The sequence below is a fragment of the Coloeus monedula genome (genome assembly GCF_965178545.1).
Source record: "Coloeus monedula genome assembly, chromosome: 1".
In the NCBI taxonomy this organism is placed as follows: Eukaryota; Metazoa; Chordata; class Aves; order Passeriformes; family Corvidae; genus Coloeus; species Coloeus monedula.
Window position 1 is genome coordinate 81,554,434 of NC_138781.1, and position 288,358 is coordinate 81,842,791.

The 288,358-nt window shown below is 36.1% G+C and overlaps 1 protein-coding gene across 1 annotated transcript; it reads left to right on the forward strand.

Annotated features, from left to right (window-relative positions):
- Positions 1-14,248: 14,248 nt before the first annotated feature.
- On the forward strand, positions 14,249-181,123 carry CDH18 (cadherin 18; the record flags this gene model as incomplete). The annotated part of the gene is made up of 11 exons (XM_082295385.1): positions 14,249-14,476; positions 48,726-49,020; positions 55,505-55,624; positions 119,221-119,388; positions 130,771-130,958; positions 134,024-134,277; positions 149,088-149,224; positions 161,480-161,601; positions 167,520-167,637; positions 179,170-179,421; positions 180,633-181,123. The coding sequence occupies 11 exons, from the start codon at positions 14,249-14,251 to the stop codon at positions 181,121-181,123; spliced, it is 2,373 nt and encodes a 790-aa protein (XP_082151511.1).
- Between the last annotated feature and the right edge of the window lie 107,235 nt (positions 181,124-288,358).

The following is a 288,358-nucleotide window of genomic DNA, read 5'->3' on the forward strand; positions in this document are numbered from 1 at the left end:
TTAGCTTACATGGGAGTGAGTGTACATGTAGTGTCTGAGCACCGTGCAGGTAGCCATTGGCACTTTAGCCCAAATGCCTGGTCATTCTGCGCAGCCCGAGTTCAGTCCTTTGCTGTCGGAGCTGGAGAGATGCTGTTCACAAAAAGTAATTGCTCTGATATGTATTTCCCATTTGCAGACAGAATAACTGGAAATATAAGTATCAAGAAATCATGTTGGAAGCATTTTGTGTTCCTGATTACGTTTTTCCCCTTATTTCTTTTTTGTCCTTTTTCTTTTTTATTATATATATATTATGTAATTCAACTGCACTTTCTATGTTTCTAAAGAAAATATAAATTCATATTTTGAAATGTAAAATCTAAAAAATAACCACACAACACAGTTTTTATTAATTTGAAATGTGGAGTCCAAACTGATCAACATAATTGATTATGATTCAAAACATTTGTAGAAGGTAAGACTGCAGTTTGATGAATTTCAGTCCTTTCCCCATCATTTTCCAAGAGTAAAAGATCCATGATCTGATGCAGATTTTACAGCAGTAAGGAAGATTTAGGCCTCTTCTTCACAGAGAAATTGTTTGCACATGAGGCTAAGGCAACTCAGCAAATAGGAGACTAAGGGACTGCTCTGACAGGTTTGTCACAAAGGTGATCTTTAACCCCAAGTGATGGCTGATGGAATAAGAGCTTGTATAGCAACTGTGTTCCATCCCAAACCCCATCCTATTTCTCCTCACTGGAGAAACTACAGTAAAATATTTTCTTGTTGGTTTTTTGTTGGGTTTTTTTCTGAGGTGACATCTCTCTTCAAGGAGCAGAACAAAGCTGCATTTTTTCATAGTTATGAAACCACCTGCCACATACCATCATCATCATACAACTTGCTGTAACTTTAAAACTTGAATATTAGTTTTGTTTCTAAGAACTTTTTATTAGATTTTTAAACTTTACTAATCACTGTGGGTAGTTTTATCGCATTTTTTTTTTGATAATGATTTGTTTTATGCTGAAGATTGTTGGTTGTTGATGACTGCCTCCTTTTTATTCTCAAAGGCTGATGAGGTTTAGCTAGTAGTCTCACAAGCAGCACAATCTATATCTAGTAACAGTAGTTCTGTGCTAGACTATGTGGAAATTTATGCACTCTTAACAGTAAAATACTTATTTAATTTAATCAAAAGTAGGAGGTTACAGATGAAATTATAGGTACACAATTTTAGTTATTATTTGTCTTTATTGTTTTCATAGTATATATTCCAAGCCTCATTAAATAAAACAAAACAAAACCTGGAAGCTGTTGTACTTTAAAATTTCTTTTTCATTGTTCTATCACTCATTAAATTATTCTCTTTCTAGTAACTCAGTTGAATGACTACTTTCATAAGTAGAATAACTTATTACAACTTGTCCAAAGATAGTTTTCATATTCATTTAGGTATCAGTCTACCATTTTCATGACTTGCTTTAAAAAATATTCTGAAAATAGGATAAGCACTGTTAAATGAGGTTCAAAATGAGACTGAGATATGAGTTTTAGAAATTCGTCCTTGCTGTGAAATGCTTTCCCACTTAAAGTGAGAGTGCAATTTTGCTGGTCCTTCAGTTCTTTGGTGCTCTTTTAGTGATGATCAATGAGTGCTAAACCTCATCCTGATCGCTTGCAGAAAAAAAGCTAAACTCCAGAAAACACATAAGTTACAGTCCTAGGCTCTCTCTGGCTGCAAAGAGTCCTTTTTATTTCTATTAAGCACACTGTGAATGATTTCTTGAAGATCTTCAACCCACAGTAGAAAGTCTAGTATAACATGCCATGCCTTTTATTTATGAATATCAAAATGATCTTACAAGGTTTCACTTGTCATTAACTATTACTGTGATAATGGAAGACAAACATATTTTGAAACTTGAATTCTGCATTCTTAAGTTTACCTGGTGCATTTGTAGATATAATATCATCTGTCTATAGAAGCTGTTCTTCTAGCACCATTAAAACACCAATTACATGATCTTTAAAAAGTTCTGCTTTAAGCTTAGTTTTAGTCACACAATCCAATTAATGTGAATGAGCTTTTCATTAATAGGCCTAAAGTTAAGTAAGTCTTTTTTTGTTTGCTCTATCAGAACCTAAGAGATGATCCTACTGATTAACCTAGATTCTTCTTCCCCTTCTGTTTCTGAGGATTTTCTGGTGTTATGGCTTGAACATTAACTCTCAGTTTATCTACCTGTTTATCTGTTCCTGGGAAGTTGCTAGGATGAGAACAAAAGCTAAAATTTTCACAAGAATGCAAAAAATTTGCTTATAGAAAGTCTGTGGCAATTCAATGGGATTGGTGTACTTGACACATTTTGCTATTTAAGTCTTAAAACAAACTAGTATGTGAAGATTGTTCACTGTATGAAACTCAAATTAATCTTAAGACCATTAGTAAGGTTTGACTTTGGTTTAAATTAAAAATCACTATTCTAGAATAACAGAGTACTTTTCAAGGAAGAATTGAGGTGATTTATACCTAGACAAAAAAAATGGAGGAGTAACATAAAAGTCATAAAAATCTGCCTTGGCTGGAATGAAGAACAGGCTCTCTGCCTCAGAAAAGAAGCTTAGGAAAAACAGTAAAGAACAATCTGAAATAAAACCATGGAAATATGTATTTCTGCCCTGAAAAGATGAGTAAGAATGAACATGGCTTTTTGTGTTTTAGTATTAGCAAAAAACTAATTTCTTAAAAATTACTGTAATATACCAACATTCATTAATTAATACAATGAAATATTATGTGTTCAAAGGTACTCATACACGAATCAGAATTTAAAGAGTTTAATTTTTTTGTTGTTGTTTTGATGTCCTTTTGCATTCCTGAGAATAAAACTGGTGACAATATGCATAGATTTTGGAATAAAACAAGGTATCAAATAGTCTGAACAACACAAAAAAAGGTCACCATCTTCCTTATGTCAGTACTGACTTCCACTGGTAACTGGACTCTGTTATTTAACAAGTACACTGTTATTTTTATAGTTACTTTTACCTGTTTTGCAAATACCATGTTGTGTAATGCACAGTTTCTTGAGATAGAAAAATCATTCCACTCATCCTGTTCATGGATTCCCCTCCCCTTAAAGAGAGAAAAAAAAATATGCATATACATATGCAATGCAAATCAGCATGCATACAAGAGAATTTTCACTTTCTGATAGAAAAAATGCAAGATTACATAACCACAGACTGGGTCAGGTTGGAAGGAACCACAGTGGGTCATCTGGTCCAGCCTCCCAGCTCAAGCACATTGCATGGGATTGTGTCCAGATGGTTCTTAAATATCTCCATGGAGGGAGGGTCCACAGCCTCCACAGCAATCCATTCCAGTGCTCAGTCACCCACACAGTAAAGTTCTTCCTCATATTCAGATTATTAAGATTAAAGAAGTTTGAGTTCACTTGTTGAACTGAAATTTATTAATAGCACCTATAAAGAGTTTTTAATGATTGGGTTTTTTGGTCGTGGAGTTTCATTTTTTTATTTTTCTTTTTTTTTTATTTCCATAATTTTGAGCAATGAAAATGGAAAACTGAGTAAAAAGTAATCAATCAGGGAACATTTAGTTAGAAATTTAAACAGACCAGTGCAACTACTGAAAGATGGGAGCTTGTAGAAATTTAGTGCACACTACACACATACATATGCATATCTATGTGGAGACATCAGAGCAGCAAGGCTGTGTGGTTAACAGTGATTATAGTATGTTTGGCCAAAGTAATGTCACAAATCAAAGACTTAAGGTGATCTGAGTTAAAGTGTGATGTGAAAATCACTGCCCATAATTACCTTTTCCTTATTTGTCTTAGTTTTTCCACAAATACACCCAAGCTCAGTATATCTGGTAGCATTACCTAGGTAGTCTCAGCTTTGAAGAGTAGTACTCAGGTAGTCATCTTGGTGGTGTGGACCTTGCAAGACTCGACTCTATAAGAGAGCCCCCATATGTTTCTGGAATGATCTGCGGAATTCAGCTGCTTCTCTTGCAGGTCTCTGTGAAATGGAGCCATTCCTCATGGCTCTGTCTCTAACTTCTCTGTAGTCTGTTGTTTTGCCATATTTTGTGTTTTTTGAACACCTGTTCAGTTAGCCTAACCCAGGCAACAAATTTCTCTGCAGCTAAACGGTTGTGTGCAGCCTAGAAACACAAGAAATATTTATTATACATTGTTAAAATTTCTGTAACACATATAATTCATAGTGTACATGATTTTAAGGACTTTCAAGTACAGTGCTTCACTGCTAGCAAAGAACAAGAGGTTTGTCTTTAACTGTTTCTGAAGCCTCGGACATCTGCATTAGATCTCTGTTCCCTTTGTTTATTTTTTGCCAGTCACTGGGATGTTACTGCTCAGAGGAGCTCTGGCTATTCATTTTTGAGAAATAATTTTTTAGGACAAGCAGTATCTGTGGATTATACACAGGTGGGCTGTTGAAATTTCTTTCTGTTTAAACTAAGTAATTGCTCATCAGTCTCATGTATTCATTTTGTTTCCTGGTTGGATGACCTGACCTTAATATATGGGAGGAATGACTCAAGAAATCAGTGAGATCTTTATTCGGCTAGCAAGTTCCTTGGGAAGAGAAATAGCACAGAAGAAAAGCCTCTGCTACTTTGGGAATATAAAAGGACCTTTGTATGCCTTGCATATCTGTATTACCTTTGACTAGCTACATGGACCCCAGATATAAATGTAGATGTATTGCTCTCTGGTTGAAGAAAAGAGAAAGACATTTGTCAGATTAATGAATCATCTCTCTGTCTTTCATAGTTGTCCCTTTCACAGCAGGTAATGGCTAGCATGACTGTGTGTGCAATTATATTTACAGAAACGGTGGCTGGATTTTATCTGACTAATTGTGTTGTTACTGTGTTGTGCTTCTGACAGTCAGTCTCTATGCAAAGAATATGGGTATAGTTGCAAAAATATTTCTTCAGTCGTTGGCTATGTCTTTTCATTTCTCTTAACGGATAGTTTCCATATCCCTGCTTATCATAGACAAAATAGTTTTGTATGCCAGCTGAGGATGGCACTGAATCCCTTAATCTTGTTTTAATGCCTTGTTTACATTATCTGTCCATTGTAGCATTAATTGCCTGTGTACATGCAGTGCTGTTTGCAGATTAAGAACTTCTTCAGTCTTATTTGCAAACTTTTCAGATCCCCCCTTGTTCAAGAAATATCATGTTTCTTAATGCATTTACCTCTCATAAAATGTCTTTGGTCAACATGGTGTTAGTGTTTAATAATTAGTGTGTAGTGTTTAATAATTTCCTGTATATATTTATAAATATAAGAATGTCTTCTAATAACAATCTTCAACATTTTTTCAAAAATCAAGGAGTCTTAAGTCATCTCTACAATTAACTACTCGCATTTATTGTAAAAGGCACCATAGCAGAACACTGCTCATCTTGCATTTCATCTAAGCAAAGCATCAATTAGATACAGTTTTAAAAATCCTGCTATGATAATAAAACTTCTATTGCATAGTGTTTCCAATATATTTTCAGCATGACAGTGCAGGTGAGGATCCTGTGTATCCCATCTGTTTGTAGTCTGGCAGTGATAATCCCTCTTCTGATGGGAATTTCAAGGGCAGATAGGGTTTTGTTATGAAGCATTAATGGTTTGTACGTAAAAATTGAATGTTTTTGTATATAAAAAGGGCTAGAACCCTGCCCATTTTTTTTTAAGTTTTATTGTTGTTGTTGATTTTAACAAAACCATTCTTCTTTGAATACTCTTTTTTAAAAAAATAGTTAGAGGGGTTGTTTGGGGTTTTTTTTTAATTTTAGTGTCATATTGGGAGACAGTGTGCATAGAGTCCTTTATTTGGACTGTTCAGTATGAATCTCCCTGGCCATATAAGGTGCTGGATTAGTCACCTAGCTGTAATGTGGCTGGTTTTCACTCTTTGTGAGTGGTGCTTCAGTGGATGCTCTCCATTAAGAAATCCATTAAAGCTTGTGTTTAGTGATAAGCTTCGCACAGTACCAGAAGAAAGTACCCTGATCATGAGTGCACATTGATTTTTATAAATTCCTTGAACTATTAAATCTGCTATTTTAAGACCTTGGTACACAACAGTCTTGGCAGTCTATTTTATTTTTTAAAAAAAAGAATGATAAAGCAGATGCTAGCCCAGTAAATATTCAGGAGTTTCCCTTGCCATAAACAACACTAAAACCTTTTGAATGTTTTTTTTCTGGTGACTATTTATCTTCTAAGCCTCTTTCTGCTTTTTACACTTTGTTCATCCTCACGGTACGGTTAGGTAGGATTCCAGTGGGGTTTTTTTTCCCAGTGAAACACATCTAGAGAAAACACATGACTAATCTCCTTTAATCCAGGCAGGGAGGTGTTTGGCCAGGACTGTTTGCACTGGGTCAGCATTTCTGTGCTCTTTTAATTGCAGGTGCTACTAGGCTGTCCTTACAACTTTCTTCATAATAAAATCTGAACTGCAGTTCATGCCTCCTCTGTAATGTGGCACCTCTTCTGATAATAACCATAGAATCACAAAGTATCTTGAGCTGGAAGGGACCCACAAGGATCATCAAAGTCCAACTCCTGGCCATCCCCAAGTCCAACAGGACATCCCCAAGTGTCACACCATGTTCCTGAGAGCATTGTCCAAATATTTTTGGAATTCTGACTTGATACAGTGACCACTTCTCTGGGGAGCCTGTTCCAGTGCCCAGCCACCCCTTAGGTGAAGATCCTTTTCCTAACATCCAACCTAAACCTCCCCTGACACAAATACATGTCATTTTCTCGGGTGAGTGGGCAGCAGAGAGAAGAGATTAGTGTCTGCCCCTTTGCTTCCCCTTGTGAGGAAGTTGTAGACAGTGATGACAGCTCCAAAAGCTCTTATTCCTATGATGTCTATTTTCTTTTGTGACTGCAGCTTTAAATTATTCCACCTGTCCGAGCCAGCCAGGTAAGTTTTTAATGCTTATTAAGTTTACAGGCAGTCTAGACTCTGAATAGTGTAAGTATCTCTTATACTGGAGATAAAAGTAAAGAAAAAAGAAAATTAACTTTTATCTAGGACTTGAATCAATCCATTGCTGGTTAATTGCTAGGGCTGCAGCTAGGATTTTAAAGGAAAGTTTTGAAATTTTCTATTCCATCTTGACAAAATAGATCTGAAAAGAACAAAAAAAAAAAGCCCTAGAAAACTTGTGTGTTCATGCTGAATGGAAAGTCATCTCTGGTCTTATAATCTTCCATTTTTCAGACTCCAGATATTATTAACATAATATAATATTTTTATAAAGGAAAAGATCTGACAAAGCTTATGTGCTAGAAATAAAGAAGAGTCTATACTTGTGCTGTATTAAAGGTTTAGGTACAAACTGTCTAAAACCAAACATATAATGCAAATATGAACAAACCCACTAAGTTTCAATTAGGCTTCTGAAAGCTATTGAAATAATTAAAAACTAATTACTTATTCAGCAGTTGTTAATCCAAAAAGATGACTAAGCTTTATTTTCTGAGATCTTTACAGAGCAAGAATTCATTGGTTTCTGTGACTTCACAGCTACTGAAATTTTATGGAGTTGAGTAACTAAAACAAGAAATATTAGTTTAGAAAAATATATCAATAGACCTTATGAAATATATAACTAAATATAAAAGGAATATTTGGAAATAATATCTGCCTCAAATGGAAGAAGAATTGGAAAGAAAAAAAGAGACAGTTTTAGACTTTAAAAAATAGCCTGGATTGTGAACACTTTTGGAAGAAATCCTAGGTGCTACATCCTAGGTGCAACAACAATGGAGGCTTCTGACATTGTGTCTGTGGAGATCCAAGCCAGTAGGAGGAATGGAGTCTCATAAGTATGGATTATTTGATGTATTTATGTCAGTCAGGATAGTGTTGAATAATCCATCACACTTTACAATCTGAAATAATTTAAAATTACTTAATGCTAACTCTGCAGCTAAATGCTGCTGTTACCTTTGGAAGATCCAGTGGGAAGAGAAACTTATTTTTTCCTGTGCAGTCACTGTTTTTTTGCTATCTAACTACAACATTTGGGCATGTAGAACCCACATCTGTGATGCTAAATTGTTCTTCTGTTATGTAAGTTCCTTTTCAGAGGACCAGCTAGCTTGCTTACCCATGTGAAAGATTTGTCTGTTGTTTTGTTTTTGTTGTTTTAGAATGCCAAAAAAAGTGGGATTTCCCTTTCTTTAAAAGTATTCCAGGATATGGCTGCTGTTTTTTGATTCTTCTTGAGTTTTTTTTATAACTGTTACTTTCCTTGTAGGTAGATAGGAGATAAGGGGGGAAAAAAAACAAAAAAGGAGGGCATTTCTTTTCCTTTTCTTGATTTTCATTTAGGCAGTGTCAGCAAGAGTGATGAACTCATCTAAGTAATTAATTTTGTATAATGTGTTTTTCTGATTGTAAATTGAATTTGAGAATATCACAGCTTTTTGCACATACTGCATAACAACTTGTAATCATTAAGCCTCTACAGTTTTCCTTATACTGTTTTATATCTTTATATGGTGTCTATTTTTTAATTTTTTGATATCGAATGTGTTAGCAGTTGGCTTGATCTGTGAATTATATGTGAGAATGTGGAAGTTAGAAGAAGAGCTTTTTGGGTATGGATATACCAGATTTATACTTCGTTGCTAATTTCATCATACCGATTCCCAGAAATCTATATTTTTTGCAGAATTTTCTTCCATGATTTTTGTTTCCAATTCATATTTTATTTATTCAGCTGTCTTTCTCTTGAGCTGTATTAAATATATTTCTTACGTTTCATAGACATTGTACTGGTGGATTTTTTACATCTTCTCTAACTGCTTCCGCTGTTTCCACTTGAACTTTCCAATCTGCTTCTCTGTCTTGATTTGTTTCCCAATGGCTTCTCAGTATGTCTTTTGTATCTTTTTCTATTTTTTCTCATTCTATTTATTTTTTTAAAATGTCTGATTGCTTGTTGGTTTTTGGATTCTTGTGTCCACACTTTTCTTCCCCCAACAGAATTTCTGTTGCCTTATAAGAAAGAACAATCTTTATTTTTCATGGAGGTGCCTTTATTTTTTCACTTGTGGTTGTTTCTATTTATTTTATAGAAGGGGAGTTTATGTAGAACAATTTAGTAGGTAAAGTAACAGTTGGTACTAGATTACTATAGACACTTTTTAGGTTTTGGTGATTAGATGTGCTCTTTACCAAAAGGCTGTGTGTAAATGTACAAGAGTGGTGCAAGAAATAACACCCCTTGACACAGTACAGCCACAAGTAGAATTGCTGGCTTAAAGAGGTGAGGAGATGCTCTTTTCTCTCCATTTCTTTGGGAAACTGATCGAGTTCCAGAGTGATAAAGACTATGTTTCAGAATAGTAATATACCTACAAATAAATTTAGCAATAATTTAGGAGTTTGATAACTCATGCAATTATCTTACTAATTAAAGGAAATTTCCTTATGCTACTGAAGTAAAAAAAGAGTTCAGTTTCCTATTTCTAGAAAGTCTGTCAATATAGAACTCTAGTCAAAACATTTGTGGTTATTGGAATCACTATTAAATTATTTCAAGGGCATTTTCTTAATAATCTTTTTCTCAGTTTTCAGTCTCATACACATAGCTACAACTAAAAACAACAAAGAGGCAAGACAACAACATGTAATACAGTTTTAAATGCATTCCAAGACAGTTTTGTCACTACTACTGTCAGATTGACTAGCCTATGTAGAAGACAGATAATTATATATTGTGTCTCTCTTACATAGGCTGCGAAGAACTTGTGCTTCAGTTTGTCCTGTAACTTCCCATGGCTCAACTGTACCAGTCTTGGGAAAGGAGAATAGAGATCAACTATAGATGAGCAGCTTTCCTTCATCTACCTAGAAATGCCACTTTTTTTCTGCCAGTTACCTGAGGTCTTGAGGAATACTCTGTATTCTCTTGGCAATCTATCAAACTCTTATTCAAAGGATAGAACAAAAAATCACATCCCATTTTCCTTTCTGATACTAGTGCATTATTCTGCCTTTGGTGTCCAGGTAAATACACCACTGTTTCTGCAGTGCTGAAAGATATAACATTGGCAATAAACAATAAACGCAGGCAATGCAGAAAGTAAGATTTTTCTGGGTGATTATTTATATATAAACAATTATATTGATTTGAAACTGTTCAGATTTTGATAATCAAATAATTTTTTTTCTGATCAGAGGATATTTGCAGGGCAGAGGGCAGAGAGAAGTCATAAATATATGAGCAATGTAATTTATTGCAAGCTTCATAGCTAATTGTCACTCTGTCACTGTGGGACTGAAAACAGATGTGATAAAAGATAAGTTGAACTGTGCTGAATGTGCATTTGCAAAACTCGATCATTCAGAATAATTCAAATATGGGCCAATTTGATGGAAGATAGGGGACACTGAGATTCAGGACAAGTACCCACTACAAAGGATGCATCTCTTCATGGTGGTGAAGCATACATACACATTCTGTATCACTGTGCTCATGTTGGTTTCCTGGGAATTCATTATAGTGCCTTACACGAAGCTGTAACTACTCTGCTGTAATAATTTCCAGCAATGCTGGTGGAACATTCCCACCTCATCTTATTTAATTATTTATTTTAATTTTAACTCACTCTGACAGTCTCCTGAGCTACACAACTCATTTTCATGAGGGCTCCCGGGAGATGGCTATAACACAAGTCTACTCTGCAGTTGCATGCATCTTTATAACAAAAATCATAAATCAGGGCACTTACTCTGAGCCTGCAGACAAGAGCAATGAGCAGGCACATCTCAGTATGTTAGCTTCAATTCAAGGGATTTCAGAAAGTTATTTATTCCTCTGTTCAGAGTTCGCTTCTCTATTCTTTGTTTACTGTCTCTTCTGTGTTAACTATGTGAGATCCTTCCATCTGAACTTTCCCCTGTAGAAACATTCTTCTATCTTCAAGGTAGATTTGAAGTTTCTTTTGGAGTGGGTGGCAGATTTTTATTAAATGCTTATTCTAGACCTTTAGTAGGAGAATGCTGAATAAGGACCTTTGTTTGAGCATTAATTAGGCTTTGGCTTTAAAGATATTTACCAGAGGTGTAACATTTCCAAGAATCTTCACTTAAAACCCTTCCTCTTCTAATTGCTGAATTTGTCTTAGTGGAAATGATTCTCCAGGCTTCACGTACAATTCAGGAACAGTTCAAGGCAAGAACTTCTAAGCATGATTATAGCAGGAGGTAGATGTCATGGTAATGTTTTTTCCCTGCTGTTGTCATTGTTACTATTATTATTATTATTATTATTATTATTATTATTACTACTACTACTAAGTATATTTGTTCAGAAAAAAGGATTTTAAAATGTTAATTTTGGGTTCAGGTGCTTAAAAGTAAATCTCTTAATTGAATTTAAAAAAATAGCGGTTTTACTAAATAAAAATGTATTGCCTCCTAGTTAATGTTAATGCTAAGATGAACAGATCTTTTGTAAGATGAAGCCCTTCATATTTTGCTGTGCTTTTTGTCTTATTGGTTCCAATATATTTGAATTTTATTTTTAATATTAGAATATAAATGTATATTATTCATAATATATGCATACACACATCTATATCTATATCTATATCTACATCTATATCTATATCATCTATATCTATATCTATATCTCTATATCTCTATATCTCTATCATCTATATATCTATATCAATCTATATACACATAATATTAATATTTGTTCTCTCTCATATGTGAGCCAGATTGTGGCATAACACAGTTTGCAGGTTCCATCTTGGTGGGTTACTTTTTTTTTCTTATGGATGACTTCTGAAAGAGAAGCAAAGTTCTGGTTAGTAAATCTTGATTTGTTGGTATCTTCTGCTCTCATATATACTTTTTTATGAGGCAAGAATTTTCCATCACAACTATCCCCACAGTTTTTGGAAAAGAAAGTATAGAGGTAATAATTTCAAATACATTTTAAATGTGCCATTCTGAGAAATTTCATTGCACTTTATACACCATTTTTAAGTTATTACCTGCTGCTTGTGGTCTTATGAATGGCTCCCAGGCATTTCTCAGGATGGAAACAAAGGGAAGAAAAATAATACTTGAATGGATAAAACTAAAGCTTTAATATTTTTTGAAGTACCGCTTAATTTTAATGTACATCTAAAGTATAATGATGACTAATCTATTTAAATAGCTCATCTGTATATATAGAAATCTATGCAAGAAAACTGCATGCCTCAAGGTAAAAAAAATATTTCTAACAAGAATCAGCAAAGAATGCAGAAAGGCAGGGAAACTAAGAAAGAAGCATAATATACTCAGAAACCAATGTGAGACCCAGAAAGGCCGGATTGTGTCTCTGATCTAACTTAACTTCATACAACATTTAGCTGTAATAAAAAAATCCTATTAAATCACATTTGAACTTAAAGGAGATAATAATTCTTCATGTTGTATAAATCTGTTCTGAGGTGGAATGCCAGGATTTTTAGAGAATGTTGTATTGGACTTCATAGGGATTGAGGGGAGACTACAGTGCTGTGGAAACAAGAAGTAGGATAATGCTAAATGTCTACAATTTTCTTTCTTCTGTTGAAAATGCCATACAGAGTTTCTTTTTGAGCTCCTGCACAACTACAAGAGACTGAAGTTCTTCCTTTACTTCAGCAAAACCCAATGTCCTGAACTGAATACTTGTGCCGGTTTGAGTACTAGCAATGGAAAATATGTCCTTTCTGTCTATTTCTCAGGTGCAGTAGTCTTGAAGTATTCTTCCATTGTTCTGTGAGGAATTGTTCTCAGCTAAGAGGTTTGGGCTTCCATTATTATTATGGACTTGAGAGAAACATAAGTTAAAAAATATTGCAGCTAAAAGACAGATAATAAATTTTCTTCCACTGCAGGATTTTTTTCTCTGATTTCTAAATTCTTGTTCAGTTCTTCTTTATGGATTTCGAATTTCTTCTGCTGGGTTTCCATGAAACCTAGAAACAAAATTAGTTTAATCATGTTTCTGTTTATGTAGTTTGTGAAGGCTCTATGATACTCAAAGAAAATCAGTATTGGAAGATTCCAATTTTTGTAGATTCCGTTGCATGTTTTCAGACTCCTGATGGACTGACTGATATGGAGATGATCTTTAATATCATTAGATAACTAAAGAAATGGTTATCTTAATGTAACTGTTTCTCTAAGGTTAAAGAAATATTTTACTCTCAAGATAGTTTGCTTTAAGCACTACATCAACTTCGACACATTCACATTTTACTATTGTAGTATAAAAGGTTACATTTTCCATTTTGAGACTGAGAAAATATTTTCACTGGGAATAGTACTGATATCTAAACAACATGAACGTTCTGTCAGTATGACATAATTTTATGAGGTCTTAGCATGATATTGCTTGGAATTTATGTAAAGCACAAGGTGTGAAAATGCACATTTTGACTGAAGCTTCCTGTTGGTATGGTCTAGTATTGACTCAGAATTCTCAAAGCCCATTTTGGAGGCATTTTCTCAAAGCCAATTATAAACTAGGTATTTTTCATCAAGCTGGACATCTGTGTGCTATATAGAACATCAAAAGCTCATGTGAAATGATTTAGCAATCACTATCTAATGACACAGTAGTAGTGATTTTGTTCTACTGCCAGACCAGGCCAATGATTTGTAGGTAAAAGCCAAAGGAACTGTTCTGAATCGTCCGGGTTTTAACGACGTGTTTTCACAGCTTGTAGGAGCCATGCTAAGTCTTACGGTATTTTAACATAAACAATCAGGAAACACTTTTACAGGAAGGATTGAAAAGAAATTTTAGTTCCAATGACAGTTTTTGACTGACTGCTTAGTACAACTTTGAGTGTAATCTAAGGTCAGAAACCTGAGAATTGCTGGTTTTAGTGATGAGTAAGTGGCTTTCTTTTCTTTTCCTATTAGATAGAAAATGGTCGGCTGTGGAACTCTATTGTGAAGACCTCAGAAGAAATATCAGTTTTTCCAGTCATCTTTTCATAATGTAAATATAATTTGAGCTTTCCCAAATGGGCAGCTAAACCATGAACAAGCAGAAAAACCCAATTTGGACTGTATTTCTGAACCAGACTTCACCTTCTCTCCCAGGAATTTATTGAAGGATTACAGCTGAAAAAGACAAGAGGAAGAAGACCTTGAACAGGAAGCTTATCCTACAATGAGAATTACAAGTACATCTTGTATCTGCCCAGTCCTAGTTTGTCTCTGTTTCGTGCAGAGGTGTTATGGAGCTGCTCACCATGGCTCCATCAAGGTGACTAGAAATCAAACCAAACACATAGAAGGTGAAACAGAAGTGCATCATCGTCCAAAGCGTGGATGGGTGTGGAATCAGTTCTTTGTTTTAGAAGAACACATGGGACCAGATCCTCAATATGTAGGAAAGGTAAGGCCACTGTCTTCTTTTGGCTTTGGTTTGTTTTTCTTCATCCCCTGAAATGTGGCATTGATAAGAGGGAAACCATTTACCTCCTAGATGGCGTTTCGTCTTTTAAAGGACACCTCTTGGATTGCTACATGTATTTACAGTGAACTTGCTGCTTGCCTGTGTATACTGTGTTTATTATAAAAAAGATAAATAAAAGTATATAGAATAAAGATACTAAAATGTGGTAAAACAGTTTTTCTTCTGAGGTCAGCTAAACACCGAGTGAGTGCAGTTGATCCTGTTACATTAGTTTCCATAACTCTAAATGCACCAGGTGACTGCTAATGGCTTTTCCAGACTATTTCAGAATTATATTCAGTTCTGCTTCAGGGAATATTACAAATGCAGGCAAGGTCCTTAGGGTGTTCATTCCACTCTGAGTGTAGGGTGGAAAAGGTCTCCTTCCAAAGGAAGTCCTCTGTGGTTTTTTCATATAAGGAGGCACAAGGTGTGTTACTTGTTAGAGTTCTTCAGAAGTCTGGGAGAACAAGCCCTGCATTTATGTTTTGATATATGGAGTGATCTTCAGATATAAAGTTCAGACTAATATAATTGAACAGAAACCTGGCCAGCTGAAGCCTGTTTCATCATGTGTAATGTTGTCTGTAGAGCTTGGGTTTTAACTTTGCATTAAATAACACAAAACTCTCCATATAGCTTTAATCCATGATATATGACAGAGGAAGTTTTTCTCTCCCTGAAGACTGTCTTGCCGCATTATGATAGAATTTTTTTATTAGATAATCTACATGAGTCTTAATTTCCTTAATGAAAACAGAAATACACAGAATATGAGGGCTAAAGAAAGATGATTAATGGGGAAGAGGGCATGGAAAAGGAATTATTTCATTTTAGTTTCCTGTGAAATTGGGAATTCTGAAAATTATATTGTAGAAAGATATGCAAGGAAACCAGTAGCTTCTGAAATCACAGATGTCTGGTAGTGAGGGCTTCCAAATTTGAACAGTATCTTTCGAACTAAAAATAGGAAGTGGAACAACTGTATTTAAGATACTGTTAACACAAAGCCTGAAAAAAATATTATGTTACGCCTACCTTAGTAAAATACTAAGTATTTCAGAATGCTAAAAATTACTGAGATATGTGCAGGTAATGTAAACTGAGAAAGGACCTTTCTAAAGGGAGGTAGTGGTTTGCACTGAAAGAGAAGCTTTTAAAATGGGTTGGGGGAGGAGGAGATATACCTTCAGACCCACTTTACATCAATTAACATTTTCATAAATGAGTTTGGAATAGAAAAAACATTTTTGCAAAAATCTTGTTGATATAAACCTATTCAAGAGAATCAAAACATTGTTGGGAAAGAGCTAGATATTATGAATATTATTTGGATAGAAATAAAGAGTAAACCTCAGAAATACAGAAAAATGTAGTGAATTTCTATTATACACTAATGATTTGTTGTAAGTGACAGAGGAAGAGAAAGATCTGGTTACCAGATCTAATGTCATGCCTTAAAGAAGGTGAATATGATACTAAGCTGCAAAAGCTGAGATACAAAAAACAGGGATAAAGGCCACTGAAGCCATTGTGGAAAAAATTGTTAAACAGTTTGCTATTCTGCTTAGTTTTGGCCAAGTAAAGTGGATTTATATGTGAAGCTGTACAGAAAGAATTGAACATTATGGCTGGGATAGTAATGGAGAATAAAATATGTTTGTTTAATTATTCCCACAAATTATAGAGGGGGGCACATAATATTCTATAAATACACCTCAGAATAAACCACAATGAAAAAAGCTATTTAAGTTGATTGCAGTATTATTTGAAAAAATAAGGTTTTGGTGATTATGAGTTAATTTAGAATTAACATTTAGTTAATTTAGAATGAAAACAAGGATAAGTCAGATTATGAAAGAGGCTACTAACAAGAGAGAAAACAAAACTGAAGAGGTTTCAAGGTACAGCATACATGTCTTTATGAGAGCATTTATAGACATGATTGCATGCCAGAACAGAAGCCTGGATTCAGTGAGCTAAAGCATGGTCCCTTTCAATTTTATGTTCTTATGATACTATTATGTATTTCCTTTCATCCTCTGACCACTCTATTAATGCCACATATACAGAGATCAATGAATAGAATTTCTTTCAATCCTTTATGGTCAAAATGTGACTGCATGCCTTGTTTGAGGACATTTCTCCCTCTGCACTTACCAATTTTTCTCCCCTTTTCCTCAAAGAATTCCTTCTGGTGCTCATGATTTTCTGCTCTGAGTACTTCACAACATTACTAAGCTTATCTTTGCAAAAGCTTTGTTGAACTTAAAAGCAACTGTACTCTATTTTCCATTTGTTGTGATGATTCTGATGACCTGATTTGAAGAAAAGATCAATTATATTAGCTCAGGCATATACTTTTAATTAAAAAAAAGCAGGAAAGCCTGGGCGAGACTGTCATAATATTAGTAATTAGCAAAATATCAGTAGTGGCCATTAAACATGAAAAATAGACATTTTAGAAAAATAGATGTTTTACTAATGTTGCATTTAATCGTACACACCTCATCAAAGTCTCATTTTACATGTGTTTAATTTGACAAGTAATTTTCATTCAAAGCCCCTCAGTTATAAAGGAAGTCAGTGCCCTTTAATTCCAGGCTTCTGTTTGGTGTCAGCATGCTGTCAATTATGTCAATTATTAATTCTGTAGACTACTCTGCTTCACTGGTGAGAGTTTTGCCATTTGAGATCTGTCCTTTCACATTTTTCACACCCAATTTGGGAGTAACATCACAGAAAGCAGAGTCATTATGTACAATACTGCTACGATGATCACAGTCATTGTCATGGAAATGCACAGTGAGGACAAGAATAGGGTAGGCCTGCAATGAAAAAGGTAAGCTTTCTTATTCTTACTGTGAAATGACTCTCAAGAGGATGGATTAATTCACTGCCATCATCATACAGACAATGTTAGGACAACAAATTATCATTATATTTTAACATCAAGCATGCCCCCATTCCTCAATCATTATTTCTTTTCTCTAAGAAAATGTCATTTGGAGACTTGAAATCTTAACATTAATTAAGACTTAAAAATAATCCCTATTAGCTATACTCACAAGGTTTTTCTAGGAACGTGGCAAGACACAGGTCCTGGAAAAATGGGCTTATGGTAAAAATGAAAAATAATCCTTTTATAGATATTAAGTATTATCTGTGGTTCTCGGATTATTGAACTGGTTCCCTGCTGTTGCACTTGGGGTAAGTCTTCAGTGTTTCAGGGTGTGTTTCACTGATGAAAGAACTAAAAAAAATAGTTTTGTATTTAAAAAGGTATCTTTAAAGTATTTAAAACCACAGTGACTTCTTTTACAAAATTTATCAATTATTTGGGGAGGGTTTCTGGAAAACTTCTGAATAATCAGTGGTATCTGGCAATGATAGTTCAGAGAGACTATTCACCTGCAGGTGCAAGTATGTACGTGTGTATGTGTCTGTGTGGGTGTGTTTGCACTGCAGAATCTGCAACAATTTGAGTAAACAAGATTAAATATCTTTGTCTCAGATAAGTAACTTGAATGCACAGACCAAGCTTTCAGTTACATGAGACTTCCTGTATTTTGTGTGTTTCTGGTGTAAACTATTCTAATGAAATAACAGCCATGAGTGCAGAAAGGGGTAGGGTTAGTGAATGCACTATGATCTGGTGATGAATTGGTCACCTACTGCACCAGCTCAGAGGAATGAAGATTTCCTGAGGAAATCTAGAAAAATTGGGCTGTAGTACTGCAAGATTTTACATTTCTCAGTTGTTATGGCTGATATAATTTGCATTTCTCTTGCATTTTCTGCATGCTTTTAGGTTAGATAACTCATGTCTCATCTTTTGGAAAAAATAGCAAATAAAGCATTTTAGGAAAAAAGTGAAACAGACTACATGTTTCAGTCCATAACATTATTCATTTTGAACCTTCACACCTCTGTCTCCAGAGGGTCTGCTCCTTCTTAAAAGGATATTTCTAAAAATCAATTGCACTGGAAGCAAGTCATAACTACACATTTAGCGTGTTTTTTACTTTAGAGAGAGAAGTAAATAAGCAGTGATAAAGGAAGATCACTGTGGATTTGAGGCTCAGTGAGTCATGCTATTGACTGAATAACAGAGGAATATAATGCACAAGACTGACAGTTTCTCTGTGGACTCTTTGGATCTCTGAAATACCAAACCTATACCTCTTAATCCACTTCAGATGTCCTCTGAAGAGTAAATAGGAATGACTGTTCAAGTATTCAGATCTGTGTTGGTTTTCACCTGCATTTTTCTTCCCTAATTTGGGGAGTGTCCCTTTACTTAGTTCTTACATTTTTACCTGTAATGCAAAAACAGTTTCAGAATTATGTTGATGTAGAAGATAAGGAAGTATGGAGCAGCTGGAAATGAGTGTGAATACAGGAAAGGGAAGAAGAAAATAACAACCTTTCTTATGTCTTGAAATGATTGTACTTGAAATTAGAGTTAGTTTAGGAAGGTAATCCCAGGTGTTGTATTGGATTTACAAGATAGTAATTCTTTTAATTTATCATTTTATTCTTGAAAACATAAATATAGCATAACAGACTTGTTATTTGAAATTATTTTTTCAAAATAATATGTGACATATCATTGCAATAAGTTAGTTCTAATACAAGATAGTGAATCTAATCTTCCCTGATCATATCAAGAGAATTTTCCATCTCTGATTTAATGACAGCAAGGGGACATTATACATGTTTTAGAATAAGTGCCAAGGAAGAAACAAAAGTAGAGTTTAACAATTACAACACTTTTATTCCGTTATAGAGGTTTACATAAAATAAAGTATATCAGGTATTTCAGCATTTTTAATGCAAGCAAATAGTTAAAAAATTTATTTTGATAAAAAAGGGGTTGTATTTTATAATAGAGAAAATTAAAAGGAACGTGTAGATGACATAGTCTAAATATTTTGCACAGAATTTGTTAGCCATTTTCATGCCTCTGTAAGAAGGAAAACAAGTGGCATCAACAACAAAAGCAACTTCTCAAATAACATGCATCTCACTTTCTATCTTTTAGGTTGCTAGTTTAACAAATAGTGTATTTATATAAAATAATATTTCTTCTATACCTAGGGAAAATGTAGAAGCAATAACAACATGAAGAATAAACCTGACATCAGTAGAGTACAACATTATATGGTCTTCTATCATGTTAGCCATCTCATTTTCTATGGTAATTTTTCCAAAAAGATAACTCACTGTTGTTGCCAGCCCAGAAGCTTCCCAAAATAAAAAATGCCTACTTGTTTTATCCTGAGTTTTCTTTGCACAGAAAACTTTGCTGCCTCCTACATTCATTCAACTTGGTTTCACATTAAAATGTTGAGGGCACACTACTTGAATTCTACAACTCATAAAATGCTGTGGACCTTTACACTTTTGGTTTTGGGTTTTAAGTGGAATCTCTAAATATTCAAAGGTTATTTGGGGGAAAATCAGATTCAAGGGAAGAGAGACCTTTCATCAGCCTGATTAGTCTGACTTCTTTCCAGTGTGTCCAGCTATATCTGAGGTTTCCTGAAGTATAGCACTGACAGGGGCATTTTGACTTGACAGACCAACCAAAGAAACAGAAAAGCATGAACATATTGAAGTTCAGTCCTAGTCCAAAGACACAGGATAAAGTGTCTACCTTGTTTAACTTAAGTTAACGTGAAATTGCAGCAAGAAGAAACTGGCTCTTTTATGTCAAAGCAGCTACATTAAACCTAATATGTCAAAATAATAACTCTTTTTGTAAGGAAGCTTTATAGAGTCTGTCAGCTCTATATTGCAAAACATCAGTTCTCTATGTGGAGACTGTTATTTAAATTAATGGTTCAAAATAATTTTGTCAAGGTGATCTAATCTACCCTGAAGTTAATATGGACTGAAGAACTCTGAACAAGACTTGAGTTCTTTCTTTTTTTCTATTTTTTTAAATATATATTTTACCTCTTATCCTTTAATGAATTTGACACACCAGCAGCCAAGTTCCGTGACTTTTACATTTTTTTTAACACTGAAAAACGACATTGATGAAACCAACATCTTTAAAGTGGAACTGCCATTTCTCTCTTAAATGGTTCAGCAGTAATTTTTTGGGAGGAAATACATCTTGTTCCTACCTAGCCCTGGCCCCTCGTTTATTTATTTATTTATTTATTTATTTATTTTTCTCATTTTGGTCATGAGCGGTTTGGTTTGGGAGCAGGGACGGAGGCGGGAGAGACCCGGCAGGGATGGCCCTGGGCCAGGGAGAGAGGAGAGAGGAGCTGCCATGGGCTGACCGCAGACCCCCATTCCCCATCTGCCTGTGCCCCTTCGGGAGAAGAGAGAGACCAGTCAGGACTGAAGGTGAACTTGGGAATAAGTCAGATGGGGGGGAAATTGTTTTAATTTTTTGGACTTTTTTCCTCAACATCGAACTCTATTTTAATTGCCAAGAAATTGAATTCAATTTCTTCCTGTTAAATGTATCATAGTAATTAGTCAGTGATCTCTCTGTTTTATCCCAGCCTATGAACTTTTCTTCAGCTCGTTTTCTCCTGAATGATTTTAAGAAAGAAGACTGAGAGAGGCAGCTGGGTGGGTGTTCAGAAGCCAGCCGAGACTGACCCACCACAAAGCTGGTGTGGTACAACATGCCTGCTCTGTAATTGCATCTTTAGCTGATGCCATCCTCTCTGAATGCATAGCCTTTTAGCCTCTGACAGTCTTTATATCAAAACTATGTAAAATGGCCATATAATTGGTGTCTGTTAAAAAAAAAAAACAAACAGAAAAACAAAACCAAAAACAACCCATAAAAAATAGGTGTTAAACCAATTACGTGCATCAGGTGCAGCAACAAGGAAACAAAGATAATTCTGCATATTTTTATATTAAGGGTGAACTTAGTAACTTTGTTTTTTAAGGATATTTACCAGCTAATTGTAAATCAATAGGTAATGAAGCTGAAGAGATGCTGATAAACTCAAGTGTGAATTAGCACATCAGTTACTTTTCAAGTATCTTCTTGACCTTATTTTAAGAGAGGTGCTCATTCATGTTCATTGTTTGTGCAACTTTCAACACCCACGTGCCTTGTTGTCTTTTAAACGATTCTGCTACATCATTTTGCTATTAAATATAGTTTATCAACCCATTCAAGATGATTTGTAAAATGAAATGTTATCTGGACTTTGCTTGTTTAAACACTGACAGGAACACTTCTGTTCAATGATTGAAACTGTAGGCTAAATAATTTCATTTACTGTATAAAAAGCTACAGAAGTTTAAAAAGGTGAACTAAATTGAACATCATAATTAGGTCTTCTTTCATCTAGACAGATGTGACAAATGAAACCATGCAGAACATGCTTTTATGGCCTGCTTTTCTAAGGTGAAGATGCTATAACAGAATAGAAATTTCAGGTCTAGTAGTTTATTAATTCATCTCAAAATATCTGAGAAGAAGGTGAATATGAGACTGCAATATTCCTAGACTCAGTGGAGGTAACAAAGGGTTATTTGTAGGGTAAAGGTAATTGCTCGTATTTGTTGATTTTGAATGTGGTGCCTTCTCCACAATTGCCTCTTTGCCTTATAAGTTACACTGGCTACATGTTATATTTCAAATCTCAAAATTGATGTCTAATGCCTAATTGTATTTTTTTGTGTTCTAGAACACATGCACACTTTTTAAGGGCAATAAAATGTGTGAGGCAATAAGAAGTGAAGCAGAACTAAGGTTTGAATCTAAAAATTCTCTATCATTTCTAATCATATAACACACAGTCTATGAAACTAATTCATGGTGATGAATACTGAGATGAAATGCCTTTGTAAATATTTTATTTCTAAAATAAATTAGGGTTTTTACTTATTGTAGTGAAAAACTCCAGACTGTAAAACCATGAAAGCACTATTTCAGAATGCCTTTTTTTTTCTGCCTAGCTGTATTAGCTTTGGTTGGATCTTGGCAAGCAGTTAGTTCTCATTTAAATAGTTATTCCCACAAGTTTATAATCTGCAATTTAAGCATACTTTTAATAACAATGAAAAGAACACAAACATCTTTGTTTGGAAAGAAAGTGCAGAGATGATATTTGCATTTGGATCGTGCACAATGGTTTACAGTCAAGAACCTAAGCAGTGGTAAATCTTTGCAACTGAGATTAGAGCAGAATAACTTTAAAGTCATCTTTGCATTCCTGTGATCTTGGGTCCATTTGCTAAAAAGTCTGTTCCTTCCAGAATTTTGATGAGGTTTTCTAAAAACAGTTTGCCTGTATGGAGATATTCAAGACAGGAGATAGAACTGTTGCAAAAAATGTCTCTCTGCAAAAACTTATTATTAAAGGGCTTGGGAATAAACTCACCAGAAGAGCTTTTTCTAGCTCTCTTAATGAAGAACAGTGGTGTTGCTGTCCTATGTTTAAACATTTGTATCAAGTCTTCATTTTTTCTCTTACAATATTGTAAAATTATCCATCAGATTACAAACAAACAAAAATTCCAGTCATCAGATTTAATAGTTTGTATTGATAAATCTACACTTTGTATTTAAGTCAGGCTTTGTGTATAATTAATTAGTGTGGCATGAGATCATTGCATGTCCTTGTCTGTTTTGTTGTCAGAGATGTATAACCCTAGCTGTTGCCAAAATGTGTTCATTTTATTGTTTTCCTGTGAATTATAATACTTAATACTTAAGCTACCAGTATAAAAAAGACAGCTTTTTAAAGTCTCATATGAAAGACATACTAATAATTACAGTTCTACTGAAGAGATCTTTTCATAATATTCAAAGGGCTTACTTGAGACATTCTTGTGATACTGATAAAAGAGGTGCTATCCAACAAACAAACCCCCTGCTTTACATTAAGGAAGCCTGTTCAAGAAAGAGTCTCTGTATATGTTTGCAAAGCAAATAGAAATGTTTATAACTAATATAAATATAATCCATTTTGAAATGCATAGTCTGTTTTTACTTTGAAATAAGTGTTTATTGCTATATATATACACATATCTCACTACTTAGTATTAATTATAAATCTTAATTGTAAAAGTCAATAGTGGCCTAAAGAAGCATAATTTTTCATTTGGAAGTATTACAGAAGCAATGCTTTCACACTCTAGTTATATGAATACTTTCTATCTGAATACCTTGAGTGAAATCATGGCAACATAATTTTCAAAAAATCGAAGAGCATCTAACATCTGTATGGATGTTTCAGATGTAATATTAAAACTACAGAATGTCATCATTATCTTGGTGACTGAAATAACAAAGTTGATGATGATGTGTTGAGCATGTTCAGATAGATTCTTAGACATGAAAATTGCAGTAATGATGGGAGACTTCACTTACTCCCTGGAACGCAGGTTGAATTCTACATTGAGCTTGAACCCTAATATGAAAAGTCTCTAAGTATAAAAAAATGCTGCCTCATAAGTTATCTAGTCATCAAATCTCCAAAAGAGGAACTAAAGCTAAACTTAAGTAACGCCTGAAGCAAATGCAAAATACCTGACAGAAAGACGTGAAGGGCTAAAGGAAGTAGGAATGACCAAAAGATACAGCAGTAAGGGCAAATAAAGGTAGTCTTTAAAAAAAGTCTGTATCCAAAATTAGAGGAATAGAAAGGACTGAGAAATCTTACATATTAATTGTGAAGCAAAATAACCCATTAAAGCAAGTTTGAAGAAAAACTGGCAATAAAAAATACTTCTTCAGACACATGAGGATGTGGAAGCCTACCAGAGGCTGCTGTGAGAAAATGCACTTCTGGAGCATAAAATGTGTAAAGAGAACAAAACAAGACTGTTGCAGGAAAGCTACAAGGATGCTTTTTAATCTCTTTACTGTGGGAGACCTTAAACAGTCATTTTATGAAGAATGCATCAAAGATGAAGTCTCAAACTGAGGCACTGTGGGAGAGACTATGAAACAAATCGATAAATGAACAGTAATTATCACACATACCTGTTGCTGTAATCCAGGAAGAAATACCTAACCAAATAACTTTGGTATATAAATATCTAAAACTACTTTGGTGTCTGAGGACCAAAGTGTGCAGTTATAGCAATACAGTAAACAAGCAAAAAACAACCTCAAATGATCCCCAAAACTTGCATGTAGGAAAAAGCAATTTAAACTATTTGTGGGAAGCAGTGTGAATAACTAGGTGACAAGTTTCACTAATTATATGAAGATGATGGTAAGAAGAAAGAGGGAAAGACCAACTGTAATGAAGTCCAGCAGAAAGATATTCCAAGACTGACTGAAATTCAGTACAGATAGATAGAATGAGGCATAAGAGCAGCAACTGAGTAGTTCTAACTGTGTAGACAGTTACCAGTCATTAAAAGGACTGTGAGGTTCTACGAGCGCTAAGATAAAACTCCATCAGCTAAGTGCTTAGAAACAATCCAATGAACAAACTGAATGTTAGAAATCATTGGGAAGAGAGTATAAAACCACCAGTAACTCTGTAAAACCACAGTGCACCTGTATCTCAAATGCAAAGTATGGTTTTTATTTTCTTCTCTCTTTCCCCAGTGTTGCAAAATAAATATTTCAGAGAAGAACTACCAGGCTGATGCAACATATAGAACAGTCTCTATATGAGAAGTGACTAATTGGATTATTAGCCACATTATTTGATAAACTCCACATTTTCAATTAACAACTTCAGTTCTGGAATTTTAATATTCTTTTATAGCTGTTGTCTTTCTGCGTACAGGATTTTTTAATGGGAAAGGATGGCTTTGGAAGTAGTATGACAAACACCAGAGTAGATGAGGACTCTTCTGACTGAACAAAAAATAAAAAATGTGAGTTAGGTAATGGCCTAGACAGTTTTAAGTAATACGAACCAGGAGTGGTTTTTCACTTTCTTTCCCTTTCCTCCTATGAGCAGTAGAAGTCATAAAAAAAAGCCCCAAAACCATAAAAATCCCAAACCAAACAAAAATGACCAACCAAAAAAAGGAAGGTTGACAACCGAAAAATAAAGAAAACAATGCTGGTTTTCATCTGTGAAATTGGTGAAACTGCTTAGTATAGCACTCTTTGATATTTAATGCTACATCAATGTTCCTAATTAGTCTCTCAATAATGAAATGAGGTAATTCAGCAGGTAAAAACTATGTCACATGGACAGAAAGGCCATACATTCAAGAAGCCAGAGCTGTATGTCCACAAATATAGATAGCTCAGATAAATGTTAACAAAAATTACTTTTGCCTATCACACACCTATGTCACAAGGGTTTTTTGTGAGACTAAAAATTATTGCAAGATTGATTATGTCAGAGAATATCAGTGATGAATTCAGAATTTCCAGTCCATACTCCCTTATTAGAAAACCTTTCCTCTACATGTCTATAAGAGCATTAGCAGGTCTTGTTTTACATTTTATTTGGACGAAATAATTTCTCCATTTTCTATCTATATTGCATGAAAACATAGTGACATGATTCTTTCCAAGCAAAAGGAAGAGTTTTCATACCTAAAGAAAACTGATAATTTACTCATTCAAAGTTTTTTTTTTATTTAAATCATTAATCATAAGGATCATGTAAAATACAAAAGTATTTTCAAGGTAAAAGCTGAAATATACTCAGAATATGGTAGTATTTCTTGAGTGCTGGTTGTGGGGACAAAATATCCAACCCAAACCAAAAAAAACCTTTCTATCTCATAAGTGGTTAGTGATAGTGGCTCCAGTTTAGTGCACTGTTTAGGAATTAAATTATATCATTATCTTGCTAGATTTGTTTCTTTCCAGTTTTGACTTTAGGGTATAGATATCAGGTACTGTCAGAAAATCAGGTCCCACTGAGAAGCCTTTGTGTATGAACCCTTAACAAGTGACACACAGAGTTCACTCCCTTCCATACACTTGTTCAAAATAAAAGCACTCCTAGGTGAAAATTCTTTAATTGCTCTTAGTTGTGCCACTTTCTCTTATAGAGCTATTAACTTTTACCTTGGACTATACTGTCTTTCATCTATGATGTATTATTTTCTCTTGGTGAATCAACTGCAGAAAATGATAGTTTTTATTAAAGTGACACCTCTGTATCCCTCATGTATACTTCCCTAACTTCAATAGGGATATTGATAATTATTACAGTGGTTAATAAAATCACAGAATCGCAGAATATGCTGAGCTGGGAGGGATCCACAAGGATCATTGAGTCTAGCTCCTGGCTGTGCACAGGAACACCGCAAGAGCCACACCATGTGCCTGAGAGCATTGTCCAAACACTTCTTGAACTCTGTCAGGCTTGGGGCTGTGACCACTGCCCTGGGGAGCCTGTTCCAATGCCCAACCACCCTCTGGGTGAGGAACCCTTTCCTAATATCCAACCTAAACCTCCCCTGACACAATTTCAGGCCGTTCTCTCAGGTCCTGCCGCTGGTCACCACAGAGAAGAGATCAGTGCCTTCCCCTCCTCTTCCCCTCATGAGGAAGTTGCAGACTGCAATGAGGTCTCCCCTCAGTCTTCTCCAGGCTGAACAGACCCAGTGACCTCAGCTGCTCCTCATACGGCTTCCCCTCAAGCCCTTTCAATATCTTTGTAACCTCCTTTGGATTCTCCCCAAGAGTTTAATGCCTTTCTTACATTGCAGTACCCAAAGCTGCCCCCAGCACTCGAGGTGAGGCTGCCCCAGTGCAGAGCAGAGTGGGACAATCCCCTCCCTTGCCCGGCTGGCGATGCTGTGCCTGATGCCCCCCAGGACAGGGCTGGCCCTCCTGGCTGCCAGGGCACTGCTGACTCATGTTCAACTTGCCATTGATCAGGACCACCAGGTGCCTTTCTGTGGTGCTGCTTTCCAGCATCTCATTCTCCAGTCTGTTTGAACATCCAAGGTTGCCTCATTCCAGGTGCAGAAGGAATGCATATCACCTAATTAGGCAGCATATACAAATGTACTGGAGTGGAAATCAGATGGTTAGAGTAATGTTTCTTATTTTTTCACAAAAAAAGACATATCGTTAAGTAGAAAAGTTTTTCTCTGTCAGCTGTTTGTAGTAAAGCAAGATTAAACAAGCCCTAGGTAGAAATGTGATACAAGTATCAAACCACACAGGCATCCTAGAGAGAATGTAGAAGTTTCCCTTCTGGCCCAGTAAATACTGAGTAGTAAATTAACTTAAAGTTTCTTGAAAATCAATAGAACCATTTCTGTGTCTATAATCAGTATCCTTCCCATGGCTCCCCTCCCTCTCCACAAAAAGAAAAAATAAGCCTGAGAATTTAAAACTCACTGGTGTTCAGGAGCTGCCTTCATCAATGGAAATATATCTGTAGGTGCAATATTGGTTTATTAAATTGAATACATCTAAATGACAATACTCTTATTCCAAAAAAACTATCTGCAGTGTTTCAGTCTCTTGAATACCAAGTGCAGAAAAAGAATCTTCTCTGTGAGTGTTCCAGTTTGTCAGCCCTTCTGTTTTACCTTGAATAAACTTCATTTAAATGCTCCTAACTTCTCATGGTATTCCCCTCTGTTGAATTGTTGCCAGTTACTTTGCTTTCTAATACCTGTGTCCCTCCCCCTTCATCAGTAATATTAAGGAAGTGGAGGCAAACTTTTTATAATCTGTTCATAATCTGCAGAAATGCTTTCTCCTCAGTCTTCACTCTTCAGCTGGATTCCATTCACCTACTGAAATTTTTCGCATTGAAGTTTCCACTTTCCAGTGATCTGTGACTGCATTTCCTTCTTCTAATATTTGTTTGTGTTGTTCTACCTGTGACTCTAAAAGATCACCTTGTTCTAACTTCTTGTGGATCCTTTGGAGGCTAAAAGAGGATTCAATCTTCACACTACCTCAGCTCCATTGGCATTTTATGAAAGACCATGTAAACATGTGAGCATTATGTATGTGGGCACTAGAATCTGAATGAAAGCTATTCAATGCACCTTTCTTCAAACCTTTTCCATTCTGAAAAATACTAAATAGGAAGATAATGTATGTTTCATGACTGTATATTACATTAATATATTACAGCTACGTGAACTGCTAATGGGGAGCAAGCCAGGAAAAATGTGAATTTTGGTTTGTATTGCCTACAGTCTAGTGTCCAAAGATTCTCAAAGATCAATTAATTCACCTTCACAGCATGTTTCTGAATCTTAATTTTAAGATTAGTTCAGCATATATCAAGAAGCCCCTTTTCCCCATTCCAGAATATATTAATTTAAAAAAAACCATTAAAAATGTGTACACATGGAGTGGCAGTCAGTTTTCCTGGATTTTGTCACTACAACACACAAATGCATTTTACATCAGACAGATGCAGACTTGCTACCAGTATCTACTCAAATATGTTTGAAGGCATAAACCAAGAACATAAAACAAGGCACTTTAACAAGCAGACTTTTACCCTGAAGTGTTCATCACTCCACTGAAGCCTATAATTAACCAGCAGTCATGCAGTGTAAAAGGGAGCTCTGCACCTCCCATTTCCTTGTTTTCTTCTTCTATGTGCAGATTTTGTGCAGAGAGAAATCTGTATCTCTATTGTCTTGCTAACAGAACATAAGTATTGGAGATCTGCGCTTTCTAGCGAGTAGGTGTAGCATCTCCTATGATAATTAATAACATCTAATGTAACATTAGCATATTATAGAAGTTTATGAGGTTAGACTTAGATTCTGAAAAACTCTAGCAAACCACACTAATGTGACTATAATCTGAATTTCATGGACTGGTTCTCAGCAGATGTAAATGGAAAATCATTGGGGTTTTTTTCTCTCCATTTTATGATTTTGCCACATCTGTAGGGAATTGTAATTGTGGATCCACATCTGTAGGGAAATGTAATTGTTTGTTGAAATCTCCATCCTAGCTGCTATTTCATGCGCCCTCTGAAGACATTCTGGCAGAAATCCTTTACAAATTTAGTGTGTGAAGCTCTCCAAGAGGGGAAAACATGAATTAGCTTTGTATAGGAAGATGTTTTAAGGAAGCATATGTGCTTATAAGGTGACATGTAGAAATTGGTTTCTGTCCTGTTAGTTACTGAATAATATCATGTATGGAGCTGAAGTGCATGGGAAATACAGAACACAACTTACAGAAACAAGACAAAGTGCAAGTGTAGAAAGACCCAAGTGCCCACTATGCAGTGTCTGTAGAGATTAATCTCAAATCAACCAGATTTCAGGCATAAAATTACAGTGAAGTTGTTTGGTCAAGATATTTCATCACTTTTTTGAAAGCCTTCTGTTTCGGGTCAGTGTTTTAAGCTCTGTCCCTCTTGTAGAAACACAGATGTTTTTAGGCTTTATATTAGTTATATGAGATGTCTGAGTTTTCAAACAAATTAAAATGCTTATCCATGAGAATAAAATGGATGGCTCGTATTTAATGTCTGTGGAGAACAATTTTTGTAATTCCTGTGAAGTTGCCATATCTGCAGATCACTAAGATTTTTTTTTTCCTTGTTTCTTTTCAAGTTAAAACAAAAGAATTGTAAATCTGAGATATTAAAGTCCTGAAAAATGAAATTAAAATATTAAAGTTTTGGACTTCATCATAATCAGTATTTCTTTCTGAGAATTTTGCAGAACCCTGACTAACTTCAGAAAATTTCCTAAGCATTGAAGCAATGCTTTATGGTTTTTGTTAACATTCAGCTGACAGTCAGAAGCTAAATTTGGAATTGACTTTTGTTTGATAGGTCTTTGTTATGTGGCAGTTGCAGGATTCTGGATGAGGTAATAGATAAAAGAATCTGTATTATTCATACACTGAGTTTCAAAGAGTGTAGAGGAACAATTCTTACCCATCCTGCAGAGGTGGGATGCCCAGCAGAGCACACACTGAGAAGCTATGTGGCTGGATTAATTGTGCATGTGAGACATACAACAAATACCACTTGATTAATTAATTAACCAACATGTTTGATGATTAGGTGAGTTGCAAATGTCTTGATTTATGGCCTTTAATAGTGAACTTAGTTTCCTGACAAGGAGGGAAATTGAGAACTAAAGACATTTGTTCGTACATATTTATGAAACTCTACATAAGAGAGGAGAAATAAGCCACAGTTCAACTCTGAATTTAACTATATGACTGGAAAATTAGATGTGTATTTTAGGATGAGAGTTTTTCTTTTCCTGCTTAAACTAAATAGAAATGTGTAACACGAAGGCCAGATTTATATTCTGTATAAACGTCACTGTTCCTTTTTGTTTCCCATTCTATTAAAGGTGTCAGGAATATTTTTATGGGTCAGATTCTGACATGACACTTTTTATCTTGGATCTGAATATTATCTTTTGTAGAGATACTTTATTTTGTGCATTCATGTCTTTAAACTTTGGCTGCTTACTATTATTATTTCATCTTTTGTTTTCACCAGTGCTCATCATGTTGAAATAAGTTAAACTGCCTATTATTTTTTTTTATTTTCCTCTGCTTTGAGGATTTAGATAGTATTCTGGGTGCAGGGTGGCAGTGAAGGGAGGAGGTGGAAAACCTGAGAGCACTGCTAGAGGGTACTGCTAAGTCTCTCAGCAGACTCTTAAGTCTCAGGCTGCCATGAGAAGAGGTGCAGGAAGTGCATTCTCTCATAGCTCAGGGCAGCCAGAATAACACCACATTGATCAATAGTGAGTCATTACACAAGACAAGTAGAAAGAACAAGGAAAAATTATGTGCAAAAGAACTTGATGAGATGGAGCTAACAGCCTGAACTGGAAGCATGAGGACTGTGAAAGGAGAGTAAGGCTTCAAATCAGTTTTGGCTTCACCATTTATTTACCATTAAGTTATCTACTGCAACTATGAACCGTAATGAATGATCCTAATTTAAATTATGCTGTCACCTCTCTGAGATCTTCAGATTGCCAGAACAATGGAAAGGATTGTTAATTAAATAAGTCAGTACTGTTACGTTTTCAATAGTATCTATTAGTGAGTAGTCCTACTGACTGACATTATCTTTCACAGTGTTAACATTGCCTTTTTACAAAAAGTTAAAAGAATATAAAATACTGGGTTTAGAGTATCTATCAGTGTAAAAATGTCCAAGAGCTTTTGATTTTTTACTTTCTATCCTGCCTTGTAGCTGCAAAGCCAAAGAAGCTTTTGTCATGATTTGCTTAAAAATGAGAAAATATGGAACTCCTCTAAATGGGAGGATCACCAAGCACTTAGGGAAGTCTCACCTGTTTGTTGAAATGATGGGCAGGAGATAAAAGTACACATATAACAAATAAGTATGTAACTCTATGAGTTGAAAATACGCAATTTTATTTAAAAGTTCCTCCATAATTAAGCATCACCTCAGTAAAAGTCTTCTGGGGTTTTTTTTCCAGATGTGATGAATTTCTTTTAATGACCTTGTATTGTGCTTAAAGTGTGTGTGCAGAGTACAGCAGAGTATTGCCCTGTTAGGTGTATACATATATATGGTTAAGAAGGGCAAGTAATTAACACATGATAAATGCTCTAACGCTAATGTTAGTGGTATGATCACACATTATTTTTGTATGTAAGCCCCTTATCATATGGAACTAACCCTAAACATAAACATAAATAGCTATTTTAAGAAATATAAGAAAATGAATAAATCTGTTATTTGTCAAGCCTTACACCTCTTTAGAAATTTGAACTAGAAACAACCTGTCTTACAGTGCTTGGGTTTTTTTTCAGATTTTGTTTGGTTCAAGAAAATGTGTTCTGGTAGTAATTCAGCATTCCTGTCTGCAAGATAAATTAAGTGCTGCTGATGTGTAAAGAAATAATGATTTCCTGAAAAAATTAGACCCTTTTTCTACCCTTTATAAATGCTACCTTTAAAAGTTAGAGTCTAATTTATTCATAGAATTGAACCTTTACCTTTCCGTAATCAAGGAAGGATAACAGATTAAAAGGAGATGATTTATACATGAAATAGACAAAATGCTTTCTAAAAATTAGAAAGCCACAGAATTTTAGGTCAGCAAGAAACATCAAAAGATCATTCGTTCCATAATGATAGCCTGCTATGGCACCAGCTATGACTAAACCTTTTCTAACAGACTTTTTTCTACTCTGTCTCATTTAATCAGTACACTTTTGCATCATCTTGTTCATTTCTTTATTCATTTGTTCACTCATTTTCTCTCATGTTTTCATTTTTTAGTGTGTGTATGAGGGGAGCTTTTTTGGGGGGTGGGGTTTTGTTGGGTTTTTTCTGGTTTTTTGTTTTATTTTGGGGGTTTTGTTTGGTGTTTTTTTGCTTCTTTTGTTTTTTTTTTTTTTTTTTTTTTTTTTTTGTAATTTTGGTTTGGTCTGGTTTTTTATTTGTTTTGTCTGAGGCAATTGTCCATAAGCCAGAGTTACTTGTATATTAACTACTGAAACTACATGATCAAGTCGGGGATGTTTGAGGGGAATAAGTAGAATCATTGCAAACTAAAATGAAATCATATCCAGACGTAATCACATGGAAACGCTTATCTATTTTAGCATGATTTTAAAGTGTATAGTTATTATTAGGACATCAAAACACATCCCAAGATTCCCTGGTGTGGATTCATGCTGGACATTCCAGGGCCCATCTGATTTTTCCTGGAGCCCCTGAGACAAAGTGTCTTTTGCACAGACAGGTACCTCTCCCATGAAGAGACTCCTTGGAGAACTCCCATATACTAGTGTCCGAAAAAAGTTCTTTTGAATATTTGTTTAGTAGGTAGTATTTCTGATAATCTAGTCCAGATACCTCACCAGCTAAGGTTTTGAAATATCACTTCTCTCCTCCCTTTACGTGCACCAGGGGAGCACAGCTGTGAAAACATTTGTTCCTCTACCATAAAGAATAATATTTTTATTGTTCTTGTTGTTATTATTATTAGAAAGGATTGTCCAGAATCGGTACTTTTCATGACCAGATAGTCTGAAAAAAATCTTGCATTGCTTACTAAATAGATACTGGAACTGACATTGAAAGCCAGATGAAAAATCTTTTGTTTGAGTATTCATATACAGTATGCTGTGCTTACTACTGGTCAGGAGTAAGTGGGAAAAATTCATATCCACTAGAAAGAAATTTGCTGATTTAATATCAAATAGTATTTTGTTTCTATTTCACAGGCCTTCATTTTTTCCCTGGGACAAGTTTTAAGATCATATGAAACTTGAAAAATAATTATTTATATGAGAAGGAAAAAAAATTTAAAATTCACAAAACAAAGCACAAGGTGCATGTAGTGTAAGAAGTAAAACTACACAGACAGAGGTAAAGCAACAACCTTACTGCTGTAAGATATAAGTGGAATTAATCTGTAACTAGGTGTACTAATCCCAACTGTGGGCTATTAAACCACTTTCTGGATTTTTATCATTAATTAAATTATGCTTTCACAAGGCTTCCCTTGTCCTTGAGCATTTTCAGAATTTTGCAAGCAACTATTGCCTTCACATGCTAATTTGAATAACAGCATGATACTGAAAGCACCACTTCCAGAGAGGAAATAAATGGCAGGCAAACTCATGCTTTACTGAATGTGTCCTTGGTGTCTTTCTGCAAAGATGTTATCACAGCCATATCATGTGCTTTAAGATGACTGCTGGAAGCTTTCTTCTTTATACTGGAAATTTATGTAGAAATGTGAAAAATGTCTTAATTCCCCATTTAAAAGAAAACTCAAAATATGACTGAAGTATTCTAAAATATTTGTATTTCTAAGCTGTCTTTCTCAGCTTGACTAAGATTGTACATGCTCTGTGTATATAAATAGGTGTACACCTGTCCTCACAGAACTAAATGTGGATATTTTGGTGCAAAGGGGAAAGTAATTTTTAAACTGAAAACTCATTTTCTGCCTGCCCATGGAGCCTTTGGATGTGTTTAGGAAAGGCTGAAACACAGATGGCCCTATTTACTTTAATGAAAACTCCACATTGCCTACCTTAATTCTAAAACAAGCAGTTTTAGTTTTGGATTTCTTTGTGTTAGAAAATATAATATATGTTTAATATATGTTTATAAAACTCTCTATTCACTGCAGAGTTTTGCACCCAATCATCCTTCCAAAATTCTCCATATCATTCAGCAAAAAATTTAAATGCCAAAATCTTATGTTTAAATTTTCATGTGTCCGTGACATTATAGTATATCAGTGCGTTCAATGTGAATGCTGCTGGAGATGGGATTGTAGGAACTGCAGTGCATGTGGAGCATGCAAACAAGAGTGTTACAGGCTTGGATGCATAGGAGAACACTGGATGAAGAGGAAAAGTGAAGAGGCATGATGGCACTTTTTGAAAGATAGATGGATGTAAGATAGCCCAAGGAGAAGAATTTGATCAGATAAGGATGTGATATCCTGGGCTAAGGAGTGGGATTTCTCTCTTTGGAGTAAAGGTTCAATACAACAATCCACCCCCAGTTTATGAAATTAAAAAAAAAAAAGTAATTCCACTCTGAAAAATCTGTCTGAAGTCTTCAGAAAGCTTCTCCCTTTGATCTCCTGTGCTACTGAGTACTCTTCAGCTTGCCTGAGAGCTCACTGCTCCTGCCCTGACCTTATTATTTACACAGACAGCTGAGCCTGAGCAAGCAATTAATAAAATAATAACCATTTAATGTTTTGAGAACCATCTTACCCTGCCATTCATGACCTATTGTGAACGAAAACTGTGGAGACTTGTACTACTTACTCCTAAGTTGTATTTTAGTTATGTGATGTTTGCAGATGTTGCTGAAAGCTGAGGGAGCATCATTTGTTGGCTCAACAGGCCTCATCTTCAGAATAGGATACATTACCTCCTTTTGTTTATTTTCATGCAATCTGAATCTAAACCTGGGTCTAAAGAGGAAACAACTCTTCTCCTGTATGTAAGACAAACGGACCTTTATCATTTAAACCACAGGATATTTGTATGGGTAATTTCTTAGTATGATTTTTTTTTAAGTGCAACCATTAGATGATTAAATAAAAATAAACACATTTAAAATACAGTAATTTTCCACTTTTTTTTCTAATTTTATGTATTGTAGAAAAAGTCAGGCATTAAATAATGAAAGAAAATGTAGTTTTGAAAAATTTCCTGCACAGTATGACAAGTCATAGAAGACATACACAATATTTTTAGTATAGCTTCTTTTGGAATTAGTCGTGAGCCAGATAGATAAAAAGTTGCTCTAAAGTAAAACTACTTCAATGCTAGTGCTACTGGTCTCTAATGGAAATGATAAATTTCTGTTCTTCACAATGTAGATTTTTTTTTCCCTACAAGGTAGGTCAAGTCAGGAATTTATCCTTAGGAAAGACAAAATATACCTCATTGGCATTTACAGAAGAACAGTTTTGCTACAATCTTTCTTGTTCTACTGCTACCATCAGCATTGTTCTGATACTGAGTATTTATTCTGTAGTTTGCTCCCCCTGCACACACACGAAATTCTCCAAGATGTGAATTTGTGCCTGAACAAAAATTCTATTTATATTAATGAAGGAGGCGGGAAGCAGGAGGCTTCCCTGGTTTTACCCAGGGTTTTCTTTAGTTGCCTTTAGAGAATATGATATTTACTACATTTCCAACATTTGTTTGGGTTTTCTTTAGTTCTAAGAGAGTAACACTGTTTGGGTCAGAAGGAACATATTTCCAGTTGATTACATGATGTTAAAATTATCTTTTGAGGGGAAAAAAAAGTTGACCTCTTGTCAAAATAAGATTTGTGTTTCTGCTGCCTAACTAGTAGTCATGTTTGTTTCCCTGAATTCTTGTGTTGGAACCATACTGCACCACTGAACATAACAATCTGCTAGATTATTCCTTACATGGAATAAATAAGATTTTAGCAATATGAGTAATATTTACTCACTTTAGGATGACTAAGTGAGAACTTGTATTCAGTGGGTGTTTGAAGTACCAAGCAATATGTTTTTATTATTTTCATTTTTTCCTGAAAAAGAATAAATATTTTTGGACTTCACAATATTAGGTTAGGGAAAAAAAAAAAAAGACTTTGGGAGAACAGAATCCTACCCCTGGGTCTCCTGCTGGGCCATACAGGCACTTCCTCCTGGGCTTCTTAAATGTAAAGGAGACAGTCTATTATGGAAAATGTGTTAATGAATAAACTATACATCCAAAGAATACTATATGTGCTCTGTATTGACACTCTCTTTTACTGCTGGCAAGAATGTCTTGTAATTTGTCTATTAATCATCATTTTAATGGCTTCCCAGAATGAACTATTTTTATATTTCTTTCCTTGTCATTTTACACATATTATTTTAAAGAATCATTTGTTCCTAATTGTTTCTTAGCAGCCAATAGCTTTAGGGTTTGTAATCCTATTCTGCCTGAACATTTTTTGAGAAGGGAGAAGGTGTCAGAGCATCTCTGAATAGAAAAATCATTGAAATGTTCATGATAAATTACATCTATATTGATGTATCAGCATTCACATAAGAAACACTGAGGAGAGGAATATATTGCCTTGAAGTGAGAATAGTATGCTTATGGCTTTTAATATAGTTGGAATACTGGTTCTGGAGAAAGATCACATTTTAACAGACTTATCCCTTATTTTAGTAAGTGATAGCAGTGAAGGAAACACCTTGTCTGGGATTCTTTACGTGTACAGAAAGAGAGTATTGTTGTTACCTATTGGAATTGGATGATAGTGAACATAGCATAGTTCTTAATCAGAAACATAGATTTTGTGTTAAAAGTAACATGCAGATTATATTACTGTTCATTTTAGTAAATCAATAAGCCTCTGACTTGCTTTGTTGAAATGCTTTCTGTTAACCACTGTCAAAGTGTAACTGGAAGAAAGTAGTTCTCAGCTTGATTTTTCTTGTGTTAAATTCAAAATAATTCCATGGTTAGGATATATATTTATTCTACAGAAAAACGAAAACAAGTTCAAGCATGAAACTTGAAGTTACAAGGGACAGCAAAGAACATAAATATTTTTCAATGAGAAATTTAGAACTTTGAGAAGGCAAAAAATGGTGGTTGTCCATGTAAGGATGGAAATTATCTGTACTATGCTGAAAAGATGTCATACAGCACTTGCAATTACATTGTCAGGTGGAAAAATTAGCAGAACATTACACATTACATCAGTCCTCTATAGGAGTGCTGTTTCAAAACACCAGTCAGTCATTAATAGTGATGTAAAACTGTTTTATAAACATTTTCAGAACTTGTGTCTTACTTGTCCAGATGTGCTGATGTGAATGTGAAAAATGAGGGGTTCCTTGCATTGTAAAATCAAAAACTTGCAGTTGTGGCACTTCAGATTTTTATGGACTGAAGCGGGTCATGGTAAATCTAGAAAGACAAAATGAGCAGTAGCACAGTACCCCTTTGAATAAACTGTGCTAATTGGTGAGAATTACCCGGTTAAAAAGCCTTGACCTCAGAAATTGTATTTATTCTTGAGAATGCTTGTGTGAAGTAAGGAAATACACACAAAAGATTCTTAAATTTCCCCAGTTTACATCCATAAGGGATACAGAAAATTTTTGTAACAGCCCATAAAAAGCATGATAAAGATAAGGAAAGTTGTTTACATTCCCATTCGCTGGCATTGATAGGTTTCTATTTCTTTATTCCTACTTGTGAAACTATAGTCATCTTTGTAAGAGTCAGGATCACTTTGTCACTTTGCTATTGCAGTCATTACATGACATATCTGTGGAGAGAGCTGGTGATAAGCTTCTGCTGTGAACATGAACCTTCTGACTTACACAACAAAAATGTTCAAAGTAGCAAAGCTGGCATTTTTCATTATCAATGGATTTTGAGACAGGTAATCTTTCAAATTTGTGGAAACATGCCCTCAACATGATGATGCGGAGTTTTTTCCTGTGTCATGTAGTACGTTTTGTTTCTAGCAAACAGGAAGAGTTCTACATTAGAGGAAGAAGGAGAGTGTCTGTAACCAGAAAAAAAGATCATACTCTCTTCTCAGAGAGATGCAGAAGAAGGGTGATCAGTTGTGAGACTTGTAATGGAAACTCTGTACAGAAGCAGGTTTTTTACAAATACAAATTTCACCCCACAAGAAGAAAAGCTGTAGACCACATAAAAGAGATGAAATCACAATCCAGATGCAAAACCAGAACATGATTTTGAGTGTTTAATACTGCATAAGCAGTGAATAATCACTACCCCAATAAATCAATATTCTGATATTCAATGTTATGATAGCACTTCCTAATATTTCAAAAGTATATAACAAAGAAGTCTTACCAAAAAAATGTGACAAAAAGAAAAAAAAAGCTTCTCAATAATGAAAATGTGCAATTCTTTTACCTGGAAAGTGCATTAATATGAGTTGATAGGGAGCTCATAAAAATATAGAGATTAAATCCTTTTTAAACGATATATGCTACTCTTGATGACACGTGGTAGTGCATTCTTTTCAGTTTCTTCAGAATGAAACAACTTTTTCACCTGAAATAGAAGCCATTGGACAGTAGCTAACCTGTTTTATTTCCACAGTCTTAAAGATTTCCCAGCAAATTAGCTTCAAAGACATCAAAACCAAAAATGTGTGAAAGATTTTTGGAAGGATGGGATAAAAGGAAGCTGTTAAATTAATTATCTCTCCTTGATCTTTTCCACATAATATTTTTTTCCTAATCTAACTCTGTAATTGACTAAGTAATCAGGTCCCTGGCAAAAAATTTCCTCTAGCTGATTTTACATGGCTCAAAGATACTACATCAGAAAATCACACATTTATTTTTTACCTTCACAGTATTTCTTAGGAAGAGCAAAGTAAAAAGAAGTAATTTAGAATATCACATGAGTACACAGCAGAAGCAAAGTAAAAAGAAGTAATTTAGAATATCAGATGAGTACACAGCAGAGTTGTTTTCCCAGAGCTTAAAAATTAATGTGCTGTCTTCAGATCTATCATAGAGCAAACAGTATTATCTGTAGCACTGTCGAGCAAACAAGCAAACAAATAAATGGTACTTTAAAAAAGAGTTTGAGTACTATTACACTTAGAGCTATGTGGTGCAGCGAGCTATTTCTATCGCTCTCATTATCAGGAGAAGGTCTGTGCACAGAGATCACACATAATACAGAATTTGTTGATCAGAGCTTTAGAGAACTAGTAGTTTTTTCACATTTTGACAAATCTGAAATAATCCTTAGGTTGGTATTCCTGTTCAGTAAAAGATATGTATCTTTTATTTTTGGAAGATCCTGTTACAGGGAATGTGTTCCCTTCTTGCCTTTTGTACTAGAAATGGAAAGAAAAAGAAGAGTTTGATTTTCTCTTCATACACGTAAAAAAAAAAAAAAAAAAACCAACAGTGCAATGAGAGTAGCTTGACTGAACAAGCACCAGAAATGAAGACCAAAAGCACAAAAGCACCTGTAGAAAGTCTGGAGAAACAGTGTGTGGAAACAGACTGTTTTTACACACACTTTTTCTCCATCGATGTCACAAATGTGCAATGTTTTTCAGTGAAGAGCAGCTTTTCACTGCATCAGTGAGTTTCCAAGCCCTGAACTCTTGGATCTCTTGGGTCTTTTCAGAAAATATATGCACTTACTGTTTTTCTGACTTTGACCTTTTCAACATCCTAAGCAAACATCCTTTCATATGAAAGCAGGCTTACTTGAGCAGGTAATGCAAGTTATGATATTGGTACCTAGGACTGCTTTTGACATCTTTGAGGTGTAATTCATCTGTGACTGTGTAGCTGTATGGTGAGGCATTTACAGACAAAGCAGAATTTCAGTGGTCTAAGGAAATGAGAGGTTTGCAGGACCTGTGCCCAAGAGTAGTTCGTGAACTGAAAAGCTTTTATTTCCCATTTGTGCTTGTGCCCTTTTATAGGAATGGTGAGATTTTTAGAAGTGTTTTATGATGGCGTATCACCTTCTTATTATGATTTAGTTACACAGTCAGAAGCAAAACCCTTTTCTTACAATGTTGACGATGTGTGGTCAGGGCTTATTTGAGTAACAGTGTATCATCAAGGCATTTGGATTCAAACAGTCAAATTTATGGTCCTCCTGAACAGATCTAGGAATCTAAGTTATCACCATGATTACAGATTAATTGATTGTAAAGTGAGATTTGGTGACAGTAATTGTGAAGAGAAGCTAAAAACTGAAGCCCAAATACGAAAAAACCTTAAAAACCTCTAAAACCCATATACTACATAAATCCTACTTGCTGGAAAAAGGAAAAAAAAAAAAAAAAAAAAAAAAAAAAAAAAAAAAAAAAGAATAATTTCTATGCCCATCACAGCATTTGGCCAAATAAAAGATGTCTCAGTGACTGCTCTCTTCAGCCTGGCCAGCACCTGCGGTGTGTAGCAGGAGTGGGGAGCAGCCAAAGGCTCGAGGCTTTAAAGCTGCTCCTCTGGAGTTCAGCTCTGCCCAGGGGAGCTGAAGCTCCAGGTGCTGTGGCTTGGGCAGCAGTCCCAAGGAGGGAGAGGATAGAAAGTAGCGGGGAGGCTTGCCTTTGGATACAGTTTCAGGTTTTCTGCCCGAAGGGAGTCCAAGGAACACAAGCACAGATCAGACCTGTACAACAACTGATAAAGGGAGGTGTTACAACGGGGATGGCTTGACAGGGGACCAATAGGGGTCTTTGGGGGAGGGATATGGACAGGGATAGACATCCACGCGGACCAATAGCCTCGGGTGGAGGGAAAGGGATCACATGCCCCAATGGGGCGTGGAGGTTTAGGGGATTTCCAAGAGGGGAGGTATCCGAGGGGGCAGGGTCTCGGGGGATTATATGGATAAGGGTAATTAGGGAGGGCTTTGGTGACAGGCACAGAACAATCCAGAACTCCGGGAGGGGTTTGGGTGATTGATAGGGAAGGTGCCAGAACAAAGCGGGGGGATAACCATATTGGGAGCACCGGGGGAGCGGCTTGGATCTGGGATGGACCAACTGGGAATAGAAGAGGGGAAGGTACAGATGAACCATTCGGATACAAAGAACATACAAAATACAATAAAAACTTTGCATCACCACAAAAAGATGTCTGAAACGAAAGCTTACTGCTGTGAAGAGAGTTCAGATGAAAAGTTCTCCAGAGTGTAATTATTTTTTTTCCATACAGAAGACACATAGTATGGACACATAGCACACTGAAAGAACAAATTGGAATTCTATTTTTCTTAAAAATATATCATGTTCTTTGGAAACAAAATGACGGTTTTATAAATAAATGTTTACTGTGTTGTTTTAGAATTACTTTTTTCTTTTTTTTTTCTTTTTCATTCCCTGGAGTGCTTCTGTATAGAAAGAAAATAGAAGCTAATGTTGACCACTTGTGTCTGCTTTAGTGTACCTGATGTTGTTTCAGACGTGATTGCTCACTGCATACTTCTGCCATTATACTTCCTAATGGCTGCCGCAAAGGAGCAGGCTTCAGAGAAGCCGCCTGCAAACGGGAGCATCTTACAAGAACAGATGTTTGGGTGCTATAGTGTTACATTGTGAAGTTAATACTGTTTCATTTGTGTTTTTCCTGGATGATTGCAATCCAATTATTTTTCTTCTATCTCAGAAAACTCATTCAGCAGATGGGGAAATTGCAATTTTCTATTTTCTTCCTCTGGTTGACAAGGGTGTGGAATAACTTCTTGTCAATTTGTGGACACTGCAATGGATAGTACAGTTATCTCTTGGGCTAATGATTCCCTCTGAAAATTCCATCAAAATGTGTGACATTGCCCAGAGCAGTGTCTTTCATTAAAATATATATTATAGCTCAGACCAAGGGAAGCAAGTCTGCAGCAAATCTGATGATGTTTTTACTGCATAGACACAATGAACATTTCAGTAGTATCAGCTAGATTCTGCTTTTGCAGTGGGTACGATCCAGAAAAAATTTATATGCCATTTTTACTACTAATAATTTAATGTAACCTTTATTTTAAATGAAATGTTTTTGTCTACATAAACATCAAAGGAAGTCAGTATGATTGCAGTTAATATTAGAGGGAAGATTAAAATATTTTTTACTCAGTATTTTAGTGCTGTAACATTAATTTTTTATATATATCTCTACATTTTGTTGTTTTTAGTGAGGCAATAAACAGTTCTGTGTGACAAAAGCAAAGTAGCTTAATACATTCCTCTATGTTTTGCTAAAGCTTATAGCTCATGTTTTTTGGACATAATTTTGTCATTCCTCTGGGTTGGGCACTCATTGGTAGACTTTGCTGCAGTAGTGTTGTGCTGGGCCCCTCTTGTCAAGATAAACTCATTGACAATGACAACAGAATTCAGAAGGGGAGGTTCTGCTGCTTTCTTTGAAAGAATATGGTGCTCTCTGAACAGAACACAATATTTTCTTCAAGACATAATGGTAGTGTCATTAACATAACAGGTTTTCCTTTTGTATTCTGTGCATATTATTTTTATTGTTTACTATTTTTCAACAATATTTTTTAATTATCTGCAGTTATTTCAAAATACTTTAAGTGTTATGTACATAACCACTTCTACTCTGATTAAATTCATTAGGTTAGTGCAACAGTTCTTAATTTTTTCAGATCAGCCTTGGATTTGAATTTAGTACCTATAAGACAATCTCTTCACAATATTTTTTTTTTCTGGAACAAGATATATTCAGATTCAAGAGTTTATTGGTAGTCAGTTAAAAATATTGTAAAAATCATAAGTAGTCCACTTAAAAAGCCACCCACGCAGCACTCCAAGAATGCAGATTGTTCAACTAAAGCAAACAGGAGGAAGCAGTCACACAGTTAAATTACTGATAAACTCTTCTACTTTACAGTTGCCCCTCTTGTCCAGGCTTTCTTCTCTCCTGGTCATGCATGGTTTCATGGTTGCCTCTTGTTTTCCTGAGACAAGTGCAGGGGAGCGTAGTGATCACTGTGAGTTGTTAACATTCCACATTCCCAGTAGAAGCAGGATGTTGGCTTTCTCAATTTTTTGATTGATTTTGTAGTACTTATTGGTGTGTTTTTTCCCATTGGGCCCCTTTCCTATTGTCCAGTGGTTTCTCCCTATTTGTGGTCAGTTGCTTGACAAGTAGGTATGTTTAAATGTTTGGATATATGATTGGCTAAACGTCAGCTAAAGCAATGCAGATGTATGTGGTTGATTGGTAGTGAATAAGGCCAGTAACTAAGCAGCAGCCACCTGGTATTTGGGGTTGTGATTAGGCTTTAGCCACTTGATCATTTTTCAGTTACAAACAGTAACAACACTGTAGTAGCTGGGCAATTAGCCTTCAATAGGTGCATTCATTTTATAGCAGTTAATATGCTAATGCTAGTGCATCAAAAAAAGTATTTAAAGATTCATAGTATCAAAATTAATATAAGGATATAAAGAAAACTCATTAACTGAAATACTTGCAAGTATCTGCAAATCACTCCTTTGATTAATGTAGCCCTTCTGCAGTTTCTGCAGAAACTCTAAAAGAAAATGAGCTTTTAAATGGACTGATGGAAGAAAAATGTTGAAGTCTTAGCTAAACAAGGACACCTTGGTTACTGTTCTGCAAAATCAGATATGCACTGCTGATATGGGCTAGTTAAAGACTGAGGAACCATCATAAATCTTCCTGGATGTAACTTGTTATTAAATATGTCAAGAAGTGTAGCCCAGTGGGTTGACAAAGGGGATATTCCAGATATGCCCATTGGCTATTATTTTCAGCTTCTTCTTTCCCTAAAAAATTCAGCGAAATAAAGACAGGAATAATGACCAACAGGGGATGAAAACTGAATACTTTCTGGCAGCTTCAGGTTGTGGACAGATTCAGAATATTAAATAGATCTCTTCTTGTTGGAAGCATAACCAAACCAGCAGTAATGTTTGCAGAAGCCAGCAAGAATTGAATCTGCATTTCCACAGGGAATTCAGAAAGCTGCACTGACTGCAGTCTGGGGAATTGGAGACATTGCTGTCAGGGATCAGGAGAGGGAGGAAGCTCCCTGGGTCTGGCACACTGGAGACTCCCCCAAGTGGGTCATTACTAGGCCCAGCCTGGAGAGGAAACCCAGGGTTACTGGGGCATCCCCAGCCCAGGCATCGAGCACCTCCTTGGAGATGGAGCCAGACTGAGGCTGGGCAGGGAAGGGCTGTGGGGAGCTGGAGACCAACTCTGCTGCAGCATTGCTGGGGCAGGACTACTGCCCCTGGGGTGCTGTAATGAGGTCCTGAGACATGGGCAAGGGGGGAAAGCCCTGCAAGGCTAGAGAGGAATAAGTGGTAAAGTGTAAGATGCACTAGCCTCTAGTGGATAACTAGGCAAAGTATTTGTTGGTCTGCAAGGGCATTTTTAAAGTAACGTTCAGGGTCTAATGTAAAATTGCTTAGGAAAACAAGTTGGAACAATTAAGCAAGGGGGGAAAAAGTGTCTTTAAGTAACAGTTAAACAGCCAATATCACAAATCAATATATAATCATCAGGCTGTCATGGAAACTAAGATCTATTCAAAGACAATTTCAGTTATGTTTTCATAATCATAGTTAAAACCTCACACAGATATCAGAAAGCTGTGTTCTAATGCTTGGCATATTTCCCTTGCATCTCTTTTCAGTGCTCATTACTCATCTCAACATTATGAGTAATCATGTTTCAGTTTGCAGTGCATTTGTATTTCTCTTTAAATTCGAAGACGCAATGTTGTATCTTTCTGTCTCTGACTGACAGAGCAAAGGAAAAAGTAATACCAAAATTTTTGTTTATCTAAGATACTGACTCACAATGCTACAGTGTGTGACTGTCTCATCCTCTCACGTATATGTGTTCTTACAGTAGTCATTGGCAGAGGTGATGGAATCGAACTGAAATGAAATGGCCACACTCCTCTAGGGATCTGCTTTGAGATGACTTCCCCAGGTCACACGAGTCAGGTCTGAACTGGTGAACAAAACATGGGTTGGTTTGCATTTGCATTGCTAGTGACATCCTTCTCTCCATCAGATTAATCTGCAAGAGAAATAGTTACAGCAGTCCCAAGCAGAGAGAAAGCTGACTATTGTCCAGCTAGATTTTGCTCCCTTGATGTCTTTTAGAAACTATTATAGGGAGTGCTGCAGAAATACACTGTCCTAAACACGAATTTGTAACCTAAGAGGTGAATTGTGGAGATGATTTCACAGTACGGAGGGAAAAGAGAGAAGTGCGCCCTGCTCATGGACATAAATCTCTCATTAATCTAGTGAACACTGTCTTAAGTAGGATTTCCCAGGGGCTCTCTCAGCACAACACATATTGCAAATAAGTGTTTGATAGAAATCTTGATATTTTTCTGCTTGGACCAATTTGTACTGAGATGGAAGTATTAAAGAAGACAAACAATTCTTTAATCTTTACTTTGCAGAAAAACTGAAATATAAACAACTGACAAAGAAAATGCCATTTTGCTATGCAAAATCCTCCTATGTGAATTTAAAATTCAGCATTAGAAGTTAAAAGGCACAAATCAAAGTGTTATATTTCAAACAATATAAGAAATATCAGGAAGTAAGCAAGCAGGAACTTCTTTTAGCTTTTACTTGTTTTCAGTTGTTGCCTTACAACTGCAATTTAAAAGACCCAGTTGTTAATGGAAGGCTTTCAGTGATTATTAATATGGAGATAATTTTCTTCTGATGATATCCCTGCCTGTACTTTTCAGTTGAAGCTTATTAACATAACAGAATGTTTAGCAGGAATAACATATAATTTGTTGACCATGAAATCAGCTGAGCATCTTTTGTGTTTCGTAATTTTCTTACTTTTCGATGTAAAAACCCTCTGACTCAAAATAAATCTGTATTTTCTTCACTGATGACAAGTACAAATAGTTGTTTCTTCACCATAAAAAAATTAGCTAATGTTACTAATTTGCCAAATGGTCTATGCATTTCATGCCATCACAGTGAATTTGTGAGTGTGCCCTTCAGCAGAATGGTATTGGAATGGCATGTCTGTGTTGATATTTGGGGTTTTGGAGAACCTTACTTCTCATATGTTATGGTAGTTCCTTATTCTGTGTATTTCTTACCTAGCAACGTAGCCAATTTTTTAATTGATTCATATGTTTGTAATTCCAGTTATGGATGCAGTGATTTTTGTTGGGATTTCTATTTGGTATGCCTGAATATGCTTTTACATACCCACTTGTAGCAGTAAAATGAGAGAAGTAGGATGGAAAGCCCTCTGATCTTTTGCAGTTCAGATTAGTTTTGAGCTCCTTATAGCATCACAGACTCATCAAATCTGCCATTTCGCTGTTAGCATTTGCAAGCACCAGCACTGAGCGCTCATTTTATCCCAAAAGACTCCCACAATTCTAATTGGTTTTGAAAAATTAGAGTACTAGTAAACCTATGCTAGAATAACAGAATACCCACTACACTTGTTTTTAGGAATAAATTACTTCAAAGAACATTTTGACTTTATAGGAAATTTGGATTCCTGGAATTTTACATTGAGTGGATTATTCCTTTGTTAATAGAATACAGTGTAGTTCTAAGGATAAGAAGCAATTAATTTTGCCAATGACTACTGTAAATGAAATGTGTAAGAATGTTCTGCTGTCCTACAAAGGCATGCCAAACAAACAGACCCTTTTGATGCTTCTTTATTCCATTAAGAAAAAAAAAAAAAGGATCCACATTGGTGACCCAGTTAGTTTTGGTTACTCAGTCAGATTTCATGTGACTCAGATAAGTATATAGTACATTGACTGAATTTGTACTGAAATTTATATGAGTTGAAAAACTTCAGTTTATTAGATTTCCCCTTTCCAAGCCCCCGACAGTACAAGATATAAATTAGGTGCAACGCCATAATTTCATTAATTTAGTAGACAAGATTAAAAAAAAACAAACTGTCGTCAAGTGCCATATGCTTACTTCTTTTACAAATAATAAGGAAGATAGTTTTAAAGGCAAGACAAAGACCGGGAAAAACAAAGATGCATCTAGCTTGTGTTTTATGTAAAATAAAAGATGTTTTCTACCCTACAGGTCTTATTTTCTCTCTATCCAACCCTCTATGGTTTTTGAACTGAGAATGAAAACAGGAAAGTAACACCTTGCATTCTATTAATTAAAAATAGTATCTGTCATTCTCTTTTTGCTTTGCTCAGATTCTGTATCAAAACTTAGTAATGACACACTGCAGATATTGAGAAATATCCAGAGTAGTAGGATAAGGATAAAAACAAGTGCCTTCTGATTTCACAGTATAACTGCAAAATACCTGAGGCTGTTCATTTCTGCGTCACCATTTTGTTCTTATTGTGCTCCTCAATAAATGCATTCCATTCTCAAAATTGTTTCAAAGAAAAAAAACACCAAACCCACAAATCTTCTCAGTCTATACAAAAAACACCCTTTCTCATCAAGCAACACATGTTCATTTTTAATCTAAACAGGCAATTCTTTAAAGTCAGGTTAGAAACAGTGAGGCAGTGGGAAGCAATTTCATGTTATCTTTTAACACACCAATCTACTTACTGGCTTTTCTTTTTCCCCCATCCCCCAAGAAATTGAATCTTTGTTGTACTCAAGGAGGGGTAAAATATATTTAATGTATATTTCATAGCACAAAGTGTTATGGACAATGAAAATGCTGAAATATCTGTCAAACTTCATCATTTAACTATAAATAATTTAAATACAATCAAGTTAGATGGCCTTCTAGCTAAAAATAAACAAACAAAAACCAAAGAAAATGCCTGTGTTTTGTTGCTGGATAGAGTAATCCAGACAGGCATCTGCCACTGGCACACTGTGCAGTGTTCTTTCACAGTAAATTATGTTGTCTGTGGGGCCACAGAAGAAAATGTAGGTGGGACTGAATTGCCACCACTGCAGTGGACAATCCAGTGGACTACTTAGGACAGGGTTTCTAGCATGAGTGCTGTTAGATAACTACTAGAAAGACTAAAACCAGAACCAAATAATACAAAAACCATCCCAGTTACTAGAATATTCTTGACTTAGGGAAGTTTTCTACAATGGACATAGAACCCAAGAAGTCCCAGCTTAAGAAATTAACTATGCTGGGAGGAAATGACCCTGAATAAAATGACTGGGTTGCCAGAAAGAGCATAGGAGGATTTACGGCAAGAGCTGGGAAAGGTGAAAAAAAGTAGAAGAGTGCTAACATTAATATCATAGTTTTTATATCTTGTGTGCAATAACCTTTAATGAAATTTGATAATTAATTTTATATTATTATATGTGCTTTTATTCTACAGCTGCATTCCAATTCCGACAAAGGTGATGGATCAGTCAAATACATTCTTACTGGAGAAGGGGCAGGGACTATATTTATTATTGATGACACAACTGGAGACATCCATTCAACCAAAAGCTTAGATCGAGAGCAGAAGACGCACTATGTACTTCATGCCCAAGCTATTGATAGACGGACAAACAAGCCGCTCGAGCCCGAATCTGAATTCATTATCAAAGTGCAGGATATCAACGACAATGCACCAAAATTTACAGATGGACCATACATTGTTACTGTGCCAGAGATGTCTGAAATGGGTAAGGAAAACAAACTGTGCTGTTCAACAATCTTTTAGCAAGTGCAAATGCCACATACTGATTGTCAAAGTTATAACGCCATCACATCGAGTGTATGTTACATATATTGGAGTTAAGAAGAGAAGAAGACATGAAATATAACCTGTATGTTACTGGTGACATTCATAGTAAGAAAACAGTACAGACACACACGCTAGTTATAAGAGAAGAGTCACTCTTAATCTTGAATGTGTTAATGTACATTCTTCGGCAAATTGTACTTTCCATTCTAGAAACGAGACGTATTCATATATCCTCGTTCAACTGCACACTTTATGGCGTTCTCTTATGTCCACATGAGCATTCTGTACAATTTGCAGAATCACAAAGGAACAGTAGTTTCCTAGATTCTTTTAAAGAATTTTCTTTAAAGTGAACTTTACAAAAAAGTACCAATCTTTGTATTTCCCCATTACATAGTTCAGATACTCTTATTCTTTGAGGTACTGTATTGTGCAATCAGTTTTCTTTATTTAATACTTTTCTGGTGTTGAAATTAGTTTATAACTTTCCTCTAATAGACGAATTGCCAACAGAAACTTGTACAAGGAAAAAAGGGCAGTATTTCTGTGAGAAACACGATAACTCCAGGACTATGCAAGCAATACTTGTTTGTGTGAATTACTACAGTGAGTGCATAGAGCTTCCAGTAAGAATATTGTGGGTCTGTATGAAATGTCTTCAGCTGTCTCTGATCATTCACCATGGCACAAAGCTTTACTGTTAGAGTTGCAGATCATTTCAGTTTCATCTAAGCTTTTATCTCAGTTATCTCCCATTACACCACAGGCTGTCTTAATGAGTAATTCATTTCCTTTACCAACTGTTTCCAAAAATGCATAGCTCCATCTTTCTCTTTCATTGGTTTCTTTTATCTTTAATGGAAACCATTTTAATTGATTATTTCCTTCACCTTTAGAAGCATTTTATTTTCTGCATAGGAGGAAAGGTAGTGGAAAATAGATCAATATTATCTTCAAAATCAAAAGCAGCTAATATAATATAATATAATATAATATAATATATATATTATATTATATATATAATATAATATACAATATATATAATATATTACATATATTATATATATTATAATATATATTATATTATATTATATTACATTATTAATTAATATAATTTTAATTTTTATTTGTATTCTATATATGAAATTTTTTTTCACCTTCTCAATATTGAGCATTCTTACATAAATGTTAGTAATAATTCTGCAGTAATCAGAATCTGGTGTTACTGTACAAGTACATCATACATGTTACTGTTTTCGAAAGAATGATTTGAATAGTCTGGGATGGTATTTTGTGTTATAAAACAGAATGGATTATGGTAAACCAATGAAATTTTGCCAGTAAAATAGAGAATTGATGCATATGTTTTATAAGTTAAATACTTTACTGGTTGTACTTGAGGGAAATCATTAAAATATTTATTCCACAAAGCTTTTGTGTTGTGTGAATAAAACAGAATTTTCATATTTTGTCATACAGGCATTCTATTGTAGGTGTACATTATATTTTTGTTGCAAATTTATTATCTCTATTTTCTTTTTTCCTTGATTTGTTTGTATTTGTTGCATTCTGAAAGGACTTTTATAGTCTGCAATTTCAGGAGGACTAATTCTATTATTGCTTCCACAGGATACACTCTTTGTGTCAAATGATGGAGATACCTCTGCCACTTTCATTAGTTCTATAATTAGCACTTTTTTTTTGACATTTAGCTGTGGAGTCTATGCATAATTGAACTTCTTGATATTATTCTACAAATTTCTAAGAAGACCGCACTGTGAATATCTCTTCTGGTTTTTACTCGATCATTTAAAGATCTTTGAAATTTACTGTCTCTCTGGAACAGTTCTCATGCTAAGTGGTGTTATTTTTGATCTCCATTATGCTGTTTAGTTTCAGCAGCAGTTCTTGTTTGTCTCCTCAAGATGCTAGTTGGTATTTTCCCCACAATTTGAACTTAATCTAGCTGTAAAAGCTGTAGAACCTTTATGGCTTTTCTTTTTTCTCAGGTCACCGACAAGTAAGTACAGGAAAGTTTTTAAATTTTTTTGGCAAATACTACATCACAGTTTTCATTGTGACACAAAATAAACATACTATTTATGCTTTATGTACTATTCTGAAAGAGATGAAAGAAAATGTCTATTCCTTGCCTTCAATGAAACTTTTCCCTAAAATTTGGCTCAAGAACCAAGATTTATATCTGAAATTATTTCTTCTGAAGCATAAAAAACCCAGTTGCATTGAGACCTCTGTGGTCTGTTTTAAGGTTTATGAAAGTCGTCTTTATGTAAATTAAAAGAAAATAAGAATATTTTTCAATCAGTAAAAGACTTCCATATGTGTTAATTGTCAGCTGCAAAATGAGTGAAACACTCCATGTTAACATTTTAGTGCTAGGGTAATTTAGAGGTGAGATTAGATGACCTCTCGAGGTCCCTTCCAATGCTAATCATTCTGTGATTCTCTGATAAGAAGAGTTTTCCCAATAAATTCTACTTAAGAAATTGATAGGCACAGTAGATTTTTCTGACTTCTTTTGAGAGTATTCCAATGTGAGTTAGTCATAATTTCAGATAATCTGGAAGACAATATTAATGTTGTTCATAAATATGATTTTTATTAGAAGTGCCTATTTTACTTCCTGTGTTGTGAAACTGAATCACATTTTGTTGAGTAATTAGTGTTTTAAGACAGCACTAAGAATTACTTTAGTTAGGCAGAAAATCCCTGTGTTTATTGAACTTCACCTTTTTATCACTCATTTTAAGTTTTTTGTTCACTATTGATTCATTTGAGATTTGGTACTACAGCAAACTATGGAAAGTCATGCATACAAATTTGCATTCTCAACACACGTATTTCATTGAACTGCCTCATTAAACATTAAAAATTTGTCTTCAGAGAGACAAATTGAAATATTCCCTTTCAGCTTTCCTTTGATATATAACTTCACAAAATTTTTATTGCAAACTATTTAAAAAAAAAAAAGAGAAAAAACAAATGGAGATATTTTGAAATAAAAATAGAGTGTAGTGCCCCAATTGAATAATCCTTATTTTTTATACCAGAAAAAAAGACAAAACTCACAGAGTGGTGTTCAGAGCATACAGATATGTTTTACAGCTCTTTATAAAGCATTAACTAAAAAAATAGTATTGTCATATTGTAATCTCTGAAATGTAGTGGGAAAGCATATGGAAAGGTAGTTTTACTCTGAATAAACAGAGACTCCAACTGGGAAAAAAAAAGTCGTTTTTATTGCCTAACTGGAGTGACAAAATTCTTTTGTAGCAAAATCTTCAGGCTTTCTTGACAGGGGCTTTTGCAGTAGGATAGTAAAAAAGAATGGAAGGTATTGGTCTGATGTTCATATCTGTCCTGTGGTGTCCAGAGAAATTAGACCTCTGTCTTTTGTATTTGATTACTTTTTTTTTTTTTTTTGACTTGTTAACATTTAAAATAGCAAGAGAGCTGTACTGTATAACTCTCCATCAGAATCCTTCATTACACCTAGCTCAACAACAAGAATACCGCATTTAAATGATACAAATGTATCCAGAATTGTGTTGCCTGTTGTGCAGACGAGTCTGAATGATGCTAACTTTGAAAGGAGTAGTTGGAAGGTAAAAGTACCCGTTTTGCCTTTTTTCTTGCAAGGCATTCTAACCTGCAGCTTTCACAAGCTGCCTTTTCTTGGTGCTCAGCCAATCAGGCAAGAGTCGGACAAAAAGCTGCTGTGGGGATATCTTATAAAATGCGGAGTGTGCTTGTGTGAGATAGTGAAGAAGTAAAGCTTCTGAAGTGCTGCATTCCACTGAATGAGAGTTTGAGAGGTAGGGTGGGAGGTTGAGTTAAAATCTGTGATTCTAAGGGTTCTTTTAGGTAGAAAGAGAACACTTTGCCACTATTCAATACTAAATTGCTATTATCAGGTATTTCTTGGGAGAGAGATACAGTTGTATTAGAAAATCACTGGGGCAAATTTTAAGATACAATGGCATTCCATTCATGCTAAAATCAGCTGCTTATGTGAGATGCTGCCTTTCACTGGTTCTGTTTCTTTTCTCTCACATCAATGAGTTATACAAGTGCTTAGATTCTTTTAAAATAAGGAGAGAGAAGAGAGTGTTCAAAGAAGGAGAGAACTATGAAATCTCAGAATTTCTGTTTCTTTCTTCTGAAATATGCCAAAATATGTTCATTGATTTCAAGACACCTTGATTTCCTAGAATTCTGGAGAGAAGTGCTAGTGGAAACCCACACTATTGGTAACTGTTTTCCTGGAAAAAGGAAAATCTGTAGATGAAATGGTAGAGAAGTTGTCCAGCATTTGGATAGTAAACTCTGGTAGGTGACTGACTATACCAATTGAATGGCTGTGTTTTTGTTTTATGCAACTACAAAATAAAATAAAATCATTGTGCATCTATAACCTTTTAATCTTCAATGATCCCACAATGTTGAAACGGACAAGTTCCTCTCAAGCTAGAAATTATTTGCAAACTATGCTACAGAAATGTATAGTTACAGCATTTCAATGTCATAGAATAGCGGGGGGGAAGTGTCTGTTCCTGGAAGTAGCCTCTTATTCTATGTTTAGGTAGCAAATAAATAGGGCTGAATTGATTCCTAGAACATTTTAAGAAAAAACCACAAACTTTAATTCACATTTGTTTACCTTTCCACATGAACACAAATACGGTAGTTTAGTTACTTTTAACATTAATGTCTGAATAATTATGAACATACAACTAGCTCCAGCTTGATTTTATTACAATATTCAGCTTCAAAATTATCCAGGTATCCTCATACTTAATTTGTTAATATATTTATCTATGAGACTGTATGCACTTGGTCTTTTCAGAGAGCAGAAGACACTATATTTAAGTATGCAGACATATTTGCATACAATTTTACAAAGTCTCCAGTAGAGATACAAACAGCAGCTCTTGGTGTCCAAGTTAGTGTGGCACAAATGAATGAAGAGTTTCTCAAAAAGTGAAGAAACCAAATCTATGAAGGCTTGCATGCTTAGTTTGCTGGACCTGAAGTGAGACTCCATGACTTCAGATACTTCTAACTCAAGTGTACACTGAGGGTGTGCCCATTAACAAATATTTCTGTGCAATGGAAATTGATCTAAGAGGCTAAATAAGTATAACTGAGGAACTGATGTCCATGCCATATGTATTTGGGAAATCTTATTTCAGATTAGCTCTGGCCCGGTCTCTGAGACTACATGCCTATTAGCAGTCAGAATAAATCAGATGTGCTGCTAAAGCACATCTCCTGGTTTAGTTTCATCTGAAGAAATCTAGTTAGCATGCTCTGAAACTCTTCTATAAGGCAAATCAAAGTGTAACAAGTGAAGGAGATCAAGAGCTTCAATTCAAAAACATACTTCTCATCTCCACTAAATGTGAAATTGAACACCCCAGAGTGGAGGCGATACCTCAGTGGTTAATTTAGATGAGAATCTGCTTTCACATGCAGAGTTGTGTGAGAGCAGCCTGGTCTGTTTTGTTCTGTTCTGTTCTTATTATTCTGTTATTTTAATGATGGACTAAAGGAGCCTGTAGAAAGATGTGTCTGCATAAGGATAAACAAATGGAATGAAGTCTGAGACTTTACTATCTTACAATCTTACACTTACTGATTTCTTATGGGAAGTGTTTGGCAGTGATAGCAAAGATTTATCATTAAATGTCTTTAAAAATACAGTAAAATGAAAAAATCACTTGTCTCCATCCTATCTGTGCAGTACTTATGCATTTTGTTTTCTCAAAAAGGTTGCTCATAATTTATCCCACCTAGTGATGTGCTAGAAACTGTGATTTTATTCTTCTAATGGTGTTTATTATTAGAATAAAAATAATTGTCTTTTGAACTCATCTTTCTATTTTTCATCCCCAACAAGGTTCTAGTAGTTATTTCGAGATCTTTGATGCCTTCCAATAGCTAGATTTCTTTTTATTCTTCAAGCAACTTTTTTTGATATGGGGGCATTTATACAAGTTATTTTGAATACTTCAGCATTCATTTGTATTGTGGATGAAGATAATCCTGAAGTCCATAAATTTGTGTTATTCAGAAATCAATATCCAACTTGGGTTCTATGTGTGTGAACATATGTAAATATGCATGCTATGTAGTTACTATTTATGTTTACATCCTGTGTAGCTTCTATTTAGGTTTGTATGTATGTAATTACTTAGCACATAAATATATAACGAATTTTTTTTTCCAAATTAGTGTAACAATTTTTAATTAAAAAATGATATTATGATAATAGATGGAGAAAATGTTATTAATATCTCAATTTTAGAATGTGAGATTATAGGTTTTTAAAATGTATTTGAAAATATTTATCAGAAAATTGTATTTGTTGCAAGTTAATGTTTCTTTTCCTGTGTATACAGGTACATCGGTCCTACAGGTGACAGCCACAGATGCAGATGACCCCACATATGGAAACAGTGCCAGAGTAGTGTATAGTATTCTTCAGGGACAGCCATATTTCTCTGTTGACCCCAAAACAGGTGGGTATTTTATATTTCTGTTGATATGATTTAGCTAATACGTTGCAGTTAATTAAGTCTGGTAGGTTAAATGCGACGTACACAATGCAGGTATGTAGATTTCTTTTCTTGTTCATTTTGTTGACTCCTTTTTGCTTTAGCACTCTGAAATTTATAAGTTGCTATGTTTTGCTGAGTACTAAAATGAGCCTGCTGTGTACAGAATTAATTCTGCATCATGTCATGATGTGAGCCATTCAGCCAAACTGGAATAGCACTCTTTCATCTTTTCAAGCCTCTGTTTAGGAAGTGACTCAAGTATGCCTAACACATTATGATTTTCAGTGCTTTGTTTTGCCTGAAGGATAGACTTGGGAGGATTATTGAATGTGTGCCTCAACACATATACCACAATAAATTGTTATAATTCATGTTTTTATAAAACTGCAGGATAGCCATTCAACTGAAAATTTATTCTATGATTGGAAAACTAGAATGAACTGAAATATTTATGCATCACCCTTTTCTTTTTTTCCACAAAGTGTAAGTTATGTATAATGTATCCAAACTGTTTTATTTAAAGAGAGAAGAAATCTCTTTTGGGAATGAGAGGTGTTGCTAGTTTTGGATTTTTTGAAGAGAATTATTATGATAATGATATTAATATGATTATACATTTTTAGTGTGTATTTGAAGACCTCAATAATGAGTAAATATAATATAAGAAAGTGTATTTTTTTTATAATTTTTTTAACTGTTTCTCCCTTTCTATATCAAAGCTTTAATACTGAGGGGGAAAAATGAAACACACTGAACATTGTATCTTTCACTAGTTAATTGCAGGGAATAATAATGGCTTTTAAAATGTGCAGATGTGAATTCAGCATAGTGTAAATAGTTTTCATTTTAATATGTTTGCATTTAAGTTTCTTGGCTTGTGTCCACTGATCTCTGTGGCACTTGGAGGTGTACCCTTGCTTCATTACAAGAGAATTGTATCTGTGCCATCTCAGAGAGCTTTGAGGTCAGTGCTGCTTTGATTACGAGACTGAACTCCGTGGCCTCAGAGGAGGGTCTCTCAAACTAAAATATTCTATAAGTTTGTGAGCTCATGTTAGAAATGCACAGAATGGAAAATCACTGCTACAGTCCTCACGCTCCCCTTGCCCTTGTGATACTTAGAAATACAACCCTAGTTTGTATTTCTAAATCGGTTTAGCCACTCTGAAGCAATGGCCTGCATTTTTTATTTTTATAATGGTGTAGAACTTGCAGTCTGGAGCTGCTCTTCAGTCAGTGAAAAATCATAATGGATATTCTCTGTATCAAGTCTGCATCACACATGAAATAGTATTGCTATAATGAAACAACTGGTGGTAGTGTATTTTCACTCCTCAAGCCTTAGGCTTTGACAGCGATTTAATAACACTTTATGAACTTAAACTCTTTTTGATATTTCTCTAGAATATGAAAATTATTCTGATACCATAGTCTATGAAAATGGGAAAATGAGGTAAATAGGGCAGTAGCAAAAACACAGGAGAAAGCTTTTTGTTTTTATATGTTGCTTTTTCAGAATTGTAGAATAACAATTTAATTTGGCATGATAAAAGGGGAAGAAGCAGAATATTGGAAAAGATGGGAAAGTCTTGAAGAATAAAATTTTTCACTATGAAATTTCACTTTGAATTTTTGGGGTTTAGGACTCATTTTTTAAAACATCACTCTTCTGAATTTGCAAGCATTGCTGCGACCTACTTTTCCTAATACCTCAACTGTTCAATTCCAGCTTAACTATACTTTATCTGTAAGTCTTCTGAATTTACACTTACATGCACAAGCTTCCTTTACAACAAAGGAGGTCCAAAAGAGGGAAAAAGGGAAGGAGAAAGGTCCCAGCATTAATGACAGAATGCTGTTTATGAAGCCTAAGGATTTCATATCATGATCAGTAAAAGTTTTCTGAGCAATCAGAAGCAGATATCAATGAGTGTTAATACTCATCTTAAGAAGTCTGCTACTTCTAGCTTAGTACTGCCTATACTTGGTTTTAAATGACTTAATATCTGAAGACTTTAAAGTTATGGATTTTTAGAAGCTTAGGTTAGAATAGTTTAAATAAGATTGTAGTATAAGGCTATAGAATTTATACATTTAAAGAATAATAAGGGAACAGCCCCAAATTACAAACTCTGAAGAAGGAAAAAAGTGTATTCTTGGCAGAACAACTTTGTCAGCTTATCTGATAAAAAGCTCTTCTCCACTCACTCAAAGTGGGACAGTGTTGGAGTCCCTTCCCCCTGCCATGTGGTCCTGGGAGAGGGGCCCTGGGGGGGAGGCACGGGGTTTCCCTGCCCCTGATCAGCCTCATTCCCCATTGGTTGTTCTGTGTTCCCCTGCGCGAGCAAGGACCCTCGGGTCCCGTGATTGCCACAGTTTTCCTCGGCGTCCTCAGCCATGTGGCTGGGAAAATAAATATCTCTCTGAAAACATCTATCAAGAATTGGTCCATATATTTCTTTTCCACGGGCCTCGTTGTCTGATACACGTGTTGCAGTATCCCCACTGTAATAAATGGTGGATAATGCAGGCAGAACAATCCCCGATCCCTAAGGACAGCGACTGATTTGTGACTAAACTCTGGATTTCTATTCTTGTTTTCGTTTTGCTGTTCCATCTCTAAACTATGGAGGAACCGCGGAAAGACTCTTGGCTCTCAGAGCCGCATATGGACATTTATCTTAAACTTGAAAAGATTCTTGAACAACGATTTGTAAATTTTAGATTAATTCAAGCTCAAAAGGAACTGAAACATTTCCTTGCATGGTTGTTTAAGAAGTTTTTCTATGTTTCTTGGGATTTGATTCTTACCACAGACTTTTGGAAGACTGTTTGGACACAGTTAATTTCTGAGTCAAAATATATGCCAATGGAAGAATATTTTCATGAATATTATTTAATTACCGAGACTGTTGAACAATGTCAGCTGTGTCCTTGCCAAGTTAAAACTCCTTCAGGGACCATGCGACCCAGGCCACGTGGACCGAGCGCTCTGCGAGGAGCAGCGAGGCAGTTTCTGCGCGCAAGCGGAGCGACGCGAGCCGCAGTGTTGGCAGCGGAGCAAGGCACGGTGGCAGCAGCGCAACCCGGTGGTGCCCACCTGGCCCAGCGCAGTGCGTGGCGGAGCGAGCCCCGTGAGAGGGGTGATGTGCGGGCAGCAGCCAGTGGCAGTGGCGGTGGCGGTGGAGTGGAGCCGTGCCCAGCTGAAACACACGCTGGAGCAGGGCACGGGGGAGTCATTGCTCGGAGGCCCGGCCGAGACATGGGCGCGGCCCCAGGCAGCGGCAGCACAGCTGCGACCAGAGGAGGCAGCGGCACGCGGGGAGCTGAGCAGCGTGGCCCGGCCCAGCCCACACAGCCCCGAATGCAGCCCCGGGAAGAAGAAGTAGTAGAGTTCAAAATTGTGCAAGGTAGAAAAAGGTTACAAGCAGCAGAGGTCACTGGGCCTGATGGTGTTTTTGTGAAAGGCAATAGATATGCTAAAAATCGTAGTCATGTTAGACAATATCGCTGTTATAAACAGTCCTTACGGTCTCCCTTTCCTAATCCCACCTTTCCCTTTTACCCTATATATGATTACCCCCGGTGTATTCCCAATCCATTTCTTCACCCATGGTTTTCCTCACAAAACCATGCTTTTGCCAATTGTTTCCCCAAAAATCCCTTTCCAATGTCAAGTGGGGGATGAAGAGGGGGAGGGAAGAAATTAACTATTGTTGTTTAGAGTTCCAACAGGCAAAAATAGAAGAAACCCTTTCCTGCCTCAGTTTGCTCAGCACCATTTCCTGGCCATGCCCTGTCCTCTATCAACAGTCTGTTCTGTGTTTCCTTATGCTCCATTTCTAACTCCATTTCCCGAGTAAAAGGTCTCTCTCTTGTATGCATGTGTGCATGGAGATAAATTTAAGTACTAGCAGCTGGAGCAGGACCATGAGTCAAAAGGGTCTGTGTGTCTGTTGCCAGCAAACTGTGTGTGTATTACACGGGTGTCTATGCCAGTATGGGATCACTACAGGGTCTCAGGATGGAATAGCCAGAAAGCTGGATGAGTGGCTTGGGTGATGGATATCCATTTGGCCAAAAGTCCAGACCAGAAAGCTCAGGAGTCAGCTGCAGGAGCCAAGATTAGTCTAGAGCAACTGTATGGTATGTGGTTTGAGAGCCCTATTTGTAGCTGTGTGTCTCTGTGCATGAGGCAAGGGGAGACCAGGGCACCAGGAACCAGTAGGATGGCATTAGGAACTGAGGGCCCAAGGGGTCCAGGTACTGTTACTGGATGTATTCAGTGTGTAAGGCTGTGGGGGATCAGTAAGTGTGCTGGGTTGAGTGGGGGTGTGTGATTATGTCCAGGATTAAAAGGGGGTCTGTACCTGGAGCTGGAGGGGAGCTGAAGGCCCCAGAGTTTTATGTCCAGATGGCACCAAGTGAAAAGTCCAGGTGTTAGCTACTGGATAGACCAAGTGTGGCAAGTTACAGGAGCAATCCATGCTGAGTATGTGAGTACATTTCCAATTATAAATCATCCTTCCTCCTGGTCAGCTGGAAAAGAATGAGGTTGTTTGTGCTGTTTGTGTTTGAGTACTGAGTGGTTCTAGTTGTGTGTCACCCATTGCGTGTTGCATCTGTGTATGTGCCTTGTGGGAACACTGCTTGACCTCACACTGCTTCTAAATCGTGGATTAAAAATAAGGAGGTACAGCAACCTCATCTCCATCAGGCTGCCAACAATCTAGTTTATCAGTTTCTTGGCTCTAGGACTTGTGTTTTGCTTTGTTTTGTTTTCCGCTGGGTAAAAATTATTAAGTCTCTGCATAGAAATTTGCTGCAACTATGTAATTTTGGCTGTGAATGTCAAAACTATTTTCCATGCATAACCTAAAGTTTTAAGACTTTCAAAATCCTTTGATTTTGAATGGCTTTCTAGGAATTGCTCTGTATTTGTGGTTATTATTTACTTTGGTAATTAGCTGTGGAGTGTAATAATAACTAGTCATGTAATTAATAATTACTTGTAATAGCCACTACTGATTCCTATTTTTTTTTCCTACCCAACTGCAGCAAAGCACTCACTCAATTTATAAATATGTACTAATAATGTTGGAAAAAGAGAGGGAAGAAGTCAATGTCTAGATCTTAGGTATATTTGCAAAGATTATGCAGATAGGATTATATGTTTTCTTAAATCAGAATATTCAGGGAACCCCAGAAAACATGAAATGCTTCTCTGTAAAAAGAAAATAAAACAAAAAGTGAAGTTATTAGTGAGAAATAGAGCAAATAATTTATTTAGATACTTAGTGTTAATAAGGATTATCCCTTCTCTTACTCCCGCATTTTCATGTATACATCCCCCCACTGCTACCTGTCTTCAAACTTTGAGCATCTTTTGAAATGCCCAAATGTACATGAAATCTTTTCCTGGGAGTTTGAATTGCAAATTCAATATTCTGCCTTTCCCAAGCCATTTGATCCCAAGCCATTTCCCAAGTCTTTTGATCCATAAACTTGATTTATGGTCTGTCCTTGCTTGTTCTTTGCTTACGTTGAGTGCGGCTTATCAAAGACCAACAGCCAACATTTGCCTGGTAACTCAGCACCAGGAGCTTTTTTTTATTTTTCCTGAGGAAACCTCAAATTAGCCTATGTGCTTTTTGTTGCAGCTATAGCAGCCCACTTCCTATTGCTACAGGCTTTGGGAATGAAAATGAAACCTGTAGTACAATTCTACTGCTTACATGGTAAATCCTGTCTGGGGTATGTTAGTTCCACACAACTCTTCCCAGGTGCATCAGTCTTTCTGAACAGAATATACAAAGTGAAGAAATGTGTAGGGCATATGTCCTTTCAAGGCAGCAGTTCTGCTGCAGCTGTTATAAAATTAGAGATAAAACCTCCATTCACTGCAGTTTTGAATTCAAGTGTAGACATTGACAGGACAGGAGACTCATTTGTCATTGAATTGAACGTGAAAAAACCTTAGATATTTGTATTTATAATGTTCTGTTGTTGCAGCAACAATATTACAAAGATCTTAGTCATGTATTGTTTGGTTTTTGTTTTACGTTAAGATACTAAATAATAAAGAAATAAGTATTTCCATTTATCAAAGAATGTCACTGCAAATTAGTCCATGCTAATAATGAAGTGTGAGAAGAGTGTCAATCTCTTTCTGCTTTCTGTCTTCACAAAAATAGCTTCAAGGATCCCTACAAGAAATGACCTATTCACTGATTATCTTTGGTTCCTGACTGAGAGCACAATACAAATGATAAATAAACATAGTTAATGTCTGAATAGATACTTCCAAATGTAGAGATGAGCCTCATAAACCCCAGTTAACTACCCCGGGAGTTCGAGACTTTTGTCCATATCTGGAACTCTTCTTACACCTTTTTGGAAGTTCTCGGCCATAGTTCATATGGGAATGACAGATTTGGTAGCATTAAATAATTAGAGTGTAAATTTAAAGTTGCATGTGTATTGCTCTGCAAGACAAGAAAAATATATTGTTTATCAAGTTATTCACAAGTTTAATACTGCTAAACAAGCATGAATACTTAAAAATATAATTATGTAATGGAATCTATTAAAACAAAGTTCTTTTAGTATTGAGATAATAATTGTTGGTTTAATGGATTAAGGCCTACCTCATCTCCTTATTATAGACAAGATAATTTATATTGATATAAAGACAAATTGAATAAACTTTCCAGTTCAAAAGAGAAGAGCACTCTTTTCATGCTTTAGTAGAACAGCCTGTCATGATATCCCAGATAAGAATCTACTGTGCTAATTGAAATAATGATAAGGTATTCCATGACTCTGTGTCCCTGAGTACACAGAAAATCATATCAGTTAAGAAAAAAATGTCAGAAATCAATTTCTGTCACTTTCTTGAACAAGAATTTTTACTTTTCCTATTAAGAGTTCTTACTTTTTTTAGTTGAAATATCTTAGTAACATCTGTTTAAAATGAGCATGTTTAGTTTACTAGGGTTGGTGATTCCCTGCTGAAATGCAGATTAGTTCATATTGGACTGCTAAGTGAGTATGAAAATTAAGTGTATTTAACTGTCTCATTGCTTCCTGCTCAGGGGCTCCAATATAAATTTAAATGACCTTACAGGGCTATACTAAGTATCTTACATACATTGAATGCTTCTGCTCTGGAGGAATACCTTACGACAACCCCCAAAATCCACAACTAAGACACCACAGACAGTTCCCAGGTTCCTGTACTAGTCTTAAAGTAAGCTTAACCTCGTCTATCACAGTTTTTGCACATGGGCTTTCAAACTGTTTTTGGCACCGTGTATGTAAAGGGCAATGAAGCTGGTGAAGGGTCTGGAACACAAGTCTTATGAGGAACTGCTGAGGGAGATGATGCTGTCCTGTCTGGAGAAAAGGAGGCTCAGAAGAAACCTTATTGCTTTCTACAACTACCTGAAAGGAGGTAGAAGATAGCAAGATGGAGGTCTGTCTCTTCTCACAAGTAACATGTCATAGGACAAGAAGTAATGTCCCCAAAGTGCCCAGGCAAGCTTTAGGTTGGATATTAGGAAAAATTTAAGGGTTGTCAAGCATAAAATTTTGCTAATGACATGTTCTGTTTGAGCTAGATAAGGAAATATCCATGATGAAACTCTGGAATTCCACATGTGATTGCATTGCAGAACACTTATTTATAGCTATTGGTGAAAACTCCAACTTAATGATATGTGATTGGTTTCTACTCAGTATCAAGAGGCAGTCATAGTGAAGAATGAGTTTGAAAGTTTAGTTATTTTAATAAGTAATACATCTTGCCAACAGTGTGTAGGATTAAAATAACTTTATTTTGTGCATGGGTACTGAAATTTTGTTGAAGTTCTAAGAGCTGTATTTCATACTGAGGTTTTTGTATGCTTGATTACCCTCAAGGAATTTCTGAAATGTTGTAACAGAAATTGCATCTCTAGTCTAGACCTTTTTCAATGTCTACTCTTCACTGACAAGAGAATCACTAGAAATTCAAACTCAAAATTTGAAAGAGTCTTACATTTTTTTTCTAATTCCACCAGGTACTGTACAGTGCACTCCTCTGTTCCTGAAGGAACAGAAATATGTGCTTCATCTAAAAATATTGTCATGAACACTTGTTTGAGAGTGTCATCTGTCAGTTCTCAGCTAAGAGTAAATATTGAATGTCCTTTGTTTTCAATTTTAAGTAAATATTGGATTTTCTACACCTACAGTTTTTACACTTTTAAGAAGCTTCTCTGAACAATGGACTTAATTCTCACAGTTTTCTGTTGTGTTCAAAATATTGATATATTCTTACAGCTTTCCCAAGAGTCATTCAAAGAATAACTCGGGGCATCAGAGAGATAGGCAGAACAATCTACTGTTTCTTTTAGATTTCTAAGGATTCCATTTTGGTACCGTTGTAGACTTTATGAGGGCATTGGCACAACTAAAAACCTTGTTGCTTAGACCTTGTTTTCCACTATCACAGTAACAATCAGAAAGTCCTTTGTTAATCAAAAGAGTGCAAAGAGGAGGGGCAAAATGTTCTGTGCAACCTAGCTTCATTTCTCTTATGGTGACAGATGTTTTCTGGTACATCATCCTTCCTATGTATCCTGATACAATTTCTGGCATCCACCTTCAGGAAACTTTGTCGTCTACCTGCTGGAGAAAGCTTTGCAGGGCAGAAGATGGATTGATCACTCATCAGGAACAGTGTCCTGGCACTGTATTTTCTTTGCTTGATATCTACCAACACTCTCTCTCCCAGAATCAATCATATAGTTAAAAAGGACAGGCATAGGAGACAGACAAGGTGGGGAAAATTTTTTGCCTGATGTTCTAACCTTGTTTTTCTTCTTCAGTGAGATGGACTATGTGTGTTGGAGATTGATTTCAGAAGTAGGAAAGAAACTTTGGTTGTTCCTCTTTTGTTTGTTTCTGTGTTTGTTATTCTTTCACCATCTGGTGGTATGAACATCTACTGTGGAAAATCTCTGCTGCTCTTCAGCAACAAGTTGTTCTAAAATAATAAAAAAAAAAAATAAAAGACAAAAAAACCCCATGTGTTTCTGTAGCCATTAATTGGCAATAGGCAAGTTCCCAGATTATAATATCATCTTGGCTTCCTAACCAGGACTACTGTACTGTGTTCCTTTTTTTAGTAGTCATGTGTTTATTTATATATGTATATATTTTTAACCTTTCATCTGAAAATACACAAATATATTTTTCACTTAAAACGTAATGATATCTTATTCAGGACTAAGCCCAGTAGACAGCTCAGTCACACACAGTCACTTACTCACTCCCCACAAAATGGAATGGGGGAGAGAACAGGAGTGATACAAGTGAGATAAATACTTTTTAATAGGGAACGTAAAAGTCATGTACACAAGCAAGAGAAAGCAAGGAATTCATTCACCTCTTCCCATGGGCAGGCTGTTGTTCAGCCCTCCTCAGGAAAGCAGAGCTCCATCACACATTACAGTGACCTGGGACAGCAAATGCCACCAATCCAAGGGCCCTTTGTTTCTCCTTCTTCCCCCCACTTTGTCGTTGATTGTGATTTCGTGTGATGTGGGATGTCCCTTGGGTCAGCTGTCCCAGCTGTGTCCCTTCCAAGCTTCTTGTACACCCCCAGCCTTCTCACCAGTGGAGTGGTGTGAGAAGCAGAAAAGTCCTTGTTGTTGTGTAAGCACTACTTGACAAGGCTAAAACATCCCTGTGTTATCAGCACTGTTTAGGTCATAAGTCCAAACAGCACCGTACGAGCTGCTGTGGAGAAAATGATCAATCCTAGCCAAGACCAGTACACAGGTGAAGCACTGTTCTTATTTGTATAACTGGATTGAAAGTCTTGAACTGAAAGCGGTGAGACATACATGATCATGTACGATAGATTCTTTGGCCACATCCTTCCCGGTCTTTCTCTTAGATATAAAATTGCTCTCTGCTCACCATTTCAAGGTTTTGCTTTTACTTTCTATTGGACATAGGAAAAGGTTCCTAATCTTAGTGTTTATTAAGCTTGGCTTTTCATACTTCTAGGCATTCACATCTTTTCAGAGGTAATGAGGACTGTAAGGAGTTTGCTCTATTTTCAAAGTCTAAAATACCATTCTATATCTATTAGAAAAGTTAAAGATCTTGATATGAGGAAAGCATTACATTGCAAGTGTCTGTAAAATGTCTATTTTTTACCAGAGTAGAACTACTTTTATAAACATGGGTTTATCTCTGTGTGAGATGTGTGAACTTTACTCAAGGGAAATATGAACCAATAATTTAAGTCCTCTGTTTTTAAGCAAGGAAGGCTAATTCATCCAAACAAAGTATGGAAATTACATGTGTGATAAAATGTGTTTAACTTTAGGGAAAGGGAATGAATAAGATTTCGCCCTAAAGCAAATAATACATTACTGTAATTTTTAGCTCAACTGGGATGAGAACTAGGACACCGACTCAGAAGATTAATGCACTAGACTGTTTAAAGGCTCCGACCCAAAGGACTGGTCCACATGTTAACGGTACTGTTACAGATCAGTCTTTATTCTGAAGTGGTGACTTTATTGTCTTTAATTCAGCTAACAGATGTCCTTTTTCTAGACAAGGGGTTATTATTTACATCTCTAGTTCTAGAAGAAAAAATTACCAAGGCATCAAAACAAATTCTCCACACACACACCCTTAAAGTTTTGTCAAGGAACTGAAATGAATTTTTAGAACATGGCATTAAGTTGAACTTCACAGGGGTACCCTAATTCATACTTATCTCTCCTTCTTGATCCACATTTCCCTTTCCAGCTTAATTTTCACTTTCCCAAACTGTTGGGGTTCTTGCTATGCTTGAGGATAATAATTTCAGAAATGCAGTTAAAGGTGACCATGAAACTTTGCAATGGTAGTGAAAATGAAGCAAAGTGTCGAGGTTCTATTCCAGAAACTGTTATCCACCAGTTTCATAATGCTAAAATGCCTGCTTATGGTTAGAGATACACTGGTTATATATATTTTTAAAGGGCCTGACTTCTTGCAGTTCTGGTTTATGTTGTTTTGGATTTTTTTTTTTTTTTTTTTTTTTTTTTTTTTGGTACAGATATATTGTGTTAATAATATTACTGCTTTAATAATAAGCTTCAGTAAGGTCACATTTTTACCTTTCATATTTTGAGGTTTATACTTAATTCACATTGGAGTGGACAAAACCAGTATTGGTAGACATATGAAAAGGCAATTATAAATACAGAACTGATTGAGGATACTGTTTTCTTTTATATATTTGTATTAATATTTTTATTTTAATTTTTATAAGACTCACAAATGCTGTGATTTAAAAACAAAACTAGTCTCAGAATTCATGAATAATTTACATTAGATAATAAATATGCATGCATCTGGTTTCCCATCAGTCTTCATCTTTTAGAACAATACATTCATTTTCAGTTACAATCTGAATAAAGGTGTCTGATAAAGTCTTGCCTTGTAATAAACCATACAGAACAAAAAAACTAGTATGATGACAATGATTTGCCAAAGATTATGTATAAAGAAAATGCTCCTCAAGTAATCTTACCTGGCAGAAATAATCCACCTGCAGTTGAGATGCCTCCTAAGAAAAGCTGAACAAAAACTTTACAAAATTAACACAAGCTCCGTATCTACTGGCCATCTACGTGAACAAATAAGCACAACCTATATATGAACCAATTTTACACCATTTTTACAATGATAACAACGAAGATGACATTTGGGGAATGTTATAATTACTTTCAGAAAACACCAAGAAACTTGTGATCTATCCAGGAAATTCAACATTTGCCTGTTGCGTGACAGCATTTGTCTTCTCTTAATATTCAACTTTGCTGCCTTTGCACCATCAGTGCCAGTGCAAATGGAGAACACCAAACCTTGCAATAAGTTTAGTCCATTTCCCTAAGGTGGCATCCATCTTTTCTGAACTTGCTCCAGAGCGTGTTTCATTTGCTTGCCGACTTTGTCAAGCCCAGGAGCAGCAGCAGAAGCAGTACAAGTAGGCTTTCTCTGGTCTCTAAGACTGAAGATAGGCTCTGATCAAACACAGTAACCAGCAAATTTACCTCATACCTTTGTAACAGCCTTTATGAGTTGCCATCATATTTTTAAATTTAAAATTTAGGAGAGACTTCCTAGAGACTCTGTAACTGTATTTCCAGGAGAGGATTCTGTTTAATTCTATTTCTTTTTTTACTTACCTTTGCTTACACATACATTCTGTGAATTGATTTGTGAATGATAGTAAGAGTTAATTGTTTGGTTTGTTTTTATTCCAAAAGTTAGGTTAGTCAGCGTGTGTCAGCCCGAGGTGGTCTGTCCTTGTCCCCAGGTCCTTGCCCCCAAGGAGGTGCCAAGGCCTGGGTCTGGGGCTGCTCCAATGTCCCTGGCCTCCCTGTCCCTGGCTTGGGGTGAGACAGGCTGTGGCTGCCAGGCCCTGCCATCACCATCCTCGGACACCTTGGTACCTGGCCCCAGAAGCTGCCAGCCCCTCTGGTGCCCTGACAGTGTTTCACGTGCTGTTGTCAACAAAGTTCGGTAAGGTGGATGTTTGTCTTCACATTTTAAAAACCATTTGCAAAACCCATCTCTCAGTCAAAAAAAACCCAAAGCTTTTCAAATTTGCAGCCAGCACATACCTTATGCAATTTTAAAGCATTAAATAAAGCCCCTGAAAAGTGTCATGATAGAAGAGGAAGAAGCAGATTTGTGTTTACTACCCATTGCAGAATAGTTAAGCCCAGCCTGCAGTCTATAATTTAGGTCCCTAAGGAAGGCTTTTGTTTTCTTTTCACATAGTTTTGTCTTGTTTTTCTCGTAGTACACTCTTCAGCATTAAAGCATGATATTTTTCATTATATTTATGATCATGATTCAATATTCAAGTATTCTTAAGTTGCTGATCTTCTTCCTATTTCCTTAACTGGCCCCTCTTTCCTTCCTATTTCCTTAGCTCTCAATATTTCTGTTACACAGTATTTCAGTAGTATGCTTATGATGTTTTCAAGGAACAGTTCAATTCCATCTGTAACACTAGGGAAGGTGCAAGAGTAGAAGCCTCCCCGGAATTTGGTAAAGCACTTTCAGTCCCAGAAGCAGATATAGCTATCATGGGAGCTGTCCTAAGGGAAGAGGGTAGATTAAATGAGATTTTGTTCTCTCTCAAAGTGTTCTTTCAAGAAATGCATTTTAGATCAATAGATTGCATCTAAATGTGTTCAAACAGAAAATACAACAATTTGCTATATATCTAACCATCATGTGAGAGACTTCACTTTACTTGCATCAAAGATGAAAATAAAATGAGGGACTTCAGAAGCTAAGGCTGTTTCTTCCTCAGAAATCTCTCTTATGATAAAGTTTTCTCTATTTTCTTTGTCTTCAAGGTGAAATGACAAGGGCTGGTAACACAATGTAGATCCTTTCCCTTGAATGAATTTTCCAAGTCTAGGCTTTAATCCAATTGTAATCAGTTCTGATTAAAAGTTACTTTCATAGTGAAATGAATTGAGCATCTGAAAAAATAACTGCATCAGTGAAGGAACATACAAGTGTGTTTACTTGTGTAATCTTTTGTATTTGCTTATTAGAGCACCCTTCTGTGCTTTAGAGAGGAATCCTCCATTTTAAAAGTGGACATCTTTATGGTAAATATCTGGCTTACTTTACCCTTTTGAAGAGAATAAAATAAAAATACTGCTTTAAATTAGAAAAATCAAACAAAACTTATCTTGTTGTTTAACAGAATTTTGTACCCCTATATAATCATGGTTCTGGATTTTTTCTTGTAATCCTCTGTTTTGGTAAGTAGATTAGATTTGGTTGAGGTGTGGGACTATCTCCAAGAGATTCTCAATGGTTCTGGTAATATATATAAACTACAGACTTTTCTTATTAAAAAAAAAAAAAAAGATGTAAAATACCGTATTTTTTTTTTAAGTACTCAAATTTTTTTCTTCTAACCTCAAATTTGTGTAGTGCAGTACGTTCTCCAAGAGTTTCAAAATGCTCTGGTAAATCAGCAGTTGCAATGTATGCCGAGATATTAAAAATAATACAATGCATTATAAAGTGCAATAACATGTATCTTCAAATTATTTTTTGTAATAGCTGCCATGGAAAATGATTAATTATAAAGCTATAAATTGCTGATGTAAGAGCCTCATTTGTGAACTATCATGAAAGAGGGTAAAATACTTATTTAGAAAACCATTTTTTTCTGATTGTGATAGATTACTGTTACACCATACTGTTATTAAAAATTTTAATATATATTTAAGTACAAAACCCTTCCATTTCGTATTCAACATGCTGATTTATTTATTTTGAGACAAAATCTTCTTGTTCAGCTAATATCCCATTAATTCAGGAAACTAAGAATGAGTACAATGTAACATGAAGTACTTGTAGTAAAAATTAATTTGGCCTGAGTAGTAGTTTTTAAAATACTGTTTCTTGCCATAGGTTTTGACGATTCATCACTATTGTAAATTCTGTATTTCTGCTTTTCTTGAGGTTGATCTTCTTTTTCACTGATAGTTTTTCCATGATAAAGATCTTGCAAGTGGATTTTTAATTGGGACTGCTGAAAAAATTATGCAAATATACCTAAAATCAACATCTGATAATTTTAAAAATTTTTGGAACATCCATTTCTGGAGCTGCTTCCTTTCAGAGAAAAGCAGATGTAAAATGAAAATTTTAAAAAATGAAAATTTAAATATAGTTGATTAGTCTGTGACTTTTTGGCGTGAGGTGAAGAGGGGGTGATACATATTTACCATCCATGTGCTTCTCTCTGGATGTATTGTTCTTTAAAGATATGAAGAGTTATTAACATCTTGTTTCTCATAGGAATGGCCTCCAGGTGTAGGAATTTGTTGCTGGTTATATCTCAGATACACATTACCACCAAAAAAAACACTGAGATGCATGGAACTATTTTCTTGACCAGCTAACCATACAAGAGGTGAAAGACTCGCAGATATATTTCATTTGAAAGTGGATTAATCTGGCTTCACAGGAATTTAGTCCACCTTTGAATAGAGACTCCCTGGCAAAACCTTAGGAACACCCTAACCTCCATAAACCTTTGTTGTGGGTTATCTACTGTATTCACCAAGCACTGCATTAGGTTGCTTGTCAAAATCTAATAAGACTTTTTTTCTTCTTGATTAATTTTCAATTAATAATATAAATAACAGCTGTTGCCAAATGACAGCTACAAAGTTGCTATAATTTTAATATTTTCTTCTTTTCATTTTGGAGATTCTTTCTTTCTGATGGGGGTTCTCAGGGTGAATCTCAAGGCCTCGAAATTAAAATGATTCATGTAGCTGCTGACACATATTCCTAGGCAGAAGCAGAATAACAAATCAAAACCAAAAGTCCTTTACATTTTCTCCTAAGTCAGCCATTTTACTTAAAAGATCCTAAATTATTAGTGAAAATTTCATTTTTAATAGGGCTGTACTGTGGGGAAAGAACATAAAAAGCAACAGGTAAAAAAATAGTAGAGCTTTTAAATTCATGTTAAGTTTTAGGATTTTTTTAATCTACCTCACCTTTTCACTGCATTACTATCTATATTTTATTGATTGCTAAGAATTTTACACCATTTATTTTATGAAAAATAACTTCTGCTTGTAGAGCATATGGGTGGAAATACTCATTGGTACAAATATGGAGAGGAAATTTTTTTTTTTTATTACAGGATGTAGGTCTTAGAAGAATATCTGGAAACATGCTTTTTTCAGGACTTGCAGCTTTTGTGGTACCTTTAAAACCCAGCCAATGATGTTGGCCATGCTGCAAGCAACCTGTGGCTCAAAATAATATCAGAGTACCTGTCTCCTTAGTGCCATAGTTATCTCAATTCACTTTATATTGGGGGCCTTCTCCCGGGCTCACTCAATTTACATGTGCACAAGGACAGTCCAGCATATTCTAACCCATCAGTGTTCCCTGAACATCTGTACTTCCTGTCCTCAGGAACAAGCACGGTCTGAGAGCAGAGACTTGTGAAGGGAGAGCCCAGCCTTTGAACTGGTGTTCCCTGCAGCTGTGGGCTTCTGTGGACGTGCTCTGCTTGCAGACCCTGCCTGGTACATAGTGAACAGAAGAACAGAAGAAGTCTTTGATGGCATTTTCCTTTTTGACTAGTTGAAGTGGAAAGAGACGGGTCATGTTCAGATCATCAATCTTAAAGGTCTTTCCCAACCTACATGAGTCTGTGTTAGCTTTTGCTTCTGCTGTCCTGTTTCTTATAACACAGACACTGAAAGAAAGGTCTGTCTGAGGATCACTGGTCCTCATATCCGTGGTAAAAAGGGTCTCCTCTCTGGTGATACTCATCATAGTGCCTCTGCAAGACTGAAATGTCATCTGGTTCCATATGAAGTGCTTCTGATCTTCCAGCCCAAAATGGTTTCATATCAATTCAATTGTACAGCTATATATATATATGTATATATATATATATATGTATATATATACATATATATATATAATGGTGTTACTATTCTGAGAGAATGGTTTAGTAGACCATGGTGTAATCCAAAATATAATATGATGGCATTGCTCCTATTTGATTGCCTGTTGATGGCCTATTCAGGGACTTACCTATAACAGAAGTCAGTGGTAGAAAATCTGATTAAACTCTCTTCATTTCAAAGAGGTTTTCTTTTGCTATTCAGTGAAATTTGTGTTAAGCTTCTGAAGTCTAACCTTTCAGCACAGAATCAGAAATTATTAAGACAAAAATGCAGGATGTAACTGTACTTTATAGTCTTTATGTGTGGCTTGGTTTTGTTTCAGTGTCTCCTTTCTGCCATTAGAAATACCAACAAATAGAAAAAAAGTCAAGTTTATTTGAGGAAAACGGCATTTCTAAAAGCCTTCTTTTTTTTTTTTATTTTCAACTACTTTTTAAATATCACATGATAACATATTTTAAGGGACATTACAGAGTGGTTTTTTATCCTTATAATTTTAGCTAAAAATAACTGTTTATTGCTGAGGATAATTTGAAAAACTATCTTGGAAGAAGGGGCGAAAAAATAATTTTTCTGAATCAAGATGGATTTTTTAATGGTGTGTTTAGTAGGTATAAGTTTTCAGCTATGAAATAATTAAGTGAAGTTTTTCTGATTCAACATCAAAGCTCTGATTTGCAAGAATTTCTGTTCAGATTGGCAGTCACAATGTTTTTTAGATAATTTAGTGTAAGACTTTAAGTGGAAGGGTTTCCTGTCTGGTGGAAAACTGAGAAGGAAGAACTTTTTCTTCTCAGTCACCTGTTTCCCTGCCCAACAAAAAGCACCAAAACACCCTTGTGTATTAAAAAGTGTATTTATCTTTGAAAACCAATTTATACTGAAAACCTTCAGACAAACTCATAGTTTGTCTTTTGAATATATTTCTTACATTACTTGTCAGTTGAGAGAATCCATTCCCATATATATTTTTGGTTTGTGTTTCATGATTCAGTAACTATTGATGAAGTAATACATAATGATCTAATTTTGCTATTCTTCTTGTTGGAAATGTGGGTGTAATACTGAGAACATAACATAAGAAGTAACATGTTTAAAGTTAGAAATTGCAAGTGGCAGGTGGTAGGTTAGACTGCTGTTAACTCTGAATTAATTATGTAAGGCACAGATTCTGCTAACTGGAAAAAAAGATCAGCTTTCAGATGTGTGGTGTTTTTGTACTGTATTCTGAAAAGAGCTGATAGCAATACCTATAGTTGAGGTTAAGTAACAGTTCCACTGTGAGGCATATAGTCTTTGAAACATTTTATTATTTGAGCTGAAATGGTCTATTATATAACTGTTATGTCTAGTGATTGCGTTACTTCAGCAAAAGCTCTATAGGCTTACTATTGAGTAGATCTACAAAAAAGGTTATACTTGGAGGCCTTTATGGATAACATGACTGAGAAATTATAGCAGGTCACCTCTAGAAATCAGAGAGAAATCTGAAAAATTGACAAACTCTACCCAGTATAAACTTGCTTAAGTTGTAAGATGCTCAAAAGAACTCTTCTGTCACTGTTAAAGAAAAAAAAAACAAAACCAAATACCTGTTGCAGTGGGGATACTGCAACATACATGTACCAAACCAGGAGTCCCGTGGAAAGGAAATATATATGGACAGACAGATTCTTGATAGCTGTTTCAGAGATGTTTATTTCTCCAGCCGCATGGCCAGGGCTCTGCCCAGGAACTGTTCCAGTCACCGGACCAAGGGTCCTTCTGCCCGCGCAGGGAACACAAACCAACCAATGGGAACGAGGCTGAGCAGGGGCAGGGAAACCCCGTGTCTGTGCCCTCAGGGCCCCTCTCCCAGGGCTGCACGGCGGGGGAGGAGACCCCAACACCTCACCCATTTTATTTTAATAAAAGGAGAATGAAAACAACTGGATAAACATAACAAGAACAGTTTCAAAACAAAACAAGCCACCCTCCTGAGTCTTTACATGTCCAAACAGATTCTCTGGAACATCTTAGAGCTGACAGAAGGGAGACAGGACTCTCCGGGCATGCTTTGTGGGGAAACTGAGGCAGGAGAGGGTTTAACTTCTTCCCTCCCCCTTTTCATCCCCCACTCGGCATTGGAAAGGGATTTTTGGGGAAACAATTGGCAAAAGCATGGTTTTGTGAGGGAAACCATGGGTGAAAAAACGGATTGGGAATACACTGGGGGTAATAGGATATAGGGTAAAAGGGAAAGGTGGGATTAGGAAAGGGAGACTGTAGGGGGGGTCTTACAATGGAGATATTGTCTAACATGACTACGATTTTTTGCATATATACTGCCTTTCACAGGAACACCATCAGGCCCAGTGACCTGTGATGCTTGTAACCCTTTTCTACCTTGTATAATTTTGAATTCCACCACCTCTCCATCTCCCAAGCTTGGGATGTATTTTAGAGGGTTATTCTTTTTAATAGCAGTTCTATGAACGAATATGTCTTGCTGGTTGTCACACCTTGTTATAAAACCATAATTTTGCTTAACATTATACCATTTTACTATCCCTAAGATCTTAGGTACTATGATTTTTTCCTTTTTTCAACTGGCTGCTGTTTTCTGTCTCGCTGCATCTTTGCTCTCACTTTCGGTCGCTCCCGTGTTGGAATTGTCGGAGCTGCTCGTGCCTGCGCGCTCTTCCCGGGGTCGCGTTCGGGGCTGTGCGGGTCGGGCCGGGCCGCGCCGCTCAGTTCTCCGTGCGTCGCCTCCTCTGGTCGCAGCTTCGCTGCCGCTGCCAGGCACTGCACCCACGTCTCGGCCGGGCCCCCAAGCGATGACTCCCCCTCGCTCCGCTCCAGCGCGCGTCTCAGCTGGGTGCGACTCCGCTCCACCGCCACTGCCACTGCCGCCGCCCGCGTGCCGCCCCTCTCGGTCGGGCGTTCACGGGGCTCGCTCCACCACGCGCTGTGCGGGGCCGGGTGGGCACCGCTGGGTCCCGCCGCTCCTCGCTCCGCCACCGACACTGCGGCTCGCGTGGCTCCGCCCACACGCGGGAACGGCCTCGCTGCTGCTCGCAGAGCGCTCGGTGCACATGGCCTGGGCCGCACGGTCCCTGCGCCAGGCTTCCCTTCGCCAGGACACAGCTGACATTGCTCAACAGTCTCGGTAATTAAATAATATTCACGAAAATATTCTTCCATCGGCATATATTTTGACTCAAATATTAACTGTGTCCAAACAGTTTTCCAAAAGCCCTTCGTAAGAATTAAATCCCAAGAAACATAGAAAAAGTTCTTAAACAACCATGCCAGGAAGTGTTTCAGTTCTTTTTGAGCTTGAATCAAGCTAAAATTTACAAATTGTTGTTCAAGAATCATTTTAAGTTTAAGATAAATGTCCATATGCAGCTCTGAGAGCCAAGAGTCTTTCCACGGTTCCTCCATAGTTTAGATATGGAATAGCAAAGCAAAACCAAGAAGAGGAATCCAAAGTTTCCAGGGTTTTCTCACACAAATCAGTCACTTAGGGATCGGGGATCGTTCTGCTCACAAATCTCCACCATTATGTTGCAGTGGGGATACTGCAACATACATATACCAAACCAGGAGTCCCGTGGAAAGGAAATATATATGGACGGACAGATTCTTGATAGCTGTTTCAGAGATGTTTATTTCCCCAGCCGCATGGCCGGGGCTCTGCCGAGGAACTGTTCCAGTCACGGGACCAAGGGTCCTTCTGCCCGCGCAGGGAACACAAACCAACCCATGGGAACGAGGCTGAGCAGGGGCAGGGAAACCCCGTGTCTGTGCCCTCAGGGCCCCTCTCCCAGGGCTACACGGCGGGGGAGGAGACCCCAACAAAAACCAAACAGGAAAGACACTAGTTTATGATTACAGAATTATTTAGAATCATTTAGAATCATAGATTTCTTTAGGTTGAAAGAGATTTGTAAGAATGTCTAGTCCAACCATTAACATAACACTGCCAAGTCCACCACTAAACCATGTCCCTAGGTAACGCATCTACACATCTTTTGGTGACCCACCTACTTTCCTTAGCAGCCTGTTCCCAAGATTGGAAACCCGTTCCATAAAGAAATTTCCTAATATCCAATCTAAAAGCCCCCATGATGCAACCTGAAGCCATTTCCTCTTGTTTGTCACTGGTTGCCTGGGAGAAGAGACCAAAACCCACCTGGCTTCAACCTCCTTTCAGATAGTTGCAGAGGGCAATAAAGTCTCCTCTCAGCCTCCTTTTCTCCAGGCTAAACAACCCCAGTTCCCTCAACTGCTCCTCATTATACCTCCAGACTCTTCACCAGCTTTGTTTTCCTCTGGACACACTCTAGCACCTTAGTGTCTTTCTTGTAGTGAGGGACCCGGCACTGAACACAAGATTCAAGGTGCCAGGTACAGAGGAGCAATTGATGCCCTTGTCCTGCTGGCCACACTATTGCTGACACAAGCTAGGATGCCCTTGGCCTTTTTGGCCATCTGGGCACATGCTGGCTCATGTTCAGCTCACTCAACTACATCACCCATCCTTATCCTGCAATGGGCAGATGTTATTTCTACACTGCTTTTCACCATTGATATATTTGAAAAAACTCTTCTTATTGCCCCCCATATTTGTGGCCAGTTTCATCTCCAGTTGAGCTTTGGCTGCATAAATTTTCTCCCTACAGTGGCAAGCAGTATCTCTGTATTCCTCCCATGTCACTTGACGTGACATACACCTTCCTTTTACATCTAATTTCCAAGAGAATTATTCCTGTTAAGCCAAGCCTGCCTTCTGCCTCATCTGCTTGACTTCAGGCATTTGGGAATTGCCTGATCCTGTGCCCTTAGGAGGTGATGTTTAAAAAGTAACCAGCAGTGATGAACCCCAGCACCTGCAAAGATATTTTCTAGGGACTTTACTCACTAGTTCCCTGATCAGCCTGAAGTCAGTTCTCCTCATGTCCAGAGTTGAACTTTTGCTGGCACTTTTCCTCATGTCAACAAAGATTTTAAACTCATTCACTTCGTGGTCATTGTGGTCAAGATTGCCGCCAACCACCGCTTCATTCACAAGAGCCTCTCTTTTGACAAGCAGCAGGTTGAGAAGGGCATCTTTCCAAGTTGGCTCCCCTAGGACCTGTTCTGTAAAAGTTGTCCTCTAGGTTTTTTAAGAATCTTCTGGCCCGGGTTGCACCAGCTGTGTGATGCTCCCAGTTATTTCTGGCAAGTTGAAGTCCCACATAAGGACAAGGGCAGTTGACTTGGAAGGATCCTTTAGTTCCTCAAAGAATAATTTGTCAGTGTCATAGTCCCAGCTAGGAATTCTATAGTAGACTCCCACGATGACTTTCACATTATTTGTTTGCTCCTTGATTCTTACCTAGAGGCTCTCAACTGTGCCATTCCCAACACTGAGCTCTGTATGTTCTATCTCTTCCATTACATACAACACTACCCCTCTGCTTCTTCTGCCCTATCTCTCCTAAAGAGCCTGTAACCATCCAACAAGGCACTCCAGTCACTGGACTCATCTGCCCAGATTTCACTCATGTCAGTGACATCAAATCTCTGGGACCGGGCCAAAGTTTTGAGCTCATCTTGTTTGTTCTTCATGCTGTGTTAGTATAAAAGTATTTCAGGTGTGGTATTTTGTAGACAACACCTTGTGAAGCAGATTGACAGATGCCATTAATGCTCAAATACCAGACAACTCAAGATTTGGCACCCCGTCGCATTGCTCATCACCGGCAAGTCTGGTATTTTCCCCATTCCAAGCTCTGTCCATGAGCTCTGCTACTCCCGTGCTAGAACTCTTTTTCTCCTCGAGAAAGGTACATGCCGTTAGCTGTCAGTAGACCAGTGTTGAAATGATCATCCCATGGTCAAAAAACCCCAAATTTTTCTGCCAACACCAGCCTCAGAGCCACATATTGACCTGATGGATTTGCCTATTCCTATCAATTTTATTCCTTGTTGAAGGACATCTGCACTCCTGATTCTTCAATCAATTGTCCCAGGGCTCTGAAGTCTCTTTTGATTGCCCTCGGGCTACCATGTTATTTTGATGCTGCCAGCTTGAACAGCCAATAACAGATAGTAATCAGAGGACTGTACTAGAGACTGAAGAGTTTTCTGGTGATGTCCCTTATCCAAGCCCCTGGGAAATAGCAGACTTCCCTGTGAGCTGGATCCAGTCTGCATACCAGGCTGTCTGGTCCCCTTAGAAGGGAGTCTCTTATTACAACTACGCTTCTTTTCCTCTTAACAGAGGTTATTGTGATGCAAGTTACAGATGGTACTTTAGGAGGGAGATGGTGCTTTAGGAGGCCCTCTGTCCCAGAAAGGACCTTCTCCCACCCCATTAGTTGTCTGGTATTTGTGTTACAGGGCCTCATACCTGTTGCAGAAGATGACAGTTCTATGTGTTAAGCTTTTGGAAGGAAAAGGAACCTTCCTCCTGGTATGCTCAGTGATCTGCTTCCAGCCTTCATCTTCAACCGATCCTAGATTAATTACATTTCAGGGTTCTAAGTCCATCTTCTTCTCTACTGCAATGGAGATTCAAGGTTCCTGAGAATCTTAAGACTGTAGCATCTCTGTAAACACCCAATCAGTTGCTCGTTCACTGGAATACTACACAGCCTGTTCACTTCCTCCCATAGCTCCCTCACCTGGTGACACAGCTCTTCAGCCACAGCATGCCTGCAAAAGAACTGCTTGTCTGCCCCAGTCTCATGGAGAAGCATCAGGCACTCCTGACATTCTGTGACCTGGAGAGCTACATCTGCCACCAGCAGGTCCAGCTGGCTGAAGGCCTCTGACACAGCAGGTTCAGTGACTCCCAATAGCTGCAGTGAAATGAAAACACCATAAGTGAAGAAGTTTAATCTAATGCACTAATAAGACTGGGGCTTGAAAGGGTCTTAAAGTGTTCTTCTCTACCAGATACTGAGTCTGTTTTATCTGCCTCTCCTGGCTTTTCCCCAGTGAGAAGCTGTTGTCATTGCATGCCAGTTAAACAAGCTAAATTGTGCTTATGCTGAAATAGAAGCTGTTTTTTCTACAGTATCTTGATTTTGAAGGTATTTCTACTGTGTGCAAAATGGATATTTTTTGTCCCTAGTTAAACGGAAATAACAGTTTCCTGTTTTTATCTGAACTGGAGCTGTATATAGGCATTCAAAAAAGTTACTCTTTTATCCTCAGTGTTAGAAAGAATGTTGCAAATATGAAGGTATCCAGGATAATCTCACACAAAGATTTAAGATCCTTTATACTGTGACCTTAAAACTTCTAAAGATGTTTTGGTTTACAGAAGAAAATTTCCAGTACATATGGAAACTAAATGTTTGAATTCCTGCTATGTTGTAATATCTTGGATCCCAGTTTCAGCTAGCTTTCTTACTTCTATCTTCAGTCATTCTGTGCAATACAATATAATGTGATTATAAGACCTACCGTGAAACCTCTACCTGGAACTACTCTCTCAAATGAGATTGTGTGTTTACATTTATACTCAGCATGATAGAATAAATCAACAAATATATTAAACAATAGCTCTGATTATCAGTGGTACACAATCATAGTTCATGACTTTCATAATCCAGACCTATTTGAACTGGTAAGTGTAGTCTTTTCTGTTCTGTTATTCCTTGTGTGTATTAGTTTCTGAGGCTCCAAGATAAAGCCCCGATCTTGTAAACAGTTGTATGCATGCTTAGCTTTAATACTAGCCTGTATTTACATTAGCTAATGCCCTAATGTGTATGAAATGGATTAAGATAATGCAAATGGATTTTTTAACTGTTTCAATCTGGAGTCTTACACATGTGAACTATACTTCATGCAGTCTTGATATCTTTCTAGCAAAAGGTGAAATATTTTTTGGTCATTAGACTTAGAAATTTCTTCCTTCTTCACTACTAATAGAAGATAAAAAACTATGCATGGGTTTTATAAAATAAAGAAGCATGCAAAAGCTCTTTCAAAAGTATGGAATATCAGATATTGCCTGTAACAAGATGACCATATCTAAGAATAAAATGGTGTTTAGCAAATAGGAAGATAGGAAAAAACAACTAAAAATTTTTGAGAAAGTTAGAAAGCTATTATTTTCAGGATTTCAAGAGCTAAAACTACCTTTAATGAGATGTTGAAGAAAAATAAGAATCATATTGGGGATAGATATAAACTTTGTGTCTTTCAGGAATCTGCATTAAAAAAATGGGAATTTGTAGAAACCATGAAACAAATTACTGTTTTAGTCTAGGCAAGACAAAATGAAATAATGAATGAAGATCTTAGCTGAAGTAGAATTGAAGTATTTCATTATAATGTCTTGAGCACCTTAGGACTGTATTTATATAAGCAATACCTTTCTTTGAAGTTAATAATCTCTGTTTTTGAAACCATGTGCCCTCACAAAATTCTTCCCTATCAGAACTGGTGCAAAAGAAATATCTCACTGGTACCAAAAATGTTGTTCCTGTTTCTGGTTTTCCTCACTTAGAGACATGAAGTGGACTGTGAATCACAGTAAATGTTCTGGTATCTTATTTCCTGACATATTCTCTGATGTCAGGAAGCATATTTAATACGTAGCCAAAATCCAGATGCCCCATTTTTGTTCTTAGCATGTGAGAGGACACTGTTGTGTTGATTGTGTAACACGGGTAGGCCCATGTAAGCATCCCTTACTTTATTGCAGACACTTTGACAGTCCCAGTACATTTTTTGTTAAACAAGTTATATAAGTGCTCCCCTTTTCTGTAATTAATAATTCAAATATTATATCTTCAGAATTGGTCTTAGTTGGTCATGACATTCTTCCCTTTGGTAATGAGCAATTGCATGCTTTTTTGCATCTTAGAAGGTCAGGAATGGTTCAGTATGGTTGAAACATACAAGAGATTATATAATTTATACCCAGGCAGTGATTTTGTCTGACATTTTAAGAACACACTGATTCTTGATTTCTTGGAAAATGTGTTAGCACGACATCATTCTCACTTACTACTTATTTTGTGGGCCTTTTTTGTGTCAAGTACAAAATGGTCTAATTATTTTTGCATTAAAAAGAGTTGACTTATTTCCATTTTCACATCAACAAATAAGAAAAAAGCTCACAATACTAATAAAGCCAATAGAGTCATGCTAATATATCCCAAGCATGATCTGACTATTCTGGTTTTACAATATTTGCGCTTAATTATTCATGGTACATATGCTCCAGTAAAACCTTGTGCCAGCCATCATCATAATTCGTATTTTATGTTAATAGGTGATTTCACCTTGTGACTCTTCTTAATGAGACTGGTGAATGACTGGTAGTCTTAAGAATCTAATGAGACCATTGGAAAACAATAGCTTTAATTTCTTTGTCAGGAACTTTAGTAATAGGACAAGGTGCAATTGGTACAAATTGAAAGAGGAGAAATTAAGCTTAGATACTAGGAAAAAAATTTGTTGCTGTAAGGATAGTGAGACACTGGAACAGGCTGCCCAGGGAGGTTGTCTCTGCCCCATCCGTGGCAGTGTTCAAAGCTTAGTTGGATAAGGCCTTGAGCAACCTGGTCTAGTGGGAGGTGTGCCTGCCCAGGCCAGGGGGATTGGGAACAGATGATATTTGAGATCTGTTCCCTTAATGCTGTGATTCTATGATTCAGAGGGGTTTTGTAGCTCAATATTAAGATACATATACCTTTAGCTTTTCATTTTGTTAATTCTTGTTTCACTGATGTAAAGATAATAAATGTTGTGTTTACACTTTTGCCAAATTATCTAATAGAGAGTACATTTGGAATTGATACCTCTAACATAATGAAAGTCTTCTGTTCTGCTATGGAGCAGTGATTTTAGCTGCTATCACTGCATGTTGATGGAACCTCCTTATTTTGGGATGTGCATCCCAGGGGGTAGGAGTGGGATGTCATATTGACAAAACTCTAGCTTATGTGTTAAATGCTAAGTATTACAGTAGTGCAAGCTGGAGCTGAATCAATGCAGCTATGAAGGCATGATTTTGTGCTGTGATAGTTGTCGGCTTGACTGTTTTGTCAATAGCAATAAAATATTATTTGTTCTCTCTTTCATTAGCTACACTTTTGCCTAATTTTGAAAAATATCTTTTACAATTAATTCTAAAAGAATATATTAAATAATTTTTACACTTGAATAGGTCATGTGTCTCTGTTTAGCTCCTCCAAATTATATCAACAGTGAGCATAACCATCAGTGAAACCACAGGACATTGCAGTTGAGCTTTAAAATGATTGGTCCTTCCAATATTGATAATTTAGCATTAAGGGAATTATTTGTTTATTTTATTTGATTGAAGGATTAGTTTGGAAAAGGATGGAAGAAATTAATGTCAAACTGATTTTTTTCAATAGCATTCTTCAATGGGAAGAAAAAATTTTTTGTTCCGTCATTTGTTCAGAGCCCATGACACTAAATATATAATTAGTTTTGGTGCATTCGTGAAAAAGCTGAGAAATAGAGGACTGGAATTACAAAGCTGCCAATAGAAAGATGATTATTTCATTCTCCATTTTATCTAGTAGGCAATTATGTAGGAGATGGAATTTCATGTTCTCCTTTGCTTAGGATGTTCAAGCCTATACTTTGCACATGAAGAATATCATTAAAATGGCTAGACTGTTATTGTTTAGCTGCACTTTCAGATTAAAAAAATGGAAGTGGCAATGATTGTTTTTGCCAGAAAAGAAGGAAAATATTCTACAGTGCAATGTTATTGTTTTGATATCTTTAGAAAGAAATTTTTTAACTCCATTTTGAAATTATTTTATCTAAAAGTTTGTTTACTAAAGTTTATTTGCTATTTAAATTGATTTACTAGTTTCACATACAGACTAGAACAGTTTTAACAGCAACAAATACTCCGTAATTGGTGACTGAAATATACCCATGAGATGGAAGTCCTAACTCAGATGCCCTTATTACTTTCTATTAATGAAATATTCTATATTGAAGGGTAAAGGTGGGGTTATTTTTTCTTTTGTTAATAAGCTCTTCTCTGAAAAGGACATTTGTGGCATTATAAGCAACTGTCCTTCTTCTAGAAACTTTTGTTATTATTACAGTGGGTATGTGCCATATTCTCTGTATCCAGAAAGAGTAGCCAAACATCTAATATTAATTAAATTGAGAATATTTCTATTTAAAATGAACTGTTTAATAGAAATGTTTTAAATTATTGAAATAACACTGAAATTAGTGGTCAGTTATTAATAATCTATTTGACACAACTGTAGTCAGACAGCAAACTGGAAAACTTTTTTTTTTAATGCAAGTTTAAAAAAAAAATATTGTGACAAGGAACTGAAAATGTATTTATTATTTTAAGGCCTTCTCAGAAAAAGATCTGGTCTTTATTTGGTGACTACATTTGCTTTGTATACTTAATGGAATTGTTTCCCAATGAGTAACACCTGTAAAATTTCAGAGTACAGTTCCTTAAAAATATATCTCTAGAGAAAGCATTTCTTCTGAAAAGTTATACTCCTCAGGCATTTGTGGGAGTGGGATCATGAAAGCTGCTGAAGGAAAAATAGACTGGGCAGTCAAAGGAAGGAGAAAGGGGCATAGACAAGTGTGGGAACAGTGATTGTTCATTTGTGGACACTGAAATTGTAAGGGATCAGCTGCATCAAATGAATGTTCACAAGTCTGTGTGTCCATCGTAAGCCTTTTGATACTGTCCTTTACAGTATCCTTCTGGAGAAGTTGCCCAGTTGTGGGATGAATGAGTTCGCAGTGCGCTGAGGGAAGAATGGCCTGCAGGACAGAGCTCAGAGGGTTGTGGTGAATGGGGTTACATCTGGCTGGTTACTGGTCACCAATGATGTTCCTCAGGTGCAATTCTAGGGCCACTCCTGTTCGATCTGTTTATCAGTGATCTGGAGGAAGGAGTTGAATGCACCTTTAGCCAGTTTTCTGATGATGCCAAAGTGAGAGGTGCTGTTGACACTCTTGAGGGGCAGGAGGCTTTACAGTGACATCTAGATAGATTGGTGCTTTTGGGTATGGTTAATGGGATGAATTTTGACAAGTCTATATGTCATATTCTGCATCTAGAATGGAGTAATGTTGGACACAAGTATAAACTGGGACGGGATTTTCTGGAGAACAGTCCCACAGAAAGGGACCTGTAGGTGCTGGTCAGCAGCAGCTCAATGAGTCAGCAGTGTGTGCCCTGATGGTCCAGAGATTATTGATCCCACATTCTGGGGTGCATCAGAAAGGACATCCCCAGCCAGTCAAAAGAGGTGATTATCCCACTGTATTCAGTTTTGGTGTGAACTCATCTTGAGTACTGAGTGAACTTCTGGGCCCCACCATTTAAGAGAGATGTGAAGGTCTTTCAGCGTGTCCAGAGAAATGCAACAAAGTTGGTGTAATAGCTGGAAGGAATGTACTGTGAGGAGCAGCTGAGGAGTTTGAGCTGGTCTAGTTTGCAGAGGAGGAGGCTGAGGGGTAACCTCATTGCTCTCTACAGCTTCCCAAGGAGATGAAGGGGAGAGATAGGTTCTGAGCTCTTCTTCTTGGTAATTATTGACAGGATGTGTGAGAATGGTACAAAACTGGGCAAGGAAAGGTTTAGACTGGGAGAGGTGTCTGATGCCCCAAGCCTGTCAGTATTGAAGAAACATTTAGATAATGACCTTAATAACATGTTTTAACTTGGTTGACCTTGAACTGTTCAAGCAGTTAGACTGGATGATCATTACAAGTCCCTTCCAACTGAAACAGTCTATTCTATTCTCTTGTATGCTCTATTCCTTCTGAATCTGAGAAAATGTTAAACTCCCTTGTCTATGTAAGTCCTACTGCACTACTGGCCTTGCAAAAATGTCTGTCCTCACCCTTCTTTATAGGCCTCCTTCAAGTATTGAAAGGCCACAGTAAGGTGTCCCTGGAGCCTTCTGTCCTCACAGGAGAGGTGCTTCAGTCCTCTGATAGTTTTTGTGATCTACTTTTGAACCCACTTCAAAAGTTCCACAGCTGGATGCAGTACACCATAAAAAAGTCATAACCATCACAAATTAGTAAATTACTAGGAAGTAAATCATCATACACTAATCTTTATTCTTTATAATACAGTCAAAAACTGATATATTAAATTTGCCGTATTTCTTAGCTTCTGTCATTAACCCATTTTCTGGACTGCAGAATGCAAAAAATCCTAAGATTTTGCTTCATTAAAGATGTGCTACTTCAAGTTATGAATTTAGTAGTCCCTAGAAACAAAGCATTTTTAAGAAAACATGGTTTTGAAATTTCAGTTCCCAATAATAGGATTGTACTGCACTAATTCATGTAAATAGAAAAATGCAGATAGAAGGAGAGAGTGCAATTTATTTATATTTTGAATTCAATATCCCTTCACACTCCGATTTTAACCTCCAGCCAAATTAATTTCTTTCTGATAAAACTTGTGCTGTTTTTTGCATTGATTATTGAAAGAATGATGACTTAAATACATGTGAACTAAATAAGCAAATCCATTCAACAAAATTAATAACTGTTTGCTGTGTTTAAATCCTATATAATAATTCTGCTATGTTTATTGTTATTTTGTGCTGCATTTTTATTCTCAACTGCTTCTGTACCAGCATCTGCTGCTTCTGGAAAACAAAGTTCCTGGGTTATCATTTTACAAGTAGCAGCTACCCAAGGGAAACAGTTAGATTTAATCATCTCTACAGATTGTCCTCTGTTTCTAGTGTTCTAGTACTCTAGTGTTCTTTGTTTGCCCACTTGCAACATTTAAACCCTCAGTTATTGTCTCTTTGTATGTATCTCTTTGTATATTCCTTTATCTTGTAGCTTGTTAGTATTTTTTACATTACTATAAAACTTCACAAAGTTTTTGATTCCTGAGTGAATGTAATTGAAAGTCTATGTAAATCTTGCCTTTGACACAAGTTGCCATAATCTCTTAGAACTGATGTCTCAGACCTAAGCCTGTATGTTATTAGATATATTTTATTTGATTTTACTTGAACCATGAATACATGAATAATTCAGTCTTTACTGAGAAGATGCAAAATAGAAAAATGTATTTAACAAAGCAATCTTAAGTAATCAAGATATTATAAAACCCTTCTGGATTAGTGGTCCATCTAGCCCAGTATCCTGCCTCTGACAATGTCAGTAGGGATGACAGTGTCAGTAGAGTGACTTGGGCACCTTTTGCTCCTTTACTTTCCCAGCGTCCAGAATAGTTGTATTAGGGTTGTAAGGGTTTGTCACCTTGCCTAGTCTTTACACTATCCTTTTATGAATCTGTTGTCTGTAACTTTGGCCATTTCTGAACTTGCTAGTACTGTTCTATGGTAACAAGTTCCAAAATTCACTACCTGAATTTTAAAGAAGTAATTTCTACCTCTTTCAAACCAGCCTCTCTTAGGAGTTTCATTTGTTGTCTTCAATTATAATGTTGTTAATTTGCTGAATAACAGTTTAGTGTTTATTTTATCTTACATTTTATTACCCAGAAGAACTTACTGTTATCTTCAGACTTTGAGATTTCAGTGAACGCTCCTTTGTCTTTGATAGAAATACTGAATAATAATACAATAAAAAAAGCAGACAAAATGATGTAACAATTCTGGTTTTCTTGCAGCAAAATGCATTAGCTTCCTCATTCATAAACCTTGAGTGTATCTTCCTGCAGTTCTCAGTCAACAGATCAAAGAATGTGAGCCTCTCTAGTTCCTCCTTGTAAAGTACTAAACAATCAAGCTACTGGTTCATTTCTGTTGCTGACTTAACTCTGCTTGGACTGTAAGTTGTGTGTTTTTATACTTGAAGGCCAGAACTTCTCAGTACTCAAGATGTGGACGCATTAGGATTTAATGAGTGGCACAATGTCATCCTCTCTTCTGTTCTTAATACACATCCAAATATATTGACCATTTCATTCTTTTTTCAATTGCCATTATTCCTGTGATCTAAAACTGCCAGCATTAACTGAAACCTTTGTTTTCCTTATTTTTAACCACCAGTATGCATAGACATTGTTTAGGTAATTTTTCTCTAGTGTATTACTGGACCTTTCTCTACATTAAATCTCATCTTTCCCCTTTCTGACCAGGTTTTTTTTTAAGCTTTTTACAGAATTTCTTGCAGGAGTTGGTATTCTGTGAACTTTTTAGTTTCTAATGCCAGCAGCTTGGCTCCATTACTATTGAAATATAGCCTGATGAGTCTGTCCAGGTTTCTCTTGTCTCAAAAGGTTCCCTGGTTCCTGTTTGCAAAATTCTTCCTCTCTACATTGCACTATCATCCACATAGTGAGACCATAAGTCCCTACCTGCATCTCAGGTTTTATATAACCGCATGGCAATTTTCCACAGAGACCCTGGACTTGAGTTTCCTTGCTGTGAAGCCATGAGCAATCCACCAGAGCATCCCTCTTGCAGTTTTCTACATCCCTGATAGGAACATAAAGTACGCTTACTGGGTCGTCCCTTTTACCTCCCAGCTCTCTTGACATATTAGGTGTAGCATTTACACCTAGCATTACACCTACACAGTCAACTTGTAATCTCTCAAGATGTCACAAGAATAATTACCTATGTATATAATAGTTAAATCTTTCTGCTGGCACTATATGCCTCTTTTTATTTCTCTAAAGTGCTTCTCTATGGAGGGAACAACCTGCAAGAAAGAAAAGAAAATCAATTTCAGTGTCAGAGCAGGTCTTGACCACTGGGTTAATTTCTTTTTCTCAGCTAGGTGCCCTCAGTTGCTGAGACTCCTGTACTCTGTGGTAAGAATTTTGGTCCACTGCTGCTGTAAAAGAGAAATTGTTCTACCATATTCCTGCAAACCTCAGCTATTGACCTTCCAGGTTTTCTCAGCTGTTCCAGGGAGGTACAATAGCAACAGATGTTGAGTAACCCTGGTTAGGATACTGGGTCTTTATATGATCCTCTTGCAAAAACTTACCAGTGGATTGAAGAAGCTGTGTAATGACCACTGAATACTGCTTAATACTGACAGAGTGGGAAATGACAGAGAGAATGGACCCTGACAGAGTGATCTGGAACACTTGAGGAAATTGACATAGGCTAAAATACCATTGAATGTAAATACTGTTCAAATACATCTTTCTTTGTCTGAGCTAGTCAGCCTCAAATCCTTTCATGTTTTGGGGAAATAGGAATTTTTGTGAGCTCTCATTTCACTGAAACATCTAAAGAATCCTAGCACTATCTAGTTCTCTTAGTTTGATAGAAAATCTAGACAAACAGCTCAAACGTAGTTGTTGCAGGTATTTAAAGTTAAATCAAATGAGTGCACAAATGCCCATCTAACACAGAGAGGAGAATTACAATAGGCTTTAGCATGCATTGGTCCATACTTTGTTTCAGAAACAGGTGTATTTTCATTTGATTGAAGTATAATATTTCTCACTTCAAAATTTGCTGAAGAAATTCAAACCCTATTCATAAAAAATACCTCGGAGATATACCTTGGAACAGCCCACAGTCTTTATCCTTTAACAGTCTTTAATGTGTTCTTAAAAAAAAAAAAATTACTTCCTTATAGATCACATTTTACTGGATCTCAAAGAATGAATGAGTAACATGGATCTCCAGCCTGCTCTTTTTTAGCAAACAAAGCTCATAGTTTCTCTTTCTCCATGGCTTTTCTAGAACTTTACAGTTCATCTTTCTACACTTTTAGAAATTTTAATATGACCTAGATGATAACCAAATTAAATAATTTAATTCAAAAATTTAATAATTTAACTATGAGAACTGCTTGCCTCTTCCACATTTACTTGTTTTACACAGAAAAATGTATATTTTTGAAAGGCTTTAGAAAATGCCTATTAGCAATGCCAAAGGAAAAAATGTTTAAAAGCTTAAAATTGTTCTCTTTCATGCCCACGTTGATGAATCCATGGAGCATTTAAATCCTCAAAAACATAAATCTTCCAGCATAGCTTACATTTTTCTCTTTGAATCCATTTTTCCTTCTCTAATAGAAAGTTTTTCTTCTGAAATTGTTATTTTTATATGTTCATCTAGTTAAATATATCCTTCTGTGTCTTTGAAACTCGGTCTTGACACCTTTTATGGTTAGCTGAGGGAAATGGGTACTTCTGACATTTTTGCCCCATTGGAAATTCTACAGCATCCCAAAAGCATGTAGTTCTCTTCATCAGTTGAGAAGATATTTCACTGGTTAGGAGATGGCATGATTACATATCTGAATGAGAACATACAAGTTACCTCTTATCACACCTGTATAAATATTTTCCAAGATGCTGCATTTTTGTAATAAAGTTCTAAGTTGAAATTTACTGTTTGAAAAAAAAAAAACCATAATCAGTACTGTGTATAATACAGAGGTTACAAAACATTAACAGTAGAAATTTAGAACATAATGGTGATTGAAGGATATATAGGGCACTGTTGACAGTGATACATAGTAACACTTCCCCTAACAAAATCTTTCATTAAATGACTATAAGACACACTATAATAATCTTTCTACTTTGTTTGACCTTGGTGTATCCTCAGCTTGAGTCTTGTACTAGGTTCTTGGTACCTAGAGGTACCAAGGTACCTCCCAAAAAATGAGGGAGTCTAGAAGGGTCCTGCAAGGCTAACAAGTATGATAATGACTTTGGGGAAAATTTGCTATAAAGACACGTAGAGAGCCTTGTCCTTGTTTGCTAAGAAGGAATTGACTGGGAAAATAAATCACAAGAGTCCTCAAATATCCAACAAAGGACTGTAGCAAAAAGAAAATTGCTTTCTGTGTCTGTTGTATATGGGAGTGTTAATTAATGTGGATTGCCAGATTTCATATTATGACATCCTTTATTTAGATTAGCTATAAGGAAGATTTAATTATTTTTGCAATGAGGTTGGTAGAACACTGACACAGGTTGCACAGACAGGTGCTGGATGCCCCATTCCTGGAAGCATTCAAGGTTAGGTTGATCATTCATTGCATGGGGCTTGGACTAGATGGCCTATAAAATGTCCCTTCCAATCCAAGCTGTTCTATGGTTCTATGAGTTTAAAATAGGCAAAAACCACAAACAAACAAACAAACACACAAACAAGAAAAGCAAAACAAAAATCAAATAAACAAAAATTCAAAGCCAACCCCTGCAACACCTTAGGTTTTACAGGAAAGAGAAAATCCTCTCAGCCAAAGAGTACCCAAGTTATCCATGTTATTCAAAAGGGTTTGGAACCTTTAAGTTTCTATGATCAGGTCAAATAACCTCTGGTAAGAATACTTGATACGAGTTTCTTGAATTTTCACGTGGGAACATGGGACCTTACAGATGCGTGGTGGTGAGGGATGCGGTGTGAGGCTCCAACTGGGATGATTGAACTCCCTGTGTCAGGGCTGCTTCCAGCATGGAAGACAAACCTTCACCTGCTCTGTTAGTCCAAGGTGTCATGGTTTCACCCCAGCTGGCAACCAAGCAATGCTCAGCTGCTTCAAGACATAGCCCCATGTTAGCTACCATGATGAAAATTTAATGTGCCCCAGATTAAACCAGATCACAAGCTCAAAGTGATGCTAGTGAGGAAACTGCAGAACAAGCTGCCTAGCTGAAGTTGTTTACTCTGGAAAAAAGAAAGCTATGGGGAGACCGTGTCACTCTCTACAGCTACCTGAAAGAAGGTTGTAGCAAGGTGTGAGTCAGTCTCTTCTTCCAAGTAACAAAAAATAGAACAAAAGGAAATGGCCTCAAGTTGCACAAGGGGAGATTTAGATTGTATATTAAGAAAAAATTCTTCACTGGAAGGGCCAGCAAGCATTAAGTCACCTACTCTGGATGTATTTTAAAAACATGTAGGTGTGGCACTTAGGGACATGGTTTAGTGGTGGACTTGGCAGTGTTGACTTCATGGTTGAACCTAATGTTCTTAGAGGTCTTTTCCAACCAAAATGATTCCGTGATTTTAGTACTTGCAGAATAAAGCAGTAGCAAAGAGGCATTCTGCTACAAATGTTTAAAACCCAATAGTTGCAATGCAGAAACTATGAAGAACTTTATATGTATATATGTCTTGTACTGAAAGTGGCATGCTCTTTACAGAAGTATTTTCTACTGACATTTAGATAAACTTTTTGAAATTTATCAATAAATATGACAGTAATGTCAGCATTAATAGGAAAAAAGAACAACATTAATGAACAAATTGGAGGACAACATATTAAAATTCTAAGAAAGTTACAGAGAACAGAATAGAAAGTACATAAGTAAATTAAATTAATTCAACAATACATTATTTGTTGTATGAACTTTACATAGCTTGATAGTAGGGGTGCTTTTTGCAATGATGAAGCAACACATGAAATGGCAGCATTAAAAATGAGAAAGAGGCTACTCACATGTGTAATGCCACAAAGTGTACCATAGTTCCTCCAGGCTTATCTGAGCTGTCATAAAGAATACAGGAAAAATTTAATTGGAATAAATATTTCAACTGCTCACAGTATGAGTGATGTCTCTATTCTGAGGGTTTTCTTGCAGAAGGCCAGTTTTGCTGTTGAACAGACTGAAGTCCACCAGCCTACAGTGTTACACGCCTTGCCATATACCAGTAAAAGCAGGATAGGAAGGGAAATTTAAGATATTTTATGTCTCTATTGATCGTATTTTTTATTTCAATTCTACGGTATGGCCAAATAAATAATTTAATAGATAGCTTCAAAGAAAAGCTGGTGTATTCTGTCAATAGGCATTTTAAAAATAGTTCATAAATCTATGTTTGTTTCCGTTTTCTCAGTGATGCTTTGTGTTCACAGTAATAAAATAATTTTTCTGTCAGCATGGTGGAAAAATGAAAGATCCATCAAGTAGTTTTACACCCTGAGATTGTCAATTTGCTGATTATTTACTAGAGAACAAACCTTCACTGGCAAAAAGAATAGGACCAGTAAGCTGTACTGTCCTCTTTAGCTAATCTATCCAAGATGTATGTATTTACTAGTAATAACAACACAAAAGTAAAAATCACAGTGTTTTAATACTGAGTTGTTTCTCCTTTACATCAAGGGAGATGATTTATTTAGATTTATTGTCTGATTTTCCAAGTGGACATCACTGCGTGTAAAGAATTCATTCCTGGCCGTGAATGTGTCAAGTAGCCAGTTCTCAAGAAGATGGAGCCTCATCTGACTAAGAAAAGTGTTTTCTTAAGATAAAGATTCCCACTGTGTCAGTTCATATCTTATCATAGCTTAGAAAACTAAAGGAAAAGAAATAAACAAATGGAAACAACAACAACAAAAATCAAACAATGAACAACAAACAAATTGTGGGGCATTAGGTCCCTGTAAACAAGAAGATCAGCGCAGCACAGTGTCTATCCAGGAAGCAGCCCGACATAAATGTACCTTGCAAGCTATTTGTACTAAGAATAAATTTACTGCCAACTGTTGATGTGGGTGGCATCCACTTCATAGTTAAGCAATCAATCACACAGACTTTTCATATCCCTTGTTTTTGCATACCTGCAGATGTTCACATAGAAAACACAAAGATGTAAGGATTTTAATCCTATTATATATTTTCACAGTTACCATTTCACACTTCCATACTTATGTAAAGGTTTATAAAGGGTACTTCTTAAAATTATCAAAAGGAAGGAAAAGAAGTATGTTGAGACTTGTGTGTATATATATATATATGTATGTAAAGAACAGATACAATGGCTCTAAATAGAATGGAATGTAATTACAGGATTTTCATGCAGGAGTGTTTGGGACTAAAATGAATGAACAGAGCTTGTGTATAAATTGAAATTCATTACTTGTTTTACTGATTCATTCGGATTAGTGAACATCATTTCTGACAGAATATAAAAAATCTTACCAAAAAAAAGGCATAGCAGTATTTCCCTCCTTGTTCCACTGCAGCAAACCCCCTTTGAATATATAAATATTCACTACTGCAGAAAAATCAAATCTATCCTTGGGGCTTGGGAATACTCTGTGTCATTCAGAAGAATCCTTTTCTGGCAGACACCTGAAGTTGTGTCAAAGCTCTTTTATCTAGGATGGTGGTCACAGTAATATGGGGCCTCTGGGATAGAAGAAAGGAGAATGAAGGGGGAATTATGGAGCTCCATAAACCATTGCTTATTTTTGAAGTATGCCAAAAATGGCACATTTACACTTCCTTTGGATACGGTCTTCTTTTTTCTCCCCTGTGACATTTTTCAAGACTAACATTTTCAGAATTTTTAAGATGTTTTGGCTCTGCTGATATTCCATTACTGGGATAGTAATATACCGTGTTCCCCAGGAGGAACTACACCAAATGCAAAAATAACATATACAAAATTATTATACAAAGGTTTCTGAAATTTGCTGTCTTTTCTGTGTTTTTCTGTCTGCTAAATTTGTAGTTATTTGGGTGTCTTTTTGACCTGTATCAGGATATTTAGTATATTTTTTGTATTAGAAATAATTTTATTGTTCATAGTTTAGATAATCCAAGTGAGGTAGCTGTCCTTTTAAAAATAGTCAGTCAAAGGTGGACTGGTTTACTTCCTTATATAACAATGAATTTAAACATATACAATGTGAGTGGATCATATATATAAGCTATCCCCAAGTGTGGCACTTAAGGACCCAGGAGAAGAAAGGAATCCACATTCTATCTTTTGCCCTTCCTACCAAGATAAGGAATGGAGCAGTGGTATTTCTTTCCCTTTATTTAAGAGAGAGTGAAGACTGAAGAACACCATTCATGGAACCTGTCAATGACAATCTCATTAAGTGTTATTATATAGAAGTGACTGCAAGAAAATGGCTTCTGGCAAGAAGTAAAGATGTAGGCCTTGTTTGGAAGACAGGAATTCAGAGAAGTCAGTGCTCAAATATTTCCTCTCTTGCACAATAGAATATTGGTCTTCACAGTGTAATTATGAAATCAGTGTCTTAGAGAAGTTAACATCCAAGGCAAGTTTATGTAAAAAGGCTTTGCAGCATTTTATATGCATCAGCAAAGCTACATTTGGTTCATGTAGCATTCAGTCGAGGACCTCCTACTGAAAATTAGCAGTGTTAAACTCCAAATGTTCATTCAAGTTAACAAATGCTATCTTAGACAATTCAGCAAACTAAAATGGTAAATGAAAGCAGGTGTTCTTTAAGATGGGCTGTACATTTGTTGTGAGGAATTACAGCTAAAAATTATCTGCTTCAGTTCCATTCAGAAACAAGTGAGAAAGGAAAAGCCTTCCAACAAAATTGAAACTTAAATAGAGGTACAATCATATTCAAAATTTGGAGCTAAGGATTTAACACAAACCTCCACTGAGAGTCCAGTAAATTTTTTTTCCTGGCTTTTAGACAGTTTTCTTGCAAGACATAGTAACAATCTTCTTCTGCTTACTCTGGAAACAGCTATTTCCAAATTACTAGAGGAAAGGGACAAGGGTTTATCCATAGAAAGTGGTTTGCACTGTGAAGCTTAGATACCCTGTCAGGTGAATTTTGGCAAAATGGTGTTAAAAAGGAATCGGACTTCTACTTGATTGCTATAGGATTGCTCACATCTGCAAAGCCAAAGCACAAAAAAAAACAAACAAACAAACAAACAAACAAAAAAAAAAACAAAAAAAAAACACCAAAAAAAACCCCACCACAAACCAGAGATACAGCATATGGTAATGAAATAGCTGTGAAGATTTGTTTACTTGAAGAACACTGTGTGGGTTGAGTTTTTCTTTAAATCCATTTAGATGCAAGGTCAATTCCACTGTTTAAATTATACAAAGCATAATGCATCTAGGGAAAGTTACTTTACATAGAAATTACACCTCAGTTAAATATTCCTTTGTGGGTTCCTGAACCAGAATTTCAATTACACCTCGCATGCCATTCAAAACCTTTTTGAAAGGCTTGCAGAAGAAAACTGACCTGTTTCCTTATGCTGTGAACATGTAAAGAAAGGGTCAATTTACCTACATTCTAATCCTAAATGGAAAAAATTACTTCCATTGAAATCTAGTGTAATTTGTTGCAGGCTGCCTGTTAGATAGCACTTTCTGAAGATGATATAGAAGACATTAATTGATTTTGTAGTTCAGTGACACTAGGATAAGTGATTTTCTCAATCACACAGCTTGTTTGAGACTTGTTTTCATTTTTCTTCTTGATTTGAAAGGTTTTTATCAAATATGTGGGAGGCACTTGATGGGAGAAACATAGCATGCAACACATAATTAGTATGATGAATGTATCTGCTAGTGTCTGTCTTTGGTTAACTTGCTGGATTTTAGAGTAAAGGCATTAGTGGCTTAGGAGGAAAAGTAGAGCATGGATGAGAGAGAGGGAAAAGAGTAAATAAAAATGTTCTTCAGTGCTAAGGGCTAGTTGGAAATTATCACTAAGATATTAGAAAACAAAAACAGGTTTTTTTCTAAGCAAAGTTAGTGTCAGCATAGTTTAGCAACCAATTGCTGATATCGCATATTATCAAAATGATGCTCATTAAGGATCCAATACCTGTTGAAGATGTTATGTATTCTGTAAAAAACCACCAAATTTTTCTTGTTCAAAAACTCAGTTCTAGTACCTTGTGGTCTAGTGGAGAATGAGTAAATTCATCAGTCTCTCATCAATCCCTTCTCACTTCTCCTTTTCTCTGACAAACATACAATAGCTACACTGTACAGAGCAGAGTTCTGTGACCTGATCTTGCTGGTTTAAAAGATCATCTTCTCTTGCTGTGTGTTTTGACCGTTATCCAATGCATATAATTTCTTCATCTCTGCCCCTAAAATGAACGAAAAAGAAACATATTCTGCAGATGCAGTTCTCATAGGTGGGGGGTGTGTGTGTGGCAGGGGAGGCGTGGGGTGGAGAACAGCACATTCATTTTCCCTCTCCAGATCCTGATAAATAACATGGGAGAATTGCTAATAACAGAAAAAAAAAAAAAAATCTTGACAGTTTTGACTAAGTACACATATATCACCAAGGAAAGTTAAAATAAAGCCAAATGTTGCTGAAATTAGACTTATATAATGGAATAAACAAGATAAAATGGCTTTCAGAGCCTATTCCCTCCTACTTGAAACCTGTGCATGGCTAAATTTCCACAGACTGTATTTAATTTGATCAGAGAAAAGTCTTTTTTTTGCATTTGTAAAGCACGTCATGTCCAGTTCTGCAGTAAGCAGACCTTGAATTTTCATTTTGTTTCATTCTTTCCAGATTTACATAACTGTACGTCTGTGCACTTATGCTGAATGTATTCCTGATAGAGTTACTTTGAAGGCTGTTGTGCCAGCCCTGGTTTTAACTGTTCCTTGGACCTCTGGCTTTGAAGTGTGTTTGTTATCAGAGACAGTAACCGGATCTAGCTGCAAAGCTAAGTTCTGGTTACAAGTTAATATTTCTCCAATATTGCATGTTCCAATGCAACTTCTCTTGTATCTCACCTCTAGTAAGAAAAATATTTTGTACTGAAAACTTATCCCTAACTGGGGTTCTGGTGGATAAAAAGCTGGACATGAGCTGGCAACATGCCCTTGCAGCCCAAAAAGCTGTTCAACAGGTGAAGGGAGTTGACAGTGCTCCTCTGCTCTGCTCTGGTGAGACTCCAGCTGCTGTACTGCATCCAGCCTTGGCATTCCCAGAACAGGAGGGATATGGGCCTGTTAGGATGAGTCCAAAGGAGGACCATCAAGATGATCAGAAGACTGAAGCAACTCTTCTATGAAGAAGGCTGAGATAAGGCTGTTGAGCCTGGAAAAGAGAAGGCTCTAAGGTGACCTTATGGCAGCCTTCCAGTACTTAAACAAGGCTGCAAAGAAAGAGGGAGAGAAACTTCTTAGCAGAGATGATTGCAATGCAACAAGTGGCAATGATTTTAAACTGAAAGAGGGTAGATGCAGGCTGGATATAAGGAAGAAATTTTGTACAATGAGAGTGGTGAAAAATTGGAAAAGGCTGCCCAGAGAAGTGGTGGATGCACTGTTTCTGGAAACATTTACAGTCCATTAGGACAGTGCTCTGCACAGCCTGATCTATTTTAAAATCTCCTGCTCTTTGCAAAGAGGTTGGACTATAGGATTTTTAAAGATCCCTTCCAGCCCAAATGTTTCAATGATTCTACTGTTTTAACAAACCATTTAAAAGCTAAGCAAAACTGGCAATCAAGACACTGCAGTGTCAGAGATGTCTAATTAAAAAATATTGTGGTTGGTAATGAAAATTATTATAATTTTTAGATGCGGAAGGGTGAGTGGAAGTGGAACTGATAGGAGTGACAAATCTAAGTAAATGTGTCAGGACAGATAAAATCACCTGTTGTTATACAGCAGGAGATTTAGCTATAATCTGTAAAAAGCAAGTTTATATAAGCATAGTTACTACTCAGGACACGACTCAAGAAGGAAGTATGACAGATTGTTAGGGCATATGCTATGAAAGGCTTTTAACGAAAAATAACTTGAACAATATAAAATTATCCTACCACATTCTAGGCAGTCAGGCATGATGATTGAACAGTTTTTCAGGGCAGAATGCTATATTCTGTACTAGCTATAAAACAACCTGTACAGCTTCCAACAGGGACCTCTGGTAGGAAATTGAAATACTCAAGCATTTTAGTTACACACATCCATGTTCTTTGGTTACACACATACATGTTTTTTCTCCACAAAGTCATCAAGACATAAAAATAATAATTTTGTGAAAGAAAAAAATCCCTTTTAAGCTTTTGGATATGTACAATTTTCCATCACATTTGACAAGAATTATGTTAGAAGATATGCATTTTTTTGAAAAGCCTTGATATCTGAAATTAAAACATTTCATACAGTTACAGAATCACAGAATTAAGTAGGTTTGAAAAAACCTTTGAGATGATTGAGTCCAACCTACGACATAACCATTACCTTGTCCACTAGACCATGGCACTAAGTGCCATATCCAGTCTTAAGCACCTCCAGGGACAGTCACTCCACCACATCCCTGGGCAGACCATTTGAATGCCCAATCACTCTTTCTGCGAAGAAGTTGTTTTTGTTTGGTTTTTTTTAAGGTTTTTGAAATATTTTACTTTTATGTTCATAAGTGGGAATTCAATTTTTAAAAAAGGACTTAAAAAACATCTTCAATATTAGTAATCTTCAGTCTTTTTTTTTTTTTTTTTCTCGTAAAGAATCACAAAGCTGTTTTACTTTGATCCTGATTGTGAATGGGAAAATATTTTGCTGTTTCAAACTTTGACAGACATTGAAAAATATTTTTAAAATATACTTGATATATATCAGACAGAACATCAAGAGTCTTAGCCAGACACTTTTTTCCCATGTTTCTTCAATGTCCACAAAGGAATTCTTGTCAGTAACTGAAGTAGGGATAACTAATGTTTTTGCAACTTATGACATGTCTAGCTAATGACATCATGCAAACATACTTGCATAGCTGAGAACTAATATAAAGGTTTTATGAGAAAGGAAGACTGAAAGTCTTCCAAATCTGGGAGCAAAATTTTTTGTTGTTTTTTTTCTACTGAGCAGAAAATAATTAAATTGAATAGAAGGCAGCTCCATTTGTATTTTGCAATTATGGTTTAAGGAACAACTACCTTTCAGGTAGGTGGAGATAGAGATAAGGTCTCCTCCGAGACTCCTTTTCTCCAGGCTAACAACCTCATCTCCGTCAGCTGCTCCTCATATGACTCACTCACCAGACCCTTTACCAGCTCCGATGCCCTTCTCTGGACACGCTCCAGCACCTCAATGTCTTTCTTGCAGAGAGGGGCCCAGGACTGGACACAGGATTTCAGGTGTGCCCTCATCAGTGCCAAGTACAGAGGGACAATCACTTCCTTGGTCCTGCTGGCCACACTGTTGCTGGTACGGGCCAGGATACCATTGGCCTTCTTGGCCACCTGGGCACACGGTGGCTCATGTTCAGCCTTCTGTCAACCAGCACCCCCAGGTCCTTTTCCCCCAGGCAGCAGAAACCATAGTATGAAACAAGGGACTAAAGGCTACAGTCATTAAAAACTTTTTTTTTTCTTTTTAACTTTTAAGGAAATGCTTTGGAAGTCATAAATTAAGGTTTCTGCCAAACATTTTCAACTGCTGTGATATCTCTTGCAAAATAATAATTAGGATGTTTTGCACATGCATTATGAAGTCTTCCAGAATGTGGAGGAATCTGTAATTCCTCCAGTGTTAAGGCAGGTTAAGTAGGTGTTCTCTCTGAGAAAGCTTCAGAGGAGTTATGCCTTTGGGGATTTCTTACTACTCATCATTTTGGAAATACACAAAGTTGAGTGCTGCTGCTTTGTTTCTTCATAAGGGTACATGTCAAGACATTTCACTTACTTTTCATGTTTTAAATCACTGCAGAGATGAATGGAGATAATGGCACATAGACGTAATTGTGCATGAAAAAATGATTGTCATTTCTAGTTGAGTTTCTACCCTTTTATACGTGTAAAATGGCTATATGGTTTATACCTCCTGCATTAAGGGTATGGAAATGTAGCAGAAAATAAAATCCCTTGCATTTCAGTGGGTTCTGAGGGATCAGGGGGGCTGTGCGCAGCAGAGCTTAATTTCTGATCATAGCCAATCCAGCACTCTAAATCTCCTGGAGTTCAGTAAGATCTTTCACAGGCACAGATTCACAAATACTGCAGTTTTATCACTATAGGTGTGGTTCAATACAATAGGAACTTGTGCTATCACTGATTCACAAATAATTCTGTTTGCCAATCTGATGCCATAGGTCTGTCCAAATTCAAAGAGAACTTACAGAATCCAGGTTCACAAATAGTGCAATTTATTGAAGCGACAGAATGGCTGGTTGAGGATTGCTGGTGATAAGTGCACTAACTACAGAGTTTTATATGTGTTGAGTCAGAAAATAAGCTCTATTAGCACTACATATATATATATATATATATGTATGTGTGTATATATATATATATATATGTATGTGTGTATATTTATATATATATATATATATGTATGTATGTGTATGTATATGTAACAAGGACTCCCATGTCTGTTCCAATGCAGTTGGAGGGGCATAGCTCACCTAAAGTTATCCCTTTAGGAGAGGGGAAGAGATGGAGTCCATCAACTCATACTACTGAGACAGCAGAGACGTTATTTTTTCCCCCCTCTCTCTTTTTACCCCAAACTTCCTCTTTTATGTTATAATTATTGACCCTTCCCAAAAGATGGAACAATCACATGCTGTAGGTAGGGTTTTGGTGACTGTGACTTATACATGTAAGACATGTTCTTTCTTCTCTTCATTTGCATTCTTAGGGGAGTGAATGTTAATATGCAAATAGGGCTTTATGAGGGTCTTGGTTACTTGCCTAGTTACTTTCAGTCAGAATTTACTGTTCATACAAAGGTAAAATAAGCACACTGGTCCTCCTCTATCTGCTGAGGCATCAGTAAAGGCTGCCTGACCTTCTCCAGAGTGTCTTTGTGAGCGTTCTTATCTCCTTGAAGAACCAGATTTACAAGTCCTGTTATGCCCAGTGAGGGAGAGTGAGTCTGGTGGCTGGTACAGACATGTGGATGCTCGTCCCTGCCTCACTGAGAGGCTGTGAGGCCTTCTCTCCACCCCAGACATCCTTCCAATATTAGGCCTGGTCCGAGCCTGGTGTGAGATCAGTGACGGGCCCAGCTCATGTTTTTCTCAGGAAGCCTCATCAGTTCTTCACTGACTTAAAGTGATTCCATAGCAAGTCTGACAATTTACCACAAAACCAGAGAAAACATATCATTTAGACTTGAAAACTGTGATGACTCCTCCTTCACTTCCTTTCATAATTCCTTCTGAGGTCAGTTTATTTAACCAGAATTTAGTTTCATTCTTTAGGCTTTGCAAATACTCTGTTGTTGTCAGGCAACATTATGCCAGCTGATCAGGAAAGATATATACTGAACACAGACATTTCATTGAAGTAGAGGATTGTAAGTGATGACTGGAAACCCATTTTCCTTCCAGTGTTTTCCCACTTGACAGGTTTGCAGCTGTGTGTACTTGTTTGAATTATTTCTGCATTACTATGAGCATCTCAGTCTTTTAAGTGGAGAATGCACCTAATGGTCTGGAAAATTATCTCAATGTTGCTCAAAAGCTGTTTGTGACACTGTAGTGTATGGTGCCATAAACTCTTGTCAGTTTACACCACCGTGAAAAGGGTGAAATATTGTTATAGATAGCGCACTGTAAAATAAGATATAAAAGTAGCTTTTCTTCTCATTAAATAATTTTTTAAAAAGAGGGTAATACTGTCCAATGATAGTATGTTTATGCATAGATTTTTAGTAAGGTATTTTTCTTAAACTTGCTCACTGCTTATAATAATCTGTCTAAATCTCTGTTTAAATAAAAATGAAAATAAATTATTAAACAAACAACCCAAAAAAATACATTTATAGTCAATGATGTGTACTTTAACCCATCGGAATCTCACCGAATTTCAGTTTCAAGAAAAATACGACAAGAACCAATGAACCTGTCCTGTGACTAGACAGGTTAAGCCTAGTCATTAAGAAAAATTATAATGAGATTTTTAAAGCACTGGAATGCATTGCCTGTTAAGAAATGCCAATTTTCTTAAAAGATATCTTTAAAATATGTTAGATCAACATGTGCCAATAATGCTTCAAACACAGTTGATCCTTCCTTAGGAGAGGAAGTCCTGTTTTTCTGTGATTTTTTTGCTTTATACTTGGGCAGATGCATTTATAACAGTAAGATTTAGTGCTTTAAGCTGATATCCTTGTAGATTGTATTCATGTAGAAATTGAAGATTTGTTCAGGCTGGTAAAAGTGTTGGAGAGGGAATGTTAGTGACTACATTTTCATTGCTGCTGGAGTGATTTTCATGGTGAAACGCTCATTTCTCATCTCAGAGGAAAAGTAAAACTAATTTTGTTTGGGTGTTTTTTTCCGGAAAAATGTAACTGTTTCATTAAAAAATGTGAAATTCAAACTTTTCTATTTTTTTTATGTTTATAACATAGCAGACAAAAATCAACCAAGAGCTATTGAAGTAACTAATGGGTATTCTCTCAAAATGCAAGATTAGCCAAGCCTGGAACGAAGATACTTGCTCCTGAGCCATCTTTGAATGAATGGGCTGGATGGATTTCTGGGAAAAGTAGGTGAAGAGCAAAACATAGAAATACTAGGAGACAGTAAATGCAGAGGTCACTCAGTGGAGGAAGGAGTCTCCTGTTTCTATCTGGTGCTTTCAGAATTATATATTCACCTGTATTAGAAACCTACATATACAAACTTCAGTTGCTCTGTGAATTGTCAGTAAATTCTTTACTTTTAGGGTGCACCAAAATATGGAGCATCTAAAGACTCAATTTACAGTGGAAGACCTCTTTACTCCCTAAATGCATGACACTGGTTGTGTAGGTACTTATCATCTGTTTAGTACCTCAGTAGTAAGTCCAAACTGGGATATATTTCACTGGGAGCATCAGCTAGTTAGATTTGCTGTGTATAGGGAAAATGCACAGGATGGATAGAAACAGTGGTTAGAAATTGGTCGGGTTTTCTTTATTTTTTTAAGTTTTTAAGGTTTTTTTTAATGTAGTTTTACACTATTGTTTACAGTGTAATATTCTAGTTTATGTAAATTGGAACATTGGAGGATAGATTGTCATCTGATAAATGTACCCTTTCATAACCTCTGTTTCCCCAGTTCATGAGGAGGGAGGAAAGAGTTGAACGTACACACATGCACACACAAACATGGAAGGAGCATGGAATATCTTTCCTTTATTTTCTTTCCCTCTTCCTTTTTTATTTGAGTGCTTGTTGGATAAGTTATTGATAGCTCTTGCATTTCTATTCTCTAGCCAATATTCTTTTTGATCATAAAAGCGTATTGTAATAAACTCATTTTATTGTCCATAAATAGAAAAGTGGGAACATCACCATTCTGCAAACTAAGGTAGGTAGCCACAGAATTAAACAAACAAGAAAAAGTGGTCCTTTTAACAGTGCAGAGACACTCAGTTGTTGCTGTAGTGCAGTGTTTAAATAAACGTAATAGGAGTTCTTGTGTGAAAAAAATCTATACTAAAGTGTTTAGAATATTTCAGAGGATTTCTTTAAATGTGGTGTGTTCCTGAACAAGCTCATCTCAAGTGGCACTCAAGAATTGTTCAGTGTAAAGCTGAAGGACATTGAAAATTGGTGGAAATTCATAGGCATTTTCATAAGCACTCTTAGAACATCAGACAGCATAATTTTGTTTGTATTGCTCATTAAAATATATGCGTAGTACATTGATGTATTTGTTTCTTGTCCATTTTGCACCATTAAAAAGAGACCATCCTTCCTCCAGAGGAAGTCTAGCCTTAATAATGAAGCACAAATACAAAAAGACATTTTGTAGCCTTCAGACTTCATAATTGCAGGGCTGGCAGTTTAAAAAAAAATTAAACACTTTTTGAAGTATGAGAGAAGGTTAAGTTCTGTGTATATTTTCTCACTGTTTACTCAATATGTCCCTTTGAATATACTGTTCACTAAGTTCAGTAAACAGATATATAATTACCAAGCTGTTCTTTGTGCCATTATAGAATGTGAATTTAATTCATAAATCCCAGGTGCTGACAATTCAGTCTTTTTATATGCCTTTGTAATAACAATAGTCTTAAAAAAAGAAAATAAAAAATTCCATTTTGACAGATTTATGAGAATTTATGGTGTTTATGCAGGACTGTCAAGCAGAGACATGTCTTCAGTCCTTTCCTAGAAATAGCTTTCAAAAATGTCTCTAAAAACACTTGTGTGGAATTGGGATGACTTCAAAAAAGGTTCCCTATGTGCTGGATTTGTAAAACTCTAATAAATAGTAAGTAAAATGCACAGAGCTGCTGCCATAGATACTCTAAGGGAAGACCTTTTGTGTCTCTGAATGTTAAAGTACAACATTTTTCCTGAAATCAAAATGTAGTGGTAATCTGTGTAGGAATTACATACTTACATTATGCAGCAGTCATACTCTGAGCAGCACATTTCTAGAACTTGAAAATATGAAGGAACTGTAGCTATGGTGCAAAGGGACTGCTTTGGAGCCAGCTAGCCTGGGCTGCTTTCTAATCATCCCTAAATATTTTCTGTGCATCATGATATGCATTGCACATTAAAATCAGAAGGAGCTCTGGGTCAGAAGTGTGTGCACAAGGAGTCAGTTCATCTACTGGTTCTGTGAAGCGCTGGGTTTGTGGCGGACACGCATTCATTTCCCAGGACATGGGAGTTCCTGTTCATGATTCTCACCTGGCACCGGTGGGGAAGATGAACCGACTGACAAACAATAGACCAACACTGGACTGTTTGGACTTCGGTCCTAAATGTCCTGCCATTTGGTCAATATCACTTATGCAGTCATAAATTTTCAATAGTTAATAAGCAGTAGTATTATCCAGGACATAATAAATGATCAAACCCTTCTTTCTCCCTAATGTAATCGCTGTCCCCTGCTTTACACAGAAAGACTGAATCCTTTTTATTCTTCTGCAAATCAGTTTTATAGATACAAGAAACTAAGGGTGAAGACAATGACCTTTAATTTCATTGTCCAGGGTTAGGGATGATTTCTGAGAGACAAGTGGGCACACTTAATTGCAGGCCATGTTTTTAAATGATTGTTTTAAGGCATTTGCAGTTGAAAATTGCACATTTTAGCTATATTATCATTCTGTTATGTAAAGAAAATTGTTTTGCTAAGGTTTTAATTTTTTCAGAACTAAAAGTAGAAGATTTAATGCTTTGAGATAACTTTTAGAAACCTTTAATATCTTGCTCTTTAAAAAAATAATTTGGTACAAGCAGAGCAATATAGCCTTGTCCTTTGCAAACTATGCATGTATAGGCCATTAAATTATCTTAAAATTCTGAGGATATGTGTGTCATTTTCCTTTGACAAATGAAATCTTTTAAAAAGGGTACTAAAAGTCTGTTCTCCAATCTTTCTGAAATGACTCCTGTAACAAATTTCATAAAAACCACTAAGTGATATTGTATTACTGCTACAGATCACCATGTGAATGTTTTGTGAATGTCAAAATATATTTTTAAGGTTTACTTTTTTATCTCCTGACAGTCAGAATACAACTTTTTGAAAGTCTTTAAAAGAATTTATTAGGACAGTATATCCTCTGAGTTCAAGCTGTAGATTTTCCCATGAACAGGAGAATGTTCATCACTAAGAAAGATTTTTGCCAGTGTAAGAGTTTCTAATCAAAATTAAGAAACAATTGTTAACACAAGTCGGAAACCCCTACTGATTTTAAAGCAGCTACTCTGCACCATTGCCACTTCATGGACAGTTATATAATAGAAGTTTTCTTATAGAAACAGCAGAGCTACTCAATTACAGCAGAAAAATAGCCATGGCATTTGTGAAAATGTGAAATTCCTTAAAATACTCATGCTTCATTTTAATTTTCACTTTCCTGAGAGTTACCATAACTAATTGTTAGCAAATACATGTCCTAGATCCAGGAAATGTGTAGTACTTTATAGTTGTCTCTTGACTTAGATCTATTTATTTTTCAATATTTGATTTAATTTATAGTAGCTGAGTTTTAGGAAGTCAGAATTTTATTTCACACTCACACTGTTGGTTTACTTAAATCTTGTCTCATAAGATGAAGTTCTAAATTTCTCCATGAGAGTTTCATTTGTGGAAATATACCACTCACAAAGCTTCTTTCTTTAGTTATTGAATGTTGTATATTGGAGCATCACTGTGACCCTGCAGCAGATAATGGGCTTCACTTTTATGCCAAACTTTCTTCAGTAAGACAAGATGGTAAAAGACTCTGGGCAATCTAAAATGTAGGACGGGAAGTAGAGGTAGAGAGATTTTAACTTAATTGCGTGTTCCTAAGAGGAAGCAAATGGTTCAACTAGGTATACTCTCCGTGCATCCTATTCCTGACCTCAAAACACTGACTCAAATACATATTTTGCTCTTCCTGTGATTTTATTAGCATTTTGGTGTAAACCAAATGTAATTATTGTCCAGATTCTAAGGAGCTGTAACAGCAACCTTGCTCATATAAGACACTCTTCCCTGATATGAGCTCCCATCACCAGTAACACCTGAAGAGTGAAAAACTCATCAACTAGATTACTAGATTGCCAACTTAGTCCTAATCGTACTAAGAAGATTTTTGCCTAAAAATAACAGATAAGATTCTTTACTGGTGTCAATCAGCATAACTTCATTACCTTGATATGAAGTACCTGGATTTATACTGTATCAAGATTGACAATATGAGGTCCTGCTCACCCTCATCATGTACGTACTTTAAGAAGGTCTTATAGAGTGTGGACAAGAAAAGCACTTGACAGTTCCAAACATGGCAGGTGATAATAAGGGGAATATCTGCGCTAGAAAAACTCCTGTCCACCTGGTTTGGAATTCCCCATTCATCCTGCTACCATGGATTTTCACATGTTCTTTCCTGGTACATGAGATAATTTGTTTTTAATTATGTATTAGATATGTAGGTACATGTAAATTTCTTTAGTTGTGCTGTTTCATATTACTTAGGTCATTCTAGAGATTTAGAAAACAGAGCAACACATTCAAAAAAATGCTTGTTATCTGCTTGTTATAGTAGATTAAACTTAGAGGATAGACTTCCTATACAGACATATAAAGAAAACACCAGGTAAAAAAGTTTCTGTGCTTCATTCGATTTAAGAAGAATGCTGAAAAGAATTCTGAATGAAAATGTGTATACTTCTCTGAATTGTTGTTTCATTTTGTCATTATAATTAGAAACAGGGTATTTTTTTATAGCCTGTAATGTGGTGTTCAGGAACAATTAGAACAAGAATAATAATTTAGCCTGACAATAGGTAGATAAACAAAGTGAGTGGTTGGATCTTAAATAAACAGCCTTCTTCCTTACAAACTTTCAAAACCATTCTTAGTCCTCCTAAATGTTAGTAGAGTAGGGATTTTTTTTGTCATTTATATGCAAAAATTATGGTAATAGCATAATTTAAGGTCAGCCATGTTAAGGAAGACAGCTTTTCTTGTTGGTATCGAAAGTTTGTTTTCTAATGATTGATTTACAAGTATATTTTAATATGTTTCAATGAATCTTCATGTCATTATTTAGAATATACACTTAGAACAATCACTGACACTTTGTACCAAACTGTAAATCAAGGTAGGCCTATTATCTTTTGTCTGTATTGTCCTGCTGTGAATTTTCTATTTGAAATGGAGAAATTAAAAGTAATTTCAGAAAATTTTTTGGGCTTTAGAAAGGACAGACCAAGGGTATTGAGATCCACTTTTTTAAGTGATTCCAGGTCCACAGAAGGCAAGAATTTGCACAAGATAGAACCCCAGAGAAGGAAAAAACCCCTCTGACACTGCTATTGATCTGTTTTCTTGTGCTTTGTTTATTAAAGCTTATTGATGACTGAGCAAGTAAGATGACTCTTAAGTTGGTAGGTTTTGTTATTTTCTCATAGAGAAAATTGAAACCTGAGGGTACAAAACAAAGACCTGTTGCATTTTTGAGCAATTTTAAATAAGAATGATAAGTAGGAAGAAGAAGAAAAGGAAAGGGAACTTTTTTTCCTTTCTTTTTTTTTTTTTTTTTTACAGAATCCAGCATGGAAGTTTGTAATATATGGTGCTTGAAATTATGGTACTTGTGATTTGATTAATAAAGTTGTATAACTTCCCTCACTGTGGGTGATTAAGTTACAACTTTTCCAGGATGAAAAAAAATGTATGCAGAGTTACTCCTAAGAAAGTCTTGGTCTAGTAAGAGTTCTTAGGAGTCAGAGCTAGTATTTTCAAATTTGTGATTTGTCTAAATTCAGAATAATTTCAAATTCAGACAATGCTTGTTTCAAGTCAAGAGGTGTTCAATACTAATATGTACTGCAGCAGTTGAGCACTTCATTGAATAATGTATTCACGCAAATTAGAAAGACAAACAGTTGTATAAAATTGAGTCGTGTCATATTTTATGTTCTGTGTGACCTTACTGAGAAATTTCTTAATTTATTGTAGTGTTAGAGTGCCTCTTTTCAACAAGTTACACCAGTAATTCAGTAATCCAGTAATCATTTTCTTGATAGCAGTGTACTGCAACAAATGAGCAACAAAGACTTCTGTTTTCAACCAACTGTAAGATTTATTGTGCTTCCAGGTAGAGATTTATCTTTTCTCTGAATAGATCAATATCTGACTTCCAGGTCAATAACTCCTGATTGAATCTCAACAGAAGTCAATAGCTACCTATTATGTCACCTAATACACAAAGATTTTGTGGATGTTGGGTCTAAGAAAGAAAATAACATTTGTGAACATGTATCAGATTCTTTATAATGGAATTCCTTTAAATTGTATTTATATATCACCATCATTTTTGTGTGCATCAGAAAATTTTGAAAATTGTGGTTCTCCTTAAGCTACCACAGACACATTTTCAGCGTTCAAAAGTATCTGTTATCTGCCATGGTTCCTAAGCCAGCCTTCTGTTTATCCAGAGTACCATTCTGAGATATTTTTTGTCTTGTGCAGATATTTTTTACTGTGCGAATAGATTAGGATTTTTATAGAACAAACGAGATTTCAAAGAATTTATGATTTTTGTTCATTAATTTTACTCTTTCAGAAAACATTATGATAATATTTTTTTCCTAGAATTTTTCTTTCAAGGACTTGTCAGGAAATCAATTACTCATGTTTTTAAGGTATTTGTTGTATCATCTATATATATATGTATTTACACTCTGATACACTAAATCTAGCACTAAAGCACTTTCCACAATTAAGAGGTTTTTTTGCTGATTGTATTCTGCTGGTTCTTGAATTTAATAGATTTCTTTAAACAGATATTAGCTTGCATGGCCACTGTCATAGCACATCAAGCAGAATTGTTTTCATTGTAATCTATGCACCTGGGATACATGGAAAAAATTGTTCACTTTCCATATTGACACGAGTCTCAATGTACTTCATTCACACTTTGCAAATAAGCATACTGAAGTGCTCAGTAAGATTGCACTCTAACTGACTTATGAAAGTTAAAATTATGCTATACTGCTATAAGGTCCTTAGCATGTTATAAAAGGGTCAATGAAGCATTGCAGTTCAGTAGAATGCTCATGGGTATGTAAGGAGGAAGTACCACAGGAAGAAAAGAACAAAACCATGGTGTAAATGCTTGGTATGTTGGCTAAGTTTTCTCACTAATAGATAATCTGAGTTATATGTCTTGACCTTGTCAGTCAGTTGTAATTAAATTATTGAGGACATGAAAATTTGTCCAGATTTGGAATCTTTTCAAGACTGTATGTTGAATTCAGTTTTTTTATTACCTGGACACAATTTTAAACCTTTTATAAAGGGGTAACTTATGCCTAAGAGTCATTGTCTCTCTTCTTGACCTCTTATGAAGATGATCTACTTTGAAAAGAAACCAAAATATTATTCAGCATAATGGGAAACTATGTTAATTATCTCCAATTATTTAGATACATTATTATGTACTTATTAAAGATAAAAGGTTTAATTCACATAAAAGGCTAATTTACTAATAGTAGATGGTAAATATGAAGTTGTCTGTGGCTCCATCTTTATTTTCTTTCATTATAAAGAAGGTGCTAAGGAGCTTTTGATTATGACTGGAATATTAGCAACTTTAACCTTCAACTGCCTCTTTTTTTGTTGTTTTCATTCAAGCTATAGATTAAATATATTTTTGTGTAGGCCAGAACATGTGACATTGCAATAAGAAATGTTCAATATTAGTGGTCTATTCTATTTTAAGAGAGCAGGATTTCCAAGCCTGTGAATATAAGTAGTTAGTTTTCAGATAGTTTTAAGCTCTTTCTTGTCAAATGTGATTTCATTTGAGAAGGCTCATGTACTTAATTCCCATCTGCTGTGTTCAGAGGTTACTGAATGCATCCCCTTTTTACTTAATTGTTTTGTTCGTCACGTTTCATTAGGTTGTTCCTCCTCACCAAGGATTAAATACACCTATAAGAAGTTTATATCTGAAGAATTTGCACTTAATGGGTAATTTAATCTCACACAGCATTCTTTGCCCTTGCCTCTATAGTGAGATCATTTGCTTGGTTCCTCTGCTTGCATATGTGACAAGTAAACTGTTATGGAGAAGCCCTCAATATCTAAGTGGCATTAAGTTGTATGTTAGTCACATGTATCTGTATCTAGGTGTGTTCCATAGCTATCTTGGCCTAACATTTTATTTCCTTATACAACCAGCAGTCACTTGTTACCGTCTTCGAGCAAACAATTATTCTGTTCCCCCTCCCTTGGGGTACAGATTCTGCTTCCCTTTTTTAATATATTTTTAATTGAATTCTAAAAAATGTATTTTCAACAGAGCAGTAGCATCATTCTTTTGCAGGCTTTATCTGAGACACATGCCTACTGAATTAACAGGAGCACATCAGAGTATGAGCAGTGTATTGGTCAAGGTGGAGGATCTGACTGCTTATCCCTTTTTGCTCCTAGCCACATGTTTCTTCAGAACTATAGAAATGCCACTAATTTGGATTCCAATCCCAAAGAACTCATGAGTGTGTGCAAAAGCATCAAGATGTCTTTTATCAAAATTGAATCATTTCATCATGCACAATTACACAGAGAATTAATATATAGTGGCATGTTGCCAAGACACAGGAATGTTTTTGTTCTGTCATTAAGGCTTTCTTCTACTTCTCCATACCACATCTCCAACAATTTTGTGTGGAAAAAAGTGTGTTCAAAAATGGAAGAACCATTTTATGAGAGATCAAAATCATTCAGGTAGGAGATTTGCTTGAAAGAATGCTTAACTATATTTTTATGTCTGAAAAATCATAGGAACCTACATGCAATTTTTACTTCAAAAGAAACTACTTGCACATTTTCAGGACTTAACATATTGATAAATAGTTTATGAGGAATTAACCCTTTTTTGAAGTATTTTCAGAATCTGTATATGAATAAAAAGACAGAATTTCCACTTTTCTTCACCCTGAATTGTTGACTCTTTTAGGAACAGAATTAGATTAATGGGGAACTATAAATGTTGTCTAGTCCCAAGTCTAGGAAGGGTGGTAGATTCTCCCTGAATAAAGTAGATAAGCAAGTTTGCAGAATGTAAATGTGTGTCATTTCTGAGAGGTCAAGTAAAAGAAATTTGCAACATGAGGCTGGCAAATTTAGGCAAAGAGTTAAAAAAGGAAAATAGAGGATCTAGAATGAATTTAGCCAATTAAAAAATCGGAATAGCAATAATACCGTTCCATGTGTTTTTCTGGAAAATAGCCCACGCTTAACAAACCTGATTTCTTTTTTTTATAAAATGGCACGTTATATTAAAAAAGGTAATTACCATGCTGTTACAATCCGGTTTAAACCCAGGAAAGCAAAGCAAGCTAAGTCTCTGAGCATAAACCGGAAAGAACCTGGAAGGTTCAAAATATCCCCAGAAACAAGATTAAAACCAAACGAGGTTAGATGTCGTTGCCAAAAAATGGATGTATTTTATTTGATAGTAAAAGAGGCAAAGAGAAGGGAAGAGAAAAGCAAGAGAGAAAGAAAAAGAAGTGTGCGTGGGGGGTGGGGGAACAGGGAGAGGTGACAGGGGTTAAGTGGAAGCATATCACCCATCCGAGGGTCCCAACGACGTCTCGTTGCTCCCCTCCATCCGGTCTGCTGGTGGTGAGGGTCCCCCGCCGCCACGGTGGCCATGCCGCTACATGCTGCCACACCACACGCCGCCACACGCCGAAGAGTGCAGAATTCCATGCATTAATATACACTTCGGGCCAGGTGGGAACGTCCATGTGCCTCTCTTGCAGGGGCTAGCTGGACACCCTGTCCCTTGCAACACTGAGGGTGTGTTGCGTCATCTCTGGTGCTCTGGTGCAGGGTCTGGGGACCCCTTGGCGGGGGGCGCCTGTGATGGGCCATGTCACCCCCTTCTGCTGTGGATAAGCTTCCTCCCCCCTGGTGAGGACCCCTCAGCTGGGCTCCTCTGCACAGTGGAGGATGGGCAGTCACGGCACCTCTGACCACAGGCTTTTCCCACATACCCAGAGCCTCTCCTCCCTCCACGCCTTGGTGCGAGGGTCTGTGCGAGCCTGGCAGCTGATAGCCCTGGGGCTGTGGTCCTCATCCTGGAGGTGTTAAGCCTGTGCTCAGTGAATGGCCCCAGCCCTGAGCTGTTACTTTGTCTTCTCTTCATCAGCGAGCAGTGTCAGGCCTCAGTCAGGGCCCCATCCAGGGTGCAGTAGTCTTCTCTGCAGCTTTTGTAATACAGTTTTAAAAGTCCTTCAAGAAAATATTTAATTCATAAAATATAATATTTCAGTCTCTGACACATGCCACATGCAATTCTAGTTAAATAGATAGCAATTAGTAGCAGCAACAAAGCACATATTAAATGGCTATGAACTGGCTACCTGGGAGGTAAGAAAAAGTTATCATAAGACAGAATAGTCATGAAAGGAAGAGATTCCGACAGGGCTCTGCAGAAATCAGTGTGAGACCAGCTCTGTTCAACCTCCTTCTGTGTGGATTAAAAGTAAACTCAAGAGTATCATTGGTAAAATTTTTGGATGACTATTTCTATAACAGATTTGATTACAGCACTTGTATATTGCACATTAGAGTTTATTGTCTTCTTTCTGGGAAGTGTCATGGCAGCAAATTTTTAATTTAATTAATTTTATTGAGCTTTGCATTATGAAAACAGGGCGATGTGCTGTGATTACATTTGTTATCCATGCAATTGCCACATAAATTGGCATATTTTCCATGCGGTTAGTGAAGCTTTATTCAGATTCCTTAATTTAGGAAGCATCAGCATAAGACATTTTTTCATTTCGTAATTTCAGTCTGTCACTCATTGAGATTTTAGAGAAGGCTGTATTTACTAAAAGTAATTTAAATAGATTTTTTTTCTCCTAGGGTATTCACTGTAGTACAACCAGTCTGGTTAATCTTCCCCTTCTTTTAATACAAAATAAATGCTATTCTAGCCTATTTCTTTAAAACATTTACTATTTTCCTTTTAAAATATACTTATTTTTTCAGTAATTTTTATTTTCTAGCAGTTATCCTTATATGTTGGATTCATGTATTTCATTTCAATGCTAATTTTCTTTAAGGAAGGATATACTGTATTTCAGTACTATAACCATGACCAGAGAAGATAATTGACCACTAATTGTCATTTCTATACTGCTATGACTTTCATCCACGGACTGTCTAGGGATGTCCTCCCTGTAAAGTTACAAAATGTTAGTTATATAAAGCAGATGTGATTCAAAGGCCTAGATTAAAAACATCCTTGTTATAGAAGTATTCAGAATGTGGAGTATGACCATAAGCTTTATATTGCAGATTTCTGTTTACAGTTATATTTTGAACTAAATAACAAATCCAAGTCTATTGAGAGTTCTAAATATGAACTTTATTTTGAGATTTTAAGGGAAAAAAAAGTATCTGCTGACTTGTTCAGTCAATCTGCCTTAAAATGGAAAAATTGTGTTTCCCTTTAATAGTAGAATAATATTAGAATTTGAAATGTGTTTTAATATGTACAATATGTTCAGAATATTCAGTTACAATAAAATAAGCTAAATTCATACCCCAGAACAAGCAGTGATAAAAATAGAGCTTTTATTCCAAAAGAAAGAATAATACTAATGAAATTCCCATGAGTTCAAATCCCTCAGTAAATTGTAAACCCCACATTTAGTTAGCTATTAAATAGATAATTTAAAATTACATTTCAGTCATTATTGGCTATAAACATAGCAAGACAGATATATAAGAAACTAGAATATGGGAGATCTAATGTGACCTACTGGCCCTTTATCAAATCTCTAGTAACCACACTCATGATCCAACAACAGAATGGAAATTTTCCAATCAAAAAAATACTCATTTCCCCATGACAAACTAATTTGCCATTAAAGTTTTCTTGTTTTCTTTTTGTTTTCCCCACTAGATAGAAGACCTTTGAGCTTAAAATATTAAAATAGACCCTGTTTTTTTGTGGGAAATTCAGACCATGCAGGAGTAGGCTGTAAAATAAAGATGACTAAAATTCTGCAGTGGTTACTGAATCTAAATGAGTTCTTACTTTGTGTAAATAATAAGATAAATTCTTTCAAGTGTACCAGACTAATAGGTAAGTACACAGTTATATATTTCAGTAAATGCATAGCTATGCACCTGGCTGTGGCAAACATTTTCTTAGTATTTGTCTGTACTTGAGTTAAAAAGTCTTTACAGTCTCAGTTACAGTAGATCCTTCTGTTGTAGCTTTTCTTTTATATAAGTTAAATGGTTCACAGAATGCTAAAAAAGACAACATAACACATTGTCAGATGCTGCAGAGCATAGAAGTATCTTTAAGAAAACTTGGTAAAAAAAAAAGGTATTGACTGCAATTCAGTAACAGGAATGAATTTAGAGAGCCTGAGTGGAGAGGGAAGTAAAACTCGCCAAAAATAAAGTTATTTTCAGGGCTTTTTTTCAAATCCAGAGTTGTTGGGAAAAGGAAAGAAAAGGAGCTATCCACAATAGTAGCTATATCAATCTTTCATCTCAGTGCGTATTTTTTTCTCAGTTTTATCTGATACTTTGAGGATAAATTCAGGACCATCATGAAGAAATTTCTTGATTGCAAAAAGTTGTGAAGAACTGTCAGTACAGAGAAAGAAGCTTATGTGGTTATGGGCAAGAACAAGAAGAGCATAATCTAATTTAATAACATTATGTAGTAAAATTACTTACAAGACATATTGTTTAGTTTTAGTTGGTCCTGTGAGTAGCAGGGGGTAGGACTTGATCCTTATTGCTCCTATTCACATTAAGATATTCTATGGTTCTACAGTAATTCTGGTCTCATGAATTTGGAAATGTCATTGGAGGAAAATGTCCTGGGTTTATTAGTCAATTAAAGATGAATCATCAGTGTCATGTATTCTGTATAAAAAATAAAAATATTTCAATTTTAAAAGGTGATATTAAAGACTTAATTGGAAACTAAGTAGGTTTCTCATCATACATGGTCAAGAAAGATAAATTCAGATTGGAAACTGTGCTTTCCAAAACTGTAGAAACTGTCACACTCACCCCAAAATAAAAACAAAACAAAACAAAACCAAAACAAAACAAAACCAAAACAAAGCAAAGCAAAATAAAAACCAAAACAAAGAAAACACCAACCAAACAAACAAACAAAAAAACCCCCAAACCCTACGAAAATTGGTGTGCTTTAGAGATTAATAAACTTAGTGAAGAAGTTAGAAGAAAATGTGTGTTTTGGGAGAGCCTTTCATGTGGGAAAAAAACATCTCTCATAATTTTAAGATGGAAATAGATATGACTGTTTGTGAGGCCAGAGGTCCAAAGCTGTGTGTTCTCAGCTCTTTTCCAACAGATTTACCCTTCCATATGTTGTATTTGATTTTCGACACAGCAGTCAAACTTCTGTAAAAATTCTTTGCTTAATACCAGAAACAGAACAGGATGTACCTGTAATGACATCTACATCTTGCTTTTCTAATTTTCTTATTTTCCTTTCCTACCAAAGATGAATAAGTACCGAAGGCATAGCTGAAAAGTACTTGGTTAACAGGGTCAGAGATTTTCCTAACAAATATGAGGCAAAATCAGGACTGTGTTTAAATTTAAAAAACCTGTGACAGCTTTCCTTTTCAGTATTTTTTGTAACTGTTTTAGTCAGGGAAATATCTTTCTTAAGAGTAACTTCCTGTCTTCTTGTGGGATGTATAGGAACCCCTGTCAAGCATACCCAAGATACTCAGGGGCAATTCCTACTTTTAAAAGAACCTGCCAGAACATTTAATATTATCTGAGTGAAAAAGATAATTAAGTTCTCCTTACACCTTTTGGGATCATTAGTGAAACTTGAGATTATGCACTATTTTAGTGCTATACTGCATAACAGTTGGTGGAGCAGCTAGTGACAAGTGATGCCTTGATGGGGCTACCTGCAAACAGAGGCTAGACAAAATTAAGAGAATAAAAACAGTTATATTTATTGAAGGGCCTTCAAGGTACACTTTGGGCAGTCAAAGCCTCAGGGCTACACCCCAAATGGACTCCTGGGTCACAGATTTTCATACTTTTATAAGTTTGGCCTATTTGCATATCAGGGGTTAATCGTCCAATTACAATTTCAGGTAATGAAGTCATTTACCCCCAGTTTGCTCCCCCATAATCCACTTTGTTTATGTATTTTGGGGCCTGGGACACTAAGGTGTCCTTGAAGTTCAAGCTTAGAGAGGATTTGTTTTGTCTGACCAGAATGGGAGAACAGTAGCTAACAGGCTATATGGAGTCTTAGAAGTATACACTAAAAAATTATGGAAAAGCTAAAACCCTAAGGCATCACAAAGACAGAGTGTTAGGGTCCTCACAGTAGTTACATACCTCATATTGATGATATGACTTCAGGATGTATAAATGTATATGCAACCCAGGAAAGAGAGAGAACTAAATCTTCCCTTACCTCCTGCCTTCAGCCCATCAAAACCTTAAAACTAGTTTTCTTATTCTAAACTTTGCATACAAGGTTTTGAAATTAAGAACCTGCCCAGTTTCATTGTCTCTGTTTTCAAAAAAGAGGAATCTGCTGTAAGTGGGAGGGATTAAATGATTAGTCATGACTAGTCATCCACAAATCTTTATTAACTAGAAGCATTGATTCAGTATCATGCCCCTTGAAGCAAACAAAGAGGAAGGTAATAATTCAGAGGAATTTCTGTTTGTTTCAATTACTTTAAAAATGCAAGTGGCTAGTACTAGTGAGGATAGTATAGAAGACATGTTCTACTATGTAACATTTGGTCTGTTACAAATTGAAATGGAAGGTTCTTTTAAAAAATCCCATGCTTCTTACATGCATATGCATAAGCATGATAAATTTGGTTTCAATGGAAAAACTAAAGCAATTCATTTGAAAAGTCAAAGCAGGACATTCTCAATTCTAATAATTTCACATATTCCTATTTATCTGTAAAATGAATTTTCAGAATACTAGTACCAGATTTTTGAGCCATAATTATTTCAGTGAAAATGCATATTTAAATTATACCAGTTCCTTTTATCTAAATGACTCTGTAAATTTCTGTTTCTAAATTTATATTTTGTGTAAGTTGTGGTTATTTTCAATATATCACGTTGCAATTTCTGAAAAAAGGTCTGTTTCAAACTGTATAATTTTAAGGAAAAGAGCACTGATGAACTAAACCCGACTGGTATACTCTTTTTAGCCAGTTTGTCCAAAATCTACACTTCTGATGGAAAGTAACTTACAGTGCAAAACTATGTTCAAATTATTCTAAAACATGGATACTTAAACAAAAAATATTCTTCGTGGATATATTTCCTTATTTTTGTGTGATTTACTTTCAGAAGATAATAGAAACAGTGGTATAAGCTACATGAAAATTATCATTTCCTATGTAATAATGTCTAAATGGTTTTATTGAAGAAATGCGAAGAAAGTAATTTTAAAAATACAAGAAAAATAATGCTCTGGAAGCCACTTTTTACACCATCTGAAACTGTGGGATTCAAAAAGCTTGAGAATCATGCTGTACAGCCAGTTGTCCAGAAGAGCAAGGCTCTACTTCTTAAGATTCTTTGCATTAGTAACTATTGTATGATTAAAATTTACCCAGAAGCAACATCTCATCATGTTATGGTATATTTTCTTACTGGTTATAGCAATAACTCACTTTCAGAGTCCAACAGACGTTAAGCCAAAATTTTAGCTCTTTAAAAATGTAATGTTAATAAATTTGGCATTTTTAATATTTTCTTTATTTATTTCTGTGAAACTCACTACAGTCTATCAATGTCTTTTCTGTATTGATGTGCTCAAAACTGGACCCAGCACTCCAGACTTGGTGAGCAGAGGGGAAGGATCCCCACGCTCGACCTGCTGGCAATGAATTTCTTAATGCAACCGGGGAAGATGCTGGCCTTGTTTGCTGCATCGTTGGCTCGTGTACAACTTGAGGACCACACCAGATTCTTTTCTTTACAGCTCTTTCCCAGATAGTCTGTCCACAGCATGTACTGGTTTCCTGGCACTGCACTTGACATCTCTCTTTACTGAGTTCCATGATTTTTCTGTCAGTCTGTGATCAAAGAAATTAGCAGGGCTGAATTTTACAGGTATCATCATAGGTGAAAAATGTCCCCTAACTGAAACTGTGCCCACAGAGTTGTCTGCCTCTACTTTTATTTTAATCTTTGCTTCTACATGTATAGGTAAATAATGTGAAAAAAACTTGATGATGATGGATAAAAATTAATAGAATTTTAGGATCATTCAATTTTGGTTTTCTCTCTCTAGTGTAGTAATAACAATAAAAGGTTTATCTTTTACTTTAAAGACAATTATTAATTTAGTCAAACTCATAAATCGATATGATTGACATGTACCAAACACAAAAAATATCTTTTTTTTTTTAATTTGTCAAATAGGAAAATCTAGCTTTTGGGTTAGTTTTAAGAGATATTTGATATACTAATTAAGAAATTACCTTTTGTTAATAAACAATTTTTGTTTATTCAGTGGGATAAGAGTTCCAATTCATTAGTTTTTCTGTTAAGTAGCTATTTAAAGAGTTGTATGAGAAAACACTGTTATTTTGGCAATGTACCTTTGGGTCAGGAATGTTATACAAGGTAGATTATTTATTTAATAATATAATAATTGATTTAATAAATTTTGTTTTAATTTCTTCATATTATCAAGCAGGTTGATTGTCTAGCAGCATCTGGAGTTGTGTTTTATATATATATATATATATCTATGACACAAACAACTGAAAACGACTTAGCTCCACCTTCGCTTAGAAGAAAGGTTATGCCCAGCCTTTGCTCTTGCTTGAACAGGTTAATCCTGATCTTCTGTTTGTTTGTTTGTTTTCTTTCCTTCACAGGAGTCATCAGGACTGCCTTGCACAACATGGACAGGGAAGCCAGAGAGCATTATTCCGTTGTCATTCAAGCCAAAGATATGGCTGGGCAGGTCGGAGGGCTGTCAGGGTCAACAACTGTAAATATCACACTCACAGATGTCAACGACAATCCACCCAGGTTTCCTCAGAGTATGTACAATTTCAACATATAACTGATTTGAAAATCACGTTGATTTTCAGTGAAGCAAGAAGCGATCAGTGAAATCCAGTTGGTAGTCAAATTCACGGGGAATAGGGAGCTTGAAAGCATTTGGATTCACCAATATTTTATAATTTTCCAGTATTTGCAGATAAAGCACAGAGATGGCATAGTTAAAATGCTGAAACCAGTAAAGATTTCTTTCAGTTAACCACTGAATAATATCGAGGTGGATTACAAAGGTATACTGTTCTCATATGTGGGTTATTCTCCAGTATTTGTTAAATGCATATTTCAATAACTGTGTGATTTTGATCCCATGAGGGAATGATGATGTTCCTATGGTAGATAAAAGCAAAAGACAATGCATTAAAATATTTAATCCAACATGCCTTTGGCTGCTTCCCTACGCATCTATCAAATTTTTTCTTCTTCTACACCCAACTAAACTTTTAAGATCAATTATCATACTCAGATGGTCAAAATCTAAGATGTTTCTCACTATTACCGAGCAATGGTGGAATCTGAATTTATCACAGATAAATGAATTGTTGGTGTTGATTTCAAACAATATCATCTCATGCTTATATGAAGAGTAAATACCAGAATAGAATATCTTAATGTGATCACTAATAGGAGGTTAATTTCTATCCAGCTCATTGGGTGTCCATTGATCTGACACAGCAGCTGGGATCTTGTAGGAATTCTGAATTCAGTTGACAATTTATTTAAAAATCTTATGGCACGTAAATGTATTTTCTCTGCATATTGGGTCAAGGCCAGCAAGAGTGTTGTAATCTGGTCTCAGACATTGCGTGAGTTGTTGTAGAACATAATGGACTGGTAGCTATAGGAACATCCACCAGGAAATGCATTAAGCTGTTTGAATGAGAAGATTTATAAACAATAGTAGAGATCACAAGGCTCCAGGGACAAACAAAACTCCCTGGCAATACACGTTATATAAAATCTGGCCAAACAGTGAATAGGCTTATTAAGAGTGTTGTAGAAATGAGTGTTTGTTCTGTGCCTCAAAAAGACATGAAAACATAAATCTTTTGAAACACATCCTTAAATAAAATATATTCGGTTTCATGTTCCACAAAATTTTCATTGCATTCATCATTCTATTTATAATACTTTTTAACTATTGGAAAGGCAAAAGGTAAGGCTTATCTTTAAATTAGAGCTAAATTAGAAACAAAGAATGTCTTAAGTTTCCTGCAAACTCAATGGATGCAGGAATGGATCCCTACCTATCAGGTTTCAAAAATTGGCTTCTTTTATTTTGAATGGATGGGTTTAGATATAAAACTGACAAGCAGGAAGAAATGTACATTGGCATATGTATTTCTTCATCTGTGTTAATATTTTTTTGGAAATCAAAGAAATATAAAATATTCATGTTGTAATTTAAACATTTTAAGGGATTATAATAACATTGAAAATGACAAAACATTTCACATTTAATGAAAGCTTATTATTTAGGGAAAAATAAAATTGTATTTTAATATTTATTCTTTATATAAAGATATTATTTCTAAAACAGGTCTTGTAGAATGCAAACATTTGCTTTCTTTGCTTACAGAATATTCCTATACCACGGCTATCACTGACATTGTTTCTTTACTCCTTCTCAAGAACTATATTTTAAACCCCTTGCAAAAGAGCAGTAGCTACATGTTAATAGAGAATGAAAATACAGTTGATTTTAAAAAGGCCGTTTTACCATCATGAACTATATACATGAGTCTTGCACTAAAAGAAATAACTTCTTTGTTTATTTTACTTCTGTTTCCTTTGTGTGCCATGATTTTCCGTTAAATTTCTCTTCAATTTCCTTATTAGACGGAATGCTAAATGAGACTTACTGGGGCTTGTCACATTCAGAATTGAATTGAAGGGAAGTGCTAACCAAAACTGCCTATATCGAGTGTATAACCCTTGGGACAGGCTGAGCCTCAGCTAAACCACAGACTTTCTTTTGGTTAGTTTCCTTTTCTCCGTTACCATACTTGTGAGTTTTGAATCTGATTCTAAATGTATGGGTACCTTGCTTGAGAACATGCTGGGAAGTACATCTTATTGATGCTGTTTTATTTGTTTTACTTACAAATATACTTTGTTGTATATATTTAAAAGATGGTACCTTTCTGGCTTAAGTAGATGAGTGTTCATTAGACACGCAAAATGCAGTAAGATGTGCAGGCTTTTTCCCCTTAAAGAAACACTTTAAACCCCTATTTAAAACAGACATAATGGCTGTAAATATATCTGCTAAAAAGGGTTTATTGTGTTTTATTCTGTACTCATTATAAATAGAGCTGACTTTCTTCCAAAGAAATTCCTAAAAGAGCTACAGTTTTCCAAGATATAAAAAAACCTAGGAGAAATAATATGGAATAGGACTGCCTAATTTTATCAGTCTGATTTCTGGTATAGGAAACACAGTTGAAAAATTCTGATTGCAAAACAGTAGTATGTCTCAGAAGTAGGAAAGGGGTTGTGAATTCAGCAGGAGAATAACCTGAAACCTCAAATACTTTTTGCTTTTCAATTACTTCAGTGCATCTTGTATAATACTGATTTCTTTTTCTTCATCATCATAAATTTCCTTTCTTTAGAGAGACAAGTAATAAATGAACTACCTAGTTAATGTAAGCTGACAGTGCTCTGCATGGGAAGAATTTTGCATCCCTCAGTTCTTGTTAGTTTTACCACTGATGGACCCATGTTCTTGATGACTGAGGGCCCTAATTTCATAGTCATAAATTTATTTCATAATTTGATAGAAGATATTCCATCTTCTGATGACACTGTTATCAGCCTTGAGTTACCTCAGAATGTGCTGTATACTTTTATTTCATTAATTCCCTGTGGTGTTGCTTAAGATGAATTCTCTGTGTTTTGCTTTGTTTAGTGTGAAGAAATTCTGGTAGCATCAAGATCATCACACTAGGCAGAGGTTTCCACTGGCATGCATCAGTTCTAATGACTATGTAATTAGAACACCAAGTTCTAATGATTGCATTCTGGCTAGTGTGTAGAATATATGTAGTTGCTGTGTCTAGACTCTAATTTGTAATATTTGTTTGATACATCTAGCTGATCTACTCACCTAGTTCTCCAGGATAAAGCAGAACTTAAATACAAGTCATGGCTTAAAACAATTTTTATAAAGCTTGGTTATTGAGGCTTAGTAATTTTGTGGCAGTAAGAAAATGCAATGTGAAATTATTTATATGCATAATTAGTTTGGCCTCTCTTTTTACAATATCCTTATATGAAAAGTACCCAGCCACGTTTAAATAGGAATGTTGTATGAAGATGCTCCTCTTAGTTCTGAAAAAGTAAACTCACATCCCAGAAGCAGACATTGACTCTGTTCAGTGCTAGTAAGGTGTCCACTGTCTGGCCTTGTTAATATAACTCATTAGCTAATTAAGTGCAAAAGTATCTGCTACCCATTTTCTTTTGAAATTCATACTCATTCATGTGGTCCTTTCTGAATCCCCAGTTCCATGTAGTACATCCAGTTGTCATGATTTCCATACATAACTGTCTGCACCCTATCACTCCCCACGGCCGTGTGCTGCAGACTGTCCTGTCCTACCTGGTGACTAGTCTAGAGCTATCTGCCTTCTCTTTTACCACTTGGCTCCTCCCAAATGTGATGAGAAAAGCAAAATTTTCACTGATTTTTTTTTTAGCAGGCCTTTCTCCTTTTTTCATCCAGTAATTGCGAAGAGGCTTGTAGAATCACAATGTGTTTTACGTCTCTGTCCTTGTGTTAGACTTGCCTGACATTGGACAAGGATTAAAAGTTACTGGAGACTGTTAAGTTAAAAGGATTACAGAAGTTTTGTGTCCTCAGGAAACCCAGATTTTAAATAAAACAAGATCAGGACATGATAACTGGTTTCTCTTAAGATTGCTGACATCTGATCAACTGTACCTTTTTAAATTAGATTTTTTGCATATCTAGTATAATCTAGATCCTGTTCATTGTGCCACTTATGGGCTTGAGAAGTGGGATCAGATGAACCTAATGTAGTTCAAGAAGCCCAAGTGCAAGCTCTGCACCGAGGGCAGGGCAATCCCAGGCATGAATACAGACAGAGAATGCTCAAGAGAGACCTCATTGCAGCGTTTCAGTACTTAAAAAGGACTTACAGAAAAGACTGAGAACAACTTTTTACATGAGCAGGTAATGATATCAGAAGGGGGAACATTTTAAACTGAAAGAGAGTAGGTTTAGACTAGATATCAGGAGGAAATTCTTTACTGGTAAGGCTGGTGAGGCACTGGCACAGTTTGCCCAGAGAAGCTTTAGATGTCCTATCCCTGGAAGTGTTCAAGGCCAGGTTGGATGGAGGTCTGGGCACCCTAGTGTAGTGAAAGGTATCCCTGCCCATGCTAGGGAAGCTAAGACCAGGATTGTCTTTAAGGTGCCTTCCAACCCAAGGCATTCTATGAGTCTATGATTCTACATGTTGATGAGTCTAGCAATGATCCAGTATCCAGGGAGTATTAGGAAGCATTTCATTCCAGAAATTATTCCACATTTAAAGGTTGCTTATTTTTTAAGATTTTTTTTCATTATAATTAGACTAATATCTTTTTCAGATTTCTCACTTGTCACTTCCTATCTGTGTGACTATTACATTTTCACGTAAGAGTCGCACAACATAATTCTAGTGCTAAAAAGTATTTTGCTTCTCACATATTCTTAAAGGTTGATATATGTTGAATTAGCTGAGATTTTAAAGTGTGTGCTCAGGTTTCAAAGTCAGTGATCAGGTTTTGAAGTGGATGACCAGTGAGTGACACTTCCTTTGTGAGTACAGTTGGTGTTCAGTATACTGATTTTCTGCCTTTACAGAGAATTATCCCAAGGCCCCTGACCTTTTTTTTTCTTTGAAAGTGGCTAAAGTGTCACATCAGAAACTGAATGAGGGGCAAGTATAAAGCTTCTCTTTCTGTGAGTTTTCAGAAACTTCCTCCTGTGCAGGAGGAAGTTCAACAGAAACTATGCAGCCAGAAGCAAAGGTAAGGGGGAAAAGCTGCTATTGCATGCTTGTATTACCTGGTGAAGATGTTAGTTTTAAATGTTAGAGAAGTATGTTGGAGCTTGATTCTCTAGAAGTATTTAGAATTACCTGCTTAGCAAGGCTACTGCACATGGACAACAAGCTGTTTTAGAGAGTGGTAAAAGAGACAAACCTTGCTGATCTGAGTGATTTTCTAAAATTTCTTTTGTACTGTATCTTCGTAATGTGCTAGAATCAATCATTCATCTATGGGATGCCTTGGACATATGAGAAACACATTACTTGAGAGATTTATGTTCATTAAGTTCAAAAAAGAGTTAAAACATGAAATAAAAGTGTATGTACCTTTGGGTGTATGCTTCCATAGTCTGGAAAATGTTATCTAAAGTGATTTGTTTACCTTTTTCCTTTTTTTTTTTTTGAGAAGAATGGTATATTCTAATATTTGCACAATATTTGAAGTTAAAGCTACCAAATTCTTTCACTGAAATATGACATGAGTTATTTAATGGCATTTGATTACATAGGAAATCTCGTGATGTTCTGTTTCCTAAGTAGAATAAGCGTGATTTCCGTAATCAGTTTTTACTGTAAAATTTAATTAACTAAATATAGTACTTTTCAAGAGTATTAGATATATTTTCTTGAAATTCTCCTTCAAAGAGAATTCATGACAATGAATTTTGGTGATAGAATTGTTTATGGAATTCAAATCTTACAGCGAAGTTTAATGGGGTAAAAATATATTTATGACAAAGTCTGATTAAATATTTGTAATAAATATGTGGTCTACAAACTAAGTTTTAGCTCCAGCTATGTGCATCAAATTTACTCATAACATGGAGTCTTATTTCACTTTCTTGAGTATTGTCCATAAGGATTTTTGTGTACCAGATCCATTATTAATTACGTATATCAAAATAACTTTGAAACACTCTAGACAGAAAAAAAGGTGCAGGTTTTTTTGGTTTGTTTGTTTGTTTTTCTATGGGTTTTTGAATGAGACCATAATGGTTTTGGGAATGAGGCAATGTTGTTTGGTTTTTTTTGTCTGAGTGGAGAATTGGGAGCAGGACAGCTCCATTTTGAGGCGTGTACTTTGGAAAGCCTTAATCTTCATGTCCTTTATGAAGCTAAACCCCAATGTGATCACAATCCTAGCTGTGCTAGTGCCAGGGAAAAGCAAATGAACAAACAAACAACAAAACAAACACAGTGCAAATGGAGTTTAACCCTTTTACAGGTGTTGCTATTGCTCTCTGCTTTACCCAAGCTGCCTGAGGTAGCCATGGTGCCCCTTTAAATGGCGTAAAATATGGAGAACACAGCACAGCCTCTAGAGACTGCTACAGATCATGCCCAACAATTAAATTCCTCATTAGTGATTATTATGGAGTGCTTATGTTGCTTTTCCCATGCCGTTTGCATAGAAAATATGTGTTTGGGGCTTCAATAACTGCAGGAAAGTACTCAGTCTGAAAATCCAGGAAAGCCAGTTTTCTTTATGTTTCTTCCTTTATCTGTGAGTGGCATAAACATCACACTTTTTACAAGAAGCCAGAGTACTTTTGTTCTCCAAGGTCAAAAGTTCAGTATTCTGGGGTCAGAAAGTTTTCAAGAACTTCTAGTTACTGTCTCTAAAGGCAAAGAGTCATGGAAAATAAACTCATCACTGATTAAAATTGTAGCCATAATCATAACTCCTGTTTTACGCTGAGATGTAAAAAGCAGGGACATGATGTACAAGTCTTGTTTCAGCCAAAGGAGCCTATTGTATCAAAAAAAGAATGTTTGTGGATTTTTTTCTAAACTGACCCAAGATTGTTATGTTCTTCACACTTTCAAGGCAAGCAAAATTTTGAAGGATTTGAGTTTTGAAAGCTTTTTTATTGTCATATTTGCAAATAAGAAGTAACTCCACTTATAATTCAGATATGTTTAGAAAGTGCATAACATTGGGGTTTTTGGCAGGGAAGAAGAATAAGCCAAACATACCTCTTAAAAATTTCTTAGTTGAGTTTTATGAAAGAGATGTTGGCATCAAAAAGAATATTCAAATCAAAAATAGTAGCTATAAAATTGACTGAACTCCTGCAACCATAAAAGTTGCTGTATTCTTAATGATGATGGATTAAAATTTGATTGATTATATTAAAAATAAGCATAGTAAAGGAACATGTGACATATGTCCAAGACATACTGTGACAAATAGGCTTCTACAAAGACTTCAGTCTCAAAAGAGAAATCCAGAATTATCTATTACATGTAATGAAAATAAGCAGCTCTATGAATGAAGAATATCTTTCTCAAAGAAAACCACCAAAGAAGATTGAGCACAGTCCACAGTGGAAGCTCCACTTCAGTTTTACCAAAGATGGCAGGCAGTAAAACATGAGACATACCTTCATAAATGGCAGGATCATAGGTTCATGTGGGACTTGAAAAAGTAATCTGACCCAAAGCCCTGCTTAAAGCAGGTTCAGTTATATCAAGTTGCTAAGAGTCTCGTCTTGCAAAGCCTTGAAAGGTCCTTTTCAGGTCCCTTTCTGCAAAACTGCTTTACAACTGGCTGGCCCCAGCATGTACTGATGAATGGCACTATTCCTCCCCTGGTGCCATCATTGAATGTCATAAGGTTTGTGTTAGAGCATTTCTCCAGCATGTCCAAGTCCCTTTGAGCAGCAGCCCTGCCCTCCAGTGTACTACATGCTTTTTCCCCAAGTTGGTGTTCAGTATTATGTCTCTTCTCTCTTCTACTGTTAAATAAGATAGTGTCTACTGTTCAAGAAGACATCATAACCTGTAAGTAAGTCAAAATTATCAACAGAATAGAATAGATTAATAAATACAATCGTTTTAATATTATGCTTATTGATTTTCATTAAGTACAGTTATACTTCTTTTTTGAGAGGTTTAGACAGAAGTTAGTTTTCTGAGAGTAAGACACAGCACTGAAGGTTGCCTGGAGGCTAATTGAAATGAAAGTATTTTGCGCTAAAGAGAAATAAATTGTTTCTGTACTATAATGACAGATAAGCCATAAAGTTTATTGAAAGATGAAGATCATATACATGAATTTGGAAAATGTTTCAATTAGCACAGATTAAAGTCCTGCAAGGTGGTATCCTATACAGTACATTATCTGTAAAAGAATATTAATTTTTTCATATCATGAGCAAAGTGAATGCATCTGAGAGAATGTGATAAAAGTTGATAACTGAATCAACCAAGATTCTCGATCTGTAAGAAACAGGCCAGCTTCTCTAGAAAAAATTAGACCATCCCCAAAAGATTTCTGCTTCACAACAGAAGTCTGCAGTGCAGGAAGCATAGGAGCAAACTGTTCAACATGGGCAGATTTGGTGGAAAAGTTTTGCTATAGACTGATGGTGCCTGATCCTCAGGGCTCCTATGTTCCCAGTCAATTGTTTTAGAGGGTTGAGACAGACTCATAGTTTGCAATACAGCATTGTAAATTTGCAGTATACACTTCCCATATTTTACAGTGTCCTATTAAAATTTCTTTATTCAATGCCCAAGGAAACATTCATAGAATCAGAATCACAGATTATGCTGAGTTTAAAGGGACCCAATGAAGAACACCCAAGGAGTCACAGCATGTACCTGCGAGCATTGTCTGAATCCATCTTGGACTCAGACAGGATCGGTGCTGTGACCTCTTCCCTGAGGAGCCTGTTCCAGTGCCCAATTGAGCCTTTAGTCAGTTCCTCTTACTAGCAATAAAGTTTCCAACAATTTAACATTCAACATTTCCAGTTTCCACCAGTAGCTTAAATAAATGTCTATAATATATTTTACCTAACCTTCATGTTGCTGAATTTTATTTTCTTGTGTGTTTGATTTTTTTAGATAATGTTCTTTTGTATTTATCTATTTGGCTCATGTCTCTATGAGATATTGTCAGGCTCTCTCTATGAAGCAGTGGTTAAATACTTGTTGGGAGACATTTCTGACCTTATAATCTAAGAGTTTTTATTTTTTCAACAGTTTTCTTTTAATTCTATCTGCTTTTTTTAAACATTTCTGTTCTACAGAAACTGACATAATTAATGAGTCATTTCAAATATTTGTTTTGCTTGAAGATTTAGTATTTAGGAGTCTTTGAAGCTGGTATCAGTAAAACAATTTTCTGAAACAGATGGCTAACACTTGGGGTGTGATTATAAAGCAGAGTGTAGTGTCATGTAGATAGATATATTTGAACAAGCTCAACTATTTGGAAGTCTCCAATTAGTTCACCCTATCATATGAGTTTATATACATCCAGCTCCTGAAGTAGCTTGATTATATAACATGATCTTAATGGCCTTAATCTTTTCTCTTTTGGAAGAGCAAAAGTGTCAAAAACCCCCCATATTTTGCATTTATTTTAACAATAAGTAAATTTCAAAATTAATTTCATCCCATTGCTATAATTTTATGTATGAAATAAAGCAACCAGCATTGCTGAAGTGTCAGTTGACAGCGTCTGTAAGCAAAAAACATTGCAGGGCATTTATTTGGAAATTTGTGTAGGTGGCTTTTACATGCATAAAAAGAATTGCATCAAAGTATTAACTATGAATTTTAATTGAATTAAGTAATTGTCCTGTTACATCGGTGTTGGTATTTTATCTTTTACATGATAAATTTTTCCTCTTGCTCGGCTGGACATTTCTTATTTTCCTTAAGATTTCTGAAATGAATAATAACTCATTTTTCATTTTCATAGGAAACCTCTCTTTCCCTCTAGACAAACAAAGCTAAGTGCACTTGTCCATCCTTATCACACCACTAGTTGTTTAGTAGTACTATGTGTTAGTAATAAAAAATTAATTCAAAACTACAAAAATGTTTTGGAACTGCTGTGCAAGAAATTTAAAAGATTTATAATGAAATCTTCTGTTTTCTAGCAGGTGTCTATAAAGGTAGCTATATTTTAGTGATGATATCTACTCCCTTTTCAATTGCAGCTTCTGTAGGTTGGTAATTTCTTCATCCAACCAGTACTGGGTTTCGGCCACAATTCATGTTTAAGTTCTGAATTCAATTTAAATGTTGCCTTTCTCTTGCTACATGCTTACCAAGGGCTCCTGTGCAGTCAGGCTACCTGGATTAAACCCAAAAAACGATAACAACATCTTAGCTTTCATATGTCCACTCTCAAATCTGCTGATCCACCATCCTGCCACTCAGTTTTGCACTATTGCACTCACTGTCACAGAATGCCTTCAAGGAACATAAACTTGGTAAAGTTTCAGAAGATGTGTAATAACAGAAGTTATTTTGCTCTCTTTTCTGTGTTAGTAGTTGAACAGTGATGTAAACTCTGCAGACTGTTAGGGAGGCATTTGAATTGGGGTGGTTTAGGTGGAAAATGGAGATGTTGTTGATACATGCACACCCTCTATTGGATGTGAATTATTCTTTTCAGTTCTGGTAGATTTCAGCATCCCTGCTGTGTTACAATGGTAGCATTACTGGAGAAAACTCGAAGCTGTTTTTTTGGCCTAGTTTCATATGGAGATTGAGGTTTATGTAATGAAATTATGTCTGTTTGCCACTTTATTTCCTTGTGGCACCTTCTTGTCCACCAGAAAACTTTGTAGCTTTTAGGAGTTATCATAAAAAATCATAGAGACAGTTAAGAAAACTATCTTTTACAAAAGTATGTCACTTACTAATTATTAACCTAACAGGTTACAAAAACACTGAAAGGAGGTCATAGCTGTAAAGGAAGATTTTTCTGGGCACAAATGTGTAATAATTCATTGTACTCATTATGTTAGTTTCCATTTACTGTGGATGGCAGTTAAATTTTTTTTTGCAAAGGGTAAAATATTAAGATTTATTAACTTTTTCCTTTATAAAAAAATTATGTGTTGAAAATGTTGATGCAATGTTGCAAAAATGATTGGATTTTGGAAAAAAAAGGTAACAGATTTTTCAATTCAAAAGTACTCACTTGACCATGCAATTAATTGTAAGTCGGTAAAATATATATATATTTTGGTTATGGAGAATATAAACTTGTAAAAATACTGGTATGAAGTAATTTCTGTGTTATGTGATGTACAGCAATAGCTGTGAAAACTAAAATCCTACATTAGGTAATTTGGATTTTGAATAGGGAATGAATGCATCCCAAGTAAAATACAATTCAGTTTTGAATTCTTTCAGAGATCTAAATAAATTCATAGGTTTATTTGTCACTTTTGTATATGAAATACTCTTCCATTTACTCAGACATCTATCAAGCAGATAACTAGAAACTGACTAGAAAATGTCCAAGCTATTATGTTGGGTTTTTTCCCCCCTCAGAACACTATCAACTCTATGTTCCTGAGTCAGCTCAAGTTGGATCAGCAGTTGGCAAAATCAAAGCAAACGATGCAGACACTGGTTCAAATGCAGACATGAAGTACACAATTATAAATGGAGATGGCTCTGGGGTATTCTCCATATCTACTGACAAAGAAACAAGGGAAGGAATTCTCTCTCTGAAGAAGGTAAGCCATAGAAGATGTAAAATTTGGGTGAAAATTCTACTTTTGTTCCCAGACTACTTGAATCTTGACACAGAAAGTTTATCTCTGGCAATGAATGTGTAATTCAGTTTGCACAGACTGTTATTCTTTGATTGACTTTCCAGCTGGTATCTAAATCATCCAGTATTGTGCTAAAGACTTAAAATGTTACTGGTCAAACTATCACAGAGTTATCATTTATATGAATTACTTATACTTGCCCCAGTCAGTTGAGAGTTCTCATGTAGGTTTGTTGATATTGAATCTCGTAGATATCAATCATATATACCCATAGACCCTAAAAATTAAAAGTGAGTGTATATTCAAAATTGCTTATATGTATTCTGGTCTTGATTAATGGCTAGAGGAATGAAATCCTGAGAAAATGTGAAAAAGGAGAATAAATAAAAAGTATCATAGAGCATGTATTTTTTTTTTTTTTTTTGCTTCTGAATAGATATATATGTATTTAAGATATTAAAAGTAGTTTCTAACTCAATGAAATATAATTTTTATAATTCATAAGGCTTTTAAAAGATCTCTTCCAATATCTTAAAAAGCTTTAACTCAGTGTCTTTTGTAATGGTTATGTAATACCCGCCTTTTTCAACCAGATAAAAGTAAACTGTCTTTTCTGTACCACTGAATTATTTTCTGATGGCCTTGTTGCAGCCAAACCATAATCTGTTATTTCTTCTTCAATATGAGCATTGTACTCTCACCATGGCTGCTGTTCATTAACTACAACATTTATGCATATTCAAAACATGAAGTAGAAAGGAAGAATTTGCAACACAATGAAATATACAAAATCTGTTAAATCACATTTCTTACTGGTTTTGACAGACAAAGTAGCTTCAAAATTTTTTTCACTATGATTTAGAATATGACAAAAACATATGTTGCCTGTTCTTGTACATAAATATGACAACGATTTAAGTCATTTTTACATCAAGACAAGAAGAGGTACATTTTGCTTAGGCAATGTTATATTCCAGTTGAGCAGAAATTCAGCACTTAAAGTTACATAAGTTTGTGTGAAATACCTCCATTATTTCCTAAGATAATGTATCCTTTTGTACAGTATAAAAAAAAAGTCTTCTTGGTTTTTTTTGTTTGTTTTTCTCCCTTTTTTACTCAGATCTTGTATACAGTTTAGCAAGTATATTATATTCTGTGTACTGTGATTGTTTTTAATTTAGATTAGGTTTCAAGCTGAAATTTTTTGATAGCCCACTCGAAACAGATAATCTAAACTAAGGACAAAATTGTTCTTAAGTTTTGTGTATCAGATGCCAGTGCCTTCTATAAATGTAGAATAAAATTATTTGTCCTCTAATACTTCTTTAGAAGCATTTACAGTAGAAAATAAATATATTATTTTGTCTAATTATCTGAAATCCTCATCAAGATATTAAAACCTCACTTATGTGAGATTCTGATGCAAAAACAATTTTTTTCAGTGCCTCAATTTAGTCTTTTCAACAGGTATGCAAAGGCTCTGAGTGTTAGACAGAATCTCTTCTTGTCTCATTCTGGGCTGACCCAAAATATCCAGTACTTTCATTATCTTTCCTATTGACAAACCTGTGGAGCCATTCTTCAGTCTCAAAAATACTTTATTGTCTGATAAAAAAGCTACATAAAAGAAAGAGTTTGTGTTACCACAGGACTTTGTGTCATTCCACATATGTTTTCTGAGTGATATTAACTTTCCTGTAGAAATTAAACCAGTCATTGTCAGTATAAACTCAGTTTTCCAAAAGACATCAAAGTTACAAGTTGCAGTCCTATTTTAAACCTGTTTACTCTTAGAATATACATGCTGCAGAGAAATGAAAATCACTATTCAATATTTCACTGCTCATTAAAAAAAAATCATAAATCAGTGAACATCTGAGTTAGAATTTATTAAATTAATATTTCTTTGTGAATTAATTTGAGTAGCATACTTAGCTCTCTTTTTATATATAGTAATAGATTTACCAAGCTATGGTACATTTCCATGCTTTTAAAATGTTTTATTTTTACATTCAGGAAAGGGAAGCAGAGAATGTGAGGTCCCAAAAGTCTTATACTGCTAGAGAATGAATTAATTGTCCTTAAGTACACAGAGGAGAAATCAAAAAATACATAAAGCATATATAAATCCTGACCAATTTTTCTTATATATCATCAGTTTAATTTATTGTAGATTTTATCTTCAAAACACACACTGACAGTGATGAATCATATATTGAGTTCCTCGTATGTCTTGCCTATCGTACTACCTTTCCACCCTTTGAGGTGACAGGAGATGCCAGTTTAAACTTGGATGAAGAGTTTTTGTTAGACAGGCTGTCAGATCAACACAGAATGATACTGGTATCCGTGAAATTCTGCCATGTCATAATGAAAATAAAAATTTTGATTCTAAAACCCAAAAATCCATGCATATGCAACTTCTTTTAATGATATGACTGTGTTTTGAGACTGTTTGAAATGGACTACATCTGCAGCCTTTCCCTCATTCACTAGAAGGGTGATCTGGATGACCAGACATAAAAGTCCGTGTCTCTTACAGTAAATGAGAAGTTACTTTTTTTCACTTGAGGATTTAAGAGATGCCAAAAAGAATTTTAATATCCCTGTTGCTGTCTATAAAACTTTTTTATTAAAAATGTGAAGTTAATTTAATTCAGGATACATCAGTCTCTACCTTTTTCAGGATTTAGGATTTATTGATTAAAACCAAAAGGTGAAAAAACCCAGACAGTTTACGTTATCATGAAAGCAGAATCTGAGGCTCATTCTAAACCTTGGGTTATTTTCAAAACTGGTACCTTTTACAATACTCTGTTGTAGGCAAAAACTGAGTCCATCCTGCTTCATGTATATCCATCTACATACAAGGTGTGGCAGTGACTGCCAGAATATCAAAAATACCATCCCTTTCCTGTAACATGAAGAATGTTTAAGTTAAACAGAAAAGATGCTGTTAAGTTGTTACCAGGATAAACTGGAGAACAGAATGGCTCTGAGAATTTTTTTTTTTTTTCTGCCAACAGCCACTCAACTATGAAAAAAAGAAATCATATACACTTAATATAGAAGGAGCAAATACTCACCTTGATTTTCGCTTTTCACACCTGGGACCATTCAAAGATGTAACTATGCTGAAGATCATCGTTGGCGATGTGGACGAACCTCCGCTCTTCACTATGCCTTCCTATGTCATGGAAGTTTATGAAAATGCAAAGATTGGGACGCCTGTTGGCACAGTAACGGCACATGATCCTGATGCTGCAAACAGTTTAGTGAGGTATAGTAAATCCAAATTATATGGATTAATTTTTCAAACATGAGATTGGATTTCACAAGCTTAAAGTTTAATGAGATCTGGAATGTATGAAGAGTATTTATTTTACTACATAAAGGGAACATAGGTCAAAAGAGTGTCATGATCAGTCTGTATGGGTTAGATTTAGTGACATAACCTTCAGTCTTTCTTTGGTTTGCGCTATAATTATGTATGTAAAATTCCCATCACTGGTCTGAGCAAAGGTCTGATCTGCCAGTGGTATCCTGCCAGTAGTTGTGAATCTGTTAAGGATTATAGCACCATTTTTCCCTGTCTGTCAGTATTGCGCTGGCCCTCTGCACACTTGCTGCATTGTAGTTGTCCCAGGTGTTTGTGCGAGACAGCAACAGCTTTAGATATATCTTTCTTTTTGAGACAGGCAGGATCATTTTTGAAAAAGTTTGGTTCAGGATGAGCCCAATATTTCGTAACATGCTTCAGCTTTAGTGGAGTATCAAAAAAATCAAATAGTTGTAATAATGAATTTTGTGGAACAATACATGAACTTTATGTGTCAAAGGTAGTAGTAGATTTTAAAAGTTTCCAAAAAAATATACACAAAAACATTTTTGATGCTATTCCTTTTTATGACATGGTGGTACAACGTTTGTAGGAATTTTATTATTATATCCTTGGAAAGCAGTTTTTTGTTAAGATAATTGGGCTTATTTAGTCTCCTGACTGGGCTGAAATCTGCTGGGTATGTGTAATAGTCTTGGTAAGATTAAACAATTTTTTCAGAACAATGAAAATATCAGGGTTTTATGGTTCTTTTGTGCTAATAGTCTAAGATTCAAAATGTTTTGTGTCAGAGAATCAATATATGCAATTTCTTAGTGCAAGTTATTGCCTTTGAAAAGTTTCCGTTATGGTATTTGTGCCTAAATTATAACATAAATAATAAAATTTTGCTAAAAATAACTGCCAAATGCTGATAGCTTTACTACTATAATTCTGAAGCTACTAACACAGTCAGACTGATTACCATCATGGAAGTTTGGAGTAGGAAGGGGAAGTGCAGATTTGATTAGTTGGTCCATAATTCAACTGTCTGTTGCCCATGACAGTTTTGTCTAGAAAGAGATAACTCTGGCAAAAGGGAAGCAGCAGCATTTTGTACAAAGGCTGGGAAGGCCAGAAGTAGATTTTCTGGGAGAAACAGGCAGTAATTTGGAAATAGAGGGATCAGAAGAAAAAATATTTCCAGATATTGAGCTTTTTGGATTTGTCCTGTTCTTTTCCAAACCTGAATTGAGGACAGAATATTATTTTTCTATATTATTCACATAATTGAGGGAAAAAAGTGTCCTTACTTTTGTCTATCCTGTTTTCCCCTCCATTGACATATATTTTTGAGTTGTTCCTTCCATCTCTCTCTGTCTCAATGGGGAAAAATATATAGCATAATATAACATACCAAACCATGAAGATCTGAAGGGAACCAGCACTCACTTAGTTACATGTTGGTGGGGTTTGGCAAGGGCAGTGTCAGCTCAGATATCCTTGGCATTATATTGTGCCCAGGTCCACCCTCTAGCCAGGCTTTTTCCATCTTGGTGGAACTGACAGTAAATGTCATTTGTGAGGGTGTGGGCTTTTTATCAAGATGCTGATTCTGGCCTGAGCTAACACATTGCTGTGTGAGACTCTAGACAGGCACCAGGCTGGGTTGGTGCACCCTCAAGTTTTCCTTGACCTTCCTCCTGCGGGAGCAGAAGGGTTGGTCTGAGAATGGACAGCTTTAATCCCCTTTCCCTTACCCCAGCTTCACACAGAAACACTGATGTGATGCAGAAGGGCTTTGTATTGTTTTGAGATCTGTCTACAGCTTGGGAAACTATGGGTTGGAAGAGGTGTGACCTGAGAAGCAGGACAGACTGCATGGGCTGAGCTGCTGCTCCACTTGGAAGCAGGGTCTTGCCCCACACTCCACTCACAGCAATGAGCAAAGGAGTGGCTCAGAGGCAGCTGTATTTCTCAGAAGCATCCATACAGGGCGCTTATGGCCTTCTGTGCTGCTTTGCAGGAAATGTCTCCACTGTTTGTCTGAAATCCTGGTGAGTCTGAAAGATAGTCTGAGGGTTATGAGATCACATCTCTTCTTTGTTTCCCCACAATTCCTAGTTCATTGAAAATGAAAATAGCTATTCTAAAAATGTAACCAGGAAGATTCAATGTAACTTTCTTAGAAAGCAGAGATCACAATCTCCAGGGAAGATAGGTACAGACAGGATTTGCCCTGCTGGTCTCTGTGCTGCAGGGGAGTTACAGAATAGCACTTCCTATCCAAATGGCTCAGATACATCTCCAAATACTCTGAGGCTACAGGACAAGATACAGAGCAGCCATTTGCTTATTAGTCTTTCCTAATCCACTTGTGCATCCTTTCCACTTTATGAGGACACTCGCTGATGTGTATGAGATTGATGAAGCATTTAGGCCCACACAGCTGAAACCATATCACTTTGCTGTTCAGCTGCTGAAAGAGATACAGTGCTGTGATTTGTTCACTGTCCAATTAAGTAACAGTTTATTTTGATGGCAGGAACAATTCTTGTATACAGAATAATCGTTGGAAGTGTAATTAAGGTAATTAACAGTGCTGAAATCTTTTTAAGAAGTTACTTGAATTGAACACAAAAATAAATAGTAACAGCTATTGCTCTCAGTAGAGGGAGACAGAATGGGTTTTGTCCTTATTTCCTCACTGCAATTTCATCACAGTGATTTCATCTTGTTCCTGAGCTGAGCAGTCTTCAGAGGGCACTGACTTTTTGCCAGTGCTTGTACTAGTGTTTTAATCTTTAAACCCCTGCAAAGCAACCTCTGTAATAACTAATGTAGCTAATAGCAGTGGGGTCTTTTTATTCAGTACTTACCTGATTGGCAGTTTGGACTGTTCTAAGGGATTTTTCTTATTAAGCTGATGGATATTTTTTTTTCTTTGAATAGATAGAAATGTATTTTCAGAGAAAATTTTTTGAGTTCTCTGTTTTAGAATAAGATCATTATTCTAATGAAATATGAAAAGCAAGATATTATAGGAAGCATAAGAAAGAAATGTATTATGATGCCTTTTCCTGGTCTTAAAATCAAGAGTCAAACATGGTTAGAAGGGGAAAAGGGATTTTACCTTGGTATTTCTTTTAAGGATCCTTAGGTGCACACGTCCAGGTCATATGCATCGAGATGCACCCCACCGATAATATGCCCCAAAATATAGGGTATAACATTACAGGTCTTACTAATTAGCATATCTATCAAAGATTCCCCAATGAGAGGCTCAAGTGAGCTCCCCTCCCCAAGGAACCTTCCCCTGGATGGTTCTATCTTAGTTTACAGAATGTGTTCTGGAGAGGACCTTGGGGTCTGGGGCACACTGATCCCTAACTATGAAGCTTCTGAAATGTTTAGTCTCTTAGCTTGACAAACAAGTCCAAGAATGTAGGCAAAAAGCACTAGGAATACAGAAGTTGTAAAAAAGGTATAACAGGGGTATGAAAGAAAAGGCAAAAAAATCTATATGGCATCAATTACAACTTCATCATGTATTAATTTTAAATATATAAATATATAAAGAGTTTCTGAAGAGTTTGAAAATCACTTAGAAATTTACTTTAAGAATTGTTTTCTAAATCAACAGAAACCACCCTTATTTGTAATTCATTCACAGGTATTACTGCCTTGTTGGACCATTTATGAGAAACTAATCCCCTTTCGTTGCTTTGTGTCAAGTATTCTGCTTCCATACTCATATTTTTTGTTGCTTGAAAAGGACAGGGTTAAGTCACATCTCATAATAATATCTGATGTGCAAGGGGGGTCTTGAAAGGTCTCTTCCCACACAATATGGAAGAAAGGATGACTATTAAATGCTCTAATTACAATTTTTTTCTTAGTCTATAATTCATTTTAAATCTCTCTATATCTACTTAGAAATTATATTTTTTTTCCTGAAGTCATACACAGAAGACTTTCATGGAGATTAGGGGTGAAAACAGCTTTTATTTAATTGCCAAGGCACTTATGTGCATTGAGAGCAGCCCTCGGCTGTTAGTGCTGCCTCAGGGCTGCAGCAGCGCCTCTTGAAACCCTGACATCTTCCTGTAGGTGGTGATTCTTGGGTGGTAAGTCCACCAAGCTGCAGCACATACTCCAGATGATCCTTGGAGCTTTCCAACTACATCTGGTCCATTTCCAGTGGAATGCTTTTCAGAAACAATGCTGTAGCTCTTTCCCAAGCCACCTCCAAGTCAGTGATTCAGAAAAGAGCAAAGACTTAGTTTTAAGATCATGACACTTCTGCAACTCTGATATAATAGTGAATGTAGTTCCATGGAATAGACCACTTCCCCCAGAATAACTTCCCAGTTTGATCATGTACTGTGAAGGTCTGAAAGCCTTTATTAACATTATAGTCTTGAAACAGTAGTGTTTGAGAAATAAGACATCCACTTGTAGAAATACTGTAGCATCAGATCACTCCTCTGGGTGCTGCTTTGTCATTCAGCAAAACAGAAGGTAAACCACTGTTTTGAGCACAAGTGATAGGACCTCTTCCCCCTTTAGTCATTTTTTTATACCCAGTTATTATGTTTAACATAGGTTGTTTGCATTCCTCAGAGGAATTGTTCTTTTGCTGGTATCTAACAGAAAACTTCTGGAGAACAGGGTAGGGGCCCTGATCAGGACTCTGCTTGTGACAGTAGTGTCAAATAATTAGAAAGATAAGTATCTTACCTTTTCAGAAGGTCTACAAGTGCTTGCTTATAAACAACTTTGTATTTTTTTGGTCCTTGGAAGATTGATTTGTTATATTAATACGTTGGAGTTCAAGTAAATTTTTTGTTGGACCTTAATCAGGCTGTAACATAACTTACTATAATGTATTTTAGTTACAAGGATTGATCAGCTATAGGAAACAGAAGTCAGAAAAAACACGTTTTGTTTTTGGTTTGGGTTTGATTTTTTTTTAAATTTTGTGTTAAAAATTAATTTTAAAATCTTTTAAATTAATTTTTTCCTAAAAATTGACTGTTAATTTTGCGCTAAGATGGTGAAGAATAAAAGTACAACCTCAGCTCTGATCCTGGCTTCTCACTTTTCTAATGGTCCTATGGTGTTGCCTTAAAATGGATGATATATCATAATGGTTATAATACAGGTATATACTAATGAGTAAAAAACTTAATTTTCAACACCACACCTTGTACATCAAAGCTCTAATAAATAGAGTTCCCTTGTCCTACTTTGATTTAAATTGAAAAACTTCTCTTTCCTTCTTTCAGAAAGAATACTGAAAAATTAATGAATTACAGATGCATATGATTGAAACCATTAATGTGGTGTAGGAATTTTTTCTTCAATTCCTGCATTAGGTAGAGAAACTTATTTTAACTTTTGCTGCATTTATTGTAAAAGATAGTCCTCTTTTAGAGTCATCTGAAGGTAAATACTTTCTGTCATCAACCTTTAGAAAGTAATCTTAATTTTCAGTAAATGGTATTTTAAGAGGCATGCTCATATGTAGATGAAAGAACATACCCAGTAAGTTTTATGTATTCCTATTATTATTTCTCAAAGTCTTAAATACATAAAGTACTGTGAAAAATTCAGGTTTTAGACTTTTTTTCTGATGTAGTTTAAATTTGCTACAGGTTGAATAAAACCTCAACTTGTGATTCAGACTGAAGAGAGGTACAAGACAACAGCATGAGAGGATCAAAGGGAGGGGCTGAAAATTAGAATTATATTTTTAACTTTTTTTTTCCTGTTCTCTGAGATCAGTTCAGTTTCTATGCCACTCATTCGTACTGTCAGCAGGGAGAAGGGATAAGACTGATCCCCTGCAGGAGTCCTTTCACCTAGTTATATTCATTTGTCTTACTTGCCCTTTGAATGTTAGATAAGAGGAATAAAATCAGTTTGTTTCCTGCTATCCTGTGCACAGTCAGCATGGCTTCACTGAGGGTGAGTCCTGCCTGACCAGTCTAGTGGCCTTGATGGAGTGACTGTATCAGTGGACAAGGGAAGGGTTACAGATGTCATTTATCTGGACTTCCATAAAGCCATTGACACAGTCCCCCACAACATCATTTTCACTAAATTGGGAAGAGATGGATTGGATGAGTGGACTGTTGGACTGGGGTGACCTGATTGCAGCTTTCCAGTACCTGAAGGGAGCCTACAAGAAAGATGGAGACAGACTGTTTTCAAGAGCATGCAGTGACAGAACAAGAGGGAATAGCTTCAGACTGAAAGAGAGTTGGTTTAGCTTAAATGTTAGCAAAAAGTTCTCTACTGTGAGGGTGGTAAGACACTGGAAAAGGTTTCCCAGAGAAGTTGTGGATGACACATAACCTGGAAATGTTTAAGGCTTGGTTGGATGGAGCTCTGAGCAATCTGGTCTAGTGGAAGGTCTGACTACCCATGTCAGGGAGTTTGGAACTGGATGATATCTAAGGTCCCTTACAATCCTGGCTTTGATTAAATGAGTCTATAACTCGTTGTTGGCTGTACATAGGGCAGCTTGCTGAGATCAGTGCCATCATGTAGAGCAACTCATATGCCCGTGGAGGAACATGTGAGATGTTACAGATTCAGCTAGCCCTGTGGTTGTGGAGGCAAAGGCAGACATCTGTCTTCCTCAAAGGAGACCTCAAAGCACAACACTACCAAAACCCTCCAGTATTCTCTCTAAGACTGTCAGTAAATTGAGACAGAAAAAGAACACCCTATTTTGAATGGCTGGAGAGAGATGGAAATTTTTCTTCAATTTCTTCTCTAATTCTCCATCTGACTTCACAGGCAGAAAGTATTTTAAAAACTTTCTTTATGGTGTTGAGGTTGGAGGTCTGTTGCTGTTTTGCCCCCTGAGACCTCAAATTAGTTTTGATTCTTGTCAGACTATGTGTCCTAGGTCTCCCAGTAACAAAAATGTCCATCTCATTGAGCAGGAACTGGTAAGATGATCTGACAGCTCTTTTGACTAGGAAGAATCCAGCTCAGCATAGTGGTCAGAATCTCACATCGACCAGAACTGCCTCCATCCCTCCCTTAGAGCTGAGAGAGAAAACACTGACAGATCATCTTTTTGATCATGAAGCACTGATTTTTCCTGCCAGAACATCATCTTTATGGTTCTATCATTTCTACTGACTTCCAAATGCCTAAAGTATCAACATTCTTTTATGGTTCTAGAATAAGCTTTCATATCTGAACACCTCTAGAGTGTAGTTATTTGATAGGGTCATTCAAGTCCAATAAATAGGCATAAATCCATCAATCTTGGTTTTATTTGATTTAGTCTATAACATGTAGAGGAAAAAAAAGTATGTAAGTAGAGTACCATTCTTTAGCTGGTAGGTAGAAAAGTAGCTGTAGCTGTACAGAAGTAGCTGTAGCTGTAGCTAGCTTGTAGGGAAAAATAAAAGTGTTTCTCATGTAAAACTTACTGTATTTTATTTCTTATAAGCATTGATATCTGAATGTTAATCTCTTTGAATAACAAGCAACTTAGATATAATAAGATAGATATAGTTCTGCCATCAACACATTTAACAGAAATGCGTTTGTACAGTCATAATCCTCTGAAGAAATTCATAAAGTCATGAAAAGAAGACAAACCTTTACCTTGCTTTGAATTCTGAATTATGCTTTGAAGGTTGTGGCCTGTTCTTAGCCTACATTTACTGACAGAATTAGCTAGAAAAATGATCACTGGTTAACACATGCAGACAGAAGCTTCCAGCTAGAAATGATGAGTGTCTAGAAATGGCTTACTTCCTTCAAATGAACAGCGTTCCAGATTTTCTGTGTTCAAGGTGAGCAGTGTGCTAGCAAATCATAGAGGATGGGAATGAGAACTGGAGCAGGAAGCTGACTTCTGCATAAAATTCAGATTCAGTAGTGTCTGCCTCTCAGGGGCTTTTCTGGGAGACAGTGGTTCACTTCTGTCAACTCCCCCGTCTCCTGGGATCTGCCAACTCTCATCTCCAGGATTAGGAGATGGAAAGCTGCTACTCCTGCCGAGCTGAGATTTCAGTATGAGAGGTGAGCCAGGAGTCCTGTACAGAAACAAGGTACTGCTGATCAGCTGATGGATGTCAGCTGGCAGCCAGCACCAGCAATATCTCAGTGGGAACAGCCTATTGAATCAACTTCCTTTAAATGCTCTGAGAGGACAGTATTTTTCTCAAAGTTATGCTATGTCTGTTTGAAAAGAAAGCAAAGGAACAGTAAACAGAGGGATTACCTGCTCCAAGCTATCTTCAAATGTATTTAATTTTCACACATGAAAAGCACAGTTGAAGGCTGTAGCTCGTAGTAGCAGTCTTTTGCCAAGGAGCTCTGGAATATCGAATGTCTCCTTAATGTACCAGACATGCTGCAGGGAGAAAATTGGTTACCTGCTGATTGGCATGACTTCTGACTCATACTTCACAACTGCTTTTCTCTCCTGGCTGAGTTCGTTTGAACTATTGGGAAATAGATTGGCCCTGGAGTGGAGGTAGTGTAGTGCAAGACAGTCACAGCAACAGAATGTCACCCCACCATCTCATTTAGGTTTGAGGGTTTCCTGCTTGTTCCCAGGCTCATGAGTGCTGCTGTCAGGAGGCAGAGAGAAGATAAAAGACACCCACTCGAGTTATGTCCCAGCATGGACCATTTCTTCTTGTTGTCCAGCTGGTCAAACACAGAGACTGGCAGCTGGTCAGTTCTCTTACTCTTTGTCATGGTATACCTCCTCCTCTCACTCTATGAAGTTGCTTACTCTTCCTTTTCTAAGATATTTCATAAAATGAAATAAAAAATTTCTGTACTTTGAATCTATCTTTTTTTATAAAGTTTCTTGCTTAAATCTTTAACTGAACAGGTTTCCTTATAAAGGCATTTGATTTCTAACTGATAAGTATTTTGAAGGTATAATTGGTTGGACAAGATTCTGTTCCCTTTCCATGGACTTTTTTTAGTGATCCTTTGTAACCAGTTTCACTTGTTATTTCAGAACTGGCTATTTGCTTATGTCTCAAAACAAAAGTCCAAAGAAGTGCTGTGATCTTTGAATTCACATCTGGCTGAAATCTGTCTTTGGAAGTTTATTATCAGTATGAGGTTTTATCACCTTTGGGTCTGGTGGTGGACAACCCCGTGTGTTGCGACCTTCCTAGAGAAAGCATCCTGCCAGGAAAAGGCTTTTCCAGAGGCTTTAGCAACTTCCCTGAGCCACAGGTGATTTCAGCAAGAGTAGCAACTTCTCAGCTACAAGTGATATCAGCTCTTGTGATTCAGCTCTTTGTGAAATCACCCAAGGCGAACTCAGGGATAGAGAGACAGGAGCCTCATTTGGCAGTTCCAGAGAGCCAGCTTTTATTGTCCAGCAGCCTCTGTGAAGGAAAGGCCAGGGATGACAACTTCCCCCTCATCCGGATTGGAGCAGAGGTTATATGGGGAAGGCAGGGGGTGGGGCAGAAAGGGATACAGGCTATTACCATAAAGAAGCAAGGCATGTTAGGAGTGGCTCTTTTGGTCACCATGACCTCGAGAATGGTTGCTTATATCTGGAGAGAGTCTTTTGGGCCTCAGGCCTCTCTCCAAGGGAGTGCAGAGGGCTCCTGCGCCAAGGGCTCACAGCCCTCCACAAGGTTTGTAACCAGGATAGAAATATGTAAGAGTTCATTTTTGTAGTTAACACATAGGGCAATAAATGAAAAATAATATAATGAAAAGATAAGTTAAAGATTTGGTTAAAAACAGAGACAACTTAAAATCTCAAAACTATTATAAAAGTTTAAACTCAAGGTTCTTCCTTAAAACACAGTATCTAGAGAGCCATACCAGAAGAGTAACAGCCTATGCCATTTGTCTATCCCGTGATAAACTGATGTTAAGACTGAATAATTTACGTAGAGAGATTCTGAAAATGCTTATGCCTTTTAGGTTCAGAAGCCCTCCTAAAAGGCTTGGAGATCATTAATATTCCTAAGCTATTTTAGCACCTTTTAAAATTTTCTCAATTTTAAGCAGTCTTTGCATTATTAGAGTCTGACAGGTTTAATACTGAAAGCAGATTTATATATTCTATAGTGACCTTCTGCCCAAGGACCATCATTCATATATATTTCTCTTTATTTCCTAATTGATGCAAATGCTTTTAGTTTTCAGTAAAAATGGGGGGAATATCTGTCACCTCTGACCCACTGCTTTGCTAAAAGGCAGGAAGTGAGGAACAAAGTCAGAGGAGCCAGTGGCTTGCTTTGGTCAGAAGAAGGGATGAGGATATGGATGAAGCTGGAAATGCCCCTCCATTCACTGACACTGCCTTATAAAAAGGTGGCACATGTTGCATTTCCCAGCACTAGCAGGATTCAGTTTTGGTACTTAATTTCCTTTAGATTAACTTCAGATAGTATGACTAATAAGTTTTCTATATTCATGATCCTTTTTAATGAAGTTTCTCTCAGATTGGTTTCTGTTGCTGGTTTGAATGTAAACAGTTTATGGAGAGCTGTTTATCTAGGCATGTCTTGTTATTAAGTCTCTTTATTAACATGTGCCATGCAACTTAGATATGCTGATTTAATGTGTAGTGCTTATAAGTATGCTAACTCACATGGCATTGTCATGACTAAATGTCTATAAATAAATATCTCAAGTGGATATTGTAAATTAATTTTTGAATTAATGCATTCTAAGTGAGCAGAAACCGTCAACCGAGTTAAGGAGAAAAATCTCTTTTGAAATTACTCTTTGAAATTCAAAACTTGTACTATATCTTTTTGTAATCTAGAAAAAGCATCAAAAAGCAGACCAGTAGATGTGGAGTGAAGGGTAGGAGTGGAAGGGAATGACTGTGTCTGCTGCCACTATCATCCAAAGGAAAGTAATTTTTTTTAATAAGGTGAAGTAAATTTGGAAGTTTAAGTAAAGTACCATTGCCTCTAGAATGTTCTCTATTTACAGATATATCTGGTCTGTAGTCTCAACATGTAGATAAATGAGTGACTAGAATTTATAAAGGTCTCAATTGTTCAGCATTTTGTAAATACAGTGAAACTTGTTCTAAATGTCCTCTAACATGACAAAAATTAGTTGCTCTACCAAGAGAGCTCTTGTACAAAGTATTTTTAAAGCACTAGAAGAACTAGCATTCCTAGGTTTTCTACTATGTGGGAATATCTTCTGTAACTTGTTTTACCGACACATTCATGAAGGTTGGGAAACAGAGCAGTGCAAATGGCTGCTTTAGATATGATGCACAAAACAATTTTAAGGAAGAATCTGGAGTAATGGAGGAGAACTGAATGTTTTCATAATGGGAAAGCTTAAGAAAGTACTGCTCTCTTATTTATTCATTGATGAAGAAAATAATTGTCAGTCTGTGAATATTTCAAAATATCTGTAACTGTATGCAAAAGTTAGCACATGAAAGGGAAGGGCTACTGCGGATAAATTAGAAAAAAATTTCATTATTCCAGTAACATTGGAAGTAAAAGTGTTAGTAAAATAAGTTACCAAAGGATCATTTTTTCTATTAATTATGCAGAAAATACAGTTGAAGTTATTAATCCAACCCTAAATTCCTCAAACAGAGTTTTGATCTTCTGTGGAACACTTTTAAATAACTGATTTAGGAAAAGGTATTCATATTTAAAAAAAAAAAAATAGACCATTTTTTACAATATGTTTATAAAAATGAATCATTAGCTGATCACGATTAATCAGAAAATCAAACATCAGTTTTTCTACGCAAGCTTCATTCTTGGGACAGATTTTTTTTTTTTGTACTTTACTCAGAGGAAGAAGTAATGTTTTGTTATAAGTCACACACACACAGAAGCAGCTCTTTATTTCTTATTGAAGCCCAACATGAAATTCTGTCTATTTTTAAGCTACTGTCTACAAATAATAAATTGCCCTATTTTTGTGGTTGTGTGGTCAGTGCAGTAGTGACTCACAGAATAGTCACTGTGCTTGATGTTGATAATAAGCAAACAGGTTCCAGAGTATTTAGTGTTTGCAGGGGCAAGACTCTTGTATTATAAATTGGTCTGGATTTGCAGTACATATTCCATAAGAACAGGTCAGGAAAAACTATTTGATTTCTTTTTTTCAGCAAATAATTCTTGTTGTCATCACGATATTCTTACAGTCAAGAAAAACAAAGCTATAATAGGACAGAATTAATTAAATTTTGTCATAGCATAACTGATTGTAAGCTCTACCAGTACAATGTCTCCAAGAAAACTGAAGGACAATTATGCTTTCCATGCTTCCTCTCTTAACCTTCTGGTTTATCATGTAAAAGATATTTGTGTATCTGTGTATGTATCTTGCCCAACACAACCAAACGTTCATTATTTCTGTGTTAATAATAGTATAATCAAAACATTCCAACTATTTTTCTTAGCTCAGTTTTCCTACACTGCCAAGCATGAGGTATAAGGCATGGGGGCATTTCACCACCTGAAGCATGCATCTTCTGGACAAAGTTCAGATGTCAACATGACTCTGTAGCAAATATGGCAACTTTTTGGATTTTTAGAGGTTGATACTACTCTGTCTCCAAGCTTTTGTAAATACTAAAAGGTAATGCTATCTGTGGACACAGCAGATACAAGTTCTCCACTGAGACTGGCACAGTCTTAAAGAAGTGATTATAGCTTGGCCACATAGAATAATGCCAAGGGATAATTGTGTGGTCCATATTTGTTCTTTTTTGTGATGTCTAGACAGAGGATTCCAATATTCCTCAAAGCAAAATTAATTTGTTTGGATGTCTGCACCATCCAGCATATCATGATCAGTGACTGATGAATGTTCATCAGGAGTTTTCTTTTAATTCTTCTCCTGAGTGTACCGAGCATGGAGAACCACACCAACTTTCAGAAGTGTGTCTGCAATGATTGCTGTGATCCAGCAATTATAAATTAACTAACTTTTTTTGTTCTTTTTCTGTCAACATCACTTATTCTTTTGGTTTTTTTATTCAGTTACAGATACACTGAATTATGTCCTCTGAAAAAAAATTTCCTGACTTAAACTCTTAAAAAATTGCCCCATCCCCTACATAATCAAGATCTTGTCAGTCCACTTGTTTGAAGAAACCTGAGCTGCCACCTTTTACATCCAAAGTGTCATTATTGGGTACATCCGCTGGATTTTGGAATGAGGTATTCTCAGCTGTTGGTAATTAATGAACCACACAATAGGTTGTGACTTAGATGTGAAACAACAAGGAAAATTCTTATTCCAGAGAAACGTAAAATGTGTGGGAACTGAGGCCTACTGTCTCTCCAACTCCCACAGTCATATGGCAGGGTTTTCACTCTTCATGATGTTGAAAAGAAAGATGGAGAACAGGCAAAAAGAAAGATGTTCTAGACTACCTTTGTCTGCTTTGCTTTCCAGTGACTGAACTATGGTCCTTTAGTTGCTGAAAATACTTGAAGCATGGTAAGAAAATCTGGAGTTCCACAAGGCAAGATAGCATATTGTAAGGCAGATGTAAATACTTCTTGCAGGTGGGAGTGGTGGGTTCAGGTTCTCTCCAGTAAGGAAGATCGAACCTAAGTCACCAAATCCTATCTGGCTTTTCCACTGAGTGTCCAATCCTTTGACCCGTTAAGGTAACTCACTCAGATTGCTGCCTTCCCCTCTAAGTGCTTTCTTTCTTTTGCTTTTTCATATCATCTATGACATTAATATATCATTCAATTAAATGTCTATTTGCTTGTTTTCTTTTCCTTTCCACAACTAGTATAAATAAGTACATTGTGGGAGAAATAAAACTCATCTTTAATTATTTTGAGCATGGTAGCTTTTATGTGTGCCACTCTTTTTATTAGCTGGGAATTACATTTATAGTGATGTAAAAATAAGAGCAACTGGATGGGACAAATAACTCATTTTGACATTTATATACCTTCCATATATTAAATATATGGAATTTCACACAATGAAATCAGGGATGAAAAATTATCATGAAAATAGTTATGGTACATCAAATAATACTTTTCCTTTTTTTGTTTTTCTTGAGTTAGTTAAGAAGACTTGAAAGGGTTCTGTAAGTGCTTCTTTTGTTAAAAGCCATTGTAAATTATTCCAGCTTTGAGAAAAAATATCTTGTCAATCTCTTCTTTTGTGTTCTTTCCCTCTGCTTCCATTACCCACTTCAAGGCTTTTACTTTCCCTGCTGGGCAAAGCTCCCAGAAGCCAAGGAAGGAAAGCAGGGATGCTTAGTTCTGCTTCTAGGGCAGTGTCAATGGCTGCTCTGGGAACCAGACATTTCTGATATTCTGTAATGGTTATGTTCCAAATGGCTTATGTGTCATCATGTCATCGGCTTCATGTCAGAGAGGTATACTGAACAGGAACTGAGGCTGAGCACACTGGTTTGCAGTGACAGGCAAATAAGCAGAAAAATAGTATCTTAGTATCTGCTTTCTTTTCTGCTTTTCCATTTCATGATTTTTAGTCAAAATACATGTGTATCTAACTTTTGACAGGATTTTATACTGCTGTGCAAAATACAACCTGTTAGCAATTTATACCTTTGTGACTCATAGTGGAAATATTGTTATGTTTGAAAAGAAATAAAACATTATGAAAGAAATTAAATACGGTGTTACTTTGGGTTTCTTCAAATTGTAGATTTTTTTAGGTTGTTTTTAAAAATGTCTGTGATTTTAAAAGCTTGAAAGTAATATTCTTATATAGCTTTCTGTTATATACTACAATGAATATATATTTATTGTTATATTTCTTCATAGATATTTCATTGATCATAACACAGAAGAAGATAGGTATTTCACCATTGATGCTAGTACTGGGACCATTAAGACTGCCAAGATCTTTGACAGAGAGGAGACACCTTGGTACAACATCACAGTGGCTGCTTCTGAGATAGGTAAACAATTTATTTGGCACATAGTGTGAAAAATAAAAATTAGAAAGGAAAATAATCACTTTCAGATTTTAAGAAAGACTACCTTAATATGCTATGTTCTTTTAAACACTAGTGGGTTTTTAGCTAGTCTGGATAAAGGAGAGTTTCCCACGACTGTGTGAATACTCTTAACTCCACAGAACAATTAAACAAAATGCCACATGCTTATGTGATTCCACCTGTGTAAATTTGCCACATTTCTCTGCATGGGGCAGAAGGCTGCCTATTTACCCAGCAACATTTCTAAGCATTCAGTGTCCTAAAATCAACAGCTTGTCCCATTTGAGTTTCATAGTTCATATGTCTTAGAAGTTAAGACTATATAGAACAGTCTAAGAAATTCATCTTTCTTTCTTGTATCTACTATCAATTTTACTATTTTAATGAATTAGATACTAAATTTATGGCCATGTTAATTTATAATCAATAGATTCCTTGCAGTTTCTGATTATGTCTCTGGCCTTTTAATAGGCAAATTGACAAATAAAGGTACAATAAATACTTACCTGTGCATTTGAAAGCCCTCTAATTTTGATGAATTTCCATTGCCTCAGATAAGCCCTGCAATGATCAAAAAACATCTGGCTGAGTAGTCTGAGACAAATATTTCTACTTGAGGCAAGGACAGCATAAAGAACTTTTCAGTTACCCTTTTTATCACAGGGTCTTTATTTTTCCACAGTCAAAGTTTTAAATTTAAAAAACTCAACAAAGCAAATGACGAAAGAAAAAATCCCATCTTGGATCAATAGATCCAGTCCTCCTAAGCGCTATTCATGATACCATCTTTCAGTGGCAGTGATTTTGATTAAAACTGTGAAATACTTTTACGTATATTCGTTTTCCTTTTTTTTTTGGTTTCTTTTTTTATGACAAAACACAGGTTTTACTGCTAACAGGTGCCACTGACATTGAGCCTGGTCTGCTTTCATCTGTTTCATCTCTAGGTTAAAATTTAATCTGTTCTGCCACTACATCACTAACACACACTACTAAATAAACAGCATGAACATATTTCATACGTATAACAAATTGTTTCTTATTATTGTACCTACATTCACAACTAAATTGACATTTTGAGCTAAGTACTTTTCTGTAGTAAATAATAGGATCTATAATTTTATGATTAGCTCTTTGAAAAAGTAAACACTATCACTCCTGTGTACTTGACAGTGTTTTCACGTATAGAATGTGCTATTTCAATGCATCATGAAATAAAATATAATTAAAGCCTAATCGTAAGCGGGTGCATAGTGTTAATTCAAAAAAAGACTTAAAAGCTACATTGGGACACTGAAAAAAGGAGAAGTTATCAGTCCTTTTTTGGAATCCATTGAAATGTAGTTATTTTCCAGAAAGAAATCTCAATAGCATAAAACTTAAGCATAGCATTCTACACATTATTTGTTTCACATAATCAAAAGAGTTCTGGTACATTTATCATGGTGAGAAGAGCATGAAGAAGGAGGATTATGTTTATAACTAAAACAGAATGGAATGAATAATAAAAATTATACCCTTTTTTCCTTTTTTTTTTTTTTTTTGACACTGCTTAGAATTTTCTGTTTCAGGTGCAATTTGTTACAGGGAAACATAGATCTGATTTTTTTGTCCCTTGCACTGTCTTTGTTATAGTTAAAGCTAGGGGTTGGAAAAATAAGTAAATCTATAGTTTCTGTTGGAAAAACAATTCAGTTATGAAAAAAGGAAGAGAGAGTAGTGAAGATGACAGGCAGACTGACAGGCAGTCTAAATGACAGACAGCCTTTCCTTGTGTCTAGTTCCTCAACCATTACAACACTGTTGCTCTCTTCCAAATCCATTGTGAACTTAACAATTGAATTTATGGTGAAGCAAGGAGCATATGCTGTGTATGGCCAAAGCTCTTACTTTAAGTGCTATCTATCCCATACCTACAGTCTTTTATGACTTTTGATTTCAAGTTCAAGCAGAAGGTATTGCAGAACTAAGACAAAAGCTGAAATATAGGTCAAGGACTATGACCAAAGAGTTATTTAGCTGTGGGAGTGGGATTCTTCAAATTTATCTGACAAACATAGAAGCTTCCGACACCATTTGCTTAGCCAAGAGCACAGCAGAACCTGCAAGGCCCCTAAAGATTGTACTCCTTCAATAACAAGAGGTGCTCTGCAGGTATAAAGTGTTGGTTATAGTTGGTTTCTTGAAGTGTTTTCCTCTCCTGACTTTGTGTTACATTTCCTGTTATTAAATGTCCCTGTGATAGAATTCAGTTTCTACCTATCATCCTTTTGGCCAATATTTGTAATCAGGGTTATTTTACCTAAATGGTACTTAGCATTATATTTCTACCCCCAAATGTATGATATCTTCATGCTCCAGCCTTATTCTTTCTGAACCTTTCATAAGGCATTTACTTTCACTTTTCATCTCAATATGTGGTATATACACTCTGCATTGGTCAACTGTCCTCTCTGAAATCAGAGGAAGTCCTACCACTTTGCTCTGTGAGAATAATGCTGATGTAATAATCAGTGGGCTTTTCCTGTTTATGCTGTTACTTCTTAAAGCACACCATTACTATAAGCATGGATGATCAATCCTTTTCTTTCTTTAACATTCATTGCTCTTAAACAGCATCATACAATGAGGAGGAGTGGAATTTTTGTGTCCAGAAGCATCTACTTTGATTGTTTCAGTACTGGTGCTTCCTAAAATTTCTTTGTGGTATTAGGGAATAAGATAATAAAATAATACTGTAGTTTATGTTCAAGAATCTACAGACTAAATCTGGGGCAGGGGGAAGGCATAGTAGTAGTAATAGTAGTAGTAATGTTGTAAAATACGGTTTCACATAGAATTATTACCATTTAATTGACTCCTTAGAATTCTTTGAAAAAATTTACAAAAGTCTGTTTGAAAGAGGGAGAAGATAGAATTTGCTTGGGTCTAGTAAAGGTTTTTGAAAAGTCTTTGGCAAGAGTAATGAGAATAGGAAAATACAAAGCAAGTGCACAGTGTTTTATAACAGATGAAAGACTGATTTAGAGGAAAGAAATACAGTCATAGTAATACAGAAAATACAGTCTGTTCCTTTGGAAGTGGAAAAAGTTAAGGATGAGCTATTTTAAGGAGTAGTGTAGAATCTGTCAATTAGAATTCATTCTAATGATAGCACTCAATGATAGGAAGTGATTAAAATTCCAAAATTACCTGTCTAGATGATAAGAATTAAGGAAGATTGAGAGAGATTAATGTAAGAGCAAGACACACAGAAGAACAGTCTAGATAAATGAAGGGTGAAGTGGAATGAAAATTGTCTGAAAAGGCAGGTTCAAAGGGCTGTAACCAGCAGCCCAAAGTGCAGCTGGAGTCCAGTCAGTAGGAAGTACTCCCCGTGGTTGATACAGGATACAATGCTTTTTAATCTCTTCATTAATGGCCTGGTTGGTGGAACAGGGTGCACTCTCAGCCAGTTTGCAAATGACACAAAACTGGAGTAATGGCTGACACATCAGACTGTCATGTTGACAGCCAGAAGGATCTCAACAGGCTGAAGAAGTGGGTGAACAGGAAATCTTGTGAAGAGAGATTTAATAACAGGAAATGCAAAGTCTAGCACTTGGAGAGGAATAATCCTATGCACCAGTTCACATGGAGGACCAACTGAGAGGTGGGCAGCTTTTGAAAGAAGGATGTGGAACTCCTGGTGGATGAAAGCTGAACATGAGCCAGTGATGTACCCTTGTGGCAAAGGAGGCCAATGCCATTCTGCACTGTGTGGAAAAGCATGTGGTCAGCAGGCTGAGAGAGGTGATCCTTCCCCTCTATACAGCCCTGGTGAGGCCACACGAGGAATGCTGCCAGATCTGGGCTCCCCAGTACAAAATACTGGACTAAGTCCAATGCAGGGGCATGAAATCTTTAGGGACTGAAGTATCTCTCATATGAGGATAGGCTGAAAAGGCTGGGATTGTTCAGCCTGGAGATGTGAAGGCTTATAAGGAGCTTATCAGTGTGTTTAAATAACTGTTAGGGGGAGTGTAAAAGGTGACTGAAGATGACCAACATGAGGGAAGACTCATCTGAGTACTATCCAGGAGGCAATGTGTACAAATTGAAATACAGAAAATTCCATTTAAACCAAATAAGAAAAATGGTTTTACTGTGGGATTGATCAAAAATTGGGACAGGTCACATTGAGAGGTTGTGGATTCTCTTTCTTGTAGCTATTCAGAACTCAACTGGACATGGCCCAGACTAATGCACCCTAGTAGATCCAGCTTTGAGCAGAGAAGCTGGACTTGCAGATCTAAGGAGTCACCTTCAAAATCAACGATTCTGTGATTTTTTGATACCGGGAACTGTGTTTTGAGTGTGGAGAAGAAAAACAGAGCAAACCAGCTTCTAGATATGTTTTTCAGAGGATGTTAACACCAAAAGATTACTGGAGTTCATAAAATATTCAACATTTAGGTGGATAATAACTGTACTTCTAATTAGAAATGTGACATTTTGAAAGCAAGATAAGCACTTGTATTTCAAAGATTTTAAAGGTACTTTCTACTGCGAAATTTCTGCATATTTCTCTTACCCAGCTGGTTATCATATCAGTGTGTAGAATGGATTGCTGGGTTAACTAGATAGATCCTCAACAGTTTGGCAATGGAGTTGTGGTGCTTCTGAGTGTCTCCAAAATGCTCTGCAATTGTTTGAAAATGGAAAAATCAGGCAATTTTCCACTATTTGCTTAAAGGAAAACTTCAATATGATGGGTGCAAAAACTTGTGTTTGAAGGGTCAATACAGAGTTCCTAATTTGTAAAGCTGTAGCAAGGCTGTATAGAACAGGAGACTTGAAATAATGATGTTCCTGCCAGGTTCTGTCAGATCCCCCAGACTTAATGAAAACCTATAAAGAGACAGCAAAAAACCACCACATGAAGGATACTGTATATACAGAGATTTGATACTGTAACAGATTAGAAATCAAAATACTGAAGAGACATCATTATGCAGTTGACTTTACAGAAAAAAAAAAACAGAAATCTCCAAGGTATTAGACAAAATCAGATATTGGAAAAAAAACCCCAACCAAGCAAATATATTAGTCTTTGTTTATATGTCTTCTGTATTTTATTTGCTATGCATATTCCTTATATGAACTTCAGGGGAAAAAATACTGAAATGTTGGGTTAGAGCAGTACTTCATTGAGAAAATATGCAATACCCTATGTGCTATGGAAAGGACACCGTGAAAATCCTGTCATTGCAAAAAACTACTCAAAGAAATAACTTTCAGACATATTTTAATAGAGTGACAACAAACCCTGTTCAGAATTAAAATATGCAAAAAAGCAGGATAGCTCAAAAGAATAAAAGTTTGGAACATTTATTTTACAAGAATTACAATACAAAACATTAAAGTGCCTTTTCTAATTATAACATAAGTAGTTTTTTAATAAGTCTTGGTAAAAACAATAACAGGAAGATACAGTTACATAATTCAGAGGAAAACAGGATTCACAGAGACAAATAATAATTTCCAGCAGTGAAATATATAACCCCTTGAGAAGTTGAAAAAAGAAAGTCCTATAATTACATCAAATAAAGAGATAAAGTGTATTGTTATAGTGAGGTGTGGTTATATCTATTCTTTGGAATCACAGGGATATTACTACTCATATTACTGTCATTAAACAGCAAGTTTTGAGAAGAATTTGACAGTTCTTTTTCACATTTTATGGTTGCAGAAAAGATATTATTAAGATTTTGGTAGAATATTAAAATATATTACTCCTGATAGCGCTACATGAGGCTGTCATATGGAGAAGGATAACTGAAGCTAGAGGGGAGATATAAAGTATACATAGTATTTCTGCTAATGCTATTAAGAGGCATGCTGATTTATTTTATAAAAAGTGAAATGAAAAGACAAAAATAAACAATTCATTTCCATTTATTTTGAAACACATGAAAGAAATATATGCATTGCCTGAAAGAAATAAGTCTTTAGAAGAATAGTATCCTGGCAGAGAACATTAAAACAAAAGAACAAGATGTTGTGACAATTTATTTTCTTATTTTAAATTTTTCCACATAACCAAGAATAACTCTAATAGTTTGTATCAAATAATTATTTTTTAAAAAATGTTTCCTTTACAATATCCTTAAGAAAGTAATCTAAATCAGAACAAAATGCTGTTGCAGTTTTATAATCTCCTAGCACTTTGTATCTGGTGGACAGCAGGAAGATTGTTTAATACCAGTGAGTTTGTTGCTAGATTCATGTCTCAGTTTTTCTTTGAAGTGAATTTTTTCTTACAATAAATACAAAATGTCCTCATAGTGATTTTCAGTCTCAGTTTTTTCTTCAAACGTAATGATTTATGTATCAATAGAGAATAGACTTAAACAATGAAATTCACTCTTTTTTTTTTAAATATCATTAGAAGGAAATATTTTCTTTTGTATTGTTTTGCTATATCTATTATTATCTCTATAGGTGCATTACAGTAACAGAAATAAAATTGTTATCATAAACCCTGCCTTCACCGAGGAAAAAATCATGTTCATTCTTCATCTTTGACCTCACTTGCATTCTGCCTGCTAGCTCAGTTTCAGAAAGAGTTTTGGTATTGGTAACGTTTACTTTATTTTTCCAAGAAACAGATTCTGACAATTTTTTTCCCTAAATCTAAAACAGATTAAAGTAGATTGTAAAAATAAAAACTACAGGGTCTGAATTTTGAGACTCTATTGGTCATGGTGTAGTGACGACCTGGATATCTGGTATCTTTTTACTGGTGAGAGCTGGACACAGTACTGGTACCCTGTCCAAACTCACCAATGATACACAGTTTACTTTAAGCCTTGGCAAGCTGCCTACTAATGCATCACAAAAATACGAATTTATAGCATCATAGAATCATTAAGGTTGGAAAAGATTTCTAGGATCATTGAATCCAACCATTTAGCCTGGAAAAAAGGAGGCTCAGGGAAGACGTTATTGCTCTCTACCACCACCTGAGAGGAGGTTGCAGCAAGGTGGGGGTTGGCCTCTTCTACCAAGTACCAAGTGAGAGGACAAGAGGAAACAGTTTAAAGTTTTACCAGGGGATATTTTATCTTGATATTAGGAAAATTTTCTTCATTGACAGAGTGGTCAGGCACTGGAACAAGCTGCCCAGAGATGTGGTGGAATAACAGTTCCTGCAAGTGTTCAAAAATCATATGTAGCAGCATCTACTGTTCTTTTAAATGCACTTATCAATGCAATAAGGAAAGCCTACAAAAAAGGTATTTAAAAAATCCAACAGTTGTTGAAAGGCAGTAAGGTCTCCATCCTATTCAAGAAATGATGCTTCTAATTCCAATTTCAATGCTTATTCCCTATTTATATTGGTTTAGTCATTGGCTTCTAGGCATGCTGGATTTTCTTCTCCTGTTTCTTTGGGAAAAGCTATGATGAAGGTACTCCTACATTATCATCTGAAAATGGGGTAGGGTACAGCTCTTCTTAGCTCCCAAGGTGGGGCCCCAGAGAAAGGATAGAACTTGGAATCATATGGCATTTATTTCCCCGTGGGAAGCTTTGTGACAGAAATTTCAAAAAGGACATTTCCAGCCACAGAACTGGTATATTTTCTGGTGCCCTGTTCTAATCAGGCAGTCAGCACCAACATTGTCTGTGAGAATTTTGCTTGCATTAAGGCAAGAGGGAGTTTCCAGCTTGAAAGCTCTAAGTGTTTTTGGTCTAGTGCAGTGCTATGATTATTACTATTGCTTCTATAGCTGCTATCACTGCTACTGTGATCCAAGAGAACTGAGCATCACCTTCAGCTTTGTGTTCATCAGTGAAAAGTTAAATTTTGCTACAAGAAAAAAATAAAACATTTGCTATCCAAATTCAGATAACATTATTTAGAGATACCCACTTCCTTACAAAAAAACAGACTGGAACATTACACTTATTCCTAGATTCTGCATAATTTTCTCCTTGCCAGAAAATTTAGTTTATCACATATACACCATCCTGAATTAAACCCAGTATTTTATGAATAGTGCCACTCTCATTTGCATATTGGGCATTCTTTTGTCACTTTAGCTTTGTTTCAGTGATAAATTTTATTCTTCCTAGAGCTATGTTTATTCTTCTAATATGTTAAAACTAATCTTTATTAGAGAAGTGTGATGAGTGCTTTGTACTTCTCTTTAAAAATAATGGTGTAGAGAGCTAGTTGAATTTCCTAAATATTGGTTTGCATTCTAAGGTCTTGAAAAGATGTCAAAATGGGCTTATACAGTAAAACAGTTATGAAAGAGTCTACAGTTAGGTACCAGTCTAACTTAAAAAAAAAAGTTGAAAAAAACAAGAAAACAAAACAAGAAAAAGCAAATAAACAAACCCACAAAAGATTGTTGATGTCAGGACTTCAATTTTGAGAGTCATTCAAGAGGAATTTATTTTCATAAAGCCTTTGGGAATTTTGTTATTGTGAAAAGGAAGTCTCAGACATCAGTAACTGCATTAAAAAATCTTTCTTCTTAAATGGGGGTTTTAAAGTTTTCCCCCAGAAACTTGTCAAAGGGAAGACTCAAGGCTTCACATTGGCTGTTAATTGGGTCTTCTGTAAATTTATAGTGGACTTGCCAATAGAGGATCTGGTAATGAAATTGATTCACTTTACGGATGTTTAGTATTCTGGAAAAAGAACTGTTTATTCTGGGAAAAGTCTCAAGCATAAGAAAGCAAGTCCCTAGCATAGGTGAATCAGAGCAATGTTTCTGCTTCTGTTACCCCTTAAAACAGAGCATTCACTTTGAAAAATCTGCTCTTGAGGCATAATGCTAATAGGACACAGAATATTTTGTAATGTGCAGGCCTGAAATGTATGTCAGCACTGATTATCTTAAAACTGGAAATCTGCCAAACTCCTGCAAGAAATTTGTCTAATTAAGAAAAATGTACTATTAAAAGTGCCAATTATTAGATTGGTTTGGAGATTGCAGATGAATTGTATTCTTGAAAAAGATAGGAGTTTATGTTAGTTCTCAAAATCAAAACTTAAGAAAAAGGAAAAAACCTTGTATTTCCTTCAATTCCTTCACATTCTCTTCCCCCATTATAAACTGTTCTGTCGCCTTGCATGCAAATCTATGTTGTATGCACACTCTTCAAGACTGTTTTGGTAAGTGGTGTTAATACTGTACCTATTAGCATTTTTTAGTGAGTAGCCTGTCAGTATGGAAATTTTCCTGCAAATGTCAGTGATCCCATGAGGTACCTGCTTCCAGAGAGTTACTAATATTACTGTGTGCATAAAGAGCACTTTCAAACTGGTGAGGTATTTATAAATTCTTTGTACTGCAAAACAGCTGCAAAAGAAATAAAGGTAACTTTACTGAATCTCCATAAACCCTCTATGTAAAACTACTGCAAATCTAACTTGCTCGAGTAAGAGTGCTCTGGGTAGTAGTCACAGGCATACAAGAGGACACATTCAAGGTGGGGCAAAGAGGTCTGCAACAATGTACTGAAACAAAAGTATTTAACTCTTTTTGCCACACACTGGACTAAAAAGTTTGATTTTTCCTTCCCCAGTAACTATTCCAAACATGCCAGGCCTACAGAGCAGTCCTTTATCTGTGGTATCCTCTGCCCTGTGCTCTCCCTGCTTTTTCGCTCCTGTCTTCTTAGATATATTATACCCCCTTATACCTTTGAAGATGACCCTGCTTTGAGCTGGAAACTGGACCAGTGACCTCCTTTCAACTAAGATTTTTCAGTGATCCTGTGATTATCTGATAATCACGACTTCTGTTGCCTTCTTGCTAAAGCTCTTCCAGGTTTTCTATAGTATTAAGATCTTCAAATTCTTCATCCCCTCCCAAATGGATTTATTTGTAATTAACTCTTTACGGTGATCTCTGCCTTCCAGCTCCTTGCTATGATTTATGTACTCTCTCCTCATGTGCATTGTGTCCTTGCTTTCATTTATACCACTTTCTAGTTCACACACCTCACAAATTATATTCAAGAACCTCCCCAACAAAGCCTTAAAACAGAAGTTTCTTTGAGCCATAGATATCATGTTCTGTAATTGTAATTAGAGGATTTTTGTAATTTAATTCTCTGATTATGGTGACAGAGGAAGTCACCTAAATGAGTTGCAAGCTATATTTAAGTGAGCAGTAAGAAATTTTAAATCTCTACTGCTTGTGGTATTCTACACAATCTGTTGACCTACATCCAGGAAAGGAAGAAACATTTTTTTTGTATTAATACTCATACTGCAAGTGTTCTCCTGGAGAGAAGATTGCTTCCTTCAGAAATAACAGCAAAGGCAGATAATGGTTCCCTTCTCCCAAATTCTTAGTGGAAGTCAAGTGTCATTCTTCCTTACCTTCACTTCATATATCCCTAGCATTTTAGCTTTCCTCAAAGTTTTCCACTAAAGGTGTGGAATAGAAATAGCAGTAGAAAGCCTCAGTCTTGCTTAAACACAGCTAAGATAGTCCAGTTTAGTCCCTTAGTTCACCTGTTAAAAGATATTCACAGGTTCAGCATAAAGCTGAAAATAACAACTGTCAGGGAAAATTTCAGCAAGAAAATGGAATTTTCAAGTCTATAAATGTCTTCTGAGAATGTTCTTTTAACTTCTAATGCTAATGGTAGTTGGGAATAGCATTCCTCTCTTAGTTAATTCTTCCTTTTCTCTTGACTTTTTTGTCTCCTTTCTATTCACATTTTATGGGGATGGTTGACTAAGTTCCAAAAGTGAATTAAAATCATCATCTGAACATATGCATATTAGTTAAAAAGAGAATGTGAAAAATCTGAGGGAACTTCTAAGACCTGGATGCTTTGGCTAGTATCCCATGTGAAAACCAAGAAGGAGAGGTCTCTCCATTTGCTGAATTAAGTCCAACATTTTCAAATATACTTTCACCATGAGTGTACATCACTGGTAGCTTTAAAGCCAAGTATGTGTCTAATCAATGTTTTCCAGAATTCTGAACAGAGATCATTAAAGGCGTGATGAGTATAAGGCATTTTAAAAATGACCCTTTTTAACAGAAACATGGTAAAGATTCATTACAAACAAAATAACCATGGTGAATGAAGTTTGGACTACTAATGTTTCTCTCCATTTTTTTTTTTTTATTTTTCTTTTCTTCTCATGAACACACACAGGGACATGAACTTTTAAAATGTCAATCTGTAATACCCCATTCGTCCATTTCATTGTATTTGAAACATTGACTTTAATGCCTTCTACTGATAGTCTCATTTAGTTGGTGAACATAAGATAAAGTTTGTCATCTAACTGATTGATACTGGTATGAACTCCAGAAGCCATACATTAGTTAATTATAAAAAGTTTAAATACATAATTCTCTCAACAAAATAAAATTACCTTACTAAGAAGTAAGAACAAGGGTGTTATGGATTGAAAAGAATTGGTTTGGGTTTTTTTTTTTTCATTTTATCATGGAAAGTGTATTCTTGTTGAAAGGATTCAATTTCTTTTGCATTTTTGAGACTGTAATTTTTCTGAGGGTGAGCTCTCATGAAAGTACAGATCACAGCCTAAGGCATTGTTACTTAAACATTGTTTTCTTCCTGCAAAAGCCAGACTCACTTCTGCTAAACTTTCTTTTCTTCTGCTAAAACCACACGCACTAATTACTATGTGAAATACCATAGTAACTTGTGAGAAACCTGAACTCAAGCTTGGGAAAGGTTTATATGTACTTATGCATTCATATTTTATTATTATAGTTGCATTTTATTTTCTAAACCCTTTAAGGAACTGTGAAAAAGAAAAATGCTTTAATATTTTTTTGTATTAGATTTAATTCAATACGCTAATGACACTTTAACATTCATTACCAAGCAATTAATCATTTCTTAGCATACAGTGTAACATGTAAGTCTAGCAGCTTCCTCCCACTTCATTTCCAGAATAACTTCTATTTGATATAAGCGACTTGAGACTCACAAAATACTTCCCACTCTTTTTAATTCCCATTTTTTCAAAACAGTTAATGAACCACAACAAACATCTTTTAGTATGTTGTTACCTAAATTTCTGTAACTGCATCCAGTTTTCATCTAGTTATTGTGTTAATAAACCACTTTTAAATTGAGGATGACATTCAATATTGCGTATTTCAAAAGGCTTCATAACATCCTGTTTTCAAAAGGCTTCATAACATCCTGTGTGTTTTGCAGACAATCCTAGGCTAGTGAGCCACGTTCCAGTTGGTGTTAGAATCCTGGATGTCAATGACAATCCTCCAGAGCTTGCCAGAGATTATGATATCATCGTCTGTGAAAACACAAAGCCTGGTCAGGTAACTCTCACACTATATTTCTCCCAGTGATAACAAATACTTTTTTTAATGATACATATGTCAGAAGTTTGGAACATGTCATAATTCTTTCTGATTTCATGTTAGCATTTTGCATTTGATTGAAATTTTAATTGTATTAGACAGAAGCAAGAAAATTGTGGCATTTGTTCAATATCTCTTTCTTGCTGCTGCTGCAAAAAAATACTCAAACTATCTTCTGTAAAGACAGGTAAAACTTTAATCCTGCCAGATAAGGGATAGAATTTGACAAGCCACTATGCTGAACAAAGTGAATGAAGCAGATTTAACATCTCTCATGTGAGTGCCACATAGTAGCAATGTTTCTAATGCAGCTCACTGAAATGGCTGGTGAGCATGGCTCACATCCTCGCTCTTTGCATGTTGGTTGCCCTGTCTATGCAGGGTCATTACATAAAAGATCTTGAATGGGTTTTTCACAACTATGAGCATGGGAAGGGCCAGAACTGAGACTGAATAGCTGAATCATATTCCAGCTGCTGCTCCTCTGATTGATGCACTTCATTGCAGTCCAGGGTTTGACAATTTTAACAAGCGCTTTTGCTTTTCTGCATAGATTGAGTTTTTACCCACACTATGCTTGTTTTTCATTATTGCACAAGTTGTATGTTTCAATTATGAGCTCATATCTTTCCTGAGGAATATATTACTAGTAATAACATTATTTTCATCAAATCCTTGAAAGCAGTGTACACAAATGCATAGTAACATATTTATGTTTTAGAGCTGAGACTATAAAAATGCCATACTTCGTCTGTCTGTAGCCTGATCAAAGTTGTCTTCACTCTAACAGTAGCCAAAAGCTGGCACCTAAAGGACAGTATAAGAACACGGCAAGTGTGTATGACAATTACCACAAATACTTCCCTGGTATCAGACTGTTTGCAGGTCATTTCCTGATCCAAATGTGGTTTGTGTATTTTCAATAATCCTTTAAAAACCATCTCATATGAACCTGTCTAACTTTTCCTATAAAAAACATAAATTTTTGATATCTGCTACCTCATGCACCAAGGCATTTTGCAGTTCAATTGCATCCTTCAAGAAGACCTAACTTTTTTTTTTTTTTAATCTTTCCATACTGTCTTCAATTTATATTTACCAATTCTCTTGGGAGATAAAGACGGAGTGCAGCTGATCCCTATTTATTATCGCTGTGACATGCATAAAACTCTAGCATATTGTCCCTTAGCTGTATCTTATACAGAATGAGTCAGTCCTACTTAACTGGGGCAATCCATGATAAAGCCCTTCTAGACTTTTGATCATTCATCTTTTATTCCTTTAAACTTTCTCCAATTCCTCTCTATTCTCCTTGAGATAGAATCAAGATCAAGATGCAGGTATGCAGTGAAACTTGATATCTCTTATTAAATGCTTATTAAAGTAAAAATAATGTTCTGAAAACCTCAAATAAAGGCAGATATAGAAGAATTAGAATTTTTTAAAACTAATGTAAAAAAAAACCTCTTTTAAGCATTAATTGAAATTACTTTAAACTTTTTCTTATATTTTTAAATTACATAATTTAGCAATAAATGTTCATTTTATATAGCCAATAATAAAGTAAAACATGCAGTGAAGCTATCTCAGAAATGTTCTTTGCATAAAATATCTCAGAAATGTTCCTTGTGTGTAGCTAATGTTTCACAGCAAAGTTTTAATTCTCCAGTTGTAGTCTTACAAATGATAATTTATAGGTGAGATCTTTAAGGGATACAATAGCATTGGCTCACTATTTGGGTCAGCCTTGTATTTTCCCCTGAGCTACTGTTGCAAGTCTGAATGACTCCTGACCATGGCAATGCTGCAATTTAACGCCCAAGATAAGTGCTACCATGAGGGACTCTACAAGCAGAGGTTTAACGCCAAAGGCTGGATCAGCTTGATACTCTATTTTTCAACTAACAGGACTCCTGTACATATTTATAATGAGATTTTTTTATTTGCATTTCACAACAAGGTTTTAGAAAAAATGTAACACTAAACAAAATCCAAAACAAAGCAAGAAAGTACGTGTCTTTTTCTCAGATGTTACCATCTAGTCTAAGGAAAGAAAAAAGTAAGATGGTGTTCAACAAATATTAGGGAGGGGCAAATAAACATTGCGGAAAACCACAAGTGTTCTATATGCTAAAAAGTGTTCCTAACTAGGTGGTTCTGAATCACTGAAAAGATAGTATAACTTTGAGTTATCCATCATCCTGTGAGAATGTTTCATAATATTTATCTCTACAGAACAAATTCTGTACTGCTGGGGACATCTGCTTGAATTGGGCTTCCTGGTTGTACTGTCCTTAACATTAATTATTTCTTTCCTCAGCACATCTATTTTGAAATTATTATGTGTGAGATAAACTAACCAGTAGATTGCCATTGGAAGTCTTTTTGTTATTGCTTGTTTGTTATCAGAAGATCCTTCTATGGAGTGAAATCACAGTATCATCTAATTGCAGAGCCTTATCTCCTGCTTCTTTCTCCCTCCACTGCTCTACCTTTTGCATTAAAAAAAAAAAAAAAAAAAAGCTTTAAGTGCTTAATGCTTAAGCCTTAAGCTTAAATGACCAACCCCAAGGCATGTCAAAAAGAAAATGCTTGTGAGGGGACGATAATTTCCATGCTGAAGTGACAGCTTTAGTCACTTAGTAATCATATAGTTGAGAAGATAGACTAAGTATGTACAATAGATTCCAAGTGAAGCCTGGTTGATATTATATATTAAAGTAGATAAAGTAGCTGTGATTTGATCTTAGATGACATTCAGACTTGGAGGATACTGACTACTCGACATATACTGATTTTGTAAATGACTGCCAATTTTACCCAATGTAGGAAAATGACATTTTGCCATCTTCCACAAAAGAAATCAATGTTAGCTGGCAAGGAATGCCTCTACTATGTGTTTGTCATGTGTCTATTTGCTTGTTTATTGATTCAGTTCTAAAAAGATTCTGAGTAGAATTTAGCACCTGCTCTCTGTCCTCTTCAATTAGTTCTCCTCAGTTCTTGAAATTCTCTTTTCTCGTCATGTCTCACCTTTAAAAGAATAGCATGACCCTTCAGTTTCATCCTATCAGTGTTGTCAACTGGGCTTTACTGAAGCTGAGGTTATGTGTCTACATTTTTATTTTAATCAGGCTTTGCAAGGTACATTTTAATGTCTACTAATAGGCTATTAAGTACTTGGTCAATTAATTAGAAAAGGGTTAATAGTACATTTGGGTGTCAAGGTGACACATACTCTTGTTTCTCACCACTGAATGAATGTCTTAGAAATCTTTTCTGAAAGTGCGTGAACTTTCTGTTTAAAAACAGATCTCTGAAAATGCTTTGACCTGTCCCAGTAAACATACAATCTTTATTTTCTATGTGAAAAAACGTAACTTCTGTACCATGTGGTGCTATACTTTTTACATACATTCATGAGTTCAGGGAATACTTGAATTTCTGTGTGTGAAATCAGGGAATATAGACAGTATATTTTGAGTTATAAAGTTAGTCTTAAAACCAAATAATTTTTATATAGTCATGTCACTGAGGCCTTGATCAAAGGTATTTTTGTTGCAAAATGGCATGCTCTTGAAGCAGCATTCTGTAAAATGTCACTGAATGTTTTATGTAGCACAGGGCAACAGGATGAAAATTTATCCACAAGGCTGTCAAATAAAAGCTGAAGCTGCACGGCAAATTGACTTATATTTCACTGAGAACCACCACTGAGGATTTACAAATAAATATTTAACAAAATAACATCTTTTTCTTATCTGAAGTTTTTACAGATGTGTATGGTATTTAACAGTATTTTTAGTTTTTGAATAATAACAGAAATTGATTCTTTTGAACATATTCTATCACCCTTTTCTTTGTCTTGTTGTGTCACATACCATTTCAACACTATGAATTAAACTTATATGGCTAAGAAAATCTTATATTTCTGGTTTTACATGGTTGTTTCACTAACAGTTGTGCCACCTTTTCAAAATTCAGTGGTGAGAAATTAGCTTTTGCCAAAATTTTCAACCAATATTGCCATGACTTTGGTAAAAGTCATATGCATGATTATAGATATTTCAGATTGTTTCAGATTGATCTTACTCTGCTCCACTTCAGCAAAAAAGTATTAAGGCAAACTTGTAAAATATTCTTGGCAACCATCGTAAGTATTGATAATTGTCTCAGATGTGTATAGTCAGTGCAATATACTTTATTGTGTATAGTACGTGGAATAAGCATTATACCCTATTGAGACGTCATGGCTTAACCCCAGTTGGCAACTCATCCCCACGCAGCCACTCGCTCACTCCCCCACCAGTGGGATGGGGAAGAGAATCAGGAAAGTAAAAGTGAGAGAACTTGTGGGTTGAGATAATGACAGTCTAATAGTATTGCCAAAGCTGCACATGCAAGCAAAGAAAAGCATGGAAATCACCGCTTCTCACAGGCAGGCAGGTGTTCAGCCATCTCCAGGAGAGCAGGGCAACATCACATGTAGCAACGTTGACTTTGGAAGACAAACACCATCACTCCAAACATCCCCTCCTCCATTCTTCTTCCCCCAGCTTCATAAGTGTGCATGACATCATACAGTATGGAAAATCCTTTTGGTCAGTTGAGATCAGCTGTCCTGGCTGTGTTCCCTCACAGCTTTCCCTGCACCCACACCCCCTCGCTGGCGGGGCGGTACACGAAACAGAAAAGACCTTGACGCTGTTCAAGCCCTGCTCAGCAATGACAGAAACATTTCTGTGTTACCAACAACTTTTCCAGCACAAATCAAAACCACAGCCCCATACCAGCTACTGTGAAGAAAATTGACTCAATTCCAGCCCAAAGCAGAACATGGTTTAAAAATATATTTGTTTTTCTTCTCTTAGGTGAATGGAGGTAGAGAATTGTGTGGTGTCTTTCAGTTTTAAAACAGACCAAACCACCGGAGTCTGCACTGTTTATGTTTCAGGTTGAGTCCAGACAGAGTATAGCTGAACACTGAACAGAAAAAATTCTTATGAAAAGAGCATTTTTCCTCCCCCTTTTATGCTTCCCTCAGGATATCTATCAGGTCTGCGCAACAGTCTGTGTGGGCTTCACTGCCTATATCACAAGAACAACTTTTATTGGATTCCACTTTAGCACTTGAGTTTCAAGACTCAGCATGAAAATGAAAGCAGAGCTGGAAATACTGTTTGGTCCCACATTCCAACAGCCTAGATCAATTTTAGTTGAAAGTAAATTTAAAAAACCACCAGGGCTTTCGAAGGCAAAGGTCCTACCTTTCAAAAATACCTCTCTCATACATGGTTGCTACATCCAGTTCTGTTCCTTTTTGGGCAAACTAAATTAAAGCCAGGAGTGGCTGCTGTTCTTCCTGTTCTGTTCTCTGGCAGTCTAAAACTGATTCTTCACAGGAATTTTAAGCAGAAATATGGTAATATATACCTGCTATTTTAGTTAATTATTTTTCCTTACCAATATTGAAGTACATCTAATTATCAGGACAGCAAGCAGATGACACTTTACATAGACCATCCTGGTTCAGCTTGTCTATTGCCTCCATAAAAACAGACATTTAGCTAAAACACTAATTCAGGAACTCAGCAGGATGCAATGCAGATGGTGATAATCTCTATACCGGGTCCCGACTGTATCAAAATATCAGAAAGTATAGATACTTTAGACGCTTTTACCTGGCTCTGAAGTGTTGTTCCTAAAATATTTCCTACTAGAGAAATAGAGTTAATGACCCAGTGATTTCATCTGTTGAATTCAGCAGCAGTCAAGTAGAAAATTAAAATAAGGTAAACTTGAGCATCCTACTGAGGTCAGGTACTATATGGGTCAAGTTCAAATTTCAACACAGTCACTGTTAATTTTTATTTCAGGTAATTCAGACTATCACTGCTACTGACAAAGATAACTCTGCAAATGGTGCAAGATTCCATTTTTCTCTTGATGAAGGGCTTTCTTTGAATCCCAACTTTTCTCTAAGGAACAATGAAGGTAAATCAAATACATAAATCTCAAAGAAATGGGCTTCTGTTTTGTCTGGGATGTCTCAATTGAACAGAACAATTTCCATGCATTTCCTGATAGAAAGGGAAAACTATAATATGTCGTTGCTGAGCTGTTGGATAGCAAGGACATGTGTACACAGTATATTGTAAACTATGAATAATCAGATACTTCATTTTGGATTTATATTCCATTTTATTTTAGCATTTATAATTCATACATTCAGGAATGTTTTTGAAAAGTGGATTAGTGAAAAATATGTAAATTTCACTTACTTTTAGGAGAGTAGCACTGACTGGGTACTGTCAAGGTTATTGCCAATTATTGCTTAAAGGAGAAAAAAAACTAAAGGACATAAAAGTTGGAATTCATGCTTACTTTTACAGACGTGACACCAAGAGCAGGTCCTTCTGTGGTTCCTGGATGATAGTCTTTTGCTTCATGCCATCCCTAAGAAAGTGTGCCTGAACATTACAATCAGAAATTCATAATAGATAGGCCCAGAAGGAAAACATCTCTCAGAGTCTCCCAACCAAGTGTTTCTGAACATTTCTTGAGTGAAAGAACTGTCTAACCTTTCCAAAACCCAAACCTAAATCAGCCTTGCTCTTGGTCAAGTATTACCTTGTGGTCTCCATTTTGCAACCTGATGAAAATAAGAGTAAACATTAAATGTTTGTCTAAATTTTCCTCTTGAGGTTTTGCGTATGCACATGTTGTGGGGTTTTCTTTGTATGCCCGTGTAGAAGCATGTGGGATTTGCTTTATTTTACAGTTATATATTTGTAGTACTGCTGTGGAATGCATTCTGAGTAGTCCTCTGTAATGTATTAACTCCATCACTGTTATATTTGGTACATGAAGTGATATTGAAACAATTCTTTACAGACTTTTTTATCTGTTTGTAAAATCGATCAGGGAAGGAGACTGTATAATCTTCCTAAAGAATCTGTTCCAATGTTTAACTATACTTACAGCAGAAAAAAAATCATGCTATTTGCTTGGACTACATTAATGGATTTCATATTCTATTTCCGAAAGAGATCAATAAATATATATCAATATTAATAAATAACCATAAAAATTGAACAGCTAATTCATATATTAAAAATATTCCCTAAGTGAGACTCCAGCACTTTCCCAGATTAATATATCATCCCACTCAGATTGTGATAGACCTTTATAGCAAAGGCCAGGCTGTTGTTTCTGAAATGAAGGAGGTGTACCACTATGCATTTTTGTATTTTAGTCTACGCTTCCAACAAACTCATTTAGTATTGGACTGTGATCTCATGCGAAAGACCACATGTATCGCGATCTCTCTGGCTCTGTAGCTTCTGTGCTGGAGCACAAGGTGTAGTGATCTCTGAAAGGCGTCTCCAAAGAGAAGCCACTCAGCAGCATCAGCTACATAGACTCACACACGCCTGTGTGCACAAACGCACGGATAGCTTCAGTAATATGATCAGCAGCAAAGAGGCAGGAAGGGTCTTTGCAGAGATGTCCAAAGGAGCTGTTTATTGCTTCTACACTGTGAAGGGTTTTAGAGGCAAAAGACTGAGAGCAGTGCAGGGTCTAGGTTTTAGTACAGGAGTGGAGGGAGCATCAGGGACCAATAGGGAAACTTTGGGGGAGTGTGAGGGTCAAAGGCCAATGGGGAGAACAGGGAAGGGAGAACCTTCTAAGGCATGGAACATATAAGGTAACAAGGAGGTGGAGGGGCCATGGGCCAACCAGGGAAACAGAACTGGGGTAGATTACCATAACAGAACAAAGCATTCTGGGAGCGGCTTCTTTCCTCACCATGACATAGGCAGAACTCCGTGGTACTAGGGACTGTCTTACCAATAACTCTCGCTGTCCCATGTAGCACAGGGTAACCAGTGACCAAACACAGGCATGTTTGTTTCAACACAAAATGCTTACATCGAGAAGCGTTTTTGAACAGCTCTACTAAAATTGTAGTTTGTGACAAAGTAGATTTTTTTATGGTTTTGAACATATTTAAAGCTGGATCTGTATTGTGTGTTCATTACTACGTAAGTTATTTAACTACACAGATTTATAAGAGGGCACAAACTTCTAACAAGCTTTTGATACAGCAATGTCATGCTTTGGATAGAAATATTCAGCTTTGGATAGAAGCACTTTCTGCTTTCTTGTGACTTCCCCAAGATCAATGAGCAGTGACTTAGCAATCAACAGCTGAAATCAGTGTTTGGATTATCCTAGATTGAATTTTATGGGGGGAAGTAGATGAAAGAACTGAAAAAGGTGTCTTTTAAGGTAAAAGCCTATTGTGCATTGTGTTTTTATTTCACCTAAGGATGTACAAAAGTATGCGCTTCCTGTAGCATCTTGCATAAAACTTCTCACACATACAGAGATTCCAGTAATGCAACTTCCAAACCGGCCATATAATTAACAAAATGACTGCTTAACTCAAATGATAACAAGAAATTTATTTTAAAAACAAATGCATAGTCATGATTTTGCTTGGTAAAAGACACTTTGAGTGTATTGTTTAAACACTGTCCTTTATTGGGACCTTTCCTTTGTGACACAATCTATACATAAAATATCAGTAAAATACCTATGAAGTACATGCACAATATGCAGTTACCTAGCATTTACAACTATCACATTTCTCATCTATTTCTATTCAGAAACAGATATTCTGTTGCTTTTTATTCTAGGAAATAGCTGAAAGAAGGTGGGCAGAAAAGGCTTTTCTTATGTCTGTGACAAGTTTACACTTTTGAAAACTCATGTTTTCAAGCATCAGGCATTAAAAATAATCTGAATGTTCTTAACAGAAGACAGCTGCTATTTTTACATCTGGATTTCTGAATTCTATAAAGGCTGGAAGTCTTGGAGGGTTTCATTTGTTTGTTTGTTATGTTATGTTTTTAAAGAAAAAACTGACAAAACTGCCTAAAGATAATTTCTGATAATGTTTTACAGAATGATAAACCCAAGTTCTTGATGTCACATAGAAAATGGTAGTCAGTAGTAGCTGTATCTGTCTCTACAAAACTATATTCCTCTTGCAGTCACCTTCTAATCTAGTCATCCACTCCTTTTATTTCTTCAGGAAAAAGGTTTCATTTCATAAAAAATATCGGTAGACATTTTCCTCCCTTGTTTTCATAACCAAAAACAACAGAGTTGTTTTCTTTGACCCCAAACAGACTTTTGCATGGATGTACCCCTACTCATTTATTATCAGTATGCTCCAGAGCAGTGCACTGGATGTTCAAATATTTATGCTTGTATCTATGCACTTTGACTGAAATCTAAGGCTTGTACAATCATACTATTCTGTAGTTTGTCCCTATCTACCTGTATAGATTGCAGCAATATATAATCCCAGTGTGTGTATGATTCAGGTCAATAACATTCTATAGCTTTAGCAAACTAAATAGGTATTAAAGCCTCAGTCCAGATGACTGATCTGACCAGTTAAACTTTTATCTCCTGGGCCTGAACTTGTGCATTTTCTAAATGAAAATCTCCACAATATTAAATCTCCATTTGTGGAATATTCACCCTCATAATGCAGAGTTTAAAACCTCCAGGGAAATGTAGGTCAGGAGAGAGTCACAGGGCTATGCCAAATATACCATCCAGCAAAATGAAGAGTTCCTTGGATCACATTCTGGATTCCATTTGTGCTACAATATTCTTTCGAAAGGAAAGAAGAAAGGAAAATACAGAATATTATTCTTAAGGTGCAAGAGATTCTTTGTTGCTATTTGAGTTTCATTACACACTGAAAAGTACTATTCAGAGAGAGTAAAGACTTACAAGTATGAACAAGAGGACAGACAACAAAATGATGCAGTATCTGTGCTCATGTAAGCAAGGCAGAACAAGAGCTGGAATAGAATTTCTTTGTTATACAAAGAAAATTCATTAAGTTGTAATAATTTTCTGCAGCTTTAGAGAGCAAACCCAGAGAAGATTTTTTGTTGTTGTTGTTTGGGAATTGTACTTATGAAGGGCTTTTGATGAAAACAGGGTTGTTTACAATTTATTCTGCCTAGAAAATTGTTACAATTTCTATTAAAACCTGAGAAGCCAAGTACTTTTTTGGCTGTGCTTTTATATTGTAGATCAGCTTCTACATAATACATTTTGTTGTTGACTGTGTTCTACTCACTTTCTTTTTTAGGATGTTGTCATAGATAATTTTGTAATCCTTTTTCTAATATCACAAAGTTACACTTTTTGCCTAATCAGAAATATTTGCTTTTGCATATCCCATTAAAAAATTCCCAGAGCAATATGGGGCTAAAACCATCTTCTGTTGGGAAATCAGAATAAAGATGACAGAAGTTCTTCACAAAAAGTCAGTTTCCATGTATTGAATTCTAGACTTGTACTGGTTTTTTCTTACCCTAAAAAATAATAATATTTATCCAGAAGGTTAAAGAATTTTGGATATATTTGTCAATTTCTTTTTAGTTTGATGGAAAATGCGTTTGAACATGTCATTATTATCATATTTCCAAGCATTAATATGTAGACACACTTCACTTTCAGAACTTACATAACATATTTCAGGAGATGAAAATAGATTGAACTCTCAGAGAACAGTTCACTTAGAACATTTAAGAATTTTCTGCACTGTAAAGCACTGTTTTGCTGGGGCTATTTTTTATCACAAGATATACAGTCTACCATTGGATGCTTCAGTGGTATTCCTGGACAAAAAGAGTTTATGCAGATAATGGACACATTCACCCAACACTGCCAATAAGATCCGTGCATTCTCTTACTTCAGTAAATTGAGATTGCTGACTTCTGATAGCAAACTAAGTTTAGCTTACTTTCAATGAAGAGCAACTCCCTAGAGAATGCGTAGCTTTTGTTCTCCTTTTATTTCTTATGGACAAAGGTATCATATCACAATAGTATTTGCAATTTATTTCTCCCCTCTGCCCACTTATCTCAAAGATCTGGCCCTTTGATTATTGTCCAGTGATGGAGAATATTCTGGAATTGGAATAAAGGTATGCCATTTTTCTGGCACTTAATTCTGGAGATTCCATTTTCTTAATTTTATGTCAGAAGATCCATTAACAGCTGCAGAAATGGAGATGTGGTTTTCAGTAAAATCTAGAGCAGAATGATTTCAATGGCATCTGTATAAAATGAAATTTAGAATGTATTCGTCCACACATGCCTGTGATATATATTAACATTTTTCCCTGTGTCACAGATCAAAAAATAGTAAAAAAAAAAAAAAAAATTTTACTCATCATTGATGTTATCTAGGAAGAGAATAACCTCCATAGAGCAAGTGATCCCATCCCAATGTGAATTTCTTGCAGTACCTTCTGTTTATCGCTCTGCCCTTCTCATTTCCTAACATATTGGACAATGTGTCTGTGAACTAACTTGAGGGCTTTCAAGTTGCAGATGAGCTTGCCAGATACTAGACCATGTATTAGTTGCTCTAGGACATCTGAAGTGGCATTTTAAAAGGTTGGATTGAAACCCCACTTTACAACCCGACACGAGGGGAAAACAGCTGCATAGTTCTGCTTTCATTTACATCACGGTGTCATGCTTGTTCTAGTTATGTGGTACTGTGAGTTTCTGCTGACCTTCTGTGAAATGTCATCCTGCAAAGAAGACAAGTTGTAACTCGAGAGAAATGATATCTGAGAAAGTGCATAATTAACTTCACACATGGTGACTGTAAGTACAGTCCACAGAAGTGTTGCTACTGTAAATGGATTGAATGTCTGAGTAGGTATTATCAAGAATCAACATACGGAAGTTAAAAAGGAATTCTACCATGAGTACAACAGACAGAAAACCAGGACCAACTACTGTAGAGGGAAGACATTTTCCTTCTTCAGGCCTCTGAACATCTTTGAAAGTTTTTTGATTTTGAAAAGTTGGCTCTAAGATTGATCATAGGTTAGTGTATAGTGTAGAGGTTCTTGCATTTCTTTTCTGGATTGCAACCTGTTGGTGATTCACAAACCAACCATAAAAAAATAACTATATTTCAGGCCAAAAATGTGTTCTATGTTACTTTTCATGTTTGCTACCCACTGAACTGGAAACTTGTAATAGCTTTTTGCCCATTGGCAATAGCTTTGAAGCCAGCAAAAAAGAAAAAAAATATTTACAAGAGTTATCAGTAAAGAAACGAAACAGAAATGCCTATCAATGTTGTCCACATAAACAGATTAACTGCTGCAACTCTAGAAATGTAAGAAATGCAAATCATTCCAATATATCTTCTTTGGGTTTAATTAGTTTATGACTTCTCAGAAAATTTATGGTAGTTGAACTGCTGATACGAGCAGAACTGAAAACTGAAACATGCCTTACGATATAAACAGGATTTTACTTTTTTTTTTTTACTTCCATTTCTCTTGTCTCTGCTTTTAATGCATAATGGGTCAAAGGAATTCTCAAATTATGAATAATAAATGAGCATCTTCCAATGTGCTTCAGTAGTCACCTTCCATGGTGTTACCATTGTATCTCTGCTTCCTTGATTTTCCTATGCCCTCCTTTCTTTTCTTAGTTCAGAAGATCAATATAAAAAGGCAGAGATGATGGGAAAAAGACTGTGATAACAGCCTGGTATACAGTGTACAGTCTGGCTTAGTAAACTACCACATCTTCAGAGTGTGAAGAGTTGCTGCGTTACAGCCATGCAGCATTTCCCATGGTTAATGAGATGAATCTTAAGTTCTAGTTGACATATTTGCAAAGAACAGCAATTTTAGGAGTAATTTTAGATCATTAGAAAGTTTAGATCATTAAATGGAGCAATGTACAACACAAGGAATCAGATAAATATTTCTTTCTCTATGTGGGAGTTGTTAATTTCCCTTAGCACTCAGTCCTTTAATCTCGAGTGAGTCCTGGTTCTTATCATACTCCTCTGGGGTGAAGTTCACCATTTAAATCTATTGAGATAAAAAGGTCTTTCCTTCCAGGCCTAGAACAATGAGATCTGCAGTTCTCATCATCCTACTGCTATTGCTGCTATCCTATATGCTTGTCTTCCATGACTATTTGGTGTATCTGCTTTCAGATATCAAAGAAATTTCTCAATACATAACACCCTGGCTCACTTTCAAACTACTGCTGTTGATAGAACTTTTTTCCCCTTTCAATAAACTTTTCTAGGTCATCAGCGTCTGTTTTTAAACTTGGCTTCCTGTAGCTTTTACAGATTGTGAGATTTTTTTGTTCTGTGCAAAGCTCTAAAAAGTTGCTGTCTTTCTAGCTCTTCTCCCAACATGTTCCTATAATGGTGCTTGATAAGGAACAAAACCAAATAAAATCTGGAAGCTCAGAACACTAGAACAGTTGCCAGGATGCAGTCAATATTGCAGTTTGGCTAAACGTTTTTCTATCTGTTCATTTTTTTGGCATACCTTTGCATATGATTGTCCTCAGAAACAGAGCTCTGACTAGAGCATCAGAGATGTAATGTCTGTATTATGGCAATACGATTAGCTTTGATCCTGTGCTATCCTTGATTCTCAGGGATCTTTGGAAAACCAGACACAGTTTCTTTTTCTGAAAAAAAATTAGATATCTTATTTGTAAAATATTTTAAGAAATTTAATGAGAAAAAGATAGTATGTGAGAGTTCAGATACTTTCCAGTATTTTACTTATATGTGAACACAATGCACTAAGTTACCATATCTAAATCTGTGATAGACTTACAGTGAGAATTAACACCTCTGACAATATTGGGAACAGAAAATTTCCAAGCCAGTACCTGAAAGATCATATTTTTATTTGTATTAAAATTTGTGAAATTTCATTGAGGGAAAAGCTTTACACTGCTTCTTTGAGAGTGCTTATCACTGGGTATGTTATTACAAAAACTCCTGCGTGTGTCATGTAACTGTTTCTACGAAATCTACTTACTAATCAAGAGAATACAAACAACACAATTCCACTAGGGCAATTCTTTAAAATTAAAAATTTTGTACTGGTTCCCTATTTTCCTTTAATTGTGTCTTGTACTAATATTTCATTGTATCTTATACTAATATTTAGTTGCATAATTTAACAGTGATGCCTTTTCCTGGTCTTAAAATCAAGACTCAAACATGGTTAGAAGGGAAAAAGGGATTTTAACTTTGCATTTATTTTAAGGATCCTTAGGTGCACACGTCCAGGTTGAATGCACTGAAATGCACACTGCAATGCCCACCCCCAAAAGATCTGGTATAACATTATAGGTCTTACTAATTAGCATATCTATCAAAGATTCCCCAATGAGAGGCTCAAGTGAGACCCCCTCCCCAAGGAGCCTTCCCCTGAATGGTTCTATCTTAGTTTACAGAATGTGTTCTGGAGAGGACCTTGGGGTCTGGGGCACACTGATCCCTGGCTACGAAGCTTCTAAAATGTTTAGTCTCTTAGCTGAACAAACAAGTCCAAGAATGTAGGCAAAAAGCACTAGGAATACAGAAGTTGTAAAAAGGCATAACAGGGGTATGAAAGAAAAGGCAAAAAATCGTCATGGCATCAACAGTACAAGAAAAATAATTTAATATTGAATGAAGGAATACAACACTGATAGAAAAAAATGTCTACTTTCTTCAATTTGTATTTATTTTGTGCAGTATAAAAATATCAGTTCCTTCTTTGGCAAAACCTTCCTCCCATAGAAGCATGGTTTAATTATAGCTTTTTTCATATTCTTTCACTGTAACATCGACTTGTATAATTTGCCCATTTGTAAATTTTTTTCTCTTCTTTTTTCTCTTAGCTTTAATTTCTTTTTCCTCACAATTTTCCCCCATCTGTCCACAGTTACCCTCATAGCATACATTTTCACATCTCAGTGTTCTTCCCTTTATGTCTTTACCAATACTCTCTCTGCTAAAATTCTATCATTACCACAAGATTTCTGATCATGAATCCTCCGTTCGTCTTCATTATATTCAGTCTCTGATGCTTTTGTTGTCAGCTAGCATTTTCATCGCTGCCTCTGGAGCTGTGCAGTTCATTCACTCTTTTTTAAATTTATGTCATAGGCAACATGCACAGCTCTTGGCCTTGGACCTCCTCTCGACTCTTTGTAGAACCCAATGGAACCCAGATTTCATTATCAAGGGTTTTTTTCTCTTTTGAATTTATGGAATAATGTGAAAGTTATATTGCAGCTCAGCAGCATACTGTTATCATATTGCAAAAGGAATTTACATGCCACAGTGTGTCATGGTGCGTGCTTGAGGCTGTTTAGGGATGCTTAAGGATCTGCAGACTGTTGGAATAATGCTGAGGCAGGCAACAAACCTGGTGCGCTCTTGTCCATACTGCCTGAGAAGGGTCGCTGGTGTATGTTAGTAACAGTGACTGTGTCTGGGTGTTATGTAAGAGTCCTAGTTGGCCCAGAACAACAAAATACAGAATATTTTGGGGGAAGGATGTACGTGTAACAAATAACTTTGTAAAGTATGTTATATCATTGACATTTTATAACCTTTGTGGAAATATAATTTCCACAACATGATGTTCTTATGTTCTGTCACAATTTTTCAGATTAAAGAATTATCTGTTTGCCTCATTCTGGTTCCATTAAGGTTCTGTAAACTGAATTAATATAAACAGCATAATAAGTGGCTGGTGTCATCAGTCATCAAGACATAAACTTGTAGAAGCAAACTTGACATAAACCAGTAGAAGCAGGACTCCAAGGCATACAGCAAATAAATAAATAAATATCTTCTATTGAGCCCACTCCAAGTGAAAAGAACAGCACTTAATGAGTTTATAACAAACTCACCATGCTGGATATTTCCAAAATGTGGGGGGGGGGGGGGGGGGCGGGGTGAAGGTGTGTGGAGGGATCTTGTGGGTGTTGCTCTTGTGAAGAAGTAAAGCTAAAGGACTCCAGTGCTTAGTTCTTGGCTTAGAAAAAAGGGTATCACTTCCCAGCTCATGTATGTATTTTTTGTGTGAAACCTGTTACCAAATATCTTGTGATAGTATGCTGATGTGGGATGATACTACCAGTTTTTCTAAATATCACTGTCAGATGATATGCAAAACAGAATGCTGAGAAAAGTGGGTTAATGTTTTAAAATTTTGCACAGAACTTGGTAAAAGTGTAGCACGAAGATCAGTCACCTGAAACAGATCTTGAATCCAGTTTAAAAAGAAACTTAACTCTCACTCAAATGTGTGTGCCTCAGTCCAATGGGCTAATACATGACACACTGGCTATATTGTTGCACTAGATTTTCACAGAGTGACATGGATTTCATTTTTCCATAGATTATGATAAAGCCATTTAATGCTATAGCTACAGTGGTAAGGAAAAATAAGAAAATTTCTTGTTTGTTTGTTTGTAATAGAAAGAGAAACCTGGCAGACGTATTTTGTACTTATTACCCTTCTGTTGTTTGCTAAAAGATTCCAATCTCATAACCCCACAACTTGGAAACCATGTGACAAGGAATACAAGAAAGCTCTCTTCTTCTAACATCTCTTTCCATTTATCAGTCTCCATCTCTCTCTCTCCATAACTCCTTGTGTCTCAAATTCTCACTGTCCCCAATCTCTTTTTTAATTTATCTTGGACTTTTATTCAGGGGCTAATACTTTTATAGTGGTGGCAACAAACTGAAAATAAACTTTATACCTATGAATATTAACTATAACTAAATATTGCTGTAGCATTTCTTCCCCTGCATTCTCTTCATGCCCCTTAATTTCTTGGATTTAAAGGGATGTGGGTTACAACTTCCTACCCTCCTTAATGCCTACAAATGCTCTTGCAATGTGTGATTAATACACAGTGGATTTTCTTTGACTGTAAATTATGCCAGATGGACCTGTAGGGAACAGAAGGGTGACAAAGTCTTACGTCACCATCTCCCCTTTTCATACTTATCTTTAAACTCTACTAGTTTAGAACATGTAATACTCATTCTTTTCCCTTCCTTCGCCTTCCCTCTTCCTCCAGACCTCTCCATAGCATGTGTCTTTGGTCACTGTCCTTTCAGATGCTTTCTGAAAGCTCACTTAAACTTTAAAAACTTTTGCAAACATTAAAGATGAAAGTCTTATTTTAGATTTACTAAAGAAATTTTAATATTCTTCTGAGATTCAAGAGGATTTTGTGTTGTGCAAAAATTTAACAACAAATATCCTCATAATTCCAGGTGTTCAAATTGGCAAGGGTCCATATGCAACCAACAGCATAACATGGAATGAAAACACTTGCAAACTGGGCCCAAAATGTTTGTCCAAGTTCACTTAGATTCCAATAAAAATGCAAGAGTTTTAAATAATCTTATTTACATAATCTTAGTTACTTTCCACCACCTCCTCTTTTTCCTCTCTTGGCCAGAAATGCTTCCTGACAAATTTTAATTCTAGACTGTCCATATTCACAGATTTGGACTGTCTACTTTTAAGATGTCCACGCTTCCATTTGATGGGAAACATGCAGTAAATCACATTTTTTTTTCATTTTTTACTTCACTGAAAGTCTATTCTGGTTTTGATATTGTAGATAATACAGCCAGTATCCTGACAAGACGAAGGAGATACAGTCGAACCACTCAGGATATCTATTACCTCCCAGTTTTGATTTCTGATGGAGGAGTGCCCCCTCTCAGCAGCAGCAGTACCCTCACCATCCGGGTTTGCGCCTGCGAGAGAGACGGACGAGTGAGAACTTGCCATGCTGAAGCTTTCCTCTCCTCTGCTGGCTTGAGCACAGGAGCTTTAATCGCAATCCTGCTCTGTGTTGTCATTCTTCTTGGTAAGCCATTTGCAATATTAAATGATGCTATCCCTCCAATCCCTCTTGGAATTTGACAGGGCACAAGGTTTTAATATGGTATGCTTTTGAACTAGTGGTTGCCTGGTAGTAGGAGGCAATTAGAAGCACACAGCTGTGATTAGAGGGGAAAGGTTTAGCTAAAATTAATAGGGAAAAATGCTTTTAAAGTACATTCATGAATATCTGGAATCCGCTAGAAATTTTTCCAGAGGTTATCAAGTAATTAGCACTGCAGATCTTTTTTTCTGTAATTTGGAAAGATTTCAGAAAGTGACTGACTCTAATTCCATGTCTTGAACAGTGTGAAAAATGATAGAAAATAGATGGGCAAAGCTTTTTGAAATGCATTAAGCTGTAAGAAACACCATTAGCACTCTACAAAAGCCATTTCTTAATTACCTTTGTGGAATAAACTGATAGCAATGCACAACATAATCCACAGGGGCAAGGGATATAGGAGAATATAAGCAGACTCATAAGATTAATGCCATTGCAAGTGCATGTCCTCTTGACTTTTTGAGGTTATTTATTTTTCTGGGCCAATTTGAATGTTACCCATTAGTTAATATTATGGTTGGTTTTGGTTTTGGGATTTTTTTCCTGTCAGAGGCACAACTTGCTGCATATATGACTCTGTGCTATTCATGTGACTTGCTGCATTCTTATAGAGTGGCAAGAAATAATAGTACTTGCAATGTGACCAACAGGATATTTTGAGGATTTTTTTCCAAAAGATTAAATTTTCTAAGAACTACTTTCCTTACAGCTTACTTCAGTATTTTCTTGTCAGAAGGCTGGTTTAAAATATATAGTTACACATTTAGCTTGCTATTTTGTATTTTATTACATAAAATTGAATATTCATAAGAAAAAAATAAACCTGTTACATATTAATTCAATTTATATGCTAAACATTGGTTTTAATGAACCACTGAAAGCCCTGGCCTATGCTTCTGAAAAATGCCAACTATAGTTACTCGTTTCTCATTTATCTGAAAGAATGTTATCTCCATTTATCTCTTTTATGAAATCCCTAATAAACTAAGTAGCAAATGATCCCAAATACCAGTACTGAAAATACCAGCCTGAAAATATTACACCACTGTATTTTGACTTAGTGTCTGCTATTTCTGTAGCATACTCAGATGTAAACTTTAAACCTACTCTAATATCTGCAGTTTTCTCTTTAGCAATTGTGGTCCTTTTCATCACCCTAAGACGTAGCAAGAAGGAGCCTTTGATCATTTCAGAAGAAGATGTCCGAGAAAATGTTGTGACATACGATGATGAGGGCGGTGGAGAGGAAGACACGGAAGCATTTGACATCACAGCACTGCGGAATCCTTCTGCTGCTGAAGAGCTAAAATACCGGAGGGACGTTCGTCCTGAAGTGAAGCCTCTGTCCAGGCATCATCCCTCCTCAAGCCTTGACAGTATAGATGTTCAGGAGTTCATTAAACAAAGACTGGCAGAGGCTGATCTGGACCCCAGTGTGCCCCCGTATGATTCCCTGCAGACATATGCCTATGAGGGTCATAGATCAGAAGCTGGGTCTATCAGCTCTCTGGATTCAGCAACGACACACTCTGACCAGGATTATAATTACCTTGGAGACTGGGGACCTGAGTTCAAGAAGCTAGCTGAACTCTATGGGGAAATAGAATCAGAAAGAACAACTTAGTTGTAATTCCCAGAACAGAGAAGTTCCTAAACAACTGGACAGATAATGACAGCAACAGTAACAAAAAAAGTGAATACAGTACGTGGAACTAAGTGTATGCAGTTACTGTAGAACAAGTGCCCTTTTCATATTTGAAACTGGGTTCTCCAATTGGAAGAAAGTCAAAATTTGAAAGATACAGAAAAAAGGATCTATTGTCCCTTGTATATTTTTTTTTTAATTGCTCAATAAAGTCCCTGCTACCTTATCTGCAACAATACCTAAAGTAAAGGCAAGCAACAACATTTTTATTGCAATATGCGTAACATCTCCAAGCTACAGTAAGTTTATGGTCATGTCTGTTTAAGAAGAGAGCTAACAGAGGATCAAATCTCTGGCAGATGGTTGTGATGTTGCATTTCTAGCTGTGCTCTAGGCCTTGTGATCCCAACGTGAAGTAGCCAACGGGGTTTACTATCAGTGTGAGAAGCGCTACCAGTCTGTTTCCTTTACATTTAAGAGGCCACACACCTGGACCATTTATTAATGGTCCTTTGATGATTTAATCTTATTGATTTAGCAGGTTGCATTGAGAAGCTGTCATTTCATTATGTCCTTCATAATCATGTCATCCATAACCAGCTAACAGATGGAGGGCATCATTATCTGTAGCTCAAACACAGCTCTAGCCCTTAACCCCAGACCTGCTCTGTTTCTGCATGCTAGAGGAACTGTGTTGTTTCCAGTGTTGCGCTTATTCTTTTTATCTTTTCAAAGGAACATCATTCATTTAAATGGAATAAGCCCAAAGTACCCTTTATGCAACGAAGCAGATGAAGCATAGGCTTTTTCAATAAAAACAACAATGGCAGCACCATTAAACTATGCAGTTGTTTGGTTCACTGTGCTTCACTTATGTTAAGAGCTGAAGCTTTTTAAATCTGTTGCTGGTCTGAGTCCAGAAGCTACAACAGTCTGTTTAAAACACAGTGTTCTTAATCATGATATTTCTCTATTTCTGTGCGTGACTAAAAGCAAAATAGAGCTGCTGGTAAGACATTGGGACAGCGAAAATTGAAACAAGGAGAATAAGATGATGATGATGCATTTTTCTTTTCAGTTCAATCTACTGATATTTATTTCTCTTAGAGTAATTGCCACCTAAGCAGAAGAAGATGGTTTTTCCCTATTTCAAGCATCATGGAAACAAGAACATTTTAAGTCAGTGGAGGAAATATACCATTTCTGTGGTTCCTGTGGATTAAGTATATTGATTTCTTACATTAGTAACTTTATAGCATTACAGAACTGATAGTTCTCCTTAACATTGCAGACTGCTTAACACCTAATCCAGCAATTTTTTTTTCTTTTTTTAGCATTGCAGCTGTAGGACTGCTAAACAATTCTGCTTAACATAGCAGCCTGCTTATCACCTCATCTAGCAGATTCTGATTTTTCCTTTGCTTTGTTTGAAACTTTAACCTTTTCTTTGTCTTTCTGGTGATAATACTGTGAGAGGACCAGGAACTCATAATATCCCATGAAAGATATATATAATGCTCACGAAAGCTATTAACAGTCCTCTGCTTCTAACTGTAACTCCACTTAGAGAAATGGACTTCTTCCAGTATGAATTAGAGACAAAAACTCTCAGAGTAGAAGCTGTGTACTTTTTTCTTACTGTCTGGTCTGGTGTGCAGAGGGATAAGGATTTGTATGCTGCACTAGATTCCTCCCTCTGCATTTTAGCTGCCACTTACATTCAGCTTAGCAAAGAAGAGTCTATATTTATTGCTGATCTACTGTGAGCCACACAGGTGAACTAGATAATTAAGCCTTCTTTTCTTTATTCTATTGTTGGGTGGCTCTTAGACATTTCTAATCAGTTTACTTTGAGGAGATTTTTTTTTTTCCTTCCTGAGATGTTGTTGACTGCTTTTGGTTTGAACAACCTTCTGGAAAAAACAGCAAGCAGTTTTGTAAGAAACTTTTTACACTCTAAAAAGTATTAGTTGCATTGTAGTTCCAGAATTGTTTTTTAGTACACTATTTTGTTTAAAATTTGTAATCTTCTTTCTTTCGGAATCTGAACCCACTGGAAAAATTTAGTAGGGAAAACCCCCTGAACCCTAAGATATTCTGCTGATGACTTTAAAGTAGTTTAATAATTTGTGTTCATTTTCTTTTTTAAACTTTTTAAGAAATACAGAATCTTTTAGAAATGTATTTAAGGAAACGTTCTTACTGTAGAGTGAAGTTAAACAGATGCAGTAAGAGTTATGCACAAGCTGAGAATGGTTTATCTATTGTCTTTTTTGGGAGGGTAGATCTAGGATATGTTTCAGTTTTGTCCCAAATAAAGCAACTAGTAGTGTGCAATTTTGTTAGGAGAAATTTTCTTTTTATTTAGGTCACACTTGCTTTATGCCAACATCTAAATTTTTATACTGTATGAGTAGAGTGGTAAAAACAAAATGTTTCAGCATTACTACTACCATAATACTTTGTATCACAGCTGCATGAAAATTGCATTCATTGTTGTATTATAGTTTTGAGAACTAGGTGTTAGTTATATTTATGTCTATTCCCTCTGGCCCGACACCAAAGCAGGGGAAATCAATTGTATTTTGTGTTTTAAGCACTGTTCTTGCTTTTTTTTTTTTTTTTTTTTTTTTTATTTGTATCACAGAACGTTCAGGCTTAAAGGCAACAGAAGTGCAGTGACATAAGCAAGCAGTCACTCCTTATGCTAATGGTCTGTTTAAGTTAATAATATCTCAGAGAAATAAGAATCCCCTTTTCACCATCCCTGGTGCTCCCTTTGCTGCTGTAGAGCACATGAATCATACCCCAGGAAACCTGAATCCTTTAAAACTCTGCAGGGTTATTGAAAGGCTGCTTCTGTGATGCTGTGGTGCGTCCTGATTGGTACATCCTATCCACAGTGATCGCCAAATGTGCTTCTCTATCATGATATGTCTGCATGCTTGCTATGCTTACTGTGTTTTGTTCAAATATACATCACAGTGTCGTGTTGTTTGCATGACAAATACCAGAATATTAAATCTTCAGGGCCACAGAAGAAGGCCTCACAGTGTAGAAAAAACAGGTTTACAGATTTATTATCCTGATGTAACAATTTTTTCATTTGGGTCTTTATGTCCTAAAAAAAAATTTAAACTATATCTGAGAAATTCTATATTGACCTAGATTGAAGTAGAAGAAAATTAACACCGTATACCATGCATGGAACAATCATTTCATAGCATTGCTGATTTAAACAAAGTATACATTCAGTGAAAGTATTGTGGGAAACTCTTTCCAAGTTTATGTTAAAGTCTGATTATATAGACTATGCTTAAAGCTTTCATGGATTTTTTGTGTACTCATATTCTCAAATATTTTCCTATTAGCCTAAATATTAATCCTGTTGCTGCTTAACAACTGAATGATGAAAACTGCCAGTTTGATTTAAACTGGAAATACTGAGTAAAGTTAAATGGCACGTGCAAAGTGATACTTCAGGGTTTTCTATTTCAGTTTGATTTCTACAACAACCATTCAACTAATAGTACATTTCCACCAAAATAATTAGTTGCATTCCTTCAAATACATCCTCTTTCTCGTAATGGCGAGGCCACTCAGTATGCTGTAATCTTGACAAGTCAAAATTGTCTGAAAAAATCGTCAGTATAAGAATTTTAAAATGTGAAACTGTTTTTTTCAAACTAAAACCTGTCAAAAAGGTAGTTTAATGCAGTTTAAAGACAGGGAAGAGTTGAATTCAGATGGTGTTAGATTAAGATTCATACATTGAGAACAAATTAATTTGTTTATCAGTGTTACCTTTTATTACATACACACAGAATACTGTAAAAGTTGAAAGTAAATTCACTCTTATGCACTTTATTTTTTTTGCATTCTTAGAAAACCAAAATAACTGCAAACATTTTTGAGTTTTAATTCTAATTGATGCAGTTGTTTAAATTGTGAATATTGAAAGAAAATGTCTATGTGAAAGTATTCTTTCTGCTATTTAAAAGGAATTACAAAATTTCTGTGGTCTAAGAATTTTCAAAATCATCCTTTAGAAAATATAAGTATTGGACTGGTCTGGAATTAACCAAAATCATAAACTCACACAAGGGTAACAAAGGGAATATTCTAAATGCAAAGAAGGATATAAAATTATGCTGCCTAGCGTTACTTTGTGTATTATAAAGTGCTAAGACCTTGTACTTGCAGTACATATAAATGGCACAGTGCATTCTAAGGAACATTAGAAGTGTGTTGCAAGTTTTGGGCCATTGTTATTTTTCCAAAGTCTCCAAAAAATATATATATTTTTTTTAACAAAAGAGTAATGTACAGTATACCTCCTTATGCAAGTGTTACTGATAGAAATTGTTACATTTTCTTTTAATAAACAAAAGGGACAAAATCTTTTATTTGTATTTTTCAAATAAAATGTGCTCTTTGCTATGGTGATGGGTTATTGTATTCCTCACCACAACCAGAATGTGTTATTTTGTCTTCACTCCTATAGTCTATACTCACCAAGGAACCAGAACGTCTAAAGACTCTTTGTCTTTACAACTCATGTGTGACACAGTTGTATTAATAAGGCCAATGTCAGAAACGGTATGGGAACTTGAACTGGATCTGTGATTCCTGATACAGCCCCTTGGTTGTGCCACTATTTCAAAGACTCTCTCACATGATTATTACTCCAGATGGATAGGGATGGAGAGAGACACCGTAAGATACTTTACAACAGACTGCAGTATAGCTGCTAAATGGTTCATTACTTTTACTTGTGGCAACTGTTCCTCTCCAGCCATCACTGTCCTGAAACTGAAATACAGTGTCATAGGATGAATACATTATCCACATGAGTGAATTGGGGAATTGCACATCTATGAATCCAGATTGGTGATAAAAGCCATGGTTATTATCCTAAGTTGACACAAGACAAAAACAGGCAAGGACATTTATAATGATCAATCTCAGGCACAGGCAATGCAAGTGCGAAGGAATCACTCATTCTTTCTCAAAGGAATTAAAAAGCTTTATCAACAAATTCTGTGTTAGAAAATAATGATACCATGGCTCACAACAAACTTGTTGCATGAAAGGCTGTCTTTCCCAGACTGAAATAAAAAAATAGTGCTAGGGTAGACAGGAAATGGAAGTAGAATTTTCTTGTTGAACCCTACTTACTCTATTGTCTATAGGCCAATTTAGATTGTGTACCACCATACTATGGAATTTTCACATGTGCCTCACCACAGATCCAGAAAAAAAATATTATGGTAAGATAATATTTGCAAGATAAATATTGTCAGCCTGAATCTGAATGCAAGTTCAAGGAGGTTTTGTGGTATTTGTTTTGGTCTTCAGTTGACATGTTAAACTTTCAAAAGAATTTTTAGAAATATTTTAGATAATATTTTCTATTTAAGATTGAATTTTCTTTTTCTTTTATTGTCTTAGCAAAGCTTGCTATCATCTTATATTATCCTGAAATTGATTTTTATTTTATTTGGAGTCCATACTACTTCTATGTATGTGGCAAATATATTATTTATACTTAGGTGCAGAGAGTCTTCAAAAGCTAGAACGTTTGGCTTGTGAGTTTAGCAGACTTTTCCTGTGGGCTTCATGATTCCATGTAACATTTTTGTGTCCTTGTAACTCCTCACAAGTCCACCAAGGAAGTCCCAAAGATCGAACAAACTTTCCACTCTAGCTGTCTCTTAATCTGGTTTGTTCTGAAGTATGTGCAACACAGCATATTACAGCTGATAGGCAGTCAGCACCTGCAGAAACATACTCCACCAGAGATACCCTCAAAGCAAATTTGGACACTGGGATTAGCACTCTTAGAGGATCACAGGGCACACAGACCTTGGAAGGTGTTAGAGTCCTAGCCAAACCTGAATAAAATCAGAGTCCACAGGAACTTCCACCATAGCAGACCTTGTCATCATGCGTGTTCAATGTGCAAATACCTGGTGAGCTCAATGGAAATCTCAGTAAAGGTACATGTAAATAAGTGAACTGCTCCAATATCAGAACTGCCACATCTTCTGCTAGAGTTCTGGGTGGGAATTAGTCTTAATACATTTGTCAGTCTAACAGTGTGAACACAATTCTGACAGTTTTAACACACAACTTTACCTACCACATTAACTGTCTTGAAACAAATTCAATTGCTCTCAACCTTATTCTTAAGACTATGTATTGTTTCTTTAAATCTGTATTAATATCCTTGGTTTAAGAGCAGTTCTTCCCTTTATCTTCTGGAATTGATCTGGGGACAAAGCACCAACAATTAAAATTCAGCCCTGTTTTGAAGTCTCGAGCACACACATCTCACAGACTGTTTCATTATTGGATTTGGGCTGGGCAGAAATCAAACACAGGTTGTGTACGAAAAGTAGAGCTCACTCTTACTAAGCAAACTATTTTTTTTCTGCTAGTGTAGGTCTATTCATTTAAAGCTATGCTTGAAGTGAAAAAGTGTATGAAAGTACACACATACTGATTATGTCACAGAAACCACGTTTGGATTTCTCAAAAGACGTAAACACAGCTCATAATCTATTTAAAAACTATATTAACTATTTAAAAACTATATTAACTATTTTAAAATCAAACTTGCATTTTCCAGATAGTTTTAATGCTTTGTGGTACATAAATTTTCATCTTAGAAATGCTAACATGGAGCAGAATAGTTAAGCGATCGAAATCTTTTTATCTCTAGCTGCTCTATTAAAAAGGAGAAAACTTGAAAATATATTTCTTTATGATACGAATTGGATTATCAGCTCTGAAAAACAAGTCTCTTGCATATGATGTTGGTGACAATAAAAATAATTATGTTATTGTTCTTTCTTACTTGTTTTTAGCATAATTTTTAATGTAGGCTGCCAAAGTATGCCTTCAGTGTTGACTAAATGAGTTATATAACTGCAATTTTCTGAAAGAAGGAAATGAAATGTAAAGTAAAACTCTCAAATCATGTATGTGAAACAGAAGCTCAGACTCTTTAGGTGTATCAGAAACCATCACCTCATAAACATATTCTATTCCATGTAGTGCTATTTAAGAAAAAAAAAGCCCTCTAATAATCACTTGATGTTGTGTCCTTTCCAAATGACCGTTTCATTTATCTTTATCAATAGGTTTTCTTACTTTTTCAGTAAGACTCACTACACTTTTTTGAAAAACTTTCTTCTTTTGATTTCCTCAGAACATTAAGAAGTCACTTCTGTTGAATTTGATGGAAACTCTGTCAGAAGGACAGTTTTTTGACCAAGTCCGGGATAGAACTTCCCACCAAAATCTGCAAGGACTAATCAATAACTTAACGGTCAAAACACTTTATCATGGATGTGCAAGACTGACTTCAGAGCAGGATGTTAGATGGGGATCTCCCACTTCAGCTATTCCTTTATCATCATCCCACTAGAAGTTTCAATGAATTTCTACTATTTTTCTACTATTTGTTTAATTCATATTTTGGGTAAAACAACATTCTTGTTTTCTCTCATGCTCTGTGGGGCTGAATGATCCTGAAAACATGAGTTATATATTTTTCACTTTGTACCCTGCTTTACTGTTCATCTTTTTTTTTTTTTCCTACCCCCACAGGCCCACTTTTGCATTGGATGCTTGAAGAACTGCAGTATAGTAACTTAGGTTAAGAATATCAGGGGAACCTAGGAATAAAGCTTCATCTCTCTGAAAAAATGGAGATACTTTTCAGTGGTATCTGATGCCAAATGCACTAATCTTCATTTTTGTACCCTGGGGCAAACATTTAAATTGGACTTTATCACAGCTGAATTCCTTAACTTCTGTTTCCCTGCATGATATTACAAAATTCAAATCACCTTCTGTTTTAACTTAAAAAGTGGTTTTAAGCTGGTTTTAAGCATTTATATTTTCCAAGACCCTAGTGTCCAAGGTCACATAGAAAACGATATTATTTGGCTAAGTAATTACATAAAAGCCAAGATTTCTGATTTCAGTGTTACAAAGACTTATAAGAGAGGGAAGGGAATTATAGGAAGCATGAAGAGCAATGGAAGGGTAGTAGAGTAGACAACAAACACCACAGGACAGATGCAACTACACAGAAATTATGAGAAATATGTCACAAAAGAAAATACATAGTGATACAGGACAGATTTTTAAGTAAGGTATTACAATTGGTATTGCAAATCTTATGAAATAAAATTGCAATATTTTATGACTAGTCCCCTTCAAGTTAATAAAAACCTAAGTTATATGTGATATATAATGGGGATAGATTAAGTAATCCGGAAAAAATACTGTGGAAAATGGACATAATTAAAAATGATTTATTAGTTTCTTATTGTGTTTCTTTATACTATTCAGGCCATGCTATTTTCTATTGCTGGTATTGCAAATAACCCACACTGCTGGATGTGCCATATACACACAGATTCCCACGGGTGCACCTAGGTTTTGGCTTGCTAATTTGACACGCATTTTGAAAGTATTTCGTTTGTTTTGCAGGAAGTTTTGCACTGTATTCTAATGAAAAACTGCTACAACTTCCTCACTTCTGGAGCAGAATTTTAATTTTTCTGATAAAGATTATAGATTGCAAGAACAGTGACAAAAGCTACCCAGATTGCTTCTGGGTGACTTGATATATCTGGTTATTTACAATGGAAAATTTATGGATGAGCAAAAGTCCTTACACTTTTTTGAAATTGATAAAGGATAATGACACGATGTACACAGGAAAGAGGAATAGCCATATGGGATCCAGTAATAATGGACATGAAACTGCAGTTCACTTAGTGATAAGAAAGCTCTTTGTATATGCAATTATATAGAATTGAGGTAAAATATTTTGTATATAACAACAGTACAGTAAAAGAAAACTTGTTCCTTGAGCTTAGCATACAAAAAGCAAAATTCTGTTCCATGAAAAAAAAAGATGATGCATCCATAAACAAAAATACTTTTCCTGTCTCTATCATTGATTCCCTATCTATCCTTCAGAAAATACCCCAATATATGCCTATTAGCAGGGAATTAATACTTTTTTCCAGTCTGGAATTAATCAGACCCCACTGTTCATATATGCTTTCTTGAAATCAATACTCTCCTTATATAAATGTACTCTAAACAGAAGATGCTAAAACAAAAGGTACTGAAGCTTCAAAGTCATAATTTCTGCTAAAAACCTGGAACCTTCAATCTAAGTGATTTAGAATCTCAACTTCAGCTTTCAAAGTCCCTTTCTGTTAGATACTTCAAGAAACTGGGGCGAAAGTGTTGAAAGAGATCAAAATCTACACATTCTATTCTGCGACTATTCTCAGGAAGTGTCCAGGAACTTAGACAAACAGCAAAATCAAGCGAACACAGCGATTCCTAGGATATGCAAGCTAAAAGTAAACCTAGTTTATATAGAAGGCTAATCTTCTAGGTTTTCTTGAAAGTGTCAACAAACCTTTGAATAAAGGTAATATGATTTAGTCCCTTGGATTTCCAGTAAGATTTTGATAAAGTCTTCCATCAAACTTATGATAGAAGGACATGATCTTAAAGACAGATTTAAGAACAGGAAGAAATATACAGGGCTAATTTGTAGGGCTTTTCAGTGTAAAGAGTACTATTAGGCATTATTTTAGGATTGGAATTGTTTGATAGAGCCAAAGATAATCTAGAAAAGTAAATTGTGACTACTTACAAAGCAATCAATGGATCATTACTGCATGAACTGAAGTTGTGGTTGAAACTGAAAAAATACAAGGTAATAGGCACAGGCAAAACCTACCCAAAATGCACCTGCACCATCAGCTCAGAATAAATTTATTACTCAGGGAGATTATTTTGAGTTGTTGTTTCTAACTAAATATCTGCTAGGTAGTGGCCAAAACCAACATAAACAAACCTGGTATTAAAATTTATTTGGTAATAAGAGAAAAAACAATTTAAACTGTCATTATGCTATTTCAAAAATTCAGAGTGATTCCACGTTTCAACTACTTAGTAAAACAGTCTAGGCCCATTCAAAAAACAAGAGAAAGCACACTGAAATCAAGAAAATGGTTAATAGTTGTGAAATAGTATGCATATCAGGAGTTTTTAAAAGTTAGGACTCTTCAAAATGGAAAAGAAATGAGTGATGGGAATAATATCTAGTAAGTCAAAAATTTCAAAATTACAACTGACATATGGAAAATAAACAGAAATCTACTATCATTATTTTTCACAAAAGAAAATTAAAAAGAAAAAAATAAGAACTATAAAACAAGCTTTTAGTTAACAGATTTGAAATAAACAAAATTAGATTATTTTTCACATGGCATACAACCAAGTGGTAAAAGTGAACAGTCTTTTTTCCATGACAGATGTGGCTTTGGAAGTCACACAGCTGCAATTTTTTCTTAGCTACAGTGTTGCTGACCTGCACTATTTTCCTGGTTTTTTGCCTTCTGACAAAGGAAAAAAAAAAAAAATCCGGCTTCTGACAAAGAGGAGAGCTACTAAAAATGAGACCAAGTATCAATAGCATTGAAACTGGTTCCAGTGTTTCATGCCTAACATTTTGGAATACAAAGAACCCATCAACTAATTTCCAGCCCTTTAATTCTTACCTCCATCCTGTTCTGTATCTTTTAAATCTGCCAGTCACCCAGTTACAGATGCAGTTCGTGAACCTTCTTCAGCTGACTTGCTTCATCCGTAGATAACGCCAGTCAGGAAAATGAACTCACAAGTTCATTTAAAGTCCAATGAATTATGAAATGGAAGTCAAGAACTGCTGGCCTCTACTCATCCTGTACTGTCCACAGGCTTCTATTATCCCATTCAAAATGCTCTGAAGTGAGTCATTACTTAATTAAATTACTGAGACCTGCGATGACAGAGAAACCGCATAAAATATTCAGAGAATCAGTTTTAAAGACAAATAGAAATGTGAACCACTACGTTTCTCAACTATTAATCACATCACCTGTGACACGCAGGGAGTTCTTTCCTTTTATGTATGAGGCTGTAGCTGACAAAATACCTGTTGAGAAACTAACTCAGCTACATGTTTTATTCAGCATTAGGATAGCTCAAAGACAACTTTGAAAGCAATGATTCCAATTATATATGTTAAAACTTGAGACATTCAAAGCAAACCAAAGTAACCGTTTAAACCCATCCATTGCCAAAAGTGGTAATTTAGAAGAATACTTTGAACTATCACATCTTTTTCTCCAACGTGATAAATTAAAAGAAAGGAAATGCATATTTTAAGCATATGAACTTATAAATTTTACATTGTCGATGTAGTAAGCAAATAAATTATTCACATTATGCAGAAGGAAAAGAAACGTGTGGCCAAAACACATTTACTCCTTACCTGCAAATTAGTGATTGGTTTTATTATAATTACTCCTCTTCTTTCCAGTGCCTAAACTTTTAAAATAAATTACTCTTAGTTATATTCTCTGATAAATTTTATACTGTCTATGTAAAAATACACTGGTTTTTAGGAAAAAAAAAATGCTGCTTACTGAGAAAAAAATAGTCATGCATTTAATTTAACAAAAGACAATATAATCATATTGATTATTGTAAAATATATGTATGGGACTAGGACTATAAATTGCTCTATGGCAGTCTTTCTGTGTGTAAGCATATCAAGTAAATACATTAAAACTTAAAATTCTCACTTCCTCTTGCAGAATGAAGATTGCATTCTTTGCTTACTAAGAGTTTATTGCTAATACACAAAAATTCTGTGGGGTATTGATTGCTTTGCAGTGAGCTATTTCTTCCTTCCTTCTTGATAATCGGAACATTTTTTTTTTCTTCTCTTTAAAATTCATCATTCCACCCCTAGCTTGCAGCATTTTATTAGCTCTGTCAATGTCATTTGCAAATGTGACAGCTACCACCCATGGTTAACAGCTTATTTATTTATATAGAACTGCACCAATATGCTGGCCAAAATAATCATAAGATCCAGTTAGGTATGGGCATTTAATGTGCTTCTGCATAAAATTCAGGAGAAAATATTGATCATTTAAATGAACAACTGCCTATTTAATTTAGAATATTTTGAATATTCTAAGGTAACAGCCTTGTATTACAAAGTTCTGCTTACAGATCCAATTTTACTCAGTAGATCAGATCCCCTGCTTCCTCAGAGTCACACCACACATACATCCACTGTTTCATTTTAAGCATGTTAAATATATGGTAAAATTACAAACTTGGTTTGAATAAAGAGTAAGAAGCAGTGTCCTAAAGAGAGAAGCAGAAAGTCATACCAGAGCAACAAATTTCATGCACTTGTGTGAAACTAGACAGATTTTATTCTTGTACTAAAATGTTTCAATGCATCATCTTTACTGTTGTGTTTATTTGATAGAAGCAAAGGGGTTTTTCCATCAAACTAAAAAAAAAGTCTTTCTGATTGGTGAGGTATACTAACTGACTTGGATATTCTTTTTTATTCATTTGGGATAACACTGGAGCTAGATTATTTCTGTATGATGTATTTATATTTATGTGTCTGTTTTTTAGGATAAACCACAAGACTGAAGAGACCATTTAATTCTGGGATGGCTCCCCTGCTCTGCTGCTTCCATTTGAAATAAGCTCAAATGTGCTTTTTGTTCAAAGATGCTACCCTGATAGCCTTCCTGGGGGAAAACTGTTTTGCATTCCAAGATGTTGGGGACATAATAGGGTAGAAATGGCAGTGGGAGGTGTGGGCTTAAAGGGATTTAATTTTCTGTTTCAAAAAGCCTTACAGAGCATACAGAATATTATGTATGGGGAAAACATGACTGACGTGTGAGATTCAACATCTTTTATTCAAAAAAATTCTATTTTAACCACTCTATATGAGACAAAATGTAGATAACTGTCTGTAAATCAAGGCTATGGTGTTAAAAGAGATAATGACAGGTTTTGTCCTTCTGTCCTGCAGCAGCACATTGGTAGGCTGACCTGCATCAGAATAGCACTTCTCCTGAAGCCTAAATTTTGTGCAGCTGGGCATGATGAGCTATCTTTTGTATATTGTTGGATGGAGTGAAACTGCTTCCCAGTAGGGATTTCTAAATGAATTTTTGCTATAAGTCACACATCCAACTGCAGTGTATTCACACTCTTGTCAGAGACGCAACACTAAGAGGTTTCTGTATGAAAAAGTCACACAGTTCAGCACTTGAGAGTCATGGCTGTTGATGTCTTATCATGGAATATAGGCATGACAGAACAAGAAGCTCTGCTTTTCTGTACTCCTGGGAGCTGAAGCATTCATTTATGTTGTTTGGCACTTACACCTCTGTCTAGTAGGCGACTTGATTTCATTTGTTAGCCTCAAGACTAGGTGGACAAGGTCCAGACTCCCCTAATACAATTCCACTAGCTAGTTTTTTGGGGTTTTTTTTGTTTGTTTGCAAGTAAATTTGATTTTAACTTAATGTATGATTTGGCTCTCTGGCATGGTGGAAATAAAAACAAATAGGAAATCTAGAGCAGAAAAATATTTCCTGAACTTCTCTATTTTTCTTATATCCCCCAGTTAGCGGAAAATAAAGCATTAGCAACTCAAATGCTTTCAAAAACTTAATGATTAATTTTTGCTATCAAGTTTGGGCAGACAATTGTATAATGATTTATGTTAATGTGTTCTTGTGCATTTAACTTGCCAACAATGAGCTGGGGTCACCCCTGTCCCAGTGATGCTGCAACAGGGTTGGTCTCCATCTCCCCATAGCCCCACGCTTCCTGGCCACAGGCACCACTAAGCACCCACTCTCAGGCCCAAATCCTGGCCACTCCACCCAGGGGTCACCCCTGCAGCCCACCCTTCCTGTCAAAGTCTGGACATCTGGACACAACACAGCCATGATTCATTCATGGTTTTAATATGCCTGGCATTCCTTTTTCAGAGACTCCTATGTGATTTCCAAAAGACTTCTTCATCTCATCCCTATCTTGTCCAGTCTAACTTCTATAAAAACCAGTAAGAACACTATTGTCCTTTGGACAGCCCTTTGAATTAACTGTGCCTACAACCTGAATTCCATAAACTTAAGAATAGCCCCTCGGGTTTACTGGTCGGACAAGAAATGGCCTTAGATGATGCAACATTTACCCAGTGTACTGGGTCTGCATGGGCAGGTTTTGGTAGTGGGGGCCACAGTGGTGGCTTCTGTGAGAAGCTTCTAGAAGCTTCCTCCATGTCCAGCAGAGCCAATGCCAGCCAGTTCCAGGACAGACACACTTCTGGCCAAGGCTGGGCCAATTAGAAATGGTGGTAATATCCCCATAGTAACATATTAAAGAAGAAGAAAAAAAAAAATGGTGCAGTTGTAATTGCAGCTGGAGAAGACTGGGATCAGAACACGTAAGATGCAAGAACTCTGCCGACACCAAGATCAGTGGAGAAGGAGGGGGAGGAGGTGCTGCAGGTGCAGGAGCTGAGACTCCTCTGCAACCTGGGGTGCAGACCATATTGAAGAAGCTGTGCCCCTGCAGCCCATGGAGGAGCATGTGGATTCAGAGATTCACCTGCAGTACATGGAAGAAACCCACACTGGAGCAGGGGGACTCCTGAGAGGAGACTGTGAACATGTGGGAGGTCTTTGCTGGAGCAGGCTATTGAGAGGGACCTGTGGACGCATGGAGAGAGGAGCCCAGCGTGGAGCAGGTTTCCTGGTAGGACTTATGACCCCACAGTCCTGAAGCACCTGAAGGACTGTGCCTTAAGAACTGCATCCCATGGAAGTGTGACCCATATTGCAGAAGTTTTTGGAGAACTGTTGCCCATGAGATGGACTAATTGGAAAAGTTCATGGAGAACTTCCAGAACAGAAGGACTCCTCTACCTCAGCAGCAGCAGGAACAACATGCAATGAACTGACTGTAACCCCTATTCCCTGTCTCCCTGGGTCACTGGGGGCAGGAGCTCAAGCTGGGATGGAGGGAGGGGTGGGGAGAAGGTGTTTGACAGTCTTATTTTGCTTCTCATTATCCTGATTATTTCTAGTAATAATTTCAGTTAATATCTCTAATACAAGTTGGGTTTTTTCTGTGATGGTATTTGATGAGTGATCTTTCTCTGTCCTTATTTCAACTTATGAATCCTTCATTATATTTTCTTCCCCTTGTCCAGCTGCAGAGGGGAGTGATAGAGATGCTTTGGTGGGTGTCTGGCATCCACCACCTAGCTATTCTTATTTTGTTGTTTTTCATAGCTTGAGGGCAGCCGAGGTGATTTAATACATCTAGCTCACAGAATATATTAGATGGTTTTCTGCTTGGCAGCAAAGCATAGTTACCACACAGGACTGCAGAAAGGAAAAGTCATTCTCTCCTTGCCATTAGATTTTGCCACTCCTATAAGCTTCAAACTGAATCTGAAATAGCACAAACAGAAACATGATCAATTTCTCAGTGTGAATGAAGATAGAGGAGCCTCTAAAACATAACATGATAAAAGCTATGACCCACAACAAAAACCCCCTCTGTATTGAAAAAATTCCCCCCAGTCTTTGTACAGTACTGTCACAGTATGTGCAGGAATAAATCATGAATATTGCATAATATATGTTCAGAGCATAGTACATGGTGTAATTCCTGAGTAAGTTGTTACTGTACATCACCACTTGTAATGGTGTTTGCCGTAAGACAATATAAATTTTATTTCAGGCATAGGAAAAAATTCTATTTTCTTGAGCCTTTAAATCTAGTTGCTTAGAGTATTCTATAAAATTCCATGTAGTTTTGTGCAGAGACCAAGACAACAAGAAATTCTTTCTTTAGTCTATTTTAAACATTGCTTCCTCTACCTCTCATTTTCCACAGCAGTGATCAAGGCTCAGAAAAGCTCTTGTAACACTTTTCAGACAGGTTCAGTCATTTTTGTTTCACTTGATGGAGATTACTATTCCCATGTGTTGTGTTAGCAAAGTAGTCATGCAACACATTTGAAGCTTGAATTAGAAGTCCATTTCTTCCCCCGAACAAGATTCATAAATAAAAAATATCTTCTCTGAATAAAATGCAGGTATTGCGCTGAAGGGAGAAGGCTTTATATGTTAACACTGTCAAGACTCAACGACGCATAGTAAAATGGCTACATGAGTGATGAAACTCAGATTTCAAGCTTAATTCTCCAACTTTCATTTTAAAAGAATGCTCCAGTTTACTCAGTTTTCTTAGGATTTCCATCAGGATCAGTTCAATTTTATTATGCACATGTGCTAAATAAAAGCCTCGGATATATAGGTACCTTTCTGTACCTTAAATCATCACTCATAGGGTAGTCCCACTGCCCTAGAGGAGATGACTTTCAGAACATTATATCTGAGAGACAATGTTAGGTGACATCTAGATGCATCCATTTATCACTCACACACTTTTCCTCCCCCTGACTCTAAAGTTCATTCAGCAGGTTGTATCCTACTTCATCCTCGTACACCTAGCTGACTGTCAGTGATAAAGAAGTGAAAACTGTTACCAATCTTTGGGATCTCTTTAAAATGATCTGTTGAATGCTGTCAAATCACATCGGTCCCTTCAGCTGTCAAAGGAATGCAGTTGTCTAGACTATGGTCTTTCCAAGAGCTGGTGGTTGTTAGTTCCCTTGAAAAAACACTGACAATTGTACACATTCAGTTCACATCAGTTCGGCATTTTAAGGAAGGTGTCCATACACTATTCAAAAATGACTATAAAAAAAGTAGACTTGAAGACAAAAGTAGGTTAGAAAGAATTGTCTTGGTTACACATACAGGCCTGTTAAAAAAAAAAAAAAAAAATAACCTGCAATAGAAGTTCAGAACCTGCTTTATATTTCTTAGACAATTTTCCTATCAAAAGTCAGACTTCATATTCTGGGAAATACAGCCACTTTCAGAAATTACAAATACGTCAAATGAAGCTTATGAAATAATTAATTGTACAGATTTGCACAGATCAAATTGAGAAAGTCCTCTGTCCTGCTATATTAATCTTTGGTACTATTAACTGATTACATATCAGCTAGACACACAGAACACCCATGAAAAGTTACAGCTCCTTAAATATTTTTCTGTGCTGAAACAACAGTTGATTTCCTTGCTATTTTACTAATGTGTTTACCAAGAAGAGACACAGTGCTCTTGCTCATTATGTCAATAGACCTGAAACTCTGTTTCTGTGCAGTTGATGGCCTCTCATGTATTTGAAAGTAGCTGAAAGCTTTAAAATCCCTTAGCTGGCTTGATTAGAGAGCAACCCTTTGTCTGTCATTGATTTCAGGATCTAGAGTTTATTAGCAGGTCACAAGGGTACTTTTCTCCCTTTGAATTGTTGGCCATTACCCAATTTAGACAACTAAATACTAAACTAAATCAGAACCAATGCTGTTCTCTTTTAAAAGATTTCAGCGTTTCTTTTTCTTTTGTATAGTTACAGAATTTTCATGCGTATACTGTGTATACTTCTTTAATGTATTTTACATGCTTATGTGATAATTCTAGAATTTTTTTTTTTTTAATATAGGAATTCAAGGGAAAAATAAATGGTGACTCAGTATAGATTTCAGCTAAAGGTTAATCCATTTTAAAGGCTTTTAATGAAAAAAAACCCCAAAACAACAAAACAAAACCAAACAAAAAAACAAACCAAAGGGAAAAAGCCAATCAATGTATTACTAAAGTAAAAGCTCAGAAAGTGATTTGCAGCATGCCATATCACTCCTTTCTGAAAACAGAACCAGAATGACAGGTTTTCTGTGTAGTACTTACATGGAAAGAACATTCAGTTAATAAAGTGAAGAGGAAAAAGAAGGGTTACATTCTGCAGATTGGTGGCTGTAGCATGGCTGTGTATAAAGCACTGATTGAAGGCACTGGAAGCAGAGTGCTGTGTAGAGCATCTAACAACTGTGTAAACAAGAGAATAAAATGGATACTGTCCAACAGAGCTTGCAACACCTCCTGGTTTGGTGCAGTTTGCATACCTGGTAAGTGTACCTGCTATTCCATCATTATGGAGCTTGAAAATAGTGGATAGTACGATTGCCGTCCAATTTCCATATAAAAGCACTCAACCCATTATTTGTACTTTTGACTGTGATGTTCAGCTGGCTATTCTCTGGACAGTTTCCTGATCATTTCCGCACTTGTTTAATTGAGGCTGCAATCAGGTTATGTTCCCCTAACAGTGCTCAGGAATGTCACATGAAAGAGCATCCCAGTCTTTACTTGTGTCTACACATGTGAAACATTTTCTTTATTTGAAAGTGTCAATGTGTTGTAGAAGGTGTAATATTGGATAGACAGAGAACTATCTTCACCAACTGGGTTTTGGATTATATGAATAAATTGCAGGATTATCTTCTTCCAAATTCTGCTGTGAATTGAACCTCAGCTGATTGATACATAAAATTTTCAGTCTTTTTGTTTGATTGTTTCAGACAGGCAAAATCATAGAATTATAGGATGGTTTGGGTTGAAAGAGACCTTTAAAGGTCATCTAGTTCCAACAGTCTTCCAATGGGCAGAGACATCTTCCACTAGATCAGGTTGCTCAGAGCCCAGTCCAGCCTGCCCATGAACACTTCCAGGGATAAGGCATCTACCACATTTAGGGACAATGTATGCCAGTGTCTCCCCAGCCTCAATATCTAATTTAAATTGACTCTATTTCAGTTTAAAACCATTACCTCTTGTCCTATCACAACAAGCCCTGCTAAAATTTTGTCCCTGTGCTTCTTAAAAGACCACTTTCAGATCTGAAAGGCCACAATCTTTCTCATCCTCTCCAGGGTGTGAAAGCCCAATTATCCCAGCCTGTGCTCATAGGAAAAGTTTTCCATTCCTTTTATTATTTTTGTCACTCTCCTCTGGACCTGCTCCAACGGGTCCTAGTGCTGAGGACTCCAAGCTGGATGCAGTGTTCCAGGTGAGGTCATATGAGAATGGAGCAGAGGAGCAGAATCCCCTCCCCTGCCCTGCTGCCCACACTGCTTTGGATGCAGCCCAGGACGTGTTTGGCTTCTATTTCTAGTTTTCTTAGATATTACGTATTTTCCATTAGTTTCAAAATAGAAATTAATGTTTGGAACCCTTCATTATGGAAAAGCTTTTTCTCATAAGAGCAGTCAGTGAATTTCCTAGTGAATTTTCTGGCAAATGAAGGGAACAAAGAGGTTACTGTAGGGAGAGATAAGATAGAACTGGGTTATGGGCTGTGGGACGTGCCTGCAGAAGCACATGGCAGCACAAAGGAGCGCATGGCAGCACACAGAGGCTTGTCTCCACCGGACCCTGGGGTAAGAAGGTGTCACAGGGAAGACCCCTGCGGAGAGGGGCCTGCCGGGAGCTGACGGACGGGTGAACAGCGCTTGATCTCCCCATAGAAGGACATTTAGAAAGTGTGTTGCTGACGTGGCAACATGGGACAGGTAGTGAGAATTACCATGTAAGGAAATACTGTGCCTTGAAAAATGCAATAAAACCATCTCATTTCTTTGAATAAACGATTCAGAGTCCCTGCTAGTCTGGGTCTGTGTCTCACTCACTCACAAATGGCACCCAACACCAAAAACTAAAAAACAACTAACAGTTACTCCAATAAAAACAACTCAACTAAAGTTTACAAAAAACTAAAAAAAACCCAAAAACTAAAACAAAACTCAAAAACTAAAACAAAACTCGTAACACCAATCAACATTTCAACAAAACAAAATATAACCACAAAAACCATAAAAAATAATATTTCCCCCCAAAAAATCACAAAAACGTTAAAACAAATTTTACAAACATGCAACAAAAAAATTAGATCTACAAATTTAAACAAACTCTTATTCTGAACAAAAATCTATAATCCAACTTTAAATACTACCAATATTTTTCATCCTCAAACATAAAACACTTTAAAAAACACATTATAAAATCAAATTACACACAACACACTAACAAGAGGTTTATATCCATTAAAAACAATACACAAAACACTCATAACACGTACAACACCAAATAACCAAAAAAGAAAACCACTTATATCACCTCAACCAACCCCTTCTACACCACTAAACAAAACACAAAACTCTAATTATAAACAGCAAAACTATAAAAATCCCAAAACATAACCCCTAATCCCCCAATCCATTTAATCCTAAAAACCAATCACAGGTTACTTTGATTTTTGGTCCTAATGTGCATGTTACACTACAGAATTTTTTCCTAGTAGGTGTGATTATCCACTTTGTATGTTGTCTATAGTTATTTGAAGTTTATGAAAAAAACATCTCTCATTACAGCTCCCATCTTTCTTTCAAAATGGGTATTTTGAAGCTGGGCTTTTAATATAGTTTTTTAAAGAAATTCTTTGTTTTTTCTGATAATTTTTCACTCTAGAGTAGTTGTATTTATTCTGAGGAACCTTTCAAAAAGTCTCCTTTTTTTATTCTGGACCTTCCTGCTAAAGGGTGTATATCTGAGCAGCTATAACCACCACCCCTGCAGCCTCTCTTCAGCTGCCAAAATCTTGCAACATAAGATAAATACACTGATTCTTGTCTGTTGCTTTCGATGAATAAGATGACAACAATAGTCTGTGCCTTTTTATTTTTTTTTCTGGTTTAAAGCTTCCATCTCTAAATAGCAGAAAGCAATAATCTCATTTGATTTTATGACAATTCATGCAATATTTTCATTATTTTATGAATATGATTTTAATTTGGCATCAATAACGAAAAAAGTTTTTACAGTTACAGTTTTTCTATATTGTAATTCTGTTTATCTTTCCTATCATAGAGAAATATAGATTGTATTTTCCTCCACTCATTTCTGTAACTCATTTCAAAACATAATCTTTTTCATGTATTGAGGGAAATGCAACAAACTCAGTAATTGCTTTGACACACACCTTAAATTATGAGGTAAGAACTGTAATTTCAAAACATACTCCTATCTTTTTTTCCATTTGTTAAATGACCTGAGACAAGAAGGAAAATTAAGTACTTTATCAAAAAAGACTACATTTGTTTATAATTCCTCTGGTAAAAGAGCATTTGTCATACCTCCCTCTTCTCCCCCATCTTTTCATCCTGAACTACAATTCCATCATTTGCTTGACTGACTTTCTTGTACTTTGACCTTTGGTTTAGTCATGCAGTGTAGAAAGTATTAATCTGGCACATGCATTCAGGTGTGATCTGTTTGCCTATAGAGCCATGGCTTCTCTGCCTCTCATTTGTCTTAATAAAACAGCTAGAAGAATTAAGAAGCCCAGTCAGGTCACATCAGTTAATGGACTGCTCTTGTCACAGCCCAAATTTTCTTGTTAGTGGCAGAAGGGAATAATTTCAATGTTAGATCTCTTCTGGACATTATCTATCTGTACACTTTCCCCCTCCCTTGCAGCTCTCCTGTCTAAACCATCACTGACTTTAATTAATATCCCCTCTTTCTTTCTTTGAGTCAGTGAGCCAGCAATAACCTATGATGTGTCATTTTCTGTTACACTATTTGTATGCTAGTATCTTGAGCATGGCATTAGATCCCATTCTGCAGCTGAAGATCTACTGTTTCTTGTTATAGACCATTGAAGGAAAGTCAAAGTGCTGCTTTTAAAATATTTTTTCTTAAATCTGCCATGATTTGTTGAAGAAAACACCAATTAAATTACTAGATAATTTATTATTTATATTAGCACTGAATTCACAGTATAAAATGATAATAGACTTAGACCACTCTAACGACAGGATATGATCCCTAATTTCACTACAAAAAGATGAATTTTAGCTGAGTTTTTGTCATTAACTTAGTAGAATGGGTATATATTCTTTAATTTTATTAAGATTCAGATTAAAATCTAAGGTGTCTTGGAAAGAAACACGATTGAAATTGGGTGAGACATCTTTTCCAGCACTGCTCACTCTCCTTATAATTTAAATGGTGTCCATGTTTTTTTTTCCTGCATTATTTAAAGCCCATAGCCTGCTTCCAACCTTGCTTTCAGGAGGCAAAACTTCATATCCTTTATAGCCTGTCCTGGTTTTGGCCCACATCAGCAGGAGGGGGAGTGGCTAAGATTGCAATGTTATTCGATAGAGAGGATGTTCAGAATGACGTAAAATCCTGGCTTCCTCAGAGACTTAATATGGGACAAAAAAAATCTAAAAACTCAGTACTGAAAATCTTAACCATGGTTGATTTCAAGACAAATTATAAAAGCTTCTTTAGAATTCAAGAATTGATTAAAATTAAAAGCTGATATTTACTTGATATACTCAAGAGCGTTAGCAAATTAGTTGTCATATTGTAAGTCAAATTCAAATTTTGAGTTATTCATTCTATAACTCTCTGATTTATAAAGTCAAGAATTATTTTTGAAGCCTTTGCTGATTTCAGGTATATCCCTGGCATATGACTGGTTTTGTTTAGCTATTTCTATCGTTTCATGTTTAAAAAAGTATGAATGTATCTATTCTACTAAAGGGTGCCTTTCCATATCAGGTTAAGCATCTGTGTAAAAGCATTATACAGTCATAAATCTATCCAAAATATTGGTGCTATTCTATTTCTCAGGATGAGGAAAGTAGTGTAAGTTCAGAAACGTACCAGGCAAACTTCTGATTGATACAGTCTCACCATCACTGCATAGCTGGCACTTTTGTTCACATCCAAAAGAACAAAAGACAACTGCGTAGCAACACAGTACCAAATTGTGTCTAACAGATCTCTTCCATAAAAGCAGTCAGACTTCTGGAAATTAGATTTTTATCTGAAGACAGAACTTTTCATGCAGGTAGGTAGAGAATTCTCATTTCACCTTTAATTCTGAAAAACTAATAGGTCACTTTCTTGGTAAATGCAAGAATTACAGGCTTGAGCAGTTAATCATGGATGAATAAATAATATAATTTTAAAAATTCATTTATATGTTTTACAGAATGTTCTTACATTTAACAAACTATAATGCATGGGTAACCAAACTACTTGTAGGACTGAACTAATATGTTTTGAGTTTACTTCTTGAAATACTATATGTGGCACAGCCTGAATAATTTGAAACCTACAAAAAAGGTAGTGAAAACAAAAAATGCTTGTGATTGATAGCATTATAATAACTCATTAATCCTATCATCTCTTTTTGTTTTATGAAATTAAATGCCAAAGTATTTTTTTCTCTTTTTTTCTGCTGGTAATGATAGCCATCTGTTCATTTTCTGTTACAAAAAAAAAAAAAAATCATCAAAACTCATGGAATTCTTCTTTTCAACTTCTGTGATTACACATGTATCTTCATATTCGGAATTTATATTGAAGTAAACCCAGCTGAAACAACTGGACTTCATATCACTGCTCTATAAATCCTATTTATCATAATAATTTCTGTTTTAACCATCAACTAAGGAGAAACAAAATGATGTGCAAGTGATATTTTGCACAGTATTACGCAAAACATTCATGAACAAATTAAACAGAAGCCTCAGTGGATGAGCAAACACCCAAAAAACCCCTTGCTAACTGTTCTTTAAAGCAGACCCTTCACTGGAGTGGGAGGGTATGAGGGAACAGACATAGATAGCTCTCACTTCCCTCACAGCTAGACAATTAATTAACTTAACCTCCTGAGTGCCCAGCTGATCTTGAAAGGTTTTTTGCATAAAGGAAATGTTTTCATTTGCAGAAAATAACTCTCATCCTTTATTTATTTTCCATCAACACCTTGCAGCTTCTGTATTCCTCCACCACGCCCCCCAGATCTGTGATGAGAAATTAGAGCTCCAGGTCACAAGAGAGAAACTGCCTACATCTTGGTGAGAATCCTGCCAGAGTAATTTAAGAATGTTATTAAAAAACAGTTGTTTATAAGATTTGTTGAAACATTTGATATCTACCTGATCCAAATTCTTCTTCAATGGGTGGCAGCCAGGATAATAAATACAGTGACATTTAAAGAACGGCAAAGAGTCTTGAACATGGAGGTGCAAAATAATTGTTTAGAAACTTGGTGGGAAATATGATTTCAACAAAATGAAGGAGAATATTTAATATATAGAATTTTCTATAGCAATCAATTTGACTGCTGCATAATAATTAGAAACATTTTCTGCTCTGTTGCTTCAATAAACTGCACTATTCATGAACCTGGATTCTGTAAGCTCTCACTGAACTTGGCCAGACCTTTTGCATTGGATTGGTAAACTGCCCGGTTCATGAATCAGTGATTGTGCAAGTTTTATTAAACTCAACCAGATTGGTAGTGCTGAATTGGCTAAAATCAGAAATTAAGCCCAGCCACATCCAATATTTCTGATCCCTGAGAACCAGTTGTAAGGAAAGGAGGTATATTTTCTGCCCAATATCTATACCCTTATTGTAAAAGAAGGTAAAGCAAAATGAAGCAGAAATGTTTCCTATAAAATAAATTGAACAGAAAGAATATAAGTTTGGCATTGGGTTAAGTTAAAGAAGTCTGTAGAAATATTGATCATAATCATGTCTCTTTTCAGAAGATCTTTATAACCAATTCATAAAAATAACATATTTGGCATAATAAACATCATGTCAAAATCTGTGATCCCATAATTAAATACCTAAGATGCAAGGGTAATACATAAAGCGACCACTGTTTTTGTATTTAATTTATATTTATTCTTAAAAGAATAGGATTAGAAAAAAGAGACAGAGTAATTAAATAGCATGTTAATTATGCCTTTGGCCTTATCTGTAGAGGAATAAACAAAACATTGTATACAATTCCATCCAAAATTGTGACTGAACAAGCTGGAAAGAAAAAAAAACAAAACCAAAAAACCACCACACCTAGCTCTCCTACATCCCACTTTTCTGTCCCCTCAGGAACAAACATATATGTATGTATATATATACACATATATATACATACACACATATATATATATGTAATATGTTATATTATATATATAAAAACATATATATTTTGTGCTTGGGTTCAGATGTTACCTGACACAAAGCAGTACAGAGCATCCATAGAGGATTATTATTAGTCTTTAACTTCTTAAATATTACAATGAAATCAGTAGCATATTCCTTTAAAGAAGCTCCTTATATCTTACACCTAATCAAATACAAGTTCACAAAGAGCTCAACATATTATGCAGATGAATAGGATATTTATACTCATGTATATTTATATATACATAATATATACTCTTGTCCTTCTGACATGCGCACATTTTGGTAAACTTCAGTTTCTAAACTGTCATTGATTAAGTTTTGCCCAAGTTATCTAAAAGACTTGTTTTAGGACTATCTACCATTACTATATGAACTATTTTTGTACAGTGATTTGCCATTCAAACCAGACAACAAGATAGTTTTTAAAAATTGATCAACTGAACCATTCTTTTTGTTCAGATTTCAGAACAAACAAAAGTTGTAAAAATAAATTTTAAAAGCATCCTTTGTAATGTGAGACATTATTAAATTTCTGACACAGTCAGTGGAGACATTAATTTAAATTAATTTAAATGGAAAGCTGGTGGTAGTGATGGAGAGGGTAAAGCAATATCAACAGATAAAAATACCTGCAACAGTACCTCTGTTACATAAGGATGATGAAGACGCCTCTAGAAGGAAGAAAGGGGAGCTGATGAGCTGAACAGGAAAGATAAAGCAAGTCTTGTCTCCCTTGGACAAAGTATTCTCCCCTCCTGCTCCTCACCCTGCATTGTGGTCTACCAGCTAGCTTCCCTCTTTTCTTTTTGGACTACCACAGGCAGTTTGACATGTCTTTTGGACACATCTGTTGCTTCAGTTGTCACTGGCCATGGATTGGTCTGCTGTCCTCTATTTCCTCAAAATTAATGGTAAATAGTAAGCAGGGTTCTATAGTAAGACCAACTGTACCTGTGAGAGCTGCCATATATTCTATTTCTTATTTAACATTGCAAACTGAATCTTTTCCTAAGGAGCCAGAGAGGGGCACTGGCCTACCTCTGCAGGATATGCATGTGATCAAACCTGAAGTCTAAGGATGGGAGCTGAGCAGTTGTACTCAGTTACAATTTAGTATTACACTTTTTTTTCTAAATTCAAGAAGTTTGCACTGATTTCTAATGAATAAGTTATTCTGCAACATGAACACCATGCCATGTTTTCTATATGATGCTAAGTGCATTTATTTAAATATCATCAGCTCCAGTGAAACTGTATGTGTGGCATATATAGTGCATTGATCAGAGATGCTTCCCTGGAATAAGGCCAAATTAGTGATGGAAGTGCAAAACATGCCTCATAAGGTTGGTTTACAGACGATGTAGATATTACATCTATGCCATAAATTATGTAAAGAGTTATCAGAAAATAAATGCACAGTACTTGCAAAAGTTTCTAAAGAGCTATAGAAAGTAGTGTTTTCCTGGAAATTCATAAAATGTTCACTTGGCTATCCAAATCAAGCTGGAAATTGTTTTTTTTTTTTTTTTCAAAAGTGAGGAACAAACAAGCCAGCTGAATAGATGGATATTTTAATGCAAATATGTAACCCCAGAAGCTCTCTTTAAAGTTGATATATGTGAATGTTTTGCTAATTTTTCTTCTTCATGATAATGAAGAGCTTTTCATGGTGTTTTCTAAAGCTGCAAATATCACATGTGAAATATATGCACATATATATGCATACAGGCTATACTGGCATGTCATTCATTTGAAGAACTAAAAGTGAATACAAACATTGTAATTTTATACACAATGCAGCACACTTCTGAAGGGTTATAGTTCTTAGCTTGCCAGTCATCTGTTCTTTTCTAGGAATACACTTCTGGGTGAAATATATTAGCTTAAATACTTTGCCGTAGCCCAGAATTCATAATAAAATAGAAATAAATCCACCAATTTACATATATTCACCAGAGATTAGTGTTCTAATCTATGACACCATGCCAATGTTGATACTATTAACTGGAGTAATGACCTGAACCTGTGGGCAACGAGAATCTAGATATAGAACTGCAGACATTGCTGGCACCATTCCTTCCTTAAGAACTCATTTCAATGTAAAAATAAGTGAAAAGGCTTTGGTCGTAGTTCATCAATAGAAAAGGGATTTTACCCTTCTGTAGTTCTCACTCTCACTACTGCTTCTTCATTACTCAAGCCTTTACAAATTCTCTGCCCCCAGTGTTTTTGCTCACTGATCTGCCCTGAATGCCTGGTGTTTCATGGCTTATTAGCAGTCTGTCATCTTGTATTTCACAAAACTGTTTTCCAAAAACCCAGGTAGATTTTGTCACATGAACTGTTTTTACCAAACTTGTTTGGATCGAGACCTCCATAAAAAGCACAAAGCAGTTAAGCAGCATCTTAAGATTTTTGAAATGTTTCATGTTCTTATTTTGTCTTCTGCCTTTTCACTGCTTTTAGAATTAAAGATATAACCTTCAATATTTCAAAACAAAACAAAATAAAAAACAAACTAATCAGAAAAACCACCCTGTGGAAATTCCATATATTTTCAGATTTAAGAAATTTAACTAATTAGGAAATGCATATCTCAACAATGGCTGCTTTCTAAAAGACCCAGAAAGACAGAGAAAGAACATATTTAGAGAGTTCAAATTTAAATTATTCCAGAGCTGCAATATGTATAGATAAAGCCAAGGCATAGGTAAACTTTCCATTTAGTCCTTCCAATCTTTTCTTCTCTTGGAGAGAGATCTGTTTTTATGAAATTCTCAGATACCATTTTATGTCTACATTAGTCTCTAAGAAAGAATTCTGGATGAATACAGGCAAAAGAGATGAGCAAATGGTCTTAGCACTTTGGTTGTCACTATTAATTTTCCTGAACCTGTTTGCTTACTATTAATTATGCATGCACTAGCAAAGATGTTAGGAATGTCAGACCTGCTTTGCTAAATTGGTAAGTAAAGTTGCAACAAACCAAACAGAATGAAAACATTGAATAAGGAAAAGGTTGTTATTTATAATAGATGGGCTTTCTTAAGTGATATTGATTTAGAAAAGGCTCATTTGACAAGAAATATCACTATGTTTTTAACAGGCATTAATCACCAGGTGGCAGTGGCCTTTTAGAAAAAAAATGTTTATTTGATTATATTATTACTTAAGTCCAGATCATGATACAATATATCACATTCAAGTGAAATACTTGCAGAAACTTTCCAGAACACCAATGCTTCCTCTATAACGGTAATTCCTACCAAAGACTATGGGTAAATCTTGATTTCTTTAGACAGTTTCTTCCACTTGTTTTTTATTTTTAGGACAGAATATCAAGTATTACTAGCAGAACACAAGCCCGAGTGAATTCAAATGAAATCTGTTCCCTGAAACGCTGTACTCTCATGGGAAGGTGACAAACATATTCAAGTAAAATTGAAGTCTGGAATGGTCTTGATTTGTCTTAAAGTTTATTGCACTATCTATGAAACAATTGGGTGGCTAAAGTCGACTGGAAAAATAAAATGGTGGTTGTTGTTAAACTACAGACCTTGTTCACTATTATTAATCTCTGCACTTATTCAAACTTGTTTTATTAAATGGCTTTATCTAGTGCTCAATTGTTTGAATTAATGCTTATCAATAGCATATATGACAGTACTTCCCTGCACCATTTCTATCAAAGGTCCAGCAAGCAATTATAAGAAAAGCATTTTTACAATAGAGAATTGCAGACAAAATGGAAAAGACACATATTGACAAATACCAACATAAAAAAAAAAAAGAAAAAAAAATAGAAAAAATTTGAAGATGACCTGAAGAGGTTTCCACTGTAAACACTGAGTTAACAGACCATTATGGTTACCATTCATCTGCACTTGCCTAAGGGATCATGAAACCATTTGCGACCCAAGAGTAAGAAAGAAGTTCAGGTAATAGCGACATCTGTAAAGTACACTACTAATAATTTAACGGAGTGGTTAATTTCCCCTTTTATTTTGGTTGAGCAATTTTGCTTACTCGTGTGCTGTGTGGATATAATTTTGCTGGAAAAATAATAATACTTTTCCAGCAAAGTTATAAAAAGGTAAGAATACTTCTGCCATATGTCAATATAAGCCATAATAATGCCGCCAGTATCACTGGTAAATCCATGGGTCTGTTCATGAGATATGCTGTCTTTCTGCTCATTCCACACTTTTGAACATAAATCCAGGGAGCATGGAGGAAGCACCTAGTGTTTTGAAGGTTTGGAATACCTGAGAAGACTAGGATGAGGAAGAGGAGCTGAGATGCTTTCTCTAAGCTACCTGGCAGAATTGAACTCAACCCCCTTAACTGTCTGAACCTTCAGAAGTCAGATATGAATATGTCTTACGTATTTTTATCTCAGTACGCTAATATGTATCAACTGCATTCTGGTCTTACTGTTCTTACCTTGTTGAGAGAAAGATCCACGGTTTGACATTCCCCACAACCCAATATATCTGCAAAAGTGATGTTTTCCAGTTAAAGAAACATACAGTATCTGGGAATGTTCTCCTCTTTAGGATGTGGAGGCCGGTGGGCCTACAGACCAAAGAACAAAGGGACTCCATTGGTGGGACCATCCCTAAGTCCAGAGATCCTCCCCACGTTAGGGTGACCGAAAAGGCTTCCCCCAGGATGCTTTGTTCCATTATGTTAGTGTACCCCAGTTCTGTTTGGCCTGTTGGCCTCCCTGCCCCTTCTTACCTAATATGTCCCCACTCCAGAAGGTTCTCCACTCCCTGTTCCCCAGTCGGCCCTTGCCTCATCACCACTCCCTCAGAGTTTCCCCATTGGCTCCCATTCCCTAGTCCTGCCTGTGTCCCGCCCCTGTGCCCTCAGCTCATTGGTGTCTGATGCTTGCTCTGCTCCTATATATAAAACTGGACCCTCCCCTGTTCCTTGTCTTCATCCTTGGATCCCTTCACATGCATGGCTGGAATAAACCTGCCCCAGGGAACCCCGTAGGGAGACCCTTCCTGCCTTCTTTGTCGTCGGTTCATCCTTTGCTATGGTGTGGTGTGCGTACGTGTAGTGGCCTCGCCAAGCGGCTTCACAAGGAGATGCTTTTGGGAAGGTCACGGCGCTTTACCATCAGCCCATGCTGCGACATTAGGATCTTTAATAATAAAAAATGTTATTAGGATTATAGCCTCCTTGAAGCTGGGTTTTTGTTGTTATTTAGCTTTTATCCTAAAAATCATCTCACCCAAGGTTTATGCACTGGTTCTAAGTCTATATAAACAGAGCTGGAGGATGACTGCTTATTCTGTTCTTTCTCCTTTCTCTGTTTTATTATTCTCTTTTATCAATTCTTTACTGTACTAGGACTCACCTGGATAAACTCTAGTCTCCCCTGCTTTCTCTAATTACTAAAATTGCTTCCATGTGTTGCTTCTTACGTTATGCTTCCAAGCTTTTACTAACAGGCTAACTTTTTACTAACTGAAAAAATAGTCTTTTTTCAGATTGTTCTACTACACACTTGCATACACACAAGATGTATATATATGTGTATATACACACACATACATACACATTTGCAGAAAATCACAAATGCTTCTAGACAAAGGTCACCCAAAATGATACATAGTCATAAGCTGTGCCTGACAATGAAAAAATGAATGGGCAGCTTTGCTAATGATGAACACCAATGCAGATCAGAATTAAGTTTCATTTGTCACTGCTTTATCAGACTTTCTTGAGCAGAGAAACTTCAGCTGAGAGATGACTGTGTCATCTAAGACAGTAACATTGTTCCAGCCTAATGTTTGTGCACTATAATTTAATGGGTTTGACTCACCTTTTTGCTGGCTAGCAATCTTGCCTTTTCTTCTGGACTGACTTTCTGCTAGACCACATCCTTTGGCTTGCAGGCATATTGGAAGTGAAAGCAATGAAATTCCCATCACTATCCATTTGCCCCTACTGCATTCTTCTAATAGCCACACAAGCCTTAAGTAAGTTGGCAGGATAAAAGAAAATGACATCCCTTGATTTCAGTCATAGGTTCACAGGTTCAAAGATAGAAACCAACCCAAAATTCTTAACAGCTACATCTGCATCATGTAACCACCTGCAAATTAATGCACTAATAGGAGCAGATCAAACAGGATAAAAGAAAAAATTATGCTTAAGGGAAAGTCTGACCCTAAAATACTTCTGTGTTTCAATTTTTCATGATTACTGGCTACAAAAATTGAACCTTTCTTTTCTTTTTAAAGACGTAAGGCTTCTAGGTACTAGATTTGAGAAACTAAATTTTTATGGCATCATACCACATCTAAATTCAAAAAAAGTGTTGTGTTCCAATACTATGATGTGGTGAAGAAGCTCCAGAAAGATCAACTACTGCATACTCTCTAGAGCTGTAGCTGCAAACCCTTGTGTTTCTGTGTCCCAGAATTCAGTTGTACCTTTTACTATGCAACTCAGTTGCATCTCAGAAATTTGATGCATTATATAGATTTTTTGAGAAACTTTCCAAATAGAAAAATATTTACTACAATTTTCATCTTTTATTTCTGGCAGTTTCATTTGTTGTTTTCATCTGGTTTTTTGTCTGTGTGTTTCGTAGTGTTGTGTTACAACATTTCGTAATGTCGTGGGATCCTGCATTAAATATAAAAAACTACCTGTGTCGTACCTGCGTATCCCATTGCTTTTCCCAAAAAAGGAAAAATTGATATTTTGTACAGAAAAAAATTGTCTGCCTTTTATAACACCGTAAAACTCTTCTGTTTAGGAGACTCCCTAAAAACTCGAAGTGAAGATTGAAATAATGATAGGGGACAAAACTGCTATATTACTTTTTCTTAATTTTATTGGGTAAATGGCATTCATGCTTGTCATAGTCAGCAGACAAAACAAAAAATAAGGATATAAGGAGCTATTTTAGCACAGTGACAGATATGAAATATAGAAAATATCAGCAAATATTGATTAAACTACATATTCCTTGTATGTAAAGTAATGAATACAGAGAATTCTAATAAACTAGACTTTTAGCTGTGTGTGCTAAAAGAAGAAATTCAGTATTCTTTCAGCATGTCTGTATAAATATATTGCAATACTAATGCAGAAGGTAAAAAAATCCATTTACTTTATAAGACCTGAGCACTGTTTCTAGGCAAAGGATTTAAAAATATTTAGGACAAATTAAGAAGCAACATGTAATTGACACAGCAGTCCAAGTCTCATTAAACAGCAACATGTAATTGACACAGAAGTCTGATCCTCATTTTCAAATGCCTCAGTAGCAGAGAGCACCTGAATATTCAGATTTGGCCTAGCTGGAATTGCAAATATTGGCCTGTGACATGTTTACGAATTAATCACTTGGACTATTCACCATTAGATATGCAGAGCATAAGAGAGTCATTTGAGCTGCATGTCATGTTCCCGGAGAGATATTATAGCACTTTAAAAATAGGAGAAGTAAGTAATATACCATACATTTTCTATGAGATTTCTGGTTTAGAGCATCATGATCTAGGTTCTGAATTCCTATAGACAAAACACAGATGCACACATGACAACATGTTTTTCAGAAATCAGTGAAAAGACACAAAAAGTTTCATTTCCTTTCTAAAAGATTAACAATACAATATTAACAATTTCAGAATGTATTTCTTGAAAATTACTTTTATGTGCAAGTTATACCTAGATTGTTTTTAGCCTGACCTGATGTTATCTAGAAAAACTAGATGAGAAATATGCCCAACAGTTATGTTTGACTAAACCCGTAGATTTTTGCAAGGAGAAAGACAAGATATAGTAAACAAAATTTAGGCTGACAGATCCAGTCAGTCTAAAAGATTGCAAATCTTAAATTTTAAAAACTTTTAATTTTTCTTTAAAATGCAAACTAGCAAACAAACAAAGCCCCCATATCTATCACTCACATCAAAAATTCAAACCTATTCTTTCCCTCATTATGCAACTTTTCAATGGACAAACTTTTGAAGTTGAGAGGGCAAACATGACCAACCTTTATGCATTACTAATGCACTACTGGAGGCACTCAGGCATTAAAATGATTGTCATGTGATAGGACTACATGTAGATCAATTGATCTGACCCACAAATACCCTGCACTATCGTAGTTTTCTTTACCTAGTCTTGATAATTGCAAAACACTTGCATCTAAGATAAACCATATCCACAATCTGTGGGAGAGATGGAATAATACTTTATTGCAGTCAAACAAAACATGTTTAAGAAACAAGTAGGCTGGCAAAGACCTTAATATTTGAAAGTGTTGTTTACATACTGGTTTGAAAGGCCAGACACCAGGAATGCTTGACAGAAGCTTCACTGTGTGTGGAGAGGATTGCAGAGATTCTGGGGATAAAACACATTTGCCTGCGGAGCATTAAATGTGAGCGGAAGTGAAATTTTACAGGACCCAGAAAATTAAAATGCATTTTTCTCCTTTCTTCCCAGCTTTCTTTTCCTGTTCTTCCTGTTATTCCCAGCATCCCTGAGCTGTACTCGCTCATACTATTTGGTTAGTACTAAAGGCAGTAGGAAAAAGGAAAAAAAAACCAAGCAACAGACTTTCAGTATTTTGAAAGAAAACAATAAAAATAAGAGACCATCTAAATGGATAAGCAGGAAATGAGGATATATTGGAATTATATGATACCATAAAATCAATTATTCAGAAGAAACAAGAGATTGAGCCAAAAGCCTAGATAGAAAACAATGACGGCAACAGCAAGAAGAGGAGATGGGTAAAGGAATAAAAGTTCTTTACTGTGTCTGCATAATGATTTTTTCATGGCTTATGTGAAAACTTCCATACACCTTCTCATTTTCTGTATGAGACCACAGTATGACTGTAGTACATCAAGGAAGAAGGCAGCATTGCTCTGTCAATGCACAAAACAGTTCTTCAGTAATTAAATATCCGTGACCTGAAGCTCATCAGGCATTTAGTCTTAAAAGTAACTGCAGCAATGATAGGTTAAATGTCTGTGGGTGAGTGAAGACCTCACAAAAAAAGGTTCAAGTGCAATTCTCCTTTGAAATTGGTTCTTTAGCTATTGACAGCAGGAATGCAGGGTTTGTTTGCTTCTAGTGCTTTTTTGCAACATATCTTGTGGAGGTAATAACACTGATACCATTTGGTTACTCTTGGCCTAGCAGCATTGCGCAACCACCAGGTCATACTGCAGCAGCTGTTGGACAAAATTACCCAAAATAACTCCCCTGCCACAGTCTTAAACCTAGGAAGTCACTAATGAAAAATCAGAAAACACAGTTTTGAGGCTGAACTGCAGAGTTAAGATTACAGAAGATTTCACTTCATGCATTCCTTTAAAACAGGAGGGAGTTTCATACCAGCTCGCTTTAATCATTGTGAGATTGGAGCCTGGCATGCACAGATACTGCTGAAAGGCAGAGAGGCTCCCCTATGGAGTAATTTTAGATAGGAGCTGAAGTTATGTGTTCCAAATCATTCACTAGATGATGCTCTTTCTCTTATTTATACATAGGTCCTAGACAGACTAGCCACGAGGCATATTAATGGCTTGGGTTGTTATGCTTCCTGATGCCTTTATTTATGAAGTAGGATGAGCTACTGTTACAAAGCAAGCAGAAAATATGTTAATACAAAGAAAAAGAGAGCAGGTTCACTGCACCACTGAATGAGCAGAGAAAACATTCTAACAAAAACCCAGTAAATATTCTTAATATTGCTAGAGTTTTTAATTGAAGTAAATGGATTTTTATGGTGTTGTTAATTTTTTTTGGTTTTTGATCAATTGATTTTGGTGAGTTATAGACAGAGGAGTCCAGGTATTTCTAAACAAGATATCTTGAAGATAACTGGCCCTCAAGCCAACCCTCATGACCCAGGTGTATGTAATTTTTGATTCAAGGACTTGACCTTTTTTATATTAGATTCCACATCCTGAATTCTTCTTTACTCAAAGACAACTGTACTCTGTGCTGCGTAGTAGTGTAGGTTTTCTTGTTTCCACTTACACACCTCCAGGTGTCTGAGTAATTGCAATTCAGGTTCTGGTTGCTACTATGAAGGAATCATGATCAGGCATAAGGAACAAGACAAGTCTGTGCTTGTCAGCCAAATAGAATTGAAGACTCTAGATTTTTAGGACTGTGTATATGACTGCCTTAGGGACATACAATATCTCAAACTATAAAGCAGCAAAAACTTACTTTCTAATACAACTGGATGGAGAGGAAAATTCAGGGCTCTGCCACACAACTTGGAGTCACATAAATGAAGAAATCTTTCCTCTGTGGCTCTAAAGGTCTTTAGAATTATTTTATTTGGTACAGTTTGCTCAATGTGAAACCTCCAGAAGCAGGTGCATTATGGTTGGGAAGATGGGTAAAAATAATAATAATTTAAGAAACTTGATTGCTACCATTTACCTTTTCCTACAATTCACATTTGTTCTTTTTCTCAATCATTCTATGCTGACTTATACAGTCAGAAGGAAAGTCTGGCAAGGGCATAAGGGAGCAACCAACTATTTTCAAAGCAATCAAGCTTAAAAAAACAGCTTGATGAAATTTTGCATTTTATGTGTGTGTGTGAAATATTATTCTTTATATTTTTCTTTTCATCATGGTACATTATTTTATTCAGCCTCTAGATCCTGAAATTCTACCCTTCATGCAGCAGATTTCTTAGTCTGCATAGAAAATATTACGCAGTTCTGTTGTAACAGGAGCTTTCTTTCTCCAAAGAAATTGAATTATTATATATTCAGAAGATATTTAAAGATGGCAAAAGTTTAGGCTGCAAAGAAAAATCTTCAGTTTAATATGAATGTAGCTCTTTGCTCTGCTTGGATTTCACTTTATTGATCTTTCAGAATGTTCCTGTCAAATGGTACTTTTTACAGTCTGTAAGGAGCAGAGGTAGCCTTTCAGCAGATGTGTTGCAGGTCCTTCCTGAGCGGCTCAAAAAGGATTCCATTTGGTCGCAAAGACTCCAAATTGAAGTCTCCTAAGTGATTAGGGGTCTACTACCTGGGAGTGAGGAATAGAAAGCAGTGATGATGCATGAGTTTAATTAAGGGGAAGTAAAATTATTAAGACTTTATTTTTTTATGTATTTTTTTTGCAACTGATAAAATATATAGCATGTTTTCTTGGGGGATTGGATCTCATTCTTGTCAGCTGCAACAAATATAGTCTACCAGGGGAAAAAACAGGATTTGTTCTGCAGTCAAGGACTATATAGATCACTCACTTTCTCTAATTTCTCTGTTGAGTGTAAATCTTAATTTTCCAACTCATCTAGAAAAGACAGCTTACTATTTTGCGATTCCCACTGGAATTTGGAACCCCCAGGTAGCCTTTCTGCAATGGCTCTACTGTAAAAAAGTAGCTATGAGTAGGTGATGCCTTTTCTGTCTGCCATCTCTCATTAGATAAATAAGGGCATAGTTCAGGGAACTAAAAGTTTATGAAAAAAGGCTTCTTGATATGAAAGTGCTTCTTATGCTAGATTCTTGCTCTTATACAGAACTAAATTAACCTCCTGGGACCATGACAAATCCGTTTTTCATCTGCAATTCCTGTTTTAACTTTATTGTGTTACATGATTTTGCTTGTAAAACATTTCCTCGAAAAAGCCACTAGGGGAAATATCAGATAACTCAATTCATCTTTTAAAGTGAAACTATATGATCAAAACTGTCCTTCTGCTACAAATAATTCTGACAAGCAATTAGTCAGAACTCCCAATTTTGTGTCTGTTTTATTTCAACATTAGTCTTCTGAATTCAAGAGAGATAGACTAATGGAAAAAAATTTAAATATGGTACAAGAAGGCAAAGAATCCATTTGTAATACTTTTGTAAGTTCTGAAAAGAGATATCTTCACTAAATACATGTGTCATGAAGTCTTGGCAGCTGATTTGTGAGTGAGAAGAAAAAGAGTAAGGATTTCTGCTTTAACTGAGGTGGATCACAGTAGTCAGAACTTGATGCTCTAGTGGGAACACATTAAAGCTGCCTTCTGTCTCAATTAGTCATTGCTTAAGAGATAATTGCTGAGACCTGAAATCAGTGACAAAACAACCACTGAAAATAATAATTTTCCTCTTCTATTTATTGTCTTCAAAAGTGATCTTGGTAGCTGAAGACGACATGTCTGGAGCTCAAAGAAATAATGTATTTATATCAAACCTGGTTTTGTTTTAAGTTGTAATCTAAAATTACAAGCAGAAATTCTGTGCATATGGTTTTTTAAACCAACTGTGCAGAATTTCTGATTGCTCTTTTATATTATTATACTGGTAGTAAATCTTTAAAAAGGAACCTTTTATTAGTGAATGTGCTTATACTACTAGTACTGTACATATAAAATGGTGCTATTCTCTTGGGTTTTGTCTTTTTGGTTTTGGTTGTTTTCTTCTTTTTTTAACCTTGTAAATCATACAATCATTGCAAAATCAAAAAAGGATGAAGTTTTGTCAAAAAAAAAGGTTATTTTTATACTTCTGCTGCTAAGGCTGGAAATCTGGGGATATCATGAGAAAAAAGTTGCAGAAGAAAGTAGGAAGAGCAAGGATTTTTTAATGGAAGAGACTACTCATGTATATAATAATATTTCTCAGTTAATCTACTATGAAGGTCAATGGATTATTTTGATGTACAATGATATTAGCACTGAATACTTCAATACTGTCATGCATCACTCAATTAAATCTTCAATAACTGCAGAAAATCTTATTATTTTATCCTAATGAAAAATATTTTGGTGCATTGGAAAAATGTGGGTTTTGGTAATTTTTATTGGTAAAATATTAAGCAGTATATGAAACTTATTAACAAAAAGAAGTAGGGTCCCATTATATATATAAATATATACATGCCTATACTTGCTGAACTTTGCAAATTACATGCTCATTCATTTATTCTTCATCTTAATCTGGAACAAGCAGAAGTATCTGGAAGAAAGCCTTCTCTGAAAGATAGGATGCTTTTTTTGCCTTGTAACAGTAACGTTTTTCCTCCTGGGTTTCAAAGAGGAACAATTTCAGATGTACTTAAAGCAGAAAGGTGTTGGGGTCCCTTACCCCCTGCCATGTAGTCCTGGAAGAGCGGCCCTGGAGGGGGAGACATGGGGTTTCCTGAGCCCCTGGTCAGCCTCGTTCCCCATTGGTTGTTTTGTGTTCCCCTGCATGGGCAAGGACCCTCGAGTCCCATGCTTGCCACATTTCTTGGGCAGAGCCCCAGCCATGTGACTGGAGAAATAAACATCTCTCTGAAACGTCTATCAAGAGTCGGTCCACATATATATTTCTTTTCCACCGGCCTCGTTTTTTGATATGTGTGTTACAGAATCCGCACTGTAACAAATGGTGCGTAATGCAGGCAGAATGATCCCCAATCCCTAAGCGACTGATGTGTGAGTAAACTCTGGATTCCTCTTCTTGTTTTCATTTTACTATTCCATCTCTAAACTATGGAGGAACCGTGGATAGACTCTTGGCTCTCAGAGCCGCACATGGACATTTATCTTAAACTTGAAAAGATTCTTGAACAACAATTTGTAAATTTTAGCTGAATTCAAGCTCAGAAAGAACTAAAACACTTCCTGGCATGGCTGTTTAAGAACTTTTTCTATGTTTCTTGGGATTTAATTCTTACCAAAGACTTTTGGAAGACCGTTTGGACACAGTTAATTTCTGAGTCAAAATATATGCCGATGGAAGAATATTTTCGTGAATATTATTTAATTACCAAGACCGTTGAACAATGTCAGATGTGTCTTGGCGAAGGGAAGCCTGGCTCAGGAGCCATGCGACACAGGCCACGTGCACCAAGCCCTCTGCGAGCAGCAGCAAGGTGGTTCCCGCACGTGGGCGGAGCGACGCGAGCCGCAGTGTCGGTGGCGGAGCGAGGTGCGGCAGGAGCGACATGACCCGGCGGTGCCCACCCGGCCCCATGCAGCATGTGGTGGAGCGAGCCCCGGGAACGCCCGGCCGAGAGGGGCGGCGTGCAGGCAGCAGCTGGCGGCAGCGGCGGTGGAACGGAGCCGCGCCCAGCCGAAGCGCGCGCTGGAGCAGAGCGCAGGGGGGTCGTCGCTCGGGGGCCCGGCCGAGACGTGGGTACAGCGCCTGGCAGCGACAGCGAAGCTGCGACCAGAGGCGGCAGAGCATGGGCAGCTGAGCGGCGCAGCCCGGCCCGGCCCACGTGGCCCCGAACACGACCCAGGGAAGAGTGCGCAGGCATGAGCAGTCCTGGCAGTTCCAACACAGGAGTGAGCAAAAGAGAAAGCAAGAACGCAGCGTGACAGAAAACAGCAGCCACTCGGAAAAAGGAAAAAATCACCGTAGCTAAGATTTTGGGAATAGTAAAATGGTATAATGTTAAACAAAATTATGGTTTTATAACGAGATGTGACAATCAGGAAGACATATTTGTTCATAGAACTGCTATTAAAAAGAATAACCCTGAAAAATGCATCCCAAGCTTGGGAGATGGAGAGGTGGTGGAACTCAAAATTGTTCAAGGTAGAAAAGGGTTACAAGCAGCGGAGGTCATTGGGCCTGATGGTGTTTTCTGTGAAAGGCAGTACATATGCTGCAAATTGTAGTCATGTTAGACAATATCTCCATTATAAGCCCCCTCTACAGTCTCCCTTTCCTAATCCCACCTTTCCCTTTTACCCTATATTTTATCACCCACAGTGTATTCCCAATCCATTTTTCACCCCATGGCTTCCCTATACAATTCCCTTTCTCTACAACTCCCCTCCGATGCCGAGGGGGGGATGAAAAGGGGGAGGGAAGAAATTCAACCCTCTCCTGCCTCAGTTTCCCCACAAAGCATGCCCGGAGAATCCTGTCTCCCTTCTGTCAGCCCTAAGATGTTCCAGAGAATCTGTTTGGACATTTAAAGACTCAGGATGGTGGCTTATTTTGTTTTGAAACTGTTCTTGTTATGTTTATCCAGTTGTTTTCAATGTTAAGTTTTAAATCTCTTTTTGTTAAAAATAAACGGGTGAAATGTCGGGGTCCCTTCCCCCCTGCCGTGGGGTCCTGGGAGAGCAGCCCTGGGGGGGAGACACAGGGTTTCCCTAGCCCCTGGTCAGCCTCATTCCCCATTGATTGTTCTGTGTTCCCCTGTGCGGGCAGGGATCCCTTGGGTCCTGTGACTGGAACAGTTCCTGGGCAGAGCTCCGGCCATGCGGCTGGAGAAATAAACATCTCTCTGCAACATCTATCATGAATCGGTCCACATATATATTTCCTTTCCATGGGCCTCCTTGTTTGATATGCGTGTTACAGTATCCACACTGTAACAGAAAGGATGCTTCTCTCCTACGATGATTATGTTTCTTTGTAAGGGTGAATATCAGTGAAGAAAAATCATAAAGATGTCATCAGCTAGAAACAGACAAATTTGAAATATTTGGTCATAATGTTAAGATTGGGGGAAAATAAGAAAACAGGCTATTATCATTACTATTATTAAGTAATTAATATCATTAATTTTCTTGTCTTTCAGTGCTTAGAGGCACAGGGATAACACTAGTAGGAACAGAAAAGATAGATGAATACAAGAATGAAAAATTTTATACCAAACAGTTCAGACTAAGTAGTTAAACTACAATATCCTGTTGAAACACTATTTTTTAAAGGTTTTGATAAATATTTATGGTACACTTAAATCTATACAATATATTAAATGGTAGCTGGAGGCTCATTTTTGTGATGCAAGTTAAACTGGAAAAAAAAAAAGAAAGTCTCATTCAAAATGCTAGTTTTGCTCAAAAGATTTGGTAACAACAGAGTAAATATGGGTTCGCGTATCCTCTCTATTTACTGGGTAGAGAGTAAAACCTCTAGAGCATGGATTAGCTATTCTTAAGTTCACATGTGGGCAGGCAACACAGTATTGGCACTACAAATGTAAGCTTGCTTATTCTTTTGTCAGTAGCTCTTTGTTCATTTGCCTAAAGGCACTGCCTTCCAAATACCCCTATGTTCCCTCATAAACTGCAAACTTAAACTAATTTTCTTCTCTCCACCTGAGGAATCAAGAGTTCAGAGATGTTCTGAGTGATCTTCTTGCTCTTTCTCTCTTTCCTGTTTTATCAATATTTTTCCTCATAGTGTTTCTAAAACTCCTCATAGTTCAATTTCTAACTGCATGATATTTTGGCTGGTGAAATGAAGCTATTTCTAACACTGTAGGAACAGCAAAGATGCAATTAGGCTCCTTCTGTGTTGTTTTCCTGCGTAAATCTATGCATTTTCTTATAAACTGAATTTTTAGAAGGGACTTAGATGCAGTGACGCAATAAAAATAATAAGATGGAATAGGAAAATGAATTAATGGTGTATGTATTGTACAGCATAGAATAGGTAAGAAGGCAAGAGTGAGAAAACTCTCTCAAATGTATTAAACCCAGAAAAGCAGAGAAATTCCAAAAATTCATATTTACTAAGCTATTTTGTGGTTTTTGGAAAGAATAACCTAAAAACAAAGATAAGCTTGGAATGTCTTCTAAATTTTAGAGCCTTTATATTTCAGCATAGTAGCAAAGCACCAATTTCAGATTAAGTTCCACTCATCACACTGCATCCTGAAGGACTGGTTGAGCTCTTTGACTGGAAACTCCTTAAAAGTCTCCACTTTGGTGTTCTCTGGCAGCTAGGACCTTTGACAGATTTCCACAAGCAAGCAAACTGTTATGTTCTGATGTACTTTTGGTACCCATTAACTGCATGCAGGACAAGTAGATTTTAATGGCTTTTCCAACTACTACTAACATTAAGCAGTCATTCCAATTATATAACATTCTCCAATTTTTTGCCAATCTTTTTAGGTATTTTTTTCCACCTGGCTGCAGCACTCATTCCTTCACCTCAAGAAACACAGTGTCCCAAATTACCACTACCAGGCCTGTTCCCAGATCATGTCTGGCCTATTGTGTGGACAACAGAAAAGGCTTATGCTGGAGCAAGCACAAATAAGAGAAATGCACTTCTCATCTCTTGACACAGGGCTGTGCCAGGACCCAGGGATAAGAGCAAGGTTTTACATTCCAAGGGAAGATCCTCTCTGTTTCTCCCTGTCTGATAGAAATTGCTTTCAGGAATGTGTGATTTCACCGTATATAATAATATTTTTAAAGAAATTTCCAAATGTTAATGAAAATACCCACACAGACCTTGTAAACTGTCACTTTACCATCAGCAAGTGGGCAAGTATTCCTCCTGCTGCCTACCTATAGTGTCTACGTGACTGTTTACCTCTGTGCCATCGTTTCTCTCCCCTACTGGAAACTGAATCTCAGTGTAATCCTATTAGAGTATTTTCTGTGTTATGTCTGGTATTTTGTTGCCACGTACCAAGAATATTACATTTCTTACTTATTTCTTCCCTTTGATTGTTTTACCATGGCCCTATCCTTTCTTGGACTGCTCTCTGTGCTTTGAAGTCTACTCACGAGAAAGGCATTAAGGACATGTCCAAATGTTGTATTACAAAAATGTCTGAACAAACTCTGTGTGAGTTTCAAAAGCCATATAGAGTGGCATTAAATCTAAGGCAATCTTGCTGAGAGGCAAGGTATGTTAGCCTGAGTGTCTTATCGTATTCAGAAGCTGAATGGGTTTTGTCCCATCTTTTTTAATGTGAGCAGAAAGAGTTCAAGTTGCCTGCAGTATATTGAACTGATATATTTTTACTCTACCCCCTGAAAGATGTAGTCATTGTTGATAACATTACATTTATCAACACTTCCATTCTCAATCTGCACTGGCAGTTTTTCTTGATTTTATTTTATCTTTTTCTTATTTTTTTGTCTAACCCAAAGCCTCTAGCAACTTTTGTCCTGAGATAGTTGCTATTCTCACTATGCCAAACAATCTGTCTGCATACAGTATTTGACAGTCTTAGTTTTTTGTGGTTTTTACACATAATGTTGGTCTGATGATATCCTGTATGCCCCTTAAAGGTTTTGTCACAGGTTGAAGCAGCAGCTAGAATGTGCTGAACAACTTCAAGGGTGTCTGGCATTTTAGCCTTTATTGGACAGCTGAGTATAAATTTTATAATCCAAAAACACAGTTGCAATACAAAATGAAAGAAAATAATGCTTTAAACTCTTTATACCAAGACAGGATATGAAAGATCTTTCCCATGTTTATTTGAGTTGTGTACGTACATTCCCAATCCACTGGTGCAGGGACTCTGCATCCTATATCTCCTGGGTTATTTCTCCATGCAAACAACCTAGTTTTAAGAGAAAACTTTTAGTGGACAGAGAACATATGATTGTCCTCTCTATCTCACATACAGCTATGCAGATTAAGTCTCCTAATTGAGTACACTCTGACTACTTCAAGAGCTGAGTTGTGGGAAACATTTAACTAAACTAACCACTTCCTGTCTTATTTGGGAATTGCTGGGAAACCAATTTTGTAAATGGTGATTTGGCAGAACAGTTGTCTTCTCCTGTAGTCTCACAAAATAATTTACCTTGGTCTCTGTTCTAAATCCCACTCAAAGCAAGGTTAGCTTTAAAGTTGAGCAACCGTTTAACAGCCACTTAGAAACTTCCTAGTGATAAAATGAGACATCCCTTAATGTATACTCTTATGAAGTATTTCCATTTATTGAATCAATATCATAGGCTATTTTTTGAAAAGGTCAGGAATAGATGCCATACAAAGAGCTAAACCTTGTAAGAGTTATTCCAACCTTGTAGATTATTCCAACCCTAGAGACTAAACACAAGAATCATCAGCTACTCTGTGTTAACTGTATCTTTAAGACAATCCATAATATTTTTTAAGATTTATTTTTCTATAAGCACTATTGAACTTTCCTACATATCATTCAATTTCAGTTCATTTCAGCACCCATTTAATTTAATTTCTGCTTGTTCAAACAACTGTGGGTTTTGACATGGTTTTAAATGACTCGCCCTGCCTGGGGAACCAGGTCCAGCATGCTGGGCTGGCTGTCATGGCAGGATGGGTCAGTGAGAGGAGAGCAGTGGATACTTTGACTACTTGTCTACCTTAACTTCATCAAGGCTTTTGATACTGTGTCCCATGACATCCTCATAGGTAAGGCTGGGAAATGACAGTTAGATGAATGAACAGTGAGGTGGATCAAGAACTAATGGAATGCAGAGCTCAGAGGGTCATGATCAGCAGGGTAGAATCCAGTTGGAGGCCCCTGTGGCCAGGACAATCAATGGTATCTTGGGCTGTATTGGGAAGAGTGTTACCAGCAGGTCAAGGGAGGTGATCCTGCCCCTCGCAGTCCTGGAGGTGATCTTGCCCCTCCCACATCTGGAGTGCTGTGTCCAGTTCTGGGCTCCTCAATATTAGAAAGACAAGGAGCTTCTGGAGAGTGTCTGGTGAAGGGCCACAAAGATGATGAGGGATCTAAGTATTTCTCTGATGAGGAGGGACTGAGGGAGTGGGGCCTGCTTAGTCTACAGAAGAGAAGACTGAGAGCATATAAGTATAAATCTCAAAAGCACGTGCCAAGGGAATAGTGCCAGATCCTTTTCAGTGCCCAGTGACAGGAGAAGAAGTAATGGCCATAAACTAAAACACAGGAAGTTTTGCCTCAACATGAGGAAGAACTTCTTTACTTTGAGGGTACCAGAGCACTGGAACAGGCTGCCCAGGAAGATCGTGGAGTCTCCCCCTCTACAGATATGCAAAACCAACCTGAACACATTCTGTTGTAACCTGTCCTATGTGACTCTGCCTTGGCAGCGGGATTGGATTAGATGATTTCCAGAGGTCCCTTCCAACCCTAATTCTGTGATTCTGTCTTACTGATGATGTGCGTGTCAATTCCCTGGTCGTATTCATTCATTCTGCATTAAATTGCAATTCTGCATGGAAAAAGGAAGTAGCAAAAAAAAAAAAAAAAAAAAAAATTGTATGAACATTTCTTCGAGGAAAGCCTGCACTGGCTAAGTGTCTTCAGCATGAAAGGTGGATGTGGAGAATTTGTTAGATATAAAAAAGGCAACATCATAGAGAAGATCAGTAAAGAATACTTTATGAGCATATAAAAAAAACCCAAATCTGTAAAGTTTGTTTCCACACTAAGCAACTTAGTCTAAATTGGTTTGAAAAAGTACTAAACACATGCATGGAGGGGAGATCAAGCAGTGACTTTTTCAAGTAAAACTCTAGGTGAAATTCAGACCTCTAGGGACCCCAAACTAGAAGTCAGGAAGATAAAGCAGGAGAAGGCTCTTTCCTTAACTAACTGTAGTTGTTCACTCTCACAGGTATAAAATTGGGTAAGATGCAAATTTTAGTCTGATCATGCAGAATTTTCATCTGTCACATACTATCTATTAAGGTGAGACCAAATAACTTGTCTTGCATAATACATACTCAACAAGCATAAAGTTAAAAAAAACCTGGGAAAACATACTTGTTTTCTTCTTTTATATTTTAGCACTTTCATTCTATGTTTACAGTGTCACTGACAAAAAGGATTGCAGTTAAACCAGCAGAGAAGTTATTTCAGATACAGCTAATAAACTATTTCCACTAATCAGAAATATTTGGTAAAATAATCCCAAATTTTATGTTGGAATGAAACTGGAGGATTTTAGTATTTTGTAAGAGTACATTCTGAATGAACTGTGTAGCAGAGAGTAATATTTACTCAACAGTTTGTAATTATTAGTTGAAATAAAAGAACAAGCTCTTGTTGAATTTGGCTTTCTAAGCCCTCTTGAGGAAATACAGATTAGAACAGACATAATATATAAAAAATGAAATAATTCTTGAGATTTATGTCAGATGTTTATGGGAAATTGAGTGCAATTTTCATAATACTTTATAAGGAAATGAGATGAAAATAAATTCTAGCATTATAAAAAGTTCTTCACTGGTATTTGTAGTAATAATAATGTTTCCAATTAGAAGAATAAGTCTGATACATTTAGCCTGTTTTATTAGGAGGTCACGTGGAAGGGGAAATAAAAGTTGTAGGAAAGTCCACCCAACTGTTGTTTCTCCCCTCACTCATTTTTCCTGTGTAACCTTCTTCCCACATAAAATACCCACACCCTTCATCTTAAAGACGTGGTAATTTACTGATTTTTCCTCATGAGTGTGGTTCATCCATTTCAGAATACATTTATTTTCCTGAACTTTACGGCCTTTGTTATAAGGCAAAAGTGGTTAAGGGACATTGAGATATAGTGACTGCATTTTAAATTTAAATGAGCTATATATTCCTGCTCTTGACTGCTTATTGGATGGAATGGGAAGCAGATCTTTTATGCACATGCAAAAGAGTATTGCCTAAAATATTAGTTGACCAAATAGCTTAGTGTTTCAAAAACCAGTTTTCTTATACTGCATCTGTAGAAGAGAGATGGCGGTGTGAAGCTCTTATTCCCCCATCTAATGTTTTTATTACGATCTGTCACTTAAGATTGTGTTTTGCAACATTTCTTTTGGGATGTAGTATTTTTTATAAAATGTTAAGTTCAATTGCTTCAGAAAATCTGTCTGCACACCCTCCTCTAATGAAAGCCTGAGAAGCTTTTGAAAAAAAAACTAAGGATGTGAAATTGTGTCTAATGAAGAAAGAAATAAAGACATTTTCCTTAAAGAAATAAGGATAATTGCTGATATTCATGCAGAGAACTGCTTATAAGGAAAGAAAAATACAGAACCCAAGCAGAACATAAAAAGAAAATTAAAGAAATAAGGATTTAAATGGATTGCTTCTTCTACAGAGAATACTTGAATAATAGCAACATTCAAAGCAAGTTAGTCAAAGGAATGTTGGAAATACTCCTGTATTGGAATCGGAATTTTCAGTTCTAAGCTTACATCTTTTGTTTCAAAATCTGTTGAGGTTGTAGCTTTTCTTAGTTGGTTTGGTTTGCTTTCTTTGCAACTTAGGGACAGAAGCTGTCAGAGCAATCATACTGTCTAGTCATATATATGTTTCTTAAAATGGTTGATGCAACATTTTTTTTTAATTGCAACTTTTACTTCTTAGAGAGGATGAGAAGCTGGAGATAAAGGACTGGAGTCGATCCATTTATTTCAAATAGTAGCCAGATTATAAAGTCTTATGGTCAAATGAATGGGAGTTATAGTGTAAAGCAATATTCTCCATAAGGGTACCAGATTCTGTGTTTTGCATAGTAAGATATCTGGATGGCTTGGGCAAAAAACTGGCAGCTGAGATCTGGAATAATGACAATGAAGAACAGCCTAAACAGCTAACAACAGCTAGCTCTGAGCATTTGGTTGAAAAATTGTCAATTCCTTAATTTTTCTGTCTCTGAGGGTGTCTTGCAGATGAAATCTTGAGGATTTATACACTGCAAAATTTCTAGTTAAATTTGTAATTAAGTTAGAGAAACCTGACAACAGTGTCTATGTGTTCTATATTTTTATTGAACTGAAAATCAGTATTTTGCAACATAATAGAAATGAGGTACAGGAGACTCAATACATTTGCTTTTTTCTCTGAATGCCACAATAAGGAAATTAGATCTCAGATTGTTAGATATGAGGTTTAGTATTAATTTTATCTTAATGTGTTGCCTGCTTGATCCATTTAACAGTGCAAAAAACTTTGATTCAGGGATTTGGAGGATTTGTTATTCCTTTGTTCAGCTCCAGGAAATCTTTAAATAAGACCTCAAAAGAAAATTTTAAAAAATGAAGCATTATATATTTTTAAAAATTCGATTTACTGGTAGGGAAATGTTTGAAGATTATTCTAGAAAGGTAATTTTTCTGCATCCCATTAGGTGCTTTGTCACTGCTAGATAGTGAAAGCTGCTAAGAAAGCAGGTGTAGAGACACTGTACCCCTTGCTTGAGACATGTGTTTATGAATATTTTTCTACCTCACAACAACTTTCATGCCAGGTATCAGAGATTTGAGATGCTGATTTTTACCCAAATTTGACACATGAACAAATTGAGTTAGAAATTCCTTTATCAAACTATATGCCTGGATACAAGAGTGTACCCTAATAGAGCTAAGCTCTCCCTATTCTGGAAATAATCTGTCCCAACTCACCACAGAATAACACTGGAACATAAGGCCATTTTGTGACACACAGTAGAGACTCTGTAGAAGAGAGATGTTGTAAGTGTAAGAAAATCCTTTGAACCATGAATTTAAATTGAGTCAGGCTTCTTTAGTCCTGCTATTCATAGAAATGCTTGTTTCTTTAACCACTGGTGAATGTGCCAGCAAAAACATCCCAGCACACTGACCAAGGGATTCTTATCCATCAAGCCTGATAAGAGTCTGGCACATATCATTTCTTCCCTAGAGAAAAATTAAAAAGTCAGGAAGTTGAACTTTGACATGACACTTCCTTCAAATTTTGCATCTCTGTCTGAAGCAAATATATTAATGATGAGGAGACTCTATTAAGAGTCTATCTCATTAATGGACACCAGGCACTGAACTCTGAATGAATTTCTAAGCCTAATTAAAAAAATAAAAGGGCAGAGGTACTATGGGGTTATTTCTTTGTCCACCAGTTTGTGATTTACAAGATTCCTTAACACTTTCTCTTCCAGTAACTGAGCATCAACATTAGGCCAGATCCTATTTAAGAATAATTTGGCCAAATGTTATAATTAACAAACCACGCATTTTGTATGCTTGCAGAACAGAATCCAAGGCCCAGTAAAGATGTAACACTTTCTCTAAAACTTCACATCTGCATTTCTTGCACCCATTTTATGGTAATAAAAACAAATTTACTGATTTACACTGAGGAAATACACAGTGAAAGTTATGGCAATAGTGCCTAGTCAAGCCTCCATGTTAGGATGTGTGCTGTCTTTTGCAGTATATATTATTTTAATTGATTGTGTCTTGCACTGCTTAAACAGTTCTGTCTCTCTTGAGCTTTTGACTGAAAAAAAAGAGGTTGTTTTATACTCCAAATAGTGCTAATTGTCCAAAGTACTGCTGGAATTTTCTGAAGAGATTTGAAAGGAGACCTGTAGAATGGAAGCTTTTCTTACAGTTGATCTTGTGCGTGTAGACAACAGGGGTCCTGCTTTTGCACTCCTGTCTTTATGCTTTCATTTTTTTCACCAGTTTTGGAAATCAGGAACTCCCAGTGTTACATATCTGGCTTCAAACATAGAAAGAAAGGATGTGAATGACTTAGAACTAGATCTCATGTGAAACAACCAGTATCAGGGTGAACTTAGATTCAATAGTTTCAAGACTCAAAAACCTGTGGTTCCTGTTATATATATAACTCAAACACCAAATATAACTCAAAACACCAATAATTACTTTCAATTTCCAATACTGTAGGGGTATAAACATAAGTCTAAACTTGTATCAACCCTTCCAGAAAAGCAAAGTGTCAGAAACCATCAGTGTTTTAATTGAAACTTAACTTGATACACTTTTTTACATGCATAGGGAAATTAGTCTTTTTTAATTTTGCTTTCTTTCATAACCCAAAATAATAAACCACCAAGAGTTCTTCTAATTGTGAATATGATGATAAAAATGAAAATTATATCAGCTGGGGTCCCAGAAAGATTCACAGGCTGACGTTTTGGTCAATGCTGTTCTAAGAGCTTTGTTTAAGCTCTGGGAGTCTGCAGTGATTGTTCTGATTTTTCTAATATTTTGAAGTCTACTTATTACTTCAATAAAGAGGGAAAAGTAAAAGCATCATGCAGAGGAGCAGTGAGATACGGGAATTATATTTCTGATTTTAGATATTTAACTTGAATATCTAAACTAAAACCCTTTTTGCTGTAAACTCTTAACATAAATAATGAAGTTAAACAGAAATGTACTCCTGTCTCTTTTCTGAGAAAGTCTGGAGTGTTTAAAAACCTAATTTAAGTATCTTATTTACGTAAAATTAAGCAGTTAAATCTGGGCTTTGGTACTGTTCTCTTACAGCTCTCCCCATCGCCTCCTATGGCCAGGCATAATGAAAATTCACCCTGTTGCTGGTGGCCGACCTTCTGAGTTACCTGTACTGAAGCACAGAGTAGGGTTTTGAACATGAGGTGAAGTGCATCTTACTGTGAAAAGCTGTCAAAGACCTCTGCAGCACAGGAATCCAGACAGATCTGATCTGAGGCTCCCAGCAGTAACTGTCTGTATGCTTGATGATGAAAAGGCTCCTGGCTTCTTGTACCCCTCTGGAAAAGACTTGGATGGAAAGAGTCAAGATTAATGTAAAAAAAAAAAAAGAAAAAAGCTATAACCAAAACCAAAACCAAATAAATTAATATAAAAATACAAACTGTATAAGAATACATTTATTCAAATGTGTAAAATGAATTGATGAGATGAGAGACACAAACTGTCTTTAAGGCATATAGATTTGTTAGTCAATGTGGTTTCGAAGACCTAAGTTCTGCCTCAGATCTTCTCAGATGACAGAGGTTACTTTCATTATTTTTGTGGGGTGGTTTTTTTTTTTTTTTTTTGGTTTTTTTTTCTAGCATGAGAGATTGAAAATGACCTACTTCTGATTGATCAATAGATAAAAGACTCAGATGAAATGTGAGAGAGCTTCAAAATACAATCTTCCCTCAGGGTCTTCATCATTTCCAACTAGGAGTCCTTGTTTTACAGATATTGTCTTTCTACTTCTAGGAGGGGAGAAAAAAGGAAAAAGAACAGCTTAGTGTTGTCTATCAGTTTTTTTTATCAGGTCTGTGGAAAAAGCTTCTTAGAGCACAAAAGGATGATCCACAGTGAAAAAACAGGCCAGTGTTGCTGCAAACTGAACAGACAACTAATAGCTGGTGTTTTAGAGTGCAGAGGAGATACTTTGAGGGTGTTGTGAGAGCCCAGTGTCAAGTCTGGGGTGTGCTGCCCCAGTGATACTGCTGCTGTCAGTTATCACTGACCTCATGACTGCAACTTTGTTAGCACCGGGCTTTACTCTAGAGAAGGCACAGGAATGGCTAATCCATCAGTACCTCTTTGAAGTACTGTGAAATAAGTGAGAACACTGAAACATAAACTAAAAGTTAACTGCATGATGTCAGAAGAAATTCATCTCCCGGCATGAGCTGAATGCTACTCAGATTGTCTACTGAAATAATTTAGCACTATAAGGAGTCTTTGTCTATTAACATATTCAGGCAAAGAAAAATATTCTCACACAGGTCTTGAAAAACAGCTTTGGAAATGTGTAAACCAAAACACTTAAGTGTTTAATTCTTTAGGTACAGAATGAAGTAAATTTTCACAATACACCTTCTTTCCAATCTCTGTGTACTGACACTTCAAGAGTCTGAGCCCTGGGAAATTTTACTGAAGAGCCTATTGTTTTTACCAGTGTTCAGAGTGAAAAGAACAAAGCCAAGGACATAGTTTACATTCTGCATTTAAACAGCAGCTGATTAGGTGATAACGGCATTAATTACTCATTGGCAGGCAAACAGCCTAGGTAATCAGAAATGTATTTTCTGCAGTGAGATTTGTATTGTCATGAGAAAATAGGTGCCAGATACAGCATTTTAGAGAAAGAATCTGGACAAACTCGGGCTCCTCTCTCTCTAGGTGCAGCAGCACTACTGCCAGCTGGTAGATGGATTGCAGCACAGCAACATCGCTGAGCACTAGGCTTAGGCTGCACCCTCCTACTAGAGGAAATGGCATTATAGTGTAAGTACTAATAAAATATTTGCACAGAAAAATGATTAAATAATAGATGATACTTCCTAAAAAATGAAAAAAAAAATTATATTGAAGCTGCTATTTAACTATATATTCCTAAACTTTTTTGGAGGGGGCAAGAATATGGTTTTCTGTTTTCTTTTAAGTTTGTAAGATGTAGCTTGTGGCATTGTTACAGTTTGAAAATGAAGTAAAGTTTTGCAATGGAGCAAAACCAATCACCAAAGTAAAGTTATAGTTGAACACCACAAATATTTACTGGGAAATCCATGACGAATAATAATTAATATTATGAATTAGCTACATCCCAGATGTTATCTCTGGAGGCACACTCCACATTGTCACTGGGGTTTTTTTTGTTGGCATTTGATTGAATCCCTCTTTATTTGCATTTTCTTTAATCCCTCTTTTCTTTTATGTTAAAAAAGTTCCAATTATGATGAAGTCATAAAAATGTGTTCATTTAGAATCATAATCTGAAAATCAGATAATATATCATTATAAAGAGTATGTATAGTTAATTTTTCTTAGATTTCAGTTACTACTTTCATAATTTTTATTCAAAATAAACCTAAGCACTCATTATAGCAAGGCTGTCAAGAAAATAGATAATGAAGAGTGTTCTGAAAGTTATCTAAAATGTTTATTTTTAGCAAGGACCTATTGATTGCTTCTTCATTAAGATGGGTGTGGTTTGGTGAACCCACATATCTAGCACTTGACTTGGCCTCTTCTGAGAACAGTTCCAGAAGGTAGAGGAATTCGACTTACAATTTTCAGATTTTGAAAGAACTCATTCAAAAAGATGGGAGGGTACTCTAAATCTCAGGAGACTGAAGAAAATTCTAATATTTTATGATGCTGCTAGCACAAACTTGTTTTTTTATGGTGCCTTGCATGTGGTATTTCTCTTTTGTTTGGTGTGTTATTTAATTGCAGTTTTTGTTTCAGTTTGTCCTGCCAGAGGGAACTCCTCATTTATGTTTCATTGGTGTGTCCAGTTATTAGAATCATTGCATTAATGCCAGGGTCTTGTCACAAATTCAATTACAACAGCTGTTGCATACAAGCAATTAGACATCTGTGCAGCAGCTCCCTCATTGCTGTTGCCTTTTATCATTCTGTTGCTGCAACTAGACTCATGATTTATATCTGTACTGTGCCTTCCGTGCATGGGATCTTGAACAATTAACTGCTCATAACCTCTTCCAAGGCAGGTAAAATGCCAATATATTCACCTTCCCTTGTGGAACAGCTGGCAGAGCACTTGGAGCCTGATTTGCCTGTAGAAGGACAAAGGACAGAAGGCAAATTGCCAAGACCAGTTGCACCAAACCTTGTTTTAAATTGAAAAGAACAGAGGGTCAAAGATAGCCACTCTGAAGCACATTTTTGCTAACCAAGAGGGCATAAAAATTAGTTGAGAGGAAGATGAAAGGACTGTTGGATTTGCTGTTGGAAAGCTGAACAGAATTGTATTACAAGTAAGTGATATATTCTTCCTTTCCCTGCAGGAATATGGTGACATAAAAAACCCCTTTGTACAGTTATTTTTATTCTGCACAAAAAAAAAAAAAAAAAGAAAAAAAGAAAAAAAGGAAAAAAAGATAAAAAGAAAAAAGAAAAAAAAAAAAGAAAAAAGAAATCACTGTTCATCATGGTTACACAGCCTTACTGCATGCATATGGGGGTTTATTAGTGCAGATGTTTGTCTGAAAAGAAATCACGGGTAAGATTGGAGTAGCTCTTCTTAAAACTATTAAGCTATTTAGCTGAGAGTTGTTTAAGATAGAATGAGGGAAATGAAGCATTCTTTCTTATAAAATTCAAATTCGTCTAAATGTTTTGGTGTATAATCCCCTGTCCCTCTCCAGTTTGTGCCATCAGTCACTGCAGGACGGGATGAACAGGTGTGTTACTGAATTCCAGCAGTGTCGCTCTGGATCTAGACTTCACAAAGTGCAAAATGAGCATCCCATGACTCTCACCTCAAGGTGCAGTTCTATCAGCCAAGGGACATGACAGCAGCACCAAATAAAGAAATTCTTACCGCTTCTCAGTCCTGACTCTGCACTGGAGTTTGCCTCCCCTCTATTCTTTCTTGGCAGAGGCCAAACAGATACCTAGGAAATGCTAATATTGTAATGAGTATACCACAGCAGTATTAACACTCCTCAATCCTTGGTTCTTCAGAGTTTGACCAAGATCAATTCAGGTGTCTGGATTCAGTTATTTTAGCACAATGAGGGGCACTTTAAAGGTAAGCACAAGCAGGCAGGAGAAGCAAGGGAAACTCTTAAGGTGAATGTGCTGCCAAAACACGGTACTCCAGTTACATGTTATAAATTACTGTCAGACACCTTGTTTGTTTTGATAATGAACTTTGAGCAATGAATTGGATATTTGTCTTCTCTGACATACAAGGAGATTGCTGCAGAATAACATAATTAATTATTCCTCATGCACTTATGGGAGAGAAACAAGATGAGCATTTACACTAACATTTTCCTTTGAAGAGGAAGTGATTTTTATATTCTTGTCATTTAATCTTCTAAACATATCGGGAATAGGTCCCTATTGAAGTTTATGGTTGTAGAAATATGTTAGAATTTTGAAGAATGTTTTCATACAGATTTCCAGAAACTGAATGTACCACAGCTCTGCATGTCCAGAAATAAAGATTTATTGCAACAAAGGATTTCACTTTTTTAAACACAGAGAGACCAATTAGTGGGAAGACCAACAGTAAAATGAGTTGAAAATAACTATTCTGTCTCCTCACTGAATTCTTGATAGGAAGGTCCTTTTAATTGATCATATATTCAGTTAATCAATTTATCTGAGTTTCAGCAAAATCATGCCCTTTGTCTGGTTCTATAACACTTTTTCACTCTGTCACTCTGAAATTTCCCTATTTATTTGTTCCATTATTCTTCAAAGTCTTTCTTTCAGTCTTACAGTTTCTTCTGCTGGTTTTCAGTTCCTGCCTGTACCCTGTATGTATAGAGAGTCGCCCAGTTGAGCAGTGTCAGGCATGCTCTGGAGGGGTATTACCCACCCTTGCCCTCTAGCGGGTTTTGGTGGATGTGGATGTTATCAGGCAAAACAAGAAAAACAGGAGTTCTTCTGCCCAGCCATGCTCTTTAATAGAAAAGTTTAACTGTGAGCAAATGAGATACCACCCATCACAGAGAACAACATTTGCAATTGGCTTTTGAAGGGAAATTAAGTGTGTAATTTACAAAACCTTACTTGTTCTGTGCACTTAGAACTGTGGCCATTCATTGAGATAGCTCTTTCTGTGGTGAATTTTGTTTTTGAGGAGTAGGAGGAAAATACATCTATCTTCCGTTGGATTTAAAACCACAGTACAGTCTGATTGCAGCAATTTCAAATCTAAATATATGATTTCTATGGCAGCAGCCTGTGAAAGGTTCATTTTGTGAATAGTGTAATTATGTTTAACATATGAGATGCTTGTGCTGCTTAGTAGGCAATGTTTCAAAGTAAAGAAAGTTTAGACAAGAAGAAAAAATATCAGGAAACAAGACCTGTTATAGAGCTTCTTCAATTTGTGTAGAGTTGATGTGAAGGAGCTTCGTCACCTCGTGTGATGGTTCATTACTTGATAAATGAGCCATAAATGTGCTCACATGTACATCCAGCTCACGCTGCTCTCAAAATCACAGCAAGATTTTTTCTTGATGAGCCTCATGGGCAGTAATTTTATCTTCCTTGCCCTAACTCCAGTTCCATGCACTGTGGGATTTTTCTTGCCGCATGTTTTGTGATAAAAATGAGAGCCAGCTGGACGCAATAGCAATTCTGGCAACAGAGGTTGAGCACCAAGGTTCTCTTTTCCAAATATCCTGTTGTTTCTCTTGTTTTGGCCAAGTGGCTCCATTTATAACTATTACCAGAATTAGCCAGAATGGACAAAACACTATATTTGCTATGGAGTAGGTAACTTCAAATATGCAGTGCTTTGCATAGGAGCATGAAACCCCCTCAGTGCCAGGCTTGCTATGCTTTCCCTGCTGGATCTCCACTCTCCTAAGCATCATTTGCAGCAGGTTTTTTATCCATATTGGCAGATACCAACAGTTGCCAATAGTCATGACAGGATAATACATACCAGCTGCTTCGGAAAGAAGTCTTCCAAAATGGAGCAACATGTCTACATATGCTGGTACCTAGAATGTAATATCTATACACTAATATCTAGGGGTGGCTTTTGCTTTTTTTGTTTTCTCCGTTAGTTTGGTTTTTTGTTTGTTTGTTTGGAGTTTTTTTACAGTTACTGCAGATAAGGAAAGTAACTAATCAGTGCTTATGGGACAGTCTTTCAGACGATTTCAGAGTGTTGTGAGCAGGACAAAGACATTCTCCTTAAAACGGCAATGTCCACAGTGATGAACATTGAATGCCATGTGTTTCTGCAGCAAAAGTAACAGCCCTTGAAACTTTTCTTAATTCACACGATGTGGAATATATATAGTAATATCTCGTGTCATTTTGTGAGAACTTCAAACTTTCCCCCCAAATCCAAGTGTAAGTGGATATAAATATTTTTAAGGGAAAATGTGTAAATATTTAACTGTAATTCAAAACTAGAGTAAACAAACATGAAACAACTGAAACATACACTTTCAGATCATATTCTGTTGGAAGCCCTTACTTGGAGAGTATCTGCCACATACCAGAAAGCAAAAATAGACCAAAGCTGTACTTTTTAGGAGGAATGGCATAATTTCATAGAAACAAAAGCAAAACTACATGATGTGCAATGACCTGCAAGACAATTTTCTGCCTGTAATTTCAAAAAAGGGATAATCACATTAAGTACCTAAAATCCATTTATACGTGTTTCAAAGTACATATCAAAATTAAACTAGTAGATGTTTTCAATTATTTACAGATACTGAGCCTTAACTGAGCCCTCGTTATTGTTCATACCAGGGACTTTTGCTGTTTCATTTTTTCATATTTTACTTCCCTTAGAAAATGCTTCAAATACCTGTGTTGTAAAAAATGGGATTTTTCTGTTTGTTTTTTTGTCATTTTTTTCTTTTCTCCCTGTGATCTACTAGGCTGACTAGGGGAGTCACAATTCCTCAATGGCTTCAAGAGAATGTGTTCCTTCTGGTATTGCATCACAGTGTGTCATACAGATAAGGACTTCAGATGAGTTCAACAATCAGCCAACCAAATCTGAGTGAGACCAGATCAAGTGAACATGATTTCACATCATGAAAGAACACTTTAAAAAAAGTCCTGATAAAATACTTCTCTAAATCTGTGTAGAGTACAAAGAAGCATGGGATGGCAGGTAGGCAGCTGTCCAAGTGCCATTCTTCCATCTGTTGACAACCTTATACTAGGTTACCACTCACTGAAGAGGGAGTCCAGGATCGGCATTGTCTTGTCAGAGACTATCGGTGCAAGTCATTTCTATGTGTAGAAACTAAGCTTTGGTTAAACTGACTCCTGCAAGTCAAGCACAAGACCATCCAGAGCAAAGGAAAGAAGCATGTGAAAATTAGAAGGGGCTTTTTAAAATGGCATAAGAAACACTACTCTTTTCTTGTGCAGAAAAAGCCAGCCTAACAGTAGCAGCTCTGCTTCCAAATTTTCAACCTGCAGTGGGATTTCCTAAGGAATAATTGCTTACTACCAAATTAAAAAGGAAAAAACCAGAAACCTGATTAGAAGGTAGAGGACAATTTCCTTAGTCTGTTTAAGTTTTTGAAAGACCTATGATGCCTTCAGTGCTGAGATTGCATTTTCCTTCCATTTCTCTCTTTGCAACACTGAACAGAGAAATACTGTTCCTTGGGACTTAGTATCTCATACTCTACTTAGAAACCTTGAAAAATCATACAAACATGTTAATACATCATAATGTATTTTAACACAATTATAATTTGCAACTTAATGGGGGGGCAGAAAGTCAGGCACATCATTTAGAGACATTTATTTCTCATTTGTCAGTATTGCTGTAGATATTAATTAACCTTTTTATCATTCACTGTTGGCATACATAGTGAAGATGTTACAGTTTTGTTCTACTAATTTATTTATCTTTACAACAAATTTGGAAGGTAATATTTAGAACTTAAGTTTGACACTAAAATTACCCACAGGTCATATATCTGTGGGTGAGGGCTCACTTGTCTGTCACTCCCTAATGGGCCTCATCCATAAGCTTTCAAGCAAGTATTGGATTGTACTGTTTCACTACAGCTTCCCTTTCTGATACTCTTTTCTCTAGAGAGTTTCTATTCTATTCTTTTCTCTTCCAGAATCTCAACTTTAATAAAAATCCCTAGTATTTTATATCAATTGGAAAAATGATTTATTTATGTTGCAATAATTACCTTGATGTGCAACAGTATTAGAAACATATCTTATTTTATCTCCCTAAAGACGGTGTCTCCTTCAATGTTTTCATGTCATCTAGTATTTTCTTCATCTAGACAAATACAGGAAAAAATCCCTGTTCCATGTCTTCAAGAATATTTCTTGAAAAGCAATATTGAGTTAGCTATCTCACCCCCAAAAGACCTAAATATGCATGAAAGAAATAAATTATGTCTGCGTTAGGAAAAACACTCATCTGAGTCCTTGAGTAGCCCACACAGTGAATGATTTGTAGAAGTTTGTGTGAGGCAGTTCATCTTTTCCCTTTTGTAGAGTTGTATTCACGGCACCTCGTATAGTACCTGTCCCATGTGTGTGACTAGATTGCCTACAGAACAGACCATGGGAGCTGTCCACATCCATCCTTGACTCTTCTCTGGCACTTGACTATATGCACTCTGCAAAGAGAGCACTGAGGACATCTAAAATTAGAGCGTTTACTGTATAGTGACAACACATCCTCTACAGGGTACTGGGGCTGCCATGGTGTGTTGGAAACAAATTAAGACAGAATTGTGAGCATGCTTTACTATCTCATTCAGTAAACATCTGATTTAGTTTGGGGTTTTGTCAAGGATTATCTTTTTCCTAGCTGTTATTTTTTTCTACTTAGGCTGGCAGAATATTTATTTCCACTACCTTTAAAGAAATCTGCTCTGATGTTGCTCTGAGGCAGTTAAACAATACTGAAAGCCTTACCTAAACATGCTTAAAATATATCAGTGTAGGTTCATTTGTGAACAACAACAAGTAAATTGCACCAGTGTGAACTTACTAATGTAGACAAGGTTTGAATTCAGCACAGAAATATTCCTGATAGGGTTTCTAAGGAATTTTTGAGAATGTGACAAGTATGTGTCTAAGGCTGGCACTTATTAGAGAATTTCCCCTCACATTTTACACATTGATAGTCCAAACCAGTCCACTGAAGAGCTTTAAATTAAATCCTGTGGTCCATTATGTCATCTGAATAGATCTCCTACCTTTTCATATAGACTGCCTCAAACACTAGTTTTGAGAACTAATTAAAACCAGTAAAAGTTATGTTTTGAGATTGGAGAAAGCTGAAAATGTTTTCATGAAAGGCAATCAAGCATTCTCTTATGTCCAGTCATATACTTGTCTGTTACTTCATTGCAAGGATTTTCTTATTACAAGTTGTAATCAACTAAGGTGTTATTAAATATCTTTGGAGAAGGGTAGGGCCTCAAACCCTGTGGTACTAAATTAGAAAGTGGCCTTGATATTTACTTTTTTTTGTAACAAAACCTTAAGGAATTGAGGATCTTTATTCTATGTTCCTCCTTCAGAGTCACTAATTCCATCTTGCTCATTTTACTGGTCCCCAGGCCTTTCTGGAAACATCTGCTTCTCCCATCTTGATAGCTGCAGTGTTTCTAACATGGAATAATAAACATGCTTCATTGCGGGTGCACAAAAAGGATAGGCGTTTGCCAGAATGGAGCTGCAGATGCAGCTTTAACCCTGCAATTGGCCACTGAACCAAAAATGCCATTAAAAAAAAAAAAAATAGATGAATCTCCTCATGAAATATAATTAAATTAGCAGGGACTAAAGACATAACTTGGTGAAGCTTAAAAATTTCTGTGATTTTCTTGAATCAAGCTGTAACTTTTGTTTAATCAGAAAAATTGTCTGATACTTGTAGTACATGTTCATACCTGCTACGTCATATCCAGTAGACCACAAAGAGGAAAGTTTGCTCTCATCAGAGTAAAGAACTGAAACATGCAAAGGAAAATGATGCATGTAAAGCATGAAAAAGCTATGCTGCTGTGTGCTGGAAAAATAACAAGGGATTTCAGTACTCTGAACATTTTTTTTTTAATTTTTTTTTCTTTTATTTTTGACGGTAATATCTCGTAAAAGGTGGAATCCCACGCATCAGCTATACATCCTACTCCTTTCATGGATTATCATTTCACTCCCTTAAGAGGAAAAATACTATATTTAAATCAAATATTCTTCACTCCTGAAGATTTCCATTTTAAGAGGTTAGCAGAGGTGATATTGGCTGATTCAAAAGTCAGTAATAACTTCTCGAAGCTACTGACGTTTTAATTGTATAAGTGTTGCCACTTTCATTTCACACAATTTTATCATACTGAGACCCCATAGTAATGTCAATTATTTCTTCTTCCAATAAGTTTTCCAGTGTTGGGATTCTTCAGTAGTCACATATTGCAAGTTTGCCCAGCGGGTGGTTGAGCACTGGAACAGGTTCCCCAGAGAAGTGGTCACAGCACCAAGCCTGACAGAGTTCAAGAAGTGTTTGGACAACGCTCTCAGGTACATGGTGTGGGATGGTCCTGTGCAGGGCCAGGATTTGGACTGATAATCCTTGAGGATCCTTTCCAGCTCATCATATTCTGTGATTCTGTGAAATATCAGGATGCATACCCTGATTTATGACAATGGCTTTGTACTTTTTTCTTTGTGGATGGTGAGAATACTTTGTTTCTGCTTTGTCAATTACTTACATTTTCTGTAAGCTTAGGCTGTGTCTGTTCTTATCCTCACTTTATGCTACAAGTTTTCAAACTTACAACTCCAAGATATTTTATGAGGAGCAGAACTGGTTAAGTGCAATTTCATGTGAATGTATTCCACAGGCTGTTTTCTGTTTCTTAAACTGTTACTATTTTGTCTCCAATCTTGCCTTCTAGTACCTTAGCTTTTGTCCTTACCTCTTTTTCTCCACGAAAGCTTTTATGTTCCATATGCCAGGCAACACCTCTGAGCTGAAGTGGAACTTTTTTTCTTGTAGTAGGGGCAATAATCTTTCTACTCCTGCGCCTGTTTTCATGAGACTTGTTGGAACATAGTAACTGTGAGCTCTCTACATCTGTGCCAAATGCGGTAGAAATTGGACCAATGCTTCAAAATTATTAGGGAAAGTATTAGAAGATCACGTAATCTATATCTCACAGAAATAAAAAGGGTTCTTTATGAGGAGAATTATGATCAGGACACGAAGAACAATAGTTCTCAGAATTTTATTTTGGTCATGCTAAAGAAAAATCAAATTGGTAATTATTGAAACTAAAAAACAGCTTTGTGAATGACATATTCTCTTGTGCTCTGGAAGGTTTGTTCGCTTGTGCAACGTACATTCAAACCTCAGCTTCCAAGAGCTTTCTGTATAACAGCCCTGTTTTTCAGCATATCATCCACTGCCTTCAACCTGGATTTACCTTTGTATTTACCGAGATTGGATTCTTTTCCATCAGACCATTAATACAGATGGTAAAGAGTAACAGTCACAGTATCTACACCTGGTGAATACCAGCCATAATGATCTTAAAACATTTTGAGATCAATAGTTGAGCCAATTTTCCTCATAGCTCCACTCTCCACTTAGTATTATACCAATCTAGACATGGTGATTGATGTACAGTTCTGATACCTAAGTTTATTTAGCCTGGATACAAGCATAAATATAGAAATCTATGGTTTTGCTGAGCTATGGGACAAAGCTGCTGCTGCAATTGTGTAGCTATATCCTAGATTATTTTTCCCTGTAGTAAGCTGAACCACTTCATATGGTATCTTTTCCAATCCAAGTGTGAGAATTTTCTTTTAGGCTCACAGATCATGGAGATGAATTCTTGCAGGTCTATGAGACCCATGGTGATTGGCTTGTGTTCCCACTGCAAAGTTAGCAGGTGATCAGCATAAATGAGTTTTGTCCTTCTGGGAAAGACCACGTGGGCTTCATCAGACCTGTAGAGGAATCTGCTTCTCCCTGAGGGTATGAAGCTGTAAACACAATTCTCTGTGACAAAGCTGGCAGAATCTGTCTTTGAAGTAGAATGATTTCCTCTGTGCTTTTTATGACTAGAGTTGGAATAATGACACGATGCTACTTGTGGGGAGCCATAGATTATAAGCAAATAACTCTCATGAGTTATAGGCACTACCCTTTGCCTTGAATACTGTCAAAATGTTTTCCTGGAAAGACAGACAACACAACTTTTTTAAGTATCCTATCTCAAGAACAAGTATAAGTAAGACCTAACAGTTCCAATTAAAATACCTGTTTATAGTGATATAACAAGTCTTGCAAAAAAACATTTGTATTAAAACGAAAGTATGGAAGTTGAAGCAAGATTTTTGTTTGCATATGTAAAAATTAAAAAATAAATAATCTTTATAGTTCTTTTGGTAACATATACCACATATACTTTACTGTACCAATGTTTATATTGTAAGCTATTATTTATACTGAATTGAAAGTATGAATTGGAATTATATACATTGAGTGTGTAACTTCTAGTAATCCTCCCCAGATCAAGTTGAACAGAAAAAAAGAGCACAATTTAATGTATATTTTTCATATTTGAAAAAAACATCGCTCTCTATGACTTCCTGAAATGAGATTGTAGTGAGGTGAGTGTCAGTTTCTTCCAAAAAACAAGCAATAGGACAAAAGCAAGCAGAGTCAAATTGTGCCAGGGCAGGTTTAGGTTGGATGCTAGGAAAAATTTAACCAAAAAGATTAATCTTTGGAATGGACTGTCCAGGAAAGTGGATGAGCCACCAATCTTGAAGGTATTTAAAAGACAAGACTGTAGATGTATCAGTTAAGGCTGTGGCTTAGCAGTAGACTTGGCAGTGCTGGGTTAACATTAGTCTTGGTGCTCTTAGAAGTCTTTACCAAGCTAAATGATTCTGTGAGTGTGTGACTGAAAGGTGTGACACGTGAAAAATTCCTTTGATACTAAAAGATACCACTTCATTAGCAAAATAATTGTCATGCAGGTATCCTCATACCAATCCTTAGAGAGACCACCTTTCTATAAAGTCTGTTTTTCCTGTTAATTTTCATTTTGAAACAATTTCCTTTTTTTTTTATCTCTGACAGAAACTTGATTAGTGGCCTGGAGATGACAAAGCTACACATATGTTCTGAATTGGAAGAAAAAAGTGCTTTTTCTTTTAATCTCTTCAGTGACATTCATTAGTGTAAGCAGCTTTTTGTGTCCTTTGTATAGTTAATGGATTGATGTAAAGGAAATCCTTTACTTTGTTAAAATCCACTTCTCAGCACTATTTGTGAGGGAAAGACCTAACACAGTACAGACTTTAAATGAAGGTCAGCATTAGATATTAGATATAAAGCTGAGAACAAAAAGATGAAGAAGAAATGATAAACTATACCAAAGGGTGAGATTTGTTATGGAAAGTTAAGCCACTGAAGGGAAGGAAAAAATAAGCAGATTTTTTAACTTTTAAGAAGAGAAAATTAAGAATGCTCTCAGTGAGTCCTAAGGCAAGCGTTTATTTCATTAGTGCTGCATAAATAATTATATGCTCTTCCTCTATTCCTCGTAAATCCTCCTAATATGATATATCCACTGAAATAAGAAAAGTACTGGACAAAAGTAGAATAGTGGTGTGGATTTCCACACCCAGGTGAAGGACGTACTAGAGATAGAGGGAATTTTTTACCTCTTAAGTCTAAAATCAGTGTAAAAGAGTTATCTGAAAGAAGAATATGAGATTCCTATATTTTGTGTTCTATACTTCTAATTTCCCTGGATAGAAACCTTTTATAATGGTGCCTGCTGCTGCTGTTATTGTTCCTGACCTGTTGCTGTTGACCAGGATTTTCTTGGGGTTCTTTCTTCACCTCAATAATTTCTTCAATTTCCTTCATTTTGAAGCTACCAGATCTGAAAAATGTCTGTATGGATACTGTAGGTGTGCACATGGAAGAGAACCTCTGCTTCTTAGAAGGAACCTCATGTGCGATTTATTCAATGTCACAAATTGTACAGAAGGAACAAAGGCAACCACAGGTTACTTACAGGTGTATGTATTTTTAAAAGGTTTTTAAAATTAGGTTGTACTCAATAGATAATATTCAGTGTATAATAAAAACACAGGATGATACAGTGGCTAATCATAAATGTAAAAGGGGAATAGAAGAAAAACCTACAGAGAGAAACAAAGTCATAGCAAAATAATATACATGGAGATGCCTGCACAATTACAAGGATTTCAAAATTAGCTGTGTCCAAACCAGTTAACAGCCAGACATACTATCAGAGTTGTGGCTACTTCTCTTTTATCTAGTATTCAAACATTTTGAGATGAAAATGAGAAAATATACTCTGTCACTAGCATAACTGACAGAATATAAAATATCAAAACTGGAAACTCAATAGAAAGTTTCAAGAAAGAACAATGGGCTGTACAATGTACTGCTTAACAATCAGAATGAGCCACTTGGCTAAAATTGAAAAAGATTAAACTATTCCTATTTTCTAGCAAAGATAATGGATTTTCTTGTTTCCCTTAGGAATAGGAAGTCAATTTTTCCTATTGGAGATTGAAATGCAAACCCTAGGGACCCCTAGAACTTAAAGGGAAAAGTAATTTTCCTTCTTTTTAGTATTTTTCCCCAGCCCACCTCTTTTGTACAGTTCTCATTATTTAAATATACCATATAGAGAAGATAGAATAGTAGCTATGTTTTATTAAAAAAATAAATCATGACAGAAAAGTACTGGTTACAAAGAACAATCAGCTGATTTTATGGAAGTTTTAGATAGTTAACTTGCAGAAGTGAAGGCAAATTTGTTGAAGTTTGTCTCTATTTTCACCTCTTCAGCACATAACCACACTGAATGCTAATATTTAAGAAACTGTAGGCTAACGCTGCAGGGTCCAAAATAAAGATCATTTATCCACTTGGGTTTTCTTCTACCACTTGGACTTTCACTTAATTAAGTTTTAGAAAACTCTGCATGATTCCAGTCTCAAGGTACATTTATCTCGTAATCATGCACCTTTGGGAAAAAGCATTCATTTGCTCTGGTTTTTGTACTGCTGGATTTTAAATCAGTTTTTCCTTCTCAGCAGCAGTAATGAATCTTGTATACTAATTGCAGCCTACGAACTGCTGAGTCCTGGTTCCTCTGAACTAGATTGCAATAGTATTCTCTGATTCCACATAATGACAGAATGGTTGGGATTGAAAAGGACATCTGGACATCGTCTAGTGTAAAGTCCCTGCTGAAGGAGGTTCACCCCGAAGAGGTTGCACAGGATCACATCCTGGCAGGTTTTGAGTTATCTCCAGCGAAGACTCCACAACCTCTTCAAGAAGCCTGTTCCAATGCTCTGTCACCTCACAAGTAAAGAAGTTTTTCCTCATATTCAGAGGTGACTTTCTGTGTTTCAGTTTTTGCCCATTGCCCCTTGTCCTGTCACTGGGCACCACTGAAATGAGTCCCACCCCATCCTCTTGACACCTGCCTTAAGATATGTCTATGTGCTGTTAAAAGCCTCTCTTAATCTTTTCTTCTTGAGACTAGAACATATTTATAATAAGGGATTAACTTGTGCATCAGACCTTGGTGATCTAAGAATTTGGTATTCCACAGAAAAACAGTTAGTGTATTATTCCACTGTTCCAATCTCAGAGGTCTGAAAACTAGACTGAGCAGTTCACAATGAGTTCATTGCTAAAGGTACAACATCCAAGAGCAGTGCTTGTTTTATCTACTCACACTTAGAATAAATTTATTTCAGATTGCAAATTTGTGTATCTGGTAACAGAACCTGCATGTAGTGAAGTGGCTCTGGCCTGAGCAAAGTACTTTAAAAGACAAATCTGAACTTGGCTTTCCCACTGAATGCTTTTGAGTCTTTGGCATCCTCCAGAGTCTTTCAGGTTGAGGTGCCTTGGAAGATCATGGCACCTTTTCCAAAACAGACCTTCACCATATTTTCCTGCTTGCAGTAACACCTGCCCATCACTGAACCCAACCCTGTTGATGCCACACAGAGTACTATATACAGGACACTGTGTGACTCATGCTGTTATGTCCCAGAATGCTACAGCAAAAGGCAGGCAAAAAGAGGCAGTTCTGACTGGGAAGGAACTTTAGAAAAATGCTTTCAGTACTAAGCTGTGAGACCTCTTTTCTTAAGGGATTATCAGTCCCCATATGTTGGAGCTCGTTTCACTGAGATACAAAGACTTGACCCGACTAAACGGAAAGCAGAACAGGCTGCCTCTCCCTTACGCTGTAAAAGTTCAGGTAAATGCATGTCACAGGGTCCATCCATTGTCTCTTTGGAATTTGATGGTGTTTGTTTGGATACTAGTAACAAAAATAAGCTCATGCAGTCTGGGAAATGCTTTTTAGGCAGAGAATGCAAGGTCTGTCTGTGTTTTCTGCTTGTTTGTATATATGTTAATTGTACATTTTCGTATCCAAACCCAGCATAGATAGTTGAGATGGTCTCTCTGATTGAAGGGGGTGTGGGGGTCATGGGGGCAAGGAGGAGGAAGTCATGCAGAGCAAGAGTTGTGAGCAGTGAGTGCTGAAGCATAAAATTACATCAGGCTGTATGCACATGTGCAGGCTGACCATCCAGGTATCACTGTGTGCTGCTCACTCGTGTTCGTGGTGGCAAGGCAGTAGTGGTTCAGGTTGCTCAGGCTGCAGGTTCCCCTAATAATAGAAGCTGAAGACAGGTTTCCCACTAATAAGCAATGAGCTCTGTTCTGTCAAGTGTAAGCTGACAACAGGAGATGCACAGTTTTGTTTATGCACTCCCTGCATGGCCAAAAATGTGTTTCTGCTATCCTGTGGGCTTAAGAGCAGGATAATACAAGACTATAGCATAAAAAGGTACTGTGAAGATGTGAGACTGGAGAGTATCTCACCAGTATTTCAGTGGAGAGTTATGGTCTTGATGTTCAGAACAGTCAAAGAAAAAAGTTGCAGAGTAATGCTTCACCACTACCAACAAAATAAGTTTTGCTTCTCTAGATCTGCATATCCTGACCCTGATTTGCTGACTCAGGTTCCTGGCTTGACCTCAAAGCTGCCCCATGGGGATGGACATGCCTGGTGATGTAGACTCTTGGATAAACCTGACTACTATTAGCAGACTGGTACTGTTCACCCTGTTCATATACTACGAGACTGCTGCACATCACTCAGTGAGGAATTGGTTCTATACCAACTCTATTCCTATATAAATTGTGCTTCTGCTCCCTACAATAATGACTCTACAGTGGACAATCCTTGTGTGAAATGTGACTTTTCCCCAGATTCACACTAATGTAATATCCACATGATATTTCAGCCAGTAGAATACATAGGTGGAGGAAAAAAACCAGTCAGAAGAATAATGATTTAAATGCGAGAAAAAGTGAAGACCTTCATGTCAGGCAAAATTTACTGTAAGAATATTCATTGTCTTGAGACCTCAGGGAGTCTCTGCCTACTGCTGTAACCATTTTCTGTCCTAATCAACTTGCCTATGCTTGGATCAATACTACTCCCTGAGGACAATGCAGTGAATTGACTAACTTTGTTAATGCCAGTCTCACTTTGCCAGCAGATTTCTCATTGGCTTGGGGAATGCATGTAGCAATAGTCGGTGTGTGTGCTATTTCAATTATATTGGATACACTCCAGTGATATTTCCAAAATAAAAGCCTTAAGAAAGGCACTTTTTTTGTCAAAAGTGTCACAGAAGGTAGACACATGCTGTCACGCAAATATCATGCAGGTTTTTTCATAAACATCAATGGAGTATTCACGCACTGGAAACATCAGGAATGCTGATACTATTAAACTATGCCATATATTTCTAAGAAGTGCAAACAAATAATCTTCCATTGCATGCTAAAAATGGGAAAATTATAGCAACTATGTCAGTCTCTCTCAGAAGTAAATTAATTTTAACAAAAATATAAGAGAACTTCAATCAACATCAAAATCACATACCTTCATGTGAATAATAACTGTTAAGATTATTATTGTAATTATTCAAATCTAAAGTGTCTGTGTAAATTAATAATTAATAACAAAGTATGTTTACTAAGAAATTAAACACTCAGAGTCCATTTAAACAGAATACCAATTTAGCCTCTTCACCAGTAATGTCATGGACTGACTATAACAGAAGAAAATAAAGAGAAACTTAATTTTATCTCTAGTATAAGGTTTAGCATTTCTCATTTTCTTTGATTTACAAGTTTATTAGGCAAATAGTTTGAGAAAGAATATTTTTCTGGACTAAAACAGCACATACTAATGGCTCATTGATTCAGCACTAGGAATTTCTTTTACTAAATAGTTGTTGTCTATATATGAATCTTTCTAACTTTTGGAGATGTTATCATTTCTAAAAGTTCACAGTACTTTTCTCTTTACAGGTAGGCCAGACAACTTGCTTAGTGCAATCCAGGAAGTGTGCAGAAAAGTCTTGCAACCTGTCATATTTTAATCGCTACATAATTTTATTTTGAGGGTGTGAAGATATTTTATTTAATATATTGATGCAGACCCACTCGAGTCAGTAAGACTGTGTGTTGCATCTGCATTAGGGGTTCCTAATCTCTCTAGCCATTGTGAAGTCTAACTGATAAATAGTTCTTCTAAGTAATGTAGAATTAAAACTTTTAAGGGCTCTTCTTCCTACTGTTGAATGTGCTCTGCTGCAGATATTGTTTGTCCTCATCTCTCTTAAGTGTTATGGTAGCAACAAAATACATGAAAACACTATGGAACACTATGGCAGGTTCTTTTTTTCTTTCTACCTCTGTGGTACAGTTACCATTAATTTTTGAAAATGGTTAAAGCATATCAAGCGTTTTATTGCAAATATTTGAGTATAATATATAGAACATAAGTACATATGAATTGGACAGTGTTGTCTGACATCTATCTGCTATTACTTTAAATTTTATGGCAAGTTGTCTGTGAAATACCGAATTATGCACACAAAAAAATGTGCAAAAATAATGAAACCTTTGGGTGAAACAAGTCAGTTCTATTCTCAACAGAGAGAGAAATAAGAAAGCATAAGATGTGATGTCCTACCTCAGTCCTTAGCTGCAGCTAAACAGTTACAAGGATAAGATCATAAAAAAAGACAGAAATTCAGATTCTGTCTCTGGAGGGAGAGACTCCACTTAATCGGGAAGCATATTAGTATGAAAGCTATTTAACTGAGAGATCTTTCAGGGGAACAGATTTAAACCTAATAATACTGACAGTAATGGTGATTTAATGTCAGACGTTACTGCTTGGTAGGTTGTCTAGGGGCATGATAGTGAACATTACACCTTTTGGCAGTCTCATGTATGTTCTCACCTTCTTGCCAATTTATTAGCTCTGAAGCCTTCCTTTGAAAGCACATGCTATGGGAAGGGTTTGTGTTCCAGCTGCTGAGCTTGCAACCAGAAAACCAGCTTTTATCAGTATGTGTAGTCAGGCCAAACTCAACTGTATGAAAGCTTTAAAAAAAGATGAATAAAACAATACATTAGAGCAACACTTACTTGGTATTTCCTACGCATGATTAAGATGCAAACCTTAAGATTTTTTTTTTTTTTTTCTGAAAATATTGAGTATGTTTTCCATTTGTCAGCACTGGTAGTAGAATTTGCCAGGGCACTGGTAAATGCACACATCACTGACATGCATTATTAATAACAGAAATGTTTTGGCACTGAGCAGGCTTTAGTTCCATGCCAGCTGCTGAACATGTTTCAACACACTTTTATTTCACAGCTGCCTTCCTTACTCTCCAGAGGCAAAGAACAAGCTATGTCTCTGTTCAAGTGCGTACTCTTGCCTGCTCTGCTAGTATGTTTATGTCCTGAGACTGTCCGGATGATCAGCTGTCCAAGCTTTGAGACTGAGCACAGGTCTGGGTACACCCTGTATGTACCTCCCCGGTCATGCAGGACACTTTCTGATGGTTCAGAAACACATCCAATGGGTTTGCTAACTCAAAAAATGCCCTCCTGTATTGTGACCACCCCTACACACACTGTTCAGGTGTAGCTCTGCAGATGGATCACAGTTATCAGGTGGGAGACTCCAGAATCCATTTTATCAATGTATAAACTCCTCAACCATTGGAGTCTCCCTGGCTTCTCGGAAAGTCATAGTACAACTTTCTTACTACTGTTAAAAGGGAATTGGAGTTGAAGAGTGTAAAAGGGGGTTATGGAGCTCTCCAATTCAGAAATTTCTAGAGAATGAAAGCATTTCAGGATGGATGTAATAATTAACATCAATGTGGAATGATTCCAAGGTGTTCATTAAAATTGGCTAATTCTGGTTCACTTTCAACTCGTTTACCAGCACAGGGCATGAAAAAGGGCAAAACAGTGGTGAATGAGTCTTTTGTTGTATAGCTTTGTTGGTTGACTGAATCCTTGGATGTTAGATTATTTAAATCTGATACCATTATATTTCAAAATATTATTATTTTTCTTTAATAAATATTAAATGTGCATTTAATAATTTATTGTTATAATCTCTGCCTTTTATCAGTTGAGAAGTATCAAGTCACAGTAGTGTCTGTCGTTCTCAAACAGGCTATAGGTGGCTGCAAAAAAGGAAAATAATTGAATGGCTGAACAATAAATGTATATACAGAATATAAAATGTTCCATCCTGTTTCAGGAAATGCTGTTCTTTACCTCTTTGTTGGTCTGATTTTTTGTGATCCTGCTATATTTAGTTTCTCAATAAAAAGAAGACATAAGAGGAAGATGAGGTAAGAAAAATTAATGAACTTAAAACATGTCAGAAACTGAAAGATAACCCAGTTTTCATAGAGATAGGTAATTAACATGTCAACTATAGTATTTGTGATGTGAAATCTGAAGTATTCTTCAAAGGTTACAAATATATATTTTTCTTCAGTACTTATTATAATTATTTGATGTTGCCACTAATACAGCAAAATATGCTGGAATTCAATTACCTGCTTTTGAAGCAATTTGCATAGGGAATATGTTTTATAAAAATATTACTAGTTGAACAATTAATCTCACAGGTATATTTGAAGGCTGGGACACGGGTATTAAACAAAGAAGGGAAGTTGTGTCTCACTATCCATCTCTAATCTATGGATAAAGATGTGTATCTCTTTAGTAATATGTGTACAGATCTACTAAGGAGAAGGTCACTATATATCTGAGTACATGCAGTTTTCATAAAGGTGTGTAAAACAGTTATTTGCTGAGATGTCAGATAACTCTATTCTCACAGTAAAATAATATTTCAAAACCATTGAATAAAATGACAACCTTTTATTTTATTATTTTTATTTCCTTTTTTAACCAGCCTGTTTCCATATGATATAGGGGTTTTCTTGTTCTCCCAGTTGCACACATTATTGTGTTTTCTGAAATTCTTGACATCTTTAAGGTGACCGAGTTCAAAGCAATTATCCTTATGTTAATAGGGTTAGTAAAATATTCAGAAAATACTAAGAAATTTTTGAAAGTAATGTATTTTCCAAAATATGACCATGAATATTCTTTGAAAATGCAGTGCCTGCCATGAATGAAGTGTTGTTATGCATCTTTCATTTGCCAGTGTCAGGATTGTGCTGAGAGTCCGATGTTGCCATTTGTATTTGGTAATCATACAGTTCCATCGAAGTGTCTGCTGTTGATATATGGAAAACACAGAGCTGTGTGACTACAGGCCATACCTAGAGAAAGGCTGTGGGATCACACTGTCAGATCAAACACACTAGGACTGTTTCATCATAGGACACACATTCTGTAGTCATATACACTTGTGAAAAGAGTGAGTGAAACTCCATCATTGTGTTGTGACAGGTTGTTGCAATGAGCACACAAGTGTCACACACCTCAGTAAACCTGTGGAGACTAGAACATCTAAATTTAAAACTTTTTTGGTCTGTAAAGCACTACTAGAAAAAAACCCTGTCTGGAGTGCAACAGAACCAGTTTTATACATACTATCAGCCCCCTAAAGTGTTCTGGAATCTGATACAATATTTATTTAGAAAAAATTCATCTTGCACAATGTTTATGATAGGAAAAGTTGTTTGGATTTTGACTTGAGACGGCCTGCTTATTTATGACAATGATGCTTCAAAAAATGGAGTAGATCTTAACACACTTTTTCACATATTCAACTGGAATTACCAGTAATATTCTGTCAGTGTCATTATTGCAATTAGAATGCTGGTCTAACATTCAATGACTTCAAGGGTTTAACTCAGGTACTGGCCATATTGTCAGCATTTAAAAACAGTAAATATCTAGCTATAAATGTTTATCCATCTGAAGTTTGTTAAATCTTGTGTAACAAAGTAAAATACATATTTTTAAATAGTTTGCAAAACCTCAAAACCCTGTTTCTATTGTTATTTTCTTTAACACAAATGACAAATATATATGCAATTTTGTGATTTTTTTAGGGCTGTTTGCCTTAGTCAATCAATTAAATATTTTTTCAGTAAGATTCAAAAGGCAATGAGTATGCAACAGAATGCAACAGACATCATTCAATTTACATTGTACTTTGGTGGGTATGGAAATATTTGGCATACGTAGAAATTGAGTAGAAAGTGATCTAGAAAGCTTGAGCAGGAAAACGTAATTTAACAAAAGATAAAAGAGTAGGTATATATTTACTCTGTTGATACATTGGCTAGAGAAACAAAACCATCTAATATACATAATGAGAGGTTTTAATGGATTAAATTAATTGCACTTCCTCATCGGTGTAAGCATGAGAAATATCAGATGATTTTAAGAGTTCTAACTCTAGAATGCTAGTACAGAAATTAAGGAGAAGGGCAACAAAAATGACAAAGGTGGGAGGGAAATATATATGACTAAATAAGATTTGTATATATTAATAAAATTTAAAAATGCAACAAACAAAAGCCTGGGAGCTAGGGATGGCAAGCAGCTAGGGGTGTAGCTCCTGTAGAACTTATCTACTGAAGGGATCAGTGGGGTGTTTGACATGTGGACAGGTCAGTGGTGTTATGCTTTGAACGTGTAAAGTGCAGTAAAAAGGAAGAGTACTTTGGAAGACCATGTGCAAAGTGTCTCAGACAGGTGTCCAGGAACAAGTAGACATTTTTATTTTAAATTATCAGTCCCCATCTGTAACATGGGCATAGTAAATACCAACCCTTAATCTCACAGGGATATTGTGAAAATGTTTCATACCTGTGAAACACTTAAATACAATGTAATGATTAGTTTTATACAAAACCCAAATGTAAATAAATATTTCTGAGTTTATAATGAGGTTGAAAACTGTGCAATAAATACAGTATAGAACAACAAAATGCACAAGAGCAAAACAAAATCTTGAACAGCTGTTCTCTAACTAACCATTATCCTTCCAGTGCACAGAACTGAACACAGGGGAACAGATCATTGCAATCATATAATTAAGACTGAATCAAGATGCATATCTAACAAGCCTCTAAGTTAAGAATATGTAGAAGCTTAAATGTTGTATTTCTTCCCCTCTGTGTGGTGAATGCTACAGCACGAACAATGTGTGTGCCATTTCCTAAGCTTTTCTGTAAAAACTCTCACTGGGAAAACAGCTTTCATTTTTTAACATTGCATTGATATTTAACAGGATACTAGCAATGCCATAGTCTTTGTCTCCATGCAGAATGTTTGTACTTGGCCTAATAAGGAACCTGATTACAAGAGTTTAGCTTTTATGGAGACCAGAACAAGAGCAGGACCAAAAGCAATGCTTTGCTGGCAGGTTTCACAGAATTTGATCAGAAGAGCAGGGTTTGGTGTAGGGGATTTTCTGGACAGAACTATCCTCTGCTAGACACAAATGCTTCTTCCATACCTCTTCAAGTATGATTCCAGTTTGTCCTAGGGGCTGGGAAAGGGTGCTAGAAACCCAAATGTGAGGGGTACGTGTCCTTCCCTTGGCTTCTTCCACCATCCAAGCAGGGTTGAGGCCAAACCCAGGGCCACAGGGATGTCCACTTGCCAGATCAGGAAGACCCTAACAAAGCCCTACCCAACAAATCCTTAACTCAATCCTGTAGTTGCTGAAGAATAGGCAGTACTGGATATTTAGAAAGAGTACAATAAAAGAGCTTATTAATGTGATCCTTCTTATTTTTTGTATTTCTTCCAGTCAGCTCCTCAGGAATTCCCTGAGCTAGAGAAAGCATGTTTTACAGAGAGATAATGTCCTCATGGAGCACCCCTGTCCCTCCTCGCACTTCAAACACTTACTCATATCCAAACCTAATTTGTATTTCTCTGCTTCTTTCCTCTCTAATACTGCATTTGTTCTGCATTTGCCTCCAAAGTTTTCCTCAACAGCACAGGAAAGATGGATGCCTGCTCTCAGATAAGCATCCTGGAACCACCTTAAACTGTAGCACCCACTCACAATGACATTAAATATAAATAAACCCAGGCTCTGAGTTGAAGTAGGCCGAAGACTGAGAGGAAAACTGAAGTTTATAACTTCAAAAGTCCTTTTTTATGTATACTGAGGTTATGATTTTTAATGCAAAGAGATGTCAATAGAGTTTTCCCCACAAAAAAATTCAAAAAACTTACTTAATAAAAGCAAAAAAATTCTTCTGATTTTCTTTAGCATTGTTCTCTAAAATAACTAAAAAATTCACAATAATAACAAAAAAAAAATCAGCCTGTCAGACATACTCCCGAAAGATTAAGATTTGCTAGTCTTTCTACAAAATGTCTTTCAGCCTTTCTGACATGGTGATGAGGAGCAACAAATCTTGAGGTAAAAGATGCATTCTGAGGAAGCAGAGTCCTTGGGAGAAGTCCCTGATGAAGGTTGCAGCATGCTTTAGGAATTTACATGACATGAACTGTAGTGTTTATGCATGTCTTTTGTACGGCAAATCCAGCTTAAGTGGCCTAAAGTGTGAGTCAAATACATGAAGTTTTTCTAAATTTCCAGGTCTATTTACAAGGCAAGGTAAATTAAATGTAAGATGGGCTATTCTGGGGTTGATCACTAAAACTTAAAAACAAAAAAGTCTTTCAGGTCTGATTAAAAGAATAAACCTTTAATTAATGATAGACAGTTGTGAGGATTTATCCTGTATTATAGTGAGTGCATATTTTTCTATGAAAGATGCTTGAATTTCTAAGAAAACAACAAGAAGACAGTGCTCATGCAAGATTTACTTCTCTTCACTTTCCAACACAAATCAGATGTCACGCTTTTGCCTCTTTAATGGCACAATTAGCAGATGTATGAGCAGTCAGAGAAAGACCATCCTACAAAGGTGAAATAAAAAAATATAACCTGGATAATGTCTTCTCTGGAAACTTTGTAGCAATTTAGTAGCCTAAACAATCAAGAGTGATATAGAACAGAAATGACTAAATCAAAGTTATCCTGACTTTGAAAAGAATTTATAGTTTAGAGTTTGAATTGTATAATTGGGTATTGTTGGAACCTTGCAAGTAAAGTTTTTATCTTCTTATTGAAAACTCGAGGGAAAATGCTTTATTGAAAGAAACCAATGATTTCTATGACCTAATTAAAAATCATAAATATTAAAGAAACAGAACTGACAAGTTTTTATAAAAGAACTGAACAAATGGCAAAAATAATGTAACAGTACAAAAATTGCTGTTGAGCTGATCTTACATTAAAAACCTGTCAGGAGCATGATAACTGGCCCAGATTTGCATAAACTATTTTAGCATGCAAATACATTGTGCATATGTTATTTTAAATGGAAGTGTCAACATTTTTCTGTTTTTTAAAACTTCTTTATTTTTACAGAAAGCACTTTACTTCCGTCTCTGACTTCTTTAATATTATGCTTTGTCTGATTTCCCAGGAATCTTCTTTGCTGCTTTACTCCAAATGAAAAGAAAACCAGCCAACCAACCAGAAATGTTATTTTCATGTTCCCAGCTACTTAAAAAAAAATATTTGCAGGATACAATGTTTTAGGTTACATAGGAGCTCATCTCTGTGTGTGTGAGAGAGCACCTATATGTCTCTAAGGCTGAGAGCAGAGGGCCTCAGGTGTGGGACCAGGGGAGTCCCTGGCAGGTCTAGGTGAGTGTTTATGTGTGCCTGTGTGTGTACAAGCATCCATACAAGCAAGCAGAGTGGGACTTCTTATGCCCAGGGCCAACACAGCTTGGGAGACTGGGGTCCAGGACCCAGGAACTCGACAGACTCAGAAAATCCAGCTGCTGGAGAGATCCTCCTTGTACATATGCATATAAATATATTTTCCCCAGTGAACTTTATTCTTGTTTAGACAGAGAGGAGAGCAGAATGAAACCGTTGCTTATATCTGTGCTCATGCAAGCCTTGCTATTAGTTGAACCTGGAGACGTGGAGATGCAGCAGACTCACCTCTCTCATGCCTTGGATTGAGGCATGATTTATCTTCCTTGAAGACGACAATACTCCTCTCTCCCTCTTTGGTCAAACACAGTTTAAAAGTAAACCACTTGTGATGATGTGTGATATTTATATTAACAGATATCTTCCAGTTTTCCTTCTCTACCCACTGTCATATTGTATTAAAAATACAAGGAAAATATAGGAACTCGATGTTAAAAATGCACAGCAGTTTTGTCCTGCTTTACATACTCCTCTTTTGTCTGAATGTATTTTTTTCTAGATTCCTTATTGAGGCAGTGGCCTCTTCTGTGTTTGTTTAAAGAAAGTGTGTTTCACTGGGCCTTAATTTACATTTTTGCTCCAGTGGGTTTGCCACAGAAAAAGTGATGAAAGCCTTTGTTATCTTATCTGCCCAACATAGTTAGTTCTCTGTCTCAAATGAAATTATGACTCTTCTTCTGGTATAGTGCTCTTCACAGAAACAGTGGTGACTTTTGTACAGGACTTCTGACTAGAGACTGCTTCTCTACTCTTCCACAATTTGTATAATGCCTGATCAGTAACAATATTTCCACTACTCCTAGTTTTGAAGCTAAAAAGTTCAGTTCATAAAAAGTTCCATTTGAAAAGTAAAAGCATCAGAATCAATGCTACCATTAATCACTCCCTATCAACAGCTTCCCTATGATGATGACACACTTCTGTATTCAGGTTTTCAAATCGTGTGTGCTAATAGGTAAGAAGTCTTTGTGAGAGTTTTAGCTCTGGTATTGGCATACCTCAGGATGTGACTTATGCAGTGGCCGCTGCTGTTCTTGGTGCTCTTCAGGTTACAAAGAGCAAGAGGAGAAATGGAGAAATATTATTTAAAATGCAACACTCAGTGAGGTAAAGTGCATATTTTTGGTTGGGCTAAGTTGTGATCACAGAATTAACTAGGTTGGAAAAGACCTTTGAGAGCATCAAGTCCAACCTATAATCTAACACCATCTTATCAACTAAACCATGGCACTGAGTGCCACATCCAGTCTTATTTTAAACGCCTCCATGGTCAGGGACTCCACCACCTCCCTGGGCAGCCCATTCCAGTGCTCAATCACTCTTACTGTGAAGAATTTTTTCCTAATCTCCAGCCTAACCACTCCCCAGGTGCAGCTTGAATCTGTGTCCTCTTGTCCTGTCACTGGTTACCTGGGAGAAGAGACCAACCCTCACCTGGGCTACATCTTCCTTTCAGGTAGTTTTAGAGAGTGATAAGGTCTCCACCAAGCCTTCTTTTCTCCAGGCTAAGCAACCCCAGCTCCCTCAACCATTCTTCATAGAGCCTGTGTTCCAGACCCTTCACCAGCCTTGTTGCCCTTGTCTGGACTTGAGCATCTCAACATCCTTCCTAAACTGGGAAGCCCAGAACTGAACACCAAGTGATATTGATCTACTCGGTGTTTGTTTAACCTGCTTGTGAATACAAAACTATAGTATTGTATTATTTGTGCAAGTAATCCATCCGTTTGGTTGCGTGACCATCTTTGCAGATCTTTCCAATACTTTCTAAATCACACTAGCTAGTGCTGAAGGCTAAGCAACAGATTGTCCCACTTGCCCAAAAGTGAAATGATAAGGACTGAAAATCCAGGAAATTTTGTTTCTTTTGGGACAATAAAAATTTTGAAACAGGTCTCATGGGAAGAGGAAAATATACATTCTGAAAAGACTTCTGAGATCTGAGCTTTCAAAATAAACTAGAAGATGCTTATGTGTTCTTCTGAATGGTTTATAAGAACTATGGACTTTCAGAGAATTTTAATCTTCTGCAGATGGATGGAATACAAGAGAGTTCATTGGTCTCTCAAATTGAACATACATGTTGGGTTCTAAAAAAAGTTCCCTTGCCTTTGATAACTGGAAAAAATTGAATAATGCAGTTCATTATTTCAAGTAGTATGCAACAACATCAGAAAACATTAAACAAATAATCTTGGTACAACAACCATCTTAAAAAGTACCCTAAAACTATAAGCTTTTCTGTGTTGTCATTTCAGTCACCAATAATTAGTAGTTTGGTAAACTACTCAGCTACAAATATAGTATACAAATAAAGTATACTATAAAGCATACTTTATGAAATATTAAAGAGATGATGATAGTAGCTCTTAGCAACAATAGTGGGGCTTACAAAAAAAAAAAAAAAAAAAAAAAAGGAAGCCAAACAGCTAGGGCACTTCCACTTTCTGGAAATGGACGTAAATCTTTGGATCAATTGATGGAAAGAAGCAGACAGGCCAGTCCATGTGCCTTGATAATTGTCTAACTGTCCTTCTTAAGTAGAGATTATAGGTGAGACAGACTTGCCAGTCATTTTTATTTAGATCAGGGAAAGGAAACAACAGTATTACCTCAGCAAAGACCGTTATTAACAAAAAGAGGCAGGCCCTTCTGATCAGTGGGTATCTAGCAAAAGCAGAGCAACATCTGGGAAGACAAGTATGGCTGCCTTCTGCTGGCTGAAAAAGGGGGTTTAAGGCCTTTTTTCCTATTGTTTCACTGCATTTTTAAAATATCTTTCAACTCAAGAGACAAAAGTCCCAGTTGAAAAATTGCATCAACACACAGCATAGTGTCCTTTCGAGTTCAGTCATATTTGTAGTCATGTGACTTTCTTTAATTTGCAAGAAGATATCTGAGAAACAAACTTTCATGACTACTTATCTTTTAGTAAATAAATTTTTAAAAAGTACTAAACTATTTTTGAAAAGACCTACTGTGGTCCCTTACAATCATTTCCCTTCTGAAAACACTAGAAGTTCTAATTCTTTTTCCAAATTTTCTCAGGCATGTTCTGAGCCCCAGCAGAGTTGGTTCAGCAATCAGGAATAGTGTCTGATATTTTGTCTGAATTGAGAGAGCCATCAAGGCTCTTGTAAGGAAAGAATATTACCTTGCCAGAGGCTCAGTCGTTAATGTCCTGACAGATTTTGGGTGATCTGTGTTACTGGTTGACAAACTTTTGATATTACAGCGAGAAAAGTAAGTAGAGAGTATATCCTTTAGAAATATCTCACTCTGTCAGTACAGATACTTTGTAATCAATGCTGGATCACTTTCCAGGAGCCTGGCAAGCAACATGGAAAACTAGCATACTAGTATATGAATACCAAAGTAAATGTAATAGCATAAATCAATATATTATGTGTTTCTATAATTCTTCATCCATGGTTATGAATAAGGAGATGAGAGAAAAATGTTCCCCAAATATTGAAAAATCTTGCTCTAGATCAGATTAGTTCAGATCAACCATCTAATTTTGATTTCTCATGTAAGTTTTTTATTAGTGAATTATGAGTCATAACCTCAAATTCTGCTATTCCATATGAAATACTAAATGAAATCCCAGTTGTATTAGTAACAAATAGGGATAGTTACACTGTAGTCATTGGATTGCTTCAAACTGCTCAGTGTCTAGAGTACAGAAAATGAGGTAATAATTTTTCAGTAGCAGTGATTTCAAAAAAGGTGTTTAGCCATCAAAAATACTTCAAAGAGTGTCTCTTCATGAAATCAAGAAAAAACTTAGAATAGAATGAAACATATTACATGAAGAAAATGTATTCATACTGCTGAGAACATATTTGAAGCCGTGTTATATTGAAGACATTTAAGTATGGACTAGATCTGGTGACTCTGTCATTTGTATTATATATAACTTAAATTCCACTGCATCCTGTGAAGAGAGAACTTCTACAACAATAAGTGTTGTCTTATTTTACCCCTTCTGAAACAAGAGGAAACCAGAGGGATCACTCCTCTACTGTTTTCAAGGGCAAACAGCCATGTTTTCTTTCTTGCTGAGTATAATTTGAGATTTAAAAAATGTAAAGACTGCTGTACTAAACCAGATCATCTCCCCATTATTCTACTCCCTACAGAGAATATTAGGGAGAGAAGCACAAGCCTTACTCATCCCCAGAAACTCTCAGAACAAAGTGTGCTGAACAAAGTTCTGCACTGAATAAGGCAGTGAAGAATAATTACAGATTCATACACCAGCTGGATACTTGGCTATGTAAAATGAATTGTGGAGTACAGTATTTGTTCAACTCAGCTCTTATACCACTGCTACTATCATGAGGAATATTCCAACAAAACAAGTTATACACTGATGGCATTAACTTGAACGGTAGTACTTAAACTGGGTTAAAAGCATGCTAACAATTAGAAAGATACATTTATACACTGCTAGGTTCAACCATTTCAGAAGAAAGGAATTCTTTTCAGAAAAAAAATCAAATTACTTTCTTTGTAAGGTGAAGTTGATTTACACTTGATCTTTAAGGCATTTCAGGCAGCATATTAGGAGAGCAAATAGCAGTGGATGGTATTCAAAATTGTCAACATCCATTTTCAGGGTTCTACATTGGGCATTTCAAGAAGAATTATATGAAGACAGAATCACATTCTCAGGTACTAATATACTTTCAGGCAAATTACAATCAAGCCTCTTGTCAGGTTCATTATAAGCCTTTTTGTACCTTAGATTTATTAAACTTTTAACTCATACTGTGAAAATTATATGAGAAAAAGGAAGAAAAAAAATAAGTCTCAGAGAATTCTATTACTGATCTGACAAACAAGTGAGTCAGTTTTTAGAAACAGGTCTTGATCTGGATGTCTTGGCCTCCAGTAAAGGAGCTTCTACCTATTTTTTCATAGGAGTTAGAACTGATTTTTTTTCTTGTGCTAAAGAGATAAAAGACAAAAATGTGTCATGATTTCTGTGTAATGAAAAGTGTTTTTAAAAGAAAATGGAATTGAAGTAATAGGGCATTGAGAATTCTGGACATGTTACTTGTCAGATCTCCAACATTGCAAAGACTTATGAAAAGTGATACCTTTTTCTTTTCCTGTTATCTGTTACTGCTGGGTGGCTTATGGTATTCTTATGGTATTTTAGGTTTCTTTTGTAGAGTCCTGCTACGTTATTCAGAACAGTCCAAGTTTAACCCAGGGAAATACAAGTCAGTATCTTCAGCTAAGGCCAAACTGAATTCAGAATCTGTATAAAGCAGGTCATCTGGATTATCACATATTGATACTGTGTTGGAATTTATAAGGGAGGATGTCTATAGCTCCAACATCTCCTTTCTTCTTCTTCTCCTTCCTTGCTCAATAGATCACCAGTGATTATCAATGAGGTTGTAGAAATTACCTTTGTCTTCCACTGGCACAGGCAATGTTATTTTATAAAGTTCATTTTGATCTAAAAACCCAAATAACAGCTACTGTTACAGAAAAGACCAAAGCATGTATATCAATTCCTCATGTAGCATGGCAGTATCTGTATTTTCAGTAAGACTGTATAATTCTATCAGATGCCTGAATTTTCAAAATTGTCATGGCTTAACTGAAGAAAATAATATTTCACTTATTTGAATTACTTTTTGATATTTGTTATATCTTTGGGTTGTTTTGGCGGGAGTTGCATTCACAAACACGTGTGCATATATATATATATATGCATATATATATGCATATGAAGTGAGCGGGGTGGGCTGTCTTACTGGTACTCCATATTTGTTTTGTCTCACTAAATATTTTTGCAGGCAAATATTATATGCCTAATCTAAACTATTGGAAGGGAAGGTTTACAGTGTAGCTGGAGGAAGGATTTTTGATGACATCTTCATAAATGAATCTTAGAGGAAACAAATATGATTACAAATGCACAGATTGATATCTGGGGTGATGTATATTTATGTACAGTTTTTAATATTAATTGAGAGGCTAAAAGCATAAATCTATTAATAAAAATGTTAATGCAAAGATTCAGAACACAGATCTGTGCAATGTAATACAACTTAAAGCATAGAAAAGAAATTAAAATCCTGGACTTCTTACTGCCTGGGAAAAGGGGATTTATTACCTATTTTCTATATATTAGCACAGAGCACTAATATGTTTGGGTTTTTTCTCACTTCTTTTATGCAAGCGGGGAACTAAGTCCTTATGTGGATGAGGGTAATATTTGAAATTTAAACTCTAGAGAATACAGTAACTGTGTACACCTATATTCCATGTTTAAATCATTAATTTTAATAATTTGATTTCTGATCATTATTTGATCTGTGGTAATCCTAAAATATCCTTATCAGGACCTTAGGAATGAGGTTTCCAGTGTGCTACGAAATGTGTATAGAAAAAATTTCTGACATGGGCAAAAAATGACTTAAGAGCAATACTCATTGTTAAATGAATACCACAGAATAACATAGGGAGTTTAATGAAGCAAATACGCAAGTTAAGTGGGGGGGTTGTTAGACAAATGCTTTTTAAATCAATGGAGCATTACTACCATATTTTGCAGGTGTGACATGAGATGAATTTTAAGGCAGAACTAGCAGGGTTGTTGCCTTATAGTATTTATTTTGCACTCTTGAAGATCAGTAGTACCAGTGAGAAACATTTGAAGATACTTGATACATTGTAGCAAGGGCAAGCAGAATTTCACAGATCTGGTTTTTTAAAAAAAAAAATATCCTGCATATGCATTTCAAGAAATACCACAGATAGGTTAAATGTAAATACAAGGCTACAATATTAGAAGGATTTTAGATTTTAGTCCAGGTGTTAGTACAAGTCCAAAAAGACACAACAATATGTGTTCTCATACACATGTGACTTAAGTGTTAAATGTATTTGCATAATCTGTAGAAACAAATTATTAATTTTAACACGTAAGATCCTTTTTGCTCTTACCCGAAGTCTGGTATATTCATCTAGTAGTCTTCAAGGTAAATATTTTTCTTTACCAAAAAATTGCATGTGTACTGGCTTATTATATTACTGCTTGCTGATAAGGTGCTTAATTTTGCGAAGGTGCTTTTGTGAGCTTTTGAATCTGCTGACATGATCCAGAAAGACCAAGTCAATACTGTCCCCTGCATCCTCTCTTGCTGATCATAAAGGACATAAAATGCAGTAAACTGCTATGGTAGTATTTAATCATGAGACTGAAATGTTATCATCTTCAGAAAGTAGCACAGATAGAAAGTAAATAGTAACACACCTTTTTTTAAGCCTAAATTCATATGAGAATATCTCCAAAAATAAATACTGCAAAACTTTCAAGAATTTGACTCTCATAGATATGTGATGCAGCCGAATTTATGTTCATCATCTCCTTAAATTGAAGCATAGGAATTAAACAGAGGAGAAATCATATGCATGATTCTTAGTGGTTTTCTTGGTAAAGCTTAGCTTTTCTGCATATTCTCAGCTTTCCCACAGGACAGATGAAGATTGAAGAAACAATCAGATAAACTAAAAACAAAGTTTTGCTTTCTCCTTAATAATTTCTGTATTTTTATCAGATATCAGAGTATTTGCAAAGTTCAAGGGTTTGACTTGCTGTCAGGATATCTTAACTTTACTATTCGAATAGCACAGAAAGAAATTTATAAGGAATATATTTCTAGTTCAGGAAAAATTTTCCTAAAAAATCTGATAAATTATTAGCTGAACTATGCCTACTAAAATTCTTACTATGTGATTTGTATTTAAAAATAAACTGCAGGTTTCTGGCATACAACTTATTTCTGACAGTGTTCTCTTTTCTTTCTAAAGCAGTGATAATCAAATTTTATTAACTATGCTTGCCACAAAACTATAAATCTCATTTTGCTTATGTGTTGGATTTCTGCACATAACTGTATTAATTTAAATTTAAGCAGTTCTGTATTTATTTATTTATGTGTATGCTTTCAAAAATAAAGATAAATTATGCTCTTCAATGACCTACAAATGCAGCATCCAAATCTATGTCTCTGGCAGGACTACTCTTAGAAAAAGAGAAGCAAAACTATAGTTAAATCAGGTAAATTTATCTTGGCGCGACACTGGGCAAGTTCATAAACCTAGGTGAGTATGATCTGTAAGCAGTCAATTTCTCTTGACATTGAGAAAAACCACAAGAAGAAAAGTACAAACAGAAGAAAAAAAAAAAAAAAAGCCGACATAACTATAGCATTGACTGTCTTATTTTCAGGGTTATAGGAAGATCAAGATTTAAATTCCTATTCTGAACCTGTGGGTCACAAATCATAAGGGAGGGCTCACAGTTAGAGACTGAGGCTTTCCTTATCCTTACAGCTGCCTGCAGAAGAAAATACAGAGTTGCTGCTTTGATTGCACACCTCAAAGAGGAAAGGGAAAAGCATGCAGGAATGAAAAGAAGCTGTGCTGACAAAGCAGTGAAAAAGGTGGTGAGAAGAAACTCCAGACTCCAGAAAGAAGTCTTTTTTTAGTGATCACATTTAAACATAAATGTTTCACAAGCAGTAGAGGGGAAGGTGGGTAAGGCAGCTGAAAATATAATTGTTGTCCCTGAGAGGGCTTCCAAGTGCTGTGCTGCCCAGTCATGCTGCCTTGTCCTGGCATCATCTCAGAATGACTTCATGGCTGCCCTCCAGCCATGCTTTGGTTGTCTTCTGGAAGTACAGTTGTCTGCATGGGTCAATGTTCCCCCTGCCACAGTCGTACTGGGGATGACAAGGAGCTAAGGCAGGGTGTGGGGCTCTACACAGGTTTGGTTCATACACACAGCATATGTTCTCATGCATGAATTGTTTCTTTAACACACCAACTGCTTCAGTCAGTTTCAGCCAACAGGAAAGGAAAGCAACTAAGAGAGCAAGAGAACCGTAAAATCTGAATGAGGCCCCAGGAAAACAAAGCAATCCACAGTTGTAATTGTCAGCTGTTCTCTCAGTCTGGAAGGGATCTTGTTGTTTTCTTAACCTACTTTGAAAGATCAGACTTTGCAACTCTGGAAACAATTGCTATAACAGAGCATCCTATCGAGTTGACTGTCCTCCATTAACTACTTTTAAGTGACTTACTGTGGCTGTAGTTAGTTAATAATTCTTTTTATTAATCTGATCTGTTTCCACCTAAATCTGGAAAACTTTCATGTATAAAACTTTACAAATGGCTTATCCCATTTTCTATGTTTTTATTTGCTTTTAGATTGCTATTTTTAAAAGAAAATACTGTGAGTGAGAGTATAGATAAAGTAAATTTTCAAAGTCAGACATTGCAGTATAGTCAATTCCTTTTCCAGTCATGTCTCCTTAGTGATGACATAGAGAGCTCAGAATCATTATTAAATAGAGCATATATGTAAAGGAATTGGTGTATCATAAATTAAACAGTAAAACTTGATATTATATAACATGGAGAGTTCATGTGTAAAGTATAGATTTAAATTTATGTAAACATGCTTAGAGTTGCCCATGGGGAAGATTTTCATGTTATAACTTTTAAAAAAATTAGGATCTAAGTACCACGTCTCCTAAAAAACCCATTAATCGCAGAAACAGAATGTTCCTCAGAACACTCATGTTGCTTACTTCTTATTAAATATACATATTAAGGAAGAGGGTTTAATACTGTTATCTGTGAGCTTCAGAAAGTTGTTCTGAGTTATCTGGCAATATTTCTCACTTTTAAGTTCTGTGAAGAACAAGATTTGACATAAAACACCATGCAGCATGTGTTGTCAAACTGAGCTTTCTCAGGCAATTATTTTCTGAAACTAACAGGTTGAATGTTGAGGATTGTTCTAATGATGCTCACTGCTGTCAAGATATACAATAATAAATTTACAAATTTAAATTTCAATTAGAAGTGACTGCCAAAATTCCCCATGATCTAGTCCAACATGGCTTTCTCTATGATTTTGCTTCATTCTTATTTTTGGGCTTCTCCAGTGAGGAGTTCTGCCATTCAAAACTGGCTAGAAGCAGTAGGTGAAATTCAAAACTCACTTTAAAATTAATAAAATATTGTTGAACCTTAGTATTATAAAAAACTCAGGAGAAAATATAATCAGGACTGAAAAGTGGTGTGATATTTGATAGTCAAAATTTGTCCAAATATTTCCTTTTTTTTCCCGATCAGGGTACCTCTGATACCTCCGAGATGCTTTATGGTCTTAAGTTTTTCAAATTTTACCTGAGAACATTTTAGAATAAAAGTCATTCTATCATTCAAAATGCTTTGCAAATAAGCTATTTCTAGTGTTTGTCATTTCAGGTGATAGAATTGATTTTAAGACAAATCTTTCTTTTGAAAAAGGATAATAACCTGACATATTTCACAGTGTGCTCCAACACAGGCTAATATTTAGATAAAAGAGAGGCTTTTTCTGCTCCTTTTTGCATATGCTTTTAAAAGTTCTGGTATGATAATAACTATGATTAACAGTAATGATAATTTATTTATTTTTTTGTATCAGGAATCTCTGTTGCTATTGTTACACTTTCATGTTCTGTCCAGTACCCAAAAGAAAAATATGAAATGTTTAGCTAGTACTGAATCAGTGTTAACACCACAGATTTGAATACCAAATTTAACCTATTGGGCCTTTAGAAGGGAGGTGGTGTTGCTATCATGATGACTGTAAAACTAGGAATATAAACAGAGAAAATGTCTGCATCCTGTGCCACGGTATAAAAAACAAAACCCTTGAATTATATATATATACTTGCATTTTAGAAACAGAATACACAAACAGATAAAGAGTTTTTGTACAGTTTATCTGAAGATTTTTTTAATAGATTTAATGTTTTTCTCTATGTTAAAGATGGTTTGAGCTAGAAAATCTAGAAGCAAGCATATTAGGAAAACAAACTAGAAGCATTGCACGGAGAATAATAGTCCAAAATGTACTTCATTATTTCTTTTTTATTCTTTCGTGAATTAGATTTTTCTCACTATTTTCATGGTTACCAATGTATAGGTTATAATGAGTACAGGAAGATCATTAATTTTACAGAATAACAAAGCTGCTGTTTTTTTATGATAATCCATCTGATTAAAAAATAGATTTCCAAAATACATGGGAAGCTGACACAAGACTGAAAGCTACAGTTACTTAGAGAAGTGAGGTACTCCTTCACTTTCAAATTATTCACTGAAATAAAGGGTTTCATTTCATATATTGGACACTAGTGTTCTTCCTTAAGGAAGGGGGAAAATTTTGGAGAAACCACAAAGAAATGTGTGAAACAAGTTGTCAAAACATTGCTTCAATATATGAAAAGCCCTTCTAATGTTCACTCAACATAGTCAAAAAAAAACCAAACCAAAACAAAACAAAACAAAACAAAACAAAACAAAACAAAAAAAAAAAAAAAAAAAAAAAAAAAAAAAAAAACAAAAAAACAAACCAGAAAACAATAAGGCATCATTTGTATATTTCTTAATTTTCAATGTTTGCTTTGATAAATTTTCTTTGTATCTATTCAGGATTTTTTAATGAAAAAACATGTCTGATAAATTCATGGAGGCAATAACTAATATTGACTGTATATACACAGCACAGTGCTGCAATAATATAACCTTTTAAAGAGTACAATAACTCCCCTAATGTGTAATCTTTGATGCCTCTTTACCATGAAGAGCTATACCTAGATAAGAAAGACCATTAATTTTAAACAGTTGCAACAGATATAGTTGCCCTATTAAAAACCATCTTCAGCATTGTTATGAAGTTATAGCTAGAACGAGGGCCACTGTACAATTTTAGAGAAGACATCAGATTAAAATACAGACGATACTTTTAAGACAAGAATCTCTCTTTTATTAATGAAAAAATATTTTTGATGTAGCAGAGTATGTTCCCCTTAGATTTTTTTTTAAGATAAAAATAATCATATACAGACATAGCTCTTGTAATGATAGAATTTGATGCCCAGAGGTATAAAATGCAGATTTTGTATTTCTTTTGTAGCTCAGATTACTGATATTATCAGGAAGGAGTCTTGTAAATTTAGAAGTTATAGAAGAGTAAATACTGATTTAAGAGTTAAAGGAAAGATCTTGCAATGGATCAGAGTACAGAAAAATAAAGTTCTGTTTAAAGCATTCGTTTCCTTCATAAAGAATGCAAGGTTGTTTTACATCCCTTTTTTACAAAGCAGACATTAATGTATGTATTTGATAGTGTACTTGAGGTCTATTAAAAAAATATGTGAATTCTTTAAAATACTGTGTGATTGCTGCATACTCTTTGTACACAGCATACAAATGAGGAAAAGAAATTTATTTTCTGTTGGGCATACCCCCAGGAAAACAAATTTTAAATCACTAATATAAAGGATGAAAATTGCCTTAAAATCTGGAAAAGAAATTTTGCAGATCAAACGGCTGCCTGTATCAGTACCATGTCATATGTTGATTTTTGTGTGTCAGAATGTGTTTTAACTAACAAGAAGTAAGGAATCTAAATTACTTAAGTGAATATATTTGAAGTCTATAATCTCTATTCACTATCTTGCTTTAGCTGTTGAATATTATAGGCAAAGAAAGAATGCAGAAAACTCAGATAAAATCCTATTAAAATGCAAATTACATGAATTTCTAGATAATGAAGTATGCATTAAGCTTGGAACACTAATGACCATAATAGTAAAAAGTATATGGCATATTTTATGTATCTCTACTTTATGTTCAACTTAGATGAATGTACTGACATAATTATAGAGTTTTTATATTCTTTTTGCCACAAAACTAATTGATACTTTTAGACTCCCATTTTCTTATGTGCATATTTGTTTTATTTTTCAGCTTATACAAACAAAATACTTCTGACCAACAAAAAGATTCTCAGATATCAGCAGCCACTTTTGGAGATTTTTGGGAATCCTAAAAAAAGACATTTATTTTACAGAGTCAAATGCAAATAACTCCATTTGCACTAGACACATAGTTTGACTCTGTATTTGACTCACGTTTCAAGTGATCACTGCTGTTACTTTTTTCAAAGAAAAAGGAGGTAACCATTAAGACACTACAAAAACATTATTTCCTCTCTGTCAGCTTTTCTGAATTTTGTAATTTCTATAGTCTTTCAGCTGGTTTTGATCCTTAGTTAATCTGAACTCTCCTACCTCTAAACATTTCCTCAATAATGAGCTTGTTCTTTACAAAAGAGACTTTTCCTTTCATTTCAGTCCATTAGTAAAGCGTCAACCAAGGCAGAATTTCTCTTTGTTAAGGTGGCGAAATTTTTGAAATGGAAGTATAAAGCTACTCTCAGGATTGTATATTTAGAAACCTGCAAAATTCTTTTCATACAGCATTTTTGATGAATGTCACATGAATCACACCCAAAAGTCAATCAACTCATCATAAACTTAATGGATTTAACGGTGAAATATTTGCTTATAATGAAATTATAGCCTTGTGTAGCCCTTACCTGTGAGGGCACCTTGTGAAATGCAAACTTGAAGGGCCACTCACAGGGGTCTGTCATGGGTACGTGAGGTAAGATCATGGAGAAAACATTCTGATCATACCTGTTGTGGGATCATCTTGAGGCAGAGGAGGATCTGTCAAGAAGAACAAAGGTAGGAGAGCAGCATGAGAATTTAGTTGAACAAATGCCTTTTTTAACAAGCAGCTTGGGAGCTAGCATTAGTTGGAGCTGCCAATTCTTTTAAATTTTGTTGAATTACTTTTGGCAGAGTCCTACATTTCTCTAAGCAGTCATACTTAAAAAAAACCCCAAAAACAACAACTTTGAAGCATTAAGATTGGCTATGTCGTACTGATTTTCATAAGTCACTAAAACTACTTTGAAATATTTTGTGACTACTTTCTTCTTTTGTTGGACATAATTTATTATTTTAACAATTACAGGAATAAAAAGGTACTTAACTATACCCTGCTCAGGATGATTCATAGATACAGCAGATTGCTACTGTCAATACTACATAGAGTCGTAGAATGGTTTGCATTAGAAGGGACCTTTAAATCATGTATTCCCAACCTTCCTGTTATGGATAGGGACACCTTTCACTAGACCAAGTAGTTCAAAGACCCATCCAGCCTGGCCCTGAACCCTTCCAGGGACAGAGTATCCACAATATCTCTGGATAACGTGTTCCAGGACCTCAGCACCCTCACAATAAAGAATTTCTTCCTAGTATCTAATCTAAATAGAAAAATGGAATTGAAGACATTAACTTGCTTAGAAGGTAGGAATGGTAGTTGTTTAGTAAATGGGAGAAGTTCTTGGCCAAAACCACCCTTTGAAAATAGAATTATGTACTTTAGTTAACTTGATGGTCAGAATTATCAGATTCTCAGGAGAGTAATTGTGAAGTAAAAATTCCAAATGATTAAAGAATTTTGAATATATTTTATATGGCCAGTAAGTACAACCTTAAAAGTGTTAAATAAATATTAAGACAACAAATATGGATGTAAACACTAGCTAGCCAGTGTTTTCTTTGCAGACAACTGAATCCATATATCAAACAGTATAAATTTTCTAGTAACCTGCTCCCTCATCTAACTCATCCTTTGCTGTAACTTAGAGCACCATGATGCAGAATTGGTCTCCTATGTCTGGTAAACTGATCTTTTTTAAACTGAATTAATGAGTTTTTTCTGTCAAATAATCTAGCTCTTATTAACTAAAAATTATTTTGCTTGCCTTATCCTTAAATACTTAACCTATTCAGGTTTTAAGTTCACAAGTTCTGCATGAAAGATATTTAGACTTAAAAGCAGATCTAAATCATTGCATTGAACATGCTGTTGTTTTATGTAAAAGATCATTAAAGATTAATAATTAAATAATTCTTGACAAGCAGCAACTAACTCATTTTAAGTCATTTACTCTGCTTTGTATCAAGCAACCAAAAAGAAATCAATGAATCAAACTTATTTTGCAATGTTAGGCAGAAACATTTGATTATATCTCCTTTTTTTCCGTATACATTTCAGTACAGTTATTTAACAAAAAAGAAATCTAAACATTTTAAAAAGGTGGGAGTACAGGGGGTTTTGTGTTATTCCAGCATCATCCCTGAAACGAAATCCATTGATGCAGCTATATACTTGTGACTTTACATTTTAGAAATAAGATTCTCCAGGTGAAACATGGAAACTAAAAGGAAAGAATAAAACCTGTAAGAAAATTTGTTAATGGCTATGCAAACAGAAACTTGGGTTACTGTGTTCTATTGCAAAAGTCCGGAGAAGTGTGTATAGAGGTTAGGTCTTTGAAACAAGATAATCATCCAGCACCTACTGTGAGCATCTGGCCTTTTCTAGATAAGGGGCATGGCTGGAGTTCCTCAGAAATTTGTCTCAGCTACTTATAAATAGAAAAAGTTTCCATCCCCTAATAGGCTACATTATTATGTGCTGTGAGTATGCACTGAGCTACGGGGGAGACTGAAGGAGATTTGGAAGTTATTTGGTAGAAACCTGAAAGAAAAATTGACTTTAGGACAAAAATAGGATTGAGAAATTCAGAAAAAAAGTCTGAACTCTGTGTTACTGAGAAAACTGGGGCAGGGGCTCTCAGTGAGTCACTTGTTCCATCTGTCACATTGCTCCTACCTCCAACTTACATGTCTAACTTAATAGCAACCTCTCATATTTAATTGTGTTGATTTGTTTCTGGAAACAGGAGAATCAGAAACCATTTAGCCAAGGAGTGACGAGGGCAGATGTTTATGATGTCAACAGGGATAGCAAAATGTTAATTAGAAAATACTAATCAAGACTAAATCCAGTAAGAGGTATTTAATCCTCTGACTACTGTTTTCACAGCTTTCTCTATTAATCTTTATACCAGATGCACTAAAGGCTTAAATGTGAAAGGTGAAACACAGAACTGCAAGGAAAACCACATGAAAAAGACAAGCATTGACTTTAAACCTTTCTGGTCAGAAGTCCCCTAAACCACATAGCACAAAGATGAGCTGTCTGAATATCTTCAAAATATTCTCAAGGTTAGGAGTGCTGAGATTAAAGCTGGTAAAATGTTTCCTTTTTTTTTTTTTTACTATTTCTTTTAAATGGATTTCTGTTATTTTTTATTTACAGAGCTGATGAACTAGTTAAATAGTCTGTGAATCTTTTAATTAAACATTCCCTATGTGCTGCAAAATTCAAATACAGCTTTCAAATATGCTTTTTTGGTCTTCATTATTAATTTAATTTTCAGTGATCCATTTTAATTGTATGATCTTTTATATGATTTCCACAGTAGCCAGGGAAATATGAAGTATTTCTGTGAATCTTAAACATCACTGTCCTGCTATTCTTACTATCACATTCAGATATTGAAAATATAAAGGGGAACAGAAGGCAATTAGGGACTCTCTCAGAAGAGAAGTTTGGCAATTTATGGTGGTAGCAAGTCAAGATGTTGTCACTAGAGTCTATCTGGAATGAGCAGTGGTTGAGGTTCTGGAAGCTGATGATATTTTTGGTTGTGTTTCATCTTGTCCTCTGAACTTTTCTGACTGGTATCAAACTTCCTCCTTGTGTTCAATGGAAAAAAGACCATTCCAGGACAGATACTATAAAGGAACAGGGGTCTATTGGGGAAGGTGAGATGGATTTTCTTCAACATTAGAAAGAAAATGTAATTTTCATTTTTGAATTCATGTAGATACATATGAATACCATACACACACACACACACACACATATATATATGGATACCTCCAAAATTTGTGTGTCCAAACATGGACTTGTAATCCTGTCTACTTTTATTCTCTCAGAGTCACTGAAACCCCCCAATGTCCTTCTTAACCAATGGAGTTATATAATAATAAGCAATTCTATCCCTTCAATTCTTCTTACAGGGTTATAGCAATTTTTGGAATCAAATCCTTCAGACTCTTTGATTTGTAGAGAAGTTATAGGTCTACAAATGAAACCTTGCAGCAATTACACACTTAATATGAGCTTCATACTCCCAATAATTAGGTTTTCTTATGTGCATATAATTTGATATGTAAATAAAATTACATTATCTGTCTGTGCATAAATACACAAAAATATAGTTTCTACTGCAAGATATATAAATATTACTTTTACTGCTTTTGATGTATTTTTGTCTTTTATAAGTCCAAATGTATTAAATCACTTCAGTTTTATCTGATATAACATTACTATCATTTGAATTTTAAGGATTCATAACAGAGAGAATGTTCACAGATGTATGCACCTCACAAGAAGTATGCAGAAATGCAAAAGTCTAACCCAGTGATCACCATTGTGCTTGCTGGATGAGATTCATGATTTTTTTTCATGACATTAAGACTTTGTTAAATCTAACCCTATGCATTAACAGTCAGGACTAGAAAATAATTTTGTTCTAAATTTCTTCCTGTTCTCTTGAATAGGTTAAGGAAAAATGTCTTTTTTGAAATATCTGTGGAGTCTTGATCAAATTATTTTGGTGGGGTTAGTGAGTCAAAAAATTGAGATTGCTGATAAAATTCTCAATTGACAGTTGATGATTTCCATCGACATTGAGGTGGTTTTTGTTGTGTTTTTTTCTCTTTCTGTTCTGTGAATTACCTATATTTCCACTGATTCATAAACAAGAGTGAAAAGTACATTTTGATGTAAAGGTGATGAGTGCACATTAATGTGAAATATGATATTTAAAACATCTCATATCTTTTAATATCAAATTCATTTATTCTGTTGTAAGTAGAGATGAAATGAAGCATTGACATTTCAATCTGTGTGACGTTTGGACTTCTGATTTTGACTCTGACACATAGCTGAGAGCACAAAAAGGATTTGCATTGAGAAATTTGAATTTAACCTTCACCTAATGTTCTGAGTATTTAGATTTACTGCCCTGGATTTGTGCTTTTTCTAGTTGTCAATGAGATAATATATTACTAACTAACATGTCAGTAAATCTGATGAGCAGATGTCAACACATCTTAGTCACTCTGTAATGAAAAAGTTTTAAAAAATTACACACTTATAATCCTAATCTAATTCCACTTTGTGTAAGTTACCGGGCTTTAACTCTTATCATGGTTTTCTTTCTTATCATGGTTTTCTTTCTTGTATGTATGGGTTTTACTTCTGAAAAAAAAAACATTACAGTAAATAGACCCAGCTATATTCCCAGCTAAGCTAATATTTGAAACCACGCTGTAGCTTTTATTGGATGGACACGCGTGATCCACTGGAAATGGACTTCCTACTTCAAAACAGAAATTAATCATAATACTGTGGCTAATTTACAACCACATATATTCTATATACAAGCCCCAAAGATATATAAGAATTTCTGAAAAACAGCAGTCTCTTTCTTGCTGTGTGAAAGCACAAAGGACTATGAAACCAGAAGACATCAAAAGAATCTTCTTGTATGCATTAGGGTTTTAAACTGGAACTGAAGTTAGAATACGAAGTGTTGTACCTCAAAGAGAAGGCATTATTTCATCACAGCATAATGAAACCATACACTTTTTAAATGTGTGAAACTTTTAGACTGGGAAGCTCATACAGTGGGCAATGCACTTCAGCATGACATATTTGTAAAGATGGGCTGAATTCATACCACATGCTTTGAGGCAGCTGTGAGTTCAAAATGATGCATCATTAATCATTACAGTGACTAAAGTGCTTCTGCTAATGTTGAAAGGATATGAATGTGTCCAAAGTTTGTTTTGTGCATATGTGACTATGAATGAAAATATAAATTGATCTTTTGATTTGTTTTCAGATGGTGCCTTTTTTTCTGACTATGAGATCTTTGATATTTCTTCTGATTCCTGTTCATTCCAAATGAAAGGACTTTTGAAGATAAGATAGTGCTGGGAGGATTCAATTTTCTGGTTTACTTGTTTTTAGGGATAGTGTAGGAAATATTGGTTTGTTGTTTTTGTGGTGTTTATTTTTTTCTTTCTATTGTTGAGCAAGCATCCCCTAGAGTTACTAAATTTTAGATGATTAGAAAGGAAGACTGTAGTCAACAGCTTATAATATTCTCTTGTTTTTATCTAATAGCATTTTACAGTAAAAAGTTTCTGTTGACAAGTAGCTTGCTTGATATCCCTGCTGCCTTTCTCCTTGTTTACCACCATTGCCCTTGCACACAATGTACATGTTCTATGAACATGCTGTCTACCAGCTGACTCATTACTGCACTCTCATAGAGTTTTTCATGCAATCATTGGTGTAAATTAATGCAGGGTTTTTAGAATAGTTAAACAATCAGGCAGTGCTGGCTTACATTCACTCAGTTTGGAGGTTTGTAGCCATTGCTGTATCAGGTCCTGGTGCTATGAAGAAGGTCTCTGTTGTATTGTTGTCACCTTAAAAGCATGTGTATTTTGTCTCCATAGTGTTTAACTCCATGGGCATAGGTACCTTGGATTTGACAACTAGCAAAAGAATGTCAACATTCTCACTGAACATTCACACTGAACACCACAGATTAACTGATCCATCTCCAGCAGATGAGAAGCAGGAGTTGTGATAAGTTTGCCAATGCTGAACAATTTCACAAGGAAGAAACAAATCATCCCATATTGCAAGGCTATTCAAATGCTCTTCTTTCCCATAATAAGCCTGACAGTGAAGTTGGTACCCATGAAGATTTGCAGTTATGTATTTTCTCAAGGCTAGAACAGCACATCAGATTTCTCATTTTAAGTATTTTTTAGAGAAACAAATCTGTGCAAAGGTTTTGATGTAATGACTGTCATAGCTGTCTCTAAAAACAGAGGGGAAAAAAAGTCTTCAAGAATTGAAATCTATTTCGCTTGTTCATATGTCTACTTATGTACTTGTGCAAGGAAAACAAATTAGGAGTTTAATGTCCATCAGTTAGGAAAAAAATAGTCAGTTCCATGTATTTTAATACATATGTGGAAGTAGACAGGGATGGGAAGAGGTGGTCTTTTTTAAGAAAGACTCTATGATGTCAGTTCTATTCTGCTTTTGCCATAAACTTGCTTCATTATATCTGAGGTATGGCTTTCAAAGCATTGTCTACCTGTCTCTGGGGTTTTGTGAGGATAAATGCATTAGTGTCTGAGTCATCAAGATGCTCTGATGGTAAGACACAAAATAACTTAAAGATAAAATTAATAGGCTTTTTCTTCCTTCTTGTACACAAAGATTGTCTTTGTTTCCTACTGAATTAATCTGGTATTAATCAGTCCTTTCTTTGCTTCTGTACATTGATCTGTGGCTTTTCTTTTCCTCTGTACAATCTCCTTGTAGGACTCCACAACACCAGCATGTCAGGTAAAATATTCCTGCCTGTGTTCTTATTGAATAATTTATACGATGTTGGCAATTCTAATGCTGTGTCAGATTCTCCATCATGTAAATAATTACACATGCACACTGTGCCTGCAACCAGCCAAAAGAAAAACTGAGTGTTTTAGTGAGATATAGGTGCATTATGAGGGAAAATCACTGTGGAAGTCAGTGCTTAGGTACTTTAAGCTTTCTTTAATGATAATATTTCTCAAAAATTAAGTCTGGGAAAATACCGCCAACACCACTGTCTTTTCTTTATTGCAAGTTTTTCTTCTTAATGGCACGTGAAAATGGCCTTGATTTAAGACTACTGATTACAGATTAAGTAGGATTTATCTTCTTTATTTATGACAGCTGTAACAAGCTAACAGCCTGATGACCCTGTTCCAAAGAGAAGTGCAGAGCATCATCTAACAGAAGAATCCTAAAAGAAAAAATCTGACAACAGTTTTGTTGGCTCATGTTTTTGTAACTATTCCATGAAATTGAAAGACAAACACCTTGGAATATATCAGGGAAATATCTGAATTGCCAACAGCATGACTGAGAAAGGAAAAATGATAGACATGAAAAACTGTAAAGAGTAATTTGAAAGGAGCTTGGACTTGGGGCTCTGAATTTTGGCTAGCTGCTTGCTTTAGAAGATAGTGAGTTACCTCTGAAGCACACTGATTTACCTCTGAAGCAGCACTGACTTCAAATGTTTGCTTTAGCTTTTATCATGCTGCCTCTGTATGTTTCTTTCAGGTGATTAACATGGTGTTAACTGCTTCACAAACAGTTTAAAATAATTCCATTTCTAATGATAGTACAACATAATGCCCACTTAAGTGCTTTCTTCTGGCAGCTCTACACTCTGCAACCCAAGTTCTGTGGGTTGAATCATATTTTTCTAACCCTGGCAACATGGTACATGAGGCTTTTAAAGGGTCTTGTGTTTTAGAAAAAGCAGAATGAATTATTAAGTATGTCATTCCTACACAGACAATGTTGAGGAATACACACAGTGCAGGTAGCTTGGGGTGCAGCTGCAGTGGAGCTGCAGGTTGAGCTCTGGGTGGGAGCCCCAGGCAAGGGGCCATGAACTGCCAACCCAGGGACCTGTGGCCTGGCCAAGTGACCAGATGCTCAAAGACAGGCAGGAGCCAATAGCCCCCAGAATTTCCCAAGCTTAGATTGTAAGAGAATAAAAGCCCAGGAGTTCTTTTGTTCATGGTCCCTCCTTGGAGTCATTCAGTTTGAGCTGTTATTTTGTTACTGGACCAAGATTAAATCATCTGAAGGATCTGGGTGTCTGAGGCTCTGCTATTGGAAACCCGTGGTTGAGCCATTAAGGAGACCTGGTGTGACTCTGAGTGTGGGGTGTGCAGCTGGGAAGGGGCCTCACACCCAGCTCAGGTGGTGTGAGTGTGTCTGCCAGAGTGGCTCCTGGATGGTCAGACAGGGAAGCTTCCCTTACACAAGAAGTAAGAACAATTGCTGATTTCCTTAACCAGGAAAATTCTACCTGCCTTGTTGGTAATGGTTCCATTTCCTCAGAGTACAGATACACTTCTGTGGATTGAGCTTATGCTGAAAAAAACAGATGATAAAAATAAGGTAACATTCTCAGAAATTTGAAGATCCACTCCTTAACGAAAATACAACAAAGAAGTCTATGTCAATGTTGATATTACTTGTACACATTCTTCCAATTCTCTTGCAAATTTGCAAAGCATATTCTGTTTCCAAATACGCACACTACATTTCCAGTTATGACGGATGAAATGAGTGGAGTATGGCCTCCTCACAGAAATTTTATGTAAGCAGTTACCCTGGGAGCTCTTAGTGTAAAACATAACCTAAATATTAATAAGGACAAATGTTCAGAACTCAGAACAGGTGTTAATGCATGCACCTTGCAGATAAAGCCAGTAGTAACTGCTAAGCTAAATCCTCTTAAATATCTCTGAAATGTTACCTCTTAGCTGTGATTGACTGCTGAAGAAGATGCCAAGAATTTAGTGCTGTTTCTGTGACCACTGTTGACTTTTCTCAAAAACAACAAGAAAATTATATTGGACTACTGCTAAATTGTACTGGAAAATAGTGATGAACTTTATAATATTAACAGTGGAGAAAAAAGACCCTTGACATTAATATTAACAGCAGTTAATATTTTAGTGTCAAGGTGATGCAAGGGCTGGGTGTTCCCTACAGGCTGGTAGCCACAAGGTGTCCCCTGGGCTGGCACTGCAGGGGCCTTATCAGGCCGGGCTTGTCCCATTGTCCCTAGTGTGGTCATCAATTCAGCTGTAGAACGGATGGTACAAAACTGTAAAATCTGCATAATTTTGAGATACTATTGTGCTAAACTTTGAACTAAAAATCAATCTTTTTGAAGGCCTTTGTTATATTTACAATCTGGACCCAAGTACACTGAGGAGGATTTTCTAGTCACATAAAAAAATTGCATTCTTTGGGGTTGAAATAAAAGCACTGAGTGCAAATTATGTAATTTACTGGTTAAAAAACCTGTTTTTCTTTTTCCCTTCCATACTTCCAGGAAAATAGGAAAATTTTTCTGTATTGAAAGATGTAGTTTCTCATAAACACTGATTACACCGATTTATGAGATGATTACAACTGGGAGAACCAGCTATTGATCAATCCTATGATCCTATTGTCTTTTTCAAGGGGAGGCAAGTTTCCACAACTAACTCTCACTCTCAGGAGCTTTAGAATCTGGAAAAGCACACTGCATAAGGAGTAGGGCAGAGAAAGAAGAGTAGGGAAGGGAAGGGGGAGAAAGGAAGGGGAAGCTAAACTGTGTTGGCTATTTTCTTTTCCCAAATCATTATATAGTGGGGCTTGACAGTATTACACCATAATCTAATATCAATCAAGTCCTCATTTTTATAAACTTAGTAGTTGTAGAAAACCAAATAGAGCACTGACAAGGCAATATGATGTTAAACTTGAATGCATTTGATGAATAATATTCAACAATATGAAATATTAATTGGACCTGTTAGCAAGACAAGCACTTTTAAATTTGACTTTGCATTTAATAAAGGCAGATAGAAAAATCTTGCCCTGATGTCCCTAATTCAACCTGAGCTCTCTACTCAGTTCATGTACTCCATTTTTTGTTCTGCATCCTGTATTCTGCTTGAAACCATGCACAAAAACAAAGTAATATCGTACACTGGAGGAAAAAGATCTTTTGGTATTCTTAACAAACTCAGAAATATCCACAGATTGGGATGACATTTATTTCTAAAAACACACTAAGTGATTGAAGTAAATAAATCATCTGGAAGGTACAAGCGAAATTGCCAGTCAGTTTACCACTGGTTAAGTAGGCTGACATGACAGCAAGGTACAAAACGTTGTGAATACTAGTATTCACTAAAAGTACTTATTGAAGTAGCTTTTTAAAGGTCTCCTACAGATGCAGCAGAACATAAAAATCCTCCTGTTTACATAGCTGCTGGTCATATGTGTTTTCTTCTCTTGCTTTGAGGCATTTACCAGGGAAAGTCTTTAACAGTTCCTGAATGAACACAGTTTTTATCTTGGTGCACCACAAGTGATGGATCTTTATTTACATTTCAAAATATAGAAGAAAACTGTGATTATTCAGGGGCTGCTTCATGATCTATTCAGACTTCTTTTTATGAACAGCCATAAGAGGTGAGAGGCAGTGGCCTGGGTGAGGCCAGGAAATGCCGTTTTCTCATGGAATGGTGGGTGAAGCAGAACTTGCTGATGTAGATTTAGTGCTCAGTCAGTCAGTCAGTCATTCCTTCACACACAGGTGGACACTGCCATCTGGAGAGTTAGACTCTCAGAACATCTTTGTGACAGCAAGATAGAAGAAGGAGATGGAGGTCCTTTGTAAACAATAATCATCCACACATTACAAATGGTGTGAGAATTAAAGATTATCTTCTTCCACATAACTGACTGAATATCCTGTTAGGATATTCAGGATATATCTGATGTTACAGTGTTGTTGCAAGTGCTCTCAGTTCAGTCTGCTGAACTTTCACAAAAGCTCTCCAAGACCTCTACTGAAATCGTTTCATTAACCAGAGGCATAATATGTGCAGTGCTTCTTTCTTACCTTCATCTTTCACTTAACAAGGAGCAATTATGTATATTCTTCTCAGCTTCCCTTAAGAATATAACAGCCTGTGAGATGTCTCTTCCAGTCTGTGCCTTTTACATCAGCAAAATGTTCATAACTAACACTTCCATTTCTAAAAAAATAAATAATGACAGTTTGTTTCTTTCTCCATTTTCATCCCTGTAATGAGACAGTTTTAGATGTGTCCCAGCTACTTTGTTCCTTTCTGGCTTGAAATATTCAGTTTTATAGATACCATGTATCATTAATATTAGTTAAAGTAACTGAAGTAATGTCTTGGTAAACCTGTGTGCTATTATGCGTGCAGAACATATAAAGGACCTATGGTTTGAACATTTAGTACTTAATGTGTTGCCATGGATGTTCTGAAATGTGAAGATAATCTATTACAGAAAATGTAAACACCAAAGCAACTCTGATTACTTTCTTTTCATGCCTGCTTGTCTTTAAGGTGAAGCAGCAAGAGCGTGCTTTCAAAAGAAAGACTTCCATGACAACAAAAGAGAGTGAGGGAAAGAAGAGATAGCTGATTCACATGTGTCTTTTTAGCCAAGAGACATCCTGAGATGCTTTTACTTCATTTGTTTACACTACAAGAAAGCAAACAAACAAAAATTGAGGGTACTTTTTAACCACTATGCCCTGCTCTCCTGGAGATGGCTCAACACCTGCCTGCCCATTGGAAGGGGTGAATTAACTCCCTGTTTTGCTTTGCTTGCATGCATGGGTTTTGTTTTCCCTATGAAACTGTTTTTATATCGACCCATGAATTTTCTACCTTTCACCCTTCCAATCCTATCCCCACTGGAGGGGGAATGAGCAACTGACTGTATGGTGCTTGGCAGCTGGCTGGGGTTAAACCACAACAACAAATCAGACTCCTGGTCAGGTAAAACATGCCAGAAATCCAGCTGGGCTGTTGCAAAACCTGATGGAACCTCCTGATCCCATACTGTGGCTGTGCAAAGTGCAGAAGATGTCTCTGCCAGACTTTTGGTGTGGCTCTACTGGGTAGGATTACACTGAACACAGGGTTATACTGTATCAAGGCAATGAAAAGTAATAAAAGATAAATCACAGCAGATAAATCATAGCATTTGAACATATATGTCTCTTGAATATTCATCACAGTTCTAACAGGCACTGTTAGTAGCACTGGAGATTGGTGGAGCTTCTTTATGCCATAGCTTCAGCCCTTTCTATTCTCATCATGCTAGATAAAATCTGCACCTAAAATATGCTAATAGTAGAGAGAGCAAGTTTGGGGCTGGGCGGGAGGGAGGAAAGAAAAGGAAAACCTCTATCTTCACACTGAAGCAATCCTATTCAGTAGAACAATTACAGTGCAATTGCCTAAACTGCTACTGTAAAAACTATATTTTACCAAAAGAACCTCAGCAAATACGTCTTAAATAGGATAAGATACCTAAAGCTGTATGTATACATATAACCCCATAAAAGTAAGTTCAACAGATGTTTAAATGGATCCTTATAATTCTATGATAATTTAAGTAAATCACAAGGCTGGCAACACTTTGTTCAACAAAGAGAGTGCTTACTGCAAAGAGAGAAATATAACTGTAACACACTTGTGTGTGTTTTTTTCATAACTAGGACACAGAATATTCTTGAATTATAGTTCCAGTGTTTTCTGTCAAGAATTTCAATCCTTGAATTCCTGTGGAGGTAGACATATAGGTGCACATACCAGTAGTGTATGAAAGCACAAAGTTTCTTAGTTCGACTGACAGGACTAATGGAAACATGTAGAACTTTGGTGGTACCTGGAGACAAATATCAATATCATATTCAAAAATATTTGATCTATTTAGATATTCAGCCTATGGATACTGGTCTTTGATATATTACATATTGTCTCCAAACTTTAAATTCTGAACTTTGGTGTTGCACTGTACCTTGTGTACACTGTATCAACATCCAGACCATCATTTTAATGCGACACACTGCTTGTAACTGCAAGTGATAGGCTAAAGGAGGGAAATCTAACAAACATATTTCAGTTTTCTTCCCTCTCTAATATACATCTGTGTATATGCTGAGTCAAGAACACACTTTTTTCATCTCTTATCTCAGTGAAGATAAGCTATACATCAGTTAAGGAACGAAAATAAAAACAACTCTTGCTGAAGTGCTGAACTTGCTTTTACTTTAAGCAGAGCTACTTCCCTGGTTGCCACAAACATAGAAAAGGTTTTTTAAACTACAGCAGGTTTTGTAATACAGGCACTCACTAGCTGTTCCTTCTTGCAGGTTTTCATCATCTCTGGCACTGTGATTTCTTGGTCATAAATGTGTCTTGCTAACCAAGATGCTGCAGGAAGTTGTGGAAAGATTGAAGATATCGTTGGCTGCAACATGTAAATGTATGTGTTAAGTAATAACTCATTAAAGAAAAGTGATGTTAAGAACAGAGAAAAAATTTTTTTATAATTATTGGGTTTTATTCTTAGTGGAAAATAATGGAAAACAAAAGCCACGTCCTCATCTTTGGCTGAAATGTTCCCTTCCACATCCAATCAAGCACGGATATTTTCCTTGGCCCTCTTTTTGCTGCTGATGTATTTATAGCAACGCATTTTATTATCTCTCACAGCAGGGACCAGATTGAGTTGTAACCGAGCTTTTTGCCTTTCTAATTTTCTCTCTACGTGACCTAACCACAACCTTGTACTCTTTAAGAACAATAGGGCAACTTAAAACTAGTTTCTCCAGGAAATTACAATAAATAATCATATAAATATAATATACCTGATATAAAATTTTCAGATTTCTATAATTTTATAAGGCTGTTACTATATCTAGCAGTGGACAGGTGTAAGAACAGAATCAAGAAGTTTCTAATAGGATGACATGTCATTTAAAGAAGTACTTGTGTAGGATCACTGAATCAAAATTCCTGATAAATCAGAATAACCACAAGGGATGGTTATGTTTACCATGGTTTTTTACCAAAATTATTTTAAAGATGTTAAGTAAGCATCAGCAAATAGATTAATAAATGCCAGTTGGTATTGCTGCTCTGGGATGTGATTTACCTAACTGTAGGCTATTTGTTGAGTATTAATTAAATTAACTAAAAACTTGCTGTAAGTTTAAGGCCCTAATAAGAAGTGAATTCGTTTATTTATTGCATTAACTTCCTGCAGGCAGACAATTATTTCCATGTCATCACAGTTTATTTCATCCTGTTATTTTGTGCGTTAAGGAGCACTCTGCTGAATATTAAATATATGATGATATTCCCATCTATGTCATTTAGCAAATTGTTTCACTCAGCCCCACGGCTGTCAGTACATACCAACGTGTCTGAGAAAGAACACAAATCCAAATCTATTTATTTTGCCATATGTGATGCAGTATGTGATTTATACCCGAAAACAGTGCTAAGAAAGTGAAAGGTCCATCTACCTGGAGCTACAGCTACAAGGGGACTGTAGCCTCATTTCCCACTTCCCTATAGGAGAAGTGCCTTTACTTGTCTTCGCCTCGTCACTTCCATTTTGCTTCAGCTCTCCAAGGCATGTTGCACAAAGGAACACAGGAGCTAAAACTCTGCTTTGAGGCAGAAAGGAGGAGATTTCAGTGAAAAGGGAGGTTACACTAAAACTCATCAGCCAAGTTCTATGCACATGAAAGAAGAAACAGAAATACGTATGCAGATATTTATTTACAACACAGTCTACCAGTGGGAAGACAGGAAAGAAGAACACACTAATGGTTTCAAAAATGGCTTTCAAGACCCAGGTGCCAGCAAGGCCATGTTTTCCAACAAAAAAGCCTGAATTAAAGATGTAGTTGCTATGTGTCTCCTATTCTCCATTTTTTAAAGGAAACTTAATTCATGTTCATTTTAGATATGCACAATTCCCACTTGCTGAATATTTACATCTCATCTGAGGTCTGTGATGTTTTTTTGCTTTACAAGTGAGTATTCATGGGAGTGGTGTGGAAATGTTAGTGCAAAGGAAAATGGAGAGAACACCTGAAACAGTGAATCACTTTACTATATAGTGGCTGCACCTACAGTAGCACTACAGTTAGGACTGGGAGAAATAAATATTCCAGTTACCCCTGTGAACCATATGTTGGATACAATAATGAAACAGACTTCAAGAACATGGACTTGTTTCCCATGTGGAAAAAATAAACTGGCAGATGAATCACAGGAATGCACCTGGTGCACTCCCACTTCTATGGGGCATTTTATCTGCAGGTCTAGGCTGGCCTGAGGTCGGTTTTAATCATTCAAAACATGGGCAATGTCAAGTCCTGAGTGCCAGTGCTCAGGTCACAGATGTACATCTACCCTTCCATGTTAGTACATAATGTAGACATAGTAAGAGTCACTTCATGGAGGGTAAGATGTCAAGTCTCTTCCATATAATTACTATGATTTGCTAACACTGATGAATTCTTTTCAAGTCATATCTGGTTAAATTACAAAATGCATCAAATTAATAGCTCGCTCAGCTCTGTTTTAAGAAAAGGAAAAGCTCTTCTCAGATTGTTTTTAAGTTCGGATTTAGTTCCTCTAATCTGCCAAGTTTTTGCAAATAAAATATGCCTCATCCAACTTAGCCAATGCTGCTCTATAGAAAAGCATTGGTTTTGTTCAAAGTAAATTATTCTTACCTTCAGACAAGGGATTTTTCTAGTATAAGGTACTACATGATTAGATGGCTTAAATTCAAAGTAATGCTTTAGGTTCAGCTATTAGTCTAGGTAGGAAAGCTCAAAATGGATTTCTGTTTGAGTTCCAGATGACATCCTGGTTTGATGAAGGGTCTCTTCTGTCAAAAACCCTAAAGAAAGGAAAGCAGTAGAGTGTCTTTGGCTCATGTAAGGAGGCAGCGCTCTCCACGAAAGCATAACAAAAACACCCAAACAACTCACCCTGCCAGTTGCTATTAAGCATTAGGTCCCTCCTTCAAGCAGGCTGTGGTGTCAGTAGCTTCCATGACTCAGTCAGGCTGTCACTTCTAAAGAGCAGCTGCAGCAGCCTAAGAAGCCTGTTGACTTCACATAATCCTGATGAGTCACACTGTGACACCCTCTGAACCTGATATGCAAAATCCTGCAGTCCTACATCGTAAGAGTTCATGCAAATCCTTTGCCAATTTTTATCTACATGAATTTGTAGACGGAGAGTTCTGCTTTGATTGGAATATGATAATTTGCTTACAGGCAAAACAATCCCCTAAACAACAGTGTTCTTTTTGTTCCATGTTTAAGCCTTACAAAGTTGAGATTTGCCAGTGGTTTTGATGATAATATAAAAATAGGATTGCATTTGTTTCTTGGTTCTTTTAAAAGGTCACTGAGTCATAAACAATTCTGCATTGAACAGGAGTCATAGCTGAGGTTTTCCATGATACATTGGAGCCCTAGTAAAAGTGATTGAGGTTTTGTACTGAAGCTTTGTTACAACTGGTTTGAAGCTCAGAGAAAGAACTACTTGATTTTTACTACTTTTTACACCGGTGTTGAAAACAGTGTAGCTTTTACCTGAGAAGGAATTGAGAGTCAAATCAAGGCATTTGTTTAGTGTCTCTGTTTTGAAACCAGAGCCTGAAGCTCATGGTACTGCTAGAATCATTAATGATAACAGGTGGAAGCAGTGAGAATATGTTTAATATTTCACTGTAAAGGGAGGAAAAATCTGAAAATGAAGTTTCTTACAGCTGGGTGAACTTCTAGGTGACCCTAGTCTCTAGAAAGAAAACTTTTGTATTTCTAAGCATGTATCAAAATGGTGCTATGAAACAGGAGGGAGTTTGTTGGCCTTCTTTAATGTATTCAGCAATACAGAAGTCTCAGTACTTGAGCTATAGTATAAATCAGCAATGAAATATCTGACACCATTATGTATATAAAACAACATCTGATGGGCCTTTATTGGTAGTCATGCCCTTGCATGAAGTGGAATTTGAGGTCAAATTTGTTGTGCATACACAAGTTAAACCCTGACTTCTGGTCTGGTACTCCTGAAAGCATCTCAAACTCTTGCAAGACAAGGTGTGAGATGACTCAGGCTGGAAAGCTGAAAAAGGATGTGGGTAGCTGCAACTTTTGAAGGGGCTGGTATTGACTGTGTGAATACTTGTGTTTCAGAGCTTAGTCAAGCAGATGATCTTTAGCAGCTCGAGGGCTCTGCACTGGGACAACCTGATGAATAAGAGCTTGTGCTATTTTCAGTTGGGAGGTGGCAACAAGGATGATTTTATGGCTAAATCTGGTGTGTGCCACCCCAAGGGGAGGAACATGTCTGACTGGAACTTACTGTTTTAGATGAATAGTAGCCCACAAGATTATTAAGCAAAGGTAAATTCTCAGCCTAAGAACAAATGTGTGATGAAATCATATATACTTGCAAACAGATGGCTTTATGAAAGGTCTTTTGGGAAATACTAGAAACATCTGAAATAATTATACTTTAGATATGAATGCAATGAAATCTAAAGGTGTAGCTGAAACATGTATAGGTATGTGGGATTTAATGTTAAGCTACCTGCATGAAGGAATTTTAAAAATAGTTTTTAGCAGTAGGGGATTACAAGTAATATGTCAAATCTGCCCAATGTCCTGCATAAACCCTCAGGAAGCTATGCTATACTCTAATATTCCTTTGTCTGACTTGTTCGGAAGACCCAAGATAGCTTTATTAAATTTAGCTGAGACAAATCTTTCTTTTTTAATGATGGCATAACCAGAGTGTGGTTTATTTTTTTTTGTTATTATATTCAACTTTCTATAATTTGTATGCTCTAAATGAT